This window comes from Pipra filicauda, unplaced genomic scaffold, assembly GCF_003945595.2.
Source record: "Pipra filicauda isolate LSUMZ 115617 unplaced genomic scaffold, ASM394559v2 scaffold216_size1298047_pilon, whole genome shotgun sequence".
NCBI lineage: Eukaryota > Metazoa > Chordata > Aves > Passeriformes > Pipridae > Pipra > Pipra filicauda.
Genome location: NW_024104328.1, coordinates 921,626 through 1,149,653, shown reverse-complemented (window position 1 = coordinate 1,149,653; position 228,028 = coordinate 921,626). Strand labels below are relative to the sequence as shown.

The window sequence follows — 228,028 nt, the reverse complement described above, 5'->3', positions numbered from 1 at the left end:
GAGCTATGAAAGGAAAGTTCAGTGAATTACTTGTGTTGGCCTTTCCAGATAAAATGTTCTCATACCTTGCATATTCCTTGTAGCAGAGATGTCAGAGAAGCTGGATCAAGGTGGACAAAATACACAGGAATGTATGACCAAATAAATACGTTCGATGCTAATAGGTTTCTAGGGTGGCAGTCATCTGAGAATTTGGGAAGAACACAATTGGGAAATTACAGAACCACTTGCCATGGTACCTAAGGTGTCATTCCAAACAGTGTCATTTCTGCCAGAGGACTGGCAGACTGCAAAGTAATTCCTGCCTGTGGGAAAGGGGATCTCCAGGTAATCTTTTGAACTACAGATTAGGGAGTCTCGAGTTACTTTCCTGGTGCTGTAATAGTCAATAAAAAAGAGTAAGATCCCTGAGCACCTGGATAAGCATGAACTCAGGAGAGAGTCAGCATGGCTTCAGTTGTGTCCTGAGCAAAGAGGGTCTGGTGGACACAAGTCTCTGACAAAGTTCATTACGGGATATTCAAGAAGCTGCATTCACACAGAACTACAGGAGCAACCTCTGTGGTGGTTAAAGGATTGGAAGCAAACTGGTCGTCTTTTAGGACGGAGAGATGTAATGGGTTTGTTACCCTCTCTGAGAGGGAAACGGAACTAGGATAGATCACCCAATTTATATTTTACCAATAAGTTATTCCATACTGTGTTACGTCAGCTCAGACTTAAAAGACGGGAAGGAAGTAAGGGCTCACTTCTCTTCTGGGTAGCTGAGCAGAGCGGTCGGGCAGTTCCTTTGGGGGAAAAGAGCGTCAGTTGTGGGGAAGTATCTTTATTTTTGGCTCTTCTCGAATCGCCCTGGAATCCCAGAGATCATAATGAATTGGCCTGAAGGTGGAAACTTCAGTTTGGCCCATGAGTAAGAAGAAGAACAAGTGGATCGGGCTGAGGAAGCTCCACCATACAATCAGTTACCTGAAGAAGAAACACGTTATGCCCTCTTCACTGATGGTTCTTGATGTATTGTGGGGAAAAATTGGAAGTGGAAAGCAGCTGTCTGGAGTCCTACCCGACAAGTGGTGGAAGCTACTGAAGGAGAAGGAGTCAGTTTGTGGAACTCAAAGCCGTTCAGTTGGCCCTGGACATTGCTGAATGAGAGAAATGACCAAGGCTTTACCTCTACACCAACTCGTACGTGATAGCCAATGCTCTGTGGGGCTGGCTGGATGGGTGGAAGAAGATCAGTTGGAAGCGTAGAGGAAAACCTGTCTGGGCTGCTGATTTATGGCAAGACACTGCCACTCGAATTGAGAAGGTGACTGTGAGAGTCTGCCACGTAGATACTCATGTACCCAAAAATCGAGCTAATGAGGAACATCACAACAACAAACAAGCTGACTGAGCTGCACAAGTCAAGGTGTCGCAAGTCGATCTAGATTGGCAGCATAAGGGAGAGTTGTTGTTAGCTCTGTGGGCACATGATGCTTCAGACCATCAGGGCAGAGATGCCACTTATAGATGGGCGTGAGACCAAGGGGTGGATCTAACCATGGACACTATTTCCCAGGTCATCCATGATTGTGAGACATGCGCTGCCATTAAACAAGGAAAAAGAGTGAAGCTCCTATAGCATGGTGGACGTTGAGATAAGTATAGATATGGAGAGACTTGGCAGGTTGACTATATCACACTGCCACAGACCCGCCAAGGTAAGCGTTATGTGCTCACCAAGGTGGAAGCCACCACTGGATGGTTAGAGACTGATCCGGTGCCTCACGCAACTGCCCGAAATACCATCCTGGGCCTTGAAAAGCAAGTCCTGTGGCGACACGGCACCCCAGAGCGAATTGAGTCAGACAATGGGACTCATTTCAAAAACAGTTTAGTTACTATTTGGGCAAAGGAACATGGCATTGAGTGGGTATATCACATCCCATATCATGCACCAGCCACTGGAAAAGTTGAACGGTGTAACAGATTGCTGAAAACTAATCTGAAGGCATTGGGTGGGGGAACTTTCAAAAATTGGGATCAGCACCTAGCAAAGGCTACATGGTTGGTTAACACTAGAGGCTCCGTCAATAGAGCCGGCCCTGCCCAAACAGAGTCCACTCACAATGTGGATGGAGACAAAGTCCCAGTGATTCACTTGAGAGGTATATTAGGTAAAGCAGTTTGAGTTAACCCTCCCTTGAGCAAAGGCAAACCCATTTGTGGGATTGTCTTTGCTCAAGGACCCGGATACACCTGGTGGATAATGAGAGAAGATGGGGAAACCCAGTGTGTGCCTCAAGGAGATTTAACTTTGGGGGAAAACTAATTTATATTCTGAGTTGTATGTTGCAGGAAAAGTCACTAAACGAGGAAGACCCGAACTAAGCCGATGCTGGCGTTCAAAGACGAGACAACGCAGAAGACCACACCTGTATAAGTGCGGGATATGGGCGCATATGGAATATGAGTGTGACGTAAAATAGTATGGAATAAGGGGTGGAGATTGTACTGGGTTTGTTACCCTCTCTGAGAGGGAAACGGAACTAGGATAGATCACCTGATGTATATTTTACCAATAAGATATTCCATACTATGATACGTCAGCTCAGACATAAAAGACAGGAAGGAAGTAAGGGCTCTCTTCTCTTCCAGGTAGCTGAGCGGAGTGGTTGGGCAGTTCCTTCGGGGGAGACGAGCGACAGCTGTGGGGAAGTATCTTTATTTTTAGTTCTTCTCTGCGCGTATAGTGTTTATAACATTTTCCCTCTTTGTGTAAATATAAACACCCTTTCTTAGCAGCTTAGATTCTGTAGGGTTTTTTTCCCCTTCTTTTCCCCACTTCCCCCCTCACCTTCCCTCTGGAGGGACTGGGTGCAGGCCCAGTAGATACCTGGTGTTCAGCCAAAGTAAACAATAACAAGAGAAGTCAGCAGTATGGTTCCCCAAAGAATAATGCAGGGCTTAGGTTTTTTCACATTTTCATTCATGGTATGAGAAAGAGAGTGAAAACTGAGTTCTCCAGCTCTTCAGGTGACATTAAGCTCTTCTAGTTAACTGACTGCTGCTTCACTTGGGAAAAAACTCACAAAAGTGAGCAGTTAGACAAGACATTGACCGATAAATTTTGATGTAGGAAAATGTCAAGTATTATAGCTATGGAAAATAGCCTAAACTATTCCTACAAGATACTGAACTTGCAACTGGTAGTCACAGAGGTGAAGAAAAATTGTGGTATCACTTGTTACTGTGGTCTGAAGTTATTAGCTCTATGAGAATACCAGGGGGAAAAAGCACCAAAAACTGTTGCATGTTGTCAGAAGATGTAATTTTTCCCATTTTTGTAACTGTTTTGGAACGACTTGAGCATTGCATTCATTTATGGTTGCTGTGTTCTCATGAACAATGTAGTGGAATTACAGCATAACACATTGAAAACAGAATGAGCAAGGGAATAGACTAGGTGGCTTCCCAGATGAGACTGAAAAAGCTGATACTTCAGATTGGAAAGGAAGAGACTAAGATAAACAGAGGTGAGGTTTAAAAAATCCTGAAGGTAATGGATAATCTGCATGGAGAGCTCTTCTTCAAATCCTGCAGTACTGCAAAGTGGTCATCCTTGCCATGACTAGTATGGAAATTAGTTTAAAAGATGTAAAAGCACTTTAAGCAGATGGTCATGAGGTTCTGAAGCTTGCTTCTAGAGGAGGTAGTATCAGAAGATTTGAAAAGCAATTTATGGACCACGAGTTTATAAACAGATAATAAAAGGCCTGGGAAGAGACACTTTAGCACAAAAAAATGGTGTGGCTTCTGAGGGAGTAAAAGGAGAATGAACTGCAGAAAGTAGCCAGGTGTACACTGTCTACCTAAGCATCATTGGTTCTTTCCCTTTCAAACTCTGTGATAGATCCTGGGGAGGAGGGGTCTGACCTAATAAGGTGTTTTTTTACCTTCTTGTGTCATGTCTAATCAAACAAAGTAGTGTTGGTATGTAAATTCACACAGTCGCAGACCCACATTATATGCTACAGTAGCACAGAAGAATCTTGTGTTTAGAGAGATGCTGGAAAGTCTATCTATGTTAAAGAAAGAAGTCATGGTTGTATATATACCCACCTATTTTAGAACACAAATTATTACTGTCTGCACAGGGAAAAAGTGAGAACTACATGTCATGGCAAGTCTAAAACAGCAGCTTCATGGTAATCCCCTAGAGTACACTGGCAAGGTGTATTAGTGTTTTGGGGTTCATTACACTGGGGAGACATAGATGTAAATGTAGCAGCAGGTTGCCCAGAAGCATGCACATCCACTTAGAAACACAGTCACTACTGTCTCTTTTGTGGCTGCTCACAGGTACTTACTTGAGCATCTACTTGAAAGATGCCAGAATAATAATTTTAAATGGATATGCCATAAAATAATCTCCAATAAATGCATGCAAGGAAAAACCATGAGTTTTTGAAGTAGATAAGGATTTTAACATATATATATATATCAAAGTATTCATTTATTACATTAGGATTTAAAAATATTTTCCTATTTTTATTTTATTTTTATATTCCAGCAATTTTCTGTGCAGAAAATAGATTTGTTTGATTCTCTGGTCTAAGTAAAAGACTAAAAGTTTTGCGATGCCCTAATTCTCAGCACAAGTTTGATCCAAAACATGTTTTCCTGGATTTCAAGCAATGAACTTTCAAAAGCCTATCCTCTGCAGCAGTGTCATAAAAAATGAGACATATCCTAGAGAAACATAAAGGTCTCAAGAAAAGGTTAAAATAAAAAGGAGAAGGTTACTTTTGCTAGTTGTACATAGTAGCCATTATGAGAAGGGGAATTTAATTAGCTGAAAGTCAAAAGGACTTAAGACTCATAAAATGATGCTGAAAATATCAAATCTCAAAATAAAATAATAGAAGTGAAGGGGCTGAGACTACACCATTTAAGTCAGTAACAGTTTTTTCCAGTCACTTGAACAGGAGCAGAATCAATTCCCTGAAAACTTCTGTTATCAATTACTTGAAACAATCTAATATTTCCCAGGGTCAAGAAGAATTTGCTGTGAAAGAAATCCCTGAACTTAAAAAAAGTGCACGTTATAGCTGTCATGGTAAATGGTACCAACCTATGCAGCACAATGGAGCCTCTTGGTACTGCCACAGAAAAGGAAGACTTGCTTTGGACTGGGAGCTGCTTCTAATTTTCTGGGGGGGGGGGGGGAAAAGCTTACTTGTAGCTTATTGTAGGCTTGGCATTTTTGGCAGATCACTTGAGGAAGTGCTGGTATGCATTTAAGTGTCTTATGCATCTCCTCACTGGTACTCTGCTAGTTTTAATGAACACATATGTATCTATCAAAAAAACCCCTGAACCTGAAAGCTTAAGCTAGGCACTTACAGAAACTTGTCCTGTCTGCTCTGCCACTTCTAAACAATCTTTTATCATTGGTAGATGATATAAGTGAGCCTGACACCAAACAGGGGTCAGATACAGTTTCAGGAAACTGTCGTATCCTTCTTCACGTCATTAATAATAGAAAGAGCATGCACAGCCAGGAAGCAGAAGCTGGGGTGAGGCTGTTTTCGTTGTTACTCTACAGCACAGAAACATGGACCTCTCTGTTTTGCCAAACAACAACCATCCCGATAAATTCCTGCAACTAGAGGTGAAGTCTTTAGAGAAAAGCTCTACCTGTCTGCAAGCCAGCTGGGCAAAATTGCCAGATGCAGCTCTACCTGGAGTGCAGCGGTGGCACAACAGAATCTATTTACAGGTAAGGTCTAAAAGGAGCTGCCATTTTTCCTGATTTTTCTACCTTGTTTTAGGGATCAGGGCACAAATGTTGTGAGGTTGAGACATCAGCTGTGGTTTCAGCTTCATGCATCTCTTAATCTGCATCACTAATATCCCTGTAAGTTTTCCCATTGACTTCAGTGAGGATCAGGCTCCATGAGAAGAGTTACTCACTTCAGGAGGGGAACCACTGTCTTCATTTCAGTACATTAGGCTTTCTACTGCTCTATAACGTTTTTATAGAATTTCCCAAAGAGTCTACTGAAGTCAAACACGAATTAATTGTACTAAAAGGGTGCATGGAATGCGCTCTCTGAAGAAGCAAGAAAAAAACCAGACTTCAAATTGAAAGTTAGGTCATATCCTTATCCCTCCAACTAGATGAAAAGGCACATTACAGAGAGCATTAGAGATTCTTGCTCCAAACTTGTATATGTTCACCATAGCTTCCTTTTTATTCTGCCTTGTTTTTCTCATTATACTTTGACCTTCCCCTTATACTGAAAGACAGCTGTTGAAAGTGTGAAACACACTGACTGCATTAATCCAGGTTATTATACAGAGGTAGCAGCAATTTCTTGGTAAAAATGTAAATGTGCATTGCCTAGCAGAGGCCCTGGAGCTGGCAGAGGAGAAGTTCATGTCTGGATCAGCAGCACTACAGCTGCATCAGCTCACACCCCTCTGGGCCCCACTCGCTGCTCCACAGTGCTCCTTTCCTGCTGCTCGGGGAGCCCCTCGCCTTTCCCCACCCCTAGCATGAGCAAAAGCTCCAAGGTCTGTTTCTTGTCAAGAGATGGAGACATACATAAGTGGTTGGGGGTGGAGGGGGTGGAGAAGGGTCTGCATCCTGAGGATGCTTAGGGTGGCGGTCAAATTCCCCAGGGGAATGAGGAGTAGGAGCGAAAAAACCGTGAACCTGGGGGAAGGGATGAGAAAGATGCTTAAAGTCTCCCACAGCTACTTCCTGTTGCACTTCTCCCCTCTTAGACATTTCTCCCCATCAGCTCCGCAAACTCCTTTGCTCCCTCTCGGAGTCCGTTCCAGTCCTCCTCCTTGCAAAAGGAGGGCTTGGAAAAGTCCTCCCGCTCCTGCCGCCCGCTTTACTTTCCCTAGCTTCTTCCCCACCCCAGACACCCTTCCCTCTGCCTACTCCAATGCCTCCGGCCATCTCTGCTCGTGTTGTATAATCTTCGTTGGCGACTCCCCAGGGAGAGCTGGGGCGGGGGAACACACGGTCGCCCGTAGTCTCCCATGCAAACTGCCCTAACCGAGGGACGGAGCCTGAAGGATCCCAAACAATAGGGTATGGTGCAATGCTGGCCACACTCCCCCCCCTCCTCACCCCCCTTTCCCTCCAAGCCCCTCTTTTGTGCAGGATAGAGGCAGCCACACACAGAGCCTCCTCCGCAGCAGGGATCCTTCTTCCCATTGTTGTCAAACAGAACGCACTGTCACCGAGCCAAGGGCTGCAGAGCTGCGGGAGGACTAAAAATGTGTGGGGAGCCCTGTGCTTTTTGACTTGTGCTCTGCTCTTTGCCACCAGCGAGAAGGTTTTCCTGGAACTCTGTTCCCAGCCCCGGGATGGCTGTTTCAAAGGAAATGTCTGTACTCACTATGTCTCCAGAAACGGAGTTTGCAATGTGGTATGTTTTATGAATGTTAAACCTAGGACACAACCTATACTTTTTTTAAGTGTTGTCACTAGTGAATTCAAGGTGCTCAGATAAAAATCATTGTGCCTTATTCTTTCTACCTTAAGGGCTCACCTCCTTTTCCCCCTTTTGCTGACAATCAAATAAAGGGGAAAGTACTGATGAGTTCCAGACCCTAGAACAAACACAATGGCACAGTGGAGAACTAACGGCACAGGAATAACATATTTTCCTTTAAGATGAGAGAGCAATGAGGTTAAGGGTTAGTTAATTCAGAAACGGAAAAAGGGGAGGGCGGTAGAAGAGGGAGAATTAATTTCAGAACATATGTGCATGATCTAAAGATTCCCAAAGTCATTAAACCTTGAGAGTAGCCCAAATTCTCCCTTCAAAAGCTAATTTTCTTTAAAGAAACTAATGCTACTCAGGACTCCCTGTGCAAAGTGACTTCTCAGTGGTGTGCTTGTCCTCTTCCAGACCTTTGTTATGAGATCCCTTAAATGCAAATGCACTTAAGTGCCTATGTGTTTTTCTTCACCCATAAGTTTTAAAATTTGTTTCCATTATAAAAAGTAGTTTGATGTAAAGACAAAAAGCTGCTGCTTTTTCTCTGCACTTTCCTCTTTGGTATCAGGCAAACTAAACAGCTTCCCTGCTTAGTACGTATTTTCATAGACTAGTTTGACTAAACGAAACCATGAAGAAGTCCAGGAATCTTGGCCCTACCTTGTGAAAAGCAGCATAAAAAGCACAGACTTTCTCTTGCAAATGGATAGCTGCTGACCACATTCTGATCACCCTGAAAATTTCCAGTCTCAGTTAACTCTCTGCCCCATAATATGTTTTAATGCACAGTGTACACCAGGTCATCCCCTATATCTGTTTCTGATAGCCAGGTTGCATGTGTACCCTTTAGTCAACCTGGTAATTTTCTGCAATTCTTGGACTGCTCTTTCTTGCTTGTATTTCCCTTTTTTCCTATTTTTGGAAAACAGCACAGAGCACTTAGTCTTTGAGCAGCATGCTACTTCTTGGCACAGTGCTTTTTTGGCCTGCAGGTATTACATCTCAATGCCTGTGTCCTGCCTTTGCTTGTATCTCACTGTACCAGCACAAGAGACTTTTTTTTTTTATTCATAAGTTAGGGGTTTTTTTATATATAGGTTAGAGTCACTTCTTTGTCCTCTGGACCATACGTGTGTTATGTATTTCCACTCTCTCCCTTATTCTTCCCCAGACATCTGCAACTGGCCACTATCAGAGCCAGCTGCAAGGTTGGCAGGAGCTTTGGTCTGAGACTGTACAAAAGTTTTTATGTAATGCACTCACAACCCTGCAGAACACCATTACCAGCGACAGATAAAACATATTTTTTAAAGGAAACAATTCATTATAAGGATAGAAGTAGTCCCAATGGTGCACAATTAAAATAGTCCATATGAATGCCTACTTTTCTCTAAATATCCCTAAATTTCTCTAAATATCACACCAGCTTAAGTGGTTACAATCATCTACTGATCTCTTTTCTATTCATGTCAGGTGACTTCCCAGGTTGCTTTGTAGTACATGAGGCTGCCTTAATAACTCTGACAAACAATCCAGATCCCTTCATTTCCTTCTATAAGAAAACTTTCATTCCTAGAATCATAGAATTATAGAATGGTTTGACTTGGAAGGGACCGTAAAGATCATCTAGTTCCAACCCCCCTGTCATGGGCAGGGACATCTTCCACTAAAACAGGTGGCTTCAAAGCCCCATCCAGCCTGGTCTTGAACACATCTGGGGATGGGGCATCCACAGCTTGTCTGGGCAACCTGTGCCAGGGTCTCATCATCCTCAGAGGGAAGAATTTCTTCCTGATATCTAATCTAAACCTGCCCTCTTTCAGCTTAAAGATATTTCCCCTTGTCCTATCATCGTAAAAAGTCTCTCTCCAGCTTTCTTGTCAGCCCCCTGTAGGTACTGGAAGGCTGCTACATGATCTCCCTGTAGCCTTCTCTTCTTCATGCTGAACAACCCCAGCTCTCTCAACCTGTTTTCATAGGAGGTGCTCCAGCCCCCTGATCATCTTCATGGCCCTCCTCTGGACTTACTCTGCATTCTCAGGAATCCTTATGTGAGCTCACTGCCCTACTGTCTTTCATATCTCCTTACCTACATCTGGTTACTCCTTGCCTACCCAATTGCTTTTCCATAACATCCTCTATGAGATCAGATATGTTGAAGATATTCTAAAGCGCTAACAATTATTGATCATAATAGATAAGCTTTTTTTATTGTCCAAATGTCTAGCAGTACCTATGCAGTTGTTACAACTATCACAGGGATGCTTGGTTACACCCTAGAAATTTTTTGTCTTTCAGATCTTTTTCTGCCTTCAAAGTAGGTCTTTAAAGCAGAAAAATGCCCTTCCAAGTGCTAGGAGAATCCTCCAGGATGTGTCACAAATCTTTTGCACAACAGAGGGTTATAGTATTTAACAAATTACTATCAAATATAATAACCACCCTGCTACCCACCTTCACTAGGATTGAGGAGGCTGTTACAAAACAAATATTGCAATATCTAGTGGCCATAGGTTTCTTTAGCCTCCCTTGGTTAAAACTTCTAGGTATAGCTGCCCATCAACAGCATTTCTTTCCTTCATTGAGCATCTTTCCCAATATCAGCCGGAGACCAGGGCTGGCCACCAGACAAGAGAAACTGATTCTCTTCGGTGGGCAAGGAAAGAAAAATTTGAATTCCAGGAAGTAAATTTCCTTTATTTTTTTTAAGTATCTCTTTGTTCTCTTCTTTCAGGTAGATAGGCTTGAAACCAAGGCCTAGCCTTAACTGTTGATGTCCTGGTTTTGGTGGGTGATGCCTCATATCACAGGCTGAGGAAAGAGTGGTTAGGTTCTTAGGTTGTTTCAGTGCTAACAACAACAGCAGAGGGAATGAAAGGATAAAGTCAAGAAAAAAACGAGATTAAAATATTTCCTAGTAACAAAGGTTAAATTATAATTTTAATTATATGTATTGTAATGCATCTACATGCTTAATTCACATTATGAAATAATCAGCAAGAAAAAAATGTGGAGCAAGCACATGTCAGTTCAGTAATCAACTGACACTGACTCTCTATTGATCTTTGGGCTTTTTACAGAATCCTAATTTTGTACATGACAGACTCTCTGAGTCTGTCAAAGAGGGACAAACTGTTCTCAGTGAAACACAAGTTATAAACCATTATAGCTTTCTTGCTCATGAGCTATATGTAGATCAAACACAGTTATGTGTTTGCAGAGGTGAACATTTTTCATCTTGTTAAATGTGTATTTTGTCAACTCATTTCATCTATAGTTTCTCAGTGTTCTTCCTAGTTAGTGCTTGAATATTTGCTGTTCCCTCCTTCCATTCAGTAAATAACAACATAAATTGCCTCTGATTTGTTCTCTTCCACCCTAATTCATACTAACTTCTTAGAATCAGTGTATATTATATGAACTCTGTAACGAATACCTAAATTTACAACACTTTCATCTTTCTTTGAACATTTGCTTCATGAATCAGAATCGAAACATAGAAGTCTGTGGCAATGGTTGGGACATGTTTTACATCTTAGCAGAAAATAAAGAGGAGTTTTTGCAAGAATCAATACTAGCAAGCATGTTTTTATTATCTAATCTTATGTTTCTCTGCTTCTATACAGGCATATGTTTAATGCAATCTTCTTCATAATTCTCGGTATGATTTCTTAGACCTAAAACTTTTTTTATGTCCTTCAGGCTCCTGTCCTTTCTTTTCCCTAAGCAGTCTCTAGGACATATTTACTGCACAAGTTTTACAACCAGGCATCTGCCTGTACTCTAATGTATTCTCCCGATTAGCCTGTCACTTTAGTGTCTGTTCTCTAAAACTTCTGCAAACTATATCCTATTCTAAATTCCAGTCCAGTTCTCATGGTAAAACCCTGTTCCCCATCCCAGTCTATTTCCTCTCTACCTCTGCTCCAAACTATCACATTCTTCTATTCTCATGCCTATGAAAAGAAAGGTACTCCAAACAGAAGGAGCAAAAAGTTTTGCCACAAAGCCCTCTCTTTATGAAAAAAAATTTGCATCATGCCAGCTCTTCCAAGTTTGGAAGAGAATTTTATTTAAAACAGCTTTAGAAATTACTGTCAAGTCACATTCTTTTCACAACATTTTAGCCTAGGGAGACTAAACATCCCCTGGTGACACAGTTCGCGTTCTTCGACAAAATGTTCTCCAAGTTCAACTATCTAGCAAGCCTGAGGGAAGAATCATTAAGGTCAATAAAAAATTTTAAGTAAGAAATAAAATAAATAAAATAAAATGCAGTCAGAAAGAAAAGGCAGTTAAAAAACACCAGCTCAGCTGAAATCTGGCCAGTACAGCCCAGAGGGCTTCAGTGCCAGCTGTAACTGCAATGCAAAGAGCAGTATTGTCAAGGGATATGTGGAGGCTAAGGAACAACATGTGGAAATTATGAACTAACAGAGGGACAGGAGGTCACTGAGGATCCACCCGCCTACTAATGGCAATTATTGATGGGAAGCATGCTTAGTCACTTCTGCAGGATTTAGTGATACGAATGCCAGCATGATGCTTCCTCCCAGGGTTTCTTAGAAAAAGTCTGTTGTTTTGTTTTCTCCACCTTCACTTTCTGAAGGAAACCATTCCTCACAGATCCTTCTTCACCTGCCTGCCCCAGACACCCCAGACGTGTCTATGGATGTACAGACACTGCAGTCATTAAGTAGGTGATGACATGCAGTGGCTGACTTCCACTGAGAGTGGATTCACCAGCAAACAAAAGGGGGCACAGAATTACTCAAGCAGAAGAAGCCAGCAGTTTGCTATCATCTCAGGGACCTGTACTGACTGATGTGGGATCCAAGCAGCTTCCAGAACATGTGCAGGAGGTCAGATTCTCTGGGCTCCCACCAGAGAGGTGGAAGGAGAAGCAGGACATGCCCCCAGCCCTTTTGCAGCTGAAGTCCAGCCTGTGGTGCTTTCACAGCTGGAGATCTCCATAAAAGTGAAATACTCTGGGAGAGACATCCTTCCATGGAAGTAAGTTTCTCAGGACCCAGCTTCCTCACTGATTGTTTATTATGTGCACTTACCTCATGTGAGTCTTGTAGCAGGCATTGCCCAGACCCTTGTGATTTCTGAGAGTGGGAGAGGGCTGGGGACTGCCCCCTGCTCAGCACACCTGACACAGGGCCACTGGGTCAGGCCAAGGCTCCCCTTGCCTCAACATGGAGTTTGTAAGGACAAACCGATGGGGAAGCAGCGTCACTAATGAGGAGGGACAAATTTGCACTGTGGTGGTTCTATAGAAGCAGCCCCAAGAGATGGGAGGGGTGTTAGTGTAGGGCAAGGGCTCTGTCAGGAGCAGGTCTCTCAGGAAGTTGATGTGCGATGGAACCCCAGATCAGTGACAGGTTAATTCAAAGTCTCGTGGACAGAAGGTTGTGGTGAACCAAAATGTTTAACAGTCTGAGTTGGAGAGTCTGATTCCTCCATGCAATTACAGATTGAAAAATATGGTAGCTGCTATCTTACTGACCCATAAAGAGGTTCTTGATGCTGTTTTAAGAAGCAGCTTGCAAGTTCTCAAAAAATGTGATCCCACCAGGGTTGTTCATCCTCTTCCCTTGTCACCCCCATGTTCAAAAAGGTCTGATTTAACAATGTTTTGTGGCTGGGAGGCTGCTCAGATATTTAATTACCTGTGAGTTCTGACAGTGCCCGAAAAAAGGACTTTCTCTCAGTTGAATAAGGAGCCTCTTTGACATCCTAACATGGGTCTAGCGTTCAACAGTGTAAACAGAACTGTGAATCAAATCCTTGCTGCCAGAGGTGCAATTCCATTGCTATCCCTGTGCTTCATTCCGCTTTGTCCTTACAGCTCTGCTTTTGCATCATACACCCGTGGCTTTCATCAGAACTACATGTTGTACTGTAGTGCTCCATAGCACTGTTTTGCTAAAGCAGAGGCTTTCTTTCAGTAGGCATTATGTCAGTTCACATTTGCAAAAGAACTTAATGTTGCACCCACCTGCGTTCCCCAGAAGGAAAAAATCTGCACAAAGAGAACGGTCGGTCTCCTTTACTGCACTATATATGTTTGCCAGAATGAGAAAAATTGTTGCATGCGTAATTTTAAAAAGGATTCTGCTGTATTATAAATGTTAATTCTGCAGGGGTAGGTAAACGAAGGTAAAGGTAGCTTCTGATCTAACTTGTGCCTTACAGAGAGAAAAAAGAACTGTCACTGAGCTGCCAGGTTTAGACTTGAACAGGGTCAGTCAAGAAATGATAGACAAAGCCCTGGGGAAACACATTACACCCATCACCCTGAAATCCACCATCAAAAGAAACCCGTTGTATAGTGATATCCAGGTGGATGAAGACTGGGAGGAGAAGAAAAAGACCCCTTCCTGGACCGTGCAGGACTATGACAGACACTCGCTGCACTCTAACTTGGCCAGCCACATAAAGGTAATGCACTGCTGAGCTGAGACGGAGCAAAGTGAATTGCTGTGGGCTGTGTCGTGCATGCATGAACCACTGTGAGGCCTGTTCAGCCCGCTTGGTCCTTTTGGTGGAATTCCAGAAGTAAATATGGAGGTATTTTTTTGGTACAGACATGACACCAACGTGAGTCTGATCAGGAAAGGAAGTCTGCACATCTGGTGAGACTCCAGGAATTTCAGCTCTGCAGAACATGATCTCTGACTTAAAGAAAGTCTTAAACCACAACACTATGCAACAGCATCCCTGTTTATATAGGGAAGAGCTATAAATATGGCACTTAAATACTATACAGTCACTTTAATAACTGTTCGTAGCAAAATTCTGTTATCAAATTACATACATTTTCTGAGCCTCATCCACACTATGCAGGATCTTTCCTGCCTGTGGGTTGGCACAAATCACTTTTAGGATTACTTTTGTAAGCTTTTTTTCTGCTGTTCCACTTTTGGGAAAGAGAGTGAGATCTGTGTTTATACAACGACATCTCTTCCTGAAAAGACAACGTGGTCTGTTCTAGGTTTTTTGATCACATTTCAATAGCTGGTGTCCTACATTTGGTTCCTGGCTGAAAAGTATGGTTTTAATTTTCCCCAGTGGAACATTTGCAGCATCTGGCAAGTAGCACAACCTACGTTCAAGTGAAAGTGTCTTACATATGTGCTGTGATGTCTTAAATTCATTAATCAGTATCTGATGATAGCCAAAATACTTCTGGGTATGTTCTAATGACTTTATGTGCAACAGAGAGAAACTGAGTTTATTTTCTGATTTTTCTTCTAGGAAAATCCTAATGATCTACAGTTCTGGATGGGGGATATTTATACTCCTGGGTATGATACCTTGTTAAAAAAGAAAGAGAGAGAAAAAAAGCATTCCAAATATTGTCGAATCATCCTGCTCATGGTACTTGCTGTTTGCATCCTAATTACCATAGTCACACTCAGTGTTTTACTTACTTAGTACAGCCAAATGATGCTGATGGGGATTTTTTTTCCAATAAATATTTTTATTAAAGTATTCCCCTCCCCTCTTTTATTTGAATTCCTTTTTTTTTTTTTGGTCACAAATATAATATGTTTGACAACACTACTTTAGAAAATTCCTGTGCAGCATAAGGAATTGATCCTGAAAAGAGACAAATACCCTGAACATGGCTGAATGTCTCCTTACAGGTATAATTTAAATAGAAAACTATAAATATTCTACTTTTATTAGTGCCTTCTTTGGACTAGTCATTTAGGTCATTATGTGTGGTATGTTACATATCGTATGTACAGACAACTAGCTGACTATTTGTCCTAATAAACACCCTCTTCATCTTTTTATGATAGCTATTTTTAGAATATAGAAAAGTAGTATAAAGCATCATTTAAGATATCACAAAGAATTATAAAACAAAAATTCACACCCTAGTTAGTGACTGAATGCATTATTCCAATGATGCAGCACTTAGTATAAAGGTAGCCTAAAAGCATAAATGTTTTCTTACACTTTTTCAGAGAAGAAAAAACAAAAAATAGATCACTGAGTTTCTTTGAAAAGAATTCCCTAAGACCTAGGACGGAGTTTTTGCATCCTTATGTGACCTTTTTTCTACATATAGCATCTCTGCTATCCCAAAAGATGGAGTGACAACCTTTTTTTAATCTAGCATGTCAAAAACTGGAACAACATTGGGGAAGTATTAGATTATAAACTTGAATTACAATACACTTTAAAAATATTAAAGTCATAGAGCCAGGCTATGAAAAGCTATGTTTGTAAATAAAAGAAACAAAGTTAAATGTTAAGGGTACACAGACAATTCACTTCATACACCTCAGAATAATTCAGGATAATGAAAACATGAGATAAAATGACAAAATAAAAAGTGAGTGGACAGGGAGAGATGAACTTCAAACAATTATTTCCTTTCCGAAAAATATTCTGGGTGCTGCAAACCCTTTATACCTCTGTATTTGGTGTCTAAGAAGCTATGAAGGGATTTCCCCTACTCACACAAGAGAATCTCACAGATGCACAGAAGCTGGGAAATTGGGGTTATATCCGTTCTACTTCTTGTCCCACAAAAAACCCCCCTCTGGATTAGGCCAGGAATAGGACCAAGACAGAGGGTTTGTAGTGTCCCCTCTGAATTCTAGAATGTGCCCTCCTTACAGCAGGTTTACAGCGCTTTAACTCATGTCAAGATGGATTTGTCTTCAGATAAGTGCATTCAATTCCTTCCTTCTCATCTGCTCCATGTTTGATTCTTGTTTGTGCTGCAACTACTCGGACCCTAGTCTAGCTTGTACCATAACTGGTTTATCTGGTTATCATTAAGATTCATGATAAAAGAGCTTACTGCTTTAATCTGGTGAGCAGCCAACAGCAAAACAGTAGCAGCGTTTAAATGCACATGCATGAAATTAGTATCCCTGTTAGAAAATTGGACATTGGTGTAAATATACACGGGAACTCAATCTCCTGCCTTGCTGCAGTTTCAGTGTAGCTGGAGGTTCTTGTCTGAAAGATCAGGCCCATACAGCTTATGAAAGTAAGAACTTGGGAGTATTTTACAAGACTAATCGCTGACATTATGAAGTAACTACTTGCATTAAACCAACAATACTTGACTTTGTTCCAGCCCAAGTACATTTGCTTTAAGTGCATACAATGCAGAGACGTACTTTTGTAAATTATTGAGGCCTGCAGGCGGGAAGCCTAAAAGCAAAGGGCTCTGTAATTTCCAGGAAAACAGCCAATAATACGAGTCTCTCGACTGCATTACTCTCTGAGGGTTTAGCAAAAAGGATAAAATAGTTTTCTCCAGAAGTCCATTACGGGATGCTTCACTCCGGTTTCGCTGCTGTCACCTAGTGGAGAGCCAGGAAAGAGAAAAAAACGTGTCAGGCACGGTAGTGCCGGTTTGTGCTAATTTCTTTTTTGTGTGTGTGCGTGTGTGCGTTTTGGGGGTTTTGTGTGTGTGTTGTTGTTTTGCTTTGGTTTGTTGGTTTGGGGTGTTTTGTTTTTTTTTTTTTTTTTTTTTTTTTTTGTTTGGTTGGTTTTGGGGTTTTTTTGCCGGTGTGTTGGGGGGGAAGGGCTGCTCGATGTTTTTACTTTTCCTGTCCCTCCGTGGTGATGCGGGCTCCTCTGGTGACCCCTCGTGGCAGAGCGCAGCGGGCGGGACGGAGGGAATCGGCGGCTCCAGGTGCCGGGAGCGCCGGGAGGCAGGAGGAGGCTCCTTGCGGGATCGTCTGCCCTCCCGTGAAGGAAAGGGGCTGGCTGGCTGCGCCCTTCGGAGCATTGTCTTGCCTGAAAGCGAGCTGTGCTCTAGGGGTTGAGAAAATAAACAACACTTGAATACTTTGAGGAGGGAAAAAAACCCCCAGCGTCAAAAGACTGGGAGACAAAGACCTCTCTTCAGGGGGGAGTGGTGGAGCCACGGGATCCTTTGTGCCATGTGCTTACTCTGAAAACAATTAAGGAGACAACCCTTCTTTAACCACTTGATGCAGTGTAAGTTTACGTGTGTTGTAGAAAAATGATTTAATTTTTTGGTTGGTAAGGTTGCTTTGTTTTGTCTCTTTTATCGTGTTTTTTGCTTTTGTTGGTTTGTTGGTAGATTTTTTTTTTTTTAATTCTTTAGTGGCAGGGACTGAAGACATCACATTAACACTCATAACAAACGAGGATCAAGATTGGTGTTTGGAGAACAGAATGTTGAGGGTATTCCAAAAGTGCTTAAAAAACTATGAGAAAAGGAGGCTTGGGGAGAACTTATTTGTTCTCTACAACTACCTGAAAGGAAGTTGTAGGGAGGTGGGGGTCTGTGGGAGTCTATCATAGAATATGTCGAGTTGGAAGGGACCCATCAGGATCATCAAGTACAACTCCAGGTCCTGCGCAGGACACCCCAAGACTCACACCATGTGCCTGAGACTATTGTCCAAACACTTCCTGAACTCTGTCAGGCTTGGTGCTGTGATCACTGCCCTGGGGAGCCTGTTCAGTGCCCAACCACCCTCTGGGGGAAGAACCTTTTTCTAATATCCTAGGCTGGATATGGACACAGTTTCAGGCCATTCCCTGGAGTCCTGTCACTGGTCACCACAGAGCAGAGATCAGTGCCTGCCCCTCCACTTCCCCTCCCAAGGAAGTTGTAACTGCAATGAGCTCTCCCCTCAGTCTCCTCCAGCTGAACACACCAAGTGCCCTCAGTCACTTCTCATAAAGCTTCCCCTCCAAACCCTTCACCGTCCTTGGTGCCTCCTCTGGACACTTTCTAACAGCTTAATATCTTTCTCACATTGTGGTGCTCAAAACTGCCACAATATTCAATGTGAGGCCGCCCCAGGTCAGAGCAGAGCAAGGCAATCCCCTCCCTCCACCGTCTGGTGATGCCCCCAGGACAGGGTTGGCCCTCCTGGCTGCCAGGGCACTGCTGGCTCAGATTCAACTTGCCATCGACCAGGACCCTCAGGGCCCTTTCTGCAGCCTGAGGGAGACTTGGACTTCAGTAAGATTTAAGCAAGGTGCTTAAAGATGAGAAAGTAGTCAAAGATAAGAAAGTAGTCAAATTTGCATCAGAAAAGAAACAAATCTGGGTGAAGTTTAAAATTTTTATTCCAATGGTAATCAGCTCAAGCAGCAGCAAAGTCTCCTATTGAAGTCAGCACAAACTTAACATACAACAAGTTGGTGTGTCAGTATCTTACCAGCACCTACTAATAAGGTGTGGGACAAGGGTATAACTGTGGTAGAATACTACCTTTTACTCAGAAAACTGGAACTTTCAGTGACACATAGCAGGAATTCGCTCTTATAAACTGCACAGCAGCAACCTGGAAGAAAATAAGAGTACTCGTTCATGCAGATTCTGCCCACTTATAATTGCACTGGGAGTTACTATATTTCATAATTGATTTTAGAAACTTTCTTCTCTCCAGTAAATAAGGATTAGCTTTCAAAACTGCCCAAGCAACTTTTAAAATTACTTTTAGTACAACTACTCTCCCAAAACACTAGAGCATCTCAGAAGATTCTGTTGAGGAAATTCTCACCTTTCCTCTTTCTTTGCTGTATCTTTCCCATCCCAAAAATGTCCGGAAATATGCAACTGAGTTCTCATATTATCTGATTTTGGCCTGTAAAGTTGCTGAAGACAAGCTCCTGCTCGGCTCTGGCACTCCAACAGGCACAATTTGGGAAAATTACGGCTACCACTCCCCTTCAGTAAAGTACAGAGCTGACCCGTGGAAAGGATCTTTCAGGGTTTGTTGCTTTAGCAGGGTACATGTTTTAAGTTTCTAGCTTCATTTTTTTTTTCTATTAATGCACTCATTACATAAAATGAGATCTATAATAGAAAAACAAGAGGGAAAGGGACATTTTTGAGTTTGCCACAAGTAAAGTTACTTTGGTCACATCAGGATTTGAAAAAGAAGGATGCAACATGAATTGTGAGTTGTCATCCAATACAAACTTCTCTGAGTAAGGCAAAAGTTACTCCTTCAGTTATGACATTGCGGTCTGTGAGTGCTGAATGAATAACCATAATAGCAGAACCTGTGTGGATGCTAAACATCTCTGCTATCTATCACTGAAAGGTCAGGAAGGCCTGCCACAAACTCCTCTACCCAAGAAGAATGTGCCACTGATTAGTTCAGAGATGTTTCCAAGCGGATCAAACTACCAAATCCACTCCAAGGATCATGGTTATGCTCCTGTAAACTGAATAGTTCACTGAAACACAAATTCATGGGGAATCTAGTCAGATGAACTAAGCATCAGACAGCAATCCAGCACAGTAAATGTGATTCTTCTGTCAGCTATTTTCTCATGTGATTTTACCGGTTAGAAGATGCACCTAGATTTAAAAAACTAGGTGTAACACAAGGTGTATCATCTCTTTGTGGCACAAGATACATTTTAAAAGTATCCAGCACCCCGTATTTTTGGTGGATTACACTTTTTTGTTTAACAACAGCACTTCCTTCTATATAGGGTCCTTAATAAAAAATGCCTTTTGCACTACCTAATTGCTTTTTAGTTTTTTGTTTTCTTGTTGTTTGTGTTTTGGGTTTTTTTTTTAGGATTTCCTAGAAAGCTTTACCCCGTGGACAAAGAAGGATACAAACCCAGAGCCCTTCTGTGGATTCACAGTTCTACTGTGGCCTCACCTGTACAGCCATAACCTGGTTATTTGCATTCTGGAGGAATGCATTAATGAATGCAGGAAAGACTCTTTTGTCTGGGAGCTCCTGCTTATACTGACAGCCTTTCTCTGTTCCAACTCCTACTTCCCACGATGTCAGTTTGGACTCAGGCCACTGCTACATCCAGATGCAGGTACCTGGATTCGTTGTTGGAACATGACACGTGCCATGGTTCAACTAATTTCTCAGAAACCTGGTGGCACTGCAAACCCAGAGTTGTAAGTCAAGTTTGACAGGCCTGTGCCCATTTATAGTCCATTGCCTGGAAGGAGAAAACAGAACAGTGGCACAAAACCGCAAATTTCTTCATTAAACTCTTGTCTGTTAGCCTATGAACCTGAATCTATAAAAGATTTAACTTGCAAGATTTGGGATTTGTGGGATCATTCTCCCCTTCCTCCCCTCCTCTCCTCTCCAAACACAAACACATTCCAGGGAGATTTCTCCTGGAGGACAGATGTAGTTCAAGTTTGAATTGAGGTGGAGTCTGAGTGAACACAGGTTTAGGTAAACAGCTTTTGACCAGACCTCTCTAGACAGTGATTTCTTCCTTTTGCAGCTACTTTTCAGTAGATTTCTCCCTGGGAGCAACCAGTCTGGCAAGTGGTGGTGGTGCATCCTGACAGACAACCCTCTTCCTGACAGAAGTACTTGTCAAGATTTCTGAGTTGTGGAGGCTGACTTTGTGAATCTTTGCAGCTGAAAACTTGTTGCAATGATCCTGATATGGGTATGATGCTGATCATGACACACTGAATCCAACAGTCAGCATATTCAGTTATGAATTACATATTGTTAAGTGTTCTTTTTCCCTCACCAAACCTAATGTATGTCATCTGGTTGTGGAAAAAAATGCTGGACACCCTCTCCTCTGATATATTATGTTCTATTGATGCAACCCAGCAACAAAAATCCTGTACACAGTTATATTTTCAGTGCATTACTGAAACCAGTTGGCAGGCAGCTTTTAGGTTGAGAGGGGGGACTAGTTAATTCATAGCAGCATGACATGCAATATTATTTTCACGAGAACACACAGATCCTAAGTTGGTGTGTGTTATTTTTTCCACCTGCGTATTTAGCTTCACAGACAACCCAGCACATGAACCAGCCTTCCTGCAGAGGGGTTGTTTCCCTCTGGGCTTTGCTCTGTGCTGATTGTGCTCTTTTTGGAAATTCTCCAAAAGGCCACTCTCAGCTCACAAATCAATTTGCTGCAGCTGGTGCAGTAAATTGAAACTCTTCTAGCTGTAAGTGGGTTCATCTGTGGGAATTCTCGTTGCTTGTGGTAAGGTTAGTCTTGTTGGAGGAAGCAGAGTAGAGGTAAGGTGGAAGGTAGAGTTTTATGACAGCACAGTTATTGCTCAACACACAGCAGAGGATCTGCTGGGTATCAGGCTTATTTGCTTCAGATTTGGTAGACTGCTGTTTTTAATACCTGTGAGTGGTGTGAGTGGTGTGCCTGTTTGGCCTTTAAAGCTTCTTCTCTCTAGGCACAGCTTAATACTGAAAACACACATATAAGTGTGCACACTGAAGTAGTATTTTTAATTCCACTGTTTGAGTCTCTCTTTTTAATAACTTGGCACTTCCTCAGAAAGGGAAGGGATAAAGATAGTGAAAATAACAGAGAATGGTTTTGTTGTGGGAGATGTTTGCTTTTGTTCAAAGTCTGATTTCTCTTTTTCACACTCTTAGGCTTTTTTGCTTATTGAACTGCATGATAACATTTTGAAACTGCTTTGGATATCAGACAATCTGGATAGAGAAACTGTAAGTGAATAATGTTCTGTGTGTGACTAGTCCTGTTAGTGGTATATTGCTAAGGGAAAGATTGGCTTATAAAAGTAGCTGTTAGACTAAAATAAGCACAGGACCTTCAATCTTTAAATTTGCATTAGTTCTCTTTCTGTTTAATGAGCAAGGCCATAAACATTGTCTCAGCTCATTGAGATGTGAGTTGAACCAATATTAGTAAACTAGCATGTGAGTAATTTACAGAGTCAGGGGCCAAAAGTGATTTGTTTTTTAATGTCTGTGTTTTAAGATTAACTGTGTTTTAAGATTGAACTTCAGAACAATTTGTGTTAGGTATGTGGCGGAAAAATTCATGTAAGGAATCAGGAAGCTCTGTTTTGTCTGAAATGGTCTGCATTGCTCTAAAGGTCTGACAAGTTATTGCATCTTCATTGCACCCCATAAACACTTATGAGATGCCTGCAATATTAAGTTACCATATAGCACAGTGTACAGAGACAATTAAAAAATAAAATAATAAGAAATGGAGTGGGAAAACTCTAAATTTGTTAAGATTAAGCTGAGGGTAAAGAGGCTGCTATGACAGTAAATTAGGCTTTATTCCTGGTTGAAATGTGACACAGAAAGTATACTTAGGACAAGAATAAATCCTGGGCAAGGCATTTAGAATTGAGTGAGCTAAATCAACAGTAGCTCTGGCATTGTACATGTGGGTAAAAATATTAAACATTAGAAATAATTAGGTTGAAAGTATAAGATTATGCAAAGCTCAAAGCTAGAGCAAAATGGGCTCTCCGAACACATGGAATAGGGATACTGTTTGCAGCCTGGAAGCCAATGAGTTAAACTGGCAAGTTGTCAAATCCCGAGGCAATGGAAAACAAATGAGTACAACCTAGGGTATACAGCAGTAATGTTGTGTGGAAATAAATGTTGCAAATACACTGCAAACTGCAGGGGGAGAGAAGGATTCGCTAAGGACCTAAATGCATGTCCGACCTTGAAGTCAGAAACTGGTTTCTTTGGGTGTTTTTTTGATAAAGAAAAATAAAGGTATTTGATGGTAAGATCTATATAGTGATATCCATTGAATTTTACCTTACTGACTCCATTTAATGGTATGTGTGTTAGTTACATACTTTCCCCAGTGCTCTGTCCAAACCCCTATGACAAGCAAGGAGTCAGTCACCTTGTTTTCAGAAGGCAACTCTACCACCAAAAAACCTGCTTCCATTCTGAGTGAGATCTCCTTCCATTATCATATAGTGTTCCCTGTGCCCCTGAGACTGGACAGAACAGTTGTGGTGATGGGACAGTTTGATGCTGCCAATGTGCCTGGCCTTCCTCTCTCTGCATCCTGGCAGTGGGGAACTATGATCGACCCTTCCCTTTGTCTGACACCTGTGACATTTTTTGGAGGCTTAGTCATGTACACCTCTGGCTCTAGGCATGCTGTTCATTTTCAGTGCATTTTCAATTTTTTTTTTTTTTAAATTATTTTTATTTGTTTTGCCTTTGGGGTTTTTGTTTTAGAAGTGATTTTTTTTCATTTAGAATGAGTGGCTTATTCAAGTCACGTAACTGTTTTGTCCAGTAGCAGATTTAGGGACAAGCTTTGCCTTCACTGCCACCTAGAACAAGTGTCTTGACTACCCAGGTTAAAGTGCATTTTCCAGTGAAGTCCATGCATGTATATATGTATATGTCTACATGTAGGTATGTGAATGTATGAATACATATGAACGTATGATACAGAGACACTTGTGTGTGTGTGTATACACTTGAAAGAAACATTGGCCCTGTGAAGCCATTGCCTTCTAAAAAGAACATGTCAAGTGTTTTTTCTGACATCCAATGCAAAAATCTGCAGCGTCAAGAACGGTTTTACTCAAGCAGTTCTTAAACAATAGTTAGGGTATACCAAGATGGACAAGACCCAGAGAACAGTACTTATGAAACAGGTGGCATTAGTCTCTTGTTACTTATTGCTAACTAATGCTACTACTCCTCCTTTGGGGAAGGCTGGTTAGCAAACAGCAAGGGAAAACAACTAGAGTGCCAGCTGGGGACCACTGCATGATTTCAGTTTGCTTGTTATGGATGTGAGGAAGTGGCCTTTTGAGATGAGCTGTGTAACTCACTGGCAGACGGAAATGAATCCTGAATTATTCAGAGGTCTGTAATGCTGAATTTCTCATGCAGCTGAGAGTTGGACCTACCGAGGGCACACAGGGGTGTGGGCACCCTGCCTGTCACACAGACAGCTCAGACAAGGAGCTGGATGCTGCAACAGCTCACAGGCTGTACTGGCTGCCTGGGGAGCCCTGCACCTGGGGGAAACCAGGCAGGCAGTGTTGGCCATCTCTGCTGGCTCCCACTGAAACTTCTAGTGGCATCAGTTCACTCCAGAGATGGCACACTGTCTCTTAAACAAAAAAAAGGTCCCCCTCACTTTCTCACCTGTGAATGTTTTAACATGTTATGACTGGAGGATGAATGCTTGCTGAAAATAAAACTTCTTTTTGCTGTTATTTTCTTAATCCATTTTGCCTTTGTCATTCAGTGTGGTGACGTGGACCATAAGGGTGAGAAACAGTGCAAACTCAGCAAAAGCAAAATGACATGTATTTCTGTGAATTATTAGGAGTTACTTAGATTTCAAAATCAGTTTCAAACCTAGTAATTAAGGGAACTGCTGCTACGTGCTTATGAAGTATTGAAGAAAAAGCTGTTACTGATGATTTCAGCAGAATTGATTTGAGGAAGCTGTTGATCAATGAGATGATGAGGAAGGCATCCATTATAAAGTTCTACAAAGAGCTAAAAATACTAAAGTCCTGGAGGCTTTTTCTGCCTGCTCTCTGTGCTTCCAGCTATGCCTTTAAAACTTGATAAAACTTGCTCTTTAACAACTACGGGCATGTCTTGAGGATTCGTCCTCACAAATCAGAATAATGTTCTCCTCATACAAATATTCAGTGGTTTATGATTTTTCAAATTTTTCTTTTCATACCTGATGTTCAGAAAGGATGTCAGGATGCCTGGAAAGTTGTTACCTTCGTAACATCAGCAGCGATGTTGTCTCACAAATCCTCCTTTTCAAGTATAGTTATGGGATTCTTCTCAAGTTTCTTTTCTGACACAAGGCTAGTTCTTGCTGATCCATCCTGGTACTGATCCATCCTGGTACTGATCCATCCTGGTACTGATCCATCCTGGTACTGATCCATCCTGGTTATATCTGTGTATGCCAACACCCTATTGGGTTATCCGCCGAAGTTCAAGTTTACGGGGCCAGCTACATCCACAGCTTTGCTTCTGGCACCAGCCAGTTTGCACTCATGCTGCACGTGGACAGTACACAAGTTTGGCAAGCACATTTCAGCTTCAAAATCATGCAGTATATTTTTGCAGCTCCCTCTGACACGTTTTTCATGTGCGCCGTGTTTACACCAGTAGGCAACGCAATATTTTCTAGCGGCTGGCCACGTTGATCTGCCTCAACCAGTGTCATTCCAGCAGCTACATCAAAGGGTCATGCTTTGTGTTAGGGCCAGAGACCTCAAGAAGCGGCCATTATAGTGTTAAGTAAACAGACTTCAAAATAAATGAGTAAAGACTGATGAAAACAGAATAGACTCTGAAACACAATGTTCTCAGAGGCAGGACGCAGGTGAACAAGTGCTGTTAAGTAACAGTCTTGGGTCGCTTTGAGAAGTGGGAAGCTGGGAACTCCTTGGGAGTTGGTGGCTAAATCCTCACCCAGTTCCTGAGTGAGGGGATCCTCCTCCTGAGGAACACGGGCAGCTGAGAGCTGCCCGGCACAGAGACGCTGCCTAAATTACCACCATGCTGTTTCTGACAAGAAAACTGGTAGCTGTTTTTTATCATAAAATAATTTTGTGGTAAATAAAAATAAATTTTATTTTTCCTTACACTCTCTAAAGAGGTGAATTATTTTGACTCATCTTGCACATATAATTTCATGCATGTGGTAATGTTAAAGCAAAAAAATTACTTACTATCCATTCCAGAAAAAGAAAGTGAAGAAAGTTCTCAGTAATTCAACGTTATGCTCATAAACAAGGATTTTGTTCTATTTAAATTATGCTGGCAGAATTTGCACAAAACTTAGACATTTCTATTTTTTTACTTTACAGCCTGGTTCTGTCTTCTAACTCCTCTTGGAGTTTCAGATGAAAAGGAAAGAAAGAAAAAAAAAAGTTAAGAATATACAAGCACTAAAATACAATTATAAGGTAATCAACCGTAACTGCTATGCATTATAATTGCAGGATTGGGGTCTAATTTACAAACACTTATTTTCTTCCAGAGAATATTAACACACCAAACAAGTCAGTAAGCACTATTATAAAAGTACTTTTTTGATGATGTAAATTTCCTTTCTACTTATTGTGATTTCTCCACCTACAGCTAGAATTCTCAGATGATAATTTATGTTAAAATAAAAGTGAAGTCTTCAGCAAACAGCTATTCCCTTGTTGAAAATACTGGCATCAAACCAAGGAACGTATGTGTGATTACTGTTATAATATATAGTTCCTTAAAGTTTCTTAAATACTTAACTTTTTCTTCACAGATTAATTTGATGCTTTTATTCGTGGTAGAAATAACAGTAGAACCAGGAAGAAGAATGTAACCTCTAATTTTAGAGAGCTGATCTTTGATTTTATCTCTCCACTCTTTATATTGAAAAAATCACCGAAGAACCCCCCTCAGCAAAGTAGCTTAACTTTGTTACTGTAAATTAAACTTTTCTTTTGGTATGAAGAGATATTAAGCTGTCAGAGAGTGTCTAAAGGAGGCACCAAGGACGGTGAAGGGTTTGGAGGGGAAGCTTTATGAGAAGTGACTGAGGGCACTTGGTGTGTTCAGCTGGAGGAGACTGAGGGGAGAGCTCATTGCAGTTACAACTTCCTTGGGAGGGGAAGTGGAGGGGCAGGCACTGATCTCTGCTCTGTGGTGACCAGTGACAGGACTCCAGGGAATGGCCTGAAACTGTGTCCATATCCAGCCTAGGATATTAGAAAAAGGTTCTTCCCCCAGAGGGTGGTTGGGCACTGAACAGGCTCCCCAGGGCAGTGATCACAGCACCAAGCCTGACAGAGTTCAGGAAGTGTTTGGAAAATAGTCTCAGGCACATGGTGTGAGTCTTGGGGTGTCCTGCGCAGGACCTGGAGTTGTACTTGATGATCCTGATGGGTCCCTTCCAATTGTGGACATTTTGGGACATGTTTTTGTTGTCAAAACCAAATAGACATGGGCCAAGCATAGCCTCCTGTGCTCAGGAGAGCCGCACACTCAGGAGAACTTTCCACTTTCAGCTCTTGTTATGCTTTTACATAATAAAAATTGGTGGATGTGCTTCAGGTAGTTCTGCCTGGAAGCCATACTTAGGCAAATGGATCAGTTTTAAAAAACTGAAGTTTAAAGCAGTTTAACACTGGTTCTGTTTTGTTCTCTTAGAGCCTCACCAAACTTGCTATTCTGACTTCTGGCCTTACAGCTGCAACCCAGTTCTCCAAGCACCCTAACTGAAGTTTTGCAGTTTAAAACTACCTTAGCCACACCTAAATTTCTTAAAGGTTCTCTTTGGTACTTTCCTTTGTTATTCTAAACTGAATCCTTATGTGTTTGGTGCTCACACAGTCTGTGTTATCAACTAGTTCAGAGGTAGCTTCCTCAGTTAAAACTGATGAAAAATGTAAGTATGAAGGGGTTTTAAAGGAAAGAAAGATTTTGAGTGCTCACATATCTGCCCTCTGACCTACTCAGCATCATTGCTTTTCTGATACATACTTTCTGTGTGCCTACAGAAGAAGATCTTATTACCTCTGATACCTGCTTTTATCTTGCACTGGTTTTTTCCCTGTATGCTTTATGACATTTTCATCCTTGTCTTCAGTAATTTTGCTTATTTTTCACTTTCTGCATACTTTAAGGCACTAAAATACAATTAAGTCAGGTTGGTCAGTTATTGCACTGGAAATGCAGCAACAGGAATTTCTGTTTCTCATCTTTAGCACTGTTTCTTTGAGGAACCACTTCTTTGCTCCCTTTGAATCCTAAGGGATTTTTACATGGCAGTGCTTGAGCTTATTCATGCCTGTCCTTTTTGTAATGTATCACTGCTGAAAACTCATGCCAATGGTGGGCTCTCTTCTAAGAATATGCCCCCATGCTAATGTCAGCTTCATTGAAAAGGAGGCTTTGAAAAGGAAACACTTTTCCTTGTGTAGGATCTGTCAGCTAGTGTTTAAGCATAAAGCAGCATGCTGAGCACTCTTCAGTGTGAAAAGGCTTTCAAATACAACCCTGAAAACAGAAGAGATGAATCATGGAGTGCACTGAAGGTGATAACATGACTCTTTCCCCTGTCCGAGGATTAAAAGAGTGAAGCTAAATAAAGGGAAGAGAATGGCAAATTTTAAATCTTCAGTGAAATCAGTAATTTCTTGCCTGACCTTGCTAGTGACAGATAAGGAATGCTTTGATTACCCTCTGCTCAAGAAATCACACTTTGGGAAAAGACAAGAGTATGAGAAGAGTTCAGGTCTGTACCTTCACATCAGAATAAGGAGGCTGATCTCTAAAAAATGCCCTTCTCCAGCAAATAAGCTCTGCAGCCTTATGCTGCTTGGGGAATGCTACTCTCAAGGTAGGAGTAGAGCTCTTGATACGTGCTCGACTGGTCTACAAAAAAATACTTATATTTACCAAATATCAACTGTTTTAGCATGTTAATCACCTTTCTTACCATGACAGAAAACTAAATGTTGAAAATGACAGGGCATAGTTTGTTGGATATGGTTTTACATCGCACCTGCTGCTGAATAGCTGAAATCCATTTAAAATACTCTTAAGAGAAAATAATTTGTTAGCTGACAAATAAAAGCTCCAGTCTTAAAATTCCTAATGGTGATTACCTGAATAAAATGAGACAGAAAAAATGATGGAGGGTAAGCTTTGGTGGCCATTGCAGTCAGTCTTACTAGTCCCAAGCAAAACGAGCAGTGCAACCCCTCCTGCAGGATTCTGAAGGGCTGTTGCTTTTGGGTGGTCAGATGGTATCCCTCTGTATCACTCTTCCCACCATCTGGAAAAGTCTACAGGGTGGAAGTGGTGGAATATACTATTTGAGGAATTTCTATGCCGTTGGTGTGTGAATCAAGGGTAATCAACATTTATCCTTCTTGCCCCAGGGGAACTTTCATGCCTTTGTCCACAGAGCACCCAGCAGATCTTTGCAGCCTCCTCTTAGTATGGGTGCCACATCTACCATAGCAGCTTGGAGGCACAAGATACCACATGGCATATAAATGTGTTCCCTAGCATAAACAAAATGAAAATCCATCAGGATCAGCCTACTGTCATAAACCTTGCATCTTCCAGCCTGGAAGGATGGGTTCCTATGCAGGACAGAAGGCTGACTAACTAGACTGCCTTTGAAATCCAAAGCCTTTTTTTTTGCTTTAACTGAAGTTTTGCATAGATACAGTTCCTGGAAACAGCCATAGATAACAGAATAGAGAGCGAGACAGATAAGCTTATTTTATCATCAGAGGAATTCATCCATATTTGTCTTATGATCATCTGAAATTTCAGGTTACTTATGAGAAGATATCTCTTTGAAACTTGCATCATGTAAATCAGTAAACTTTCTGCACTCTCACCTCAAGGCCACAAGCTAAACTGATGAACTGTTCTGAGTCCTGGATATTTCCTGCAGTTTGTTACATGCTGATGTTCATCAGTGCTGTTAACAGCAGTTCCCCAATAAGCAAACTTTTCTCTCACAAATGTTGCATAAAGAAAGTACAAGTAGCCATGTAATCAGTGGGATTCTGCAAAGCAAATTTGCCAGACCTCATGCTTGATGCCATTGCTCTGAGAATGTTAAGTTGCTAAATGCATGATTCACAAACTGAATTTCATTTCTCTCTTCACTATAGCCACTTTTAAGTCTGTAGTTTACCATTCAACTGGTAAACTATATTTTGAGCTACTTTTAAATGTGTTTAGGCATAAGAAAATTATTAACTTTCTTATTAAAAAAAATGGACATAATTGCAGGCACATTATTTCTGTAATCATAACAAGCTTAATACCCATATTAGTGATTTGGAGCCAGTGCCTTTAAATGTAAACCAGTACTTTTACTTTGTAACACCTCTTACATTATCAAACAATATAGCCTTCTAATGCAAAAGTTTGAGGTATCTTCTTAATTTTATGCACAAAATAAAACTTCTGTATTTTTAGTTTTTTGATTCTCTAATGTCCTAGTTCTGTTAGTACAGCTTCCATGCTAAAAAGAATATATTCTCCTGAATTTGGGCCACAATGTACTAGGTAAAGGAGTAGCCAAAATATGCCACAAATGAAATGATGGAATGGAAATGTGGGATGCTTCTTTCTTCAACTGTTGGGTTCTCTTCAGCTAAATGAAGGTTTCAAACATTACTAGTCCAATCTCCTATTCATATTATAGGTAAACAGTGTTAGTAAAAATCGTGATGTACATATTTTATATGACGTCTTTTCAACATAGAACAACTGTTTCCTTGTTGAATTGATTTCATGATTGACCTTTCATGCACATATTTTTATTCACAGAAACATTGTATCTTTTAAATAAAAAAGAGATTTTTTAAATTGCTTTACATGTGTTTTTTTTAAATTCTTGAATGCAATTATAAAAAGATAAATTACACAATCTAACTTTTTCCCTAGAAAATTCCTTATGCCTCTTTGAATATTTGTTTGTTTGTTTGTTTGTTCGTGTTTTCCTCTCAAAATTCTAGGTTCTCTGAACAAGACACTTTATACAAAGTGAGTATTAATTTTGCCAAAAATACAATTACTTTGGAAAAATCTTCTGCTACCCAGAGCTGTCCACTCTTCACACAATGTATTCCAGGTACATACAGCGGGAAATGAGCAGGCAAAAGATAATGTTTTCAAAACTGCCCTAGAATTTTCAGCAAATAAATCAGAAAGCAAGTAGAGAAGCAGCTTCTTTAAAAGTATTTTTCTAAAAAAATGTATTAAATAAAATGGTGTAATAATAACAACTTTGTCCCTAAGATACTGTGTGCTGGTTTGAATTATAATGAAATGCTGCCAGAAACCATCAGACTGCAACTATGGTGTTGTTTCACAAGGTGGCACAGCTACTCTTCATATTGTGCATGTGTACTTTTCCTCAACTAGTATCTAATCAGCCTCCCAGTGTGGCTGTAAAAGAGCCAACCTGCATTCAAATTAAGAAAGCATAAGGAAAATCTTAAGGCATAAGCAAATTTTCAGGCCCAGTCCAAGGCTTATTGACATCAATAAGAAGCTTTCCAGTGTCTTCAATGTGAATTTAATAGTTTATCCATGGTGTGTTTAAACTCTCCTGACAGGCTTTCTAATCCTGTGATTAGCTACAGCAGACAACATATTAAACTTCTCAGGAAAAATAAGCTCATAACGCTTAGCTCTCATCTAGCTTTTTAGAAATCTTAGTATGATTGCTAATACACTCAGCAAGTAATAAGAACTAGAAGCTGACACATTCAAAATCCTACCAAATTCAATGGGACTGCTTCTAAGTAAATTCTAAAAAGAAGAATACTGAAAGACTGAAAAAGTGGATTCTAATTAAAATTGGTATTTTTCTCTCTTAATTTTAATTTTTCTCTCTTTACATTCTTAATTCAAACTTTGAAAATTCATCCCTAGATTCAGGAGGGAAAACTGACACAATATTACAAATGAATTTTTTTTCCTAGTTTTACATAACAATTGCAAAACAATGTTATTGCAATTTTTAATGAAATGCTGAGTCTTTTAAGTATCATTATTTGTCCTTCATACAGACATTTCAAGTCACAGACTAGAAGGATATTCTATTAGGTGACTTTGGTGCCAAGTTTGAGTAAAAGTCACATCTGAGTAACATTCCTAGCAAATTTGGGAAAAAAAGTTCAGTTTGTTATCAGTGTGTTTATATCTTCTTCAACAGTTCTTAAAAAAAAGGATTACATAAATACATGAAAACAGCATGGTAGGATCAGACTTCTGGCCTCACTGTTCTGTCAATTTTTCCTTTTAAGATGTCACGTGGTTCAGTGACATTAAATGTTGGAGGAGGGGACCTGTACATGTCTATTATCACTTTTGTTTTGATTGATTTATAATGAAAGATAATTATTCAGTTCTTCCTCTGGGAGAGCTGCTCACCTCTGTAGACATCCTACTGTTTCTTTTCTAGGGTGTTCTTCTAAGTGGATTGTTTTATTTTTTTTACTTAGATTAAATTTTTATTTGCTCTGACAGATTATTCTTTTCAAATGGCTTGAACAACCTTCAGAGTTTTTGGCATCCACTTCTCAAAGCAGTGCCCTCTGCCTTCACAAAACAGCACAACAAAGCACAACAGCACAACAAAGTATATGTCACATGGCTTCCTTGTGTGCATTGCTGCAGCCTGTAGATTAAACACTAATGTACAGAGGGTATGTCCATTGCTGTTAGACATTAACTTTATATTTTACCTTCTTTCCAAGAGGGGGAAAAAAGAAAAAAACAAAAAGACTTCTCGTGGCCAGGTTGATCAAATGGTGGTGTTACCTTTGGTACTACAACTATTACAATAAAAACTTTTTCAGTCTTAAGAACATATCTTACAATTTTGAAAGAAAGCATTATACAGTTTATTTTCCTACTGTAGATGTTTCAGGGAAGTTACGTTAAGCAAGGAAGGTTTTTACTTCCAGTCTTGATATTCCTCCATACAGGCTATTCTCAGAGTACTTTGAGAACTAAGTGTTTCTTCTGAGGTCTTTAAAAGAGGTATTTTCTGCTGTGCTCCTTACAATAGTAGCTGTCTCTTTACCAGGATTGATGTATATGGCTTTCTAAGTGCATATGGAGATGTAAGACACTGCTGACTTTCTTTCAAATGGCACAAATTGCTTGCTTCATCCTTATGTCTGCCACTAGTAGGCAAAAAAGTGTGACAAAAATGTTAAGACAAACCCATTTAAGCCACTTGAGACTGTGTCTTCCATACAAGTCAATGGCTATTGTGGCACCTGAGGAGGAAGAGAGTAAACACTGCTGTCCATCACATAGGATCGTTTAATGTATCCCACACAGAGGTGGGAGCTATGTATGGATGTCTCCTATTCATATAAGAGAGTGATTTAGTCTCATTTATTTGCATTCCAAGACGAGAGGGAAAACAACTACAAAATACAGACAAGATAAACAGTTTGAAAGAGGAGCAAAATAAAGCAGGTTAAATGAAATTTACATATGAATTGCCTGTGTAAGCTTTAGTGTAATAATTTTTCATAAATAACGGAGCAAGTGTGAAATCTGAAAGGATTTTCCTAAGCATGGATTTCATAGCCTAACCTATCCCATATACTATTTCAATTTGGTTTTAAACCAAAAATAAATTACAGGAGTATGGAGTTCCACGTTGTGGTTTTTTTTTGTTTGTTTTGTTTTTTTTGTTTGTTTGTTTGTTGGTTGGTTGGTTGGTTTTTTTCTCCCCTTGTTTTTTGTTTGTTGGTTTGGTTTCTTTGTTTGTTTTCACAAATAAAAGCTGGGTTTGGTAACAGTTGATGCTGCAAAATCACCTTGAATCTAAAATTTGAGTAACTGATGGATTTTCAGAACTATGTATAATTCTTCAAGATATAAAGGTCTTATTTTCAGTAATGCCTATTGCACTTCCTTGATCTCAGTCTGGAATAGGACCAAGTCCATGAGCATCAGAAATGGCTCTGTGGACAGTAGTGAAGGAGCAAGATATTGCAGTTGACCTCCAGCTTCAGTAGCTGTCATTTCTCTGCAAGGAAATGGTGGTAAGACCGTAAGTCTGTGAATGTGAGGGAATATACAAAGGATATATTCTCATCCTCTCATCTTCTCTCTCTTGAAAGAAAGGGCTATACTTATCCAAGATCTGCCTGGGCCCCATGCGTAGTAAAATCAACAGAAAAGGCCTTAATAATATTCATTTGAGGGTTAATAGATTGGCCACATAATTACCTTCCAAAATAAAACTGTACCTAGAAATGCAAATGGCTGTAGTCAGATGCTGGAATAATACAAGCACAACGCAAAAAGATCACATTCAGCCATAAGCACTGTGGAGTTTTAGTATATAAAAATAAAAAAATATAAAGACAATAAAACTATTTCTTAGTCAAAATGCCACTAATGCATATGATTACCCAGGTATATCAATGAATAAATATATGGTTACAAAAACGTTAAAAGACAGTTGTCAGTTGCAGCTACTGCTCTCCAAGTGATGTGTATATGCCTCCATAATAAAACTGAATGCTCAAGGGAAATTTCAGTCTTAGAGTTCCTAAAAGTTTGCTCTACAAAGACAATTGAAATGTCTTTATCTTTTGCAGGTGGCTGTGCTAGGTCAGATGTGAACCATTTTTGTGGTGTAGGCATATTATTGTCTTTCACTTAGAGCCAAATGCTATAAATTTTCTTTAACACACCTAAAAGGGAGCTATTCAGACTTGTTCACGGTGATATTTTAAAGAATAAAAGTGAAAAAGCACTGAAAGAACTTTTGGTTTGGCTTCAAAGACTACTGTAAATTTTTCAGATTTGTCTGGTAGCAATAGCTCCTGTCCTTTCAATAATTAATATTCCAGTCTTAAGTTTCCCCTTTCTTGCATCAAGCAGGTCCATTTGTCACCACTTTTTTAAGGCTTTTTTTTTTGCTTTGAAAATGACATTCATTGCAATGATTCTTTCTTAACTTCCTAACGGACCCTGGGTTTATTGTAGTGGCTGCTACAACATAAACTGAAGCCATCTGCAAATGTAGTTTCAAAATTAACACAATACGTTAACAAGATAGTCTAAAAAAGAAAAAAAAAATCTGATTTTTTTTTTTCATCTCTGAAGTTAACTAACCTGTCCTTAATACCTCAAAATCTAAACAAAACCCACTAATTATATGTTAAAGTTCATTTATATGTTAAAGCCTGCCTTGGCAGAACCATGCATCATATGATTTTTGTAGCAACACGTATAAACCAAACACGTACAGAAAGCTGAGACAGCATACCAACAATCCTAATTAAATGGTCTCTTATCAGGAATGTCACTAAACTGCTTTATCAAGAAACAGTGTAATGGTTATTGACCTTTGATATGCATACCTATTTATATGTGTATATTTAATCTTACTATTCTATAAAGCTCTCTTTAGAGCAAAACAACACAATTAACAGTCAGGAGTTCTGTTTCAAGTAACAGCTCAAATGCAGTTGAAGCAATTAATTTCTCGTCATAATCATGCTTCAGTTTTTTGACAAATTGCATGTTTTAGCAGCTGGTTACAAATATGAAAAGAAATCCTACTACTCTAGCAGACCTGTTATTTTATGTCGGATATCTGAGGTTGAATGAAATATGGAAACATAGTTCTGTGAGTTCCTTTCTGACTATGGAATTCAACTGGATGCTTTATTTTCCCTATTCAGCTCTAATGTGCTCCTGGGCTATGTGTGTTACGGCTGATCAACCTACACTGTTAAAGTGTCATTTCTTGAGACGACTGACACAGGGCATGGGACCAGCAGGATATAAGACTGTGCCCAAAGACAGATTCACAGCTTATTCTAAGCCCCTCTTAAAGTGAAGCTAGCTTTAGTCAGTGCTTTCCACCTATAGCTGCTGTGAAGAGATTGTGAATGGTGTTTTAGATGCCCTGTACATGATTTGGAAAGGCATTCTGAACACAGGTACAGGACTGTTATTATTAGCCACTAGATGCCACCGTTGCTCCTATAAAAGTGGTCTACTCTGTGTCTTCGTCCATTAAACCCCACAAAATCTTCAACTGATTTCCCCATGTTATATCAAAATAGTGGTACAGCATTGAACTAAAAATATAAATCTAGATACACACCTTATACTCAATTCCTCTACAAACTATTCTGATACTCACAACACCTTAAGGTCCATTTTCGTCTTGGAAGCGTGTAAAGGGCTTTATGGTCACCTCTCATGGGTTTACCTGTGCTTTCTGTGACAAAAATAAGAGCTGTCAGACCTGAGGAGTCAGCACAGTTGACACTGACTGAAGTAATTTCAGTATATGCATAAGCAATGGAAGTGGCTTAGCGTCGTCATACATTGTACCTCTGCGACCCCATAGCAGTAAGTTGTCTGAAAATTTAGGACACCATTATGATGGGGTTGTGTAGGTCTAAAGGAGCCCCTGCTACTGGAGATGGTACCGCACATGACTCACCAGGACCTATCAATTCCCAGCTGTTTGCAAGGAGCTGGGGGGAAGGGCTGAGAGATAGTATTTTTAAATGCAAGACTCAAATGGAAAACAGAAACACTCACAATACTGATAATTCTCAATGCCATTGTAAAGGTTTTCTAGAGGACATCCTTCCAAATTGTCTGTTCATAGCTTGGTAAAGACAGACCCAGGATCTGCTATCTTGTTGCTCACAGAACATCTCAGGTGGTGTTTACATGCCCAGACACAATGCTTGGATTGTTGTTTTTAGTGATGACAGCTGGAGTAAATACCTATTTATGCCTTACTGTTTGATGGCATAAATGCACCAGCCTGTGTGCACGTGGAGAGGAAATTAATGATGGGCTGCTTTGGAAAGGATGCTTAATCCTGGGGAAGCCACAGAGTATGTTTACTGAGCCTGATACTTGCACATCCCAAAACCACGAAGAGCACACCGAATGCTCATTGAATGTGGCAGTCACACAGAAAATCTGCAAATTACTTCAGTAGGTGATCTCTTCATAGTTAAAGACTATGCAGAGTGGACTTTCTTTGTTAGGTGGGCGAAGTGATATCTTTTTCCAAAAAGGCTTGAAGTTTTCCTCTCACTATTCCAGTACTTCTGCTAGCATCACACAAAAGCAGCCTCCATACTCCTCCTCTCACCTTGACATGTGTCTGACAATTGATAAAGTCATATGAAGTGACACACAATGCCATAGACTTAGTTATAAAAACGGGTGGTTTTGCTGCAAAACTGTTAAATATACGCTACTGGATCTTCTGTCGCTTGGATGTATTTCAGTGAAACAACAAATGGATGTGATGAGCAGTTTATGGCTTTCACTGGAGATGGGCATCTTGCACAATTAAATAAGGGATGCATATAAATATGGAGGATAGGCAAGCAACCTTAAACTTCAAAATTACAGCTGTTCCTATAGGAACAGTGTCCTAGTCATTTAATTCCTGCTGTCGGTCATCCCAGGCTGTGGACAACGCCGTAGCCCTGAGGTCGGGAATCCACGCCACAGGGCAAGGCGCTCTCCGCTGGGGAGTTGTTAACTGTCCGGGGCGGAAAGCAGAGGCCAGAGCGGGGGCAGAGGAGACAGCTTCCCTCCTCTCGACACGACACCCCGGACCTGCCTCCCACGACCACCACTCCGGAGAAGAAGGCCGGGCGCGACTGTCCGGCCCGTGGCCGCCCTCGGGCGATGCGGCTCCGCGCCCGCACATGAGCCCCGACCTTCCCCGCTGCGGCAGCGGGAGCGGGACACACCGCGGCACCCGGAGCACACCAGGCGACGGGGACACCGCCACCCCACCGCCCCGGCCCGCCCTCCGCCCCCGCCCCGGCCCCGGCGGGCGGAGGGGTCGCCGGCGGGCGGCGGGGCTGGACCGGGGGCCGAGGCCGCGGCGCGGGGGGATCCGCGAGCGGCACCTAAAAAAATCGTTTCCTTCCGGAGCGGCGGCGGCGGCCGCCACTTCCCCGGCGCGGCTCGGGCACCGGCGGCGCCCTCCGGGGTGAGGCGCTCGGCAGCCGCGGAGGAAGGCGGCGGGCGCGGAGCGTGGGCCGGGGAGCCGTGCGGCGGGGGCTGAGCCGTGGGAGGGGCGGGGAGGGACCAGGCGCCGCCGGGGGCGAGGTGCCAGCGGAGCGGAGGCGCCGCCGCTCGCGCTCCGCCGCCTTCCCGCCCGGAGAAGTTTGACTCGGGAGCAGCGCAGCCGCCCGGGCCGCCGCGGCGGGGCAGGGCAGGGACCCGCGGCAGGAGGCGCCGCGCCTGGGGCCGCCGCGGGACGGGGGTCGCTTCCAAGCGGGACGCCGGCGGCGGTAGCGGCGCTCCGGGAGCCGCCCCGCCCGCGACATGGCAGCGCGATCCCGGAGACCCTGGTTGAGCGTGGTGCTGGGGCTGGTGCTGGGCTTCACCGCCGCTTCCTGGCTCATCGCCCCGCGAGTGGCCGAGCTCAGCGAGAAGAAGCGGCGCGGCGCCAGCCTCTGCTCCTACTACGGCCGCGCGTTGGGGCCGGGGGCAGCGCGGGGCGCGGCGGCGGGCGGGCAGCAGGCGCCGCCGGAGGCACCGGCGGTGCTGGGCGGCACGAGTTTCAGGAGCAGCCCCTGGGAGCTGCCGCCGGCGGCGGCGGAGGGCACGGTGTCCAGCCCCGCTGCTGGCGGGGAAGGGGAGCCGGAGGAGGAGGAGGAAGGCGGCGAGAAGCGGAGCGGTCGGCCTGGCGGCAGCCACAACGGGAGCGGGGACTGGGGGGGTGCCCCGGGCTGCGCCAAGCCCCGCAACTTCCTCTACGTGGGGGTGATGACGGCCCAGAAGTACCTGGGCAGCCGGGCGGTGGCGGCGCAGCGGACGTGGGCGCCCTCGGTGCCGGGCCGCGTGGAGTTCTTCTCCAGCCAGGGCTCCGCCGCGCCCCCCGGGCTGCCCCCGCTGCCTGTCGTCGCCCTGCCCGGCGTGGACGACTCTTACCCGCCGCAGAAGAAGTCCTTCATGATGATCAAGTACATGCACGACCACTACCTGGACAAGTACGAGTGGTTCATGCGGGCGGACGACGACGTCTACATTAAAGGTGACCGGGGCGCGCCCCGCCGGCGGGAGGCAGGGAAGCAGGGAACGGTATCTGGGAGCGCGGCGGGGTCCCATGGTGGGTGCAGGGGAGTGTCGGTTTTCGTCTGGGACGGGGAGCGCATGGGGTATCTCGACCTGCCCCCGCCCCGGCGGCGTTTGCTTCCAGCCCCACCGTGCGGGCCATGGAGAGCCGCCCCGTCGCTGCGGTCCCTGAGGGAACCCCGACGTGCGGAGAGCAGAGGCTGCGGGTTGTACCGCGCCGGGCGCGGTGAGCGGTCCCTTGGGTGGGCGTGGGGTCCCGGTGCTGCGGCCCCCGCGGTCGCGGCCCGACCGCAAGGTGTGTGTCTCTTGGTCCCGCCTCGTCCCGGCTCCCCCGGCGGAGTCCGTGCGGGACTCCTCGGGAGCGATGCTGCTGTCACCCGCTTGCCCCGACCCTGGGCTGAGCGAACGCAGCTGCCGCGGGTGAAGCTGCTGTTCATTGCAGCGCGTGTCCCCGGACAGCACCATCCCTGCTCCCGTGCGAGTTCCTTAGCACCTTTAGGACATGATACTCTGCAGCTTCCTTTTGGTCTGCGCCTGTTGCTGTGCCGTTATTCGTGTCGCGTCCCGAGCTCAGGAAAGAGAAGCTGGAGTTGTAAGCGTAAATAAACCCGGGTTGTGAGCTTGGTTGCTTACACTGTTTTAAGTTCACTGAAGGTACCTATAGCCTTCCCAGTTTGTCTCTTGATTTTGAGTCACTTAATATGCTCGCTCGTCAGCTGTCACCTGTCAAATATTGGAACATATACAGTTGTATATATGTATGTATATTCAGCTGCAGATGTAAAGTTGTCAGTGTTTTCTTTGGGCTCATTTCGAAGTTATAATGAACCTGCCTTTAACTGGTTACACAGTACTGAGTTAAACCTATCCAGAAACTTTCCATTTCAAGTAAACATGAAATCAGAATTTTTTAAAAGAACTAGGTAAGCGGTTTGAAGGAAAAGAGTGTAAACATTGTAGCACTGGAAATAATTTGAAAGGGACTTGAACTTTACTTTTTTACTGACAATTAGTCTATAATTAAATGTGTTTTGCTTGGGTAATTTGTTTGCTCTGCTTCCCTGGAAGCAGATTGGAAGCAACCTGGAGCCATATTGTCCAAATTGTCTGACTTTGGAGAGAGTTTTAAACTAGCAAGTAAGTGCTTTCCATCAGTATTGGTTGAACAGAGCAAACTTTACTGGTTAAATTTAATTTTGATCGTATTCTGACTTTTGGCTGAAGGGAAATGTCATTGTAATGTTAATTAAAACAAACAAACAAAAGAGGTAAACTTGTCCAAGGATATTTTCAATTAGGTGTAGGATTCTACTTTAGAGGAGATTTCCTGTGACAGTCTCAGGTGCCTATTATATTTTTGTAAAAGTTTGAACTACAGGAAAAGAGGTGGCTGGCAGAGAAGTCAGAGGAATAACAGTAATTTTTTTTCAGGTGAAAAATTGGAGGAGTTTCTTCGCTCACTGAACAGCAGTAAACCTCTGTATTTGGGACAGACTGGTCTGGGTAATATTGAAGAACTTGGAAAACTTGGGCTGGAGCCTGGGGAGAATTTCTGCATGGGAGGGCCAGGAATGATCTTCAGTCGTGAGGTTCTCAGGAGGATGGTGCCACATATAGGTGAATGCCTTCGAGAAATGTACACTACCCACGAGGACGTGGAGGTGGGCAGGTGTGTCCGAAGGTTCGGAGGAACTCAGTGCGTTTGGTCATACGAGGTAAGTGATGGTGGAAATCGCAATGTGCTCTTTGTTGGCAGGGTTTTACGCCCTGCGACGTGAGTGGCTCTATCCACAGTCTCTTTCCACCATAATTAAGTTTTAATGCATGCAGCGGAATGTGAACTGCGGGCTGTAAGGAAAAAAGAGAGGGAAATATTCACAGCGTGTTGCTGTAAGCTTGTTTATTTCTACTTGTGTGTTTCTGTTTTCATTGGTGACACTTGTTGCAGCCATGTTTAAGCATTGGTATGCTGTAAGTTGCTAGAGCATTACCTTCAGAGTTTCTACATATAATCCTTGACAGGGAGCTGCTGTATTTGATGAATGTTGTTCAGGTTGGATCTTTCTAAGAACTTGGGTTTGGATAAGCACGTGGCATATCTGTTTATTCAGCATCACAGTCTCTTAAAATATGTCTTAATTACTCAGATGTATTGTAACGGCAGAAGTAGAAATAGGGGTTGTTTGGGTGGGGTTTTTTTGTACAGGAATGAAATTTGTTGCACTGCCTGTGTCTATGATACAACTTGAATTGTGTTTTTTCTAGTGTAGGACAGTATTAAAATGTATTAAGGACATATGCAGTATAACAATTTTTTTCTATGTTGAATAGGAACAAATTACTTCATTCAGTAGAAGCATTTTCTGAAGTCATAATGATGTGTTGCAGTACCCAAAAAGTTTATTTGCGATGCCATAACTAAAATTCAGGCCTGTTTCTCTGAAAATACTGTGATTATTGGCAAGACTATCTTTTTAGATATAAATAGACTAAGCATACAACTTCCAGAAGGTGTAAAGGGTTATAGATAATCTGATGAATCTGATTTTAGTTATTTTGACCAGTTCTTTAATATTAATATATGTTTGCCCTTGTGGCACTCCCTCATTAAGCAGGAAAAATCATTTAAATGGGCCACAGTAAGAGGTTATGTGCTATTTGATGATAAAAAGACAGGAAAAATAATTAATTTTGTGGATTAGTGTTTTTCTCAATGTCCTAGGGAAAGGTGGCCATTTAAAAATGGTAGGTTACAATGTATGTAAACAGGTGAACGAAAGTAAATACTGCATAGTTAGTATCAATTAGGTAGAAATCATAAGTGGGGGTAATCTTCTCCTTTACTTAGGAACGGAGAGGTGTTTTTAGAGACCATTTCGATATGTGTTGTAAATGCCAATGTGAAATAATACACCCATTGCACTGTTAGAGCAGGGAAGGCATTTATGGTGCTGATGGAAATCAATGTAGGTCCTTAATCAGACATCCAAACCGCATGCTACATTGGCAGCTTAATCTTACACTCAGATGTGTTTGGGCTGTGTCTGTACAAAGCTGTTTTCCAGTCCTCACGGGCATGTGATGCCTGCTGATCTGTATCAGTTGGCAGCATTATGATTCTGCCTTGACAGTCGTATCTTGGAAGGGGGTTTGGTTTTGTTTTTCTAGTTTGTCTTCCTGGGGAGAAGTCTGGAGAAGGGAAGAAAACTGATAATAGATAGCGTTATCACCATGGTTATGATTTCTTTTGATGCTGAATGTCAGGAATTGTTGGCTGCAGGTACTGAGCTTAAGGGGGATGGAGCAAAAAAAATACACTTTTGGAGACTGATTTATATGACTGCCCAGAAGCTCAGATTTTTGTGGTAGGATTGGGACCTGAAAACAAACATTTTGAAAAAAAACCCGTGGTTTTATGGGATCTGGAATAGAGTGGCACCAGTCCTGTCTGTCAGTTGCTCTTGAAGGAGCTGGGTGTACGTAATAAAGAATGGAAGAAGAAGAAAATGTGTTGGGCATTGCAATAGCACCTACTCGTTTCAGACCAGTATTTCTATCTGATTCTGAAGAACCTTTGACTCTCCTGCCAGTACAGAAGCTGCTCCAGAAAACGTAGATGATTAAGACAAAGCTGCTTAGGATGTTATCCCAACGTTAAATCTATATGAAAAGGAAGGAGGGAAATAGGGTGTCCGGAGAGAGAAACTGGCTTTGTGCTTTGGGTGATTTTTTTTTTTTTTTCGCTAGGGCACTGAAACTGTTACTGTGTGCTTTTTCATTCCTGTGTTAGATCAGAAACACTCTTTGTGTGCTCAGATGCATGTGTGGGACTTTCGTCCTGAAGTCCTCTTGTTGTGTTGTAAGTATTAAACTGAGGCCTGCTGAGCTGCAAGGTTATTATGAACTTAGTTGATTTTGGTGAGAAGTATAATTTGTATTTTGTATGTGTTGCTGAAGACTATATCAACTGGAAACAGTTTCATTAAAATTCATAGAAGCTTTTCATCTCCAGAAGAGTTGAATCACTGTTGCCTCACTTTTTACTAGATTTCTTTTCTAAGAACTGGATCAGAAAGTCTCTTTTTGGTGAGGGTGAAATAAATCAGAGTTAAAGAGAAAACCTGAAACGCTTGATCTTTTCTGGGTGACTCAACTGTTGTAGTTAAGACTGGCTGCCTGTCAGAGTTTATTCTGCTGCCACTTAGGGTCAGCAAGTAAGCATATGGTAGCTTATATGCATAATATGCTTACTGACAAGGAGAGTGTTACAACTTTTACTTCATTTTTTCCTTGGCAAGTTTTTTTTTTGTTGTTGTAAGAATGAATAAGAAAAGAAGATGTATATGAGCCTACGATGAGCGACTCTTATATTTGGGACTTTCTAGAGTTTAATTCTAGTTCTGCCAGATTTGAAGTCAGGTCTAAAGGTTGGGTCTCCCAAATACCAAATGACTCATGGCTGCAGTGATGAGCCTCTCTCTGTCTCTGCTGATGGAGCTTCTCCACTCTAAATAAAGAATTTTTCATTAAATTGTTGAGAGAGTGAATCTAATAACAGGGTTTTTAGAGCACTTGTGAGGAATGGAGGTCAGAAAGACCTGCCCTCGGGCTGGTGTCTCCTCTTGGTTGTTGTCAGGTTCTGCAGGACTTGTGCAGCCCTGTGGTGAGCTGGAGCAGGGGTGGGCTCTGCCTGAAATGTGAACCTGAACAAAAGCGTTTCTTTCGTCTGAATCAGTGCTCAGGGCAGACTCTTGCTGAGTACGAGCATCAGAAGAAAGAAGAGGTGGTCACAGTCAACCAGGAATGAAGGGCCAGGAGAGTGTCAAACTACTCACTTGGCAGCAGCTTACATTCAAATTGGCTCGAAGCAACAGCTGAACTGTAGCGTAAATCTTGTCCATTTCCTTGCTTCGTGAGGAAGGATTGTATTATGGATGCATCATTTTCTTTCAACAGAAGATAAATCCTTGTTCTGGTATATTTTTTCAATTATGTGTTGATTTATCCTCCAGTTTTGGTGATGCTGCAATGATTAAGGTATAATAAACCTGACAAATTTGTTTAAAATATCTCTGTAAAAAGTCTTTTAGTTTTTGTAAGGTTTTAGCATTGTCTGCTTCCCCAAATCAGAAGCTGTAGAGATTAAAAAAGGCCTTTTGTTTTTGTGCTTTGAAAATCCATATTTCAGGCTATCACTTTCTTCCACTAATTTTGAAGCCTTGAAATAGTTTCCATTTAAAGGAATGAAGAAATTAGATTGATTTTAGTGACTCATATATGTTCCGTATTTTGAAACAAAAATGTAGTTAAAAACCTGAGACACTGTGTTGTTCCTCGCTTAGATTTTCAGCAGGGATTTGACTATAGAGGACCACTTGGAATAAAGGGCTGATTGCTTTACTTCTTCCTTTCTTTTTTCTTTTTTTTTTTTTTTTTAAATTGCATTTCTGGTTTCAGAAGGCCATTTTGTAATTTTTAAAGTAAGTAAGTTTCTAACAGATGCAATAGCGTAGTTCCAGAAGAGGACAAAATAAAGTGCTGTGTATGAGTTGACTGGCTATAACAATTGAAGCAGAACTCAAACACTGTCAGAGTGTAAACAGTATCAGAGAATGCGGTTTGGGTTTGTTTGTTTTTGTTTGTTTGTTTGTTTGTTTGTTTTTTTGTTTTGTTTTTTTTTTTTAGAAAATGAAAAATGACAAATGCAGCAAAATATCTAAACACCATTCGTCGGCGTATTTGTAAAATTTATTCAAATAAATGTTTGTAAAGTTTTTCCTTTTGGGGCCTTTTTTCCCTTTTTGTAGGAGAAAATAGCACAGACTGTCTCAAGTTAGAAGGAATCCATAAGGATTATCAAGTTCAAAGTGAGCTACATTAATTTTAAACTCAAAAACTACATTTATGCAAAATACCCCATATACTTTTGATCTTTAGGTAATGTGTACGTTGATGTTGAAAGAAAATATGGTACTTTGTACTACAAACAGTCCACATTATTGATACATCTATTTTTCTCATTGTTTCTTTTCTCCTTTGCCAAAGTTCTCTGACAATGGTAGAACACGGTCTCATTACTGTAACATTTTTAAGTAAAATAGCTCTCTAATATACTATTTGTTTTTGATTCCTAGTAGTTACAGTAAATATTACAGTAAATATCTTTGGAAAATGCTTCTTTGGATGAGGCTGCATGCTCAAAAGAATTTCCTTTACATTGGTATTTTGACAGTCTCCGGAGGTTCTGGAACCTTTGTAACCCATCTTCTGTCTTGCTCTAAAAATACTTTATATTTTCCCTTTTAATTTAAGTTTTTCTTCCCGATGCCATGTAATTTTTCTTTTGAGGCTTTATCTCTCACTTTGATGAAGATGTTGGTGGATCACAACTAAGCTTAGAGTTCAGTGCTGTTTTTTGGTGAAAAACAAGAATTAGAGGTACATGTGCCTTTGATGATGATAAAATGGTATTTTGCTCATTTGGGTGCTGGACTGATCAGTCTTGAAGCAGCAGTACCCACCCACACTTAAGCTGTTGAGTTTGGGCAGCTTCATTAGGTAGTTACATAAATGCAGCCATAACTAAAAAAAGCCAAAAACATGGAGTGAACTAGAAGTGATCCTATATTAAAAATGCATGGAGGAGTGGACCCCTGTAACAGGCATCTCTGAGGGTACATGCAGAGGAACCAGATGAATCCAGAGGCTTCAGAACTATTTGCATAAATGGCCAATTACCGATACAGCATTTTTTGTGTGCTGTCATAACTGTTTGCTATTAATATCTGTCTGATTACAGTAACATTAAATGTACTTATGAAACTTGTGATTCTCACCTGCTCAGCAAAGCGAACTGTATTTTCATAGTATTGTAGTATAGTGTTTCTGTGTGTACATGATAATGAATAAATGCAAATCATGCATATCCTACTGCAATAACCATGGTGCTAAATTGTGTCATTACTCTTGCCCTGCTCTTTCTCTGACTTTGTAAGTAACCTCTTCTCGTTCATTTGCTCATTTATCTGGAGAATCTGGGGACACTGCCTGTGGTCACTGCCTCCCTTGGGTTCAGGTACCCTGGGGACTCCCTGTCTGCTTGCCCCTTCTTGATTCTTCCATGATTAGCTTGACTGGGAGTCGAGGAAGTCCGTGGTGAGAAAACAGAGTTGTCCCTGGTACTTACCTGTTATTGTGTTTCCTCATGGGGCTCAGCACAATGGCAGGAGTTGGAGATATGTTTTTTAGGGGTCTTTATTGTGAAGGATGTTGTTCCCATATCTACCATGGAGATGTGCAGCAGAACACACAAGCCCATGGCTATGGTCTCCTGTATGGTGGCATCTGATCTGTCGAACCAAGAGCTAAGGGGCCTGTTTCTCAGCCTGGTTGAGAGCTAGCTTCTCTTAGGTTTCTGGCTTATGTGAGAAGAAACGTATTAAGCCATAAGTATATGATGCTGTAACGTATTCTCTGCAGTATGCTTGTATTTAGTTATTCCATTGCATTGCATAACATGAAATACTCAAAGAATACATATATTATTAAAAGTGTAGCAAGACCTGCTATGCTTGGAGGAATTTATTCTATCTAAATCAGTGCTGGATACTGATTTAAGCTCAAGATGAGTGCACAGGTTGGTCACTTACTAATACATATTTAGAACTGGGCAGCAAGTAAATGTGTAGTTCCACCCCAGCTGCAATATTTTTGGCTTCTGAGTATTACACTAAGGAAAGATTTTTGGCCTGCCTGTAAGAATTCTTTTAAAGCATTCATATACTTCAGAAAATAAAGAACATCTTGTACTAGAGGTATAATTTTAGGAAATTCTGGAGGAGGATAAGGAACCTGGTAACTGATACAGGCTTCTTGAATGCTGTTTTATGATTTAGTCTTAAAATGAACCTAGGAAGGGAAAGATGTTGCCTTTTTTTTTTTTTTTTTTTTTTTTTTTTGTAGTGCTTTTGACAGAATCAACTAGTTTGGAAAAGACTTCTGAGATCATCAAGTCCAACCTGTGACCTAACATCACTTTGTCTACTAGACCATGGCACTGAGTGCCACATGCAGTCTCTTGTTAAATACCTTCAGGGATGGTGACTCCACCACCTCCCTGGGCAGCCCATTCCAGTGCATGATCACTCTCTCTGTAAAAAATTTCTTCCCAGTGCCTAACCTAACCCCCCCCGGCAGAGCTTAAGACCGAGCCCTCTTGTCCTACTGCTGGTTCCTGGGAGAAGAGACCAACCCCCACCTGGCTACAACCTCCTGTCAGGAGGTCTCCCCTGAGCCTCCTCTTCTCCAGGCTGAACAACCCCAGCTCCCTCAGCCTCTCCTCATAGGACTTGTGCTCCAGACCCTTCCCCGGCCTCGTTGCTCTTCTCTGGACCTGCTCCAGCCCCTCCATGTCCTTCCTGAACTGAGGGGCCCAGAACTGGACACAGCACTCCAGGGGTGGCCTCACCAGCGCTGAGTCCAGGGGAAGAATCACTTCCCTGCTCCTGCTGCCACACTGTTCCTGATCCAGGCCAGGATCCATTGGCCCTCTTGTCCCCCTGGGCACACTCTGGCTCCTGTTCAGCTTCCTGTCCATCCCCACTCCCAGGTCCCTTCCTGCCTGGCTGCTCTCCAGCCACTCTGTCCCAGCCCGTGGGGCTGCCGGGGGTTGTTGTGGCCAAAGTGCAGGACCCGGCCCTTGGCCTTGTTAAACATCATCCCTTGGAATCATCCCAACTCTCCAGCTTGTCCAGGTCGCTCTTTTGCCTTTGCATTTGCTGGCATAAGGGAGGTGCTGGTTCATGAGGCAGCATGTGTGAATGAGCACGTCATAGTGTGGAAGCAGGTGCATTGAAGAAATGCAGCATTTCTTTAGCGATATACATGGCCTAACTACAGTGGAAATATATGTGGCCTTAACTACTGTATGAGGCATACACTGGAAATCTGCATGCACGAAAATGTACGTGTGTACCTACATAGGCATGTATTTAAAGCTTGTGCCTAGTTGATAGCCAGGCTTCCAGTGGCATCAGTGAAGATCCTCTGGAGCATAAGCTGTGCTTCTAGGTGCTTATTGCAGTCCCTCTACTATACAGCTTAATTTAGCTTTCAGTTTGTTTTTAATTTCTCTTTGTAGTTACATCTCTGTCCTTCTGTTCTGTATATAAGAGTATTTTGTCTTCAATTTAACGTAGTTTTTTTTGGCTTTTCTTGAAAGCTTTTTCTTTCTGGCTACAGACAGAAAGCACACCTATTATCTTAATAATTTCATCATGGAAAGGGCCCATCTTACGGACCAGCTCTTATCCTTCCAGAATCGCACAACTTCCTATTGTTGATCAAGATAAAACACTGTGACTTTTTCTGTCACTTTTTATCAATTTGGGGCAAAATTTCTGCAGAGCTGTGAGTCTTGGTTCCAGAAGTCAGGAAATTTAGCTGTAACAAATGTAGCTGGTGACTAAGCTTTCAGTAAAATGCTTGACTCAACAAATGTAACAGTTTTGTTATGTGCTTTTTGATATTTTTAATTGTTGTTTTAAAGTAATCTGATAGGTATGAATCTGGCCTGTTAGAATGAGTGAAAGCAGGTGCTGGTATTTTTGATTCTTCTTTTCTTCTACTCAAAATTTTTGTCATTTATTTTTTTGTCATATGGTAGGGGAAAATAACTGCATCTAACTGAGAATAGTTGACTGTAATAGAAAATGTTTTCAAACGGTACAAAATATTTTTTCTTACTGTTTGGCTGCAGTAATTTTGAGAAATGTAGTCTTAGTGTTTCCAAGAGGGTCCTGTAAGTGTATATGTATTTTTTTTGTGGCATTTCATGCTTGAGGCTTGCTTAGAGTTTTGGAGTGTGTCTGTTACATCTTTGCAAAAATTGTTTTTTGTTTGTACTTTCAAGAAAGAGTTCTGTACTGAATGCACTGGTCATTCCTCTGTCCTGGCCATAGTAAATCTGTGCTCACGTCCCCTGTTCCAAATCCTTGATTTTTCCACTCTGCTAAGTCCAAGAATAAGCCTAACTTCTGACTCTGTTCTTAAGTTCCTATCTGTGCTGTGCTGCAGGTGTGTGTGCTTGAAGGTGGCAACTCTGTCATGGGAGACAGATGTAAAAGATGTGTAGTCTTAATGGGGCAGAGAGCCTTGAGCGAACTAAGACTGGTCTTGTTTCTTCAGTGTGCTTATCAGCTAGCCCAGCCAAACCTGAGCTTCCTAACTCATCTCTGGAGAAATACTTTGAACAGCAGTGGCTTTATTATTTTAGCTGTGCTCCTCCTAGGAAAACTGGCTGCTCGCGACTTGAATGGGTGGACTGACTCTTTGATGGGTAAAAAACTGGCTGGAGTGCTGGGCCCAGAGAATTGTGGTGAATGGAGCTAAATCCAGTTGGCAGCTGGTTGCTGGCAGTGTTCCCCAGGGCTTGGTTTTGGGGCTGGTCCTGTTTAACCTCTTTATTGATGATCTGGATATGGGGATTGAGCGCACCCTCAGTAAATTTGCAGACAACACTAAATTGGCTGGGAGTGTTGATTTGCTCAAGGGTAGGAACTCTGGGTTGATAGTTGGATTTGATGATCTCGAAGGTCTCTCAGCCTTAACAATTCTATGATTCTATGAATACTAGAAGCAGGAGAGGGAAATGCTGGAAGAAGGTAGGTTGGAAAAACAGACGTGCCTTTGAGATCGACCTGTTAGAGCTACTACGAGTCAATTGCCTTCTTATTCCACTTTAAGCAATGAATAATCATAAAGACCATTAAATATTTGTCATTTAGTTTGTTTGTTACCAGCTATTTCTGGAGACTGGTGATTATTATGGCAATTGTTGTGCCTTGAAGTATGTAGGATTGTAGGGCCCTCATCCCCATGTGAGAATCCATGTTCCTGCTAAATATGCCAGTTATCTTCCATAGTATTCACCTATTTCCCATGTTTTGCTAGTGCATTGAGGGATGTGAAAGCACTTAAGCTTCTACATTGATCTGAATAGGATTTCCATTAGCTGTGTATGCTGTTGATAAAATGCTGATAAAATTTCATTAGTTCAGAGAGGGAAAAATCTAACCGAGTACCTCAGAGCAATCCTGTTAAAATATGTTCCTGAGAGTATGTTAGTTATTGATTAAATAGGAGCAGTCAAATTTTTCATAGTTCTGAATCCTGGTGATACCTACTTTTTTGTCTGAAAATATTCTTCAGTAGTAGCATTTCTGCAGGGTAAGTCCAGAACTGCGGGAGCTTCCTGTTCATCTCAATTTAAAAGAGCCTTGCTGTTATAAATTGGAATGTTTAGTTTAGTACTAAACTCATAATTTTAGTAAATAACCTCATTGTTAATTTTTCATTGCTAAACGTCTTTTGGAGACCTACTGTTTTCCTTGGAAATGGCCTTTGAAAAGATTTACTTGGTGGTTGTGTCATAAATCTGTGAAGTGGCCAACAAAAACAAACTAGCTGATGTTTTTACTAGTTTTTATATCCATCTTACCTTCAATGTAGGCACACTGTGTATTCTTTCAGACTTGAAATAAAATGTGATGCCCTGAGTTGGTGGAGGAAGGGATTTGTTCTTTCCTCATTGATTTTTATTTAGTTGTTTCTATTTAACCATAGAATTAATAACCAAAGAATTAATAAAAATAATAATAACCATTAATCAATTTGGTCAAAATAAGCCTGTCTCTGCAGAGTAGATACTAGCCTGTACAAATGAAGTAACTTTTTGTCCTTGACATATCCATAACGGTTATGTAGGTAGGTAATAAAAATAGTTGCTGGTTTAAGTATTTCAGTTTTATGGGAAGAGTAGGTTTAATGACTAGTACAAGGATAAACTCATAAAGAGTTGCTCTGTTATATTTTTTAACAGTTTTCAGAAAATTTTTAAGTATTTTGTGGTATAATTATTCTATTTTGTTCACTGGGGAAAAATACATAGTAATGAGAGATGTTCAGTAGAGTTTTTGGCATCTGTTAATCAGTACAGATAATAAACCAGCAACACTGTTGTATGTAACTGGTTGATATTTCCATGAGTTGAGGCAGTCTAAGAAAGTATTTAAGATACCTTACAGACATCCTTACTTTTTATAAACATATTGATCTCCATCCAAAATAGTAAGGTTTTCTGTTGTTGCTTGTCCTGTGCCACTGGAATATTGCTGTATAAATGCAGTTGCCATAATAAGTAGCAGTTTAAACTTTTTTGAGGCAAACATGCAGCCATTTTTTCTTCTCTGAGTTGTTACTATTTGCTTTAGAAAGCTCTTGTTTTGTCTCTTGTAAACATATTGAGAAGTAGTACAGAGCTTTTACTCAGTGAGGTACAAAAATCCATGATCCTCTTATTCTCTTACTCACCCTTCCTTTCGTTTGCCTCAGTCTTAATTTTTTTAAAAAGATGTGATCAGGCTTATGAATGGTACTATGTAGGGGAATTTACCTGTGACTTCCACAGCGATGCTCAATGTCCAGTCCAGCCTTGCCACTGCAGCTCAGGATTCCATTTATCATTTTTAAGGCTTCCATCACTCTATAAATTCATCACCATTTCTCAGTTGGTTAGTACTGCCGGATCAGTGTCATCTTTGCCCATTTTCACTTACGGAGCTTCTGACTGGCAGAATATTTAACTCGTGTTAAAATTTACTAGTATAGTAGTTGCATGTTTAATCCTGTTACTATTGGAAAACTGTGCCATCCTGAACATGATATTGCTATATCAGGTAAAAATCGTCTTTTCATGTGTAAAGGGATTGTTCTCGTTGGTACAGTGACCCGCACAGCAAAGGCAGATGCCGTGATAGAACAAGAGGGAGTGTGTTGTTTTGCATGATCACATCCCATGTGGAAAAAGCTACCTGTTGTGCCAAGTCCGTTTGTACCTCCTAGTAGGCAAATGGTTAAGAGAATAAAAAAGGTTTTATCTCAGAAAGAGCTTTATCATATAATGTTAATTGTGAAGGGCTTCAGTTCCAACTAAAGGAAGCAATTCAGTACACTTTAGAAGAAAGTCACCTTTTGGTCTTTCAACTCTGTCCTCTTTCATTTGCCATTTTCTTTTTTGTCATTCATTGTGAAGTGACTGCAAATAAACACATAAATTATCAGAAACCCCCGAGGGAGCTTGAAGGATTATTTTAGCACATTGGACTTTCTTTTTCAAGTCTGTTACATGAATTTAAAGCTGAACATCTGTGGAAGACAAACATGCAGTAGTTTCCCTTTTAGCTCTACAGCTGTTATAGCCAGGACAAATACTGACAAATACTGGAGTCTGCTGGTAGAGTTGATGTTTCTGTTTGAAGCATGTGACTGTGTAATGCAGATCTTTTCATGCTCTGAATTCATACCTATTTTACTAAAAAAAAAAAAATCCTGTGTGTTCTGTTCCTGAATGCTTTAATTCATGAAGTATTCAAGTGGAAGACTTCAAATAATTGTTTATGGAAATAAAGCTTGAAGAATTGTGTTATGTATGTGTACACACACGCACATATGTATATATGTGTGTAAATATATACATATGAAAAATACTGGAAGAGCATGCCAGTATTTTTCAATGAGATGGCTTGAGGCAGTTTCCTTGAAATATCTCCAGTAAAATACGAACTTCTAGAAGAGGTTTTTGGATAGGCTGAAAATTATATTCCTGTGAAAACAAGGTTTGCATAAATGCAAGGATTGTTTCCAGTGTTAATGCTTCTTCAGAGCTTTTAAACTTCAGTAGTAAGTAGTAAATACACGTATGTTAAATCTCATGTGTACCTATATTCCTTAGGCAGGTTAGTTCATGCCTGTGTCTTCGGATTGGCACCAGTCCTGCAACTGATACAAAACAAACAGCTCAGTCTTTGCAGCGTAGAGGCAGTCTGCTCCTGCCAGCTCTGGCAGCTTTAAATGCTGATACATTCTTAGTTATGAAAAGATATGTTTTTGGTGCCCTTTTAGCATTCAAATTATGAGAAGAGCCATAAAACTCTTGGTTGGACTCTGGTGGCCCGTAGCAGCAGTCACAGCTGCTGTCCATGACAGTTGTTGTGAGATGAGAGGGAATCAGTCCACATTCTCTCTTTGCTCTGATCAAAATTACTGTCTTTTTATGTCCTTTACTTATAGCTGGAACGGGAAATCTGTACTGTGTAGGGGAGATGCAGACCTTGAGTTTGTTGTAGTCTGTAGTGACTTTTTTTTGTGTTCTGCTTTCAGCTGACACAAAATTGTGTGGTAGCAGGAAACTTCACCGACGTGTTTGGTTAAGAGTAGTCAGTTCTTCCCTAGGGAAAGCTTGTCTGCTCTCCTACCTTATTGCACTTGCTGTCTGTATTCAGGGAGAAATCAGTGTTCATTCCTGTGTCTGACCTCTTTAGCCTACTTTGTGGGAAGTCTCTTCAATTTAAAGTTCAATTAAATGTATGTCACCTACTGAATATAGTGACTTATTTTCTGCCATGAAATTGCCTCCTTGCTCAGAGCTCACATTCCCTTCATCCTCTGTCCCTTTCTATGGCTTTGCCCTTTGTGTTCTGTTGCCACTTTGTCTGGTTTGCAGTAAAATTTTTATTCTGACTCCTTCCTCTACTTTTGAAGTGACATGAAAGCCTATAAAACCATAAAGAATTGCTCTGTGTTGTGTTACCGTGGGATTGAAACTGTTTTGATAAAAGCTACAATCTGTCTGTGGAAAGAAAAAAAAAAATCTTGCTAATGAAATAGATGCACAATGCAAACATATTAAAGGAACGGTGTGGGCTGTTAAAGTTTTCTTCAGTGGTTTGAACAACCATAGAAAGGGGAAATGTCATTTTCAGTACAATGAAACCTGAATAACTTTTGGAGGTTATTGAGGAGAAAGTACATTTTTTTTATGAAGTTTTTGAACTTTTTTTCCCCAACGTCCCAGAAAAAATAGCTCTTAAGCTGGTTGCTTAAATTAAGAAATATGTGAAATAGACACTTCTCAAGTGTATCCTCTTCCTCAAATCATCAGTTGGAAAAGCTTTTTTTAAAATCGATATGTGCAGTTTCCTGAGAATATGGCTTCTGTAATCTTCGGTTTCCAGAGAAAGTCTTACAGCTTTTAAGAGGTTTTTTAGTTTTATAGGAAGGCGACAACAGTTCTCTGAAGTTGGGTGGGGTGTAGGTTACTGCTGTGTCAATCTGCCGTGCAGTCCCTCCCAAATGAAAGATTGGTGTTCCTCACACGGTGATAAAGGCATTGAAGATGGTGCTCTGCCTTATTCCTTCTGTTGTCCTCTGGTGCTGGGCAGCTGAATGCCATTGCCTGCAGTGTTGCTTTGACACCCAGACATGTTTTAAGTTAAACTCAGTTTTCTTCGGGCTTCCTGTACACCTCTACCTCTTGAATATTTTTTTATTAATAGTTTATCTTCAGTACTGTTGTTCTGTGGCACAGTCATAGAAACTGCTGCTGAACTCATGAGGCCACATTATTTATACTCACCCTTTCTGTTTGTTCATTATCCATAGTTCTTCAGCTATTAAATTTCATGACATGTAGTATTCTTTGTTGCCAGTTTTCAAAACCTGAGGACTGGTGTCTTCATGGGGCACGTCTTGAAGATTTTTCCCAAATAGGAGGCAATAATAGCTTTTAGAAAGGATTTTAATATTTCAGGGTTTTAATATTTAATAATTTCATTAATGTTCCCTAGGTGATGAAATTGCCAAGCAATGAAAATGCTTTTACCATGGTAATGTGTGTTTTTTTAGAGTGTCTTTCTCTAACCATGGCCTACAGCCATGTTCTGTGTTCTAAATCTTTCAGATAGAATCAGTTAAATGTGGTTAGTATTCAAAATTATTTGGATGGGAAACTTATGGGAGACATTAGGCATTTGAAAGAAATCATCTTGGCAATACCTGGTGCAGTTCTCACTTTCCTGAATCCACACTCAGTAAATGCCTGCAGAGTGAAGACCGGAGTTCTTGGGGTACTGCTTCTTGAGGTGCTGCCTCTACAAGAGACATCAAGTTGTTGTCCTGGCAACTAATGACCCAAAGAAATCCCATATTAATCTACTTGATAGTCTTTGTCTAACTTTTGTGGGTTTATGATCAGCCCGCATAAACCTCTTTGAAAATTTTGTACAGTATTGCTGTGCATTATTAAACAGCTCAATAATGTTAATTTTTTAGCTTGACGAGGTTTTGCCATGTTTAAGAGCTGAACTCCTTGGACTTCTACACAAGTAATTATAAAATCTTCCAATGTTCAAATGGTTTATGCTCTCAAGGGATAAACAAATCCAATTAATTGTCTTTGAATAAAGAACACAGGTAATATATGTGTATGTATATTTATGTACATACAGATGTATGTTTACATACATAAATAAGCTATTCTTAAGAAAAAGAATATTGAAAATAAATGTTTCTCCTAAAACCTATGCAATATATAATTAAATAATTGTTTTATCAAGCTGTAGGATTTAGAAATAGCCGTTAAACTGACAGATGCTCTCATTTGCATGATTTAGAAGCTTGTATGGCAACTGTATCTTGTCTTTGCATGTGTATTTTCCACTACTAGAGATTATGCTGCTGAAAAGTTGCATTGTAGTTAAGATGCAAGGAATGAGGTTGTTTCCAAAATATTCAGAAGACAAGGCCCTGACCCAGTGGGTGAACTGGGTACTAGCAAAGCCCTTCAGTAATAAAGAGTTGGGAGGGGTGGGAGCATCTTGTGCATCTGCTTGGTCAGTTTTGAAAATAGAAGGCAAGATGGAAGGCAGGACTGAGAAATGCTGTTGTTAGGCAAAACGAGTCAGGTGCTCGATTGGAAAGTTTTCTATGAGCTCTTAAGAGACAAAAAGGGGAACACCCCCTGTGTAGGGGGAGAAGGATGTGACAAAGTGAGAGCTTGAAAGAGGAAAGTGGAGAGAAAGGAAAAAATGCAGTCACCTAGGAAGGAATAAAAAACCAAGTATGTCCAGTCTAGGGCCCTTGGGACAGGGCCTTGAACTTGAGGACTTTCAATCAAATACTGTTAGAGTTGAACACAGAGGGAGGCTTTCTGTGGTTCTGAATGATTTGTTTCCAGCAAAGGAAGTCCATTTGGTGCTCCTGTAGGTAGGTGAGGAAAGGATAAATTGGAAGGGCTGCTAAATGGTAATAATGTCCAAAGGCAGTCAGTTTATAACGTAATGGTAATGATGATGGGATGTTCTGTGTAAAATTAAAGTTGCACTAGTTAAGACATGATCTGTTTGGCAGAAGCAGCTAATGTGCTTTAAAACAGCCAGTTCATTAAGGGTTTGTACCTAACTTAAAGGACATTTGAATGAAAGGTTTAGTCAATTGCAGTTTTAAAAACAAAAAGTCCTCTCCTTGAGTAGCCTTAAGAAATTGGAATTTTTTTTTTTTTTTACAGCTCTCCTGGTTACTTTAGTTTATTTTTTTATTTTATAATTAATTTTTATTTCTATAGCTTATATGATAGACACCCAAATCAACAAAAAACTAATAAAGCTGTACAAAAAATCAGTGACCCAGTGAATCAGTGACTGCAAGAGCGGGAGTAAATTTAAATATATGAGGGTATATTTTATAGGGGTTTGCCACTATTGCTGTTTTCTTTTTTGTTGTGGTTTTTTTTTGTTTGGTTGGTTTTGTTTGTTTGTTTTTTTTCCCACAGTTTAATGGATTAGTGCTGTCACTCAGTCATTCTTGGTGTGTAATTTCTCAGGACTATAAATCCCCAGCCTTTCACCATTATCAGTGCTACCAACAAGAAGTCACATCAGAGTCTGTGCAGTAGGCTGATGATGTTCATCATCTTCACTTTCAGAATTCATATGTGAATCTTACTTACTAGGTGAATGATGGACTGAAACACCCAGTTAAAGCACCTGGTTGCTTCACCAGCTGGGTCTGACAGGACTGACAGTGTCCATCGTACAGGGTCTGCCTCTGGTTAGGTTAATTTTCTGTAAAAATCTGTGGTATGGGTCCAGTCTAAATGAACAGCAGGGGAAAAAAAAAGGATAAAATTGCAGCTATTGTGACTCCTAGTCAACTTAAAGCAACCATTTCTAGTTAGCCCACGTTAAATATTTGTTAGGCTCACATTTTCCTTCAGTTGCTGCTTTTCAGGCATTGGATAAAAGTGAACATCTTTCTCCATAGTCCAAGTTAGGAGCATCTCTCTGTCCAGAGGCTCTGGTACCTGCCATTTCAAACAGTCTTCTCAGACTATGGGCAGCAGTATGAGGTTTGAACCCAGAACTTTCAAATTCATGTTTTGTTTTCGTTTTTACTCTCTACTTACTGGATGCTTCCCATCTTACATTTTTTTTGCTTTCAGCCCATCTATTATCTTCCCATGGAAAATTTCAGTAGGAAAAATAAAAGGAGTGGAAAACGTGTTCCTGCTTATTCTGTCAGTTTTACTGTTTTGCCCCATTGGCAGTCTCATCATAAAATTTCAGTCAACTTTTGATTCCACTTGATGATTTTTTTTTTTTTTGGACATTATCTCTTCTTTTTGTACCAGTATGTGTCTTATGCTGCATACTGTCCTTTCATACGGATTTTCAGCTGAAAATCTAAACTGCACTTGTATCAACAGTTGTCTTCAGTCAGCTTACTGAAAAGCTGCTCAGCTTTTAATACACTGCATTCTAGAGCAACTTCTGCAAGTGTGAACTAAAGGTAAAATTTTGTTGCTTGGTAAGTTATCTGTTTTTTGCAGACTGTTTTGTCCGATACAGAGGTAGAAAAGCAAACTAACTTGAGAAAAGCTGCTGTTTAGACATGTTATTAACAGTGTAGTTGATTCCTCTCCAGTTCACAGGTTTGCAGGGTTTTTAGTAGTTTGTCTAAAGATTGTAGCTTTAAATAACGTGTCAATTGTGTAGTGATTTATCATAATCAATTTTAGTAATTCTTCTTTCCTTACAGGTAATGAAATGTGATTTCTTTCAAATGTTTGCTGGCCAGATGATGTTAATTAGTCTGTTTTCTGTCCCAACACATTTCAAGAGCGTTACAATGAAGGTAGTAATCCAACATGAAAGCAAATGACCACCTCATAAAAAACCCCTACAGGCCGAGTGGAGGCAAAAGAATTCTAAACATTCTGATTTTTCTCTATTGTCATAGTCCACAACACTAACATTACCCTTGTCATCTATTGAGAAAACCTCTTTGATAGGAAGGCGCTGTGAGGAAACTCTCCTACAGCACATCTGTTAGTGTGAGGAAGCAGTGGGAGACACAGGAATGGTGCAAATGAAGAAGCAGGAGCCTTCCTTTTTGCAGCCAGACAGGGACAGGAAGGTGTTTTGCCTTTCTAGGTGCAACGAGGAAGGAACTGGTATATGGGAGAAACAGTTCAGGTAGATCAGCACACATATCAGCATCCTCCGAGACCCTCCCTGTGCCAGCTCTGTAAGAATTAAGATTTTTTTAAATTTAAAGGTTTTTTAAATTACTTTTTTTAAATTTTGAATTATAATACCTGAATATTTTGAAGTATCTAGGATGTCATATGGCACAGCAAGGCCTTTCTGTCCCTGACTGACCTTCAGTTGAACACTTTTACAGACATTTATTGTGCTATTTTGTCCCACAAAGTGTAAATGAATCAGGATTTTCTTTAAGTGTGAGCATGCACATTTCCCTTTCCTGTACTTACTTTGTGTGAATCTACCTGAGAGGCACAAGAAAAAAGAAAAAAATAAAAGAAAAAAAATCCACAATTGTTTGGTCAATTGTAGGTTGTGGTTGCACGTTTAATACTCTGAGCACTGTTCTGCTTCATGATTACATTATCAGGATGGATTTATTCAGGGTTTTATTTCCACCTTATATTTAAAATCTAGACTAATTGTAACCACTAAAAGCACCATACTTCATGTTCCTCTAGCATGCAAGCCAGTGTAATTTACAAAATGCAGGATTTCTCTGCCATGCAATGACAGTTATTTTGTGACAGCATTATATATATATATTTGTTTATGGAAAAATATTTCTGTGACTGCATGTGTGAATACCTCTTCTGTCATTTCATCATCCAGCTTTTTGTTTCAGAATTCCTTTCCAGATTTTCTTTTGATCGAGGAAGTGTCATGAGATGTTGTTGTTCTTCCTGAAAAGCTGAAGTACAACACTTTGTCCCTGAGGTAGTGAGACCCATTAAAAAAAATGTGTACGGGTGGCAAACTGTATTGGAGAGTTTGTTACCACTCGATTTCAGCAGCTGTGCTGATAGACTAAGCTTTACTGTGTGGCTATCTGCTACTTTTACGAAGAGGAATTGTTCAACCTTTTATTAAAAATGAAGCCAATATACTTTGTTCAAAGACAAGCAGAGTGCATTAATTGCTCTAGCTCATAACCATAGCGTTAATGAGCTGTACTGCTGTGGAATGACAGCATTACTTATGCTTCATACATTATTTTTTATTACTTCTGTTGATCCCTGAGATAGAGTGCTGCACTTTTTCCCATCTGTTGGTGTAAGTATTTATTTTGGTTCTTGAATTCTAAATGTTTTTCCTCTATGCTTAATGCTCTCGATAGTTATCAAACAGTTTCCCAAGATCTTTAAATGTTAGACTTAGAATCTGCTATTATAACAAGAATTAAGCAGGAATTAATTTGTCAGGCTTCTGTATAAGATTTATCAGGTTTCCCTTTTTGCTAAGTATTCTGAAGATTTATCAAGATTTTATTTTGTCAGATATTGTTTGGGGGGGGGGGTTTGTTGTGTTTGTTTTTTTTTTTTTTAACTTGGTCAAAAATTAGGGGGAAAGTTTCTGATTAAAATTACAGATTGGGTGACTAAAAGCAATATTTAATTAATACAGTAATGGAAGGATATATTGATTTACTTCAGCTTTGTGGGACAGAAAACACATAGTTTTAAGTATTCATCTTGGTTAATAAACCTTGTCTTCGGGCTAGCATGTAAGGGATGGACTGCTAGTAAACTCTGCTGAATATTTAGCAGAGATGGATAGACTTTTTCTGTGATGATACATCTCCAGCATGGTGTCTCCTGCTTTCTAACATATCAGATTAATTCACTGGGAGTGGTTTAGCTATCGCAATTAGATTAGTTTGTTTCTGGTGCACTCAGTTCTTAATTAGTAAGTGCCACGTGGTTTTTTCCCTATGCCTTCTCTGAGAGAGACATTAAGATGGTGTTCTCTTAAAATGGTTGCTAAAAAAGCTATCCTTGTCCTGCTTTGACTTACAGAATCAAATGCAGCTGAATTTTAAAAAAAACTGATTAAAAGTAAAAACCAAGAAACTTCTTGTATATCTATCTGTTCTCACTTTCCTGATACCTTATTTTACTAACATGTTTTGAAATGTGCTGTTCTGTGCTCATGCTTATGTTTCTTTGTTTGCAAACCCTTATATTGTAAGAGCTCTGCTACTTATGTTTCACCTATGTAAAGAAAGCTGATTTTTAATAAGTATTTTTTAAGTAGAGGAATACATAAATATGTGTACTTTTGATACATGTCTAGTTTGTTTACATTATTACTGGAGATGATGATTACTCTGTAATAATTTCAAAACTGTTAAAAAAAGTATAAATATTCCAAAACAGACTGAAAGTGTCCTTTGTGTAAATAGTCTTTGTGTTCAGAAAGTAACTCCAAGTGCAAATAATTTCCTTTCTCTACAAGTGCAAATAATTTCCTTTCCCTACATGAGGAAAAGAAAAGAAAGATCAAAGTTTGAGAGAAGCCTTCTTTCTCCACAAAAAGCAGTTAAGGTTTAAATTGGCTTCAAAGCATGTTATTTACAGTGTTGGCTAAGCTCTTGACTATAAGCATTATATTTTTGGTGCGGTAATTTGCATATACAAAATGAGTTTTCTTTCAATGCATTAGTAGGGCACAAGGGCAGGATATATTGGAAAAAAAGCACTTTAAATATTTGGTTTCAAGTGAGACAGTTCTTATTTATTGCAGGAAATACAGTAAAGCCACATGACAAAAGAAAAAGTAGCAAGGACAATCTGTTTATTATATAGTTTCTCCCAGTGGTGAAATAGTTTCAGGCAATCTTAATACAGAGTGCAAAAGCTGCTTTTCAATAGTAAGTTCTAGAAAAAAAGTGTTTTAACAAAAAAAGAAAACAACTTTTCCTGTAATTCAGTTAATTTCTCCCTTTTGCACATTTAGTTTTGTCAATGTTTTGGTTTTCGTGCTTTATGTATTTTTAATTGCTCAAGCCTAATTTTAATGCCAAGAATCTCATGTAATTGCTAATGAAAACACAATTCTAATGAGCACACATTTGAAAAGATGTTACCACCATTCTAGTAATAACCTTTAATTTTTACACTCTGTACCTTATAGGCAAATCACCACCTTTTTTGAAAGTGAACTTGAACTGTTTTCCCTGGTGGTATGAAAAAAAAGGGAGAGGATTGAATTTACCATAGTGTAAAGCAGGTAGGAATATTCCAGTTGTGTTGGGATGAGCAGATGATGTACATGACTCGCTCAAATCCTCAGGGATCTACTGCAGTAGATTCCCTACAACAGGCAGAATAGCAAGGAAAGCATGCAAAGGGAAAGGAGGTAATCAAGAAGAGTTAATGTTATTAAGGCAAGCAGTACTTAACCAGCCTTATTGCCTCTATGATGAAATGACAGATGTTGTGGATGAGGGGCGAGTGGTAGACTTTAGAAGACTTTGATACTCCTGTGTTATTCTCAGCTGTAAGTGAAGAAGCATGAGCTGGATGAATAGAGCACTACATAGGCTAAAAAAATCATCTGGACTGCTGAAACTAGTGTTTGCAAGTGATGGTTCAACATCCAGTTAGTCTCTGGTGAAAGGTGGCAACCTTTGGAATCCAGTTTTGAATGCAGCATTGTTCAGCATCTCTGTCTCTAAGGGCATGGTCACTGAGATGGAAAGGAAGACTGTACTCTCAGCAAGTCTGCAGAAAACATTAAACTGGGGGAATGACACAGATGGAAGAGTGATGTGCAGTGCAGAGGGTCCTTGAGGGGCCTGAAGAGGGGACCTTCAGAAACCTCATATGTTAACCAAGAAATACTGTGAAGTTGCAGTAGGGTGAAACACACTCTGTGCAGTCTGGGAGGAGACTGGCTGAGAAGCAGATGTGCTGAAAAGGACTTGATGTTTCCAGGGGATGCCAAGTTGAGCCCAAAAGTATGCTCACATTGCAAATAAAGCAAGCCACGTGTTGGTCTACATCAGGAAGAGCACGGTCAGCAGACTGAGGAAAGATTTGTTACACTCTGTTCGCTGCTGGAAGAATTATACTCAAGTCTAAGGGAAATGTAATAGCAGCCTTTAAAAAGTGGTGAAGGCGATAGAGCTGAGCTCTCCCCAATCCATGTAGACAGTGTAAGAAGGGGACAGTTGTCACAGCTTAGGAGGTTCATGTTGCACATTAGGAACTTTTCTGTGAGGAGGGCAGAGCAGTAGTGGGACAGGCTAGAATCATAGAATCATAGAATCGATTGGGTTGGAAAAGACCTCCGAGATCATCGAGTCCAACCCTTGGTCCAAATCCAGTCCATTTACTAGATCATGGCACTCAGTGCCACGTCCAGTCTGTGTTTAAAAATCTCCAGGGATGGTGAATCCACCACCTCCCTGGGCAGCCCATTCCAATGCCTGATTACTCTCTCTGTAAAGAATTTTCTCCTGATATCCAACTTAAATTTCCCCCGGCGGAGCTTAAGCCCGTGCCCCCTTGTCCTATTGCTGAGTGCCTGAGAGAAGAGACCAACCCCCACCTGGCTAGAACTTCCCTTCAGGGAGTTATAGACAGTGATGAGGTCACCTCTGAGCCTCCTCTTCTCCAGGCTAAACAACCCCAGCTCCCTCAGCCTCTCCCCATAGGACTTATGCTCCAGTCCCTTCACCAGCCTCGTTGCTCTTCTCTGGACCCGCTCCAGCCCCTCAACATCCTTTCTGAACTGAGGGGCCCAGAACTGAACACAATACTCAAGGTGTGGCCTCACCAACACAGAGTCCAGGGGAAGGATCACTTCCCTGCTCCTGCTGGCCACGCTGTTTTTGATACAGGACAAGATCCCGTTGGCCTTCTTGGCCATCTGGGCAGCTGGCTACTCAGGGGTTGTGCAGTCTCCATGAAGGAAGGCTTGGAAACTGCGTGTCGAGTTATGGGCTGTGCTGGGTGCTCCACTAGACCCCTGAAAATCAGTGTGTCTGTGAAGAGAGGATGCTCTGAAGAATGGAGAAGAAACATCCATCAGTGTTGGATGACGACGAGATCACGGCAGAGCTCACTTACGGTCCAAGTGTGTAATGCAGCAGACTCTTAAGGGGAACACAGTAGTCTTCCAATACTCCTACTTGTGTAGTATCTAAAGTAGTCAGCCTCTGAAGAAAAGAGTGACAATTAAATGCATTGAAAATTGCAAGCTTGTTTTTATATTTGCTGCTTCTAACATAAAAGAGTAACTTTATTATAAAGCAGCAAAATCAGAGCAGAAACTAATCCAAATGCTTAGTAGAGTCTCAGTGTATCGGTACAATGAGGTGATTTCTTTTTTGCTGGAACTGTGTGTTAAGAAAATGCTAACATAATTTTTGAATAAAAACCCATCTTAAATACTGCACTTCTCTCAATATTAAAGTGCTGCTTGTTAGTATCAGTTTGAAATTAAACCTTAAGCTAGAAACAGGTCTGGAAATATGACAACAGAATGGAAACTGGTCATGATAACTAATTTTTAGGTTTTAAGAAATTTCTTAAATTTTTTTTTCTTTTGTTTTTCGAGCTTATATTAAAAATGACTCTTGTCAGTGCTTGATAACACTTACATGTTTGATATGTTCTCGAAGTTCTGAGAATTGCAAGTATTTTTAGAATATGTTTTTGTGTTATTAATATGCTGGCTTTGTGCTTTGTGAACTCTGAAGCTATGAGAGATTATATAGTTCTCATGGAAGCATGATGATAATTTGTAGTTTGTGTTCCTTGTATAAGAATTGTAGTGTTTGTATTTGATAAGGATAAGGCAGTGAACTTTTTTTACACTTCCAGGAAGTGTGAAAGGGTAAATGTATTTTAAGGACACACAAAAATAAGTGTTATGCTTATCATCTTCATATGGCATGTAGGGATTGATCTGGTAAAAAGTGGTTTGCTTCATTTGCCTGAGAGAGATGAATGGGGAGAATAACAAAAATTTAAGAAAAAACTGGAGTAGGCTTGCATTGTAATCCAGTTTGAATGGAAATACTCTGGGTTAAGAAATATATGGAAAAAGGGGGTAAAAATAAGTACTTTTTTTTCCTTAACAGAAAATACCAAATAATGAGAAAAGGTCTGTTGTGTGGGTTGTAAGTACAGGCCTGGTATTTACCATTTAACCAGTAAAAAGCTGGAACTGAGTGTTGTACATCACTGATTTACTGGGACCAGACCTTTTAGGAAAGGGAAATTAAACATTTTATATTTGTAATTTTAGGAATTTGATACTAATCCTATTTAGTAACATAATTTTTTTTAATAATAGAAGATGTATAAAAAATCCCCACACTTTAAAATTTGATGTCTTGATGTCAGTCTTCAGTTTTAGAATTTGTTGGATTATGTTGACTGGACAACAGATTGTGTGTTGGAACTAATTTGATTTGTACACAGAAGACACTAAGGTGCTGACTTTTTTCAGCAATCGGTGATGCTGTTTGATGCTGGGGAGATCTGTACAAACTATGAATTGTTTGAGTGAAATGTCATCACACCAATTCTATCTTTTCAAGTTTAGATGACTCTGCTGTACCAATGTATCATGATATACAAATATCTGTGCATTAATAGGCATGTTTCCTTAAAATACATTTACCCTTTAAAAAGATAACTATGGACCAAGACAGAAATTTACTTGAAGAGCAAATAGTGGGGGGAAAAAAAATGGGTTGTTTTTGTAATTTCAAGATTTATAACATTGAAGTTATGGCACTGGTATTTCCCCAGATATTTAGAAAAACTGAGGTTTCAGCATTATTAAACCATAAGCAGAAAAAAAAAAAAAGTGACATGTTTGAAAATGGCAGAATGATGTAAGTCAGTAGCTTAAAAGCTGTTTTTAATCAAAGTGGAACCTTATACAAAACACATGAAAATGTCTAACTTTCCATTACAGTTTTAAATGCCATACATTGTTTTGTTGTATTGGCTATTTCATTTTAATTTTCATAACCTTCCCTCGGGCAGAAGGCAGGATTATACTTTTCCAGTGCTCTTATACCCCATTGAGACTGCCCGTTTCATGTTTTTATCTCAAATTTTGCTAATTTTCTCTAAATAAAAAGTAGTGTCAGTTGTATAAACTCTTTGACTTGCACCTTTTGATAATATCAGATTGCAGCAATATTTTTTTCTTTAAGAAACTGAACAAAGACTTTTCCTTGTCAGGTTGGCCTTGAGTCATACAGACTCAGGGTCACTTTTCTGCCCGTCTTAGTCTTTTTTTTCCTCCCAATGTAGAGAAGAGAGTTATTTAATTAATGAGATTATTAATATTTTAATAATGTGTAATTAGCAAAAACAGTTGTCAATATACGCCACAAACTCAAATGTTTTAAAATGTGACAATGCACAGTTGCCATCAGAATGAAATCCATTCTGTAATAACAGTTGGCAGTAACATGCATTGACAGTTAATGGTCTTACAATATGGTCTTGTAATATTGATGATCACAAATTAGCCTAATGACTGTTCTTGCTTTTTTTGAGATGTGAGCTTCTCTTAGTTGCTGATTACACTACAGTTGGGGTCAGTCAAAGGAAGTGGCCCAGAAGACTTGGCTGCATTTAATGCAGGCTAAAAATCAAACTCACAGTTTTATAATGTTAAGGAACGTAATAGAAATAGTTATCCTTCCTTTCTTTCCTCTCCTTTTAATAGGAAGGATAACTCTTAAAGCTTTTATTAAGTATTGCAAAAAAATGGGAAATTTACATCAGCTTATGAGAGTATAATCCACTTTTAAAGCTGATTTCAGAAGGTTTTTGGTGGTGTCTGGGTCCATGTCATACCCTAGTCCCCCAGTTAGATTCTTAAATCTTATTGACATGATCCTAAGTGCATGATTTCTGTATGAATATTTCCTTGACTGCTATCACAAGGGAAGTATGTATGCCATGTGCCTCTATTAAAGTCTTGCACTGTGTTACTCAAAGAGAAATAGTACTGTTGTTTATATAAATGAAGGATTCAAGAAAGATGCCTGCATGTTTATAATCATATCTAGTGAGTACAATGAAAAAACAAAAAATGTGTGAACTGGACAGTTCGTAATAAAAAGATTTTTCTTGTTACAGGGGCAAAATCTCCAAACCTTAAATAATATACATACTTTGCTTTATGGTATATGCAGAGAAGCTTCACTTGACTAGTCTGGTTCTCCAAAAGTAGTTTTTCCTCTCTGAAGGAGAGGAGAGAAAAAAATCCTACACAACCAAGAGACCAATTTTCAAGCATAATTTGCAGCACCAGTGTACTGCGCAAGCTGAAATCTGTTACAGCTTGTGTTTCAGACATTTACAAGCCTGGTGAAGAGTAAGCAAGCAAGAAAGCTGACTCTGTAGATGAGTCAGATTGCTTCTTTATGGAAATGTTTGTGTTATTTGAATTTATTTATGCATTTTACAAATTAGTCTGAGGAAGTGAAGACTAAGAAGGGCTTTAAATACAGAAAACAGTAATTTTGCTGAAAATATGAGTTGTATGCGTTTAGGATGTTGCTAGAAAGTATTAATTAGTTGGAATCGATTACTGCAGAAGCTCATGCTTGAAGCTCTTTCAAGGAGCACATCAAATAAGGTTTCTCTTTTTCAGAGGTGAACTCCTCTGAAGTTGTTTGGAACTGCTTATCTGTTACAGACATCAATATGTGTCCCAGTTGGATATTGTAAATGCCAGCTGTTGCATTTTTAAGTACAGATGGATGATCCAACTTCATCATTACTGAATGCTTTGAGTAACACGTTCTCTTTTGTAAATTCACTATATTCTTTTTTTCCACATCATCCTCTGTTATCCTTTGGTGACTGATTAGATGTTTGGGACAGCAAATGTATTTATGTGTATTGATTATAAATTGCCATCTGTACAAAATGTACAGTAAGTAGTCTTGTTTAAGTGTAAACATGCACAGAGGCAGGGATCTCATTCTTGTACTTAGTGCTGCTATTTACTGCAGATTTAAGGTTTTAAAGCTGACTCTACTGAAGCAATTTATTAATATGGGATTTTTAAATCTTTTTGCAAATTGGAAGTTACTTGGACATTACTGAAAGTTTTTCTATCCATTCTGATAAGAAATGCAGAAATATCCAAAAGATTGTATTTTAATTGTTTTGAAAAGGATCTGTAGTGGTTTGTTACAAATCCCCTGTTGACTAAATATAGCATAGTTACTGAGGATTACTCTGGTTAATTCCATTTTTGTTAGATCTGCTGTACAACAGGGATATATGTAATGTCTTGAAATAAAGCAGACACTACAGTAGCTGTACAAACTACTGTAGCTGTTGTAGTAACCTCTCTAGAGTGTGATGAGATAGAAGAATGAAATGAAGTCACTGCTGGGAAACAATACACTTCTCATATCAGTAAAAACATTCAGAGGTATCTCTCCCTTGTTGTGGATGTCTCCTTGTGTATAGGTCACTTAAAATAATCTGTCAGCATAAAAAGACCATTTAATGAAATGTGGTCAAGTAACATGGCTTATAGTAAATATCTGATGTGAAAACATAAAAGGAATGTAAAAATGTTTCAAAACCCGATGTAGCTTATTTTTGCTTTTGTGTATTATATAATAAAATCTGGAACCTTTTTTAGGAAAGATATATCCTCAATCATCATGTTTAAAAAGCTGCCGTTTGCTATTAAAAAGCAGCATTTGGAACTTTATAGGCCTAGAAGAGTAATAGAGGGATGTGACTTGAACAGTCATGAAGAGACTGTGTAGTATGTTATTATAGGAATTCATAATTAAGTTTGTGATAAATCTTAACCATCATGATCCTGCTGAGGCTAGATATTTCTATCACCTGCTGATAATTCTAGAGATTACTTCCACAATCGTGTTTTGCTCCCAAGTGACAATGTTGGATGTCTACAAACACTTGTAGACAAGTCACACAAATTTGTGTGACAAGGCTTGTGTTGTGTTTTGGGCATTTTGGAGCTCTGCACTAGATTCAGTTACCATGGGGTGCTATTAAATTACTGTCCTTTAGTGAAAGGAAACATCTAAGTGTACTTAATTGGAAATCCTTCTTAAAGTGTTCTTTGAAACTTGATTTTGGAAGCTGCTAAATGGGTTTACTTGCTAAAATGATTTTCCATTTGGCAGTGAATTAAAAGCATGTATACGAAGCAAACAAAACCTATCTATTTAAAACATTTAAGGTTGCTTTGTCAAGCACTTAAAACTTGAAGCACCAGGATGTAATTTAAATGTGTTTTGCTTGTGTTAAAATAGAACTTCTAATGATAGGCTCTTCTAATGATAGGCTTGCATGTAGGTGTCCTTTCAGTGGATAAATGTAAAATTTTGCTTTAGAGGATCTTCACAAAATCCTAAACTGGTGGAGCATTCATGGCTGTACAGTAATATGGAGTGACCATGATAAGGCAGCAGATCATGATTTCTCTTTGTCTCTGATAGACATCTCATCACAAAGGGCAACAATCCTATAAATGGGGTAGTGTGATGCATAATAAATTCTTCCTTTGAATGCATATTTCTATTACTTAATAATATGTTTTGTAGTGTATAGAAACATGTATTAATAGCATAACTACTTACTGTGGTTTAGATTTTATACACAATAGAGAAAATAATGGTTAGGGTAGCCTTGTACTCCATTTCACCCTGTGTGTGAGTTCAGGGGTCTGTCCTGATTTGATATCATACTTCACAGTTTCATAGTTTCGTAGTTAAATAACTGAAAGCATTTCTTCCCACTTTCCTGCCATGCCGTAGCAAAAACTTTATCATAAGATTTATTTTGAAAGTGTCTGAATCATTTTTACTGAAACTTTAATGAAAGAAATAAAGGAATAGGAGAGGCAAAATGTGTCATGGGGCATATTATTGAGGCTGTTGACCATAATGAAGTTTGATACTTCACTTGTTAAAAACTGACTGTTGATTCAGTATTATGGACTAACACTGTGGCCCAAAGGGATATTATTTTAGAAAATGATGTGGCACTGGAGGAAGACTTTATAATGATAAAACAAAATACTTGAAATGTAATTTTTACAGCAGTGTTACATCTTAACTGGAAAGAACTAAGAAAGTGGTACAGACGTTAAGAAATCTTGCATTAAAACCTAATTCCTCGTGTAGCTAGTGCAGATGAAAAGTAGCATGTGGCCTGCTGCTTTTTGTGTGATCTGTTAGATGGCCACGCATGGTCTTGTGCAAAACAGACCTTGCTTTGGCTGATATTAGCAAAGCACACCACTGAATATGCAGCGATCTCCTGGAGCATTTGAACAGTGCAGGTTGCCTCTGACTTGATTATCCAGAGGAGAGCACTGAGGTAGGTGCAGAAAAGCTGCCTGATGAGTGTTTGTTGTGATCAGATGTAAACACAGCCTGAATTTTGGATGGTTTTAGTAGATAGTGGCTGATAGTGCTTTGTGCTAAGTGCTTTCTGAATAGGTTTGAGTAACTTAAAAGTCCATTTGTGGACTAATTATCTAACATTTAATGATGTTTGAAATCAGCCCTGTTTTACGGACCATTGGTTATTTTGTAGTCAACTGTATCGTTGAATAAAATAGAGAATTTGTGTAGCAGTATATGCAGATGTTCTATTCACTGCCTGTTCATTTCATTTGTCATGTGATGAATCATTATGTATTTCTTGACTTCGAGCTTTCAAACACATTATAGCTTGGACAGCTAATAAATGTAAAATTACTTCTACGGAAGTGTAACAGGCACTCTTTGCTGACAGTGTAAAACTGAAGTGCTGCAGGTCTCTGCATCTCAAAGATAACTGACTATACAATCTGCTGTGTCATTTCTATTTGCATTCAGTTGTACTGAATTGCACTTCAGATAATGCTTTACAAGTTAGAGGAAAGTGAGTATTGGTTATGACAGTAGAATGTTCTCCAATGGCTGGAACTCTTTCTTCATAAAATGGTATCTTCAGATATGTACAGATTTATTTTGTTTCATTTCAGAGTTCTGTCTGTGTCCAACCTGGAACTGTAAAATGATAAAATTTTTGAGTGAGGTTATAACAGAAGCATTATTCAGAACTGTTAAAGCAGGTTGAAAATATGTTCTCCCATTTCCTTGCCTGTGAGGTAAATTTCAAAATAGTTGGTCAGATTAGTGTTTTGTTTTTCTCTTGCTTTTAAGCAACTTTTAAAAACATACAATGCTAAAGGAGAAAATTTTTGTTATTCATACTCCTCTATGGAGTAGTGCACAATAGCTTTTCCGCCTGGATGATATGACATACGTTGCACTGTTAGAACAAGTTAGAACAGATAAGCCAACGATATTTTTGGGGAGTTAATTTTTTGTATTACTGGATTGTAGTTTAAGGATGGATATTTCATTTAAGTAGGTGTCATGTTCAATACAGCTGAATTACTTGCTTTTGACTACATTAGTAAAATGAGTCAAGTATTCCAGGCTGCCACTACTAACAGTGAAAAGCTTGTATATCCTTTCAACCATGGTTTTATTGCTTTGAATAGTCTTGAATGTATAATTTATACTTTAAAAAAAAATCTTTATGCTGAACTGCGCTCAATACATTTTCAAGCTGTGCATTTTAACAGTACCATATTTAAGACATTCATCTCTGTGTCTAAGCATGCATATTTCAGGATTACAGTCCCCTAATTTTTAGTTTGCTAAAGCAGGAAGTGGTAATCACCTTGGGAATACTTCCATGTTCCCATGAGAAGGTTGTGTGTCTGTTTTACCTCTTCACATGTTCTTTTTCCTTCATGATCTCAGAGCAATGTGGGTTTTTAAAGGATTGTTTTGGCTACAGTTAAAAAATTAATTTTTCTAAATCTGCTTGCACAAATAGAAGTGACTTTATCATAGAATCACAGAATAGTTTGGGTTGGAAGGGAGCTTTGAAGGTCGTCTCATCCAACTCCCCTGCAAAATGAGCAGGGATATCTTCAACTAGAGCAGGTTGCTCAGAGCCCCATCCAGACTGACCTGGAATGTTTCCAAAGAGGTGTGGCATCTACCACCTCTCTGGGCGAGCTCCACCAGTGTTTCAGCACCCTCATTGTGACAGATGTCTTCCTTACCTGTAGCCTAGGTTGACCCTCTTTTAGTTTAAAACCATTACCCTTTGTCCTAACTCAATGGGCCCTGCTAAAAACTCTGTGCCCATCTTTCCTATAAAGCTCCTTTAGGTACTGGAAGATGTAAGATCCCAGGTCCGAGCCACGTGCTTGACCAGGCCTTTTACTTAAATTTAAGGCTCCAAAATTTCACCTGCTGAATTTTTGCAAAGCCTTGTGGTTCTTTGTTACCTTGAGATCACGTAAAGAGAAAATACTGCATAGATTTCCCAAGAGGTTTCTTTTAATTTAGTGAGAAAATAGGCATTTTGGCAAAAGTTAAAAAGGGGTAACATACAACCAAGACAAAGCTTTCACCGAAGTACCCAGCACATGCTAACCCACACAACTTAGTAAAATACAACCCATCAGTTTTAAGTTACCCAAAAGAGATTTAAGAAAAGAGTAAAGAAAAGAGTAAAGAAAGAAAAGCGATTAAGAAAAGAAACAGGAGTAAAGAGAGAGAAGAGAGAAGGAGTAAAGAAGGAGATTAGAATAAGAAAAAAAAATAGGTTATCACTGAGAGCTGTTTACATGGTGATGGCTGGTCCAGCCCTTTAGGCTGACAGCTGCCCCATGTGGGCCCCATGGCTACCATGTGGACTTCAGCCTGGCCCCCTCACCCAAACTTGGTTCTGACCCAGTTATTAAATAATCTAGTAAGATTCAAATCTTGTGTCTTACAGGCGGCCACAGCAAGGTCACCCTTGGAGCCTTCTCCTCCCTAGGCTGAGTGACCCCAACTCTCTCAGCCTTTACAGCAGGAGAGTACTGCAGCCCTCTGTTTTTTTCTGTGACCCTCCTCCAGGCCTGCTCCAACAGGTCCATGTCTTTGCTATGCTGAGGGCCCCAGAGCTGGATGCAGTATTCCAGATGGGGTCTCCGGAGGGCACCTCCTCAGCCTGCTGGCTACGCTGCTTTGGATGGAACCCGGGATACAGTTGGCTTTCTGGGCTGCAAGAGCACACTGCTGGCTCATGTCTGGGAGTCTACTGGCTGGAAAGAAGCTTGACTGAAAAAGACCTTGAGGGTCCTGGTGGACACCAAGTTGAAAAAGAGACAACAACATTCCCTTGCTGTAAAGAAGGCTAATGGTATTCAGGACTGCATAAGGAAAAGTGTTGCCAGTTGGTGGAGGGAGATTATCCTTCCCCTCTATTCAACACTGCTGAGGTCACACCTGGAGTACTGTGTCCACTTCTGAGTCCCCCAGTACAAGGGAGACAATGACATAATTGAGAGAACTCAAAAAAGGGCCGCTAGGGTGACTAAGGGTCCAGACATCTTTCCCATGAGGAAAGGCTGAGAAAGAGGGACTGTTAAGCCTAAAGAGAAGGCCCAGGAGGAATCTTATCAATCTATATAAATATCTGAATAGAGGGTGCAAAAATGATAGTCAAGGTCTTTTTAGTGGTGCCCAGTGACAGGACCAGAGGCAATGGGCACAAACTGAAACACAGAAGAAAAAAATTTGAGACCAGATGTGGCACTTAATGCCATGTTCTAGTAACCATGGTGGTAGTGGATCAAGGATTGGACTTGATGATCTCAGAGGTCCCTTCCAACCTGGCTGATTCTATGATTCTATGTCCAACCTCTCATCCACCAGCACCCCAAGTCCTTCTTGACAGGGCTGCTTTCAATCCATTTGTCCCCCCAACTATATTGGTAACTGTTCTGTTCAAGGTAACTGTTCTGTTCAGGGAGTTGCCCTGACCCAGGGGCAGGTTTTTGCGCTTGACCTTATTAAACCTCATGAGGCTCCCATTGGGTCCACTTCTTGAGCTTGTCCAGGTCCTTCTGGATGGCATCCTGTTCTTCAGGAGTATCAGCCGCACAACTCAGCTTAGTGTCATCTGCAAACTTGCTGAGGGGGCACTTGATCATGATGTCTGTGTCATTGCTGAACATATTGAACAGTGCAGACCCCCAAGGGATGCCACTTGTCCCCTATCTCCATCTCCACTGACCTCTGGATGCAACTGTCCAACAATTCCTCATCCACCAAACAGCCCACCCGTCAAATCCATATCTCTTCAGTTTAGAATATTGTGGGGGACCATGTCAAAGACATTACAGAAGTCCATATAGATGCCACCCATCGCTCTTCCCTTGTCCACTACTGCAGCCGCTCCATCATAGAAGGCCACTAGCTTGGTCAGGCAGGTACTACCCTTCATGAAGCCATGCTGGCTGTCTTAAATCACCTTCTTGTCCTCTGTGTGCCTTAGCACAGCTTCTAAGAAGATCCCCGGGCACAGACGGGAGGCTAACAGGTCAGTAGTTCCCTGGGTCCTCCTTTCTAAAGATGCAGTGTTTCCCTGTTTTCAATAGAAACTTCACCTAACTGCCATGACTTTTCAAATATCATGGAGAGGGGCTTGGCAACTGTGTAGAATTGTAGAGTTGTTTAGGTTGGAAAAGACCTTTAAGATCATCAAGTCATTTGCTTTTTGTCCCTTAGTTTGACCAGCATGTCTCCACTCATCCATGCTGGTCTCTGGCCTTCCTTGTCTCATTTCTTGCTCCTGGGGATTGCTAGCTCTCGTGCTCTGTGGAAGGTGTCCTTAAAGATCTGCCAGCTCTGTTCTGTTTCCTTGTCCCTGAGGGCAGTTTCTCCCTGAGAGTGGGGGGTCCTATCAGTTAGCTTCTTGGAGAGCTGGAAGTTTGCTTTTGTAAGGTTCAAGACTTTCTTTCCTCTTCACCTCACCCATATCCCTCAAGTCTGCAAACTCCACCAGTACATTTCTGCTTTACCCTCTGGTAGGACAATCTATTGCATGTCCTAAGAAGCTATCTTCTATGCAATTCAGGAGTCTCCTGGGTTGCTCACTATTCCACTTTTAGTGGGGGTGGTTGAAATACCCCAGCAGGACAAGAGCCCATGAGCTTTTGATTTTGAGTTGTTTATTTCCACATTGATTACTCATTTACTTTTTTTTACTAGATCACAGTGTAGAAGCAATGCATTGACTTATTACTAACATAATGTTACTAATCAAGACAAAAAAAGCCTAGATTTTTTTTGATTTTTTTTGAAGTAACTGATGGTGCTTTATGCCCAGCTCTACCTTTTCATTGTTGTTAGTTAACTGATGTCTATCCTGGGTGTTCAAATGAAAACAGTTATTTAATTAAAAACCAAAAAAGTGATGGGAAGCTGGCAGAGTTTGGTGTCTATTGTTTTCTGTTAAAAGCGTGACTAAAATAGACTTGTGCAGTCTTGAGAAAACAATCCAAATATTTTTGCGGTCTGTTTGGGAATCTGAATGTTGAAAACCTCTCACCACAAATAAATAATCTTGCATTAGGGTTTCCAGGAGCTTCTACTATAAAGAAAATACCTATTTTTAATGTGTCTCCAGATCTTAAAACAGATATTATGATATTGGATTTAAATTATTTTCTAGATTTTTATGGATAAGAATACATTTTTAATTGTGATTAAGATTACTTTGGTATCTAAAGGTATGCCTAATGTTTTCTACATGTCTAATATCTGTCGATGCCTAAGTGCTACTATAAATGTCCTAGGTCTTATATCTCTTAGCTTCACTGAAGTCAAGACACCCATATTTGTCTGACTTTCTCTTAAGGAATTTTTTTGAAGTAAATGGTAAAAAAAAAAATTAAAATCCCAGCTTCTTTGCTGCAGAGAAGATGATTTTTTTTTTCTCTGTGGCATCTCTTTTAAGACTTCTTTGTGTCACCTTGTTATTTCAAAAAGCTCAGATGACAACAATGCATTAGAATGATTGGGCTCTTCTGCTGGCATACTCTGATTCACCTGTATTTTTGGCAAGACAAATACCATTATGTTAAATTGGAAGGATGTTACCTAATGTCACATTTGCAAAACCTCTCGCAAAGCTGTCCTGTTTGAATCTGTTGTGTCTCGAGATGAGCACTGCAGAATTCTTTCCATTCTTCCACAAACTCTGCTCGCATTGAAGTCATCTGGGCATCTCATTTCTTTAAACAATATTTTTAGCAGAATTATGGAAGATGAATATTCATGTCAAATGCACCGCAAGTTAGTAACATGCTAGCATTTTATGCTGCCTATGGAGAAGTGTGTTCAGATACACTTTATTTTTTATGGAGGGCAAAAATCCTGACAAATCCTTGAGCTGAAAATAGTATCTGAACCAGTTTATTGTCAAGGACTGTGGCTGAGCTATTGAGCTGAATTTGGCAACTACTTCCTGGACTATGGAGATAGCAAAGTTGTCTGTAGCGTTTAATTTAAACAATCTCAGCATAGTCCTAGGACTTTCATGGCACACAGATCCTTTTTGGTGTGTGCATTGCCAACTGTTTAATCTGAGTCATAATTTGCATAATTGCCATCAGTGTGGCGACAATCTCGCAGTGTTCTCAGAACTGCAGTTATTCTGGCTCCTATGTTGGTAATTCTGAAGGTATTCAGCAGCAACAAAGATTATGTTTCAGCTTTTTTTGTAGTTAACTGAGGCAAGCATCGTTTTGGTGAGGCATCTGCTTTGAGAAGTAGACTTCCCAAAGTAGACAGACAATTTCCTGAACAGTGAAAATTGGTATTTCTAACAAAAGCCTTTTTTTCCACTTTCTTCCTCCTTCATACCATCAGGCCCCCATTTGCATTGTGGGAAGTATGAAACACACAACTATTTCAGCCAGTCCAAGTAGCTGATGTTTGAACACAGGCGTGCCAGGCATGGAGGGCAAAAACTGGGGACACGAGTACCAAAATGTACATGTGTGGAAATGCCGCCATCACTTTCCACTTTCTCCTTGACTATTTAGGACATGTTGATTTCTGTGGCGAGTTCTACATAAATCCCAGTCGTGTTCTTATAATTGGGTACGAACGTGCTCGCCGAGGGTACCAGCCGTGGTGCTGGCAGAGCACTTGTCTCAGAACAAAAACTGAGATTGGTGCAGCAAGAACCCCCAAAATGTCCAGTGCTTCCTTCCAGGCAGAAGTGCTAGGGAAGGAGTTCACAGTGTGGCCCTTAGGTTGTGGTGAGTGTCCAGGCCTTCTTCCTGAGGCACAAGCGAGTATCTGTGAAAGGTGCAAGCAGGATGAAGCCATTTACCAGCTGGTTGAGTTACGGGACACATGGAAAAGACTGTGTGGTACTAAAGGGGCTGAAGAAGAGACAGATGAGGCTTTTGTAATCAGTCTCTTACGGTTGATGCCACTCTGAGTGAGACACAACAGATCCTGGTGACCCACAAGAGCAGAACTCTGCTTCATTCTCCACCCTCCTGCATAGCAACCAGGACAAGATGAGAACAGAAGCAGTGTGGCCAGCAGGTCGAGAGGGGTGATTCTCTCCTTCAATTCTGGTGAGACCCCACCTGGAGTACTGCATCCAGCTCTGGGGTGCCCGGCACAGGAAGAACATGGACCTGTAGCTGTTGTAACAGTTGGAAGACACCAGTGAACAACCTCTGGAGGGAGAAACCATACCCACAGCACACATTAGAAAACACGAAAGGAAACAAGTGCTCATGGAGAGTGTCTCTCAGAGACACCCATTTGTCAGCCTAACAGGTGAAGTTTGCTGCTCTTCAGATGGTAAGGCCCAGGATGCCACAGAGATGACAACTTGGTAGAAACAGTTATATTTGTTATGCCTTATTATTCTTTCACATAGGTGTGAATGACACAGCACACCAGGACTCGGGCAGAATCAAACAAGATGGCAAATTTCTGGGTGGATATTGAAGGGGATTCACGCTCAAATTATCCGTTTGTCTCTTTTACCAGTAAGAGGAAAGAGTGTAGGCAGCAAGCATTGGAGCAGCAGCAGGACCAGCTGGGCACCTGTCTGTGCTCTGTGGGGTTGGCTACCAAAAAGTACTTTGCACAGTGTCCAGACCTGCCTTTCTCCCCCATTATAAACGTTGTAGAGCAAGCAAAAGATGCTCTTGGAGCCTGCATACCTTGTGCGTGCATGTGGTGGAGCCATGGACAAAATGTGTTGGGAAGGAGCTGTAGCTTTTGGGATACCACTTGTTACTTATTTGCATTTGGCTGTTGAGCTGTTCACTGCAACTCTTTGCTGCTGGCCAACCAGTTCTTTGTCCATGGAATAGTTTATCCATGAAATCCATATCTCTCCAGTTTATTGGCAAGTATTTTGCATGGGATTATATCCAAGGCCTTACAGAAGTCCAGGTATGTGATACAGTTGCTCTTGTCTTGTCGAGCAACACAGGCACTCCGCTGTAGATGACCATTGGATTAGATTGTCACAATTTTCAATTAGTGAAACCGAGTTGGCTCACTCTAGTCACCTCCCTGTCGCCCATATGCCTTGACAACACTTTTGACTTTTTTGTGTTTCCCTCTATTCCACTCTGACTCTGCTCCCCTATTTAATTTCATGAGCTAGCCGTATCCTTTAACTTCTTTCAGATCTATTTGAGTACAAACTGCTTTTGTTCCTGTATTTGGGATAAGTAAAACCTGGATTTAACTAACATGACTGCAAGCTGCTGGACACCCCACTGATGCACAGTCTTTGTCTGCAGGAGTGCTGCTAGCTTCTGTTATGGAGCCCATTGTGGAATGTTGCAAAAACCTTACAAAGATGGTAATCTTAACTCACTTTTTGTTGTGATGTCTAATAACATGTTTTCAGTGCATTAGAATTTCGAAAATACATTTTGCCCTCTCCCAGTGTTAGACTGTTGGTCATTTTTGTCATTCACAGTGGAATATTTTCTGCAGTGTATCAGTATTGTTGGCATTAGTACAGCCTTGTGTATCTTCAAAACAGGTCTTCATGCTATAAAAGTATCCATCATTTCTTCAGTGCTGCTGTTAATAAATAACTGAATGAGATATAAACTCAATCCTGAAAGATTTCTTCTTGAATTTATAAACAGATGCCATTTTGTGATGCTTACTGTCTGCACCTGTTGCCAGTTTCAGTTGATGTAAAATCTGTCTGTTTATTAGGACAAGTCAAATATATCAGGAATTCCTTAGCAAAAGGATAGTAATTGTCATCAGCACAGAATTACTCTAGAGATCTTTAAGCCTTTATCTGCATCTCATTAAATGGCTTATGATTTTACGGAGTGGCTATTAATTATACACAAGGGATTGGGTGAATATATTAAGGGTAATTCAAAGACACGCTGTCTGGACAGCTGGTTTTGTCCTTAAGTATTGCACCTTTTCACTGACAGGTCTTAATTAAATGGAAGGTTTAGATTTTGCTATGATAAAGGCCTGAAGCATCACACCCAGAATTGTCATTTGTTTTTGGAATCCTTTTAATTTAGTTTGTTACCATGTCATTCATCTCAAAATCTGTGTTGTAAACTTCTGATAGAGGGATAGGCCAAATAGAGTTTCAAGGTATATAAAATCTTGAACAAAAAGAGAGATGCCTCTTAATGTGAAATCCTACCCAAGCTGTACATGATGTTGACAAGCTGTTAAAAGTTGCCACTGTGAGTTATACTGTAATATGCTACTGTGTTGTAAAGGCATGCAGTTCAGGTTATAATTACACATTTTATAACAATATGTCAATGAGTATGCTGTGCCTTGTTAACCACATTATTGGTGAGAAATTTTCTTTTTTGTGCTTGCTGTGGTTGTATACTTTAACTTGGTTATGACTGCATTCTTTTAGAAGGAAAGAAGTATATTTTAACAGCCTAATTTTAAATAACTTAGGAATTAAATTAAATGGTATTCAACTGAAGTTTCAAGGAACCAAATGTTAAAGGCATTTTTTCTTTGCACGAGGAAGTACTGACTGATGAGGTCATCACACTCTACAAACCTCTTGGAAGGCTCAAAACTTTAGGTGGTACAGCATAAAGGAGAGTTAGGTAAAAGGTTTAAAGCAGAGGCAAAGGTAGCTTGCTGTTGCTTGAAAGCTCCAAAAAAAAAAAAAATAGGCTTATTTAGATTTCGATATGATTGTGCTAATACCACTTGATGTGTTTGAGTGGAATTGGCAGTGCTGAGGGAACAGTCGAACCTGATGACCTGAAAGGTCTTTTCCAACTAAAACAATTCTATGATTCTATGAAATACTATAGATGTAATATAAAATAGGCTGCTCAGAGAGAGAGAAAGAATGAATTACTTTAAATTTTAGGCAAAATAGGTGTGTTGAGAAGAAAAATGAAACAGCATTTTATAAAGGAATAAAATCTTAGTTAGTTATGTCCCAACAAAAGGAGTTAGGGAACTCCCTAAATAGTGGATGATATGCTACCTCTGAGTTTGTTGATGTTCTTGTTAAATTCGCTCTTGTATTAGGGAGAAAAATGGGAAAAGAACAAAAAAAGCATTAGTAAAAGATAGGACACTCCTCCTTCTCCTCGCCTGTCTTTTATTTTTTAAAACGAAGTGTGGGTTGGATGGAAGAACTCTTGGTCCTTCTTCCTTTTCATATCGTACATCACTAGTCATGGCTGGGCTTTGCGAACGAAGATTTGGGAAGGCTCTATCCACGTTTGTCACAAGCACGCTGGTGGCTGATGAGGCCAATACGAGATAGACATGTCTGATTGCAAAAGGCACAGCAGAAAGACTCCTTAGGTGGTAAATTCTGCAAGACATGATTCTTTCTGCATTGTCTTTTCTCCTCAAGGGTGATCCTGCTGCATCCTCAAAGAAGACAGCTGCGTTATAGATGGTGTGTCTCCAGAGCTCCTGATTGGAGGCCAGAGTAGACCAGTTGTGGTGATCAATATGGCCAAGGCTGAGATGTTGTTTCAGGGAGTCCTTGTATCTTCTCTTCGGGGCTCCTCTCTTGCGGCAGCCAGTGGCAAGTTCACCATAAAGCAAGATCTTAGGGAGGGGGTGGTTGGTCCTTCATCCTGGAGATGTGCCCTGCCCAGCACAGCTGTGTCCTCAGCAACATGGCCTCAATAGTTGTGATAGCTGCTTGTTCTAGAACAGATGGATTGGTCACATCATCTGACCAGTGCCCTGAAAACAGCATATGGGCCTACATACCAGGTACAAAGCCCTCTACTCAGCACAGATGGTCAAACGCTTCTGACAGATAAAACCTCCATTCTGAATCTTTGGTCTGAACACTTTCAGACTCTTTTCAGTACCAACCGTGTAGTCCAAGACTCAGCAATTCAGTCCATCACACAACAACCAGTGAAGTACAAATTGGATACTGCCCCCACTTTAGGAGAAACCCTCAAGGCCATACAGCAGGTGAAAACTGGCAAGGCAGCTGGGGTTGATGGAATTCCACCCGAAGTCTGGAAACATGGGGGCCTCGTACTCCATGCCAAATTTCATGAGTCTGTGGTGAGAACTAGGCCAACTACCATCAGACCTTTGTGATGCAGTCATCATCACTTTGTATAAGAAGAAAGGAATGAAATCAGACTGTTCAAATTACCGTGGTATTACTCTGCTCTCCATTGCTGGCAAAATCCTGGCAAGAATACTTTTGAACAGACTAATACCTGCTATAGCAGAAGGAATTCTACCTGAAAGTCAGTGTGGTTTCAGGGCCAACAGGAGCACCACAGACATGGTGTTTGTTCTCAGACAACTGCAAGAGAAGTGTAGGGAACAGAACAAGGGTCTCTATGTAGCCTTTGTCGACATCACTAGTAATAACATAGTAATTTATATTGTAATTTATTTTGCATTAAAAAAAAGAGGAAGAAAAGTAATGATGAAGATACCCTTAAGTAAAGTTCCCTTTAAGAAAAGCTTCTTGTATTTTAATCATGGAGCATCCTGCCTATTTGTGTGTGATCAGACACGTTATTTGTGTTTGGTACTGATTCAAAAGTTCTGTTTGGCAGGGCAAATATCAGTCAAAACTTGAAGCTGCAGCCAGCCACTCAGTTATATTTCTGTTGTGACCGTGTGTTATTTTTGGGTTGCACATGACCCTGCTAGTATCACTATTTTTCTGCTTTGAATCAGGATAGAAAACCAAAGGTGTTGGTGTAGAGTTTGGGAATTGGATCCACCAACAGCAGTGCTCTCTGTAAAAGAGAGGCTGTGTCTGCCTGAAAAGATGAAGAATACCACATGGCCTGAAAACTTACTGGAGAACTCTGAAAGCAGTCTCAGGATGGAGAAATGAGAACCTGATTTTAAGGGCCTTGCCTTTGCTGAAAGAAATAAATTTTTGACCCAAAAGATTTGAGTGGATTTCATAAATGTTGCTGTATGGGCAATAGATTTTATTATTTATGGTAATTCCTGAGATGGAAAGTGTCTATTGTGGCTCTGAGCCTAGATGAAATTTGCAATAGTTTAGTTAGGAAAGCATTTGGTCTGCCACCTGAGCAAAATTTGCATGGAAAAGACATATAGTGAACACCCAAATGCTTTTTTTTCTAGAATTATCTTTTGCAACTGAATCACACTTAAATGTCATTTCTTTGTGAGGCACCTATCTTTTAGAGGATTGTGAGTTAAAGTCATTTCTTCATATAACCATTATAATCCTGATCCACATGGTCTTTAGTTGGAAAAGCCAGTACTGGGTTTAGAAATTATTTATGGAATAATGCTGATTTTGCTTTTGATATTGCAAAAATTATTTCAGTGGGCAGAATTTTTTAATTTTGTGGTTTCAATTCCTGTGTGTGTCTCATTCATGTCCATGAACAGAAAAGAAACAAACAAAACAAAACAAAATATTAAGAAGTCTTTTTACAACTGATGAATGAATACATACATGGGAAGTGTAACTGATGAAAACAATGAAACACAGCATTGAATTACAGTTACACTCTGAAAACGACAGCTATATGAACTCAGATTCAAAATAAGATCTAAAATCATGCTTACAATGAGGAAAATCAAAGCATTTTAACCACTTGCCTAGGCCTAGGCAGCTGGTGTATCAGCCACAGAGAGTCTAATGCTTAGGGAGATGCCATTTTCCAGCCTTGGACTACTCCCAGGGTTTTCCCTCCCTGTGAGTTTTGGAAGTTGTGACTCTTGAATGGATGAAGTTCCTTAGCATGGTCAGAAAGATTCATTCCCGTGTCAAGTGGCCTATAAATAGTCTCGGGACAGCTTTTTTTTTTTTCAACAAATACGATCCTGTGGTTGGAATATTTTAATCCAGTACGTGTCTATTTTAAGCAAGTCTTGATTTGGTCACTTGGAAGTATGTGTGGGAAACTGAGTAGCATACTTTTTCTGTTAGTAGTTAGAGTCACAGTAGTTGTTGGCTGACTAGACTTGTGCTTTTTCCAGCAACATTGATCAACTCGTATTTCATTAGCACTTTGTATGGAAAATTTTCTTATTTTGTATTAGATCATAGTGATGAGATTTAAAACAAAGTGTCTAACAAAAAGGTCATGTTTTCAGTGTAGCAGTGGGTCTTTGGTCTTTGGGAGGCTTGTCTGTTACACACATGTAGAAAAATCAAACTGCAGGAAATGATTGGCTTAGATCATTACAATACAGAAACTTCAGTAGATTTTTTTCTGCCATATTGAAAAGTAGTGCACAGCATGCTCTGAAGAACTGAAAAGTATTAAATATATTCAGTGTGCCAGACCAGTGCATATGTTCATTTTTTTTTCCGGTCAAGTAGCTTAGTTATACACTCTCTAGTGTATAGTGTGTGGTTTTCTTTTTTAGGTGAGTTCACATCAGTTTCACTAAGTTAACTGAGCTAGTGGTAGAGGTACTTTCTGCTCCAAAATCAGAAAGTTGTGACATTTTTGTTTCTTGAGTTCCCAAATGACTTTGCATTTGGAAACTAATTTCAGTTTTATTTAAAAATACGTTGTGTGCCAAAATAAACTTTCAATCAGACAAGATATATCATTCAGTCTGAAGCTAAATATGGTCCTGGTCTGCATTTGACTTTTTCCTGTGGGGCAAGGGAGGAAAAAATCCCTCACCTCATGCCCTGGAAAGGTTATGGAATGGCTCATCCTGAACACCATGTGTAAGCACATGGAAGGCGATGAGGTGGTGAGGAGTAGTCAGCATGGATTCACTAAAGGGAAATCACACTTAAGCAACCTGATTGGAATGGAGCCTAAGATTTGGAGAGGAAGAAGGCCATAAAACGAGACCTGTGCAAGTGCAGGAGATAGTCAGATATGGGATCTGAGTAGGACATTAATGGTAGGGAATAAGGTGTGGAGATTGTATTGGATCTGGCTGAGCTGGAGGTCATTTCCCCACAGTAGCCCTCACAGTGATGTGCTTTGCTCTGGCAGCTGGAAGGGTGTTGATAACATTGAGATGGCAGGAAATTATTTCATTTTTGTGCATGAAAATAAGCTATTTAAATAGCTTATTTGAATTAAAAGAATTACACCTGTAAGATTTTGAAGAGCTATTATAAAGGTTACTTATGTAGCCATTAGCCATCTATGTGTAAAATTTTCTAAGCTGTCTTTAGTCTGCTTACTTTGATGTCTAGATGCACAATATGGAAGTAATAATACCTGGATATTAAAAAAAAAGAGGCTACTGTAGCATACTTTAAAAATACTGCAAGTGTTTGTGACACTAGAATTCTGTTCTGACCACCTTGAAGTGATAATAGTAATTATTGGAAAACTGAGTAACTGCATGTGCAGCGCCCTTTCTGGTTTTTAGTGGTTTGCTTCTGTGCTTTTAGAAAAGCACTTCTGCACAGAGGTTTTCAGTTACTTCTATAAAGCAGCTCCAGGTTCTGGTGATTGTTTGCTTTGGCAGGAAGAGGAAAAGAGCTTACCACAGATATGTTTGTAAAGCTTCAGGATTATACAAAGAAGCAGGTACATTGTTGAAATTTTATATTCACTCTAATAAAATCAGGTTTCAAGCTTATATTCAGCTCTTAAAAACTTGTGGAATTTCCGCAGTCAACCACAGTCACCCACAATCTCTCTTGCTCTTAGCTGGAGTGATCTGTGCTCACTGGTCCATAAATCAATTGTAAATCCATTGTAATCTGAGAAGTAGAATTATCACTTAGGTAATTTGGGTATATTCAGGAAAGGCATCAAGGAAAGCTCTTCAATCCTTCATGAATCCCTGAGCAAAATACAGTATTAATCGTGTGAATCATTCATATGGCACTTGTTATCTTTTAAATGCATATGTACTGTAAGAGTTGGCCACTTATACTATAAAGAACAACTTCGTAAGATACTACTTTACCATGAGTTAACATGTGCTGTTCCCTCCTGTTCCAGCCATGTCACAAGTCAGTTTCCCGAATGAACATGGAGTGCAGTAATAAGAATGTAACTGGAATATTTTAACTGCAAGATTTAATTTTGATATCATGATGTGGATTAATAGCAGGTCACTGTTCTGAAACATGTAGTCCCAGTTAAAGCAAATGTATGACCTAAAATACGGAAAAAATAATGTACTCAGCTAGTCATATGATTCTTAGTATCTTGTCAAACCACACTTGCTCTTAAAGTGTTAATTCCAGAATGTTTGTATTTGTTTATTTCTTAGTTGTGAATTTTATGTCTTGCGTATATGCAGCATAAAACTTCGGTATATTCTAGTTTGTTACAACACAGCTTTTTCTAGAAACAACTAGGATCTCTACACATGTTCTAGAGGTTTTGTTCTGGTGATCTCTGCCCAGGACAAAAAAAACCCGGTGCTTTTATTTTTATCCTTGTGTTTTATCCTTGGCATTCTACAGTTATTCAAGGCTTGTCTGACAAAAGATAGTTCACAGCTGTTGGCTTCTTTCTCAGAGACCTCAACACTAAGCATTGACCCTCTGATTTTCAGAGAGTCAATAAAACTGATTTTCTGTGGGATGAACTTAGATGCTGAAGGCCGAGATGTGCATTCTCACCTATTCTTCTGGGTCAGCTGAATACCATAATCACCTGATGTCTGGTGCTTTGGTATTATTCATGTCCAGGAGCATTGACATTGGCAGATGTTAGCTCATGAAGTTCTCATTTGAGGCTGTTTGGGTTTAATGGTGTGTTTTAATGCTGCAAATTTTACGTTAGTTTTAATGCGAAACCTGTCACAGTGAGATTTCAGGCATATCCCTCTATTATGTGTTTCATTTGACTGACATAATCAGCATACTGAGGCAGGGAGAGGGCAGGGATATTTTAGATGATGCAGTTTTTAATTTTCTTCAGCTCTTTGCTCTTTTGATGAACCATGCAGTGAACTTAACAGGGTAATTTGGGAAAACTTGTACTTTATGATGGCAGAAAGCCAAGGGTTAGTCACTTCTATGCTCAGTATTGTTAATTTTTTATTTTATTTTTTTTTAATGGGATTCTGAAAATGTATTTCCGGAAACCTGGTGCTTGAAGTATGTTGTGGAAACAACACACCCAAGTGCATCCCCCCATCTTTCTTGTGTATGTTATTAATTGGCACGGACCTCGATACAGTTATGTTGTCCAGGGGTAGGTGATCACCGAGATCAGTGGTCTGTCATTGGAATGCAAGTCCTAAAGCCCAGAAAAGAGGAGACAAAAAAGGTAGGAAACTCTGTAATGGTTTTCTGCCAGGTGTGAGGCAGAAGGCTCTTGGGCAGATTTTCCAGTAGAGTAAGGTACAGAAAGGAACTATTTGAAACAGGTTGACTGTGCAAGTTCAGCATGACATGGGGCTTTAAACTTGGCCTTTGATGCTGCTCATCAAGCCTTGCAGAATTCACATCTGCTCGTAACACACTTGTTTTTCCTGCAAAACTCTATTTTGTTGCTCTTCCCACCAGTGTGTTTCTCTGCTGCCTGTTATCTGGATTGTTGTTATTGTTATTTTGAAAGCTTTTTGAATCTGAATCTTTCCTGAAGATTGTGAAGCAGATTGTTTTTCTATATTTACAGCTACTCCTGTTGGTTAGTCTTGTATTTTGTTGGGAATACTTACATTTCTCATTTCAACCTCTTCCATGATGCGTTTTATGAAGTTTTTAGTACCTGGATCTCTCAACCAGGTACAGTCTTTTAGATAGGCAGGCTATAAAGCTATATATTACTTTTTAAGTGGCAGTCTTACAACTGTGTCCTGTGACCCATGTGATTATTAACTGCCTTGGTGTTGTTAGAAAATTGATATGTGTATATCAGAAGTGCAGAAAGGATTGGTGGGAAAAATAAAGAAAGAGAGAATACTGAATTAGGTTCTTTATGCTGGAAGGCAACTATTGAGTACAGCCAGTGAAAGGAAATTTTAGTTGTTCTTAAGTTGTAAGTGTAGAAACACTTAACTCAGGAGAAAGTAGGATCAAATGAAAGGAGTTTCCTCTATGTGGGTATCAATTTCCTGGACGTGATTTCTTGATTTTGTCTCCGAAATATTAAAAACTATTATATTAAATGAGAAAAGAAACTCTTTTTGGTCAATGGAGTTTTGAACTGCTGTGTATGATTTTTTTTGACCTTGAAGCCTTATGCTTGCAGAGGATAAATTTGTTGTTAACATATGCCTTGCATTTTCACTCTCTGGATGACATTGGATACCCCTAAATAGTGCAGGGCATCTGCCGGGAGAAGACCATGAAGTTTGTCCAAAAAACCACAGATCCAAAGCAGGCTGTTTTCCAAAAGTCCATGACATTTTTAGATAAAAGAGAGAGGAAATTCACATAGGCCAAAATTATTTTCATCTTGAAAACTGGAAGGACTTTGAACTAGAGAAGACACTTTGAATTGGAAAAATAGTATATTTTGTCTTTTACTAAGTAACATTTGCCTAGATTTTAACATATAAATATTTCCAGTGTGATTATATAATCACAGTAGTGGAACACAGTGCATAGCTACTACTATTAATTTAATTTGATTAGATTTGTTTAAAATTTCATCATGGGAGGGAATTTGGAGATGTGGCTTTTTCTATCACCTTTAATGTTATTACATGCTAGAGAGTGGGATATTAGAGCACACAAATTTTAAGTCGAGCTGAGGACTTTGTCAAATTACTGTATAATAAAGGCAGGTGGAAAATGAGTTTTTCATTCAGCTCAAGAAAACGAAAAGTTAAACCTTAATCTTGCCTGCTGCTGCTGTTGTGTCAGCAATTATGCTGTTGCTGTGTGTGTGGCATTTCACTAGCAGTGTGTCAGTGACATCTGTCCTGAGACAAATGGTCCTGGCTTTACTCTTACAGATACTTATATAGAAATAAAGACATTAATTGTTACTGGGCATTTTTTTGTTTGGAATAATTTCCCTTTTGTTGTAATAAGTCATTACATTCATCAAGGGATTGCTTTCTTTTTTAACAAGCATTAGTAGCATTTGTAACAAATTTTATTTCTAGAAGTTGTGTGAATGCTGCATCATTTATTATAAATGTGCAAAATTGCATCATTTTTTCACAAAGCGTAAACCATGTTAGTAATGGGTTCCATTAGTAGACATAATTGATTTATATGAATAATACCTTTTCAGTGCTGGGTTTTTTTTTTATTTGTTTGTTTGTTTTTTTTCATTATTACTAGATATAAATTAATTTAGCATTTCTGCATTTGAGGAGGAAAAATAGAAATTGATAGGGCTGAAGACTAACCAAAATTAATTCTGTTGCATTTTCTTTTGTATAAAAGTGTAGTATATAAAGACTTTTGACATGTCACTTTTCTTCTCTATTTCTTTCTTTTTTTATTTATTTCCCTTTACTGTGTGTCATGCTAAAGTATGGTTGGTTGTGATGTTTTTTTTCCTGTGATGTTATATCCATTGAGATGGGGTTGGATTTGATTATGGGTAAGTATTTTTGATTTATGCACTATTCAGTTTTCTTTGAAAGAGAACTTTTGCGTGACTATAATGACTTTGCTGCAAAGGATCTCCTGCAGTGTCAGCTCACTATACATCAGAAGTCAGTGTGTTCAGAAGATAGTGAGAAGGTTAGTGTTCTGCAGGGTCCCTAGGCACTGCTTGAAATCAGGTAATGAAGAGGTGAATTCCTCTCTTGCCTTTGCTGGAGGAAGGCAACCTGAGTATAGCAGTAGCTGCCCTCACCTCTTAGACTTTCTGATCTCATGATCCCTTTTTTTTCAGCCTGCTAACTCTCCATACCTTTCTCTCTTGCATTTGCTCTACAGAAATAGATTAAAAAGAGGTCCATTGCTTTCTCCAGGCTGCTGTGTCTTACTCATAGATACAGGACTCTTGAAACAGGGAACTTCAGCTTTCTTCTGGCACGTGTACAGGTATGGTGGGTAGGTTATAGTGCCACCTGTGTTGAGGAGAATGCAATGTATATTTTTCAGTCAGTACACTAACGTCACCTTAATTTCTTTTATCCTTAATTGCTTTTATCCTCATGAGCCTTGAAATTTTAAACGTGTGTTGTACTCAAGAGTGGAGGACAAGTGAATATTCCTCAAGCATTTATGTGCTGGAAAGAACTAGACCTTTCCAGAATCTTAATGCTCCCAGTTGACCACTGGGTTTCCATTTTCAGTTGTCTCATGAATTAAGGGGTTCTGTAGAGAAGCAGTCTTTTATTAAAGAAAAATAAGATATTTTTGTTCCATTCCTTTTAAAATTTCTCTCTTTCCTTCCTCTTTTGTCCTAGGGACTGGCTCTGCATCTATAGTGCCTGATTTGACTGTCTAAAATTTGATGAGATGTCTTTTGGGACTAGGAGTGTGAGAGGGTGCTGCCTTAATAGTGTTCACACTTACTTGATTAAATGTATATGTGACATTTCTTTTGCAACTCCATTGTGTGTCTTTGGTACAGACACTTGGGTTTTGCAAACTGACAGTTTTATCTTCAGGAATAACATGTCTGATCTGCTCTCGTTCCTCTGGGATGTGAGCATCTTTTTCTGCTGCAAGAATGGTATTTTTCTTTCCCTTTTAATCCCACTGAGATTGTTAAGTGCAGTCCTTGTGTCTTCAGAGTTATCCCACTTTAAATTATATCAAGGGAACCTGGTGTCTCTGCTGGTTTTCCAGATTAATGAGGATCTAGAGGTTGCATGTTTTGATTGATACTAGTATTGTAACTATTATATGTTATTTCTCAGTTGGTTTTTCCCTGTTTTTATAATTTGCTTTAAATGCTCCCTAGGTGGGTTAAAGAAAATAATATATTTTTAATGATGTTTCTTGAATATTAGTGGCTTAATTCCTATTTGGCTAACTCCTACGTAAGGAAAAGATTTAACAGAAAAATATGTGAAAGTATTGTTAAGTATAACTCAGTAATCCTCTTATTTAATCTTACTGCAGGTTAAATACGAGATAGAGTTCCCTTCTGACACAATTGTATAATTGCTATTTTTTTAGCATCTGAGGATTTAGATCAGCGCAAAACTGTAATTCTTGCGGAGCAATATAATATAAATGGCAAAACTGTGTGGTGACATTCCTTTTCCATTCAGATACCTTGAGTTTTTCCATGCTGGCTGCAGACTTCAGGATAATAAAGAACTACATGAAGTAACTGGGATTAACAGAGGTGCAGTAGGCATGGCAGCACGGAGCTTGCATGCAGTAATGTAGCCTGCATCAGTTGGGTTTCAGTAAGTTATTGGACAGTGATATATGGAGATCTAAGCCACAAAAAGCCAGTTACGTTTGGGAGTTGCGCAATATGAAAATAGGTTTATAGAAAAGTAGGGTAAGAACCCGAGCTGTTAAAAAAATAGGATCACTATTTTCATTCTTTATTTCCATGACGTATAGTAATTAACTCCTGTCACCTTCTTCCACAACCGGTTTAGGCACAGGGAGAAGGATCTGAGATTCCTTCTTCCATCACCTTTGTTACCAGGAATAGTGAAAGGTGTATGAAACTGCTTTTTACAAGCAGTTGTGTCTGTAATTATACAGGTCCATTTATAATGAGGGCATGAAAATCAATGTGTTCACATCTGATTTGGTAACAGTCCTGGTAAGTCTTATGAATGACCACTGACAAGTGATCCTCTCAACTCTTCCTTTTGCTGCAGGGCATGCAGTTGCAGTTGCAGAGACATCCACAGCCATGTCTCCACAACTGTGTTAGATCCAGGGCAAGATAAGACTTTATTAGCTTATTACAAGGAGCAAGAAGTTCTAGTCTTGGTAACAAATTCCTCAGGTTTAAATTTGGTGTTCAGAACACAAGCATAATGTATGGGCAGGTTTTTCAAGTTGAGCTATAATAACTTGAGTCTTTTTTGTCCTCAAGAAGCCGCTGATTCTGGTAGTCTCTAAACCTTGCTAAGTTTGTTCTCAAAAGCATCGTTTTGGAAAGGGGGTATTGCATCTTGCAAGCATTTTCTGTTTCATCAAGAGTGGCCAAAATGAGGCATGTTTTAGTAGCACTTTGTATGTTTCCTTCAGCAAGTTTTAAAGGTTTTTTTCCTCAGTGAACTCATCTGCCACTTCCTAAAGCTTCAGTTCAGTGTAATGCTTTTGGAAACAGAAGACATCAGAGAAGCCTTACTGTTAAGAACTGACAGTCTGGTCTGTTTCTTCTTCCTCTAAAAAATGCTTGTCATGGACTGGAGCTTCTGCATCTGAAACTGATGATTAGATCCATCCGTTCTGTAATTGCTTTCAGAAGGTGCAGTTTAAAACTGCAGGGTATCAGAGTCTTCTTCAATGAATTTTCCTGACTGCCTGGAACTTAATCCTTTTAATTATGTATTATCAGCACAGCCAAACAGTATTTTCTGCTTAGATTCTTTAGCAATTGCCTCTTGGAGCTTTACTCATTATTGCATAAAGAATATAATATTAAAAATGACTAACTGGAAGTTTCAGATTGCTTTCACTGAACTGGTATACACTGAAGTGTGTTTCTCTGATGGTCATCTAAGTTGCCTGTATTTATTCCAAATGTGTTGCATTCATAAGGGAAAACCACTTGGTAACATTACTTTGCCCTCTTTTGAGTCCATGTCCCAAAATATGGGAAATAACGAATGTCTTCTTTCTGGATAAACATAAACTCTCTGAAAAGATTCTAACTTTTTTCTTGCTCTTACCTTTACTATTATTTTATGGTACTCAGTCTCTTTTTCTATCCAAGCACACATGTTGTTATCTGTTTCCCCTGAGACCACACAGTATGTTCACAGACATGTTTAGAATGGGAATAATGTGCATTTTCAAGTAAGTGTTTATGAGCTGTGTTCCCTCACACCTCGTCACAAATATGTCTCTATCAGCAAAAGCTGTTCTGTGGTACTGGAAAAGAGATCTATTGCTACAGGCACCCATCTACTGTAATGACACGTTTTACTTATTCAAGAAGTTATTCTGTGCTGTCAAGAGTCAGGTAGCAGTCCTGAGAACAAGAAGAAGTACAAAACCAAGCTCCTGGAATGAGCTGAGCTCTGAGAGAAAGGAGATTTGTGGCTTTGAAGGTGTGTTTAAGGAGAGAGAAGTTGCTGGGAAAAGAGGCAGCATGTAGGTAACATGAAGAGTAAGACCAGAAAAGGTTTTCAGTGAGGCATAAAGTTGTGAACAATATTGTTCAGCCTTTTCAAGCAAGTCCATTAATATATTTCTACTTGGTCGTGTAAGCTCATATGGACTTTAGGAGTTGAGTATACTTCAAATGGACTTTGGAGATTTAATATACTTCAAAATAAGTTGGATAGTTTCTTGGTTTGTAGTTTTGTCTTTCTCTAATTCACTGTGAAAAAATACATATGTGTATACTTTTATGTATAGAGAAAGTGTGATGTATATACTGGTGTTTTATTTATAATATTAGATTTGCTATCTTTTGTATGCTTCATGAGATGAAATTTAGTCTGTAAGATGTTGATTTACTATTTGAGAGCACAGTGGTAGTCATGATTTTTCCTCTTGAGCCAGAATTATTCTTTTTATTTTTTATAATATAACAAATACAGCAAACTTTGTTTCATTCAGTACATTAGTTTAATGCAATTTTTTTGTTCAAATTACATTTAAATTGTTTGTCTGTGTGAGTGCTTGTTTTATCAAATATCTTTTGGAGCCAGTAAGATGATCATGTATCTTTGGACTTCCCTTTAAAAGTAGTTCATAACAACTATGTAAAGGTGCCTTTTGTAGCAAACTTCCACAGACTCCTCACTCCTGTGGCTATTCAGTTGCATCTTGTGGTCCCAAACCTGCTCTTCATTTACAGTGAGGGAGACTTCACTCCCTCAACACCGACTCAGAGGTTCATGGACTTGAGAGAAGTGGGCAGCCTAAAGTGAAGACTGTGAAGTCTGAGACAGAGAAACTCATTGAGTACCTCAACCTTTTCCATATCCATTGTCACCAGTTTTCCCTTTTCATTTATTGAGGGGTGTACATGCTCCTTGGCCCTTCTTTTCTGATGTACTTGGCTGATATAGAATCCCATCTTGTTATTCTTCCCATCTCTTGCCAAGTCCCATTATATCTGTGCCTTAGCTTTGCTGATCCCATGCCTACACATCCAAGCCATATCCCTGTACCCTTCCTAGGGCACACATCGTTCCTTCTGCTGCCTGTGCATCTCCTTCTTGCTCCTCACTTTGAGGAGCAGATTTTGCTCTTCAAGCCGTGCTGGCTTCCAGTCTGCCTTGCTTGATTTCCTAAACATGGAGAGCCCTTGTGCTCTAAGAAAAGTGTCCTTAAAGACTTGTCCTTAAAGCTCTGATAAGCTCCTTTGTCCCTTTTTTCCAGGAGATCTCTTCCGGTAATTCTTTAAGCAGCTGGAATTCCACTCTTCCAAAGTTCAGGGAGGGAACTTTGCTCTTTGTTAGGCCCATGTTCCTCAAAATGGCAAACTCAGTCAGGGCACTGTCACTAGAGACCAGACTTCTCCAACCTTAAGCCCCCTGATGAGCTCATTATACTTGAAGAAGTTGAGAACACTGAAAAAAAAACACTAGGATTTCTACTAGATGTTCAACTTCTGGGTTGTAATTTCTAAATTTAGTGTTTAGGTCTTCATAAAACCTTGAACGAAATTGCTTCATGACTGAGAAAAAGGACAAAATTGTAACTAGAAATTCATAAACATTAATAATAATAAAATAGTTGTCTTTAATTTAATTTTTTTTTTTTTTAGTTAGGTTTGTGCATAAATTTAATTTGTAGAGAAAAAAAAGAGGAGTATTTCTGGTGCCTCATCATTGTCTAAACCCAGCATCGTATGTGTAATTAGTTGCTGTAAAAATAAGTACTCTAACAGACTCTACCATTGCAGATATGAAGCCATTTTGTTGTCTTAGGCAGAAATTGGATTTTCTTGATGTGAAAAGGGCGGTCTATCTTGTAACATTACTTGTAATTAATACACATTCTATTTTTCAAAATCAAAAATAACTGCAGTGCAAAATCACCCAGACTCTAGTATGTTAACTGTGGCTGCTGAATTTAACATTGTTTTAATATTAACACAGTGGTTTCTTTATTTATTCACTGGTAAATTATGTCTGCATTTCTGAAACTAGAAATTCAGAGCTTGTGCATCCTTAGGATCTTAATCTGTTTTTATTGCTTCATTTGTTAAACTGGAAAAAACTTACAGATCATCTGTGGGAGGGAGAGAGGTATTACTGTTCATGAGACATGTTCACTGTAGCTGTGATCACTGCAGAAAAGCATAGGAAAAACTAATCATTTTTCGTTCAGAGCGTAATTTATGTGATGCACAATAAAACACGTGGAGGAAAAAAAGGAGTAGTGAATATTTTTTCAACACTACAACAACCACAGTGCATTTTGTGCCTTGGTTAAGGTGTCAGCCCCTTTGGAGATGTGTATACCCATGACCGTTCCGTGAATACATGTGATCCAAGTTAAGGCTGAACTTACATACTGCTGCTTCCGAGCTTACGGAATGTTGGACTTTGCAACTGCAGTCCTTAAAATGTTATGTAAGATGTCTTTTAGGAGGTCTGTTTTGCGCAACAGTTTTGTCAAAAGGCTAGCAGAAAGTAACATCCCTTACACTCAGGTTTTGCCAGATTTCAGGAATCTGTTTTCTGCTTTCAGCTTTGCTAGAGCAGTGCTCAAGAATTTTGATGTGTCCAAACAGTGTTTTGTTCAGTTGGCATGACCTTTCCCCTGTCTGGCCTCCCTCCTTTTTTCTCCAGGAAACAGTATTTATCCTGAGGTAGACATTGACAATTACCATGCTGAAACTTCAGGATTAAGAATTTACTGAAGTTATATTCAAAGGAATGAAGGGGCAAGCTGAGCTAAGGGTTGCTTATTACTATTTTATGATAATACATGCCACTGTGCAAGTGGCATGACAGCAGCCAGGTGGCTGTATTGGCCTTTTATCCACAGCAAAACAGCATCCATCCCAATACACAAATCTGATATGGATTTCTAAAGTGTTTCGTAGCCTGAGCATCCAGACAACGTCCACAATATGTATTTTTCTTTCCAGCTTTTCCTGTCCAATTAATAGTGTAATTGTAAATGAGTGTGTTCAGTATTCTGAATGAAATCAAGTTGATTTGTGTAATTCTTTACTTAGAATTAGGTAATCTTTCTAATAACTAAGGAGCATAGGAAGACAGTATGTCAGCATATAATTTTTAAGATGGTAAAACCTAATTTTATCCATGAAACAGCTAGTTGATATTTTCTTCTAATCAATAGAGCAAATATAAGTGATAATTTTAGCAGTAGCTAAACTGAGATATTCTGCTTCAGACTTGACACTGATTTCCTGCACATTACTATTAATAGAACATTTCCCTACATTTTCGAGAAAGTTTATATTGAAGAAATTACGGTAAAAAATCTAGCATTTTTAATGAACAGTTTCACAGTCAGTTATGCTGTGAGTATTTAAATAAGTATGCTTCCTTAAAATCCTTTTAAAAAAAATTCTATAATTAGCAGTTTTCCTATCAAGGATGGGAGCGTGTTTGAGTTGCATCTTTTACGTCAGCTTTTAACTGGATTGCTTAAATGTGTAGGATCAAAGCAGCTGCCATATTGATGGCAAATGATGTAAAAGTTTTTCAGATGTGTAGCAAAGCCTGTTACAAGAGTCCTGGCCATTCAACCTCTTCCAGACTTAAGTGTGTAGTTTCATATTTGCGCAGTTCTAGCTGAGTAGTCAACCAATGTCACCATAATAGGACAGGCAGTCCCATCCTGTCCTGGTCCAGCTTATGTTCCTCTGAGGCAGAAGGTACCTCTGCCCACTGCAGCATCAAAGCAATGACCCTGAAACATTAATATTATGAAATGGCTTAGTGGAGTTCAGTTGGCTTACCTTCTGCTTGGAAAGATGTCAGAATTAAACCAAGGTAAGCTTGTGGGTACAGTCAGGAGGTGCATGAGTTGTGGAGGGGAAAGGAGAGAAAGAGCCCTTATGTTTGATGGCAGAAACCTATTAATTCAGTTTAGTAGTACAGAAAAATTATTGTCTAATAAATGAGACTGAGCAGTGACAAAATTAAAGCGGTTAAATTTAGAAAGAAGAAAAATATGTAATGATTAGAGAAGAAATCTAAGTTTTACAATCAGTAAGTTAATTACAGTGACACTTTATTGAATATATTTTAACTGATTTATGTCTTAGTAAATTATAAGGCAAGTATGGACACAGTATCCACAGTAATCCATAGTATCCACAGCAATTGTTTTGGGTATGTTGCAGTTAGTTTTGCTGGTAAGTCTATATTTAATTTTGAGAATGTTTAAATACTGCTGAGAAATATTACAACAGCGTAATTTACTACTTGATAAGGATTAAATTAGCCAATTTTTTTTTTGTTTAACATTAACACAGTTTTCAGGATTACTGCTTTAAAAGGAGCCTGTTGTCCACTGTATGTACACACAGTGCAACGTGAATTTTTGACGCATTCTGGATAGGCAGATCTTCATGGCTGTTCTTGGATTTGCATCAGAATTTGAAGTAGCAGCTCTCTTGCAAGTATTCTGATTTTGTAATGAGGGATTGGCTCACATTGTTGTAATTCAGTTCTACAGAGCCATGCTTTGTTCATTGAGCAGTTTAGTCCTTTGCCTGCCAAGAAGATCCTGATGAGTTCCAGTTTTCCTTTTGAAGAACAGAAGCACTTGAATACTGCAAAACAAATGTGCTTTCAAAATGATTACCACTAACTGCTGCCAGGGTGCCTGTTTTCCTTTGTCCATTTCACTGCAAAATAGAGTGTGTTTATACAGAAGACTTTCTATGGTAACTTATTTAGTACCAAAGATGCATGTACTGTTTAATAAATGGCTTCTCCATTTCGCCACACCTGTGAACATCTGTTTTGAAGAGAGTGGTTATTTCTGTCAGAGCATTGTCACCTCGGACAGTATTTCAGGCAAATATTGCAGGTCGCAGAGCACATATACAGCATTGAGGATTCTCGGTTCTAGGAATCCAAAATCATTGTACTGGTTGGTAGTCATGTAGACTTCCTACTTTTTTGTGTTGTTGTTGTGTTGCTGGAGAGGACTTTGTAAAACAATGAGATTCGTAGATAAATCTACTATGAAATTTGGGACTTTGGCAGTTTTAAGGCAGTGTAGCATTTGTAATATTGCTTTATCACATAGTGAAGTTTTATATAAACAAGCAGCAAACACAGAACTTGGTGTTCTTAAAGCCAGTACAAGCATTGGGCAAATGTATGTAGAGGTCTGTGTAACAGTTGTTTAAATGAACCTTATCCTCCAGTCCTTTAGGTTATCTGAGCAGGCACACTTACTTCCTAAATCGTGTGTTATGCAGTAACTTTTTATTTATGAAGGATTTTAAGGTTTTGGTTATACTAGGAACACTGGGATTCTTTTGTGTGTATACTGTCAAAAGGATCTGGTGAGAAAATAAACAGAACAGCTAAAATGATGAAAACAGTGGAGTACTCTTTTTTCCTATTTCTCTGAACTATAACTGTAGGGAGATTTCAACATCAGATTATGGTGACTGTCTTGACCCACGCTTCCAACTGTTGCATTAGAAAGGAATTTGTGAACTCCTTTAGTCTCACAGTACAGTAATCACTAACACAGGCAGCTCTTTCTCCATGATATCACAAACAGAAATATGGCTTTATTCCCAGAGGCGACACTGTATTTTGAAAGCAACAAGATATTTGTGCGTTCTCTTGGAGAAAAACACATTTGCGTATGAAATAATCACGGCAATTATGTCGCAGTTTATTTTCAGTGTCGAGTTTCTTGATAATGCTGTTTTTCATACCATCTGTAGAAGCGTATATTATGCCTTCAGTTTCATCACCATGGGATCACACTTGCCACAAGGAAAAAAAAAAAAGCAAACCTTTTAGTTTAAGTGATTTCCTTTGTGTTTTGTTCACACAAATTGTATTTAAAAATAATTGTTTTCTCGTAGTCGTTTTACAGGTTCATAATTATGAGGTTATAGGTAGTAGGTGAGAAGGTGTATTTGAAATGGTAGGTGATCTGATTCAATTGCTGATGCTTTCTCTTTTGAAGCTATGCTAATATACTTTTTTTTCATGTGTTTATTTCAATCTGCTCTTTTATTAACATTTCTGCCTGAGAGAGGCCATCACTTCTGTTTCTGTAAATATGTGATCTCTTCATCCATTGTGTCATATAATGTACTTCTCTTACCTAGTAACATTTTCTAACACTTCCCTTTTTTTGTCTGTGTTCAACTGCAGTATAATAAATGTGTCTGTGCTGACTTCCAATAGTGTTCTTCTCTGTTTTGACATATCTAGAGGTCTCTTTAAGTCCTCCTTTATATTCTAGTTCTGTAAGTTGCTTTGGGACTTCATACAGCTCCCTGTTTTTGCACTCAGTCTGGTTAATCAAATTGTACTTCCTGTACATCTCTAAGTTATCCTTATTGTTTACATCCTTCTTTTATAACAATGGGCTGTTTTTATCTGTCATTGCTTTCTCTTGTATAAAAATAGCTTTTTTTTTTATTTAATTTGGAGAAAAGAATTCTTTTCCTGGACACTTTTTTGAAGGTGATTCTTTACTGCAATGTGTGGTACTTAAGTGCATTTGGTCTTGGAATTGTCACATTATATTGCTTTTATTAGAGATTGATGTCTGGGAAGAGCTTTTAAAAGTATTTTTTTTTCAAGTTCCCTTTCTCTATTAACTTCTGTATTTATACTGGGTATTACTTCCCCTATTACTCAGTGTTTATTTTTGTCTTTCACTATTATTTTTTCTGTGATTTTGTTTTTCTTATTCTTTTCTGTCAGTATTTCTGTCAGTCTTTGTTAAAACCTTATCAGTATTCAGAGTCTTCTGATCTCTTTATCTTTTGGCTTGGTACATTTTTTTTCTTTCTTGTTAAAAAAAATGCCATTTTATATTATGGTAGTGTTTGTGGTGGTCTGCATCAGCATACATTCTCTTCAATGTGTGTGTCTTCTCTAATGTTGTTCATATTCACACCTAGAATTCTGAACTGGGGAGCAAAAATAAAAGAAAGATCTTTTCATCTGTGATCTTTTTCCTCTCTTTTTTTTCCTCATTTCATAGGAGAAGAAGATTTCCTATAACTATTTCACACATTTCTCATTCTCTGTGTGGAGTCAGACTGCCTGTATTCTTAGGCTGTTTTTCCTAAATCAACAGTTTTCTTTCACTTCATTTCATACTATTTGTCAAGATCTATTCTAATTGGGGGGGGGTTATCCTTCTATGAAGCTCCTTGTATCGACCTACAATTCCTCTCATTGATGAAGTCCTTGAAGCCTTTTCTGAAATCAGGGACTATTTGGTCTTCCATCTGTAATGAGCTTCAAAGTGTTTGTTTCCTTTTGAGAACTGTCTTTTAGTACGTGCATTTAATTGCTTCTCTGAATTACTACCTTTAAGAAGACTTTGTTTTGTTTTGGTTCCCTGGGAGAATAACCTTTTAACTAAATCTGCTTTTATGTTTTGTCCACTTTACTAATACTCCTTCCATGAAGTTAATGGAATCAGGAAATGATTGTAGATTTTTCACGTTTCTCGTGAATCAGTGACACTTTATGTATTATGTAACACTGAGATTTGATAACATGTTTAAACCTAAATTGTAATCACTAGTTGTTTACTCATCTGCTTGTTTCAACAGGAATTGGAATTTCAGAAATTCAGAGCAACTACCTCTGTAGTAGGTTGTTGCAGGGCTGCTTCTTTTGAGTTCTGATTTTTTTTATTTTTGATATATTTTTTGAATGTTCTCCATACATAATAATAATTCCAAGTGTTAAATGTTATTATTTTTGCTGCCTCCCATATGCTGATTATCAGTGTAGGTTACAAACACTGTCTCACCATCTGTAAAATATTTGTTTGCTCGAAAATGTAAATTACAGTGAAACAATATTTTTGCCATTAGAATGTATTTTGATTTAAAAAAAAAAAATTAAAATCCCTACAGTTCAGACTAGTAGCTGTTTAGGTGGTTTGGGTTGGTGTTAGTCTTGTTTTTTAAGCTTAGCTCTGACTCGTCAGAAGAGTATCACATGGCTGGCTGTTTCTCTGAAAATGTTGATATGAGACTATTCATAGTGCTGTACCCATGTGAGAGAAAGAGAGAGGGATTTGGTTTTTAGGTTGCCTCATTAAGCATTTCATTCCACCCCTTCTTCTGAGTTCTCCCTTCAACCAGCTCCAGAAAACTGCTAAATGTGGGAAGAGAATCACAAAAATCTTGGCGTTTTTTCTTCCAATGACTTAATCAGGGGCATGTTCCTCCCAGCTAGCAACAAGTCAAGAAAGTTAATAAAGATCAGGCTCAAAGTTGGTTGTCCAGATGCTAACTGAAAATGACCATTCCTGAGGATTTTAAAGGAGCTCTGAAGAAGCTTATCAGTCTGATTAACACACAACAGGAAAGTCATGTTTTCCTAACAGTAGTTTTCTAAATATTCAAAAAAGTTGTTGACATTGATTCTGCAGATTCTTAACACAGCCTTCTGTCACATATGATCTAATTTATTATCCTTTGCAAGATAATTTACAAAATTTTAGAGATTAGTTTTAGAGAAAACTATAAATATATAAGTATACAAATTAAATACATGGCTAATGTTACTGAGAATCGTGTTGAGAACTGTAGGAAGTAAGAAATACTTAAAACTTTGTGGATGTGAGCAGAAAGCAAAAATTTCCTACTGTTTCCTCTCCTGTTCTCTCCAGGAATATGCTGACATATTTTCTTACTTAATGCAGCGCACAATACAGTAGTGTACTTCTCAGATATTGTTTAAGCAGAAAAAATTATAAAAATTCTACTTGAAATCTCTTTAATTAGAAATGCATGTATTAAAAAGATGCATGTTCCGCTGGAATGTTTTGAATTTGATTTGACGGAGTTTAGTGAGAGCTATATTGTGAAAGGTGTTTTAAAACCAGTTTTTAAAGGTTTTTGTAAACTTGTTTTGAAGCTCTTTTTTTTCAAATTACCATTACTCTCAAGTTTTAGCAGCAAACCTTTGTAACGTTGTGTGGTTTTTTTGTATGATTGTTGTAAAGTAGCTTAGTTGGTGGCTGTGAGGTGTGAGATGGGAGGCGTGAGGGTCAGTACTAAAACAACCACCACATTGTTCAGATAGGTAAACACTGTCAAGGTAGTTGCCTGTTGCTTGAAATTTTATGAGGCTGATGTCTAGACTCTGTTCCATACCTCCTTTTGTCTACTGTATTGCTTTAGTCAGACCATCTGAGTTCTTCTAATTAAGGTTTTGCCTCCCTGGAGAATTCTGTTTCATTGTGAAGGGTTTCAAATTTTCTCAGTAAATAAAAATTTTTGGTGTAACTCTTTTACTATTAATATTTTATTACTAGTTTGTTATTTACTCTTTCTGCCTTCCTTGCTTGATCTATCTATATTTTTTGCAGAGAGAAGATTTATCTATCGATTTTCTTATCAACACCAGGTTTGCTACAGAATACAACCACTTAGTTTTGCAGCTCTCTTTTTTGCATTCTCCAAGTATTTTTATTTTTGAACCTGGAACTAAATCGAGTGGGATTTCATTCATTATTTATTTATTCTGAAAGGCAGTCTGTAGTTTGACTCATTTCTCAATACATGTAAAACCCCAACAAACTCAGAGGAAAACTTCCTGTGGCTAGTTTGATATTTGGTGAATATTTTGAAAAATAAAACACTTGAGATTTTTGCATCTCTTTTAAGGCTCTATTAGCACACATAAGACACCTTTGAGATTTTATGGCAGCTATATTGTTGTCACATTCTCCTGATGAAAAGAATATGAAAGCAGGAGAGCTAAATGAGCTGGCTGGAGAAGGAGAATAATTCATTCATGTGACTGTTGGATTGAGTTTTACAACTGAGTGAAGAACTTAATGTTTTCATTTTGAGGCTTTTTCAAGCTAAGTTCATATTTTCTAAATTTATATCCTTAGGGTATCCGTGGTTCTTCTTCTCTCTCTGTTTTCTGTTGGATTCTTTTTTTCTCCTCTTATTGAAAAAAAAAAAATCCCAGCATTGTAAACATGGTCCCTGAAAGAGTGAAAAAAGTATTTATTAGCTGAAATGGAATATTTTTGGATTTTGCTTTCTGGGTGTTGTATTTGAAGAATTTCAGAAGCGTAAGTTTTTATTACTTTTTCTTGAAATTACCTGTTAGAAAGAGTGCTATTGCCTTTCATTTATGGTAAGACAGAACTATCATGTATAAAACTTTTATTACTCTTCACTTTACCTGCCATTTTAATATAATATTCAAATATCCTAGCTTGAAAAGTGATTGTACATCAGACTGAATATAAGAACGTCTGTAGCAAAAACAAAAAAAATGACATGTTTACTGTGAACTTTATCTCCTCAGGGCATTCTGCTTGGTCTTTAAATTTTCATTAAAATTTTATGGTAGATAATAATTTAAATTTCATTTGCCTCTTAATACTGTGCTTTAGTTTCAAAAACGGGGATTGGAAATGTAGTTATGTGGGCAGTTTGTATGTTTAGCTCACAGCTTCTGGAAATATGTGTGATGTTCCCGATGAGAAGATAGTGACACTTGGAACTTAATATGCTGTTATTAATGTGTGGTACTACATACTTAACCCAATTCTGTTGTATTGACAGAAAATGCCAGTGTTTTAAAATTACACATATTTAATTACGTAAAATTGCTTTAAAAATCAAAATTGCTCTGCAAGTTGGATGACTGTTGATGCTTAAAGATATTTTTCTGTTCTCACTCTTATCAGACTATTTCTTTTTAGTACAGGCAATTCTCTTCCAGTTTCCACTGTTGCTTCTGCTGTTTTGGCATGGGGTGAAACCTGAAACTCTTTCTTCATGTCATTATATGAAATTAATTTTAAAATTTGTATTTGTATTAAGATTTCTGTAACTGTTTTTTAAAAGCAGCCCATTAGTTTTGTCCTCCAGGCTAATAGATACTAAGCATTAAAGTTTACAGTTCTGTCTTGGATTTGATGAGAGTTCCAGGTAAATGCAAACCCATATTTTTTACTTCTAGCAGAAAAAAAGAAGCTCCTCTTCTCTTACTCATACTTGTGAAACCAAGTACCAGGTTTTCTTGCCTATTTCTGATCCTTTTCAAAATGTCACAGCTTGATTTCATCCTGCTAATCAAAGATGCATGTGCAAGAATGGTGGGTTGGGCAGTGCTGATTATATCATGTTGTCTTTGGGAAAAGAATATGGATATACAGTATCTGTGTACATGGCAAATGTGCAGGGTTGCCCCTGAGCAGAGGGGGGCACAGTGGTCACCTTCTAGTTTATTTTTTTTTCTTTCTTTTCTTGGTATGCATGGAATTTCTGACTACTGAGGCCATAAGCCACACATTATCTCCAAAACTGTTTAAACAGTTTAAACCTCCTGTACACACTGCACCCTCTTGCTGTGGCAAGGGAAAGCTTCAGCAGAGTGAGCAGAAGGACACATGAACCATTAGCAGATGTCCTGACTATGCTAGTCATGGCTTTCCTCCCTGGCACAGGATACCAGCAGTTCACCACTGTTCTCGTGGATGCTCTTGAAGTCTAAAGGGAATGTAACTCCTTTTTTTTCAAGAGAAAAAGCCTGGGTATTTGGTGTTAACGCTTATTCCCCAGCAAAACATTGGTTCTTGCAGTGAGATAGTGGAAAGAAATGGGTGAGTCAGGAAATAATCTATAATAACATCATTTATTACTCTTAGCTCTTTTGAAGTACACAGATTCATTTATATGGTTGAGCCCATACACAAAATAAACTTAAAAAGTTAAATTATTTTTCCCGTAGGCCAAGTGAGAGGAAAAAAAAAGGTTCTCTATGTTAAATGCTTCCTAGGTGCCCATGTAGATGCACAGGGAGCATACAGGTATATTGGTTGACAGTTTTAGCAGTGTCTGCAGTGTGCTATTTAATGGATAAGCTGTTTTTTTTTAAACGTCGTCTGTTTTCACAGTGAAAGTGTCCTATTCCCGTCAGGAGACAAAACAATCCAAATGGAGTCTCCTTAAAAAATATTCATAGCTCTGTGGAACTGAGTTGGGAAAAAAAAAAAACAAACACAAAAAGAAAATTTCAGAGAAAAAGAAAAGGAACCAAAACATTTAGATACTAGAGGGCACATGAAAGTTAAAAAAAACCCCTCACACCCAAGCTCCATATTCTACCAAAGAGTACCACTGATGTCAGCTACAGGTATTATGATCAGATGAAATGTTCATAGTAGCTCTGATAGAAACTAATATATCTGTTTTTTCTTAGTGTATAAGAGAAAAATACCTTTTTTCATTGGGATTTTTCCTTTTAGTTTGATTGACTTCAGTAGCCTAGCACCTCAGGATAACTGAAAATCTGGAGGAAAAATTGTTCTGTGAAGGAGGCTTTAGGAATCAGCAAGAAGCTGAAGCAAGGCTTTGATTTGATCAAACAGTCTGGAGGATGTTGCTCAGGACCACACTGGGAAGGAGTTGGGATACAGCATTTGGCAGGAAATAAACCCCCACCCCTCAAATTCTACTCCTACAGAGAATTTTTATTTTGGATCTTGAACTTCTATCTTTTCCAGGAAGTGTGCTTTACAGTTTCTGCCTTAAAGTATTTGCCAAAGTGCACATAGTCAAATGCTACAGCAGGTTCTTTCTGATTCTTTTCGTCACTGTAGTTATTACAAATTCTACAGAATTATAAAGGCTTTAAAACATCCATGTAGGAGGATGTCATAAATAGGGCGTTTAAATAGTTTTTACAAATATAATGGAATAAGCTGTTCTGTATTTCAGTTTCCTCAGTCTTAGCATTGTCTTGTTGTAGAGAGGCTCAACTATAAGGGAACATATAAAAAAAAGGGATATTCAAAAGTGCCATCTTTAGCCAGAAAAACCACATTTAGAAATGCTTTCACAGAATCACAGAATGGATCAGGTTGGAAGGGACCACAGTGGGTCATCTGGTCCAATGTCCCTGCTCAAGCAGGATCATCCTATCTCCTCCAATATGTCCAACAACCTCTCTGTTCTAGTGAGTGGTCTACTGCACAGGAAAAAAAAGTTCTTATTCTTGTACAGGTGGAACTTCCTGTGCATCAGTTTATGCCCATTGCCTCTTGTCCTATTGCTCAGCACCACTAAGAGCCTGGCTCCATCCTCCTGGCACCCTCCCTTCAAATACTTACAGGCGTTGATGAGGTCCCTTCTCAGCTGTCTCTCCTTGAGACTGGAGAGGCCCAGATCCCTCAGCCTTTCCTCATAAGAGTGGTGCTCCAATTCCTTAATCATCTTTGTAGCCCTCCACTGGACCCACTCCAGGAGTTCCATGTCTCTCTCATCTTGAGGAGTCCAGAACTGGACACACCATTCCAGATGTGGCCTCACCAGGGCCGGATAGAGGAGCAGGATCCCCTCCCTTGACCTGCTGGCAGTGCCCTTCCTAATGCACCCCAGGATCCCACTGGCCTTCTTGGCCACACGGGCACACTGCTGGCTCATGAACAGCTTGTTTTCCACCAGGACCCCCAGGTCCTTCTCCACAGAGCTGCTTCCCAGCAGGTCAGCTCACAGCCTGTGCTGGTGCCTGGGGTTGTTCCTCCCTGCACTTGCTTTGTTGAACTTCAGGTGTTTCTGCTCTGCTGCTCCCTCCAGCCTGTCCAGGTCCTTCTGCAGGGCTGCACAGCCCTCTGGGGTACTGGCCACTCCTCCCAGCTTTGTGTCATCAGTGAACTTGCTGAGGAGGCATCTGCCCCTTCATCCAAGTCATTAAACAATACTGGGCCCAGTATGGAACCTTGGGGGACAACAGTAGTGACAGACCTCCAACTAGACCAACCCTGTGCCACTGATCATGACCCTCTGGAACCTTCTATTCAGCCAGTTCTCAATTCACTTCACTGTCATCCATGTGGATATTGATGGCTTCCAGAATGAGGCACTCCATCACCTTTCCAGGGATTGAAGTAAGGCTTACTAATTGGTAGTTTCCTGGGTCCTCCTCCTTTCCCTTTTTGAAGACTGGGGTGACATTTGCTTTCTTCCAGTCTTCAGGCACCTCTTCTGATCCCATGACCTTTCAAAGATGGTTGTAAGCAGCCTCGCCGTGGTATGAGACAGCTCTCTCAGCACTTATGATCACTACAGCCAAGGCTGCCCCCAACTTTCACATCTTCAACAGGGCCTGCCCTGTATTATGAAGTCAAGCAGCACACCATTCCTTGTGGAATCCTCTGCTACCTGTGACAGAAAGTTGTCATCACGGCTTTCCAGGAACCTCCTGGACTGTTTGTGTTTCTCTGGCAGATGTCAGGGTAGTTAATATCCCCCACAAGAACCAGTGCCTGTGACTTTGAGGCTGCTTCAAGCTGCCTGTGGAAATCCTCATCCACTTCCACCTGCTGATCGGCAGCCTGCAGCAAACACCCGCAGTGTCACCCTCACTAGTCTGCCCTTTTATCATAACCTGTAAGCCCTTGACTTTCTCATCATCCATCCCAAGATAGAGCTTGATAAATTCCAAGCAGCTCTGTCACTGTGCCTTCCTGGTCCTTTCTTCCTAAACAGCGTGTGGCCCTTCATGACAACATTCCAGGCATGTCAGCTATCCCACCACATCTCCATAATCAGAGTGAGATCAGAGCCCTGTGACTGCTCACAGATCTCTAGTCCCTCGTGGTTTTTCCCCTGCACTGCATGCATTGGTGCACAAGCACTTTACAGAAGTGTTTGATTGTATCAGTATCCCAGTGGGGATATTCCCTCTTAAGCCTCCTTTTGCTACTTGGGTAAAAACCAACACATGGTCAAAAAACCCCCAAAATTCTGCTGGTAACACCAGCTTTGAAACCAGGTATTCATGTGCAAGATTTTCCAGTTTCTTGCCCCATCATTCCCTGGTAGGACACAAGAGAACACAACTTGTGCTGCAGTTCCCTCAACCAGTTGTCTCAAGGCCCTGAGGTCCTCCTTGGCTGTCCATAAACTTCTTTTTGGGATCTTGTCACTGCTCACCTGAAAAACCAATAGCAATCAGTTGGCCATGCTAGGCTGGGAAGGTTCTTGGTGATGTTCCCTACCCAGGCTCCAGTGGAGCAACACATCTCCCAGTGGATTGGGTCATGCTTTGCTCCTAAGAACCTTAAAAAACTCTGTTATAAAATTCAAACAGAAGGGTTTTTTGTGAATAGTATTTGTAACCATGGACTTTCAAAGACACTTGGCAGATATTTCTGGTTTAATACTGGAATGAAAAATCATTGTGTTTTCTTATGATCAGTGACAATCTATCCTGCAAGGAAGGTATTATAATAATGAGCAGGGTCACAGCAAAATAAAACTGAGCATGGGGAGGTCTTTCCTCCTCATTGTTGCCCACTTTGCATTGCATTAAGAAGATGGAGAAGATAGCTTTTGCCTGCATTTGAAAAGCATCATCTCCATTTTACTGTATTTTACTCTGTATTGTATTTTGCAGTCTGTATTGTACAATATAGTACAGCACTGCATGATATTGTGTGCTATGACATTGCATTGTATTTTGTGTTGCCTGCATTCTTTGGTATGGTATGGTATTATAGGGCATTTATTTTACTGTATGCGTTGTACGGTGTGTTGTGTGGTGTAAGTGTATGAGCAGGGGCTGAGGCATTGGAATAGGCCAACCAGGAAAGTGGTTGAGTCACCATCCCTGGAGGTATTTAAGTGACATAGAGATGTGGCACATGGGGACATGGTTTTGTGGTGGACTTGGCAGTGCTGAGTTAATGGTTGGATTCAGTGATCTGGAAGGTCTTTTCCAACCCGATGATTCCATGATTCTGTGTTTTTCTTTTGACTGCTTTATCATTTTCCAGTTATGATGGAATTAGGTCTGGGTTATTAGAGAAATAAGGAGAAAAACTCTAAATGAGGTTGAGAGTAGACTTGCAGACTGAAGTGTCTTTGTTTTGAGGAAATTGTTTGTTAAAACTGTACGTACGTCTTGCTTACTGCTTGAGATAATTGGTCCACAGCAGTGGAAAAAACAGATGTATGCTATGTGCTGGCTACATGCCAGTTTATTATAGCATTAAGAAACTTATTTAAGATTTCTAAAAATTGCACTATTTTGTTAAAGAGAATTAAAATACCACAGAATCCATATCTGCAGGAAAACTGAACATTCTGTAAATATCTTTTCAGAGAGAAAATTAATTTATTTAGCAACTCTACTAGTACCAAAGAAATTAAAAATTGTCTCTCGTGTAACTCAGTTTGCCTAATTCAGATGATTAAAATCAATTAATTTGATTTAATTTAATTTTAAATTGATTTAATTTAATTTTAATCAATTAAAATCAATGTGGTACTACAACTAGCTTTTCATGTAGCCATGGAAGTTGAATATGCACCCTGGTTCAACAGCAAGTATATATCTTCTCGGAGTAAGGGAAGCCTCTGATGTTATGGTGGCCAGAGGAGGAGTAACGTGCACAACTGCTGATGGAAGGGGGATTGGACACATGTGGGCAGGCTAAAATGGCATGGACTCAAGTCTGCCTAAAATGCAATGTCACTTGGGCTCCAGTTCCCTCAACCAGTTGTCTCAAGGCCCTGAGGTCCTTCTTGACTGTACACAGACCTCTTGTTGGGTTCTTGTCACTGCTCACCTGCAAAACCAGTCTCAATCAGTTGCCCATGCTAGGCTGGGGAGGCTCCTGGTTCTGCAGGATGGGTGATGCGTTTGCACAGGCTCTTTGACTGTTTCACCAGTTTTATCACTCTGCCAGTTCACACTTTTCAGTTTGTAACTATCAGATGGACTTATCACTGTAGCTAAATTAGGGGAGTTTGTTGGTTTTGCATGGTTTTGATACAGATAATACAGATTCTTTTGTTAAGTTAGACATTAGTATAGGAGTAATTTATTCAGGCCGTGTCCTGAATAAATTCAGATTCAGACAAACTCTGATTCAGTGTGTGTTACGTTCTCAGGCCTTTGAAATCCAAATTTAAATTCCCATGTGAAGCGGAATTGCCCTAATGTTCATGAGCTACACTGATTAGGTGAATTTGTAACTTTAACAGATCTCCATGGACTTTCAGACCTTTGAATACTTCAAATCCATTTAGTTATTCATGATACAAGGGTCTTTTAACCTTTTCACTGTTTTCAGTTGTAAGGGATCATAACCTTGTGAGAACCTATAGGTCACTTACGTGCTGTGATGCCTGTTCCCATACTGAATTCTAAAAGTATCACAACATTTCATGTCTCTCAAACTACTGCACATCTGTTACAGAAAATAGAGCATTGTTTTTTTTAGTTGTAATCAATCAAGAATCCTGTAGGATGCTTTAAAGAGAATGAAAGTAAATCAATGGAGGTTCCAAGTGAAGTCAGTTTAAAGGGAAAGAATGAAGGTATCCAGTGTTTTGTTAAATGATCGTGTTTGTTATTAACATAAAATGAAATTGGAAATGCTATCTTGCATGAAGTCTTGGCTAGTAATTGTAAAATTATAAATTATGTAGTACATATTCTGTTCATTCATTCAGGCTTCCACAATTCAGGTACAGGCTGAACTAAGAATAAATAAAAGTTATACACTTCTTCCTATTTTATTTCTGCCTGTTCAGTCTGGATCTGAGTTAGATGAGTGATATCTGTTCCACTAAGTTAAAATACTGCTCTCTAAAAAGAATTTTGATGATGTATAAGTAACAGGGTTTTTCTTCATAGCAAACTGAAAAGAGTTTTTCTTGAAATATGGCTGAAATTCATATAGAGTGGCTGCTATGTTGTACCATAATTTCATTCTCTATTAAAATAATTGATGATCTCCATATTAACATGCTTGCTACATTAAAATTGTATTTTGAAATCTGCAATTGCAGAACTGTGTAAAATTCCTTAAATACTCCATGAATAGGTGTCTTAATTCAGCACATTTCTGCTTCCTGTTACAGAACAGATATAAAAAATATAATTTGAATGTATACTTTCCATTTCCAAGCCCAACAGCATTTGTTTTGAGGTTATTGCAAAGACTTGGAATAAATTTAATAGATTTCGTGTTGATTGCATTTGCACATTTCCTTCAGTTGGATGCTTTCTAAATTTATTTGCCAAAAAGTAGTCTTGCAGATTGTGTTCAGTTTGATTTTTAGGAATCGGATGTGAGAATATGCTTTCTGTGAGAATTCTGATTTTCAAAGTTGAAATGTCACAATTTTCGGAAAGCATTTAACAGTACAGACGTTTTATCTTGCATACACTTTATTCCGTAGTTAGCAAACTGTTTCATGTGACTTTAGATTTGTTACCATTTCTTCTTCTTAGTGAAGGCAAGTGATTTTTTAATTTCTTAAAAAAAATATTATTTTTAAAGACCTGCAAACCAATTGTTTTCTTTATGTTTCCCGGAAGTATTCTTTTCACATCTGTAGAACTGAAAATTTCCAGCAATAATTAGGATAAGATAAAGGTCATTTTCATTGAAAGGCAAAGATTACTTTTGAGGTATCCATTACAAAGCCGTTAACTGCACCCATTTAGTATATTGTTGAGTAACACATCCTTTTATTCTCAATCTGAGTATATAATCAGACTTCAGTTTTAAAGGGGGCTTCTTCTGATGGAGATTCTAATGAGCAATACTACAAGTACAGAAACTGCTAAAAGATACTTGCTGCACTATATATAACAATGTTTTTAGTGAAATTTGTGTAGTATTTCAGCTATTACGTGATATTTATTTCGAGGGAATATTAGTCTTCTTCAGTAGTTTCCTTTACTTACATTCAGTAGTAGATTCAGTTGGAGTTCCTGAAAGTTTTTCTCCCAGTAGTGTCTAAATGATTACAAAGATTACTCTGGCATTTTCTTTTTTGGTTGGGTTTTTTTTTTTTTGTATATTACATGTTCATACGAAAATTATATATGAAAAGCAAATGCCCATAGAAGAAGAAAACATGCAACGTTACAATGAGGGTTTGAGTGTTTATAACCCTTTTTTTCATGTAAAATTGGTCACACCATCTTTGTTATATCCGTTACCTACACAGTACTTTTCGCAACTCTGTGTACTACATGGAAAAAAGCGAAAGGGAAGATGAGTTTGGAAACTTTGTGTAAGAAACATGTACACAAATATTTAGTATTCACTTCAGAATATGTGCTGTTTCAAGCTTTTCTATTACAGATAACAGATAGATCTCAACATCCTAGAGGCGAATGCACAGTGTCACTAATAGTTTAAATAATCAGCTTTGTGTCATGCTTAAAACTCCACATTTTTTTTTTAATGTAGAATGTAGTTTGTTGGGTTTTTTTTTAATTTAATCAGAGCACTAAAATCCTTATCTGTGATTGCAGGCGTGGAGTTCTGTTCCAGCTGTGGATCTGAGAGCAAGTGAGTCCAAGGCAGAATTTAATTGTAAATGCCAAAGACATGCACTCAGCAGGTTTAAAATACTCTTAGGCATGACCACGTGAATACTTCTGGCAGGTCTGTTCACATGCTTGATCTTGGACATTTTAATTATTTGAAGGCTTTGATTTTTTTAGAAGGACAGAAGGAAACATGAAGGGTTAACATTCTAAATTGTAGTTTGGTATCAGTTGCTATTGTGTGTCCAGTAATAATCAGTGATATTAAGTACAGTGATACAGGTTGCAACATTTTTGTTTTGTTTTACCCTTTTTTTATGTATGTATTTTATTTAATGATTCACCTCCAAAACTTAAAACCATAGTCACATATTTGTGACTATGGTCAGAATAGTAGAGAAGAGAAACAGCTGACACAACTGACACTAACGGTGGTCTTGCCATATTACTCCATTTCCCACATCTTCTTAAGTGACAATAAATCTAAACATTAAACATTGGTGAATTAAGCTGAAAGTTCTCATTGTAATTCATCTCTGATGCCTCACCCAGAAACAGATTTACGTCTGATTTATACTCAGAATGTTAATCAGCATGGAAGTGCAAAAGGCAGTGAAATAGTATCAGTGTAGTGTAGTGTAGACTATACCTTGAATTTGACTGAAGCTGTATAAAACAGTTCCATTTCATTTGTTCAGTTGTTGCTTTTCAGCCTAATTAATTAATCTTTGATTGTGAGGGCTTGTGAGATTCAGTATTCTTCAGTATACCACCTCTTAGTTAGGTGTGTTTCTTTAAACGTTAATCAATTAATGAAAGGAACTTTGTCTGAGTGGCGTGGCAGTCTTGCAATCTAGAGTTATTAGCACTCTGAAATATCCAATGAAAAGTACACTTTGTTTTTCGAGGTTAGGACTGGAACAAGGGACATTTTGCCATAGGGAGGCTCCCGCAGGGGAGCTGTTCCCTTATTTATGAGCCATCAAAAGGACATGAACTGCATATGCCAAGACTGCAGCTGAATTGAAGTTGCTTTGTTCTACTCTGAGTCTAGGAGTAACAGTAATTTAGTTCATGATTATCTTGCAGTGGGTCAAAAGCTGTCGTTTGAAAACTTCTCTTCAGGCTTTTCAAGACCTTACCGATCAAGATGTTTGTGCCGAGATTAGCTGGTATCTTGAAAATCACATGCTTTTGTTTCGTTTCTGAGCACATCCTAGCTTCGTGGCAGTGAATACAGTTCATTGACCCAGAAAGGCTTTGATGGCAGCTGTCGGGCACTTGAAACAAACTGACTCCGCTGGTTAGAGCTGCGCCCCATCAAAGATGAGACAGAAAAAGCTGACAGCGTGGTGTTCATGCAAAGATAAAGGATGAAAGATAGCGACGTGTTGCCTTCTTGTGTCAAAGGCTTTTTTCCCCACAGCTGTTTTTACTGATGTGTTTGGCTTAGGCTATTAAGAATGATAAAAACAAGAGCTCTTATAAGGAACTGCTTGAAGAACATGAATGTTTTGGTGACAGTAGACATTTGTGCTTTTAAAGACACACAGACTGATAGGTATCTGTGCTTAATAACTTACTAGATTACTACGTAACAGCAAAATAATACACTAGTTGTTGCAGAAAGGTGTGTCTGCTGTCTTTTTGCTTGTGGAAATTAATCTTACTATATCAGGATTAGAAACCTGAACTCCCCTTTCTTGGAAACCCCATTGTTCAGACTCCTGGACTCATATTTTTCTAATTATTATATTATGTCTTAATTATGAACTGTTCAGAGCTTAATTGCACCCTATAAGTACCCTGTGGAAAAGCATTCTCTACAGGAATTTCAACAGAACTGAGCACAAGTTAGTGGAGTGCACTTCCACTTTGTACTTAACTTATTTATTCAGTGTCCTTATTTACAAAAATGTTTTTAATCATGAATTCAGTACCAGCAATTGTTAAAAATATAAATAAAAGTGATGACATTGCAGAGGGTTTGCATTTCCCTTCCACACCTTCAGCTGTTGACTATGGTAGTACTTTTGCAGTTCTTAGACTTTTCCATGTTTTATCCGTGCAGCTTTGTTGAGATTGGAATATACTGGTTTTAAAAGGAAAGTTGAGATTTTAATAAATCTCAGTGCAGGCTGAAGGCCATCACTTCCTACTTACCCTTGTCATTTCAGGTGAGGTTGCTTTTCTCTGTGACTGTTGTCCCTGGAATTGCACCCTGTCTTGTTTTAATGAAAATTAACTGGGTTCATTTAGACATTACCTTAAGTACTTCTTGATTGGTAAATCGAGGGGCCAGAAGTCTCTGGCAGTGGCAGACACATTGAAGTGGTATTGCTGTCATGTCAGCTGGAATAGCTAGCCCTGAGAGGAATTTGTGGTCCAGCTCTAAGCTGGCTGTTAGCTTTGTCAGTCACCAAATACTTGACATAAAGAGCGTGAGTAATTGATACATTTGATCATACTACCTTTCAGGATGAACCTGCTTAGCAGATGCTGATTTTCCTTTGGCTAGTCAGTGCTTAAACATTGAGTTTGTGCCTCCTAGAAGCTAGTAATATTGTAGCTGCTAATTTCTTCTGTTTAGAGCGGCTCATTTAGCCTGTAAACACTTCTGTGGACTGCAGAAAATACATATGCAGAGACATTACATGTGACAAGACTTACATGTCTCATTTAGAAGCAGGTCCCTAGGAAAGCTGGCCTTTTGGGGCTATTTAGGTAAATATCTTAAATGTAGAAGCAAATGTAGTGTTCTCCTCTAGCCAGGAGCTGTAAGACAACTTGAAAAATAAGCAAGGAAAGTTAAAAATAACAAACAGAACACATGATAAGTTAAGACCCTGCTGTCAGTGAAGTCAGTTTTCTGTGGGTAGTAGGTACACACATGGTTCTTTTTGCCATAGGTATAGACTAATACTTGTTTGTTGGTATTAAGAAGGCACTTAAGCATCTTCTTGTTTAGTTCTCAAATTATTTATTTAAAATCTCTGTGTAATTTGATCGCTAACAACTGTTAGCTTGGATGTAAATTCAATGCATTACTTACAATAAAAAATACTCTTGGTAATTACACAGTCTCTCTAGTTGACAACTATTTTGAATGGTAATTTTGATCACGTGTGTCTGGATTCTGATATATGAATGTAAAATATAATTCAAGAGCTTATCTGTAGGGGATAAATCCCTTAATTAACTCCTGCTGTTTGTGTTTGTCTATCTATTATAATCTAGTTCTGAAGTATTTCAGTTGGAAGGAGGGCATTATTCCTGTATACGTGTGTGTGTGTGTGCATAATTTATACAAAAATCAAGTTAGAACAATTCTTTTTTAAATTCTAGTTGATTGTATAGGCTATAGACTTGTATAGGCAGGCTTCAATGTATGATACAGTGTCCTAAACTGGGAATTAGTTGTTTATTGAGGAGGATCTGGTCCGTGTCATCAGTGTTCCATTTTTATTAATTATTTGGCTTAATAGTGTGGCGTTTGTAAGAAGTACAAAAATATTTTTTGTGGTTTATATTATTCCTCTTCTGCTTTGTGGGTAGAGGATATATTGCTTTTATCCCCAAATAGCAACAACCCCTAGAGCAAGTTTTGAATGTGGTTTGTAAAATTTCAGTTATGGAAGAGGTAGATCTCAACAGGTAGTATTTTCTGGTTTTGCCCTCCTCAGTTCTTCTGTAAAGAATGGTCATATCCTTCTCAACTGCGTTTTATTTCTACATTTTAAGTCTTACCAGCGACCTAATTCAGTAGAAGTCCGTGGCTGCTTCAGTAAAGAGCTGTAGTTACTCCGAGAGGCACTGCTCTGATGAGATGGCTCACTTTTAGGAAATGGCTTTACAAACTGAGTTCTTTTCATGAATGTTTTCATAGTTGCCGTGAATGATAAGATAAATTAAAGAAGTTGAGTTAATTTTAATAAATGCAATTAGAAGAAGAAGGCTGTTTGTTTTTAACAGTGGTATTATAAAGGCTCTAGAGTTTCAATGCAGAACAGCCTTTTAATTTAGAAGTAGTAAAGCATTTAAAGAAACAACAAAAATGAATTGCAACCGATATGTTCACGAAGCCTTGGTTTTTACTGCCTTCGTAAGTATGATACCCTTGCTGGTTTTTTAAACTTGGAATGTAACATAATTAACCAAAAGACTGACAGAAATCTGTTTTGTTATCATCTCAGCTGTAACAGCTGGTTTATCCACTTGATGTGTAAACTGCACTTTTGGAACATAAAGAGCAAAAGCTGAGTAGATTGACCTCTCTGGGTGAATGAAGAGAATGATTAATCTTACAATATTTTTAGAACTTCCTAGCATAATTAATTTCTATTTTGGATGCATAGTTCATCACTGTGGCCCTGGTAATCTTGAGCATTAAATTAAGGTTGTATTTTTACACTCCACTGAGATGAGTTGCTGGAATCAAATGCCTTTCCCATGAGAACATATAGGGAAATTTGTGTTGGTTTTCGTGGATTTTGGTTTTTTTTCTTACCTAGAACTTCTTTTTCAGAGACTTATAAGATAGTCAACTACAAATAAAATAAGAATCTGATTACAGCAGTAAAATCTGCACTTTTTTAATTTTCTTTTTTATTAGAAAGTATTAAAAAGTAGCTCCTGTTTTCCATTAAAACCTGTATTTTTTCCCCTCTGCCTTTATGATAATATTCATGACAATGATAAGTTATAGTAAAGATGATACTCCTTGTTCTTCAAGCATTGTGGATAGTTCTGAGTTGATTTTACAGTAGAGATAAGAAGGAGAGTGAAAAGGATGAAGGATGGACACAGCAGCTTTGTTATTTATTTTTCCTCCTGTCTTGTTAGCGTGAAAGAGACAGTGCCAACATCAGAATTGCAATGGTTTACTTTTTTTTTTTTTTTTAAGGTTGTTATGACTCGAGTTGAAAATTGCCAGTTCTACTCTTACGGGAGATCTCGATTTTCATTCATAAGGTTTTGTTTTTAATTTCATAGTGACTCTTGTATGATGGAAAGGTACTGAAAATGTGTTCTTGGTATGAAATGAATGTGCTCTCTTCCTATGTAGATTGCCAGATAGTTTTGCAGCAGTGATGGCTCTGTTTGAAGTTTTCAGCATTTACAAACCTGACAGTGGAAGCAATTGTAAGCTGCAGAAGATACTTCATTAGCTGATGGTGCAAACAGAGATGTACATACAAAACTTCCCATAAAGCAGGGAACACTGCACAGACCTGGTGTGCAAGGTTGTTCTTTTTTGATTGATTTTCTTACTGTGCACTATGTATTGTAAATATAACTTTACTTGTGTAACTTTTTTGCCTTTTTTGTTTTGCATGGATTCTGTATATTTGTCTGAAAGACATATATGTGCATTCCAGAGAATAAATATGTGCACTCCTGAGAATAAATGTGCTCTTCCATGCATATTTTTTTGTATTAACCCTCTTATAATTGATATTGTGTGTGAACAAGCTATTCTGGTTTTAGCTAAACAGCCTAAGAAGTATGTTTAGATTATAGCTGTTATGTTTTTTGTAAAATTCTTTTATTTGCAGTCTTGGAATTCTACGCCAAAGATAAATTGCTAATAGTGAATAATGCACAATTTATTTGAAATGGGATCATAATAAATTTAAAAAAAATCATTAAAATAGTAATATAAAATTGAGGAAGGAAAAATGTTGCATGCATCCTTTTTCTTCTCTCACATTGGTACGTACATGGTTGAAGTTAGTGAAAAAATACTTCATTTGAATCCAGAGTGGAATAAGTCTTCCACCTGTTTTCTGTGCTAGTGTATGTAAGGAAGATTAATTATATTTGTCAGTTGCAGAGCCATTCATTCCAGTCGTTGTTTCCTGAACCATTTTGTTCGTAGGCTAATAACATAGGTACGTTGCCTAAACTTTGCATCCTTACCATGCCAAATCGCCACACAGGGGATAATTTTGCTTCAGATGTCAAATTTTGTTGTCTTTGTATTTGCCCTTCACATCACAATTCTTTCTTGCTTAGTTACTTTCCTTTTTGTTGCAGAGTTCATTTTTGTAAGATGCACTTGTTTATAAAAAGATGAGTAAAGAATATCTCATTTATGCCTGCTTACTGTTCAATAGAGGTGTTCATATTATTGATGTTGTTATAACTTCTGTTTTATTGTTACTGCATGGAAGTACTGACTAAATTTAACTTCTGGAAATGAATGTTTTGAAGTTTGGCTATTGAGTAATTTAAAATTCTTTGTCAAAATTGTTACAATAATATTATAGCACTTTTGTTTCACATGCATTTGAAAAAATCTTAACTGGATGATATTAGGTAAGTTCAGTGTTAAAGCAAATGCATAATAAATCCAGTGTGTTAAAGAAAATGTGGACCTAGGGGAGGAGGTTCAAAAGCTAACTAACAGGGCCTTACACAGAATTAAAGAAATAGTTCTGGGATTGTATTTTGATTTTGATAATGTACTCTCTCTATAGAGTGATAGCTTTTTAAATATTAAGGTACTGCAAACTACACTTTTTAGTGTTGTGAAGAAACAGATCGTTGCACAGAAAAGCTTCCAGTAAGTGTAGCATAAAGTGGGCATGTTTTGCAGGCAGTTTGCTGTCTTGTGATACCCCTTCAGCTGAGATTCATCTTCTCAATATGTATTTAGAGCAATTCCATTAATATGTGCAATGAATATATCAGATACCAGCGTACTTTGATTTGGAAAGGGAAACTGCTAATTTAAAATTAAACAAAGGATAAAGCTTAATTATCAGACAACTAGAATATTCTTGTAAGAACTTGTTTCATTGACTGTGAGCTAATTGTTCTTAAGCTATCATCTGCATCTGTATTATTTGAACTTCTCATTACATAAAACCAGACAGATTGGTTTGGTGTTGTATAAAAGGTGTCTTCTGATACATTTTTGCCTGTTACTTGAAGATATTTTGTACTAAGTGGGGAACTTTTTTGGGGTTCCTTCTCCTTCTTCCTGCTCATCAGCCTTAAAGGCCATAAAATGTTACCTGTGTTATAGCAGCTGTTCTCAGTAGTGGAGATCTCCAGAGTACCTGTGTTGCTGTTGCTTCTTTTTCTTCATATTAAAAAACGTGTGAGCACCACTACAAACAACCATATGTTTTATGAAAAATCATGTAGGCTAAGGAGAGGCAACGTATGTCTTCAAACTTCATAAGTCAAAACAGTGACAAGAGCAGACATCTGGGAAGAGTAAGGATGAGGTAATACCAAACCCAACAGCAGATTAGAGTAGAAGCTTCAGAGCTATAAAGGTTTCAATGGTATGATGCAGCTGCTGTCCTCTAGCCCTGTAAGGGTCTTCAGTAGGTAGAAACTGTGAGGAACATGGAGTCTGGGGTGTTGGAGAGGAAACTTTTAAGCCAGTCTTCCTTCAGAGATTGTGAAAATGGTAACAAAGCTTTTGAGAGCCGTTTTTGCAATTTTTTATATGAGAAAAATGGCGTTCAGTTCTGGACTGGTTATTTCTACAGAAATAGAATTTGGTTAATTGTCCACTCAATGGTCAGATATCTCTGTATAGCCAAAGCACTCCAGCAGCTGTCACATTTCAGAAAGCAAATATAACCCCTCATGTCTGTTCTCTTTGCAGCTTTGAATCATGACTGTGTCATGTGGGAAGGCACTGGGAGATTCTTATTCCTAAGACAGTGATAAAAATAAGTTGACAACATCACAGAGGGAATACATCATCCTTATTACTGAACAGAAGTTTTTTAAGGCTTACTAATAAATAGTATAAACCTGTAGCATTTAATACACTACAAATTATCCTTAATATATTCCCATTTTAGAAGAGTATAGTCTCCAAAGAACATCATCTTTCTGGTAGCTTTCTTAAATGAAAACTGAAAGTTCTGTTAGTAAGAATTCTTACTTGAATTCTTACTCAGAAGTAGTGAGAAATAACAAACAGTAGTAACTACTACAAGAAATACAAGCTGTGCCTTGATTTCGGAAAACAAGTGTGAGTGGTTTGGTGTGTGTCTGCTACAAAGCAGTGTAATTCAGCACAGGGACATGTTTGTACATGTACATGCTCTGCTTTCAGGTTGGTGGCTCTCCCATGGATCTCCATACTCAGGAGATCTGACTGTTGGGCTGTGAAGCTCTTCTGTAGGATACAGAATGGCAATAAGTCCTGTTGCTGCCTTCTTCCATCACTAAATACCAGTTTATCCCTTCCTGCTGACGTTTGTTCAGTGAGAGAACACAGACATTAGCAGGAAGACTTGAAAGTAAATGATTTGGTTACTGTTAAGGCTTTGAAAAAGATTGTGTTCACCTAAATAGGTTTTCCAGGGGAAATTGTCACTTTTGCAAGTGAAAAAGGGATAACTTTGCCTACCTGGTTCTGCTTAAAAATGGACATGTGCATATATAAAGCCGTCTAAGCTCACCTGATAAACCCTTACATTTATTTGTGAACCCAGCTGCTCTGTGTTGACTTGAAAGCATCTCTTCATTCAAGTCAACCTAGACACCAAATCTCTTGCCAGCCTTGGTATCTGCTCTGTGGTAAAACAAATAGATAGATAGATAGATAGATAGATAGATAGATAGATTCCTTTTTAAAATCAGATGTAAGGTTGCACTGCAACAGTTGTTACTTTAAGGATTTACGTGTAGCCTTTCAGACTTCATGGCAGGGAAATACATGGAATGCTGACCATTCCAAATCTTGCTGGGAGAATTTTACCACTATGCTTTTGTGTGTAAATCTGTAAATATTTGATCTTAAAACACATTGTAGAAGGAAAGCAGAGAAATAAGATTCTTCCTGTTTTTTGGTGTTACGTTAACTTGATGATTAATTTCAGAAAGTATTTGGTTCTTTAGAATACTATATTATTTTGAGTAAGTCTTCCCTCTTTCATAATTTTGTGTTGTTGACAAATTGAAAATAAAATTTCTCAGTATATTTTAAGGTTTATTAAAATGGATGCCAGAGGAAGCCTGGTGTTTTGACTGGATTCTGACAACCTTAAAATAAAAAACACCCCCAGAAAGTCTACCGTAGCTTTCAGCTGCATATCCACTGCCCAGCCTAGTGATGTTTGTAGTTGCAAATATACCCTTAGCAAATGTGAAAGGAATCTCAGTTCTAGTGACCTTGCAATTGCTAGCATGGCATTTTAAATTTTCCTATTCCCTCCATTTCAGATTACTTATTCACAACCTGCCAGTATTATCACCTTAGGAGAAAATGATCTTATGATGGCTGCTAAAATAGGCCTAAGAATTTACAGGAAAAACTGAGAAAGCTGGAGATGCTATTTAGAATTTTGGCCATAACTTACATGATTTGTCTTTTAATAAAACTGTAACTCATATAATCTTTGAATTAATGCCTCATCCTACGTAGAGAAAACAGACAGAGGAACATTTTCACTAAGTAAAGCTGCAGAAGGTTGTTCTGCTGGATTCAACAGTAATCATTACATCAGGTGGAACCTTCTTTAGTGAAAACTGTTCCCTTATCTGTTTTTTTTTTTTCTCTTCTAAACATAAAACAGCAAGAAGACATTCAGCACTAATTATCATATAACTACATTTCAGTGTTCATACAGTGTTTTTGCTACAAGCATATCCTGCTTCAGATCATATTAACCAGTAGTGTAGAGATACAGTACAAATAGACCTGGATATAGAATGAGTACAGTTTTGTGATGGAAAACAATGACTCCTTTTTACTTTAAATCTACAAGTAACAGAATTTTTCATTCTCATAAAGAGAGTGGGGAAAGAGGAGAAAAATACAAAGGCAACTAGGTTTGCCTTCACTTAGTTCAATGTTTTATGGCTTGAAGTGGCATATACACACAATATTTGTGCACGTGTTTATCTACCAGTAATAAAGGTAAAATACTGGAAATATGAAGCAGATAACAACTGTAAGATCCAGTCAGTAAAGATTTACCAAAGGAGCTGTTAAACATAAGTAAAGATGCTCTTCTCTAACACATACTGCAAATCAGAAAATTATATTAAGTTTTAAATCGCTTGCTGCTTCTTTTTGTTTTATTGTTTCAGCAAGAAAAAGGCATATGATTTTATAGGCAGGTTCAAATCTTCTGATACTATTTGTTGGCAATACAGCAAAGTAAAAAAAAGGTAATTACTAAGTCCATCAGGAAGCTGTGAAGACTGACCACACCAGCTTAACTTGTGCACTATCATGCAATCTCCGGTGTTATATCCATGTACTCTTTTTACCTGGAAAAATAATGCTTAGGAAATAAATGGATGGAGTTCTTGCCAGTGGAACAAAGAATAGCACGTAATAAGTGACAGAAGTGTTTGCAAGCATGAAATAGACTTATATGCAAGATTAATATAAAACATTAATTTCCGTGCTGTAGTTCTTTCTTTAAAAAAGAGACTATTATCAACTTATTCTCATAAGGCATGTTGAAAAACTGCAAATTTCCCCATTGTACTTGCTGAGAATAATGTGGTGTAGGTTAATAACTACGGTGTTAAAAAAAGTAATTCTAATTGTCTACCAAATGAATATATATGATTATAAATATCAGGAGTCCATTTCCATGTTGACTAGCAATATGAATTTCTATCCTCTGACTCTTATCACTCACAGCCTGTATCTCTCAACAGTGGTATTGCCTTGCAAAGGGGCCAGATTTCTTCTGTCTTCAGATGTCTACTTTGTACATAAAGATACATATCGTCCTTCTTTTCCCCCAGCACCTCCCCTTACTTTCCTCTGTTTCACTAATAGCAAATTACTTGGTAATTCAAGCCAAGCAGCAAGGCTGTGATGCCTCAGAGAAAAATGATGAGAGAATTCGGGGAATTTGGGAGCTGGAGCAGGCTGTGAAGGAGGAGAAGGACCCTCCACAAAGAAGCTGCAGGAGCTACACAGAACAGGGAATAGATAGAGCTGTTGCTGCATATCCTCAACACCTATGAGGACAGGAAAATATTTGTCACAGATTTGCTTTTAGGGTGAATTATGGCTAGGCAATATCCTAAGACGTCTTTGATAACCTACACTGGGACAATAACCTCCACTGTTGCTTTTTGATTTGTGGAGGTTTTTTTCTCTGATTTTATTGATTGCTTTTTCTACAAAAGCTAAGTATGTATGGTATGTATAAAACATGATTTGAGTTTCATTTGTTGTGTGTGTAGCCCCTGAATGTAGCTGTGAGTAGTCATATGGACGGCAGGAGTTCAGGAACAACGCGCAGATGATCAATATGATCAGGCGATGTTCAGTTTATTATTTAAATGAGTTAGCTTTTATACAGTTAGCTTTTCCTGGGTATGTGATCACAACAAGGTGATTGGATAGCTCAGTCTGTGCACGCGTCTCATGCCTTCAGTTCGTTGGTTCTGATGCTCTGTCCACGAGGCCTGACATCATTCATGCCACCCAAAGTCCCTCCTGTTGATCCGCCTTTAGGGACTTTCCCGAGGCTTTCCAGGTGTCCCTTTATCTCCGGTTTCCCACAACTTTCAACTATAAACACAAGGTTTTCTCATACCTTACAACTATAAACATACAGTATTCACACAGCTAACAACTATAAACACACAGTGTTTCACACAGTTTGCAAGTATAAACACACAGAGTTTCCGCACAGCTTGCAACCTCCAAAGTTATGTCAAGCGAGGCCTAGTGCTTCTTAGAAATATGGATTGTTCATAATGTGTCCATTTTCCTGCAGTAGTCTACCAGTAAGCATCTGCTTTTGTCAGATGTCCCTCAGTGTGTAAAATGCATGAACATTACTAATGCACTTTAAAGCATGGCAAACTCACCTTCTAGATTATCAACATTTGAGTGCAGTTGGCAGCCTTACTATGAAACACTTGAAGCTGATGCTTTTACCAGAAGTTTGGAACATGAACAGAAAGAGAGTGGTGAGGGTTTGATTTGGTTTGGTTTGTTTGTTTGTTTTTGTGAAAGGTTTGTGAGGAAGTTGTTGCTCTGGGGGTGAGGGGCGTTGGCTTTTGGGTTGTTTAGTCTAGAGAGGGGAAGACTCAGAGGGGATCTCATCAATGCATACAAGTATCTCAAATGCAGGTGTTGAGAGGATGGTGCCAGACTCATTCCAGTGGTGCCCAGCAACAGGACAAGGAGTAATGGCCATAAATTAAACCACAAGAAGTTCCACCTCAACAGGAGGAAGAACTTCTTTACATTGAGGGTGGCAGAGCACTGGAACAGGCTACTCAGGGAGGTCGTGCAGTCTCCCTCTCTGGGGACATTCAAAATCCACCTGGATGTTTTCCTGTGTGACCTGCTTTAGGTGACCCTGGCTTGGCAGGGGGGTCAGACTAGATGATCTCTAACTGTACTGTGATTGTAAACTTACTTTCCCAGAATTCTGGAAACTCGGATCACTGTAATTCTTCTTCTGCTTTCTAAATTTTTAGGGGGGTTGCAACAGCTGTAGTGATGCTCGAAGCCACTGTGCTGGCCAAAATGCACAGTGGCCCAGCATATCATGAAAGGATTGGAAATGAAACAAACAACAAAGAATTCTCATTTTTAGGAGAGACTGAAGACAATGTTGCATGCAATAGCTACATTTGCAGATTATCAGATTTTTGATGGGGACTGGTGTGTTATGGTCCATCTAACATACCATTTCTTCATTGTGATGCTGATGCCAAACCATGATCTCTCACAGTTTCATGGCTGCTCTGGTCTGTGACTGGTGGTGGGTGGGCAAGGGCATGACTGGTGTTTTTAGTAACACTCTTCAGTAGAAGCACTGTTTCATTTTTTATCTTTTTCTCCCTTGCTATTTTAATATTATTTTTTTTTTTGTACTAGTAGCAGAAAAGGAAACTAGGGAGTGTGCATTTAAAATTACTGAGAACTACTTCCGAGGTGCAACGTTGTTTGCTGCGAAAACATGTCCTAGCCTACAGAAAGGACAACACAGGCTTGTCTGTAGGAATCGTGTTACCTAGGTTTTTAAAATTTACTCATCTGGGCACCACACAACACAGCAAAGTCTCAATAATGACTTGCCTGTGCTGTTCTTCTCTTGGGCAGTAGTGTTCTCTTCTGCTGCCAAAGTATGCCTGTGCTCATGGACAGGCACCTACACCTGTAGTAGATACAAGCCTACACCTCTGGAAGCCCCCGTGGGATCAAATCAGCTTTCTGTGCGTGGAAACAAAGGCCGGGTTTTCTTCTCAGTCTGTTCTGCAGTTTGTTGTGACCTGAAGTTCAGGATATCCCTGTGATTGGCAAATCCTTGAGAGGCCCCTTCTGTCTCGAGACTGCAGATTTTTGGGGTTGGCAATACTCATTTAAGAAATAAGTTTAAAAATCAAGTGGTTACTGTGAAAGCCTAATGTAGTTTCCACTGGAAGCAACAGACTTTTTTAAATGCAATATGTAACTCATAATGTTTTTTCCAGCATCGTATAGAAGGCAGTGATGGTAATTTAATGATTAGACCAACTCTGCAAGAAAATAAGCAAAAATAACTGATTACATTGTAAATATTTGCTAATATTATTTTTTTTTCCGTTTTTGAGGGAGTTGTTATCTGTATTACATTTAGAAATTAAAAGTAATTCCTCCCAAACTTTAAAAAAGCACACGCAACTTCCTTTGATTTCCTTATCATATTTCGTGTTTGGTATGACTGAAATACTATTACAATAAGAAAGTTTTATTTAAATAGGTCTAGATTTCTTTAATATCTGCACTAGCTATAGAAGTCACTGTGGTTTTAATACATGTTTTTGGTCTGTGAAACAAGCCTGGAAAACCTACGTTAAGCCCAAAACTGCGGGAAATGAGGAATACATCTGGGGCAGGTAGCTCGGTTTGCAAACTGCAGTTCAAGATGCAGACTGTGCTCTGGGCAGGAGCCCAGAGAGACAGGAGGCTGTGAACTGCCAAGCTTTTGCACAGAGGGCACAAACACGGGTGGCACCAGCCAGGGGAACGGACACTGAGAGCAGGAGCTGAGGAGACTTCTGTGTGCTTGGACTGTGGGGGTATAAAAGCCCAGGGGTGTCTTCGTTCGGGGCCTTCTTGGAGACACCAGCTCGGGCTGTTCCTGTGTTACTGCACCGTGAATAAATTGCTTTATGGAACGAGACACCAAAGGCTCTGCTATGGGAAACCTGGGGTCAAACTGGTCAGGAAACCTGGTCTGACTGTGTGACTGGGGTGACCCTGAGGTTGTCTCGGTTAGAGCATGGTGCTAATAGCACCAAGGTTGTGGGTTTGATCCCTGTATGGGCCATTCACCTAAGAGTTGGACTCGATGATCCTTGTGGGTCCCTTCCAACTTAGAATATTCTGTGCAGGGAGTCAGGTGGGCTCACTGGAGCTGCTCACTGTGAAGGGGCTTTGGTCCCAGCAGTGACAGTCTGATGTTAGGAGTGTGACTGCCAGAGTCTTCTGAATGTTTAAGCTGGGAAGTTTCCTTAACACGGAAAGCCTTAGTCACAAATTTTGGTTACGTGTCTATGATTAATGACAAATCACTGATACTTAGCATTTTAAAACACACCCCCATTCCCTTCCAGTTAGCATTTTAATTGTGGGAAGAGTGTGCTTTTAAATTGAGTCTTCCAGTCACAGCCCCTTACTGCATCATTGCTCTCCTGACTGAATATATTTTGACCCAGTACAGAGCGTTATGCTGAGTATTTTTCAACTTGTTAGCTCTGTGCCATTGCTGCAGGCTTTTCCTGCAGTTGACTGAAAGCTTGAAAATAAGGGGAGTTAGGTTGTTCTTAGTGGTTCCATAGTGTGAGTTTGCCTGCTAAGACACCTGTCTGGATTTTGGGTGGTATAATGCTGCAGCCAGAAGCAAAGCACCGACTCAGCAGCAGCGGGCGTGTGTAGTTGTGCAGGACCAGAGAGCTGTCAGCAGAACAGCTTCAGTGGCTTGAGCACAGCACTGAGCCTCCTCTTCTCAGCTGTGCAGAAGCCAAGTAGCAGCAGACCAGAGAAGTGTGACTGCTCTTCGTGCCTACCTCAGCATCTGCAGATACAAGAGTGCAGCTGTTTGAGTAACAGGACTGTTACTCAATCCACCAGGATTGGAAATGGAAATTGTTTTACTAGAGCACTGTCTGTCATCCTTCTGAATAAGTCCTGTTGATTTATGCAACAACTAGTGGAGAAATCTGTAGATTTAGATATTTAGACTTAATTTTTACTGGGGGGAAAAAAAAGAGTAACTAAAATGTCTAGTTAAGATATCAGTACTAAACATGACACTACAACATTGTATATTCCTGTGAATCTTCATCCACAAAAAAATATTTCTTCTTTTCCAACTATACTGTTGTGGTTTAGAAGGTGATCATCCACAGGATGCCTGGGGACTTAGTATTCTTAACATAGAAGATTTTTATTTATTTATTTATTTTAAAACTAGCTAATTGTTGGGGGGGTTGTGTTGTTTGGGGTTTTTTTCTTGCTCTCATTTCTTGTGATACCAAACACTGAAATCCTGCTGACCTGTCAACCAGACAGTATCATGCACACTGGTTGTTTCACAGAAGTTAGATGTTGTTGTGACCCACCTTGGCAGGGCAACAGGTTTGTAATTAATGGATCCTTTGAGCGGGAATAAAGCGAAATTATGCTAAATAACCAGTAAACTAGCAAATTTTATCAAGAGTGTCTGCTTTGAAATCATAACTGGAAAAAAATGGACTGGAAAGGGTGTAAGCTGTTCTTGGACATATGATCATTTAAGAGAGGAAAATTAGAAAGAGGAAAATAGAGAAAGAAAGAGAGAAGACACAGAAGGATAATGCCACCCATGGCTCCAGCAATACATGAGTGATTGTGATTGCGACACTCAGCCCTGGTCCATCGGAGATGGGCACCTGCATATGAATCAGATATTGGGGGGTTTATAACCTTGGTTCTTCCAGTAAGTCCCCCAGTACCTCGTCCAGGAGGAGTTCTTGGCATGCAGAGTCTTCTTTCTGGAAGATTCTGGAAGTCAGGCAGTGTCAAGACGAGGGGGTCAGTGTGTGTATCTGTGTGTCCAGATGTGCCCGGGCAAAGTTTCTGAGTAAACTTCTCTGAGTTTTGCAGCTGCATGATTTGGGAAAGAGACTGGCATAAAAAAAACACCCTGCCCTGTCTTTGCAGGACCTATTGCTTAATGGTGGTTTCCCTTTTAGTTCGAAAACAGCTTGTTTGAGGCAAAATTCAGCCGCAAGGTCCAAGTGGTTCACTACAGATGTTCTTCCGTAAAAAGAAAAATAAACCTAACAAACTCTGCTCCTTCAGGAAGAAGATCTGAAAAGTTTTGAACTAAAATGCCAAAGTTGTGGAAGCACTTCACTGCAAGACACTCAGCAGGGGAGAGAAAGAAAAAAAAAGGTTTATCAGCAGGAGTGTGACACAAGTTGTTTGCCTCCATCTGGCTGTTTTCTCCCTAAAGTAAAGCCTCTCTACAGTGCAGTCCTCAGTGTGGCAGAAAACAGAGAACAGGTTATATTTTTTGTATGTTCACTGTGCATGTAAAGTCTCCTTTGGCAAGTTCTTCTTGCATGGCACATTGTTTCAGATCTTTTCTGGACAGATTAGAGAGATTTGAATGCTGAAGAGAATAAAAAAAGTGGAGCAATTTCCTCAGTCTTCACTGTTAGTGCACATAGAGGAACAATGTTCTCTGTGGAGCAAGGAACTCTGTTGCAGGTTATAAAAGAGCTAGGAAGAGGTTTCTATAACCAAATGGCCTATCCAGAGTTTGACCAGCTCTCACCATTATCTAAGCTGAATGCATTTCCTAATATCTTTTGCTAAGGAGCTCTTTTATACATTAGCCCTAATGGGAGCTCTTGGTTCTTAAAATGAATTCTCACCTTGTGTGAAGTTAGATAGTGCTGACACCAGAGTGATGGTCACTGGTTTCATTTTGTCTTTGTTTGATCCTGAGTGTGGAAAGTGGAACGTGCTATTTTAACAGTCAGGTCAAGCAAGTCCGCTCTTTCTGCAGCTTGTGGTAACATATGAAGACAGACAGAGCTACCAAGTGAAGTTCAAAGGGATTTAAGATGTTTTTTGAATTCATTCCTCTCAAAGTTCAGGGACCAACTGCTTGCAAAATGATTCCAAGGCAACACAATAGTTACAACCTTACCTAAACTGCCCCAGATAGAAGCTACGTTTCAGGCTTAGTGAGTTTGGGTGGAACTCTGAAAGATTCATTGCTAGTGCATTAATTTTAAATGTTTTGGTCTAATGACTGTGGGATGGAGGGGGATTGGGAAGAAGCCTGAAAATATGTGCTGGAAATAGTCTCAAATTATTTTAGAAACTATAAACTGTTAAAATGTGCAGTGCACAGTCTATTCTTTTCTTCAACAGAATGTATTGGAGTGAGGTTGGTTTACAGCAGCCCCTCCTTGAATACCATCTCACATATTAAAATATTTGATTTTAAAAGAAACCATAAATCTTTTATTTTTTCATGTTGAGATCCACACAGAACAGTAAAAATTCTTTCATTAGTAATGCAAAGTGGAAGACAGCAAATAAAACACTCTTTTAAAGTGATCCCAATGTTCTCAATGTTATCCTACTCATTGGCATGTTTAATTTCCTGTTTTTTGTAAACCAAAAAACTGTTCCTAGGACACATAAAATCTGGCATCTCAGATGCTTATTGTAATATTTTTTCCTTCATCATCTTCCTGATTTGTCTCAGCGAAGCAGTACCTCAGCCAGTAGTCAGAAGTGATATTTGCCTGTGAATAGTTCCAGAATAATTTTCAGTGTCTCCTCATGTGACCTTGAGAATCTAATCTTCATTAACAGCTTTCCATTCCTACTAATTTTACGTCAATATTTAATTGCTTTCAATATTTCAGGTCTTTATGTAGCTTACTTTCTGTCAAGAGATGGCATTTAAATGATATCTTTAAATATTATGTGCAAGCTCCCTGTTAGTATCCAAATATTTGTCTGCTTGTGTAGCTTGCTTAGTGAAGTGTAAACTGGAGGCCAAATAAATCAGGATGATTAATGGTGCAATGCAAGTTTTAAGTAGTGTGATCTTTTAGGTGAGCACTTTTGAACAATGGTTTGTGCTCCTTTTGTCCTTTCAAAAGTGCAGAGGAATAGGCTTAGTAAGCAAAGGAGAACGTGTTCGAAGATGGAAAGGTACAGGTGGGAATGTTGTGGTCATATGCTTGTGAGTCTACATATCATTTTGCTGTGTATCAGTATCCATCTTCTTGGACTTGTTCTATACTGAGTGGAAAAAGATTCAAGGAAGGAGGCTAAATTATGTTCTTAGTTTATAGACAGTTCAAATGTTTGTCTTCCAGAGTCAGATGCTTTTCCCCTTCCTTCTACTCCTGTTCTACCCACTGTAGAAGTTATAATCTCTCCTGATACCTGTCTAATCAAGGATGACAAGGAATTATATGCTGTCTGTGTGTCACTGGCTGTGACAGTCCCAGAGTGTTCTTTGTAGCTGCTGCTGGTTCTTGCCGCCTCCCGCTGCAGTGTGGGCTGGAGAAGGGGCTTTGCACAGAGAGGCTCTGCTGTATCAACATCCTGCTTCTGTGGGGCCTCTTAAGCTCTTGCTTTACTTTGTCACATGTAACCTTGACAGCCTTGTAACAGACGACTGAAACACCATCTAATTAAGAGGAATCATGTTTTTCTGGAAATATTTGGAGGATGCGTTTGTGATGGACTGTGCCCATAAATGGGATCTGTACAAATTTACGTAGTAGCTTGGTCTGAACTCGCAGTACAGAGATGGCAAAGTGCCATTTAACTGCTGTTCAAACCATACAGCATTAGAAAATTACAGCAGTAATAGAAAATGTATTAATGCTGTTCCACAAAGCTTCTCTGAGGCCTAAAGAAAGGCAGGTCTGGCATCTTTCTAGAACGTGGCCCTTTCCTGTAGCTGTGACTTTTACTTGCATGGTGCAAGGCTGATTTGCTGTCAAAGTTCAGTATTTATATACATTCAGAATGTGCTGAAATCATGAGGGGGTAAGAAATCTGAGGCCTATTGGTGTTCATTGTTAAGGTGGTTTAAGTTTGGTAAACAAATTATGTTAAGCTCATGGAAGTTTCTTTATGAATGTTTAACCCGGTTGTAGTCAAGTTCAATTTCATTGGCCTCTGTTAATAAGGAATTTGTTTGGGTGTGCTGAAATCCTGCTAGTATTTTTTGCACTTTGAAGTTCTACTTTAGCCAAACTGTTAAAATTGACTTTTGCAGAAATCATCTGCCTTTTTTAAAAAGTGGAGTGTGTATAATGCAGTCTGAACCCATTCCTGTGTCAGATGAATGAGCCAAGATGTGCCATCTGATAGTAACCATGCCAGCAAACGAAACATATTAGTTAGGTATAAATCCAGGTTCTACCTACCTGAGCTGAAAGTTTTATTAGAGTACCTATTAAAATGTCCAGACCTTGTTTGCAGTTGTTGGTCATTGATTTGGAACAGACCAAAGTACATGAAGGCTTTTTAATGTATGATTTGAATGTTCTGTGTTCCATGGTGACAAAGAGTCACATTATGACATTTTTACATCACCTTGAAAATGTGGATTAAATGGCTGAATCTTTTGTTCATTGACAATCTGTTTATAAAAGAACTGGGTGGAAGAAACTCAGAATAACGTGTCATCATGAACCCTGAGTTAGAGTGACAGTGGCACTGGAGACGAGTGGGAAGATTGATGAAATGGGGAGATTACAGTGAAGTCATAAGTGTGATTTCCTTGCATCCCTGCTGAAGTGGACCACCCAGCGTGGATTTAACAGTACCTCTCTAAACATGAGCTGCAAAAAGAGCTGTGATGGGGTATAATCTCAATCTCTGGAATTGAGATTGGCCTTGATAACATATTGGTTCAACTGTGACCTCTGTTTTACTGGTGAAATGTGTTGGAACATGTGGCTGCTGCCCACATGTTGTCTGTCCTTGGGAGCATTTTAAAAAGAAAACTTTGGATTTCTCTTTTTTTTTTTTTTCTTTAAAAACCAGTCAGTAAACAGGATCAAAAAAACAACAGGAATTAGAAAACGAACTTTAGTGCCTCCAAGCAAGACTTTTGTAGTGGCCTTCGGGAGGACAAATTTAAGGGAGAAGGGAGAGTTTGTTCCACCTGATGTGTAAAAGGTTTGATTACTTCAAGAGTAGACACAGAACTTCTTAGTACATGAAAGGCATTCCTCTGAGGAAACCATGAATATTTTGACCTATCTTTTTATTCTAGAGTCAAACAAATATAGCCTTTGAAATAGAACCAGTTTTTTTATCGCTGACTTTTGGAGTTGAGCAGTTTAGAAAACTCCAAGGTTACTGGAAGTCCTCTAGATGGAATATGGTATTTTTCCAGATACTAAGGATCCTATACCAATTATTCACAGGTTTGAGGGTTTTGTTTTTTTTAATCTTAATTTTTTATTATTGTTTTTGATACTGCTTTAAATTCCAAAGTTTTTTTAAAAACTGTATCTATTAAAGTAGACATTTCTGTATATAAATTATTTTATGAGCTCTGTGATGTTCTTAAAATGATCATTTTTTAACCTTGTTCACTGTTAAAACATATTTAATTTCTGATTTGTTCCTTCTGATATGGCTACATAAATTTTAAATAGCTGAATTTCACACACAGAAATGAAGCATGAAGGTCATCTGACCTCAACAGATTCGGTTCACTAAGGCCTGCTTAAGTCCACTTAGACTACTCCTTATATAAATTGAAGAACATGGACATAAGTTCTTAGAATTGTCCCAGTTAGGACACTCTTGGCATATCCTATTTACTGACAGTGTATAGTATGTACGTGAAGGGTCTATTTCTTACGTGTAAGCAAAAGAATCTTCCTGCAAATTGAATACCATTCCTCATGTTCTGTCCCTGGAGGCCAGATAAACATGAGGAAGAGCTCATAACCACATTCCTGACAGTGATTTTCTTGAATGTCAGAAGGTTGCTTCTTATTTTTTGCTCATTCTTCTATTTGTAGCTCCTGTTTTTTTCAACTAGATTGTGTTTCCAGCATGAGCTGGTTTTGTGCTTTCCTCAACATCTGTAGATCGTTGGTAGCTCCGTTGAAAAGATTGTGTCCAAACCTGAAGTTAATGTTCAAGGTCAGGTGTCACCATGCAGAATATATCTCAGAATGGGTTTTTTGTATCCTTAGATCCCTTTAGCTCCTTTTAAAAATGGTGGTCAGCATACCATATGTGGTCTGAAAGCTGCATGTATAAAAACAACAGCAACTTGAGCTATGAGTTGGCTAAATTAAAAAAATTAAAATCTTTTGTCTTTTTCTTATATAAGTAACAAGGAGTCCATGTATATATTATCACTTCTTCCATGAAGATAGACATCACCTATATTGACTGCTATTGGCCTTGATAGCAAAAGTTCTTAATATTAACTCTTGAATAAATCAGGCTTGTGCAGATCTCACAAGATCACTTAGTTCATGCTTGCAGGATCAATTTCTGTGTTACATCCAGAAGAATTTTTGCTTAAGTTCATTTCAGGCACATTCTGTGAGGGGACATCCCATAACCTCGTTAGGAAGTCTGTTCCAGTGTTAACCCAAATTCCTTTTACTGGCTTTTTTCATCCCTGCCTGTCTCATGCTGCAGTTTAATATTAATACTTGTGCAATCCACTATGGAGACAATAAACATCTCTTTGCATCAAACATCATTTTCTCCTTAGTCTTTTCTCAAGTAGTGAGAAAGGTTAAATTTAAGGATTGAATCTCAACTAGGATTTCTGATGGTTGTTTCTGTAGAAATTATTTTCTACTCATTTAGGCTTTTGAAAGATTTGTTGGAAAACCTCATGATCAGTGTTATGTGAAGAAGTAGGTGATTACACCTAGATCACTAAATTGCTTGTTGCTTTCTTCTTCCCTTACAACACCCTTAAAAGATTAGACACTGAGTTTTCGTAGTGAAGAAAGAATCAGGATGTTGTATAGAGCTCATGTTATATATTGGCATTTCTTCTTTTGATGCCATGTCTCTGTAACTTGTTCTGTTTCTCTATCCCCTCCTCTGTTTGATGTCTACTATTCTCATTTGCATTCTTGTTTTCAACAAGCTTTCAGTTTTCAACAAATACAAAGGCTCTTATCATCACTCTGTTCCCATTGGCCTAAGTGACTTTTTTAGTGCTTTCTGGCATACATTGACTATACATCTTGAGAATAAAGGTGAAACCTGATTTTTTGACTTAGCTGCTGTCTGTCTTAGGCTCATATTAAAAAAAAAAAAAGAAGTATTAAAAATTAAGAAGGTGTGTGCACCTCACTGCTCCCAAACTACTGTTCTTGATATCATCACATACTCTACAGTCACATTAGCTCCAGACTACATACAGCTATCATGTGTTGGAAAGGAGTGAATAGGGTGTGTTTCAAAGGTGGTTTGGTTTGGGTTCTGTGGGCTTTTCAAAAGTCTTTTGGTGACCATTATGCAACAGTTGCTTTATTTGCTCTAGAGCACTGAATGCAAATAACGATTAAAGAATTTTTGCTTTCCCCTGTTTAAATACCAATACTTCTGAAGCTCAGCTGAGTGAAAAGCTGTTTTTTTTAAAAAGTGAAAGAACAGCTGCTCATTTTTTATCTATCACTTGGTGTTGCTGAATCTCTGAAGAATGCTCTATAGATACGCATATTTTCAAGATGAGGTCAGCCATCACTCAAGGCATATTGAAAAGATACAGACTGAATAGATCAGTTACCTTTTTTCGCTAACATAGATTAAATTTATTCTTACATCTGAAATGAGTGTTGCATTATCATTTGCTCACTAAGCATATTGTATCAACCAGCTACTCAGTGGGTTGTCCTTTTGTTTAATTATACTGGGAGAAATTTAAGTCTTTGTTCAGATATACCTATTGATTACATTCTTATGTAGTTTAGTAAAGCCAGGGTATATTCAAAATTAATATTGTGCTGGTGCTGTCTGCAGCTGTGGATTCAAGCTTGCCTTCACCTAACTGGCTTGGTGGTTTTGGCAGTATGTATCCTGGCAGCTCTCTACAGACAAAATAAAAAATGTAGGTTGTTAACAGGCCTTGTGATAAAATGAATTGTTGTGTCTGGAATGTAGAAGCTTTTCATGAAAAAAAAAAGTGTTTGGACACTATTGTTCTGGTAGTTGCTCTGGTAAACCAGAAGGTACTTGTTAAGCACTTGACCTGATGTAGTGGGTTAGCCTTGTCTAAGGTCCAAAATCCCCCCCAGCTGCCTGCTCATTCCCCTTCCTCAGTGGGTGGGAGGGGAAAGGGTCAGGACTGTGAGATCACTCACGGGTTGTCATCACGGGCAAAGCAAACTCAGCTTGGGGAAAAATAATTTAATTTACTGCCAATTAAAAAGACACCTCCTTCTCTGACCGTGATGTTCTCTCTGCTGCTTCTAACTCTTTTGATTCCCTCTTCCTCTCTCTGTCCAGTGTTTTTTGCCTGTCCTTAAACATGCCTTCACAGAGGCACCACTGGCGAGGCCGATGGGCTCACCTGTCTCCTGCAGTGGATCTCTTGGGGGTGTTTGGAGCTGGCCACGACGGGCACGTGGCACTGCACAGCACCCTGCCACCACACCAGCACTGAAACACAGGCACCCCGTACTCCCAGAACGTGGAGTCTGCTGTGTTGTGTAAGATCCCACCCCTACAGGAGCTAGAAGATACATACTGATAGAACCTAACCCTTGATCCAGCAGTCCAGATTTAAATATTGCCTCATCAATGCAAATCGTATTTTGCTTTTTCTCTTGGTGGGTTCAGAGGTGACATCTGCCTAGCTACTGGCTGGAGCACATAGAAATAGTGGCATTTTCACAGTGTAATTTTCTGGTGGAAAGAAGACTGCAAGCTGAGTGGAATTTCCTTCTAGGTGTTTGGTTTGTTTTTTTTTTCCTCCCAGCACAGAGTAAGTTTGTGTAGTTTTTATGTGGGAGAAGAGAAAACTTTTTCTGTTTTATCAAGGTATGTTTGATTCTGTTCTTGAAAACTGAGCGACAGGTTTTTCCACGGCGTACAGGTCATAAATTGATTGAGGGCCTCATGCTTTCTTCATGTAAATGTGTTTGCAGCTCTTGGCAAACTAGTAGCACTGGGATGGGTATTATTATGGGTATTTTCTCCACCAATATAATTGCTAATAATCCTGTCAGAGCTCATTGCTGTCTATAAGGCACTCTGTAAGCCTATTTTTTATGATACTTTTAAAGTGGTTTTAGTATCTTAAGCTAATTGTTGTTAATAAGCGCAGCCTGATTTATTGAGCTCTCTGTCATTAAGGAGTTGCATCTCTACTTTGCATTGAAAGGTCTTTGCATCTTCTGGAAGGCAGAGGGAGACTTCATTTTGTATAGTTTGTTATTTTAGCTCCTTTAAATTGAAACTTCCTTGTCCTGACTGTTTCTTTGTTTTTCGCTTAGAAACCTGCAAAGAGCACACTGAAATAGGGAGCACTTGCGTCTCCAGCATGTGTTGTTCGAGCATGTTGTCATCTACTGTCAGGATGTGCAGACACCAGCTGCTGGTCACTCCTGCAGTGAGTGCTGCCTGCCAGGATGAATAAAATGGTGAGGGGGGAGAGCTGTGAGTGGCAGATGCTTGAAAAAGCAGAGTAACAGTGGGATTACGGGTGCTATCCTGAGACGTACAGTTGGCAGATGTATTTAATGTCATGCATATATGGTGTGTAGAGTTGGAGGATGTCATATGCTCTTCAGACCACTTCAGTGATCCATGTAAATTTCCTCTCCTTGCTCTGCCAAAGATCTTGTACCTGAGAGTGGAGAAATTAAGAACACCTAGGATAAGCTGCTCCTTATCTATTGCGTAGGGAATTATGTAGGGGAACTGCATGTGCCACAAATGTTGAGTGCTTTCTGTCTTTTATGAAACTTCTGTTTGTCAAGATCATCTACTTGTAAAATAATTGATTTTTGTATTTGATAGTTACTGTACTCATCCTGCGCAGATGTGATTATCCATGGATTTGAGATTGAGTAAAAAAAAAAAGAACACCCAGAATCAATCTGGTTCCTCTTAAAGTGATGCTATATAATGTAATCTTATGGCTACAATACTGTAATAGTAAAGCTCCTATATGTATGTTCATACATTTAGTATTGTGGGAGCTCTGTTTCTGAAAAAGGAACAATGTAGAAAAGAGGGTTATGTGTATTTTTTCCCCCCTTAGAGATTGAATCTCTGGTGTGTAATGATGCTACCATAAAACCCATAGTTCTTTCTCTTATGTGCCTTCTTAGCACATTAGCTGTATTGTTATAGTCAAGCACTTTTGGTAGACTTGGACTGTATGATAAGGTGAAAAGGTTAGGAAGATAAAAATGTTAGAATATAACCTACTCTTTTAGAGTCTGAAATTTAACCAACACAGAAAAAGATTACATAAAGATTAGATTCTGTTGAAGCAAATCTGGATGAAATGGTCAAACGAGTGATGGGCTTTAGCAGGACTAAAAAGTAATCAGTGCAGAAAAGTAAAATAAGAATTGGGGAGGGGAAACCCAACATTTATTTATTTGTTACCGCGGGTTCTGAAAAAGAAACAAAATACTTTGAAATGTGTGTTAAAGTACATTTACGCCTTTGTCCTTGTTATATAGAGACACCATTGAAAGTTAGATATAAAAGAAATCAGTTATTTTAATTTTTAAACCTAAGGAGATTTATTTACAACTTGTGGCTAGAAAGAACATTTGGTGGTAAATTCAGACAGATGTTGCCCTAAATACGCTTGTTTTGTTTATGAATAATGTACACCAGGAAAGATAGACTGGCCTTCAATCTTGAAAACTCTCTTGGAAGTTGAAATAAGTTGAATAATATGACAGTGCTTTCACCCCTTTCCAGAATGTATTTTTAGTGAGCCTGTTTATTTTGCTGTCCTTGTTGGTTTGTTTTTTTGGTTTTTTTTTATGGAGACTTTTGTATACAGACTTAAGACCTTAATATCTTCTTTACTATAATATGTATGGGTTTATATTATTCAGAGACATTTACATAACATGCAGTAAACATTAATCTGGCTAAACAGTATCATTCCCTCTTACTGCCTTTTTCTCAATGCTGTATTCCTTTATAGCTTTTTTCTTCATTGTCCTTACTTGTTCAATTCCTCCAATCTTCTCTTATTTTAAATTCTCAGAATCTTTAGTGTTCTCCACCTCTATTTTTAAGAGTCAAGTCAAAGACAAAAACTTATAAAATACACTTTGTAGATGAATCAGTTGTATACTCTTAAATATGTAGATGTAAATAGCCCCATTTTAGGCTGTTTCCTGAATTCAGTCAGTTGTAATCCCTGTGCTGCAGCCACTGGTGAGAATTTATGGTGTGTTTAATTTCTGTGACTCCCAGTAAATGCTGTATGTAGTGTCCTTATAAACTGAAATGATTCCTCTGATGTAAAATTTAAAAAGTGCACAAGCACTTGTTAAAAAAGGCTCCCTTTTTACAGGGAGCCTTTTAGTGGCTACTGTGTTAGAGTGTGTCTGACCCTTGGCATTCTGCTTGTATGGTGACTAAAGGTTAGCTTTTCATTCACCCTTTCCTAGTAAGATATTACCTGATTAATATATTCCATGCATTTAATGTAGTCCTGTTTTATTGTAATTATAGTGCAGTTTATGTAAAAAAAAAACCAAACCAGCAGTTGGCTCTCCTGTCTTCTCCCATAACAGAGCAAGCACTGTGTTTAAACTATTTATGGTGGTTTATTTCTTTTTATTTTCTAGGTAGCATGTACCTCACTCTAATACATCACTTTCTGAGTAACAGTGAGCTTTTATATGACTATATTCACCATTTTATACTGGTCTGTGCATTTAATGATCCAATGTAAAACACAAGATTTCAGGACATGTGTTAGCTACAGACATTTTGACAGTAAACTCACAATAGTAGATTTGAGCCAGGAGTTTGAAGCATTAACTCAAAAAGATGATGTCATCCCTTAATAGGATCTTGCAAATGTGAAATTACGTAATTTACTGTAAAAGCAGTTAGACTATTTGATTATTTTGGCTGCTGGCCTCAGTTGGTTACATTCAGACAGAAGAAACTTTGTCCAGGAGTTAGAGAAAATGTCAGTGAACATAGGAGTTCAGGGGTTTAGCTAATAGGAGAGAGATGGAGACATGACTGAATTACTTGAACATAGAAGTGAAAATTGCTGGTACTAAATGATTCCTTTTCTTACCACAACAAACAAACAAAACCCAGAGGACTGAAAGGTGAAGGAGGAAAATTTCAAGGTGAGAATTTTACAATGTTAAGTGAAGATGTTTAATTCCTGCATCAACAATTGGGACACACAGCGGTTACTCTTTCCTGTGATGCCTTCAAATCAGAGCACACCTTTTTGAAAGTTACTTCTTTTCCAAAGTTAATATATAGAATTTAATACTGGGTTTAACTAAAACTTATGTAAGCACCTCTGGTTTGTAAGCTTGACTGTGTACTCTAATGGATGTTCTGCTCTATTAGTCCATGAAAATGGATGATCCTTTTTGGCTCACTTGCTGCCAGGTTGCTCTGCATGTGTTACCTACTTAAACTGTATTTCTCATATCTTCCTGCAGTGAAATGAAGAAAATGGCAAAGGCACAATACCTCCAAAAATGATGGCAGAGGCAACAGAGTGAAAGCATGCATGATACTGTAGAAAATGAAAGTACAATGCTGGCACTAAGATAGGGTGAATTGAGAGGGAAGGTGGGGCTGAGAAAGTTGGGTGAAGTGGGGATGAGGTTGGTCTTATAAAGTAAAGAACTTAAAAAACTAGACTGATTTCTTGGGGGCAGTGACTAAAAGAATGTGGAGATAGCCACTGGTATTTTTGCTAATAGAAATAAGCAAAAACATAATTTTAACAGCGGAAGGACCATATTAATGTTGCTGTGTTACTGTAACTTCCTGGTGGGCTAAAATAATAAGATAATTAAAATCAAACAAATGTCAAAAACTGTCAGCAGAAAGGGCAAAAAAATAGAACAGAATGGCACTTGAAAGAGAAGGTAGCTGTTGTATGATCATAATAAATCAAATATGGCATGGAGAGATCTGAGACTTTGGGAATGAGACCCAAACAAGATGAGGTGGATATGTAAGAGAAATCCTGGGGCAGTATCTGCCCTTTGGGTCCTGTGTGTGGCTGTGAACACCCAAATGGGTAGCAGCAACACAGTGGGGAGTTCTTCAGTTGCAGCAATAAATCTGGTTTTGTAGCAGTATCTTTAAATGCATTGCCCTGAGTTTATGGAGAGGAGCTGACATCCATGCTATGCTTTTCACTGTTCCCACTCTGAGCTGCGAAGTGCTAAGAAGAGGGAAAGTGAAGATGCAGTGAGCAACAATGATGTTAAAAGACAGTTGTTTTTAAAAAAAATTGAAGTTTGATAGATGCTGTAGAGTTCAACCTGTCTGTTCTAGGTGCAGTTGGAAACTGCTCAAAGCTAGTCTACTCACAGGAATATGAGAGGTATCCACTAAGTGATAAAAACAGACTCTAAGTAGCAATATTTTCAGTCATAAAACTGCCACCAAAACCTTTAGTTTTTTGAGAGCACATAACTCCAAATCAAAATAAGTGCGTTTCTAACTGAGATGACCATTTGAATTCATGAGATTGGTTAATTTATCTCAGCATCTTTTTTGTTCGAAAAACATTTTACCAGACTGAGGTACAAATGATCTACAGTTCAGCATATATACAATAGATGGTGCCAGACTAACAGGAAGTTAGTGTATTCATTGAATCATGTAAAGACTCATTATTTGTCTCTCTAAACCTGTGCAGAGAATAGAAATGTCATCCCTTCCTAACTGCCGGATTTTCATGCTTGACTGCATTTCGTGTCAGGAGTTCTTTGTTGGTTTCCATACCTCGTGAAGAAGAAACATATCAGTTTAAATACATCTGAAAGTGAGAATCCGTGGGGTTTGGTTGCCTGTGCAGATAGCAGATCTGCAAGTAAATTGGTGGTCACTGTTGTTATGTGCATTTTACTTAAGCGGTCTTACATTTGCTGTTATTTCAAGGCTGCTGTTATTAAGACACTGTGCTTGGGTTTATAGGAAAAATCAAATTTTTGTGGGTACTCTTCCACTAATCATGCTAACAAATTTTATATCTTATTTACTACATATAAATTATTTTACATATTATGTATAAAATGTTATGTAACTGGGGAATAAATATAATATACACAAAATACTCCATGTGTAAATTTTCATTTGCTTCTCTTACCCTCTCTTCAGTATACACAATCTCTGTCCTTTTCCCATTCAGTGCATTAAAATTTTATGTCTTTCCTATAGTTTTTCCTTTAAAGGCAGAGCCATGTAATTTGTTATCTTTTGAACTAAGGAATAAACTCATGAAGGAGAAAAGGAAACAGGTTTTGTTCACAATGTCTAAAGCTGTATTTTGTTTTAACGCCTGCTGATCTCAAAGTTTAAAAATATGAAAGTATTATGTATTAACTAAAGATTCAGAATATCCAAGTGTCTCCAAGTAAAGGCAGAAAGGTCTTTCAGTGTCAATCCAATCTTTCTAAAGACAAAATTCTAAGAAGAGACAGTTTGATTTTCCTGTTACTTCCATGACTGAGAATCCAGAAAAATCTCTTTTAGAATAACATAAACCTTTCTAGCTTTTTCTTTATGAAATGGATACAAGAGGTAAAACTAATAATTTATTTTAGTGGTCATATACCTAACTATAGTCAAGTTAGCGCATGCTGGCAGTTCAAATTTTAGTACTTTTCTTCTGGAGTTACGTATTCTGATAGAAAATTTGGTGCTAAGGTCCTGTGTTTGAAAAGGGACTAAATTGTATGTATGATTAAAATGAAATGTCAGTTCCAAGTTTACGCTAGTTGAGAGTCAAAAGGTATTTACTTTTATAGATACCCGCTTATTACACGTTATTAGAGGGATTTCCAGATTTGGTCATCTTCAGTTTCTCTGGCCTTTAAAAATTAGAAATTCCTAAAGAGACTAATGATGAAACCCCAAGTCAGGTAGAACTTCCGGATTGTTTTATTTCTTCCAGTGTTGTTTTGACAAGGAAAAATAACCAAAACCGTAAATATCTAAAAGTTTCCCATAATCTAGTTATATCTCTGTAAATTGCTTTTTTTTTATTCTGTTCTGTACTGCTTTTTTATAATATTCACAGATTGACTTATTCTTTGTATGGTAAGATGCTAAAAATTTAGAAGAAAAACTAGTTATTCTCTGTGGAAGAACAGAACAGTGACCAGTTCATGTTGCTAACACTAATATCTTAGAAGAAATTTATAGGAACTAACAGATTAAATATACTGGTTTGTATATAGAAATTACGTTGCCTCTGTTCAGAGTTTCTATACTGTGTATACACTGAGAAAATCTAAAAATAGGGCATTTTGCATTTCGTAGTTGAAAGATAAATGCAGCGTTTAAAAACAAATAGATATCAGGCACAGCTGTACTCTGAAAACAAAACACCTTTCACTTTATCTAGCAAAACCAAAGAGAGTCTGCATTTCTTTACAGCTTTCTCTGTTTTCTGGGAAGGAGTTAATGAATTGTTCTGAATGCCTTGAAACATGTTTCCAGGTTCACTTATTGCTGTTCTCCAGCATTTCTTTTGCCTTCCCCTTGAGCCTAATCCCTCTGCCCCACTGAAAATAGAAAACATTTAACTATTTTTTCAATTTCTGCTACAGGTGACTATCTGTCTTTTCTTCCCTTCTCCCCCTTGTTCTTTCTGTTTCCCTGTGTATGGAATGCTGCCTGTGCCCTTCTTTTTAACATTGCCTATCTTGACTTCAGAATGCTGCCAGGTACCCAGTCTTGAGTGTTGCCTATCCAAACTTAGGCAAATAATGCTGATTTGTGTAATCAGTGATAGACTTTGGTTATATTCTTCTGTCATTTGGGCTCCATGTGTTAACCTAGATTTAAGGTCTGAGACGATATTTTGTGTACATCTTTGATGTTTAGCAATGTGTAGGGTCTGTTTAAAGATTTTGTGAGACCCAGGTACAGTTATGGGATTTGTATAGTGATCAAAATTTATTCTTTTTTTTGTGGTTTGACATAATGGAGATTGGTTTCCTTGTATTATTTCAGAAGATGGTAAAACACTGAAGATCAAAATATTGGCTGAATCAACTGTCAATCTTGAGTTTTGATAAAATTGGAAATGTGTTGCACTGTTTACAGGTAATCCCCTTAGCAGGTTTGATTGGTCCTGAGCCCTCCTTAAAGCTGTATTAGTATGCTCCTGGAACATTCGAGTCAGACTGGTTTTCTGCCTTTCAAATTACTGTTCTGTATATTAAAAAGGGAGACAAAAGGAACGGTTAAATGATGACATAACGTATACCCAGGTCTCGTCTCAATGCTGTCAATTGTATACTCACAAGAGAGAGTTAGAAATACATAAGCCATGAAGAGTTGAACATGTCTGGCATACAGAAGAAATTCTTTCATTTCCCTTCTTTGCAATGGTCTTCCTGCTTTTGGAATGTCCAGCAGTATTTGTTTTATGTGCGTATAAATAATGTGTTAAAAGACACAAATTTTAAGTCATTCGGGGTGGAAGCACTGGAATTCCACAAAACTACCTCCATCTTACATTCCTCAGGCATTCTTCCTCCCTTTTCTGCAAATACTGCAGATTTTGCATGGGTAGGATGTTTTGGTTAGGGGAACACTTTTCAATCCCAGAGGCATCACAAAAGCAAACAAAATTCAAATAATAGAAATTCAGACTTGAAGCAAGGCACAGTGCTTAGTAATTAAAGCAATTATCTGTTGAAACAGATGTGTTGAACACCTGTTGTATGTGTGTAAGCTTTTTTTCTCCTTACCTTTTAAGGTTGACAGTCTTTTCAGAAGGTTAGACTTAGTCATAATTCATCATGTTGTTTCAGGAATTTCAGCTTAAAATGTTGTAGAACATGTAAGAGGGTCAAGGTGAATTTTCACAATGGTGCCTGCTATCCTCAGTATCTGTGAACCTGTTGGAAGGGGGAACAGGGAGTAGCTAGTGAAGTCTTCTTTATTAGGTGTTCAAGATACTATCTTAACAACTTTCAGAAAAGTGATTCCTGGATCCATTTTCACAATTAGTCGTTTCATCCATTCTCGCATCTCTGTTTTGTCTCACATTGTTTTTTTTCCTCACTCCACTCCCAAGACTGCTGGCAGGGATCATGATTACATGATGGTCAGGGAAATCATTAGAGCTGGCCTTGGAATGGTATATTAAAGCACAGGGAGAACTGCCCAGCACAGTGCATAAGAAAATGTCAAATCCATTGTTTTGTTAAATATTGTCAGACAAATTGACCGAGAGAGAGAATGTATGAGTTCGGCTTATGTCAGCTGCTGCAAATGTACTGTGAAATCATGTCCAAGTGGTTGGAACACTTCAAACCATTGCCTTGTGGAGCTTTCTCCCACATTGGGCAAGACTAATAAATTTCTGTTGATAACTGACAGATTTCCTGTGCTTTTAAACTAGGTTTTCCTTCATACACTGCAAGTGTCTAATTATTTATTCTAAGTATCTTAATTTTGGTAGACTAAATGAGCTCAGAAATTCAATTGTATTAGTGTCACCCTCTCACTGAAAAGTACTGAGCAGTCATACAGGGTTTGGGATTCAGATACTTGTATCTTTCAAATAATTGTTTCTTAAACCTTTTAAATATTTAATTAAAATGCAGAAGGAAGGGAAACCACTAAAGCATTTGAAACACAAAGTTTTAAGGAAGGCTTGCGTTTTTTTAGTCCCCTTTATTTTTTTTTTTCCTTAACTGCAAAGAGTTGTTTTGGTTTGTGTTTAATGAGAAGGACTGCTCTTTGCATTCTTTTGGAAAGTTTTGGGTGTGGAGAAGGGTGGAACTTCACTGAACTGAGATGTGTTTTAATCTCACTTCCATGAATATCCCTTTCCTCTCAATTCCAGAGAAGAGGCCAGAAAAAAAAAAGGGACCCTCCACAATAGGAAAGGGGGGAACAGGGAAAGACAGGGAAAGGATACAAAAGCAGAAGTCTCACATTCCCGGAGGTAATTTAGATTTAGCAGAAACCTTTGCACCGGCTTTATCTTAAGAGGTCTTTGGGAGTCAATCCAGTGATGCCCTAGCAGTATGATGATACATATAGAGGTGTATCTGTACTTGCAGACAGTACCTGTTGTTTCTGATGTTATGTATTAAACACCTTTTTGCAGTTGGCTCTGCTCCATGCAAGCACAACAAAACTGGAATGAGTGCCTGCAAGTATTGCCTTGTATGCAAGCATTATCATAAGCTTAAAAACTAATTTTGATGGGACTTTAGAGGCCCAACTTGCCTTCTAGCTTTTTCCTTCATTTGTTTCATTATAGCTCAAAAGGACTTGTCTCCAGTGCCACCAGTAGATTTGTGGTGACATAAAGAAAAGTGTAAGATTTCCTCAAATTGCAGTGACTGAATTCTGGAACAAGCATTTCTTTAATTTTTAGTAATCTGCTCTTACCCTCTTTGCTTAATGAACATTTGAGTACAGTGGAGAGGAAGATCGATATTTGTACAAGTATCATGTCAGTCCATTCCTGGGATGAATAATACCTAGCTTTCAAAATTATGAAGACACGTTTTTCCTGTTCTAAAAACAAAGTCCCCCCAAAAGACACCCATTAAACAATACGTAGCAATAGATTTTACAGTAATACATTTCTGTGAACCCAGAAAGGTTTTACCATCTGATCTCCTGCCTAAAGCAATGAAAGACGTGGCTGACTTTCTCTGAAAGAAGCAGGGCACCAGAAGGGAGCACGACAAAATGTGTTAACACAGCAGCGAGGATTCATATTTTGGCAAGCATTCTGCAGCTGCAAGGTGTTCCCTAATGGAAACTTGAGGTTATTAATTCTTAACCAAGTTTGGCACACAAGTCAGACGTGCTGGAGAGTGACTGCAGAAAAAGTTAACCTGAAGTAGATGGTTTGTGTTAAAAAGTCAGCAGAGAAAAGCTGAAGTGTTCTCCTTCCAGTGAAAAATTTAAAAGTGCAATGTGATGAGTTGAGTTTTTTTCCACAGAATCATTGAAGCTGTTTTTCTGTGAATGTTTTTTGACATGTTGGAGTAGTCGTTAGTGTTACACAATTAATTTTTTTTTCAGAATTTCCCTTTTGACACCCAATGTCCTGTAGGTTGAAAAAAACCAGAAGGTAGGCAATTATAAGCATTTTGGGGTGTACAGGTTTTTTATATGTCTTTTTTCTGTTGGAAATAAAAGATATTATTTATAGTAGTGAAACAGTAAAACAGCATGTGGCAATCTGTAAGGGAAATGAATTTTCACATGAATTCTACAGGTATTCTCTTTTTCCAGAGAAACTCTCTGTGCAAACACTTTGTATTCTACTCTGTGTTGAAAAAGCACTTGTGATCTCTAATAGAATATGACACCTAAAATCGATATCCTTATGATAGGTTTGTTTTTATGTATTCTGCATTTTTAGTTATCCTTTTATTTCCATGACTGAGAATCCAGAAAAACCTCTTCTAGAACGACAACAGAAACCTTTCTGACTTTTTATTATGAAATTGACGGAAAAGGTAAAACCATTCATTTATTTCAAAGATGATGGTCTTACCTATAAAATGAGATTTGCATATGCCAGCAGTTCAAATTTTAGCATCTTTCTTCAGGAGTTACGTATTTTGATGGAAAGCCAGCAGCTGTAATGGAGAGCCATCATCCCCTTACTTCACCTAGGGGTGGGAGTCCCTTAATGCGTCCTAGCTGCTGGGATGAGCTAGTATTTGCAAAGTGTTGTTTGTAAAGTGATGACAAGAACTATTCTAAACAGTATTTCTGCAGTTTGCACTCTGGAAATAGATTTTGAAATATACTGAAAAGTACATTTGCACATTGTTAGGTTACTTTAGTGCCACATTGTGATGGTGTGTGTAGTCAGAGAGCTGAATTGTTGCAACAAACTAACCAGAAAAACTGAACAAGCTCCCTCTCTGACAGAAATATTACTATGAATTGGCAGTGGACACAAAAAGCAATTTGTAGGTTTTTTTTTTTTTACCGATTCCTATTAATTTTAATTTGTTGTTAGTTTTTGTGTTTTTGTTTTTTTTTTTAAACTGGATTGTCATCTAACTAGCCATGTTTCATTTAGAAATTGTTTTTGTCCTGAAAACTGGAATTTGAATTTCAAAAGAAAAATCAGAAAGCTTTTGATTCCTTTCTTTTTAGTCAGATGGCATAAGAAGTATTGTAATAATCCAGAAAAGTAATAAGGACTTAGTTCTCTCTTTCTTCTCTTCAGCCACATGTGTAGAGGTGACTAATTGAAGCACAGTGAGTGTACTACTACAGTTTCATGATGAAAGCAGGTGATAAGACAGAAGGTTGCTCCCATGGGACTGGACCCTTTTGCAGCAGAAAGGGTGCAGGCACTGCAGAGTCATTTAGCTGCAGTGCTGACCAGTGCTTCAAGTGGGCTGTGATTTCATCCCTGATGGTTCTGCTGCACAAATTCAGCATATTTGCCAGAGGAAAATACAGTGTTTAGACTTGAAGACGTAAGACCAGAATGGGAGGTTTTTTTACGTAGTTCCTGAGTGATTTTACAGTTCACATGTCCTTATGGCATTTTGTCAATATCCACAACCCACTGTCCTTGGTTAGTTTGTTAAAACCAGATGTTTATTATGCCATGTCATTTTTCCAAGGCTTGGAGTATAATTTATCTGTTAGAGTAAATACCTCCATTAGGTATATCTGAATATTGAAACAAAATGTGTGAGGTACTCTTCTTTATAAATCTGGAAAAGTGAGAATGCATAGGATCTTCAACTCTGAAACTAGCAGTTTCTTCCTAAATAATCCTTGTCCTTTAGTGAAGATAGCAAAATCCAACACTTACTCAGCTACAACTCACTATTCATTTTCAGAATAACTCCTTATGTGAGTTTTTCAGTATAGCACATGAATTCCAGTCTTGTGTCTGGAACATTACAGGGTTTTTTTATTAACACTGGAAAAAGTTGGAAATGAAATGTAAGAGCAAATGCATTTCATTTTTTACTTTAGCATGAAAACAGGCATTTTTTTTGTGTGAAGCAAGAGACTAAAGAACACAAGGAAAACAATTTTGCAAAATAAGCTGTGTTACTTTGCTTGTAGATAAGGGTATTAAAGAACAATTGTTTTGTGAATGCAATCTACAAGACTGCTGTATTTCAGTTTACATTTGCAATACAATAATAATGATTGCTATATTGTTAGAGGACTGTTAGTTGCTCTCAGCCATCTTTTAGCTGAAAAGAAAAGTCTGTTTGCAGAAAGGAGTTAGTTTTGGGTTTTTTTCCTACAGTTTTTTCCATGTGAGAAGCACAAGCTGGGAAAAGACGTGAGGAGGTGAAAAAATATGATGATAAAATCATGCTTTGATCAGATTAGGGATAACAGCTCCCACAAAATTATTGCAAAATGGTTTCACAGTAAACCTTGTTTGTCAGTAACATGTGGAGGTTGTATTTATAACAAGGGAACTGAGTGAAATACAGCACTGTTTTAACCGTAACATCTAGTAATATCTGAAGATGTCTGGTTCTAATGACTGGCTTTGTTTTGCTTGAAATTTAACTGTTTTCATCAGTCAAAATCTTTTTAAGCTTTATGTGTATGAGCTTTTGTTCAAATTAGCATGATCTGTGCTCATATTAAGCCTACTTCCTTTAAAGTGCGGGAGTGCTTAGTTTTCTAAGCTTATCCATCCAACTTTATAATAAAATTAATCAGTAACTTACTCTCCCTGAAGTGTTTATTTTGAGATATTCCTTCAGGGATTCAGGAGGTTAAGAAAAGATTTAGAAACACTGACGTGTGTGAGCTTGGGCTTAACCATGTGTTGCAGTGTTGTCAGTTGTTTGTATTATTTGTTGAACAGTAGTTTCAGCAGATTACCAGCTCTGCTGTCGTACCTTAAGGTTACCAGAGTCTGTAAAACAAACCAGAATAATTCTGTTGTTGCACTCAAGAATGCTCCCTCTTCAATTTAATGATGTCTTAAATTGCAATTTTCTTTTTAAGGTTTTTGATGAAGCAAAAAAAAAGGGTGCCTAAAAGGCAGCTCAGTTACAGCAGCCATCCCAAGTCAAGTTTTATCTTCGTTACTTCTTATCATATTTATCTTCTAGTCTGAGTGGAACACTTCCGAATTCCTTGAATAATTTTTTTTTCCTGGCACAAAAAAAAAAAAAAAAAAAAAAAAAAAAAAAAAAACCCAAACCAAAACACAAAACAGTCAGAACCTCGTTACAATTGATTTCCTCTCCAACTAGTTTAGGGTTTCATTTCATCATTTTATGCATATTTTCATGTTCCTCCCTGTTTCTGATTTTGTCTCATGGAAGTTATAACTTTGATCTAGCTACAGTAATTGCAGAATATTAAAAAAATTATCTGAGGAATGTAGGGACAAAGTGAGAGAAGTGCATGGTTCTATGTAATAGTCCATGAAGCTGTCAGATTAACTCCAGGCTGCTGGACATTATCCTAAAAAATTAACTGCTGGTATAAACTTAATGCATGTCTTGGTAATATATTTTAGCTTCATCTGCATTATTTGAAAATATGGTCTCACATTTAGCTGAAAGTAAGTCTGAGTTATTTTCTGTGGGGGCTATACAGACCATATTTGTTTTTTCTGCTTTATGTGTTGGAAAAGGTGTTGAATACTTGGTTTACCACAATATCATTACAGAAGCAGTGTGTCTCTGTGACTAGTTACTCAAACAGTCTCAAATCTGGAATAATTTCTTTCAATCGCCTTCTGGAACTTCTGGGGTTTTTTCTCAGAACTTGGTTTTGTGTATAGCTCACCACTGTAGATTGTCCTGTCTCTGCAGTGAGACGTGGCAAGGATTTACACTGGGACTCTGCAGGAATGGTCATAGGCGATGTTGTTTCCATCTGGATGTTTCTTGAATCTCAGCATCTGAGGCTACAGTGATCACCTGAACTATTTCGGTTTCTTATTTTGAGACTTAAGAAAGTCTTAAGTTGCAAATTCTGGAGTTATAAATTCTCTCCTTTGTTTGTTTTACGCTGGAATTTCCTATATTTCCATTTGTTTGTTTTTAGTGAATGCTGTCTTGTTGAGCATCTTTATGGGTGTTAGTTTTCTGCAAAGTACTAGGCTTTATCTGTTATGTATTTGTCGTGTCTTGTTCTTATTTTGCTTTCTTTTTTTTTTATTTCAATATCAAGGTTTCTAAAGAGTCTTACAGAAGAGAAATCTCTTTAAATAAGGGAAACTTCTGTTCTTGTCTAGGGAAAAAAAGAACTTTAGTATCCTTTTACAAGTCACTAACGCAGGAAATCCAACCATATGGCTTTAAATATCTAAAATACCTTGAAAAAAACCACAAAACATATGACTTTAACTACTAAAGTGAGTGGAATATGAATACTTTTTGGGGAAAAGAAATCCTTCAGAAGTCAGATTTAAAATGGTCACTGCAATAAATGATGATTCTGCAAGAAGCAGGAGACACTACTGCTGCAGTTCATGATCCTCTGTGGTAGGTGGAGCACCTGGTTTGGAGGTCACCTTCTCTGTGCTCCAGCTCTTGGGCAGGGTTGTCACTTCCCTTAATCAGGGTTGGATTATTTGAGCTGCATACTGAGTGGGGCACAGATCTAGTTCTGTGCCGAGCTGGCTTGGGGCAGGCAGGGTGTACTTACTCCAGTGCCTTCTCAGATACGTCCCTGTGGCTTCCAGGTGAAGTGCAAGAGCTGCTTCAGGACAGTGGGGTGCTCTGGCTGATAAACCCTCAGCTACCAGCACACAGGCCCACACAGAACATACCCACCCACCACCACTGGCACTCCGTTCCCACTGCTGTCTAAGACCGTGTGATCTGTTTTATCCCATCATCGCAGGAATCCTCTTTCTAACCATTACTCAAGATAATGAAGGTGGACTATCATTGGTCTTGCCTGTTACAGATTTTCTGTACAGAAATTCTCAATTGGACTTAAGTGATCATTTAAGCTGATGTCAGGCAGCTCAGGTCAGAGCGTGAGGGGCGTCCCTAAAAAGCATGGGATGCTGACAGCTGAACATTAATTTAAGGGAGTCATGGAAGCTGGAGTTACAGAAGTGCTTGAGATTGCAATCAATCATGCTTGGTTCAGTATTGATTCATAGGACAACTGCTTTCACTTGGGCTAAAGTAAGGAGAGCAACTGATGTATAATAACCTGAGCTAACTGCTCCAGGAAAGCCTCACCCTGACTTAAGAAGACCAAGTTAGGAAAATTTGCTTGATAAATCTTTTTATTTCTGGAAGACTTCCTAATTCTGTATGACAACTTGTATGAAAGCACGATCTTAATCTAAAATTAAGGTGAAGTACATGTGGTGGATTGACTCTGCCAGGTACCCACTAGCGCTGCTTTATCCATCCCCTCAGCTGGACAGCAGAGAGAAAATACAGCCCAAGGTACCTGGATTAACAGAGGGAAAAGGATGGATCGCTGATCTGTTATGCTCACAGGCAAAAACATCAATTCGGGAACATTCACTTAGTTTCTTACCAGTCAAATCCTAGCAGGGTGATGAGAAATAAAAACCATGTTTCAAAAAACCTTCCCCTCTGTTATGACCCGCCCCAGGAGGGGAGGGTAACCCAGTTTCTTGTTAATAAATCCCTTGTCGTGGATTAGAGTAAAATGACACTGAATAAACGGTGTTTGTAAACATGTATATGTAGGCTTTATTTTAAAACAATTTTGTTTCAGGGGTGAACAGTTATATTGCCCTTTTGGGTGTTATCTTCTATAGCAATACAACAATATTAAAGCATAGCAATATAGCACTGTTAAAGCATAGCAATATTGAAGCATAAAAATGACACTTAAGGAAATGCATGAGGGAAGGAAGAGAAGGAAAGATAAAGGTGGAAAGATAGATATAGGTGTAGATATAGTCACTGACCTCTGGATCCAGCGATGAAACTTGGTAGTTGCAGCTTCCGTGTCTGTTGATTGAAGTGGTGGCCTTGATCTGTTGGGGCTGGGGAAGCCCCCCACAAAACTCAAAGATTTCATGAGTAATTACACACTTCAAACTCAGATGGGAACGCTTTGTACCTCCTCCAGTTGGGGAATTTTACCATGGATCACGTCATGGGACGTGTCACAGGTTTTTCATGCTCCCTGGAGGGGTTTTCACAGCAATCATCGTGGAAGGGAGGACATTGGCATGTTAAGAAGGATTATCCCACCTTACGGGATTTGCCTCTTATTTCCTTATCTGGAAATGGAGTTTGTATCAGCTGGGATAGTTGGACAATGGCACCCACTTACCTGATCTGAAGGTCATTTTGCATATTGAGGGAGAGTTGGGCTTTGCTTGGTGAGCAACTGCTTCTTCTCAGTCTGCAAAAGTCTTTTGGTGATCTTACAATATGTAAGTCATTAACTATTTCAGTCTCTGACACCTAACACCCCTCCCTTCTTTCCAGCCTCAAATTCACTCCCGAATTCCTCCTCCCGTGGAGTGGCAGAGTGCCACAGGCGATTGGGCAGTGTGGGTTGTGGTCAGTTTGTCTCCTCTGCTCCTTCTTCCTCATACTTTGCTGCTGCTCCAGTGTGGGTCCCCCACGGGGCCACGAGTACATCCAGCAGACCTGCTCCATCGTGGGCTCCTCTCTCCATAGGTCCACAGGTTCTGACAGGAGGCTGCTCCAGTATGGGCTTCCCATGTGGTCACCACCTCCTTTGGGCACATCCGTCTGCTCCGGCGTGGGGTCCTCCATGGGCTATAGAGGGACAGCCTGCCCCACCTTGGCCATACCCACAGCCTGGAGCCTGGACCACCTCCTCCCCCTCCTTTTCCGCTGATCTTGCTGCCTGCAGGGCTGTTTCTCTCATATGTTCTCACTCCTCTTCTCTGGCTGCACTTGTGTAGGTTTTTAACTCCCTTCTTAAGTAGGTTATTCCAGACCATTGCTGATGGGCTTGGCCTTGTCTTGGAGCCAGCTGGCACTGGAGGGCAAGCTTCTGGCATTCTCTCGCAGGACCCAGCCATGTAGCCCCCCCACACTACTGAAACTGGACCACATAAACCCAATAAAGCACAACAATCTAGAGGTTTGAAATTTTTCTTTGATGATGATCGCAATGAAAAGTGTAATAATTTAATTACAATAAACCCTGTGTTCTTGGTCAGTGATGCGCTTCAGAATGTGCAGTCTGTCAGTTCCTGGGGAAGGATCTTCTCGAGTTGTTTCTAATAAAACACTTCAGCTGTCATAAGATGGTTTGTAAGTTCTTATCTTTCACAGCAGCTCTGATATAAATTAACTGCAGCTGCCATTTACGAAAAATGGCAGCATACAGGTTTTGCTTTCTTTTGACTTTTGCTTGGTCAAGTGTAAAAGATGCATGGGTTTGGATATAGTTTGGTCTCTTTTGTATCAGCCTGTTGAAAAGGTACATGCATTCTTAAAAGCCTTGCAGAATTTGGATTGATATACATATTAGCCTGTGACAATATTATTGCTTTTTCACAGTCTTTGTGCATCAGTTTGCTTATACTAGGAATTTAACTATTTAAATGTAGTTATTTCTAGACAATTGCACTTGGAGAGGAAAAGATTTATGAGCCACAGGAATAAATGTTTATAATAGCATTTTGCACCCCATTTGGTTGGAAGCAGCCCACATGCGTAGAAGTGACAGGATTTAAAAAAATACCAGAAAATATTTTGTCTGTTAAAGCAACCATGCTGTTTTTGATAATCCTGGGGATCAGTTCTAGGCAGTTAACTACACCATTTTCCTAAATTTTATATATATTCATGTAGGTAACTTTCCAACTGTGAATTGTGAACTGAATCCATTGTACTATTTCTCAACTGTTGCTCTGCTTTCTTGTGACTGTTTAAGCACCTGTGCCATTTAGACAGGGTTGTGTTAAAATCTTGGAATGTTCATAACAGGACCCACGTTGTGGTTTATGGCATTACTAAAAAAAGACACAAAAAGACACATTCTCAAGGGGAGGTGCTGTATGTGCAGAGTTAGAACTACATCAAAATCAGAGTGAGTCTGTCCAAGTTTGAACTGGGAATTTTACTGATACCTTAGTGTTTACATTAAAAAGTGACAGACTTTGTTTCAGAGACCCTGAGGTAGAGTTTGTGGGTATGCAGAGACGATTGTAATACATTCCTTGGCAAGCTTTATGCAAAATGAGGTGGAATTGGACATTGAATTAGTGTATAAATACTAGTGTATATATACTGTTCTGCCTCATCAACAAAACTGGGGTTTACAATTAGCTGATAAAATAGAGAGGCTAGTAAAGCAAATTGCAGTTGCAGTGCTTACTCTCTGAAGTTTGTTCTAGCTGTGCTGTCTTTAAGAGATGCATCATCACTTCTATAAGTAAAATGAAGTTATTTGCATTCCTTAATATAGACAGGGATTAAATATATGTAGATGGATAGCTTGCTAAAAAGGGAAATAAATCAGTAATTAAACTGCACAGATCTAATAGAGATAATTAAAATATATATAACAATTGGCTTTACAAGCCATAAAAAGAAACCCATCTGTTTTTAAAAGAAAATACAACCAAGTATAAAATCAGCTTGACTCGTAATGTTTTTCATAGCTTTTGAACATCTGTGCAAAGCACTTTACTAGTGTAAGTGATGATGGGTTTGCTTTTATCAGCAGAGATTTCATTTACAGGAGTAGAAGGCTATAAATATAATACAATACACTGCTGAGCTCACAAGTCTAAGTTGGATTGCTTCCATCAAAATTTTGTTACAGAGCTGCTGCAGCACTGCTTTGAGGCTTTTGTTAGTGGAGTCTCCTGTCTCCGTGTTGCATCCTGCCTGAAGGTCATAGAAAAAGTAATTGTCTGCCTGGTTATGCTTTTGAAAAAAAAATAGTGTGCAGGAATTCATTTTCTGAAAGAATTTTTCATTGCCTTAATTTCCCTTCCAAATTTTGTATATATTTGCACAGCAACACTGTATCGGTCATTATTGCCTACTTGTTTTCTTGGGGTTTTTTTTGGCCTTTGAGGACTTGAACTTATCAGATCCATTATCCAAAGAAGCCGTTTTCCGTTTTGTTTTACTTAATTGTCAGATTATAGGGTTTTATCCTACATTTTCAGCATGGTTCAAATCTGTGGTAATACATTGCAAGAATAATCCCCAAACTTCAAATTGTGTATTTAGTGCCTGTAATACCCTGTATTCATAAGTCTGAAGTATCCAATGCACCTTTGGATGGATACGTAGGAACATAGCCTGAAGCCAAAAGGCTCCTCTCAGAAAATGCCTAGCCAAAATTGAGGAGACCTACATTTTCTAATAGAGGGAAATAAATTATGTGTTTTCCCATCAAAACTTTGTAAATCTTTGGTGTGAAATGAGCATTATATTGATCCAAATTTTGGCTAGTTCCAGGGCATATTTTTTCTCTTAATAGGGAAAAAATCTATTATGACTGTGATTTAAAGGTAATAGAAAACGACGTAAAAAGAGAGAACCATATATAAGTAAATTGATAAAAAAGTATTGAAAATTCCTATATTTTAAATCTTGGGCAAATTTTTAAATCTTAAGTAAAATATTTAAAATTGTTAAACAATTAAATTAGTACTGAGACAGCTACAAATCTAGTAACAAACCCTGAGGAGGGTATTCTAGTGATAGAAGTGATAGGAAATTTCAGATTAAACAGAACACCTCATGTAAACCTACCTGGACTTTTGATCAGACTTTTATTTGTCTTTTGCTTTAGTGAGCAGAAGGAAAATTTATTTTGGTATAAGAAGCCCAAGGTTACCCCTGTTCTTCTACAGAGTGTGTGTAGTTATTTAGTATATCCTGCGCTAATTGTGTGGCTGTTAATTATGGGCTGCATAAATCTTCCGATGAAAAGGCTTTATTTTCATTACTTATATTTTTGAACAGTGAGGTGTAAAATGTTCTGTACCATGAACAGATTCGTTTAAATTTTGTGAAAAATGTTGTTGTCCTTTGAAGAAAAAGGTTAGGGAAACTGTATTGCTGATCTGTGTTAAAGAAAGCAGAAATGCCTTCTTAGAGACAAATTGTTTCACATTAATACTTGTGGTTGACTACTTGAAAATTGATGGACTGGTGGCCAAGGTGTATACTGGAGGTGTATACTTACCATCACTGTGGAAATTTACCTCCAAACTGACTGTGGTTTTGTAGGAAAGATGGAGATAATGCCACCGTGGAAAGGTACTATCTGCTGGACGGATGCTTTGCCATTTGACAACTCCTGTCTGGCGAGAAGAGTAGTTACCCATTAGGTAACTACTAGGAGGGGAAAAAAATCACACAGGAATGCAGATAGGAAGAGAATGGGGAAGTGGGCACTGCAGCTGGCAGAGCAGTACTGGCCAGGACCAAAGCCTTAAGGAGAAAATGAAGGAGTGATCACAGGTACCAACAGGAACATGGACAGAAGATGTATTGGTTTTAGAGCACGTACCTTTTGGAGTGGACAGTTGGAGCTCTCATTTCTACACTCCTTTCTGTTTGGCCATAGCTAAAAGCAAACTGAAAGGTTTTTTTTCTGATTGGTCTTCATTAATTCAAAGATGAAGCCTGTGCTGAGGCTTTAGGATTTAATTAAATTACTAGTAAAGGCCAGGAGTCAAAATGGCCCTCCCTGACTATTTTTGACCAGTCTTGAGCCTTTGTGCTTTGAACTTGCTAATCTTCCAGCCCTAGGCTGCCATGCACCATACCTTTGATCCTGAATTTAATTGTGAATTCCAAAAATTGGATGAGAGCAATTATTTATGTAGTATGGATGGAATAATGAGTACTTGTTTTTAATTTTTGTTTCTTGGTAAGGAACAGGAAAATTACGTCCAGAATTTAGTAAAAAATAGAAGCATTGAAATTTTCTACACTCAGTAACTGGGGAAGGTCAAGCCTAGTTCTTTCATTGCATCAATGCTTTTGAGTTTTTGTAAGAGAAAAAATCTGGAGAGAGACATAATATAGGTGGGAAGTCTGCAATGCAGCATTAATTTCCAATTAAATAGAACTTGAAAAGAATTATTTGTCACTTCCATTGCATGAAATCACTTAGATTGTCTGAGGAAAAACTTCAGTGAGTGGGAGGAAGTGTTGACAGGATTGGAAAAGTGATAAAGTCATTTATTCCAATGAGATGCTATACTATAGGTGATCTTTTTGTTTACAGAGCATAGGAAGTGAATTATATTTTAATACCTTTAAAATGCAATCACTTAGTATTTTTCTAAAGGACCCTGTGTTTCCTGACTTCTGCATCTTAATTTTCAGACTTTAAATTATTGTTAGTTTGGGGTGTAATTTGTGTAATGTTCCTGGGAAATGCACATTTCAGCTACTTGCATTTGCAAATACTGTATTTATGCAGGTTTTTATTCTTTACAACTTTATTCATTTGCGGATATTGAGCACATTTAATTTATAATCCATCTCTGGAAAGTAAATGTGTAGGTAATGGAGAGGGTTTTGAGGATCTTGACGTGCTTACTGTAACACTGAGCTGTTGACCACTGCCCTTTGAATGCCACCATCCAACCACTTCCTCCCCCACTGAACCGACCATCCATCAAATCCATCTCTCTCCAGCTAAGAGAGAAGGATGTTGTGAGGGAGTGTGTCAAAGGCTTTACAGAAGTCCAGATGAATGATATCTGTAACCCTTCCCTGTCCACTGGTGCAGTCTCTCCATCATAGAAGGCTCTTAGGTTTGTCAGGCAGGACTTGCCCTTGGGGAAGCCTTGCTGGCTGTTCTGGATCACCTCCCTGTCCTCCATGTGCCGTAGCACAGCTTCTAGAAGGATCTGTTCCCTGGTCCTCCTAGGCACAGAGGTTGATGGGTGGATGGTGCCCAGGTTCTTCCTTCTAACAAGAAGCAATGTTTTTGGACCATTTCATAATTTAAGTGGTTCTGATGTTTTCCTCTCATACTTTTGATCTAAGTCAGCTGTATGAAACTAATAGATCAGACCACACTGAAAATAATACCTCCTATACCAGAAATGCCAGTGTTAAAACAGTGATTATGCATAATTGTCCGTGGATGCTCCTAGCTATGTGTGCTGCATCCAGGCTTTGCTTTCTTTTCGAAGTCTTGCACGGGAAGGAAATTAATAAAAATTTGCTGATGTGATGCTGAATTTCTTTTATACAAAAATAGATTTCGTGTCATTATGTGTTAAGGTTTCTAATGTAGGCATTTTAAAAATATAGGTGAGTTAAGTATATGCTTTATAAACACGTCTTGGAAAGAGGAGTGAGGACTAGTTTCTTTTTTACATTTCCTTTCAGCTGAATGGGAGAAAGAATAAAACTGTAAAATGGCTAAAAAAGTTTTTCAGCTGCTTCAAGTACACAAATTACTTAATGCAACTTATGTGCTTTCTGAGTACGTCTGTGCAGAAAGATCCTTTTGGCTAGGTGGGCTTTTTTCATTGTTGTGGTGTTGAGCTGTTCTGCATCACCAGTGTAACTATAATTCAGACTAGTAGTGATTGAAATACAGTAATACATAACAGCTGTTGCTAGCATATAGCACCTGTTGCATAGCTAGAATAAATAAATACAGAAAAAAGCTTAAATCTGAGTTACTAACAGCATTATTTTTCCTTTTAAAAGCAGACTAAATACAACATGTCTATGTGGTGGAAGAGGTCACTGCAATTCCAAATGGTGCCATACCTGTATATTTAGACCTGTTTTTGAAAGAAACTCCTGTTGGTGATATCTTTAAGGAAAGTACGTTGATAGACGCTTTAAATGTTAAAGAACCCAGCTGATACTAAAAGAAAAGACCAAATCTAATTTCCAGATAAAAGATAGCTGAATCTTCTTGCTTGCTGAAACTTTCAGCAAACAGTTGATCAGTTCAACATATTCACAGTAATGGTAGGAACACTAATCATTATTTCTCTGATTTTTAGTTTTAGTGCATTTTGGCTTTATATATTGTACACACTATTTCATTCTTCCTTTTTGATGGAATTTGTGAAATCCATATACAAGTGAGGCCATATGCACATTATAGTGTACAGTTTTTCTCAGAACGCAAAGTCTACCTGGTTTTGAGGCAGACACACTTGACATCAACCCATGTTCCTAAACCTGTGTCAGTACAATTTGAGTGGCAATACCCTTTCTGCCTTACTGCTTATACCCCCTCATTTCACATCTGTCTTCAGCCACGATGCAGGAAAAATAAGTTTGTTGCCACATATTTCAATGAACTTACTTCTATTATTGCCGCTCTAAAAAGTTCTTCGTTGCTTTCCCCATTTTGTTCAGTATTTTAAATAAACACTGTAAGGTAGAGGGAGGTGATTCTCCCTCTCTACACTGCTCTCCTGGGTCCCACCTGGAGTACTGCATCCATCTCCAGAGTCCTCAGCACAGGAGAGACATGGACCTGCTAGAGAGGGTCCAGAGAAGGGCTACAAAAATGAGATTGGAGGGCTGGAGCACCTCTTTCATTATGACAGGCTGAGGGAGCTGGGATTGGTCAGCCTGGAGAAAAGAAGGCTCCAGGGAGACCACACTGTGGCCTTCCAGTGCTTGAAGGGGACTTACAAAAAGGAGGGAGAGCAACTTTTTGTGTGGGCAGATAGCGATAGGGCAAGGGAGAATCTCATCAAAAGAGGAGAGATTTAGATTAGATTGTAGAAGGAAGTTCTTTACTGGGAGGTTGGTGAAGCACTGAAATGGGTTTCCCAGAGAAGTTGTGGATGCCCCATCCCTGGAAGTGTCCAGGGCCAGGTTGGATGGGACTTTAAACAACTTGATATAGTGAAAGGTGTCCCTGGCCATGGCAGGGGGTGTTAAAACTAGATGATCTTTAAGGTCCCTTCCAACCCCAACCCCTTTTATGATTCTATGATTGTCTGGGTTTACTTTTTATAGGGTTTGCTATGCAGAGTTGTAACAGTAATAGCAGCCCTCTCTAGGCATACATCCAAGAAGACAAATGTATTAAACCCATTAGGTGGGTTTCAAACAGCTCTGTAATGTTATTTCAAGCTAATCATAAAATAAATTGTGTGAGAAAGAGGTTATCTTAATATATGGTGTCACCATTGTTATGAAATAGAACTGTTGGCCACCTTGACAGAGTAATTATTTTCTTAGTACTCATGCTATTAAAAATAAATGTAATGTTATCCTACAGATATAGCCCCAGCTATCTATAGTTCTGTTCTTGTTCCTTCAAGGTATTGCAAGATTTTACAGTGAGAGACAAGAGAACAGTAAAATGGATTCTTGCCCTTTGTTTCAATTTTTACTCTCCTTTTCCTGTTCTCTTCTTCCCTACGCACTCCATTTGAAGCACAAATCAAGCCAAACAACAATTTAATGAAAACTAAGGCAACTCATTTTCAAATAATTTGGTCAGTTGGATTGGTAAAAAATCTGAGGTCCTTAATTTTTTTCTAAATTGTTTTCACCAGGAATTCACTTCTCCTGAGTATTTCTCTAAATATATCAATCCCATTTTCTGTACCCCATTTATTATCTATTTTTGGTTTTGGGGATGTTGTGTTTTTTTTTGCTTAGTCTTGGTTGAAAATCTTTATAGTAAATACTTACAGAACTCTTTTCTGTGTGTTTGATTATTCTGTGACAGAATATGGTGTTAAACAGAATGACGTGGTACAATGTTTAACAAGACACAGTGCATGTAGGTTATGAATTTCTTAGTCAGTTAATCCCCAGCCTAGACAACACTTTTGTGATCTGTAAGAAAATCACTAGAGTGTATTACTGAAGAGCAAATCTGTGAATGTGCAGGTCTGCTACTACCATGAAAAAAAAAAATTAGTTTGAATTCTGTGACTTGAATTAGGAGGGTGATATCACTTTTTTTCAAACATAAATCTTCACATCTCTATTAAAACCAGTTTCAACCATAAAGACACATGAGGGAGTATAAAGTGGGCTTTAAATTACCACTCTCTAGCTGGAAGACTTCTTATTAATCAACAGCACTTCCCAATTCAGAAATCCAAAAATGAAATACCTTGTTAAGGATATTTAATAATACTGGAAGGATGAAGACAGACTCAATGTTCAGTCTGAGGTCTCTGGTCCCTGTGAAGCATATAGCTCAGCAGGCTTGGGATTTTTTAATTTTTGGTGTAATACTGATTTTCAGTGGTGTTATAAGAATACAGTCATGTTCATGTTATATTTTCATACCATCCAGTCAAAAAACACAGCTATTATGCCTGTGGAAAAGTATAATGGGAGTATAATTTGTAGGAGCAGCTGGACAGACAACACCAGCCATTTAGGTGGCTGGGAGACATTATAACAGACATCCTGCCATGCTTATGTTATTTTAATTGGATCTTTACCTCAAGGGCGTTCATAACTTATCATAAACTTTAATGTTAATATAATCAGCTGGAAGGAAGCCATACTTACCTCCTTGATTACACCATAAGAAATGAAGTCCTAATTTGAGTGTCCCTTTTTTGAATTTTCTTTTACTGGCACGGCAAGAAGGGAAAACTTGGTTGACAAGGAGATCATGCTGTTCAGTTCCTCAGCTGGATAATGACTGAATGTAGTACAAGTGTAGGAAAATTTAATAAAAAACAGGATTAAATCTGACCTATCATGCCAGTATGCAGACTGATGGGAAGCTTTTATGTCAAGGGAATGAAGAAGTTTAACAGGAAGTCTTCCTGTACTGATTTTGAGTGTTTCTTTGGAAGAACTCATGCTTTTTGGGTGCTCTGCTTCAGTCATTAGTTCTCCAGTGATAAGTTTTGGGAAGTCAAGTCTACCAGCCACCAGAACCAGGTTTCAATCATTCTCAAATTTAGTAGGAGTTGTTAAAAATTTTGTGTATATTTTGTGATACAAATGGAGTATTTAATTACTGGAGATAGAACAGATAGCCTTGGTCCATACTAGGTAGGTCTGCTGACACTTCTGTTTTCTTACTTAAGATGAGAGTTTAAAATGTGACTTGGCAATATATGTAAGTGTTCCCAAGATGCATTTACAAACTGAAAAAAAGAGAATAGTTCTTCTTTCACCAGTCCGTGTTTATTGTTTTGTTGCCCAAAGATGCTGAAAGTCCTGCTTTCAATGTGTTAATGTGATGCGATATATTTTTTACCAAATACATTTCTCTGGGAAAAGTTATTAATATTACATTCTGTAGGCTTGATCTTTGTGGTGAGATCATGCTGACACCTTCCTATGGCCTGTTACTGAGCTACCAAATTGCTTTTGCCCTGGATCAGCAAGGATTCTCATTGCTCTTGTCCATTGTAATGTCATCTTGGATGTTCCTATTATCTGTATGTTTAATACTTTTAGCTTCATGCTGAGTTCTGAGCTTCAATAATGTTAAAAGCCCTGTCTCTTTTAGGTGCTTTATCACACACAGGCTTTTCCCATTCCTCCACTTTATATTTGCTGACTTTCTATTCCTTTGCCCTTTATCCTTGCCTGATTGTCCTTAATTATTATTTCTAAATTGTTTCTGTGTTATTGTTACTGCATGACTGTATGTTTCCTCCATAAGGCTAATATTCATAGCATTAGAAAAATCTCACTGGAGAAAAGTGTTAGTTCCAGTTATCTTTGGGCTTTTGCTCCCAGTACCCAACTCAGTCACCTGCCCCTGCCTGGGAAGAATAGACCCTCCACCCAGGCAGTCAAGACCTCTGTATAATGGAAGTAAAAAAGCCTCACCACTAGTTGAGTGAGCAAAGGGGGGAGCCTACAGGGAATTGGCTGATGTAGTTGGCAAGCCACTTTCCAAGATTTTTGAAAAGTCATAGCAGTCAGGTGCAGGCTGTAAACAGACAAGAGAGAGAACTGATGGGTGGACTGTCCAGTGAGTTAGGAATTGGTTGAATGGTGGCATCCAGAGGGTCAACAGCTTGGTGTTCCAATGGAGGTTGGTGACTGGTGGTGACTCAGGAGTCTGTGTTGGGACCAGTGGTATTTAATATTTAATATCTTCTGCTGTGGCACAGACAGCAGGATCAAGTGTGCTGTTAGCAAGTCTGCTGACAACACCAAGCTGAGTAGTGCAGTTGAGTTGACACACCTGAAGGATGGGTTGCCATCCAGAAGGACCTGGACAAGCTTGAGAAGTGGGTCCATGGGAATCTTACAAGGTTTAACAAGACCAAGTGCACAGTGCTGCACCTGGACTGGGGCAACTCCCAGTTTCAGCACAGGCAGGGGGATGAACAGATTGAGAGCAGCCCTGCTGAGAGGGACCTGGGGGTGCTGGTGGATGGGAGGCTGGACATGACCCAGCAATGGGCACTCACAGCCCAGAAAGCCCATTTTGTCCTGGGCTGCATCAAAAGCAGCGTGGCCAGCAGGGTGAGGGAGGGGATTCTGCCCCTCTGCTTGGCTCTGGTGAGATGCCACCTGGAGCACTGCCTCTGGCTCTGGTGCCCCCAAGAAAAGGACATGGGCCTGTTGGATTGAGTCCAGAGGAGAGCCATGGAGATGATCAGAGATGGAGCACCTCTCCTCTGAAGACTGAGAGAGCTGGGCTATTCAGCCTGGAGAAGAGAAGGCTCTGGTGAGACCTTATAACAGCCTTCCAGTACCAGAAGGGAGCCTACAACAGATCTGGTGGGAGACTTTTTTACAAGAGCATGGAGTATTAGGAGAAGAGGGAATGGCTTTAAAACTGAAGGAGGATCAATTTAGATTAGATATAAGAAAGAAATTTTTTACGGTGTGGGCGATGGAACACTGCCCAGGGAGGTGGGAGATGCCCCTTCCCTATGAATATTCAAGGTCAATTTGGATGGGGCTCTGATCAACCTGATCTAGTTAAAGATGTCCCTGCTCATTACAAAGGGGTTGGACTAGATGACCTGTAAATCTCCCTTCCAAGTCAAACTGTTCTATAATTCTGTGATTCTATAATTCCCTCTTACCTCATGCAGATAAAAAGATATGCCACCCAGAGGGGGGCATTACTCAGTGGATTGCTTTAATGATCCAACATTATCAGTCAGCACAGTACTCCCTGCTGTAGGCAACGCTTTGTCATAGCTCTAAATCTCCCAGACCACTTCCATGTAAATATATATGAATAAATTAAGTTATGGCTGAGTATTTAAACACACTTCGGTGTTTGTGTCATCTGTCATTTGTCTGTCAATCATGGATAATATGAAATCACACTTCCCCCCCCAGATGCTGCCTTTCAGGAGTCCTGTGCTGTAGTGTGTCCATATCTGAGCACCTAATCCACCTGAGAGCTTTTACAAGAAGCCAGGTTTTGATGACAGTTTGAATAAATATGCAGACTTCAAAGCAAATCAAATAACATTAAGGCCCCTAGAGTTTTAAACAGAAAGTTGGTGCTCAGCCACAAATGCTGTCTTATAAGATTGCCTGTTTTTAATCTTAATGTGTTCTTCCTGGTAAACCTTAGGTATGCACTAGCCCTGATCTGTTTGTCTTTTTAATCTGCCAATTTCCATCATACTTTATCTCCTTTGTTACCTCAGGTTTTATCAATGTGTTGCATTTATTACCAGAAAAAAGGAATACAAACAACGTGGCCTAAGCTTGAAGCAAGAATAGTCAGTTCTCTGAGGTGTCCCAAAGGCTTTCAGATAGTTTTAGGTCTCCAAAAGTTCACTTCCCTAGAAGCATGTTTATTTTGTCCATTTTGCTAGTTAGTTTTAAAACATGTATTACCTCTGTCTCACATTCTGTCCTTACACAAGCACTGCTAAAAGATTGCAATGAGTTTTTATCTGATATTGCCTGGATGAGCATAATTTAAAATGGATCCTGCAGATTGAATTCCCATTCTTCATCTTTAAAGATACAACAAAGTATCACTCCTGTGCTAACCTTCTATGTTTTGTAGTTATATATGTCTCTTTATAATGCTTGTCCTTTCTTTATTTGGTGTGGAAAAGTCTGTCCAAATAAGGCCAATGGCCTGGGGAATTAAAATACTTGAACTAGTAGTGAAATACTGCTAATTATGAAACAACAAAGACATTCAAGGCCAGGTGTTTTCCTAAACTTACAACCTCCTTAATGTAAACAAATGTGTAATAAATTCGGATAGTTAATTTATTTGATTGACAAAAGTATTTAAATACAGAATTCATGGCATTACTTAATGGAGGTTATGGATGCTGTTCTTCATACATCATTTCAACATTATCTGATACTACCAGAATATAAATCTGTACTTAATTGGCTATGCAAGCATTTATTGAATTTTCTTTTAATAATTAAAGAATTCAAAGGCTTCTTTAAAGAGTAAAACCAGCAGTTTTCTGAAGTGTATTTGCTGTGGAATGATAGCTTCTTGAGATTAAAGAAAAAAGACAATTGTAGTTGGTGAACAGTAGAGAAGAAAACAAGCTGCATGCCTGTGCCTCGAGAGAAATAAAATTTTAGATGCATAATTATGGATTGTGTTGAAATATGTAGAGTTTGGGGATTTTTTTCCCAGCCAGTTTCATTTTTTTTCTTGACTTCTTGACTCAATTATTTTTTAAACATTTTAAAGTTTTTAAAGTTTTTCTCATTTCAGTGCTCGAGGTATCTTTTCATTAGTAATCTGATTTACTGTTACGAGTTACAAATATTTCAGACATGAAAAGACTTCCTTGCAGATGTGCCTGAACTGAGGAGAAAATATCTGTAGAAATAGTCAGACAGGAAAGAGCCCGAGAACAATTTTAGCATATGGAAAAGGTTTAAACGTAGACCTGTTGCCTAAGGCAGTGCACATGTCCCACCAAGATCTTCAAAAGGATGCAAAGTTTATGCATGCTGAGGGTTGTGGCCTGGGTGCCATAGTAGGCAATGGTAGTGTGATTAATTCACCTTCTGCGATGAAGGCAAACGAGTGGCAAAGCTGCTGGACTGCAGGTATATTCATTTAATGCCAAGGAGGGCATGTTCAGCTCTCAAGACTTGTGTTGTAAACATGTGGCTGGTCCCAGTGCACTTGCTGGTGTCTCACTGTGTAACTCCCTGACAGTGTGGACCTGCTTTTCTCTCCTGGGCTTTCTCAGTGGCTGAGTATGTAGGAGCAGCCACAAGTCTGAAGATCATGGAATTACACAAAGCTTAAGCTACGATGGGAAAATTAGTTATGTCTTCTCTGTGATCACGCCTTTATCTTCCAGAACAGAAAATGAGTCAGGTCTTTGGAATTGTGAAAACTGCTGAGTCAGCTGTCTCCCTTTCACATGCCCGTGGAGAGCTTGGTGGTGAGGGGAGGGTTGTAGTTCATTGTAACTGTTCGACTGTTACCAGTTTATATGAGCACCATCCCTTCCCTGTTACACCTGATGCTCCTACTCTGAAGGCAGGTTAGTGCCAAAGAAGGAGGTTAGTGACCCCAGGCAGTCCAAACCTGAGGAACCTGAAAGGCTGACAATCTAGCTTCCTTAAACCTGTTGACTACTGAAATGCTGCCTTTTGCACAATTGTTCCACTTAGATAATGCAGAGGGTAATTTAAAACGTTTTGCTGTACTTGCAGTGTGTGATGCTGCCCTTGCATACCAGCGCTGTTTAATTTGTCTGTTTACAAGCTAGATTAGAAAAGTTAAAGTATTTACCATTCTTTTTTTAACATATACTTCTTTTGCCTATACTGATTCATTGGATTTTATTACCCTGTGTGCTTGGTTAAATATCTCCGTAGCAGGCAGGTAGCTGGAATCACACACAAAATAGCATGACTTTACACAGCCTCCCTATATTACCCATATTACATTTCTGGAAAACTTTGGGATTTGGAGCAGAGTTTTTTGGTTTGCAGTTATGAGCAAAGCCTACTAATATTAGCAGAGCAGCACTGTTTCATGAGCACATTATTTTAGCTTTTCTTGATATCACTTGACTTAGAGTGTGTTGAGCTTATTTCAGTCCAGTGAGTTGACTGATGTGAGAAAGGAGGTGTGGGGGAAATTATCCAAAAGGATTTGTTATTAGCCTTTATTTATTAAGGTGAGGGGCAGCAGAAGAGTTATAAATAAGTGCTGTTCTACTTTTAAATAGTCTAAAAAATTAGTCCTTTTTTTTTAGTTTTTATTTTGATCGCTATGTATCATACCTAGCTAATCTGTGAAAAAGAAGTTAGATCCCTTTCTGTTGAGAGAACAGTCTTGATGCTGAAGTAAGTTTTAATTGAATTTGTGGTATGCACTTGTAACTCTTCCCATTACTAACCCCTACATATCAGAGCTGCAATCAATACATCAAGCTTTGTTCATCCTGGAGACATTGTCAGCAACAAGACTTGATTCCGGTGCTTAGGTTGTTTAATGTGTCTGTTAATCGTGTGTGTGAAACAGAATAGCATTCATCACTTTCTTCTGTGGCTGTGTTGGCTCAAACTTCCTTCTCCAGGAAAAACCAGCAGATACACCTTTCAATACGCAGCAAGATGTAACTCCTATACACATGGCATTTTACTGTCATTCACAGATTATAATTACACTCCAGTTTTCCCTGTTGTTTCTGCGTGCCAAAGTGATACTAAAGACAGCAGTAGGTTTTAATCTCTTACAATAATTTGAACAGTGAAACCCGAATCCTTGTTCTGTTTTTGTGCCACAATGCTTCACAGCATTACTACTCAGATGCATTATAAACTAAAACCAAATGGTTGTGTTATTACATTACCATTCATTGTTTACAGATATAAAGCTAGTTTGTTAGGCATTACACTAAGTGGAAACATAAGGAAACGCTATGGCTGAGGACTGTGAATAGAAGGAGAATGTTAGGTATTGACAGTGTAATATTTTTTTGTAGGAATTAATAATATGTAATTAATTCTTACTTAAAATCAAGCACTGTATTATTAGGAAAAAATTAATGGATATCTCAAGTCATTGATTCTCACAAGCAATCTAGTGGCTTATGACCTGATTAAATTGTATGCACTACTTATATTGAAAATCTGATCCAAACTCTTCTTCTGACAGCTAGAAATTTTCCTTTGATTTCCTACTCAGGTAAACCTAGGGCTGTTTTGCTTTCATCGTCCTTTTCTTATTTACTTCATGTGTTTAGAGACAATATGATTCTTGTCCTTCATTTTGCAAGGTTAAACAGGCCAAATAACATTAAACCCTTCCCATGGGATAGTTTCAGGTCCAGAGAAGTTTCTTTTGCATTGATGTGGACTCATACATTTGATAAAGATGCAGGCCCAGAATTGTGAAATTGTGTGCTGTGTCTTTCAGAAGTATTTTGACTGATGCAACACAAAATTTTGTTTCCCTTTTCTTTAGAGGATTCACACTCAAGTTTCATGATCTCTGCATGTCACCTTACTGCCTGCTGATATTCTTATGTTCTCCTTACATGTCAGTTATTTCCAGTTTAAAAAGTCAACTTTCTGAAGATACTTAGTCACCTACCTCTTACAACCACGAGTGTAGGATTGTATGTGTTGTATTATTATAATGACTTAATTTCTGCAGTGTTTCATCTCCCAAGTTCTCTGGCTCTTCTTGTGGGATGTCTTCTCTCAGCTATTCCTGATGGTCTCGACTTTGTGTCATGAGCAGTGTCCAAGACTTTGTGCCAGCGTCTCTAGGTATGATACTGTTCCTCAGAAGCTTCCCTCCAAAATAACTCCCCTCCAAACTGACAATTCCCCATTTAAACATAGCTTGTTATTGCTTCCATGTTACTTAGTTCATACGGATTTCATAATTCCAGTCTTAATCCTTATCTCCTCCAGGCACACAGTATTTCTCATAGGACCAAAAATAGCTTGCTCAAATCTGTTTTCTTGCCCAGAAACTTATGATCACACGTAGCTTAGTGTTGCACTTAATTTCAGTGCATGTTATGGAGAACATCCTAATGTGCCTGCAGTCATCTGAATTTCAGGGGTTTCTTAAAGCACACATCTTGCTGCTGTTTAGGGAAACAATATCATCTCAAACACAGTAGATTTACATGTGTACCTCATATGGATGAAATGTTCCTCAAACTCACTGGAAATAGTGAATAAATCTTCATCTTTAGTGGAGCTAAACTCTAAACAGCAGGGGAAAGAAAGACCAGGAATGGTTCTTGTCCGTCTTATTTCTGCATCTTTTAGAAGTCCAGTTTAGATAAAGTTGTTTAGTACTACCATGGATTTAAGAAGAGCTAGAGTGGATGGAGGATTAAGTTTTATGTCTTCCCTGTTAAATGGTAGGAATGGTTCTTAATGCTCAAAGAAAAATCGTGTTAATTAAAAAAGCACCATTTGTGTTCATTCTTTCAATATGTGATAGTCTTGCAATAATAAAGTAGGTTGGTTTTGGCTTTTGTGTATATGTAATAAGAACTTTCCTTTTTTATTACATCAGTAAATCACAGCGATTACAATGATTTCAGAGCTTGCAATGCAAATTATATTGTGCTTACGTATTAGCTATTGTATTTCTCTGCCATGAAAATAAAGCATTGCCTTTATTCTTATTTCTTTCTCATATTTTTTTTTTTCATTCCTGCTTGCAGTTCAGAGTTCCTCAGAGCGTGATTAGATTATTAGCATTTCTTACCAGCTTGCAGTTTTAGCTGGGATGAAAAGAGGCAAGCGGAAGTCCTTGCCAACTCTTGCATTAGTTGTGGCATAAGAATCATTCAGAAGACAGCAAACTATTCAGGGAAGTCACAAAGTCACACAATATGAAAAAAAATGTTGTGCCTCCATGTATTATATTGAATTTAAGACAGCTTCTCCCATTCCCTGCTTTCGGTGAACGTGAAGTGGTTGTATCATGCCAAACTAAATGTTCATTTGGCAAAACAGTCTCTCTCTGCAGTAACCAGTAGCTGAGACAGGGGTGTAGGGCAATAAGATGTTGTGATACATCCTCAGCTGGAGCTCCAGGAGTTCATAGCAATGGTTTAAGTCTCCCACTAAGCTGTTGGCTTGCTCTTTAAAGACATCCAAAATTTTACCATCAGCAGCTTGCTATGGCAGTAAGATCTGTGCTTGAGCTATGTATTTCTTTTTCTGTTTTTGAGTCTTGAGTGCATTCTTGTAGGTGTCATAGTTCTGTATGTGAGAATAGATGGTGACCATTCCTATCCATTTTCCTTATGGTGCTCACTTACGCTGACTTTATTGATCGCGGGGTTGGCCGTCTTTGGATTACTCCCTTTTGCCCGAACCATGTATTCATTTAATGATCCATACATGTGATCATGTGGTGGCCTTGTTGGTACCTTTGTACTCACATTAAAGAAAAACTCGACATGAGCTGGCAATGTGCATTCACAGCCCAGAAAGCCAATGGAATCCTGGGCTGCATCAAAAAGGAGCATGGCCAGCAGGTCGAGAGGGGCGATTGCCCCCCTCCACTCTGCTCTTGTGAGATCCACCTGGGCTGCATACAGTTCTGCTGTCCCCAACATAAGAAGGACATGAAACTGTTGGAGCAAGTCCAGAGGAGGGCCACAAAGTTGGTAAGAGGTACAAAGAGAGGCTGAAGAAGTTGGGGCTGTTCAGCCTGGAGAAGAGAGGGTTGTGTAGAGACCTCCTGACAACATTCCGGTGTGCGAAGGGGGCGTTCAGGGAAGCCAGATAGAGACTCTTCATCAGGAACTGTAGTGATAGGATAAGGAGTAATGGGTGCAAAGCAAAAGAGGGGGAATTTGGGATAGATATTATTTACTGAATTTATTTACAGAATTTATTATTTACAGAAATTATTTACTGAAAGTGGAGAAACAGAAGAACAAGGCTGCCCAGGGAGGTTGTGAATGCCCCAATCCTGTCAGTGTTCAAGGCCAGGTTGGATAATGCCTTGAGCAACCTGGTTTAGTGGGAGGTGTCCCTGCCCATGGCAGGGGGTTTGGGACTAGATATTCTTTAAGGGGCTTTCCAACCTTTAACATTCTGTGATTCTGTGATTGATTTCAGATGGGACATCACAATATTGACAGGATACCTGCCCACAGCCTTCAAGATTCAGGTGCACTATGGCCACAACATGTAATGATATTTCTGATTCGCTCTAAACTTGTCCTCAAGCTACTTGCTTTTCCTTTAATCCCTACTGAACCTCAGTGTGACATCTGCACCAAATTGCAGATAACCTGTATAACCTGTATAACCAGGTTCTCTTTCCAGAGTCCTAACAACTTGCACTCAATCTGACATTCTTCAGGTATAGTTAGGACTGTGTTCTTCACATACACTTTGCATTTATCTACACAGAATTTATTACTTTGTCATTTAAAATCATGAAAGCTTTTACTGGAAGGTGTACTTTTAGCATACTAAGTAATTCTAATTTATACTCAGTAAATCTTGCCACTTCCCAAACCACCTCCTTTTTCAGATCACTTTGGACTGCATTTTACCAATTCAGACTCTCACACAGATCCATTTTCCAGGAAATTTAATCATACTTCCCTTTGCCTCCTGGGCTTGGCCACTTCGCTTAGAAATTTCAAAGCAAAATTAGGATCAAATTGAATTGCTTTCAACTGGATGTTAATAATTTGAGTTGTAAAAAGACATTGTCGTACTGCAGTATTGAAAACAAATTTCTGCATTGCACCAAGATTAAAACATGCTCTCTTCAGGAAGAGCTCATGATTTCAGTGTCATATTTGTTCTCAACTGCTTTCTCCAAATTGAGATCTACTAAAAGTTTTCGGTAACATAATTGAAAATAGATTAGTACAGGTTTTTGTATGTGTGAAAATACTACAGTGCCGAGTTGATTCAATTTTTTTTCATTGCTGCTGTTAATCTGTTGTTGATTATCAAAAGCAAAATCATTAGTATAATGTAGTACATCCTCTCTCTGTGGTTTCAGTGGAGCACATCAAATAAACCAAAGCATCTGGAATTGGAATGTATGAAAAATGCAGTATTATGTTAATAGAATACTTCTGTTAAATGGGTGCTGCTAATAAATCTGCTGTGAAGCTGGTTTTGTAGTAAGTTGAGGGTTACAGAAGAATTTGCACAATTGGAGGACAGCATTTAGCTTTGCAGCAGTAGCTTGTTGTCTGTTACAAATCTTTTGGATAACATACAGTATACTATTTTCTATAAAACTTACTGTGAAATATCATGTCCCATAAGATAAACGTGTGAAGGTAGTTAATGGTTGTTTTATTTATGCTCAGATACAATTCTTCATTAGAGGACTTAGGAAAGAGTGGAGTGTCAGGCTTTGTGAGAAAGGATGCTTATGCCATTTAGCAACAAAACAACCTCCCCTTCTTTCTTTTATTTTCAGCATTGCACATTTTCTTTCTTTTCCTATAAGGGGACTTTACTATAAAATCCTAGATATGAAAGCCATGGTTTCAACTTTTTCCAGAAAAAATGGAGAATGCAAAAGCATAATCACCTTGCAGAGGTCACAGGAGACAGCTTTAAAGTGTAACAGGCCAGGAAGGAAGTGTGCCTTATAACTGGAGAGGTTGAAATCTAACCAGATCAGCTGTTCTTTTATCAAATTCTTTTATCATAATTCAAAATGTAAATTATAGAGGGAGAAGAGAAAATTGGTTTTTTTTCTAAGAGCAAATATCATCATCAAGCCCTTTCCTAGACACTCTTTTCCAATTCAATCTCTAATCTGCCTGTCCTACCAGTGTCCATCTCTCGTCTTCAGGGATGCCATATTTCAATTTCTCCTGCAGTGCTGGTTTAAACACTAGCAGGACTGATGGTGTTGGTTCCTGTTCTCTGTGACAGCAAGGAAATTGCCCAAACTCTGCTGTCTCTGGTCCATCTCATCTCATCTCATCTCATCTCATCTCATGTAACAAGGAAAATACTCACCTTCCAACACAGAGCAAATGTTCTCTGATAGCTTTAGTCAGGAGTTTTTGTTAATAAAGAATATTTGAGTCAGATTATAAGTTTGTATGTTTTTTTCGTATTTATTCTTGCTTTAACATAACAGAGATATCTGGTTTTTTAGGGGCAAATTTAAGATAGCTTAAGGTATTTCTCAGAGTGAGACTGTTGCTTTTCTACATGTTCTTTGATTGTAGCCTGAAAAATTTTAATCTGACTAATAGCAACCATGTTTACTCCAGCAGAGCCATTTGAGGTCTGAATGGGATGGGAGGGGCATTCTTGAGGTTTTGTATTAAAGTTCTGGTTTTGAAGTGTGACAATGTTTATTTCTCATACACGCCAATGGTTTTAAATAACTTTCATGGTTCTTAGCTTTGTTAGGAGTTCTTTTACGTTTATTACCCTATGCTTAGTATTATTTCCAGTAGCAAAACTTCTGTTCTTGGCAGAATTGAAGTAGAACAAGATAAATGTTTTGAGTGTGAGACGTTATGCTATCAGAACTTATGTCTCTTGATTTCTTCAGTGTATGAAAGACAAACTTCAATACCCATCTCAAAATCTGATTGTAGCTCAAGCTTAGAACATCTCATTGACTAACATTTTCAATCTAATTAGCACATATTCCTTATGTATTAATTACAGACCAGTCTGTTTGCAGATTAAAAAAACAGCCTTTTTTCCTTTATCTGCTACTCATAGGAGATAATTCTATTTCTCTGGAGTTAGTAGGTGTTATTTTAGCTCTGCAGTTAGATGAAGTACAGATTAAACCCAAGATACCTGTCCTTTCACTTAGGCAGAGGACAGTATTTGCTTGCCGTGGGCACTACTGGAACAGACACCAAAACAGTGTAACTATTTCCTACTGAATGCTTTAAAGTTCTATACCTTAAAATCACCATGGTCTATATAAGAATTGGTAATGCTCAGCATGATGCCAATGTGAGTCCTTTTGTGAGTAAAAGCACTTCCACTTAATGTCTCTTTTCCCCCTACACCCCTCTCTCTCTCTTTCTAGATGCAGCAGTTGTTCCACGAAAACTACGAACACAACCGCAAGGGTTACATTCAAGATCTTCACAACAGCAAGATTCACGCAGCCATAACACTTCATCCAAACAAAAGACCAGCCTACCAATACAGGCTACACAATTACATACTGAGCCGCAAGATTTCCGACCTGCGCTATCGGACCATCCAGCTCCATCGGGAAAGTGCCCTGATGAGCAAGCTCAGTAACACTGAAGTAAATAAGGAAGATCAGCAGCTGGGAGGGATGCCATCTTTCAATCATTTCCAGCCACGTGAAAGGGGTGAAGTCATCGAGTGGGAGTTCCTGACCGGAAAATTTCTGTATTCCATGGTGGAGAACCAGCCACCCCGGCAGAGCCTGAGCAGCGTGCTGCGGGCTGCACTGGATGACACTGTGATGCAAGTCATGGAAATGATAAACGAGAACTCTAGATCCAGAGGAAGGCTCATTGATTTCAAGGAAATACAGTATGGCTACCGCAGGGTGGACCCTCTGCATGGAGTGGAGTACATTCTGGATTTGCTGCTTTTGTACAAAAGGCACAAAGGAAGGAAAGTTACAGTTCCAGTGAGACGCCATGCTTACCTTCAGCAATTGTTTAGCAAACCTTTCTTCAAAGAAGCAGAAGAGCTGGATGTAAGAAGCTTGCTGGAGGATACCAACACTGACACTCAGTCTTTCTCTTTCCTTTCAAATTCTTTAAAGATTTTTTCCTCATCGTTCCAAGGCACCAAAGACATTAGGGGACACAGTGACAAGAAAATACATATCCTCGTCCCTATCACGGGAAGATTTGATATTTTCTCAAGATTTATGGATAACTTTGAGAAGACTTGTCTGATTCCCAGGCAGAATGTAAAGTTGGCAATAATTCTCTTCAGTTCCGAGCCAGGCCAAGACTCCAGCAAACACATAGAACTAATGAAAGAATACAGCATTAAATATCCTAAGGCAGATATGACCCTGATTCCAATGGCAGGCAAGTTTTCTAGAGGTTTAGGTCTTGAGATGGCCTCATCTCAGTTTGACAATGGCACTTTGCTGCTATTCTGTGATGTTGATCTGGTATTCACACCAGACTTCCTCCAGCGATGCAGAGATAACACTATTCAGGGAGAACAGGTTTACTATCCTATCATCTTCAGCCAATATGATCCAAAAGTAATATATGGAGACAACCCTCCAGCTGACAGTAGTTTTGTTTTCACAAAAAGAACTGGATTTTGGAGGGAGTATGGATTTGGAATTACCTGTATTTACAAAAGTGATCTGCTTACTGCTGGTGGATTTGATACCTCTATTCAAGGCTGGGGACTTGAGGATGTAGACCTCTTTACTAAAGTGATAACGTCTGGCTTGAAAGCTTTCAGAAGTCAGGAAGTAGGAGTTGTCCATATTTTTCATCCCGTTCATTGTGATCCCAATTTAGATCCGAAACAATATAAAATGTGCTTGGGGTCCAAAGCAAGTACATTTGCCTCTACCATGCAGCTCGCTGGACTCTGGCTACAGAAACATTTGGGTGTCAGGTACAACTGGACTCTGTCCTGACATCTCAGCCTATTTGGCCTTTTTGGGGGAGTTTACCTCATTATTGTCTTATTTGATTTTGCTGTTGTAGTTTTAAACTCCCTCCTCATTGTCTTCCAAAGACTGTTGACCTCAAACGGGATGACTCTGCTGCTCGCTGGTGTTTCTTATACTTACTGAACTGGTGAGGTGAATTCCTTCATGTTTCCTTTATTTAAAATTCAGTCAAGTCATGGAAATCATATAAGCCCATGGAGCATATCCATCACAAGAGACTGTATCAGAAGAATGTTCTCCTTTAGCTTTCAGATGCAGTATCATCCTTGTTGCATTTCTCAGATTTGATGTGATACAAATATTTACCGGTGAAGGTACCACAAAAGTGCTTTATGCTTCTTCTGGGGATGGAACTCTATAAGATAAACTTGAGTTTTATAATTTATATGAGGACTTATATGTATAAATGCTACTTTTCTTCATCTTTAGAATTTTTAAAGTAAATGAATAACTATAATTGTACCTTTATTTTTTAAAAAGAGAGTAAAGCCGAGGAGCTACTTGCAAATACAACTGGTACTGGCTACCAAGGTCCTTAAAAGTCTTATTATTAAAACAAACTCCTCATCGTTGTTCAATCAAAGTGTAAATGAACTTTACTTTCACAACAAACAGGATTTAATCAAATATTCATATACACTTTAGAAGATTTGTGAGCCAACATCCTTCATTTGCAGGCAAGAAGTAACTATGACTTAACATGGTCATGTCATGTATGATTAAGTGCAGGCATACAGTATTCTTATTTTGAAACAGTATAAGTTGCTCTTTCTCTTTTTAGAATGAGTCTCTAGTACATAATTTTCTTTTACATTCCTTTCATAAAGCTGCACTTGATACAGAGTGTTAGAAGTTAAAGCTCTATTTTTTTTTTTTTATATATTTTCCATGAGTATTGGTACTCAGCAGCAACTTGTTGTTAAAATAGTTGTAGAATAATTATTTAAGTTTCAAAATTCACTATTGCTGGTCAAAGTTCCTTGCCAATATATTTATATTAGTGGAGATTATAAGACTATGTTCAGATATAGCTCTCCGGACAGCCTGAAGTTGTCATATGGTGGATTCATGAAGTATTTAAAGGGATACCAACAGAAGAAATAATAAAATAAATTTCCAATTTTAGGGAAATGTTTATATAGGGATATATATGTGTGCATGTGTTTGTGTGCGTGTGTGTATATCCCTATATACATATAGATATATAGAGACACTAGTTTCAAAGTAGGTTCCTTTTTTCAGTTCAGGCAGTGATTTGTTACAATCGTTGTTATTTTTGCCACATACTTGGAACATTTCATGTTATACTGTGGTAAGAACTCAAGAGACGTCCAGGAAACCATCACAATTCAGCTAAAGTTAAAATAGTGCAATGGGTACATCCAACAGCTTCAGTAACCTTGATTTTAACCTATATTTCAAATGGATCTGGGCAAGAAAAAGTTGTAACTGTAACAGTTTCAGCTGTAGCCAACAACTTCTGCATTTCCTTTCAGAAAAAAAAAACAACTAAGAGATTGGAATTCACTGACATATCTATTTATATAGGATATCCTGATAAATTTCCCAAGGCATGAGGAGGGTGTTTAGGTCTTTTATCTGTGGTTCTCTGTTCTGGATTCATCGTGCAAGGAAAAAAGGCAACCCTGAAGAGGGTTGGGTAAACTCAGAATTAAAGGGCTGGCTGTAACTTGTTGTATGCTTAAAAATAAGGCCATTCCCTTGCCTTGGAGAGGGTGGTAATTGTGACAGAAGGGAACAGATAGAGGGTAATTCATGCGTGTCTGCCCTGCTCAAGGAGAGTTCCTGGCTTGTTGTTCTCCTGGAGCTCTTGCCTTCCTTGCCCAGTATTGTTAGCTCAAATGTTTGTCAAAAGTGAAATTCAGTATCTTACGAAATAATTCATGGAAACTGCTCTTTAAATTGAGTGCAAAGGTCACGCTTTTTCAATAAGAAAGCCAAGAACAAGGAACATGTCATTTATTTGATCGATCTCAACTAACCAATGCAACTCACATTGTAAATACCAAAAACTGCCTGTTGATAAATGTTTGTGATGATTTCATGAACAAGAAAAAAACTAATTATTCACAAAGATATCTAAGGAAATCATTGTCTACTGGGATGTATTCCAGTGCTTATTTCAATTACTTAATTTAGTGGCCAGAAAGCGTTTGCTTAGCTCAAAGTAAAACAGTAGATTAGAACAAGCAATGAAACCAATCATTCAGTGGGGATAAAGATGAATACAGAGGGCTTGCAGGATCAGGTCCTACATGATATAAGCAAAATGCTAGTATTTACCAGTAAAAATATTTATTTAGTGTCTGACTGATTCATTTGTTTATATGATGAATTACTTTGTTAAAAACCTGATTATAAATGTTTATTATGAAATATTGCATTGTCTTTTGAAATAACTATCCTGAGATAACTTGAGAACTTGTGTTAGTTTGTCTAAGGAATAATATGCCTTCTAAGAAGATCATATTAAATTAAAAAAAAAAAGCACAAAAGTGTTAGTGTAATGTTACATGTGTATAGATTAGGATGGGAATGTCTGTGCTAATCAACTGTTTGCTTTTGTCTAGTCCAAATCATGATCTTGATTGTAAAGTGAAATTTCTGTGTGTATGATGTCCATTTGTAAATGTGTGACTAGTGAATTCACAATAGAACTTAAAAGACCAATTTTTCCCCAAACCTCCTTACCCTGGGAATAGATTTCCTGGTTTCATTGCTGGGAAGTGGGTTGCGGACTGCTTACCATTTGGATGAAAAAAATAAGTATCTCAGCATTCAGCACGCATAAACTTTAGAAATCCCTGTACCACCGCATCATGATATGTTTTCCCATTCATTAGTTTAGCAGAGCATTTGCATCTCCTGGGTGAAGGGGAAACAGCAGGTTGGGCTTTTTAAGACTTGCTGAATGTACTCTGCATCAAAGTACTGGTTCTCAAGCTGAAGAAAAGCAGAAAGGCCAGGGGGAGATGTGCAGCTCAGCCACGGGAGTTGTCACCTTCTGCCCAAGTCGTCTCCTTGCCTGTGCTGCCAGGTGCCTCTCCTTGGAGCAGTGAACAGGCAGGGCAAGCCAGTGCAGGACAAGAGCTGTGCTTGCTGCCAGCAGCTGCTTTTGAGAAGCAAAAGGGCCACGTTAATCAGCGTTTGGGAGGAGCGAAAGGAGGGTGCCGAACTGAGGATTCATTGCACTGAGGTGGTAGGTTGTCTTATGCACATCACGTTTCTCCCTGTCCCCACAGGGAAAGGGAGCCTGGTCCCACACCTCTTCCCTGTTTGCTCTGAATGGGCATTGTGAAGGAAGGGGCAAAACCATCACTCCTTCCACTTTGTGGGGCTCGTGGGCCTGGACTATTCCCTTGGGATCCTACGGTATCATGGGACATGTGGGGGAAAAGGTGCCAGACGGCCTTTCCAAAAAGCAGTACAGAGAGAGGCACATTCTGCACTCACCAAAGACTAGAGGGATGTGCACAAAAGTGCCTTTTGGAGCCTTTGCACTAGTGTGTGCTTAACAATGCCTCAAGACTCTTGCAAAAAATTATGATGCTGGTAAAATGACTCATGGAAGTGCACTGCACATCCCGAGGGCCTGTGGAGACTTGTGAGTAGCACGAGGTAACAACCACTTTGTTATAAACTTTTAAACAAATAGGCAATTGAAAATTCTTTTCGGTTTCTTAACTAATCACCACAATTACTTCTTGAGATGTAGTTTGCTACACTGAAGATATTGCCCCTAAGAATGATGCCAGCTTTAAGATACAAACAGAACACATGTGCAGATTATATCTGATTTTCCTGCAACTTGAAATCAGTTAAAATTTTTGGAGAAACGTAAGGACTAAGAATTGCTGAGCCACTGACTGGGGGAAAGATTTTTCTCTCTGGTCTATTTTTAAAAAAGAAAATAAAAAATGCCTGTAGTAGATACATGCAAAAAATCAGCCATGATGTTATGGTAGCAGTGATAGTTGTGGTCCTAAACTGCAGCACAATGAGGTGTTTCACCAAGTCTAACTATTTACAATAAGTGAATATCACTGAATATTACAGATGTCTGTCATACATCTGTAAGTAACATATAAAGTTGTCCATTTTCAATCCTTTCATGTCTTAGAATAATTTTCTTTATGTTTTTTTCTGTCAGCATTTATTCATTTGATTAATGAAATGACTTGTCATGACTCAAATCTCACTTTCCTGTTTTCCTTTTTCTTGAGTCTTTTCATTTGCGGTATATATTACAACAGTATTGAAACTTTTTGAGCTAGCATGGTATTTCTGTTATGGTTTTATGATGTCATTGCCATATAAAACTGCTGAACTAAAATATTTTACTGAATGAGTTTCCAGTGGTAATTCAGATTGTTTCCATTTGCCTGTCACTGTAAGTTAAAAGTGTTCTGAATATTGTTACTTCACCTCTTCCTCTGGTCTCCATACCGAAATCCCACCAAAGCAAGAAAATGCAAAAGCTTTGGAAATTAAAAAGACTCTGTAATGCTTAAGTCTGTACGAACAGAATCTGGGGATTTCCTTGATCTCCTTTCTTTTTTTTTTTTTGCCTTCAAGTCTTTTATCTAGAATTTCAGAACCATACTTACCAGTTCCATAATTTTAATAAAATAAATAATGGTTATTAAGATGTAAGACAGCACATATATGGGCTACATATTAGAAATTGTAATTTCACATCCTTGTTTTCTAGGCCCCTTATTACTGAACAGATGTTTACTATTTAAGTGAACTTTGGAGATAAATTAAAAGCTTAACCCCGTAGGCAGAGATCCAAAGATACTGCAGGCTGAGTTTTGTTGCTTTGTTGCTCTCACTCTTGATTAGGGTAATATGGAGCAATAAACTATGCTTATTTTTCACATCTGTCCATACACTGCTGGCTAAAGAAAAGATAAGCTAACTAAATGCTTTGAAGATGGTGATTGAACTGTGGGTGACCAGGGAGAGAACTGCTGAGTGTAGTTCAGCCTCAAAACCAAAACTCAGATCTGCTCCCAGGTAAGGACAATCCACACATCAGAGGTAGAAGCCTGAATCTGTACAAATCATCATGACATTGGGGGGTTCCACCTTAAGGCTTCTAGAGTGTGATTGCTAGGAGCTGTCACAGTGCAGTCTGAACACAGTGCTACCATCACTTCAAGAAAAAAAATGAGTAATTCAGTCAAGTGAGGAATGCAATAAAAGTGTTTCTTGTGTGACAGTGTAGATAGGAAGGATGTAAATTCAGAGAGGTATGTGTCTCTTTTTATGTTAAGAGAGTGAAGCATAAAACTTGTTTTGAAGTAGAACTTTGCTTTACTTTCTTCCTAAAAGCTTTTCCCGTTGCTTTGCATTCCATTTGTACATGCAGAGACAAATGGTGGGACTCTCTGGAGCAGTACTGAAACTGTGAATCTCCCACACCTGATTTGTTCTGACCAGCAAGACCAAGTTTTGTGAAGTGGTAGCTGAGCTGACAATGTTTAGTTTTTCCTCTTCTCTTTTTAGACATGACACACTTTACTGTTACTTAACTGGGAGTGGGATCCTCAACAGCTTCGCGTCAAAGATGCATCAGTATTTTGTTCCTAATATGTTTTAGTCTTTCTGTTGCAGCTTCATAAATTGCGCTGTTACGTGACACATCACTGCTTTAAATGAAGAAGTTCCCTTAAGCAAAGGCTTCTGGACAGAAGAATACAGCTGATGTAACACTGCAGCCACAGCTATGTGGCTGAAATAAAGTGCATTCACCTATGCTCGTTATTTTGCTGCATTCAGACAATGGTTTTGCTTGGTGGGAAATTAAGAATGAATATGAGTTGTGACTGAATATTTTCTGTTGACAGAGAACAAATCTGTTTAACTGGGGCCAAGTGATGAACTGTTCCTCCAGCATGTGCTGTTATTGGAGGGTATCCAGAGACTGTAGGTGCTTTTAACCAAAGTTAAAAGCAAGTTGCAGGGAGATGTCTGTGGTAAAACTGAATGGGAAGCACTGTGTTTTGCACTCCAAACTGCTGGTAGCAGAAACTTTGTCTTACTTGTAAAATTATATCAGTTATAACTTCTGCCACAGTCAGCAAGTGTTTAAGGGACAGCCACAAGGGCAGATCCATGGATTTTGCCCTCTGGTGTGAAAGAGACCAGAGAGATAAGATTTGGCCTGGAACACCTTTAGAAAAGAGCCCACTCTGAAAGAAACATGGGGCTGGGCAAAGAAGGGACCATTCAAGAAACCAAAGAGAAGATTCTCTTTCTTCTTTTTCTTTTCTGTTTGGCATGGTACTGTACTCATCAGGGAGCTACCATGTCTGCCTGGATGTAGCTCAGCACCAGGCTAAAGAAGCACTGTAAAAAGAAGGCATAAATGCTGTGTATTGTGACAGGAGCAGATAGTGGTGGGCAATGGGAAAGAAAGTGTGTGGTAAATCATATAAGGAGTCAAGAAACTAGACTTTTTTTTGCTTGTGAAGTCAAAAGGTAATGTGTGCATAAGCAATTTTACTAGCCTTGATGTAAAGGGAAGAGTGGGTAATTAAAGGACATAAATTTGCAGGAAAGAGAAGGTACAGTGTAGAAAACAGTCTCTGTGTAAACACAAAATTTAATTAAAGTAGACATTAAAGTGTATGTGAGAAAATACCACAAGAAATGGAGGCAAAGAAACAGCAGAAAGAAAAGAAGAACTTAAAAAGGTTTAATAAACAACAGCTGAAGGACTAGCACAGATGTAACCATTAAGCACTGGGTACAGAATGCTTTGCAGTGCCATTCGAAAAACATAGGAAATGTTTTGGAAGCACTGCACCCCACTGCTCTCCCTGGGTGTGGCTGAGGGAGCAAATGCCCAGCTAATATTAAAACATGCCTCCTTTTGTTTACTTTTTATCAGAGCCTGAAATACCTGCATTTGTTTTCCTGTTGGTTTGCCTCCACCTTGTGTCATAAATATCTATTCAGATGTTGTATTACTGGGATTTTCTTTTTCTGAGCAGAGTCAATAAGATGGGAGACCTCTCTTTAATACTAACAGTTGAAGTTTAGTGGTAGAGAAATGGCAGTACCAATGCTAACACCCATCTGACTTGACTTTTTTTTTTTTTTTAATACAATGTCCTCCAGTTACAAAAAGTTGGCACTCAGCAGGAACTTTTGCAGTCTTGTCCCACTTCTCTTTCCCTTACACTTTCAGTTCCTAGCATCTACTGTACTTGGTTACTGATGACAAATTTAGAGAACTAAGGGAATCTATATCATTTTAATATCACCATAGCAAGCAGTTTAATTTTGCACACAGATTTTGTTGAGAGGTTATGGATTTAACTCAAAACGATATATCCCAGATAAAATTATTTTCCAGAACCTTCATAGTTTATTCATACAAATATGAAGTTAGACACTGTAGTGACATCACTGATGTGTAAAATTGCTGAACTGTAGCAATTGTTGAATTAGTTCCCAGCTCTGTTGCAAGGCATTTACATTTTCCATTTACCTGTCACTTCTCTTTAGACTATCCTGAGTTTTATTACCACTTCCCTCAGTTTCTTCTCATGACATCTTGAGTTTATTGCCAGAAACAGGAACACAAAACCTTTCCAGATTTAAAATGCGTCTCCAAAATTAGGTCTGAAGCACACAGGACTCACTGATTCAACAGACATTAAAGGGCTCAGTGACACAAGGAAGAAAAGTCTCAGAGAGAGAAAACACTGAAGAAGCAGGAGGGTGCTTAGCTCCTGAGACATTCCATTTTATGGAATCATGCACAATCACAGAATAACTGAGATGAAAAGGGACCTCTGGAGCTCATAGAATCATAGAACAGTTTGGACTGGAAGAGACCTTTAAAGGTCATCTAGTCCCATCGCCCTTGCAATAAGCAGTGACATCTTATGCTAGATCTTCTGCTAGATCAGTGACATCTGCTAGATGGGGCATCTCCCACCTCCTTGGACAACCTGTTTCAGTAATTTACCAATCTCATTGTAAAAAACCCTTCTTCCTTATATCTAATATAAATCAACTCTCAGAGTGTAAAACCATTACTCCTCACCTTATTGCAACAGACCCTGGGAAAAAGTTTGTCCCCGTCTTTCTTATAGGCATCCTTCAGGTACTGAAAGGCTGCCATAAGGTCTCTCTGGACCTTTCTCCTCCAGTCTGAACCCCAGCTCTCTCAGGCTGCCTTCACAGACGGGGTGCTCCAGCCCTCTGAACATTTCTATGGACCTCCTTCAGCTTCAACAGGTCCATGTCTTTGCTGTGCTGGGAGCTCCAAAGCTGGGTGCAGTACTACAGGTGAGGTTTCACCAGAGCAGAGTAGAGGGGCAGAATCACCTCCCTTGACCTGCTGGCCATGCTTTTTTTGATACAGGATATGGCTGGATTTCAGGCTTACAGGTACACGTTGCTGGCATGTGTCCAGCTTTTTGTCCACCAGCACCTCCAGGTCCCTCTCAGCAGGGCTGCTCTTGATCTGTTCATCCCCAGCCTGTGCTGATACCAGAGGTTGCCCTGACCCAGCTGCAGCACCTTGCACCAGGTCTTGTTGAGCCTCATGGGGTTCCCACGACCCCACTTCTCGAGCTTGTCCAGGTCCCTCTGGATGACATCCCACCCTTCAGGTGTGTCAGCTCAACTGCACCACTCAGCCTGGTGTCCTCTGCAAATTTTCTGAGGCCATGTCGTTGACTAAGACATTAGGCAGCACAGGTCTCCCAGGTGGCACCACTTGTCTCTGGTCTCCATCAGGACACTGAGCCATTGACCACTGACTGTCCTCTGGATGCCACCCTCCAGCCAATTTCTGATGCGCTGAACAGTCCACCCATCAAATACATCTCTCTCCTGTCTAGAACAAAGGATGTTGTGGGGGACCATGTCAAAGGCTCTACAGAAGTCCAGATAGATGATATCCATAGCTCTTCCCTTGTCCACTGTTGGAGTCACTTGATCATGGAAGGCCACTGGATTGGTCAGGCAGGAAGTAAGGCCATGCTGACTCTCTTGAATCATCACCTCCCCCAAACCTGCTAAAAGCTGTGTAGAAACCACTGATTTCTCTCTGACTTAGTAGCCTGGATGTGTTTTCAGGTGTAATTTGTACAGCTAAAAAAAACCGCTGAATTGAAAAAACATCTGTGGAGTGAATGCAGGGGTGCAAAAAAACTTCTGCCCGGGATCCGCCCCGTCCTGCAGCAGTAAGCAGGATGCTCAGTGGTACAAACACTTCACAGGGGAAAGACCCAGAAATGATCAGGCAGAAAAGATATGGCTCTTCTCAGGGAATTTTTTTTATTGATAATTCTAAGATAAACTGAAGTGCTGCTGTTGTTAAGAAATCAGTTACCTGCTGAGGACTGAACTAAGACAGTAAGTTGACCATCTTGACAACCAGCATGGCCAGAGATATCTGTTAAGTGCTATGATACTTATATTGATAAACTAAGCCATTGCATGTTTGGGATTTGAAAAGCTGGGACTGTGATCTGCTTTAAATGGTGAGTATTTACCTCCTTCATGTGCTTTTCTCATATCATCAGATAACCGTAGACAAAACTTTGACCTTATTTTGGCTCCTACAAACCTAGTCTAAAGAACCAAAGCACAATAATAATATCAGGATTACAAAAGAAAATGCACATAGGCAAATGTCACTGACACTGATAGGAAATGTTCTGCAGGTATTGCTATCTGTTAGGATTGTAGGAATAAGAGAGTCTGTGTTTTGTCAGTTCTTGAGGATTTGTTCGGTCGTGACATTTCCAACTATGAAAGGGAACAAATGGCTCCTTCAGTTACTGCTCTTTCTTTTTTGTCTACTCACTTAAACTGGCTGAATGGGGTGGTCAGTAGCAGTGGCAACAAATATTTGCCAAATTGGTCTCATTATAAGGCTCTCAAAACAGATCAATAAAGGTAAAGACTCTGGAGAGCAGGAAGTGACCAATTAAACTTTTGCTGATGGCATTTGACAGTTAGGAGGAGGAAGAAATGACAGTTTTTTAATGCTATTAAGGAATACCTCTAAGACTGAAGCATATGTTAGAACTCATTATAAAATTTCTCTGAGGTTTCCTATGACTAAAAAGGAATTCATCTTGTAATGGCAAGCTGTACACTCCAGATTACTGTAGCAATTTCAGAATTTACAGAGTAACACCAGTAACACAGATTATGTTTTACTCATCTCTGAAATGAGAGAGATTTTCCCTATCAACATACTTAGTGGCCTATTCACAGCATCTTTATGTCTAGTTCACTTACCAAATTTTGACATGAAGCACATAAAGCTGTATCCTGGCTTCCAAATGGTCTTTTGAGAGCATTTCAGAACTAACGGAGGAGCACAAAGCTGATATGACTCCTGCCCAATGTGCAGCATCAAAGTGTGGCATAAATTTTCTGCTACTTGATGTAGAAGCCCGAGTGGCATCTCAGTAGTCTTGAATTTGCTCAGAAAATAAGTGAAATGGATGAGTTGAGAATGGCTTCACACTTGTAGACAGTGTCAAGGCAGCCACGCACTAGGATCGCATTTGGGTGGTGCTCAGGATCTGGTTCTGTATCTACCTTCTAATGAAATAAAATTTTACTTAGGAAACAAGTCTTTCAGCGCTGCCAACGAAACGTGTTTAGGTGTCCTATGTGTATTATTCTTGCAAAATCTCTTTTTTTAAAATAATATTTTAAATATTAATTCATGGTTATTTAGTGTTTTCCCTCTTGTCCTCCAACAAAACTTGATGTGAACCAGAGCTTACTGTTCTTTCTCACACACCTTGAATGGATGAGATTGGTGGGGTGTGAAGAGATACAAAATTGCAGGACTACTTGCCTTTTCTAAATTTCCTTCAGTTCCTGAGACACTGAAAAGCAGTCCTTCAGAGCAGGATATGTTTACCTTATTTTTGATACAGAAGGTCACTTCTGCATCGAAGAAGGTCTCTATCAAAATGAAGTGATTCAGAAGGTGCTTTCTGCTGCCAGGTAGGTTTCATACCTATACATAAACCATACTTTTTAAAAAAAATTTGAATTTTAGAAATTATTTTTGACATCTGTACCACTGTCATTCAGACATATGAGTGAGTTGTAGCTGCATCTTCATCTACCCTCACTTTGAGAGTAAGACAGAAGGAATTTATGTTATTTCATGGGCCATTTATAGAAGAACCCATTTTTACAGGAGGCTTTAATGGAGGATTTTTAAAGATTTTCTGCAAGGAGCTTTTTTGTTAAAATGAAGTTCTGCAGGAGAGGGGAATAAGAGTGAAGGATGAATGTTATTTGGATGACATTATGTGAGTGATTAAAGCTACACTAAAGATTATTTGAAATTCCTAAATTGTCTTGGAAGCTTTGCAGTGTCTTTGCTGTTGTGGCACCGGGCAAGATCAGCTTTTGGAAAAGTGATGTAAAAATCATCATCTAGGAGAAAGCAGATTATGGATGCAAAGGATTGGGCTTGCTGGATGTAATTATACTGAAAGCTTTAAAAATTTAAGCCAATTTTCTTAAGAGCTCATACGATCTCTTTGTGAAGCTTCAGCCCTGGAAGGGATTGGTGATTGCTGGGGTTACAAAAGGCTGCACCCAGCTTCAGGAAGAGTGGAGGTAGATTGCTTGAACTGAAGAGGTTTGCAGGCAACAGGATTCCTGCAGCTGTTGTAAGAGGAGGACTGTGAACTATCCGCTCAGGTAAGGTTTGTTAGTGGGACTGCAATCCACGTCTAAAAGGTTTAGAGAAGAAGGCAAGATTGACAGTGCCTGTGTCTGTAGAGCGTGAGGACAGGAACAATGGCTGCTAACGGGCCACAGTTGGGCTGTGAGAGGTTGTTAGGACAAATCTTCACTTTTCCTGAATGGAACAGAGCCAGCAAAACCATATGATGACACTGAATGCCTATGGTAGTCTCACACAGCTGGTGAGAACACACTGCAGCTACTCTGTACTGCTCTAATTTATGCCAGGGTTTACTGGCTGATGGGAGATTACCTGACAGTCCCTTCTTGCACTGTTGATATCCCACAGGCAACTAAGACACTACCCTTGTGAATAGGCAAGCTGTGCTTCCAGAGCTAGAGAGAAATACAGGAGAGCTTGAGGAAACACAGAGTGACAGGGAGAAATAACTGCTGGGAGGTTTGCTGCCACATCTTCCTTTGCCTAGAGAGGAAAAGGATTATTTGATACAGCCAAATGTGATACAGAGAAGGGATGGAGAAGCATAATGACAAGATGCACAGGTGCCTACCTCTGTGAGGTCTGTGCCCAGCCCCCTGCATGCCATGGTTACATAGATAAGAATTAGAAATCGGGAAGAAATGTACTGCTTACCCTGGAAAATAGATTGTCAACTTGTTCGTGGGAAAAGGTGAGGATACAAACATCACTGAAACTAGGGAACTGTTTGTGGAAGCCCATGCTATCAGAGTTGAAATGGCTCAGAAGGACCCTTCTGGCAGAAGCTGGTGGAAGACTTTCGAAGTCACAGGAGTTGTTTTTGAAGAAATGTCAAAGGAATCAAACATGGCTTACTTTGTCCACTACTATATTTTTTATTATGGGAACAATTGGTTTGCAGCTCAAAGTTTAATAAAAGCAATGCAGTTTGACAACCTGCTAAAACCTATGAGATCAAGATCACTTTCCTAGAAATAGGGTGCCATTAAACATCATCATCACCATCACCGTTGACCCTTCAGAAATCCTCCAAGTTCCAACAGTATCGGTTTCAATTAACATTAATGGCTTGTGGAAAGTACCTGTCTGGCTCGAGTGATCTTTGACTGATTGCAGCACATGCCCCACTTTGTATAATGCAGTTTCCTGAAGTTTTATCAGAGGGATTGTAACTCATGTGAAACACACGTTTTTGACAGGGGCATTTATATTTAATGTGACATGAGAAAAAATTTGATAATGTCCTTATTTTTGACTTGAGAAGCTTAATGAATTTGGTGGAAGCCATGCTAGAAGTCAGAGTTAGGATGACAGCCATTAGAAACGTAGGCAAATCTAAAACAGAATTTGCAAATTTTTTTATTATGTACTTTTAGTAAACAAAAGTTAGGAACTCAGCACTATTTTAGCTACCCATCTTCTGTATTACCTAATATGAATACTGCTTTTCTGCTCTTCTGAAGCTGAGCTTACCTCCATACATCACACCTTTTTCATCGTCAACATAAGATACTACTGCCAAACTCTGTTGTTACGTTTTTAAACAAGCATCTTATACAGTTGAGTGGATTCTGCTTGCCATTGCTGACTAATTCATCTTCATTTTTCTCCTTTTCTCTCTTCTTTGACATGTGGGTAGGAGGTCTCTGAGATCATTCTGCTTCTTGGTCTGTGTTGTGCCAGGTACAGCGGGGCACCAAGTCTGTCTGTGGGCTTCAGCAGGCACCAGTAACAAAATAGCCTCGTGATTTTTGCCTTATATCATATTTGTTGCTTCATCCTTTAATGCAATTATATACTGACTTAGGATCTCATGAGGCCAGGTTTATAGAGATAATGCTTTTATCTATAATATGATAGCATCCAATCTCTTGCAAGTTATAGAAACATTATTCATAGAAATATGAACGTTAATGAAATTTCTGTTACAGAAACTCCCAGTCATTTCACTTCATATATAAATGATTCAGTAAGTAGAAATACTAAATAATAAAAAAGTTACTGAACGGCTATACATACATTTTTAAAGAAACATATCCTTTCCAGCTCTGCATTTCATATTAAGATCAATGAGTTCTGCAGCTACGTCCCCTTGCAGTTTGAAGTTCAATTGAATGGTTCTGGGTTTAGAAGTTTATAGCTGAGCATTCAGTAGCAAAATATGTATGTTCCAGAAAACTGTTCTCTTTGTCTGCTTACAGAGGATTACCTCTACCACTGTGTAGATTGTCCACTTAAAGTGTCCCTCTGACAGGCTTAAGAATGCAATTAATTTGGGCATATAAAAACATAGCACACTTTTATCTTTCAAGTGGCCTACCTGAAATAGAAGGGAGAGAAATAGTGCCAGCAAGAGGAAATTTGTCTTCATAGATCACTTAAAAAAAAAAAAAAAAAAAAAAAAAAAAAAAAAAAAAAAAAAAAAAAAAAAAAAAAAAAAAAAAAAAAAAAGAAAGAGCCCCACACCAAAGCAAAGCAAACAAAAACCCAGAAAATACAGTTGTCATATAGAGATGATTTTTAGTTGGGGGCACCCTGCCTTTGAACTTGTTCTGAAGCTGTCAACTGGAAGTTATCCTCAGAACAATATTTGTGTTTGTAATGCTGTTCAGCATTTTGTTATTGTTTCTGTCAGTTGGGAGTTAGCAAAGTGGACCATCTCTGTAAGTGTTAACACAGCTAAAGCTGTTCCTGCCGGCCACTCCTGCTGGCAAGCGGGCAAGGACATCTCATACCTACTCAGGCAGCAAAGAACAATTCAGGAAACTGGACTGAAGCCACAGCCCAGTCCAGATAAAATGTAGTGAAGCCTATTTTGTTGTTCTTCCGTTTCACACATGCTGGATATTTGCCTTTCTTTAACTCGTATCAAAACCTTATCTCCTGAAATAACTGAAGTGGGAGCCATGATGTGAGTACCTAATCATCTGTGTGGTGGGGAATTCTCATCCTGTGTTAACTCCATTTGCAACTGCTGGAATCACCACCTTCAATTCAGTAGGACGAAAGCAAGAAAAAGGGAGACTGCCTGTGTTTATCAAAGACTGTGGAACAAAATTGCAGTAATTTAGAGCCGCTGATGAAATAAGAAAGTGCAAAACTAATGACAGGCTAATGCAGAAAAGTATGTTGAAAGCCCTTCCTTAATTTGAGATGAGCTGACAGCTGTGACAAAGGGAGAGAGGGAAGGGGAAGCCTGTTAAGGAGCACGGTTTCCTGCTCTGTTAAAAATCCCGTCTTTGTCTGCCCTCCCACACATTTTTCATGCTTTGTAAAGTGAAGAAACTTCACCTATAATGCAGCGTAGCATATCATCATTGTGTTGTAGCTCTGAGCCTGTAAGCACCCAGAAACTCTGATAGTGTTCTGTTATGAAAATTGATGAATAAATATAGTGTTCATCTTTCTTTACATGAACCAGTAAATTCCCCAGAGCTTTCTCACTGCTTTTGCAGTGCTTTCTGAAGCCAGAAAAATGTAGTCGCATTTGATTGCTGGTTACTTTTAACAGAACAAAGGCATAAATTCTCACAGTCTTAGCACTGAAGTTACCTGTGCATTGAGTGGTATCTGATTATATAAAAATGATCAAAAATTAACCCCGTCCTGGCTGGAACCAAGACATGGTAATTTGATAGCACAAATGTGTTACGTATCTAAGTTACCATTAATTACCATAATGATATCTAAAGGAAACTGAACTCAGCTGCTAGACATTTTAGTGCAGCTCCCCTGAGCACTGCTTTAAGGTTCACAGAATCACAGAATGATTGGGCTTGTAAGCAACCCCTGGAGATCATATGGTGCAACCCTCCTGCTAAGGCAGGTTCACCTAGAGTAGGTTGTACAGGATTGTGTCCACGTGGGTTTTGAATGTCTCCAGAGAAGGAGACTCTGTACCAAGTTATCCTTTATAAAATTATTCTCTTTGAAAAGATCCTAAAATGAAAACTTGCAAAGGAGAAATTACATTTGCTCAGCTAGCTGAACTTTCTCTATGACTGTAATAACTCACTTTACCAGAAAAAAAGCCATTAAAACGAATGTGTTTCTCTATCCCCCCACCCCCTCCCCACCTTCTTTTCTACATTTGCGGTGTTATCAGAAGGCAATAATAACCTATTTTTCTTCTCTTTACAAACCTGGCATCTGCACTACCTAATATGCACTGTGCTTGGAGAAGAGACACATTGTTGTATGCTTCTGCTGCTGTTACCCAAAGCAAAGGGTTCTGGACATCACTCATGTTGATCAGGGCCAATCCCACCTGGTTGTTGTTCTGGCTGTTTCCTTGAAGCAGAAACATTTAAGGCTCCAAAACTGCTCCAGGGAAGGCTCTAACGTTAATTCAAGGCATGGAACAGATGGTTAAGAAAAAATTCTGCTAACTGAATCACATCCTGATCCTGTATTCATTTCACAGCCAAAAAACCCTCAATTTCAACAGAAGTTTTTCTAGGTTGTAGTTTATCACTGGATTTAATTTGCATTCACACCTTCTAGTTTGAAGGCTTGATGATAATAGATGTTCCCTAAAGGGGGGTCAAAACTTAAAGCATCTGAAGAACCTAGCATATTCAAACTTTTCTTATCCTCTTCATATATGCTTTTTTTGAAGATACATGTTTAGTTAGGTTTTTTTTCCTGATCAACAATTCTGTCAACTCTATACCAATTCTGTATTTTCCCCTTGCTGTGTTTTTCTTTCTTCTTTCCTTCCTCCTTCTGTCTTTTCTCCAGACAATCGTTTAGCCTCCAACCACTGACTTTCTTCTTCATTACAGAGAAAATATTTCTATCTGCATATAACAGTGAGACCTAAGTTATTCACTGTTCCCTTCTTTTCTCCTGCAAAGTGCTGTCACAAGTGACTGAGCAACTATCCAGAGTTAATTTCACTTTCTGTGTCCCACTTGCTGGAGCACAAAGGGAAAAATAGAAGTGTACTGAAACTCTGTATTTTATTGCAGTATTTCTGTCCTTTCCCCCCCGACTATGGCAATATTCTTCTCAGAAGAGATGTATTCAATGTGTTAATATGTGATGTGATGTGCCAGGAAGTGATACTGAGCTGCAAATCAGTGTTTCATAACATAACTGCTGTATATAACTTTGGTCTACCTCAGGATATGTAATGGACTATTAAATATGCTAAATGCTTGGAGAAAAGAAGAAATTGCACTTAGGCTGCTAGGAAGGTGTAGCCTGTATGGCTAGGAGAAAGGTTTAAAAGTGGCTTAAAATATTAATGACATCTGAAATGAGGCTTTGAATGGTACAAGAATTACCGTAGCAATTCCCAAAATCCTAATGTCTTTCTTCTTCCTTTAAAAATGTATTCCTCTTTCAGTTTGGCTGATACACCTGCCATGCCTTAATTTCAGATGCGTGCCCAGAATCTGTGTAAAATGCTCCTGTGATTGATTAAGAAGGTTTTGAGATGGATTTGCAAGAAAGAGTCAAAAGCAGCTTGAGGACTCTGGGATACCCATTTGCTGAGTAGAGTCTGATCATTAAAAGCAATATGAAATGCCGATGCCCGTGGCATTGTGCTCTGTCTCTGACCAGTGACGTGCTTTGTAAGTGATAAACTGTCTGTCCGTGGCATTTCACTGGGGTAGGGGAGGTGGAGCATCACCATCCGGGTTGGCCTTGCTGGTCACTGCTCGTGCTTGCTTTGTGGAGATGGAGGGTGGGGAAAGAGGAGGAGCTACAGACCTTCTCTTTCATTACCTGCCTCCCAAGAGGATGAAGAAATTGATGGTGTGCTTTGGCTTGCAAAATTGAAATAGGCTGGGCATGCAACATGTTTCTAGAAAAAATTCAGGAAGCTCTTCGGAAATGTAAATTACTTGGAGTTTCTATGTCTTTTCCCAGTTACTGTGATGAATGCATGGAAGATGCAGCAGTCAGTGAACTGATTAGCTTTACCAATATAGAATAAAGGTGCAAGAAGAGAAAGGAAGCAAAATGTAGCACAGATGTCAGGAGTTGTCATTTAGTTGCCTAAACTTTAACATTTGGCGTCACTTACCTGCCTCTGGGTAAGCAGCACATCAGGACAAAGGAATGCATGAAATGGAAGATCTGTTCAGGTGATCAACAGGTGATCTCCTAGACTAGAAAGAATTTTTTTGTGATCTGTATGATTCCTTCATGTGGTCATGGTTTTTTTCTTCTCAAAACTGCATGCTAAGCTCAAAAATTAAAATCATTCTGTTGTCTATTTAGTAAGAGTATAAATGAAATATGCTATGTTGGGAAGTCTTCAGTACTGCTAAATTAATTTTTTTTTTCCTAATTTCTTTCGATACTCTCAGCTGGAATTTTTTTTTTTAGAGGGAAAAGTGTGATATTGCTAATTGTTACAATTAGACCTACTGCTGCTAAAGCAATTATCCATATAAATTAAACAAAAAAAAAAAAAAAAAAAAACAAGCACATCAACGTTTCAATTTTAGAAAGGCGAGAACTAAAATTCACAAAAACACTGCTACTCTATCTTGAAGCTGCACCTTTGTATGTTCTGTGAAGATTCTGATGAGTTCCAACATCATTCATTATCACTATAAACATATAGTCTGTGTTGAAATGAAAAACCAAACTCTTATTCACTTTATGGAGAAAAATGTATTCTCTCCCTTAATTTCATATATCTTTTATCACAGTTTATTTCAGATTCTTGTTTTCACATGAGAGTAAATAAACTGGAACTTCCATTATTAATGATCTGATACCTCAAATTTATCTTATTTTGTTGGTGTAAGTGATGCTGACAGTTAATATTATTGAATGTGGCTAAGTTGGTGTATGATGCTGATGTGAATCGCATAAAGTGCAGTCTTAAAATTACAGTCTTGCACTTGCAATTTCACAGAATCACATAGTGGTTGATGCCAGAATGATCCTCTGGAGACTGTCTACCTCCCAGTGCTCAAAAAAGGGTTGCCTAGAATAGGTAGCTTAAAGCCCTGTTCAATCAGGTTTTTAATATCTCCAGAGTGAGTTTGGAGTTTGATGTCCACAAAATCCATGGGTAATCCATTCTAGTCTTTCACCATCCTCACTATCAAAAAAAAAAAAAAGTGTTTTCATGTTTTTGGATTGAATTTTATCGTTTCATTTGTTTCTTGGGATTTTTTCCATTCTGTTCCTTGCCTCATTCCTGTTAATGGGTACCACTGAGAGGAGTATGTCTCTGTCTTCTTTATTCTGACCCCATCAGGTGTTTGTACATGGCTAAGATCCTCACAAGCCTTCTCTTCTCCAGATCGAACACTCACAACTATCTCAGCCTCTTGCTATATATTGAGTCCCTTAATCATCTCTGTGTTCCATCACTCATTCCAGTGTGTCCGTGCCTCCCGGTCGTGGAGAACCCAGAACTGGACCCAGAGTTCCAGAGGTGTCTCAGCAGTGCTGCGTAGAGGGGAAGGATCAACTCAGTGTTCCTACTGTCAGTCGTCCTAATGCAGTGCAGAAGGCTCCTGGCCTGCTTTGCCACTGGGCTCATTGCTGGTCAACTTGTTGTCCACTGGGACCTGAGTCCTCCTCTACCAAGTTGGTCTCCAGTCCTGCTCAGCTCCTAGTGTGTACTGTTGCCCCTGAGCAAAACTTTGTATTTCGCTGTTTTGAAGTTCAAGAGGTTCTTCTTTATCCATTTCTCCAGCTTGTCAACGTTCCCCTGAATGGTAACAATGGCAAGTTAACTATTTCTCCTACTTTTGGGTCACCTGCAAACTTGCTGAAGAAACACTTGGTCCCATTGTCCAAGTACTAATGAAGATGTTAAACAGTGTTTATTTCAGTAATAACCCCTGAGGTATAGCACTAGTATACATATATACTAGTGCACTGATCACCATGCTGTAGGCCCAGACATTCATCTAGTTTCCAGTACACCTCACTGTTCATTTAGCTAGCCTGTAAGTTGTCATGGTGTCGATGAGGGTGTTATGAGAGACTGTAAAGAACCTTACTAAAGTCAAGGTAAATGATATCCACTGATCTCCCCTCATCCATAAAGGTGGTCATTGTAAAAGGGCAGTTTCATTAAAAATAATGAAAATGCTAATGATATTCTTACCCTTCATGTGTCTGGAAAGGGTCTCCACAATCAGTTTTCCATCACCTCTCCAAGGATCAAGGCGAGGCTGTAGTTCTTGGGTCTTTCTTCTTGCCCTTTTTGAAGTTAGTTGTGGTATTTGTTTTATTCCAGTCCTTGGGCACCAGTACCAATGTTAAGAAAACTTCCCTGCCTGACCATCCAGGAGTCACACTCACACCCCCTGAGCTGGGACTGAAGCCCCTTTGCAGCTTCACACCCCACACACTCACACAGTCAGACCAGGCTTCCTTACTGGCTCAAACCTAGGTTTCCCACAGCGGACTCTCTGACTTCCTAATCCTTAAAATAATATAATCTTGGTGCAATAACTAAATAACAAAATAACAGCTTGAGCTAGGTGGCTTCAAGGAGGGAACCCTGAGCACAGAAAACCCTGGGCTTTTATTCCTTCACAGTCTCAGGGCAGAAAAGCCATGGGGTCGTCGGCTCCTGCCGTCTCTGCGTGTCCGGTCACCTGCCCAGCACCACAGGTCCCTGCAAAGGGTCAGCAGTTCACAGCCTCTTGCCTGGGGCTCCTGCCACCCAGAGCTCAACCTGCAGCTGGCACTGCAGCTTACAAACCAGGCGACTTGCACTGAATGTATTCCTCGACACTAATCACCGCGATTATTTAAAGATTGTCAAGAATGGCCTTGCACTGAAATCAGACAGCTGCCTCAGCACTCGTGTGCATCCCATCAGGCTCTGTGGATGTATGGGTGTCCAGTGTGTTCTGAGGTGTCCCCAACCTGGTCTTCCTCTGTGAAGGTTGTCTTCCTTACTCCAGACTTTCTCTTGGTTTGAGCGGCCTGGGGTTCTTGTAGGTTTTTTCAGTGATAAAGACTGACTCAAAGATCATGAATACCTTGGCCTACTTTGTGTCCTTTATCACCAGCTCCCCTGCCCCATTCAGCGGCTGGTGCATGTTTCCCCTAGTCTTCTTTTGCTATTCATGTATTTTGTGGATGACTTACTTCTTTCCCTTTGCATCCTGTGCTCTCCTCAGGTTTACCTTGTCTTTCCTATCCTCACCTCTACAAGATGTGGCAGCAACTCTATACTCCTCCTGAGCCACCTGTTGCTGCTTCCACCTATTGTACAGTTCCTTTTTATGTCCAAGTTCAGTCAAGAGCTCCTTGCTCATCTGTGTGGTCCTCCTGCCACCTTTGGTTAATTTCCTACTTGATGGAATTAGACCATTTTCAAACTTGGAGAATGCAATCCTGAAGCATCAACTTCTGAAAGGCTGGTGGGATCTCAACAAAAACTGTGCCCATATGAAAAACCAGACCAGATGGGAACACTTAAGGAGAGGCTGGAACCAGAGCGGAGTTACAACAGGTGTGTCAAAATTACTGCCATTCACAGGCCAATCCTCAGCACCAAGTGGAAAGATGTTATTTTTCATGCAGTGGTGTAGTGTTTTTTCACATTTTAAAAGACCAATTTCCATGACTTTTTGACTTTTTCAGCATGAACATTTGGTAAATTATCCTGAAATAGCTATGACAACATCATCTCGTGATTTAAGGAATAACTATTTATAGTAGGTTCATGCTGAGAGTGTCTGTATTAAAAAAAAACAAGAACCAAAACATTTCTCTTTGCCCCTTCCAAATACTCACTCTATTCCATCTCTGTTAGCTAACCCCATCTTTTCCTTTTCAATTGCAGCAGATGCAGGCATATTCAAAACTGTTCATCTTTCAAAGGCATGATGGCAGTTCTTGCCAGAATAATTTTTCTCAAATTTACTGACTATATGGTTCACAGGATATGCACCGACTGAAATAAAGGTTTTCTAACATAAGATTTTCCCTAAAATAGTCCCCTTATGACCCCATTGCAGTCTGTTTTTCCCCAAACCTGTGTTCCCCACCGTTTTCTCCATTTCCTTTCTATACCTTCCCCAAATATTTGAAAATAAATATGATAGAGCTCCATGTACTGAAATACGAGTCTGGAATCCATACAGACAAGATTTATTGCATGTAGCCCCTGAATGAGGCAGACAGGATGGCAGAAAACTTAAAAAATTAAAAAAAAAAAAAAAAAACAAACCACAATTCATCAAAATTTTTCCATCCAGGAAAAATTTTCATTCCAACTTGGTCAGGATTTGCTAAAAGCACAAATGACTAGAATTAAAATAAAGGGTGAAGCTGAAATTTATATTGGTAAGCTTAGGGCATGCTTAGTTCCCCATAAAGGCAACTACCACTTTATTTCCTTTTCAATACAACTTTCACTGTTATAAATCCATGGGTTTGAGGTGGGTGAGAGAAGAGCACTAAAAAAATGTCTCTAATGCTACTAGACAACTCCATAATAAATGTACCTGATCTTCTTTTTTTTTTTCTCATTTTCAGAATTATAAATTACAGTCATTGTATTGAGGGCGTACTGGGAATAACACAGCTCAGAAGATCTGCAAGAGCCCTCACTAAGATTATTTACCCAGATACTTTCATTATTCTACCTATCTGAGAAGGGAGTTCTTTCTTATCACTTCCTTTGAATTGTGTTGCCTTACGCAGACCTGGGAGGTTTCTAGGGCTGCAATGTGGCTGAAGAGAATCCTCCTTCAGCCACTGCCACACTTCTTCACATGAAAAGGTACTCTAATGTATTAACTTTAACAGGTCATGACAGCTGTTTCACGAGAAATGGCTCTATTCAGTAGGTTTGAAATAACTTTGATATGCCAGTAGACTGGAACCATCCTATTCAGGTCTAGGCATGGTCCCTTGGGCAGAGAAGACTTGGAGTGCTTTGGCCCAGCTCAGGACCAAGTGAATTGGAAAAATGCTCATGCAGATCTAACCCCTGCCTCAAACCTAATACGATCTCTTCCTGTCTCCAGCCAACTCTTCTGCCAGAGAAGAACAGTGGAGAGGTCTTTCTCTCTACATCTCTCTTGGCCTCCTCTGGGGAAATGTGTTGAATTAGTTAATCGAGCTTAATGTCTTTCTTTGAAGCAAGTGCACCAATTTACTTGCACTGAAGGAAGCAGATGAATTGAGACTGTCTGACAGATTCATATGAAAATAAACCAGATCCTTTTTTCCTAAGAATAAGAGAAATATCTGTCAGGTCAGCTGAGCAGCTCCTGAAGAAGGGGAGGAAGAGGGAGCGGAAAGTCATTGGTAATTCAAGGTGTCAGTCCCCCAGACAGGTGCCTGAAGCTGGATGAATATCCTTGGAAGAGAAACACATCAGGGCACATTCATGCAGAACCTCAGTCTGATGGTCAGCCAGGAGATCCTAGACAGCATTTTGCATCCTGTGCTGTGGCCCTGAGGGCAACATTGGAAATGTAACATTGAGTCATTATGTTTCCAAATACTGGAAGGATTGCTAAATCATTCTCTTGGAAATTATGAACTATGAAAATTGAAGCTGGCAATACAACTGATTCAGCAATTCTGCCTTACTTTGAAGTGCTGTCTTCCTAATATTTTTGGGACACTTTTCTTTTACCTTTTCTACTTAAAAAAGAAATAGAAGGTAGCAGAAGAAATCTGCATGTGCAGAAACAGTAAGAGATAAAAAGTTGCAAATTAATGTCAGTCAGTCTAAGCAAAATATTTAGAAAATTGGAATGAAAGAGTGAAAGAGTGAGTTACCTGTTCCCATCCTAGCAACCTGTTTCCCTCACTTGGTGGGATCATCTCTTTTGGAAAGCAAAATCATTACTCATTTCTAAGTCTTCAACTCTAGTGCTTGGACAGGTGGGCACTCTGAGTCTTAGACGGTTCTGTGCTGTGTTTCCCTTGTTTTCCCACGTGCAAATCTGGTGTTGCTGGGTGGAACAACTGATTCAGCACAGGTCTCAGCACTGAGCCAGCTTTGCACCAGCTGGCTTAGGCACTGATGTGGACCAGTACCAGTGGTGGACTGAGTTAGATAGCAGGGTAGACCAGTCCATGTTAAGCTTAGCACTTTAAAGAGCTAAGAATAATATAGTGAAGCAGTTGTGATATATAAAATTATACTATTGCTTTTTAAAATTTTGTTTTGCCTTTTTTTTCCTTTTTTTTTTTTTCTGGTAAAAGTTTCCATTTTCTTTGTATTATGCCGTGGTTCTTAGAAGCTTTTGACACATCGGCAGTTCAAGTTGTATAGGAAGCAAAATAAATCGTTCTGTTTTCCCCACCTGTTAAAGGAGAAGACAGTTTTTTAGTCACTTTTAATGATATATTAAGAAAAAACTTGAAGGAAAAAAAATCAATACCTAATCGCTTTTCTAACAGCTAATTCTCCACATACTGGAGAAATTAATGTGAATCTGCCAGAAACAACGAGTTCTAGTTGTAAACTTGGTATTCCAATAACTTGAAAATAAAGGAGGTCCTTCTTGTTTACATAAGGGCTTTTAAATCTGTTAGATGTGTGCCTTTTTACTTTCTGCATGCTTTTTATGTGTAGATTGGTTCACTGTAGTATCAGCTCAATCTATCTATTTTATAAATGGCAAGAGCTTCCTTCCTTTTTGAAGTGTGCTAAGGTTGGAGTAATTAGCCCAGTGTTAATGAGGTGAAGTCTTCTCCTTGAAAAACAAAGAACTGCTGTGGTGCTAAGAAACATTAACAAGAAGGAGCATGGTAGACTTTGTGTTCAAAGCTGGCCATTTAAAGTCTTGGGCTTTGCAGCAGGAAGTTTATGGGTTTGGGAGTGTCAGGCAGGGTAATATGGAATAATTTATGTATTTTACCACTCCCATTAAAAATTAGTAAGTAAGAGGCTCTGTACTTCTTGCTGACAAGTAAAGCTGTCCAGAGATGAGGTGCTGTCGTCTCTTAACTTTCATGTGGTGAAAGCTTTGGTGTCCTGCCGTGTCCTTATAATGCTGAGTGATAAAGTCCAGGATATAATCCCCTCAGGCCATGTTCTAGTTGACAGACTAGTGCGATTTTATGGACATGCCACTGGATTATTGCTTCCTCACCAGGGAGCCGCAGCATCCACCTCCATTACTACACAGGATAGGAATAAACTGGTTTTTTCAGTCTTTGTGTTTTGGGTTTTTTTGAGAGTGGCCACAGAATTGCTGGAAATGTAGGAGAATGCAGGCACAGAAACAAAAAAGGGTGGGTGGATATTCGGTTGTCCTCTTATTTATTTATTTTTGCTGGAGTTTTTTTTTTTGTCTTTTCTTAATTCTTAATTCAGTATTTACACTTCAATACACTTATTACAATTCAGTATTACCTTGCCACTTAGGGTAAAATTGGTCAGTGCAAGGGAGCATTGGTTGTACAGGTAACAGCTGTGTCAGGTGGAAGTAAACAGAAGAGGAGCACCTCTAACTTGCTATGGTAATTATGGCACTGATTACGGATTTTGGGAGGTTATTAACATCAAAGAATGTCTGTGTATGGGAAAGATAGCCTTAACTTGTTCATATTTGTTTGCATTACCAGCTTCTACCAAGACAGTAAAAAAAAAAATTAAAAAATATCACTGCCTCAAACGCATGAGAAGGCGTATACAGAAATTCAGTTCAGGTCCTAATGATCAGATTTTTTATCCTCTGAGACCCCTGTGGAGTTAAGAAAACAAATAATACAGAGATCTGAAAGCCCCTGAATGACAATTTTGCATATATACTTCATTTAATACTAGTTGTAATAGTTTTTGGTTTTTTTATGTTCACCAAGATCCTTTTTACAAGAAAGTAAATGAAAGTGAACAGAGAAATTCTGCCAAAAAAGATTTTATGAAATCAATCCTGATCATATTCAAATGTGGTGAAAAGCAAGAGAGTGGTACATACAGAGAGCCAATTACATGTGCCTTTAATTTATTATGTTTAATCTCATTGAGTGGCCTAGCTACCTTAGTGACTCAGCTCTAGCTATGAAAATTGCCTTAAGGTCTGCACTCTAACATATTTTATTTCAACATGGCTCTGTTTGGCTTACGACCTTGCAATATTCTGGAATATGTAAATTAAAATCCGAATTAGTTTCGTTTTTCCAACCTCATTTCAGTGAGTTCACTGTTGGTCTGAAATCACAAACTGGACCCCACATAGCCATTGAATATCCGTGTTTGCTTTGGACAATGTCTTAAATTATCTTGGTATTTTTCTTGGTTAACTTTTATTCCACTGGTTCTCCTCTTTGTTTTCAGCCTTTTTTGGGGGGGAGGGCTGTGACAATGAGTTAAACCAAATGTTCTGAAAATATCAGCTCCAAAAGTAAGCACAGGCTTTCACTGGAAATTCAGTGCAGCTCCCCTTGCTCTCACTGCTTGTCGGATTTTCTGGGAATAGCAGTGGTGAGATTTATTTGATAGAGTGATATAATTATTCCCTTGAATTGCTTTCAGCCAGCTTTTGCAGTCCTTCATCAAACGAGAGAGGTTGGCTGAAAAACCATTAATGCAAAGAGCCAAGGACTATGCAGTCTGCTTTTAATCAAAATCATGTCCAAAATGTCAAAAAAAGTAATCTCTATTCTATTTTTGTCTGTTTGTTTGTTTGTTTAGTAATAGAATCTTTTCAGAAATTCCACTGAATCACCTAGGGCTCAGTGAAATCAGATAGTCGTTTGGCCTGGTTTTTCGCTGTAGCAAATCATTTCCTTTCCTTGTTGTCACATTGCTATTTTGCTGTAAACAAAGCTCATAAGAAACAAATCTAACCTTTCACACTCTGTTTGCTAATTCTGCATGGCAGATAATTACACAGGTTTTCCAAAAGTGTGTTTCAGGGAGCATATCTGAAAACATCTCGTGTACCTGGGAGGTATGAACTAAGCTGATAACAATAAACTAAAAATCAGGCTGAGCACTAAATAAAACATAAATCACATTCTGACATTTCTTCAGAACATTCTTGTACATTATATGATGGAGAAATCCTTCCCCTTCTGGAAGTCTTGGCTGAACCCTTCTAACACAGGAGAGGAAGAAAATACCCACTTCTCTCTTTCTGTTCAGTGCTTTAAACAATTTGAAACTGTAGGATGAAGCCTGCTCAGTGAATGGTTATCTCCAAATCTCCCTCCTCAGTGGCTCTCACACCTGAACTCTGAGGCTATAGAAGCAAGCTACAGGTCTGACTGCTGCTTCCCTAAATTCTATTCCATTGTTTTGAGTTGTGGTTTTTTGGAGGCTATTTTCCCCCTACTACACTTCTGAAGCCTTGCAGTAATTACTTTGGTTTACCTGCATCATCACTGTATTCGTACAAAACAAATTTCCTGAAAGCTTTAGTGGAAGGTAGTTCTTCATGTTGCAGCACATGGGTAATATTTGAATTCTTGTTGGGCTCTACATCTCTGAGGTTTTTAATATTAAGTAGGGGTGAGGTATAAAAAGATAGCGTGAGGAAATTATTTCGCTATGTCTTGTTTTGAAATCCATTTGGGGAGCTTTTTTTAAATAATGCACTTGTTTGCTGAAAGCTTTTTTGGTCTCATAGTTCTACTGGAATAATGTATAAAAGCTAGAGACTCCCAGACACTGTTTGACTTACACCTTTTCATCTCCCATAAAACTATGGACTTCCAGATGAATTTTGTTAGGTTGGTTTTGCTCCATGAAGCTGATCACGTCCTGCTTCTCCAAACAGTGAGCACTGAGCGTGAAAATGGCTTGAATCACAGAGGAAAACTTTTGTTAATGGTGAAGCAGATAATTTAAACAATTATTATGCTGAAAATACTACATCCTTGATGAGTGGTGTCTATGAAATAAACTAATTTCCTTTTCATTGGAGTTTCTAGTTTCTGAGTTATGAGTTTTTTTGAGCATGGCATTTCCATTTGGAATATACAAGGAGATAAATGTTTTCACTGTCTCATACTTGGAAAGTAACTGCATTTGCTCATACTGTAGAGGAACATTCATGTTTTAAATAGAGACCAAGTGTGGGAAATATTGTTCCCAACGACAAGTATTCATGAAGGCATTAAGGCGTGAGAAAATTAGGAGAAATTGAAAAGGGACAGCTAGAATGAAATGGTAACTTAAGCCTTGGTTGCTGTGATCTGCTTTAGTGCAACATAATGATCTGCGCAAAAGAACAATAAATGCATATTTTTCATTTATTTGTAGGAGAGCTACTCTTCATCAGGCTACTGGGCCTTATGTCAATGCATTTCAGTGTGTAACAAAGAATAATAACTGTTACTGTCACAGACTGTGAGGTTTCCACCTGTAGTAAGCAGAAACTGGGACAGCGTCAGACTCCCAGGACTGAGGATTAGCTTAAAATAAAGAAAACTGCATATGATGAGCTGTTTCTTTTTTTTTTTTTTTTTTTTTTTTTTTTTCAGATTATATTTAATGTTGCATAAAGTTATATTCCATGGTTCAAACTGTGTTATAAGACTATAATGCATTCTGACATGTGTATTTTCTTTTGTCAAAGGGCTGCTGTTTGCATTGTCTTTGTCTTCATTAAAATGTATACTTAAAGAATAGCTTTTGACACTGTTCTTATTCAAAATATTAAAATGAGGTAAAAATGATTTTAAAGTGACTGCTTGTAAACAGTAACCACAGAAACATAGCGTAGTTGAAGTTGGAAGGAATCTTTGGAGATCATTTAATCCAACTCCCTGCTTAAAGCAGGATCAGCCCAAGTGGAACTCGGGGTTTTTTGTTATATGTGTATTTTTACCCTTAAAACACAAACATGTATTAGAGAATTGTAGACTGGTTGAGATTGGAAGGAATCTCTGGAGGTCATCTGTTCCAGTCCCCTGATTATCCATGGGAAGCTAGAGCTATATACATGTGAAAGTGTTTATGTATCTTTGTTCTAGCTTCTGACAAAGCTACTTACATGGATAATGCATCTACATTGGAAAAACAAGTGGTTGGGAATGAAAGCACTTAAACAGATTATGAAAAAAATTTTTATTCTACAGAAAATATACTAGCAACATTAGGGAGACAAATCATTAGGGCAGTAATAGAAACAGGAATAGTATCTTTGTATGAAGTGATTTACCCAGAACGTCAGCCAGACTGCTGGTGCATTTAACTTGTGTCTCTGATTTTTTTCCTGAGTGACGTTCTTCCTTAATGCAGGAATGGAAAGTACGTCATGATTCCACGAAGAATAAAAAAGACATTAAAAATCATAATCAGGAAATGGACAAGACAAAAACTGATTTTTTTTCCAGTGGCTTTTGTAGAAGTTCCCTCAGATTCATGAAAATCCTTCATCTGTTGGATTCAAGTTCTTCATGTGCAGGAGATCGGGAGCTATGGCAAATGTCAGACAAATACAAACCACGTTATTTTTTTAGTGAATGGTTATGAAACTTATGTATCTAACTGGAATTTACTATGAATAAAGCTTTAAAAAAAATGAAAGATACAAGAATAAATTGTATTATACAAAATGCATAATATATGTTTTCGAAATAAAAATGTGGATTCAGAGACAACACCATAAATTCAGCATACTTAGGAACAGGACAGACCTAGATTTACAAATTCCTCAGAGATGTAATTTTCAGGGTTTGCATTCCCTTACAGTATAATAAGTTTTTTTTTATCAAATTCAGTGCCTTACAGGATCTAGGCTTGTGCTTAGATAGAGAAACATGAAATTATGGGAAAACAACCCAATAACTTCTGCACTAGTTCTTTGGAGGTGGTACTAAATTATCCAAATACTTGCACTGAAAGCTTCCTGGAAGGGCTAAAGAAAATTTGTTTCATGCTTCATGACTGCAAATGAGAGGGCAAATCTGATTCAGTGTCAGTAAGTGCAAAGTAGTACATTCAGGAAAAACTAACCTTATCTACACTTCATAAGGTACTCTAATTACTTGCTACCTTTAAAAAAGAAACCATGTTGTCCATTATGAACAGCTCTCTAAGGACCAGCTGCAGAGTTGCTTAAAAGGATAGAGAGAGCACAGGGCTTTCCAGGGAAAGAAGAAGAGAAAAATTAGGTGAAGGATAATGTGGTAGTGTAGGCACCTATGGATCCTACAAAATCTTCAGTCATCAGCCTTTGGAGGGACAGAGTATAGGAGAGTTTGGAATAGCACTTAGGCAAGTAATGAAGGACAGCTATGTTAACTATCAAGTGTTTGGAAGTATCTGTAATTTTCCAACTCTTAGATCATCTCCAGTAAAGCCATGTACTTTTAGGCTTTTTCCTAACAGTCATGATGGACAGTGGCAGGGTACAATAAAACAGTTCATGTGTTTCTATTCACATCTCCAGAACTATTTTACCTCTTGTACTGGAGTGAGAAATTCAGTATTATCTTCTCAGTGAAGAGAAGGTGAGGTGCAATATCATCAGGTCACAATTTCCCTTCTAGCAAGATAAAAGGTCTGTATGTTGCCCTGCAGGGAAAGACACACTTGCCCTCTTTGTTCTGTAAAAAATGATATGAGGGACTATAGTTATACTTGTGAGTAACTCCTCTTTTCTGCAGAAGAAAAAGGAAAGGCAGTAAATTTAGAAAGCACAGCAAAACATAAACCAGTACGTGAAGTATGTATAATGAAGAGCATATGAGGAAAATTTCTGTTATCACTACAGTAGGTTCTTATGATGACAAAAATATAAGATTTCAAAAATTATTATTTGGGAAGGCCATTTCCCTCTGTGGCTTCCAAGTTGTTAGCTTACAAATTCCTTTCCTAAAATGTTACATTTATTTCTAAAGTGGCTTTGATGTGGAACATTGTCTGGTTGGGGTTTTTCTGCATTATGATAGAGTACTTCATTTAAGGTAATTGCATCTTTTGATGTACTGTGATTTTGCATAATTTTATTAGTCACAGAGTAAAACCATGGAATGAAATAGAAAAAGGACCTTTGTGGGCACATCTGACTGCTAATGTTGTCTATGGAAGTTATTGGTGTTTTGAATATAACACCATGCCTACAACGTTCTGCAATACAGGTTTGTATTAAAGCACTATGGATTGAGTGCCAATACAGCAATTGAAGACTTGATCCACTTCAGTGCAGATTTTAAAATAGTAATTAAAGGAGTAATTTTTCTGACCTGCTCATCTTGGCGGGGGGGTGGGGGGGTGGGGGGAAGCTGTGTGGCTACACTAAGGTCCTTAATACAATACTGAAGTGATTGTTCTGCAAAGGAGATGGTGAAATGGCTCTTCAAATGCAGCAGACTCTACAGAGGGAGGGATTTTTTAAGGTTCTTTGAAGTGTAGATCTGGTTGAATAACATCCAGAAGGATATAAATTTTTAGTAAGTTAGAGCAAGACTGTAGTGAAAATAAATGAAACAATTGTAGTTCACCATGTCCGTGGTGTCCCCTCTGACATTTTGTTATTTCATTCCTGTTTTGCCACAAACGGTTGAAAATAAATGAAAAACAAATTTATAATAAATAGCCTTTGACATACATAAAGAACAGGAAAATCCCCAAACACTGCTACTGAAACCCTTAACACCCTGAAATTCTTTTAAAAAGTATTTTCCTGCCTAACACTCAATTTATTTTTCATTGTTATTCTTTTTACCCCAAAGTCATGCACATGTATGGATACCACATAGAGCAAAATTATGTCCCCAGGCAACTGTCATTTTTCTCTGCAATGGAGACTCACACTTGGTTAGCATATGTATTACTCCTTTACACCATCTATGTGTTTGAGGCATCTGCATTGGGAGATTCTACATGAGTGCACCCTGGAGCATTTTAAAGGCAATGCCTACTGAAAGTAAAACGTGTGCTGAGGTTACATTCAGTATACATTTTTTTTGAGTCTGTAACCCTTTGGAAATCCAGTTTATATCTTCCATTATGTCCTGTAATGAGCTGCATCCCATACAAAACAGCTGGGTTCCCACTTGGCAATAATGCTCTGAAACAAGCCATTTTTCCCCATCCACCCCTGTGGCTTTGCAGCAGGATGCTAATATACCCAGGCAGACAGAACAATCACTTTCAGGAACCTTAGTGTCTAGAGTAAGCAGCACAATTTCACACTGTTGAAAAAGAGATTGCTTTCTGCACATGAAATCAGGTCATTTTCCATACCTGCAGTTACACTTGGATGTATCTGCAGTCTGATAACAGAGATACTGAAATATATCAAGCTGGAAATAAATCAAAATTCCCTTAAAAGCACTGTGGTTAGTGTTACATATGAATAAATTTTACTGAGAAAAAAATTTAGGAATATGCCACCTCTACAGCTGAAAAAGTCTTTAGTTGTAAGAAAGGGACAGATTCTGTAGATCTAATCTTAACGTTGATTATACAGATTTGTAGTAGTTCCTTTCTGTAATTTTGCCAAATTTGTATAAAATCTATACAAATACATTGTAAAGACTTTGGCTGCTTTCCTGGTGAGACTCTTGGACCTTTAAAGTATTGTAAATTCTTGCACCTGGGAAAAACAGCTATTGTTTTGAGCCTGGGACAACTCATTGTGAGTTTCATGACATTTGATGGGTTTTCTTCCTTTAGCTGCCATTTGTGGATTCATGAATATGAGAGTCTTATCAATGAGTTAACAGCATTTAGGTTTGCAGCCAACAAAGAGAACCACAAATATATACAAAATACTGAGTTTGACAATCCTGCCTTCTAATGCTGGATCAGATATTTTCCTATATCAACCACCAGTTCTCAGTGAAAGTTTTGTGAAATTATTCCAGTGAAATGAGAAAAGTGAACGTATGTGAAGAGTTGGGGTTTTTTTCTTTTCTTGTCTTCCTTAGTGCAGTATGTCACGCCATTTTTAATTCTGCTTCCTCCTAATTTACGTGTTCAGTGTTCCATAAGAAACAACAAGATCTTGCTCTAATATTCAGCTCATATTTGGTAAACATAGATGCATAAAGAGATGCAATCTTCCTTATCTAGCAAATAACCTAGATAAATTTGTTCTTTCCTTCTTATTCTCGTTTTTGCCTCAAAAAGCTTTGTGAATTATAGCTTCTATACCATAATATAGAAAGCAAATTCTCTCTTGGCTCAGTGGAGCTGCTCAAAACTCAAGACAAGTGTTTCGTTCTGTTTCAGGAAAAACTATCACAGCTTGGTTTCTATATGAAATAAAAGAATAGCTGCAGTGTATTGTAGTACTGATGTCTGCACTGGTTAAGCATCTAATCTAAAATAATACAATATTGATTTTCTCTTTACTACCCTATTAAATTTCTCCTTATCTGTGCACACATGTAGTAAAACAGACTCAAATAGATAATTGCTAGAGACATTTTATCTTCCCATTCATATATCATATATGTTCATGTTAACACATTGCAGCTTGCCAGCTACAGGAGCTGCTATGGAGAATCTCTGTATTATCAAAATCCAGGTCAGAATGGTTATATAATCTCAAAAGGAATAGCACAGTGACCTTAATCTAACAGCTTAGTAGAAACATAATATCCTGAATGTTAAGACACCTTGGATTTTAAGGAGAATTAGAATATTTTAACAGTCTGATGTATTTTTCCAATTTCAAACTGGCAGAGCAAACAGTTCATTGTCCAATGAAATAGCAAGAGGACATGCAGTAAACAATGACAACAACTAGAAGCAGCCCCTTTGTCTCAGGAGTCTGACCAGTATCAGAGAGGGAAATAAGTTAATCTGCTTTTATTAAAATCAGAGGGGTCCATTTTGGAATAAAGAAATTATTGAATGGAATGACCAAGGAAAGCTACAGACATCCTTATTTATACACCTGTACGTTTGTTACTCTTTGAAAAACAGAGTATTAGGTCTGAGAATTATACCAAATCTTCACATGACTCTCAGGGCAACTAGAAGATAGAATAAATTACATTGTGGGGATTTTTTTGCAAAATCTGACCATTATGTTGCAGTAATATGGAAGCACAGCAAGGAACAAGTTTCATTTTCTCTTTTACCCCACAAAATTCCCAGTCCCAAAACATGATTGTCCTAGTTACAGGGACCGGGACCAGTTTATCACTATATGGGTTTAACAAAAACTGTGTATTCTACACCCTCTATGTCATTTCTAGTGGACTGTTGGACAATGGAAACAAACTGATGGAACAATGGAAACAAATGGATTGTTTGCAGCAGCTGCCCAGGGCACACCTGACAGCTCAGGCTACAAGCTGGGTGTTAAAGAAACCAGCTGCAACACCTAGACCACCAAAGATTCCAAAAATATCCCACGACTCACAGAGTTAAATTGTGAAACTCCCCATCCTGGGGGAGGTGCTGGGTGTTCCCACCTGAACTTGAGAGTGTATAAACTTCAGGTTTTGGGACTTCTGGTACCACTCGTCAGATCAAGAGGAGGACCAGAACTCCAACAGGACTGCAGCTGCCACTCTTGACAGGACTGCAATCCTTACTTCAACAGGATTGCCACCGTCATCTGGACCAACAGGATTTCCTTTCCTTTTACTCTACCCCCAGGGAGCCCACGTGGTGCTCAGCACAGGGGTTAACAAACACTGTTCTGTTCTTGTCCCAGGATGCTGGGTTATATATCTGTCTTTGGGGGTTAAAAACAGTTCTCTCTGTATCACTGCATTTATTGTAATCTGCTTAGCAAATTGTAGCTCTGACTCGTAATCTCTGGAGTTGGGTTCATTTCTCCCTCCGGTTTGCTTTTAAACCAGCATGGTGATGCGCCTTCTTTTGCACTTGTGGCTGCTTTTGAGAAAGGTGGACAAAGCATCCTGCATTGTCAGGGATTTGTGATGGGTAATCTCACTTACAGCCTCTGCTCCTCCTTTCTACTCTGTCCTGAATGAACAACAAAACAGAGACCACACACTGCTCATTTTGGACCAGCAGGGCAGGCCATCAATTGTTCTTATCTTTCAGCTTGGGCCAGACTGAGGCCTCCCCCCTCAACCCTTATCTGAAGATAACCAGGCTTTCTCTGTTTACTCCCCTGCTCAGCCATTCATGCTAACAGAGTTCAGTTGAAGTTCACCTATGCCAAGCTTTGAGCAGGGGCCCACTCATGCTAAGCTGTAAGCAAGTTTCGATTAAACTTAAACCTACACAACTAATTTCTAATATTCTATGAGTAAATTTATTTGAATCCCAAATTATCTAACTTTATGTGCTAGAGAATAAAGTTTGTTTTCTTTAATTAGAATTCCTATTATTAAATGTTTTATTATATGGTTGTGTATCACCGGTGTGTTGAAAATTTGGCGCTAACAGACTCAGGAGCCCTGACAAGGAATTTTTTTTATGAGTCTATCTTTCTTACCTCCATTCCTATTTAGAAATATGCATGAGGAGCTGATTATCCTAAAATACAACAAATTGATCCATCTGAAAAGTCACCCCTGTTTTTCTTTTTTCTCTATTTTCAGGCTTGATATCTTCTTTATTGGCTTGGATGACTGCATCTTTTCACAGAAACTGTTGGTAGCTGAAGTGTCAAGGGGGAGCAAGCAGTGACCCCCAAGCAATTTGGGTTGGGTGGGGTGGGTTGGAAGAAGTGGTGTAAAGTGTCTTTTACACCTCTAGTAACTACTGCTTGAGTAAACCCAGCTTGTAGCTTGCAGCAAAAAGTCACGAAGTGTGCAACATGTGCTTTTGGACACGGGCTGAAGATGAAGATGTACTGCAGAAAAGCAAAAACAAAGATAAAAGTAAAATATAACTTCTCCCATCTTTCCCAGTTTGGTACAATTGCTTTTCTTCTCCCTAATTCTTCTTTCTCCCATGAGGACTGCGCCATGGTAGGTGCTTTCACAGAACAGGGTTCTTGAAAACCTCATGGCTGTTTAGTGGCTGAGCTGAGCCATGTCCTCATTAATTTTTCTTTGTGACCAGGGAATAGGATTATAAATTCAGAATTGTCTGGAGTAAGGGGGTGGTGAGATTTTTTTGCCAAAGGATGATCTTAATAAAATATAAGTAGGAATACTAGATCTTATTAAAAATGTAGTTAAATCTTCTTGTAGCCAAACACTTCAAAAATAAAACTGGCTTAATTGTCTCACAAGCTCTCAGGAACCTGTCCTGTCTAATTAGCTCCTGTTTTGCAATGAACAGCCTTGAAAACATATTTTTCTTGCCTGCATAATAGCCCAAATGGAACAACATTTTTATCACACTTTCAAGGAAAGTTACTGACTGAAATTGCAGCCAGGATGGAAAATTACTATGATTAAAGCCAACTCTCTTGCAACCCTGTAGTGACTCTCTTGCAGTCCAAAGTGAGACCCTTTGAGGTCTTCTGTACCACAGCTCTCTGTGACCAGCAATCTCCCTCTGAGCGGGATGCCTCTCAGAGCCAGGGAACTCTCAAGTTTTTGATATTTGGATATTGTGATGTACTGATGTCAAATGCTGCCAGTGGAGCCTGGGCTGATACCCCCGCTCCTCGAGGCTCAACCCTTTGCCCATCGAGAAGATGCAAAGGCATCTGACGTGAGTAATTCACTGAGCTCAGAGGCAGTTTTTCACAGGCAGACACTTGTACATGCTGCTTTAGGCCTGTGCAAGTGTGAAAGTACCGTAGCAAATGTGTTATGAATGTTGCTCTGTCTTAGCTTCTTAAGTATGTTATATTGGTAAGTAAATATAAGTAAGTAAGGCCTATAAGTGAGTTACTGTTGTGCTTATAGTAAATTCTATAGACTCTTTTGTTAAATTGCTTAAATTAGACTGTCAATTAGTTGCTGTTAAGTTTAAGGGCTGTTAAAACCTTTGGGCCTAAACCGTTGGTCCAGTCTGGGGCAAGGGGGGTCCACTTGTGACTCATTGGAAGGGTCTCCCTGATTCCTTTTTGTCCTTACCCTTTCCTATTTTTGCCCTTTTTCCATCCCCAACCTCCACATAAATCATTTTAGATTGATTTTAATTTTAGATTGCTTTATTTTAGATTTTCTCTGTGTGCTTTAACTATCTAGTGCTTAGAGTAGTAGAGTGAACCTTGCCAATGAACTTTGTCACACTTCCACTTTTATATTAAACCCATCTGGCTGATGGCTTTGCCAGTGATTCTTTGGATAACCTAAAACACTCATTTGTGTCAGTGCTCCCATAGCAAAATCTAGAGACGATTAGCGTTTACTCAGGTGAGGAGTGATAACCTTTGGACATTAGTAATGACATTATAGCTGCTATTGGTGCCCAATTCTTAAGCTGATAACAGTTATGTTATCAGTTGACAAATGGAATTTATAAATACAGTATGGTTTTTGGTATGGAGTGGGGTTTTTTCATGTTTTTTTATTACTTTATTTTCGATCAACGGTCTTCATTTGATATGATATCTAATTAAGACAACACCATCTTATCTAATTTTTTTGATGACTGAAGAGTAAACAATAGAAATAGTTGTGATGGTCGTAACAATTCATAAATTTGTAACAGTTGAATAAAGCAAATCATGACTTTTATCTGATGTTAAAAGAAGGGATGGATCAAAACAGTATGTTATGGAGAATGGATTGTTCTTCTCAGTAGCATTTTGGAGTGAGTTTTCCATGTTTCTTTCTGTGTGTCATATCTCTTACAGATTTCCTAGGCATGTTAGTTCCAAAACATCACCTATAGACATCAACAAGTGCATTAACTACACTTACAGCAGGAAGTTCAGTCCCTGTCAAAGACTGTGGAGGAGTTAAGGCATATCCTTATTTTGTCCCTTGGTGATATACTGAACATTTACAAATCTGAAAAAAACATTTATAGATGACTCATTTCTACATCACAGGAAATATGTTGTGGGGTAAGATTCATCCCACACACTGTGCTTGCTTGGGACTTGTGTTTCTTAGCGGTTCTTTAGACCAAGCAATATTTTTTACAAAAAAGTTTTAAAGCATTAAATTTTATTTAATCAACAATTGGAGTTTATCCTTGCGTTGTTGACTTACCACTTGAAGGTGGTGAAGCAATATTATTTATATAGCTAAACAAGTATAGATGTGTGGATATACAGAAGGATAAATATTTCATATAAATGACACAGAATCAAACCTAAAAATTAGAAAAAAAACAATGAATGGATTTAGACCCTTTCTTTATATATTTATAGTTCCTGACTTTGCAAAAAATGGCAACTGCTTTACAAATAGGATCATAAACTTGGGCTCAGCTCTGGAATTTTTCTTTGTAAAATATGAGCTTGAGTCAGTATTCTTGTATGGAGAAAGATGAACAAACTGCAATTCTGAGCTCTTATTAGTAATTCCTATCTCACACTCCGTACTCATGGACTTAATAGAGAAATAAGCCCCTCTGCATACTGGTTTATGTTAATAACATTGAAGGGTTTGGATTAAGTTTGGTGCATGAAAAGACATAAAGTGTTTGCAGTTTTGTGACTTGGTTGAAATTCTACTTTTTAATTTTTTTAAAAAAACAAGAAATTATTATGATTTCGTACTTAACCATGTCAGATCTGATAGAACTCTGGAAAAAAAATAGAAATACATTTTAGGTAGTAATAAAGTTAAACTTTATCTCATTGAAATTATGAAAATGTCTTTTAATGAATGCAAGATCCCCATTGCACATTGCTTTGATTTGTGTTGTTTGGTGATTCTTAAGATCAACATATTGTAGATCTGAAACAAAACTTTTTATTTTAGGTTGAAGCCACACTCCTAAGAAAATGCTATTACAACAGAAACTTTTGCATAGAGACATCTTACATTGGGAAAATAATTTGTGTGTTTATCTGGGTAGTTTGGCAGTGATCTAGAATGCTTTCCTGTTACTCTCTGCTGTGTTTCTCCTTGAGCTGGGGATTTCTGGCTCAGCTTGTTCAGGTGACCTCACCTAGAACAGCAATGGCTCTGGGTGCTTTTCTCCGTTAGACAAGCACTGCTGAAAATGTAGGTTATAGCTTTCTTTTAGGTAAATGAGATAATGTCTTAGAAAGTTTAGTACTCCAGAGAGCTTTGGGTCTAATTAACAGACACCTGAGGGGCAGAAAACACAGGCTCCACAGGCTATTTTTAGATCCTTATGGAAGAGGAGAAAATCATTCTATCTGGGATTTTGCCTTCACTCTTCATTTAACACCCTCCTGGAACTGATGGGCAGCCAACAAAACAAGAGTGGTCATGGGCTGTTGGTATAGGACTTAAATCTCATGTGACAGCTGTGATCAGATACAACTTTACCTTCTTTTTAAAGAAAAAAATGTCAGTGAATTCAGCTCTCAAAGACACTTAAAATTGTTCAGGCACTGGCACTCTGATGGCTATACATAGTCATCTTCTGAGGCTGGGAACAGAAAGAGGATGTTTCACTGGAAAGCTGGTTTAACCAGTAACATTCTTTGTCTGGTCTCTGCTGTCTCTGTTTTTGTCTTTCATTCTGTATATGTCTTTCTCCTGTTTGGGGCCTCTTCTGGTAGATACCTAGGGGTAAGTCAGGTGCACTTTTCCAGTTCTCTCTTTTTCTTCTCATATATAGATGCATATGTTATGAAGAATATAAGGTTTTAATTCAATAGTGTCCATTTTTTGAGACTTCATTGGGAGTTTTGGAGATGTGAGTTGATTTCTTTTTGTGTTTTCTTAAGGAGCAGTAGAGTTGAAAATCAATCCAGATGATTTTTCTTCTTTTTAAATGATAAATAGGCTTTTCAGCTGAAATCTTATAGGAGTCAGTAGATGACTACTAATTCAGGATATTTGTTTGCTAAGCACATCTAGATTCAGGAGCTTTCCATTGCATGCATCATAGACTGCATTTCCTCTAATCCACAAAATGACCTGCAATAGCAGAAAACAAACAGCCTTACAGACTTCCCAAAAGTGCTTTTGCATTTAGGGACAAAGGGATTATTTGCAACACTGCAAAGAATCCCATCAGTACTTACTGTATTTGGCCAAGTTCAGAATAAGCTAATTGTTGCTGTATGTCTAGTCTAGCAAAAAAAAAAAAAAGAAGGTTAAATTCTTGATTATAAATTTTGATGCTGTTTTGTATTAAAAAAGCAATGAGGACTTTCACAGTGAGATCCCTCTTTAGGTGGAATAGGGCACAAACTGTCTGGCAGGGTGTGGGAGCAGAAACTGTGATGGAAAACAACCTTTTCTTATTCTTCCTGTAGTTGTGACAGAATTCTTTTACTTCCTCAGCTCTCCTTCCATAGAACTGGTTTTAGTGCTGGACAAAGTGAACGTAGCAGGAGGCAGAGCCCTCTTTCCATCCGCTCTGGGAGTTCATCTTCATTTTCTTCTGAGCATCACTCAACAAATTCCTTAATGATCTCCTCTGCTGTGAAAGTATTTTCAGTACTTTCAGGACTGTTCCAACACTTTAGAGAGATTCACCATATTTGCATCTTATTTAATTGACAGTCTCTAGCTTGACACTTGTTCTTTGCACAGCTCCTGTGTGACACAATGATCATAAAAATGCCCTATCTGTCATTTGAATTAGTTTTCTAAAACTTCCAACTCCTCTTTTCCTACACGTCCTTGTCAGGAGGTCATGAAGTTATATTTTATAATCTTTGCCTCAAGTTATTAACTGAAATTAAAATGAACTAGTAGCACAATTTAAAACAGAATTTTTTGTTTGATATGAAAAGGGAAAAAAACATAATGTGTAGTGCACCGGCCAAAGTACTTTCTACAGGGATGCTCCCCCTGCATTTCCAGCTCTGCTTTTAGAGATGAAGTTAATTTAGTCTGTCATTGTCTTCAAATTTTTTCACTGAATGAATTGAATTCATAATTCAGTAATTTAACTTCACTGCATGGCTAAGATTTCTGAAGTGCAAATACGTCTTAGACTGAGAGCTAAGCAGAGTGTATCACTGCAGAAAGGTGCTCACCAACAGGTATTGTTTTTCTGGGGGGGAAAGGCAGCAGGGGATTGGTGCAGCAGTGTTTAATGCAAATTTAATGCTAGTTCAGTTCACTATTATTATACAGCTACTGTATTTTCAAGAACCTAAAAGTACTGGGAACAAATAAACTTCAGATCCGAGAAGATACATCTGGGTAAGACATATGAAATACTTCTCCCTTTCAAAACAAAAACTAGGATATTTTGGTTCTTTCAACTAGTTCATTTTAAATCCTTGCTCTCAGGCATAACTGTCAAAGCTGATAAAGCACTCTGTTTCTTGGTGCTACCAGAACCAGTGCAAGCACTGACAAGGTGAGGCTCTTAGTCACACAGACACCAGGGACAACTAAATTTCAATGAGAATCAGTCCAATAACTGAACGGTTCATTTTTCAGCTGTTTTTAAGATCACAGCTGGAAGGTGAGCATGACTGAATTAAAAGTACTTGTAGTCTTGCAATGATCCATGTTGTCTCTCCTCATCTGGTCGTGCTATACTCAATAGAGATTAAGATGTTTTAAGAGTATTAGCAGATTAAAATTAGTGTATCACACAGCAAATCTGTAATAGCCATTGTACATGAACACTGTAGGGATTCATAGTTGCAAGTGAGATGATAATTCTTTTATTATAAAACCCTCAACTTACATGTGTTAGTTTATTTTTGTGCTACTCTGGGTTAGAAAGACATAGTCTCTAAAGAGAAAGGGTTCCCTGTTAGCATTTGTTAATGCTCAGGGATTTCACAGCCTTGTCACTTCGGGGTCAAAAGTACTTCTCTCTCAAAACAGGTCTCTTTTGTGCATTTGCATCTTGGAGGAATTTGTCAACTGTCCTGGCGAAGGTTCACCTCATGCAGTATTATTCAATTTATATACCTTCCTGATGTATCAGGTATTCATGGATAGCTTTCTAATAGCTTGGACCTCTGTACTAATGAGATGCCGAATTTTGGTGTTGGAGTTTCTGTGATTCTCACGCTGCAGCCGGGCAGAAACATGAAGTCTGCCTGCGGTGAGGGTTGCACAGTTGTGTGGTGTTCTCCTAGGAGCTGTTGTGTGAGCCTGGTGGTACGTGTATGTGACCAGAATTAGGGGTAGGCTAATGCACTTTTCAGGGACCGTGCCCTTTACAAATGTCTGCAGCGGTGGCACTTGCTCTCCTGGAGACAGTGCCTATGTAATCTTTTGGTGAAGTCTGATACAAATAGTGATGTGAGGGGAAGTAAGACAGACATCAGTAGATAGACATGCTTGCCCACTACATTAGGTGTGGCTGGATAGCTTTTAGGAGAAGCTGTCTTACAAAACAGTTGTGCATCAGCTCTCCAAAAGAACCAGGCCTACACCTCCTCTTGCCGCACAGACAGAAACAGATTACATAAAGAAGGCAAAAGTATAGTTGGGAAAAGGCCTTTACTCAATGTTATTGAAGACATGACTTTGTTTGACAGAAGCAAAACATGAATTATTCAAGAATAATTAATTTTTTAGAGATATTACCCATGTATTGCAACCAATGGTATTGTATGTTTTTTTAATTATTACCATTCGGGATTGGGGATTGTAGAAAAGATCACGATGTGAGCAAAATTTGTCCCCGTACTTGGATTTTGTGTGAGAGAGAAAACTCTTCAGTTACTTCAGAGAGATTATTCCAAGTTTATACAACATTATGAATGTGAGAGCTAAAGTGATTCTGTAAAATTATAGAAATACGTATTTATTAATACCTATTAGGGTTAATTAAGGCGTATATTAACATTAACCCCTCTTTTCCTTAAGGACACGGTAAACATAAGGACACTCTTTTCCTTAAGGACACTGTTAGTCTATGAAGCTTATTGCTTCTCTACAGAGTATGCCTTGAAATAACACTGCTGAGACTAACATTAGGGCGTGTACCGAACAAAACCACAAGACATTTTGATTAGGTGCTATAAATGGATGATCTTGAGTGTATGGGTTTTTTTTATTTTGGTTTTTTCCTGTTCTAGTCTCACATGAAACCAGCTTGTATTAGCAAAAATGTCCTTTTGACAAGATGGCTATGAAGTTATACTGCACATACCAGGTGGTGAACAACTGGGTACTTTTTGTCAATGGATCATTCATTTTACAATGTATGCTCAGGAGTTAAGCATCAGGCACTTCTCTTTTTTCTTTTTTTCTTTTTTTTTTTTTTTCTTGTGGGAACTGTGTGAGGTTCTCTATCAGCATTGTATGCAGTGTGAAGCAAAATCAAATAACTATTTTGGGGTTAAGGCCTGAAAAAACATGAGGCATAGCAAAAATGTCTATGTGAAAATGAACTGTGTGGTATGTGTCTTCTTTAGCTTGTCAGAGTGAATCAACATGAAACAGAAAACACAGCTAAAATATGTATCTGAATGAATGCAACCACTTGAATTCAGATGCAAAATACTTAATCCTTCTATAGCCAAGTAGAAGCAAAGTTCTGGTTTAATTATAAATGACCTGTCAGGCTAGGGTTCAGTAGGTTTCTTGGTGTTGTCTAACATGTTGTCCTTCCTGCAGAGCCCAAGGGCAGGGTTGTGTTGAGCCCATTTCAGAAAAAAGATATCTAAGAACGCTGTCCACAGGCCCTTTCTAGCCCCCCTTGTCTGCACTAGCCACATGCTAAACTGTTACTGAAGAGAGGACAATGAATCCATCCACATACAAGCCAAAGAAATAAAGTAAATTTGGTGACTGTGACCATATCTGTTTGTTTGTTTGTTTTTTAATGTATGCCATGCAGCATATAAAATTGACTGACAAAATAAATTTTGCAACCAGAAACTCTGTCTACTGGATGCACTTATAAGGAAATTACTGTTCATGTGCTTCTGAGTCCATAGTCTATGTTTGGCTGCACAGGTATAAACAGTGAAAAACTGAGGCAATTATCAGTGTTAAAGACTTAGAGAAAATGGATAGTTGCAAAGGCAGCATCTTACGGGTAAGTCTTGTCAAGTCAGGTTATTTTACTACAATCCATTTTATCTAGTATTACTTAAACACATCTGCTTCACCAAATTAATGGGAAATAAGATTTACCTGTCTTTGTTCTGATATGTTCTGTCAAGCTCTTTCAGCTCCACCATCACCTTTGCAGTTAAAATAGATAAGCCTCGATTAAATCTTGTGATTAGTGTTTTTATTGATTTTAGGTTTTTAATACACACTCTGAAGAAGAATAACAGAAAAAACCCTGGTTAATTTGATTGTGTAATCTGATTTAAATGCAATGTTTAGTTCTTAGCAGAGGTTTTAGAACAAAAATCAGCTTAGAGCTGGAGATTAAACTAAAGTGAAAAGGTACCAATTTTTTCTGCATTTTGCTATATTTTCATCTTAGGGTTTGTTAATATGAAAATGGGAGGAAGAAATTATTTTTAGTGTGTCATAAGGTTTTAGTGCATCATAAAGTTTTAGTGTGTCATAAGGTTTGTTGTTTTATGCAGTCATATGTCATTACCAGGAAACATAAGAATTCTTTTCCTTGCTGTAGCTTTTAATGTATGCCACAAATGAGAGCTTCCCTGGACTAATACCACAAAAATCCTTCAACACAGATTGAAGGTTTGACATTTTAGCTTTAGAACTTGGGAAGTGCAGATGAAATCAGTTACCTGATTGCTGATTTCAGGGCAATTTAAAATCTCTGTAGTTTTATATGGCGGAAACAATGTAAACTGCATTGTAGCCTGACTTTGATAGGCTCTTGAGGGAAATGACAGCTCAAACCACAGCTTTGCCAGGGTTTTGATTGTTCATTTGTTTCTAGTTATGTAGATGGTGTCACGGGAGAGTGGAAGGCTTAGACAAAGTTATCAAAAAGTAAAGCCTTGCCCATGAGTCTTGAGGTACAGAAAGGACTCCCTTGCTTTCTAAACTCCCTCTCAGAGAAGGCTTTAGGTGCAACTGGATCCCATCTTAGCCTAGGACTGTGTTAATGGTTTGAATTTAAAGGAATTATAGAGGTGTGATTAAACCACTTTGTCTCACAGGTTTTAATGATGGCAAAACAGACATATCTATATAATTGAATTATTTGTTATGACAAATTAACAAACAGGTGAAGAGATGGAAGATCTTAATCAGAATTATTTACTACACTGTGTAAAAGCTAAAAAAACCCCTCCTACTAACAGAGTATTATATAACAAAGTAATATAGTGCACTGTAACGAAGCAATTATATTAAAGCAATTGTATCAAAGCTAGCAAAAGAAACAATTATTAAGTAGAGATTGATATAACTCACCATATAGTGGGCAGATCTCTCTCTTTCTCTTAACCCCTGGGGAGGAATCATGAAGAGGCATTCCTGCTTCATGGGAGAAGCTCCACACTTCAAGGGAAGTACGTGGAAGAATCTGCCATAGGGAAGTTGGACTGGGCTTTTATAGTTATGAAGTGATGGACTGGTAGTCACAGATTTACAAGCTCGCAGACTAGGTTATCTGTCACATCTTGTGTCAAAATAAGGATGTATATTCGAAGTCTGGTGAATCAGGATGGTCTTAGCATAATTTAACACCAAGCAGCTGAACTTGCATGATGGTCTGCATGATGGCTTGCACAGTATGCATTATTGGATTTTAGGTCTGTTCAGGGTGGACTATCCTGCCACAGATGGTAGGTCAAACCAGATTGACATCCCCTTATGACATTTAAAGGCTTAAACCACCTATAGATTTCTTTTGTAACTATGGATAAGCAAACTATGACAACTACACAATAAATGCTAGAAGAAATAGCCTGGAGTAGTGGAGTCCCCCTGGATATCTTATCCTCAGAAGACATTTGTAAGAAGTGTGCTCCACAGGGGAGTATGTACACAGCAAGAGATAGAGATGTTAGACAGGAGGAAGAAAAGGCAGGTGACATCTCTGAGGTGCAATGGATAAATCTACTGAGAAGACCCTCTGAGCTAATGTTTAAAATAATTGATTTATTGGTAGAGTAAGCATCCTGCAACTGAGTTTGAAGCAGAGGAATAGGGGTCATAAATCATTTTCAGTGGGGTTTACAAGAAAGATCATTAGACAAAACAGCACAAAATCAATAAAAACAATTTAGTCTGGAAACAAACAACATAGCAATGAGGGTCAGAAAATATGCAGCAGAAATACTGCTACTTGTTAAATTAAACTGTGCACATAATAGAGTTTCAGATGGAATTTTGTCCCTGCTTGGCCTCTCTGTGAGAAATGTGGAAACCACTTCAGATCATGTCCTTTCCAGCCAGGTATTATAGCCTGAAGGTGCTGGGCTTTTGTAAGGCGCTTGTAATACTGACAGGAATTGGGCTCTGTGGAGACAGAATAGACTTTTAAATTTTAGGTATAGACAGATAAGAAACACTGTTACAAAAGCCATTCTGTCATGGCTCTAATACAGCACCACTACAGGCACAACAAAGCCTTTGAGTACCAACTGTTCTCTGTCAAGTTCAGCATATTATGCTTTCATTTCGATGAGGAATTGCAGAATCAGGTCACTGCAGCTCCCCTGTATTTTTCACTATGGAGAGGAAATTCTGATGGTGTTTTGGCAGCCTCCAGCTCCTTGAGAGGCTCTGGGGCTGCTTGTAGCACTACTGTCTTAATGTCACAAAGCTGCCAGAGTTGCACCCCGAGACAGTTATGCAGCAGCTACAAGAGGAGGGCAGGAATCAAAGCTGAGGTCAACAAGGACTGGGAAGGCTGCCAGGGGTGTTGAGTGGGTGCATAGTACTTTAAAATGATTGACTTTGAAGCATTTACCATCCCTTTAATTTCTTGCATGATTTAATCCTCTGGGGTTTGTACTTTAATTTTACCCATTTTTTTCTATGACTAAGATGTAATTGCTCTATCAATAGAATATAATAACATCATAGAAACCCATTCTCATGCAATAGAGAAAAAAAATTTCCCCATGAAAATCTTCATCCAACAGCAGCAGTTAAAGATGAAAAAGGAATTAAAATTTTATTGTATGAAACATAAGGTGGGGATATCTATAACATAAGTGATAGAAGGGAAAAACCGTTTTCTTAAAAGTAAGAGAAATTTAGTAACAGTGTGTGCTCACAGCCCAGAAAGCCAAAGATATCCTGAACTGCATCAAAAGCAGCATGGCCAGCAGGTTAAGGGAGGCGTTTCTCCCTCTCTATTGCTGCATCCAGCTTTGGGGTCCCCAACATAAGAAGGATGTAGATTTGCTGGACTGAGTCCAGAGAAGGGCCATGAGATGATCCAAGGATTGGAGCACTTATCCTGTGAAGACAGGCTGAGAGAGTTGGGATTGTTCAGCATGGAGAAGGGAAGGCTCTAGGGACACCTCATTGTGGCCTTCCAGTACCAAAAGGAGGCTTATAAGAAAAGAGGGAGAGCGACTTTTTACATGTGCAGATGGTGATAGGACAGCGGGGTTTTAAACTAAAAAAGGAGAGATTCAGATTAGATTTTAGGAAGAATTTCTTTACTGTGAGGGTGGTGAGACACTGAAACAAGTTGCTCAGTGTAGTAGATGCTGCACTCTGGATCCCTTTCCCCACCCACGACGTGGGGGAGCCCAGCTCTAGTTCCTTCTCCATCTGAAGAACCATTCCGACGTCTTGGTGGACGGGGAAGGGGGACTCCAGAAACAGGGTTTTTCAGGCCCCGAGCCTGGAGGGGAGAGGTGCCCTCCCCTCCCCCCAGCACCCACGTGGCTCCATGGCAGGCACAGAGACAGCACACCGGGCGTGGAGAGGAGGCAAGAGAGAGTTTATTGTTGGGAAGGGGTTTATAAGGCTTTTAGGAGGGTCAAAGGGGAACCAATCACGAGTTCAGGGTCACACAGAAAAAACCATCAGGTAAAGGGTCAACAGCCAATAGGAAGGGGTTAACAAAGGACCAATGGGACACCTCAGGACACCTTTCCCAGGACATTCCTGCATGGGAGATAACAGTTGCTGTGGGGGGTGTTGGGAAGAAGAAACATGTGTTTGCAAAGGGACCACAAAGAGCCATCTCAAGACATGTTCAAACAAGTTTCTCATCAGATTCACTGCCACACTGCACCCCTGCTCAAGGCCAGCTGGGATGGGGCTTTGAGCAATCTGATCTGGTGGGTGGCATCCCTGCCCATGGTGTGGGGATTGGAACTAGATTATCTTCCACAACTAATCATAGAATCATAGAATCAGCTGGCTTGGAAGGACCTCTGAGATCATCAAGTCCAACCCTTGATCCACTACCACCATAGTTACCACACCATGGCACTGATGCCACATCCAGTCTCATCTTAAAAACCTCCAGGGATGGAGAATCCACCACTTCCCTGGGAAGCCCATTCCAATGTCTGATTACCCTCTCTGGAAAGTATTTCTTCCTAATAACTAAGCTAAACCTGCCCTGGCAGAGCTTAAGACCACGCCCTCTTTTCTTACTGAGAGCTGCCTGGGAGAAAAGACCAACCCCCACCTGGCTACAACCTCCTGTCAGGGAGTTGTAGAGAGGGATGAGGTCTCCCCTGAGCCTCCTCTTCTCCAGGCTGAACGTCATTCTATGATTCTATGAATTTCATTATTATGAAATAGATGGATAAGTTTTCTTGACAAGTCATTCAATGTTAGATGATACTGCATGTACCCTAAACTTTTAATGGAATTTTCAAAGATGCTTCTGGGAAATAGCCCTCTCAAAACAGGAAATCCCAGGAAAATGTGGATATCTCATGTCCTTGTATTGTGAAAATTGCATGTTGGGTCTGTTTCTTTTTTTGGACACAGGGCCTTTTGGAGAAGAAGATGGAAGTTACCATGTCCCCAAAAGGAGGACCCAGGGTTTACTTAGTTAAAATTTAAGTATCACAACTGCACTGATGTAGCCCCAACATAGCAGCTGGGGCTGGTTTTTGTAATGGGAATGTAAACCTGAAAGAAGTCATCTGAACTCTGTAGCAGTGCAAGGTATTTAGTGCTTGTTAGCTTAAAAGTTTTGCAAAATTTTCTGGAAAAGAAAAGATTTACTGCAAAATGTGACAGATGCATACAAAAGCTGATGTGATTAAAATAGAAATGGATTACTTCCAGTTGAGCTGAATTTTTCCTTCTTAACAGCACTTAAAAATAGCTAAAAGCCACTTCCTCCCTGGTTTGTTCTATGCTTTTTAAAATATAATAATAAACATAATGTCTTCAACCAAGGGAAGTGCAAGTTACTTTTCACTGTGTTGGCTAGACTAAAAGTATTGGCTAGATTATAAAGAAAACATTAATTAAAAGAAATGGTGTCTAATGGAGGCTGACTTGGGCAGTACCTAAGACATCTGAATACACATAGAAAGAGGATGGGTCATGTTTACAGCAGAAAGATGAATACATCATTAGGAAGTGGTAAAGGTTGTATGCTGGTTTTGAAGGTGAACGTTTTCTCTCTTGACAGGTGGACTGCCTGTGTCTCATTCCCCTAAGCTTTCTCCAAAGTGCTGGTTGAGCAATTTCACTGGCACCACAATAAGGGTCCATCACTAAATGACTTAGAAAGAGAGAATATTTCAGCTTAAAAAAAAAAAAGTGATGAAGTTTGTAAAGTTTGTAGCAGGCAAAAAGGTTCTTTGCTGAGGCTTGGACATAATTTGTGACTCCTGCTGACTTGTAGTTTGTTAGATTAATGCTTGGATAAATCCAGCAAAAACTGTCCCTAAATTCATAAGAAGTCATCAAGCAGTGTTCTGACTCTTCTTTCAGGGTTGTAGTATTACCTATTATTTGGAAAACCCTTGGCAGAAAGCAGAAGGTAGCTAAATTGTTATGCTAACTGTTATATTACAAAAATTAAGATAATTGGAAGTGCTAGTTAACATAATAATAAAAAAATTGCTTAGGAGGTGGCCTCCAAGGACAACCTCAGTGAAATATAACTTACAGGAGAGCATTATCATCCTTTATTTCAATATGTTTAGGTCTTCTGCTGAATTTCATGCTCATTCAGCAGAAAGTACACTCAGAAAGGATCAAAGCAATCAACTTTGTTTTAAAAAAAAAATAAAAATTGAAATATTCTTAGGAGAGAAGTCTCAAGTTTAAATGCGTGATTAAACTGAACTGATTCATTTTGAAATTAAATTATTTTGAAATTTTCCTTCAAGAAAGACCTTATTTTAGAAATGCAAATGTATTCCTTGTAGGCGAAACTGGCTGTGCATGTAGAAGTGAGTAAAAAAGAATACTTCTGATTCTCTGAAAAAGGCTGACTGGACAAGTTGGTGATGGAGACCAGGCCCCAACAGTTAAATATTCACTGGCAAATTTTTTCTTCCCAAGAGAAATTATTCAGTCTTTGATGTTTGTCAAAATATTTCCTTTCCAACAAATGCCACTCTAAGTTTCTCTTAGTACTGTCAATCCCAAAGAAAACTTTGCAGGAAACCTTCATTGACACAGTTTACCTGAGCAGACACTGCAGTTAGAAATCACTAAAGTGAGGGAAAGGCAAAACTCTTAAGATGATTATTTCTTGTCCTTAATCAGCGAGTCCCACTTACAGGGTGCTGGTCATGGTGATCTTGGCCTTGGCAGCACGTTAGAAAAATGCTGAGAAAATAAAAGGGAACATCTCCCAGACTGACAACCCTTGTGAGCTGGCAAGGAGCTCAGTGCACTTGGTGTAAAGCCCTATCACTCCTCTCGAGTATGTGACGATGGCTGTGGGAGCTCTGCTGTGGCATTTGGTGTAGCATGATTCACAGAGTGAAAAGCAACATGAAGCGTGACGTGGATTTTGCCTTGTTACTCCTGATCAGGTGGCCCTGTCATTGAAAGCCTGTCACCTCCAGCGTTTTCCCTGCTGGGAGATGAGTGCAGAGTCTAACACGAAGTTCTGTTTCGATGAGGGAATTGTAGTTGCATAGTACAGAGGAGCTGCAAATGGCACCTGGTGCCTGCTCGTGAGAACACCACGGGGAACTCCACTTCTATCTATCCAAGTTACCACGTGGCCCACCCTTGTGTGTGTGAAGGTCTTCTGATGAATACTTCGGAATAAAACTTACCGCTAATATTAGTTGCCACAGTACAGAAATAATCTTGCAAATTTAACTTAAATATACTGTTATTTTGCCATACTTTCTTCTCCCTCATAAAAATCACTGGATTGAATTTTTAACCCAAGACTATTTTATGTAAAAACCCCATTAAGCTGAAAACTGCTAGTGGAGAAATGTAGCAGATAGTGAATGACTTCCTGATTTCAGTAGTGATGCCATGATCATGATGATTATTTCTACTTTGAGATTAAATAACTACATTAGACTTTTAAAAACATAAATGAGGGGGCGGGCTATTTTTATTTTTGGCATGCAGTGCACTTTATTCTGAAGTCTTCTGGCAGCCATGTTTCGTGCACCTTTTGAATGTGATAAACTGTTCAATTAACTGCTGTCCTGAAAGTTATTCAGCACAAGAACAGAACATTCATCTCTATTCCATCTCATTTCCATAATCCTTTTTAACACCTAATGCATAATAGAAAAAAAAAATCAAACAATTTATGTAGCCATATAGCATTCACCCCCTCCTTTCTCCTGTTCTCATCTTCCTGTTTTGCAGGGATGATTTATCCTCTAGATGAATACCTTACTCTTTAGTTACTTTACAAGGAGTTTAACCGAGATATGAATAATCTAACAGAAAGGCAGTGATTTTCCTACAGTTACTTCTCCTATTGTCAGCAACTGATTTGCTAACACTTCTGAGGTGCTTGTTGATGACTACAGGAATAACTAGTTCTTATGGATGTCAGAAGAAATTTAGGGAAACCATAATCCCAAGGCATATCTCTGTCTCTATAAATATTGATTCAATATGGCTTTTAGAATGAAAACTTAGTTGCTTTCTTATTAAATATATTAAAAGGTACAAAAGGAGACATTTCATATTTACTTTGATACTAAATACTTCTAGGAAATAAGGCCAGAGGAATACTGGGCAAGTCTGTCCTCTAGGATAAAGCTTGCCTTTAAACATCATCATATTTTAGTCATAATCATCTCCTTTTTTTTTTTTTTTTTCAATTTAAAGATGTTAAACAAAAGTTCCCAAAGTGCTGTGATTTGTTCAAGAAAACGTCATCTGTTGTAATTGATAAAATTAAAATGTCACAGAGAGAAAAAAAGAGAGTTATTTATGTTTTAATAAACCTTTTCCTTGTGTGGAACACTAGAGGGGACATCAGCACCTCCCTCACCACTACCCCTCCTGAGGAAGTTGTAAACAGCAATGAGACCCCCCTCAGTATCCTCTAAGCAGAAAAAAATGCCATACCCTTATATGCTCTTTGTAAATTGTGCCATCTAGTTCTTTTAGTTGTTTCATCACGCTTGTTGCCTTCCTCCTCCACTGCCCACCATATATGCTAGAAGAATCACTGTTTTTGCAGCCTGAGGTTTTTTGTTTAGTTTGGTTTGGGCTGAGTTTTTAACCTGCCCATCAGGGTGGCTGAACTTGTTATAGAAATGATAATTTTGACCTTGGTGTCCTTCAAATAATGCGAAATGCCTGAAATGTGTTGCTGTGTATAAACAAGAGTATTCTGGAGGCAATCTGTTTTATTATGTCTATACATCCCTGTAGGTACATCTATATATATGTTAAGTAATATAAATAAAAATTTGGTCGATAATTTGGTCTATTTCCTTTCCTTTTTTTAATCACTGCTAAATTTTCCCAAACCAAGATAGTTCTGCATAATATTTATCAGTAAAGACTTCCCTGCAGAAGGATTTTCTTTCTCAAATATGTTTTTAAAAAAATGAAATAAAATAATCATTCCTGGGAGAGGTAATATTTTTTTCATTGGTTGTCTTGATTCAAACCCATTGATCCCAGAGGCAAGAGGACTGACAGTCTTGAAGAAACTGACACTTATTTTAACTTTGCTAAATGCCATCCTATATAAGGTCACGTGTAAGACCATGAATATTGACAAGTATCTTAAAACACCAGTCCACCCACTATTTTACTGTATTGCTTAACTTCTACAGTATTGTTTACCTTTTATGTCATGTTCTCATTCTTAATGAAATCAGTAACACAACAAATGGCCAGTGCTTTTGAGTGATTTGTTAGCATCACTAAATTTTGGTCACCTCACTGCGTTCTGAATTAATTTGATGGCAGATCTGCTCATCTCCTGAGTCTTGGCTCATATTACAGTTTACACAGGTGAACTGAAGATCCTGTGTAAAAATAAGCTGAATTCCATCTGTTATATAATAGTTCTAAACAGAGATAGATAATTGCACGCCTCAGGAAATTTTAAATATTTATTCTTCTATATTATTGACTACAGTAACTGTTTAGATGCTGAAATATACACCAGGCATTTTGTAGCTCCCACATGCTAAGAAATGGGAAATGCTACATTGTGTTGGGTTTTTTGCAGTAGGGCAAAAACTTCATTCATTTTTTAGATTATGTTTCCCAGGATTAAACTTTCTTACTCACATTTGCAATCCAGAAAAATCTGTGTTTTGCTTTCTAAATTACAGCATCTCTGATATCTCTCCTGAATACTGGTCCAAAATCGTCCTGGAGGATCATCACTTTTAATTTTAGTATTTTAGTAGATTTTAATAGGCACTACTTCTCCATGGTTACCATCATTCCAAAAACACAACTATTTTGTGTCACCGGTATACAGTGAACATCACATTTGTTCATCTCTTTTTCTTCATCGTCTCTTATGTTTCTCAGGACGTTTTAAGCTGAGTCTTTTTTTATACACTGCATAAGTGAAGTTCAAGACATCTCATCTCACTACTTCGTGCTTGCAATGTCCTCTTCTCTGGCCTTAACAAAGGCACTCAGGGTAGAATTGGGAAGCAATCACTAAAGGAATGTAGTGTAACTAATTCATTTAATTACTCAGTTCAACACCGGTAAATTCTGATTGTTGCTGCAACTCAGAAAGTGACCAAGAAAACTACAGGGATATCGC

The 228,028-nt window shown here is 39.0% G+C and overlaps 1 protein-coding gene across 1 annotated transcript; it reads left to right on the top strand.

Annotated features, from left to right (window-relative positions):
- Positions 1 to 37,945: 37,945 nt before the first annotated feature.
- On the top strand, positions 37,946 to 177,176 carry CHSY3 (chondroitin sulfate synthase 3). The gene is made up of 3 exons (XM_027714438.2): positions 37,946 to 38,828; positions 40,301 to 40,584; positions 172,887 to 177,176. The coding sequence occupies exons 1-3, from the start codon at positions 38,117 to 38,119 to the stop codon at positions 174,450 to 174,452; spliced, it is 2,562 nt and encodes an 853-aa protein (XP_027570239.1). The 5' UTR covers positions 37,946 to 38,116; the 3' UTR covers positions 174,453 to 177,176.
- Positions 177,177 to 228,028: the final 50,852 nt, after the last annotated feature.

Bases quoted from the DNA above. Each gene is read 5' to 3' on its own strand.
- CHSY3 (XM_027714438.2), top strand. From the start codon at position 38,117: ATGGCAGCGCGATCCCGGAGACCCTGGTTGAGCGTGGTGCTGGGGCTG. The intron at 38,829-40,300 runs GTGACCGGGGCG...ATTTTTTTTCAG, and splicing joins CGACGACGTCTACATTAAAG to GTGAAAAATTGGAGGAGTTT. The intron at 40,585-172,886 runs GTAAGTGATGGT...CTCTCTTTCTAG, and splicing joins AGTGCGTTTGGTCATACGAG to ATGCAGCAGTTGTTCCACGA.